Here is a 288,358-nt window from a genome sequence, read left to right on the forward strand (position 1 = left end):
AGCCCACACCAAGAAGAGGCCCGGCAGACCACCATGGAGCCCATCAAGCAGCAGCCTTGAAAGAGAAGTCTCAACGGGCGGACAACACATCCCATCTTACCAGCGACTGAAGTCTGCAGGAGGCCATGGGGCCACCAACCTATCCCATCGCACCAGACGTTGAAGTCTGCAGGAAGCTTCAAGGCCACCGGTGCACCCCATCTTGCCGGGGTCCAAAGTCTGCAGGAACCCATTGGGCTGTCTGTGCAAGCCATCCTGCCAGTGGCTGAAGCCTTCAGCAGGCCATGGGGCTGCCGGATCATCCCATCCCACCAGCAGCCTGAGTAAGGAGGAGGTCTCAGGACCTCTCTCCCCCGCAGACTCCAGGAAAAAGAGAGGGAGCAGCTCGGGTGAGAGACAGGGTCTGAGCATGTGAATGAGAGAGAGAGGGAGATTGTATGTGTGTGTTAATGAGAGAGAGAGAGAGGAAGCACCTGTATGAGAGAGAGGGAGCATGTGCATTTGAGAGCATATGTGTATGACAGAGAGGAAGCGTGTGTGTGTGTGTGTGAGAGAGAGAGAGGAAGCACGTGCATGAGAGAGAGGGAGCATGTGCATTTGAGAGCATATGTGTATGACAGAGAGGAAGCGTGTGTGTGTGTGTGTGTGAGAGAGAGAGAGAGCATGTGTTTCAGAGAGACTGAGCATGTTTATTTGAGTGTGTGTCTGTGAGAGGGAGAGGGTGTGTATATATGTGTTAGAGAACTTTTGTGCCTATATGCATTTCCAACTTTCTGCCAAGCTCCAGCCACCTCCGCTGGAGCAAGACACACCTTGTTTCAACCTGCCATGCTCCTACTACCACCACTAGGGCCTACATGCACTGACTCCAACTGCCTGCATTGTTCCAACCACCACCACTAGGGCTGGACACATCCTGCTTCCTCCCGCCATGCTCCAGCCACCACCACTGGGGCCAGACACATCCTGCCTCAGCCAGCCATGACTGAAAGACCACCACTGGGGCCAGATACATCCTGCCTCAGCCTACCATGCTTCCACCATCACCACTGGGGCCAGACACATCCTGCCTCAGCCAGCCATGACTGAAACACCACCACTGGGGCCTGTATGCAATGATTCTGACAATTGGCCATTGTGCTTGAACAGAATGACTGGCATCTCCCATGGCATTCTGCCTTACTATTCTACCCCCCCCCCCCCCCCAATGCTATACTTTCGGGGTCTTTATGACACTCGGCTTTGCTGCCATGCCCTGATTTTACACCTAAGGGTTCTTTCTGCCACTGTGCCTTTCTGGCATGCTCCAGCTCTTATATCTTGAGGTGTTCTTGCCAGTCTGGGGGGGGGGGGGGGGGGCGCTGCTATGCACCTTCCATGTGCTTTTGAAATATTGAAATCGCTCTTTTGTGAGTCTTGGTCTCTTTATGAGTGGTTGGGGATTTTTTTCTGCCACCTTTTCTGCTTCGTTCTCCCTTCAGGGTGCTGATGCCACTTTTGGTGCCACTTTGCCTCTCGTGATGCCATCATCATTTTTGCTCCTTGGGGTGACCACGGTTGCTTTGGAGAGCTCCTTCCGATGCTGGTACCCCTGTGCCCCTTTGCGGAGCTTTTGGCTTATTTATGCCACTTTTGCTGCCACTTTGCCACAGCCTAAGTCCCTTGGCGTTCTTCCCCCTTTTGATGATGATTTCGTCCCACGAGTTTCATGAGAATTGATAAGAAAACCACTGTTCTGGAGAGCAGAGTAGACTTCAGTGCTTCCGCCTTTGACTTTAATGGAAAAGGAATAAACTCGTAATTTTGTTTTGTTTTGAAAGTAGCGAAATGAATATGGGTCCCAACAAAATGAATGAATAAACCGAAACAAAGTTTCTCTTCTGCGCATCCCTCGTAATTATATATCAGTACGCATTTATATAATAGTCACGCGAGTTTAATAAACAAATGAGCCTGGGGGTGCAGATAATTATTTATTTGGTATTACATCAATAACTTTTCTATGTATGGTGCATAACTGCAGATAGAAAGAAAAGAAAAGCATGGGAGGGGTCCATGAAAACTTTGGAGTTTGAAAAGGGGTCCACGCTCCCGAAAAAGGATGGGAACCACTGATCCAGGGTACGAAAACTAATGGTGCAATAAAGCTTGACCCCCAGACTGGCAGGGCTCGTTTTATTATTTGTTTGTGTCACCCCTGTTTACTGTTTACATACTATTTGCCATTACCCTCTTTAAAAGAGGGGTGTAGTCCTGGTTTTGATCTGGGCGTGCTCCAAGACATTTTGGAGGGTTTCTGCGAGGGAGTTGGAGGCTGCGGGTCCAAGGGCATATAGCAGCCTGTGGCAGAGAGGGGGTGTGGGAGAGAAGCCATCATGGAGTAGGTCAGGAGTTCCCAACTTTTCAGTGTGTGGAGACCTTGTCAACCAACAAATTACGGGGATATCCAGTCCATTACCCTAATCTCTCTCTCTTTCTCTCTTTTCCTCCCCCAGTCTCTCTCTCATCACCCCCAGCCTGTTCCCACCAGTCTCTCTCCCCCTAAGCCCCTCCCATCAGTCTCTTTCTCCCCCTAAACTCCTCCCCTCAAGTTTCTCTCTTCCCCCAAGCCATCACACTTACTGGCCCTCACTTCCATTACTTTATTACTGCGGCCAGTACTATCTATGCTGAACCCCGGGCCACCGTACGGCTCCTGAGCTGCTGATGATCTCGCTGACTGTATGGGCCACTGCATCTATCAGTCTCCTGGCCAATGGGTCACCACTGGGCTTCTGGTTCACAGCTGCCCCTGCGGATCTTATCAATGAACGTCCAGCCTGTGTGGGCTGCCGGTGCCACTACCCCAGCTCGTCTCGTGGCCCACTGCTGATTCCTGCAGAACTGCAGTCTCAGACGTATTATTTGTCTCTCAGGGGGCCGTGTCTCCAAATGGGTCTGCTTTGCGCATATCTTGGCAGGAATGAACTTCATTTGTAAGCCAAGGTATATTGGGAACAATCCCAATCTCTCAAATTTACTGCTAATGCTCTTAATACTTACATTGTTGCCAAGGAGCGCCTCCTTCTGAAGTTCATAGGATGTGATTATATATATATATATATATATATATATATATATATATATTTATATATATATATATATATAGCACTAGATGTCACTCTATGACATCATCCAGGATTAAAGGCACTACTACCATTTTACAATGGGTATTCACCACTGAAACCAATGAAAACCATTGCTTTAGATAGGTAGAGGTAAAGTGAAAAGTAGGTAGTGGTTAAGTACAGTCCACAGGTTTGACACTAGGGCCATGCAGATGTTTACTGTTCATGTGTTAGTAAAAACAAACCAGACCCTGCTTTTCAGAGTACCCAGTTTGCGTGCTTCGCTCGCAGTATGTTTTTCCAAAAATCGTTCTTGCCATGCATACTAATGTCGTTAATTTGAGTTTAGAAATAAAGAGTGGTTTTCACCTGCGTTTCCTTGGCTGATCTTATTCCTGACAAATTAATTTCAGTCTGTTTAGAAAAAATAATCACTAACTGCTTGGAACGAAAGTAATTTCTATCACTGGAGAAATGCACTGTAATTTTAATTATAGCCTGAATTCTTATTACGGAATGTAAAATACCCATTGGCTTGAATTTTCTGGGTCATTCCTATGTGGCATTCGGTGTTAATCTTTTATTCAAAAAGAAGGGGAAGCCTGAGAATTTTTTTAAACAAGGTATTTTGGCCCTGCAGTCTCTTCTTCCTTATCCTATGAGCCTCTAGCTCAATCAAAACCAGCTTCCTCTGGGCCATGAGCCTTCATGTACCACTAACTGGGGTTTTCCCCGGGATTCATACCCCAATCTCCACTCAGCCCAGCTATCGTTGTGGCAATCTTCAGCCACGGGCTACAAACCACTGTTCCTTTAAGAACCCAGTACTCGAGCACCAGGAGTCTGCCCACTAGGTGTCACCATTGTGCGACGGCCAAGACTCCTCCCCCAAAAGCTGTGAACGCTGCTTCTGCAGCTCGCCTGACCCCTCTGAGAAGCCTAAGCTGAGTTCTGGACTGCAGATCAGATCTCCTGCATAGCATCGAGCGGCAAAGCCACCGAGCCAGCAGGCTGGTCACATATGATGCACGTGCAGCCAAATGTCACAGAATTCCACTGGGCATTGTATGGTATCCTGGTGATCTTTTTTTTAACTCATTAATGGCCAAGGCAAACATTCTGCAAATTTTCATTTGTCCCTTGAAACTTGTCAAGAACCTAAATCCACAGCATAGGGATGTGCGGCGAAAAGGGCTTTGTTTTGGTTCATTTTTATCATTGTTCATGTTATTTTAATATTTACTTTGATTTGGTTCATTTGCTGAACCAAAGTAAACATTAAGGAGTGATTTTTGAAAAGCTTATATGCACACAAGATGTGTACAGGACTTTTGAAAATTACCCTGGAGATTCTACACTTAAAACTACACATGCAAGCAATTCCACATATACTTTTATGTTTATTTGAAACCATTTACACGCATACTTTCTAAAATCAAAGGGTAACTTTCAAACGGGAGCGGAGACACACATATATGCTTGTGTGTCAGCGCGCACCCAGAGACGCGGCAATTTTATAACATGCCCGTGCATATGCCATGTGATTGAATGCACACAAATAAATTAAAAAAATATACATCTCCAGTGATATCTTTTTCTTGGACTAACCTAATACATTTCCTGACTAGCTTTGGAGAGATAAAACAGGTCAGAATTCAGATGAGTAAAAGATGACATTTTACCAGGAAACTTACAGGTCGTTTATCAAAATGTGTTATGGCGTTAATACCCACGATGACACCATAATGCATGTGATAGTTATTGTGACATGCAGCGCAAATGTAAATTTGACAAATTTATTCAAAGGGGTAGGATTGGGGAGGGGTTTGGGTGGGATTAATGAAAATGAGGGGCATTATCGCACTGTGCGACACCGTAATGCACACTATCACATGCTTTTATCGCTGAAAATAACTGCACCTTTTTTCCTAGCATCAAGGTGTGCAATATGCCTGAAACGCAATTGGTGATAAATATTGTAAATTCTGTTTTGGGCATTTTTGGGCAGAGGAGTGGAGTGAAGTGGAGTGGAGTAGAGAGAGAGAAAGAGAGAGAGAGAGAGAGAGAGAAAGCCTCTGGGGTGGCACACATAGTAGTCAACTATTTAAATTGCTATAGCAGAGCCAGCTAGGAAGTCGATGTGAGGTTTTGATGGTTGGTCTAGGATTTTGGTGCCAGTTTTACATGCAGATTGAGACGTACGAACAGCACAGTATCCTCGGTGAAGAACTGACATGGTTTGGAGTGAGGAAAGTCAGACTAGGATGAGATTTCCTCAGTGTTCTCTTGCCCTAGCTTGATATTACCCTGGTAGAGAGTCCATCAAGCTAAGGCTAGAGAACATTGTAGAAATCTCATCTTTGTGTGACTTTCCTCACTCCAAATCAGGTCAAATCTTCATTGAGGTCTACTGTACTGTTTGGAAAACTGGCCCCAAAACCCTAGACTACAACGAAAACCTCACCTCAAGTTATTAGCTGACCCTCCTGTAGTGATTATAAATACTTTCTCTTTCTCTTTCTCTCTCTCTCTCTCTCTCTCTCTCGTCGCAAAAACTTTAGCACACGTTGCAATAAACTACCTATCTGAAGCATATCATAGCCACGCCCATTTTCCTTATCGTGGGCGTTATCCATGCAATAATTATCGCATTTCAATGAATCTAAGGATTAAAGTAGTGTGGCTGCCATAAGTGAACCATAAATTTAAATTTGCAAATAGGATACGATATTTTCCAAAATGAATAACCTGAAAATGTCTCTTTACAAATCCCTGAAACAAAATTTTCCACCCTCCCCTCCAAGAAAAAGCCAAAAAGAAAAAAATCCAAACTGAACTGTTAAAATGTTGCCTGGACATATGAATGGCACATCCGAACCGGAAATTGCAGGAGGGGATCAGAGGTGCTGAATAGGCCAAGCTCCACAGCTTTCTTAGATGGTAGGAGTGGGGCTCGAGTGCCTTGGGAAGGCCCATTTTGGTTATTTGTTTTATTAATCTTTTTGGTTTGGGAACCAAACCACACCAAAATAATCATCATTAATAAAACCAAAAAATGAATTAAAAAACCCATTATGAATGAAATGAACTAAAAGGAAAATGTTGTCCTGCACATCCCCCTACCTGCTACCTACGTGTTGTCTGTCCTTGTAAATGATGACTGATGAGAGCGCTCCTCCAGTTTTTTCTTGCTAATCCAGATCCTGGGATCATTCTTCCCATCCTCTTACTTTTTCTTTGCCTTCATTCCTTTCCCTAGTTTCTTTTTCTCTCTCTCTCTTGCCCCGCTTTCTCTCTCTCCTACCTCCCTTTGCTACTGCTGCTGCAGGCAGAGTGCAAGAAGCTCCACATTAGAGAAGCATTGTCCCTCTAAAGTGCAGGAGTTTGCTCCTCATGTAAGCTACCCTTATTAATGCCGCCCTCCTGGGTGAGTTTTGTGATTTACATTTCCTAGAGTTATTGGCTATGTGGATAGACATGGCTTCATGGGGAAGAGCCAATGCAGATTTAGCAAAGGGAAGTCTTGCCTCGCCATTCTATTAGATTTCCTTTGGAAGATGTCAATAAACGTGCAAAAGGGCGAGCCAGTCAATACAATGCATCTGGGTTTACAGAAGACATTTGACAAAGTTCCTCATGAGAGCCTTCTCAAGAAAATAAGAATTCTTGGGATAGGAGGCAACGTCTTCTTGTGGAATGGTAACTGGTTAAAAGCCAGGAAACAGAGAGTAAGACTAAATGTTCAGTTCTTCCAATGAAGAAATTCAATAACGGAGTGCCCCAGGGATCTGGTCTGGGGCCAGTGCTGTTTAACAAATTCATAAACGATCCGCAAAAGGGAGCAATACAGGGGAAGATCAAATTTGCAACGGACACAACATTCTACAAAGATTGTGAAGACGTGCAGGATGACCTTCTGAGGCTGGGAAACTGGGCATCTAATTAGTATTATGAAATTTAATGTGGACAAATGCAGAGTGATGCACATAGGGTGAAAAAAAATCCAAGCCACAGGAGCACAGAGAGTGTGCTATTAGTCACCCCCCAGGGAAAAAAGGTCTTGGAGTCATTGTAGAGGAAATAGAATGTTAACGATTATTGAGAAAGGAATAGACTGAAACGGGGAATATCATAAGGTGTCTATTTCTCCATGGTACACATGCACATTGAGTATACTGTGCCGTTCTGTTGCTCCCATCTCAATGCCAATTTAAATCCAAGACAATATTGCTGTTAATTGCAGCATACATTAAAAAAAAAAACCCTTTTGGCATGGCCATGTCTCAGCGATACTTACCTGCCTCACAAGTTATTTTTTATTATTTAAATATTACTATTCCATTTTCAAGGGTTATTTTAAAAAAATTATTCAAAAATATTTTTTATTAAAAAAGCACAACTAACACTGTCATCTGGAAAATTTTTTTTACTAGCATCACTCAGTCATTGATGGGACTCAAAAAAAGAAATATTGAGATCATCTAATGTAGCACTGAGGAAAACAAACTTCTGCAATAACATAACACATTCCTTGCAGGCTATCAAGGTGGAGGTTGATCCTTACAAATGTCTTAGATTCGACTGCCTCCTCTCGCCAACCTATTAATTAACCCATCCCCACCCCCACCCCTCTCCCATATTTCCTATTCTATGTGCAAGAGTCAACTCTCACATCATTATTCGAAAGGAAGATCTTTTTTTGAATGGATATGTCCACCGCATATGTCAATTGCATACAACAATTCAATCGTTAAACAATTTCTCACATTCATTCAATTGCAAAACATCAATTACTAATATATTCTCAATTTCCAGGGGTGATCACACCATCGCCTGCTGATTTCATTCACCAAATGCTCCATAGGATCATCCTGCTGCAGCCCAGCATTGTTGTGCAGACAGGGCCCTTGAAACCTTGCTCCAATTCACAAGTGCTCTACAGGGAACATAAGACCATAAGATATGCCATAATGAGTCAGACCAAAGGTCCAGCAAGCCCAGCATCCTGTTTCCAATAGTGGCCAATCCAAGTCACAAGTACCTGGTAAGTACCCAGACATTAAATAGATCACCCCTGGAAACCCTTTTTAAATATTGGGGTTATATTGGCTACCTTCCAGTCTTCAGGTACAATGGATTGTTTTAATGATAGGTTACAAATGAATTGTAATAGGCCTGAAATTTCATTTTTTTAGTTCTTTCAGAACTCTGGGATGTATACCATCCGGTGCAGGTGATTTACTACTCTTCATTGTCAGTCTGCCCTACTACAACTTCCAGATTCACCATGATTTAGTTTACTTCATCTGAATCATCACCCTTGAAAATTGTATCTGGAACAGTTATCTCCCCAACATCCTCTTCAGTAAACACTGAAGCAAAGAATTCATTTTGTCTTTCCACAATGACCTTATCTTCCCTGAGTGCTCCTTTAACCCCTTGATCACCTAATGGTCTAATCAACTCCCTTACATGCTTTCTGCTTTGGATATATTTTAAAAAGGTTTTATTGTGGGAGTTTTTGCCTTTTTGGCCAACTTCTTTTCAAATTCTCTCTTAGCCTGTCTTATAAATGTCTGATATTTAACTTGCCAATCCTTATGCTTTATCCTATTTTATTCTGATGGATCCTTCTTCCAATTTTTGGATGATGATCTTTTATTTATTTATCTATCTATTTATTTATTTATTTCTATACTGATATTCGATTCGAAATATCATACCGGTTTACATACAACGAGTTGTCCGAAGGGAAGCCTTTGGAGACATGGTATTTATTTATTTATTTAAAAGTATTTATATACCGCTTTATAAAAAATAAATTTTTGTCAAAACGGTTTACATTAATTAAAATACAATTTTAAAAGAACAATCAAATTAAAATAAATTAAAATATACAAAAATTAGTCAATAGCTAGAAAATTCTGGCTTGAAAATAAATCAAATTAATTACTCAAAAATAAAATAAAGATTTGTTGCCATAGGGCTTGCTATTGCAGGAAAAGAGGGAAGGGGAAAAGGGGGGCATGAAAAAAATGGAAACGTAACTAATATAGAAGGAATGAGGAAGTGGTAAAGGGGATGGAGGGGGGTGGGGGGGGGAAAGAGTAAAGTGAGAATGATGAATGTACATTGTAACATGGTAAATTTTAACAGATTAAAACAGATACTTTAACAGATTACATTATAACATGGTATAACTTAACATATTTATCAGGACACGAAATATAAGGAGCAACTTGCATTACATAATCGCTCTTTTAGGATTAACTATATTCTGATCTGATTTACTATGTGCAGCAGGAGGGGGAGGGGACTGGTGTTGGACAGGGGGGAAGGGGGGGAGGGGGCTGGGGCTTAATTTTCTGGGGGAATGCTTTTTGGAAGAGCCAAGTTTTGAGATTTTTTCGGAAGGATGGTGTGGAGGGGTCCGTTCTGAGGGGAGCTGGGAGGCTGTTCCATATTTGGGGACCTGCTATTGATGCAGGCGTTCTCTTGTGGAGGCTCGATGGACTTCCTTGATAGAGGAAGTGGTAAGTAAAGCTGTATTAGAAGAACGTAGGTTCCTTGTGGGATTGCAGGGGTATAGTGGGCCTTGTAGCCATCTGGCCTTGTCATTGTGAATGGCTTTGTGGATGAGCATGAGGATCTTATATTGAGATCTGAAAGGGATGGGTAGCCAGTGGAGTTGTTTAAGTATGGGTGAGATGTGCTCCGTTTTTTTTCTGTTTGTTAGTGATCTTGCAGCTGCATTCTGAAGGATCTGGAGAGGCTTGAGGGTGGCAGCGGGCAGGCCTGTTAGGAGGGGGTTGCAGTAATCTAACTTGGCGAAAAGGAGGGATTGAGATACTGTCCGGTAATCTGGAGGATGTAGCAGGGGATGGAGTTTTCTAAGGATTTGTAGTTTGTAGAAACTTTCCTTTAGCAGCATGTTGATATGATATTTAAAGCTTAATTCCTTGTCCAGGGTGATTCCGAGGTCTCTAGCTGTTGAGAGTGTTTTGCATTCAGGCGGTGTTGTCTGGTTCGTGGGCAGTGTTGTCAGGTTCGTGAGGGGTGTTGTAGTTTTGCCGGAGAAGTGGAGAATTTCCGTTTTATTCTGGTTGAGCGTGAATGCCATTTGGGAGAGTATACCTTTTATGTCCGTAAGGTGGGATTCCCATTGGTGTAGTGTACTCTTGATGCTGTCTTTGATGGGAAGCAGAATCTGTACATCATCGGCGTACAGGAAATAAGAAAGGCCTGCTTTATCCATATAGTTACCTAATGGGAGCATATAGATATTGAAGAGGGTAGGGGACAGGGATGATCCTTGTGGGACTCCCTGTGAGAGGGGTATTAGTTCTGAGGTGATGTTTTCATGAGAAACTTTGTAGTATCTGTTCGAGAGAAATGATTGAAACCATCCTCTTTCACCTCAACTTTTAACCATGCTATCAGTTGCTTGACCTTCCTTCCACCTTTTTTTAATGCATGGAATACATCTGTACGTGCAATAGTTTAAAACTAAATAGAAAAACAAAAAATAGGGACCAATTTGTTTCTTTCATGGGGCCTTGAATCAAATTGAAGGGGCCCCATGAATTAAACAAATCCTCTTTGTTTCAGTTGTTTGAAATAGAATGGTTTCTATAAGCCATTATAGTCAGTGGACTCATAGAAATCATAGGGAGAACAGGTGTGTGTGTGTACAGTTAGAAACTGATACAGCATATAGCAGGGAGTCGGCAGAGAAGGGGAGGATGGGCATGCTGTCAAGGAGATGAGAGGAATGATGTATCACAGCGAAGCTTTTTGCTAGTCTGACCTATCTCTGTGGACCAGGTACAGTGACGCTGATTTTGAAGACTAAAGGTGTCAGAGATTTGCTCTGTAGTGCTTCTCAAGATGTCGTCTATGTGAAAGCTGAGTTCTGAGCTCTCGCTGAGTTCTTGGTAAAGCCTTTTTGCTGTGGCATATCACATAGTCTCACTGTGCCAGCCCATCAATAACTAGAGATGTGCTTCGTGTTTAGGAATCGGATCGGGCTTCGGTCGACCGATTCGTTTAAAAGTTTAGTTTTTCGCGTGTGATTTGGTTTTTTTTACGAACAGAGTTAGTGCGCACTAACGGGGTTAGTGCGCCCAAAGTTCCCATTAGTGCGCACTAACTAATGCTAGTGCGCACTACCAAAAATTGCAACTTTTAAGTAAAACGTATCAATTTTTAAGGAGTTCGTTAGCTAAATGTACGGTTCTGGGCTCCCACTGGTTCGCACCACCTGGAAAACAGCCAATGGGAATGTAGAATCAGTATTTTAACTCATCCGTAGTTAGTGCGCACTACCGCTGGATAGTGCGCACTACCGCTGGTTAGTGCGCACAAACGCGGATTAGTGCGTGCTCCCTTGAGCATGCTCTGTGAGGTCCCCAGAGGCCATTTTGCTGCACGCACTAATAATTATTTTCTTACTACGTGTTGTCTGAGTCAGGCAGAGCAGCAGCAGTGCCGTTTGTTCTGACTGAGAAGCAAGCTGAGCCTCAGCCTGATAGTGTTTCTTTGAGCTATCATCAACAACTTTACCACTGTAAGTGTATAATATAATAAATATATAAGATTTTGTTTTAGTTTATACAGTATTACTTTACTATTAGTTACTTAGTAGGTTAAGTTAAATAGTTAATGCACTTTTTTTTCGGTGAAATAGCATAAAATAATATAAAAATAATATTAAATGAAGTTACTTACATTAGGGGAAATTAAAAGTTTAACACACAAAAGTACTTCATTTAATTTTATGCTAATTTAGTGAAAAAAAAGTTTAACAGAGATTGTCAGTGTCACACAGACAGCTCCCTCCCTGCCTGCATTACGTAGTGAGAGGCTGGCTGGCTTCACAGACAGGGGGGGGGAGCTCAGCTGCCTGACCCTCACTCCTCCCCTCCCCCCATGTCCCTGCCACTGAACTGAATAGTGTACTGTCACTGTGAGGGTGAGGGCCGAGACAGCTCCCTCCCTGCCTGCATTACGTAGTGAGAGGCTGGCTGGCTTCACAGACAGGGGGGGGGGAGCTCAGCTGCCTGACCCTCACTCCTCCCCTCCCCCCATGTCCCTGCCACTGAACTGAATAGTGTACTGTCACTGTGAGGGTGAGGGCCGAGACAGCTCCCTCCCTGCCTGCATTACGTAGTGAGAGGCTGGCTGGCTTCACAGACAGGGGGGGGGGGAGCTCAGCTGCCTGACCCTCACTCCTCCCCTCCCCCCATGTCCCTGCCACTGAACTGAATAGTGTACTGTCACTGTGAGGGTGAGGGCCGAGACAGCTCCCTCCCTGCCTGCATTACGTAGTGAGAGGCTGGCTGGCTTCACAGACAGGGGGGGGGAGCTCAGCTGCCTGACCCTCACTCCTCCCCTCCCCCCATGTCCCTGCCACTGAACTGAATAGCGTACTGTCTGTCACTGTGAGGGTGAGGGCCGAGACAGCTCCCTCCCTGCCTGCATTACGTAGTGAGAGGCTGGCTGGCTTCACAGACAGGGGGGGGGGAGCTCAGCTGCCTGACCCTCACTCCTCCCCTCCCCCCATGTCCCTGCCACTGAACTGAATAGTGTACTGTCACTGTGAGGGTGAGGGCCGAGACAGCTCCCTCCCTGCCTGCATTACGTAGTGAGAGGCTGGCTGGCTTCACAGACAGGGGGGGGGGGAGCTCAGCTGCCTGACCCTCACTCCTCCCCTCCCCCCATGTCCCTGCCACTGAACTGAATAGCGTACTAGTGTCTGTCACTGTGAGGGTGAGGGCCGAGACAGCTCCCTCCCTGCCTGCATTACGTAGTGAGAGGCTGGCTGGCTTCACAGACAGGGGGGGGGGGAGCTCAGCTGCCTGACCCTCACTCCTCCCCTCCCCCCATGTCCCTGCCACTGAACTGAATAGCGTACTGTCTGTCACTGTGAGGGTGAGGGCCGAGACAGCTCCCTCCCTGCCTGCATTACGTAGTGAGAGGCTGGCTGGCTTCACAGACAGGGGGGGGGGAGCTCAGCTGCCTGACCCTCACTCCTCCCCTCCCCCCATGTCCCTGCCACTGAACTGAATAGTGTACTGTCACTGTGAGGGTGAGGGCTGAGGGCTGGCTTCACAGACAGGGGGGAGCTGCCTAGCCCCTCCCTGCATTAGTGTGTGAGCTTCTGAACAAACAGCTGTCCTATAGCACATACTTTTTTTCATCTTCTTTTTTATTTTCTCATGGTAGGATGGAACGTGAAAGGGAGTCCGGTGAGGACAGGGGGAGGGAGTCTGACTCCTCCCCACCGTCCTCCTCCAAGGTGGCAGCAAGGTCCAGGAAGCCCCGCTTTACCCAGGGCGACGTGGACCTCCTGGCCCGGCTCATGCTCCTGGATGAGAGGAACCTGTACACCCCCTCAGGCAGCAGGCCTAACCTGCAAAGGGAGACTGCTGCCTGGGCCTCTCTCCAGGAGGAGTTTTGCCGGCGGGCCTCCTACCCTCGTGAGGTGGAAGACCTCAAAAAGAAAGGTGAGAAATAATAATGTTGATCATATTATTCAATTATAAATTATGTATATTATTTTGTCATTGAAAATTAAATAGAGTATGATAGTAATACTAGCTACAGTAGCAGCTACTAGTAGCATACAGTGAGTTATATAATTATAATGTAATAATTAACTACTATAAGTAATAAAAGTTATAATGTTAAGTAAATATATTTTAAAAAAACAGAAATACTAGTAGCTAGCTACTAGCTAGCTAGCTACTAGTGTACCACCCTTACCCTATACCATACTAGTATTAATACTTAATAACTAGACTACAAAGGAAATAAAATTATCTGTGGTATATTATTGATATTTATATTTATCTTTTTGAAATGGTGGTATTTGGGATTTTTTTGAAAGCCACATTGAAATATAAATAAAATAGTATTTATGTATAACTAACTTTTGTATGTTGCATAAAAAATAATCTAGTAGGTCAAGGCAAAACATGGGCATGTTGTAAAAATTAATCAATGTTATTCTTTTTCCTGTATATTCCTCTAATTTTCAGGTCGCCATCTGCGATTACACGAGGGTAGGTGGCTCGAGGAGGTCCGCCAAACCTTGCCCCGTTCCGTGCCTGGTAAGTTGTTTTCAGAATACTACACAAGAACAACACACATTACACAACTATTCAATTAATTGTAATGGAATTTGTGTTAAAAATGTTTCTTTACTATAACAGTGAATGAATCATTGTGTCTGATCTCATTCTTGTTTTTAAAATTCTAACTGTTGTTCTCTGAATTTTGATTTGTCTTGTACAGAACAACACCCAGGTAGGGACGAGGCGGGGCTTCCTGGGCCTAGTGGGAGGCAGAGCTGTCACCAGAGGAGGACGGAGGCAGCAACAACAAGTGGTCTAGGTAGGAAATAATATATCTTGGCACAGCCAGTACAGTAGTATATATTATCTGAGGCTGAAAACAAAATCTTTTTTTTTTTATATCAGTCAGTTATAGTGGCTGGGGATTGGGAATGGGGGGATGTGTGTATTTATTTATTTGTATATATTAAATGACACTGAGTGGCTATGATAGTAAACTAAAGAATTGAAGGTGAAAAAAAAGAAGAGGTTTGTAGTGTATCTCCTACCATCATATTCTGTGTAACCTGAGATTGACTATTATTTCTCCTTCCAATCCTTCAAATTATGTATTCTCTCTAATCTATGTTGATAGATTGATATCCCTCCACTCTCCCCCTCACTCCTTCTCCCCTGCAATGGACTCCTCATTTTTCTATAATCCTCAAGGTCAATAAACTAAATAAGGGGTAGATTATTTTATAAACTTGCTCACACGCATCCAGTAGTATTTGCTTTTTTATTTGTCATATCTGACTATGTAATGTATGTATAATGTATAGTTCTGTGTCTCATGTTGAATTATTATTTATTTTAATTTCTTTATAGGACCACCAGAAAAAGCTGCCAGGAGCCAGCGGCCCACCACTGCCACCAGCACCACCACCAGCACCACCACCAGCACCACCACCAGCACCACCACCAGCGCCAGCGCCAGTGCCAGCACCAGCACCAGCACTGCCGTACTTCCTCCAGGATCTCCTCCAACATGTAAGTGCTGCTGTGCACAATATTCAAAGTTGGAGGAGATCCTGCAGGAAGTACGGCAGTTCAAGGCGAAATATGATGCCGACTTCATGATGTTGCAGCAGAGGGTCGGAGAGGTGCAGGCCAGTGTCAGCAATGTGGAGAGGAGGTTGTTAGCCCTGGAGGAGGCCCCTCAGGAGCAGAGGGAAATGGCTTCTCCTCCTCATGAGATGCCTCATGAGGAGGAGGTGCCAGTTCCCTCTGCTTCAGAGGAGGTTTCTCCAGTGGCGACACCCTCCTCTCCACATGAGCCTGACCCTGCTGCAACATGATGAAGTCAAGGCATCATATTTCGCCTTGACCTGGGCTGCTGGCCTGGGTTTTTTTTTTTGTTTTGTTTTTTTTTTTTAAATGTGTGCATGTACTGTGGTGGTGGTGGTGTGAAATATAAATGTTAATAAATTTGTTTATATTGGAAATGTTTGCTTGTTCTTTTTTATATATTATTTTATTAGTCATTTAACTAATAATTATTATTCCAAAATAATATAGTATGGTACTACTAAATTACAAAGAGCAGACATGTACGGATGTATGTCTATTATAATCCAACACATTTCATTGTTTTAGTAGTAGTAACTAAGTTAGTCATACACTTCCATACAACATTCAGTCTGGCTGAATTAGCACAAGTTGTATACTTGTGAGCAGTAGCGCCAACGTCAAGGCTTCAACCGTGGCTACTGACCATTCACACATCTTTCAACCTGGCCAATACAATATTGTGCACTGTGGGCAGTGTGTGCAGCACTCAAGCTACTGCAATGACTCACACGTCAATGCCAAAAATTGCTCCATGACCAAGACAGCCATTTGAAGCAAAAAATGTAATGCTTGTGATACTAAAGTAGGAGTAAGGACTAGGAGAAAGCAGACTCATGAACAAAAAATCCTTCAGAAATGTACAACTTCTGGGTGCTCAGTTTTCTCTTTTTATTACACTCAAGGGTGTCTGTATATATTTGGTTAATCAATATATTGTTACAGTAGTGGATATAACAGACAGTAACAGTTTATATCCAACTAGTAGCTAGTAGTAGTAGCAGCTACTAGTTGGATATAAACTGGATATCCAAGTAGTAGCTAGTACTTGGATATCCAGTAGCTACTAGCTAGTAGCTAGCTACTACTAGTACAGCCACTAGCTACTTAGTTAGAGTATCAACCTCTCTGTGCACTGTAAGTGCAATTTAATATTGTATTGGCCTGAAATTCTTTCATACTTCATTCACACAATCATGCTGTCGGAGATGGACGCTGAGGCAGAAGAACCCAGCGAGGACTTGCCTGCCTCAGAGGTGGACACTGGGGGAAAGGAGCCTGGGAGTGAGAAGCCTGTGTTGGAGACGCAGCAGGACAGAGTGTTCATGTCTTGTGACTCCCAGACTGGCTTCTCCTGTGGGCCACAAGAGGCAGCAGCGGCAGTGTTGTGGCCGCTGCTGCCTCTTGTGGCCGGGCACCCCAGCAAGCGATGCGGGGAGCACAGCTGCATAGAGCCAAGCCTCTCTTCCACCCCTTGACCTTGGATCTCGGCCCTCGACAAGAGGCTCACTCCTCCCAGTCACAGGGAAAGTTCGGATACCCAAGCTGTGGAAAGTTCGTTTTGATAAAAACCAATTGCTCGACTAAGTCTGGAGACAAACGTGCACGGTGTGGACTCACTATGTTCCCTGTCATTGAAAATACTCTTTCACTTTGCACACTTGTTGGCGGGCAGGAAAGAAAGTGCTGTGCTAGTATTGCAAGATCAGGCCACATTGAAGCTTTCTGTGCCCAATATCTCAAGGGATCTGAGTCCATGCTCTGAATTGGCTCAGACAGAAAACTCTTAACATGCAGTTCTGAAACATTCTCCTGCAGGTAGGACTCAGTAGTAGTAACTCTTCTGCCAACAGCTGATGCGATTGCTTGTGACATGGCAGGCAGTTCATTAAATGTGGAATGACTCATATTTTGATGTGTTATGGAAGGGGTAGGGGAGCAGCTGATCATACTAGTACTTGAGCAGGATGGAGTTGGAGACTGAGAGGATAATACTAATTCTTTTTCATCGTTACCAGTGGAACAGACCCTGTTAGACATTATGTTTTCAACCATTTTAATCAACTTTTTTTTCCAATGTGTAAGAGCATTGTTCTTGAGAGCAATACTGCCTTTCACACGTGGGTCACACATCGTGGCTAACATATAGCAATCCCTTTGCATGAGAGGTTTCAATCTTTTTTCAACTTGCTCTTTTAAGCATTTAACAAGCATTAACACTTCCTTAGAGAAATCTGGATGATGCAGAAATTCCTGTAATACCTCCTCCAGATAGTTTATTACAGGGATGACACCACCCAAAGTGGCATTAGCTGAACTCAATGCATCAGTATATACTTTGAAAGGCTTGAGGACATGCACCATGTGTGCAATGTTTGTCCAGTCCTGACATCCAAGAGGATTTTCCAATCCAATTTCAGTTGCCATTGCCAAATCATGAAGAGGTGTCTGCTGTTCAGACAACCTCTCCAACATAAGATAGGTGGAATTCCATCTGGTAGGCACATCCTGAAGAAGGTTGTGCAAAGGTGCGCCAACTGCTATTTGCCTCTTTCTGAGTTGCTTCCCACTTTTTACACTACGATTGAAATGCCCAGCTATTTTGCGACACTTTTCAATCAACCGCTTCAGGAGTTGACTACTACAACTAGTAGTAGTACCACCTTCCTTGCCACTAAGCCCCAAAGCATCCCTCACTATCAGATGCAGGGTATGTGCAAAGCATCGGATGCCGCTGAATCTGCCATCAGCCAGAGCCTTAATAATATTGGAACCATTGTCAGTAATGAAAAATCCATTTAAGCATTCCATATCACTGCTTCTAAGGAGCCCATTCCATTTTTCCATCATCCCCTGAATTGCGTGTAAGATATTTTCTGAAGTATGTCTCTTGTCTAGCACTTGAGCATGCAGTAAAGCCCAATGGTATCCTGGCGAAACCTTTTTGGAGCTGCTGCCACTGCCACTGCCAATGCTGCTAGTGCTTACAGGTATTAATGCCTCATCCAGCTGCCACCAATGTGCTGTTAGAGACAAATATGCATGCATTGCATTCATACTAGTCCAAACATCAGTGGTGAGATGGATGCTCCTCCCCTTTGCCCTTGCCATCATAATCTGCATTTCAGCACGACATTTTCTGTATAGGGAAGGAAGCACCTGACGGCTAAATGTACTTCTTGAAGGAAGTTTGTAGTAAGGGGCGAAATAATGGAGCATCCGCTTAAATCCCTCATTTTCTACAATCTGCAGTGGCTGATCATCCAAAGCAATCATTAGAGCAATATGTCGTGTACCCACTTTAGACATTGCCTGCTTCCTGCTCTGTGACATTGCAGAAGAACACCACCCCATCTGCTCCATGGTAGCTTGCCGCTGCTGCTGGGGATGAGGAAGAGGAGACTGCTGCTTCTGCAGATGCACACAATCTGTATCTTCTTTAGTACTACTACTTTCCTTCTGTGGCTGCTTCCCTGTTGCTTTACTTGAAGCCTGGGCAAGCACGGTGGGACCAGCTTCTTCTGCAAGCAACAGTGCTCTATGTTCTCTTTCAAGGTGATATTTCATGTTGCTGTTAGTAAGATGTCCAATAATTCTTCCACGGCTCACCATCTTTTTACAATGGATACATTGTCCAAATCTCTGGTCAGCCACAACATGATAATGATTCCAAATCTTTGATGTCCTTGTACTGTTCCTTACTCTAGGCTGGATACTTGTCATTTTCATACTAGTAGTAGAAATAGTAGTAGTAGTAGTAGTAGTCACACGTGGATGTTCAAATGGTGTAGGGGACAGGGTACCAGCAATACTGCTGGCACTGGCAGTAGTTGTTTGTTTTGCAATCTGACTAACATTGTCATTGCTTCTGTTCTCCTCCTCCTCCTTCTCCTCTGAATGTTTACTAGCCAAAAACTCCTGATCATCCTCCTCCTCCTCCTCCTCCTCCTCCTCCTCCTCAATATCTGATTCTTCATCATCATCAAATATTTTCTGTATCACCATTCTTTCATCTAATCTTTTCACCTTTCCCTCAAATTTTGCTCGTTCCTTCCCTTGCAACAAGTTTCCTTGCACTTCTACATCCTCTTTCTTCTCAAAAAATCGCAGTTTTTTCCTAGGGACTGGCAGACAGCTCTTTCCAGTAGCACTATCACTAGCAACACGTTTTTTTCCAGAGGGTACTGGTAGGGGCATTATGATCCTGTGGTCAAAGAAATATATAATAAATATAGTACATTAAACAAGTTAATAAATTAGTTTGGTATTCATATTTAAAACTTTATTGAGCTAATAGCATTAGCTAGCTAGCTAGCTATTGCTTGCTAAGGCTACCCCCAGACCACAGGACAAAGAAGGATATAGTGATTATTTTTTATTAGTCAGTGAGTGACACTGACAATTGATAATTTGATATAGTATACTTACTAATATATTATATTGCAATTTATACCATGCATTGGCCAGAGCATCAAACTGCAGCAGACTGAGACTGAAACTAGGCTGCAATACTTCAGTTCACTCATTACATTAGCCTCCTGGCAGGACTGGCTAGGCTTTTCTGTTAATACTACATGCAAGCCAAGCATTGAGGTTAGAGAAGTCCTATTCTTATTTTTTCATATCCTTTTCAGGCCTATTCTGTTCTTTGGACTAAAATAACTTCTCCCTCCCACTTCAAGTCTTACCCACAAATCTCACACACAGGAGCAGAAGCCTTAAGCCAAGCACAAGAAACATAATATAGGATATTGGACAGACTATTGGCCAATTATAGGTTTAGTAGTAGAATTGATTTGATAGTAGTGACTCACTGGCTTTAATAGCTAGCCATAGCCAGTGACACTAGGCTAATAGCCAAGCTAGCTATTAGCCTAGTGTCACTGGCTATGGCTAGCTAGCTATAACACTATTAGTGATAAATCTAGTAGATTACACATACATCTATATAATATTGATAAATATAATATTATATAATTTTATATATTTATAAATCTATTAAAACTCTACTGCTACAATGTTCAGAAAGCAGTCAAAGCACCTACCTTGTCCTTTATAAGCAAGCACTGCTGCTGGACTGGAGTGCTGGTGCCTGCCTATGCCTAGGCTAGGAATGCTGCGAACGAAGAGCTCACTCAAGAAACAGAAAAAAAGAGTAGAGCTCAGCTCAGCTCACTGGTTGTGGCTATTGGCTATTTTGGCTAGTGGTACTTGGCTGCTAGCAGTAGCTATATGCTACTGTGGCTAGTGGCAATGGCTACTGGCTGGCTGGCTGGCTGGCTAGTATCATAGGCTGATACTAGTATCAGCTAGCAGCTAAGCCAGCTAGCAGCTACCCCTTATTAATAACAATAAAGGCTGTATAATATTAGCTATCAATCAACAGCTGCAGCTAGCTATAATGACTGATTGACTGATGTTTTCTCCTCAAACCCACAAAACAAAAGCAACACATAAGCAGAGCACCCCTTATTATATAGCTATTATAGCTACCTATTGACTAAAAGTAGGAGGGAAAATAAACCTATTAATTTAAGTGGCCAATTCAAAAATGATGCAAATGAATATTATGCATAATATATCAAACAAATTCTAGTCACATGATTGATGACCTAATCACAATATCCACAGACACACTACTACAGTAGGATTAGAACTTCAAGCTAATAGCTCTATTCCCCATTCCCATTCCCCATCCCCCATATAAAACAATCTGTAAAAAACAGCACCTTGGCTGTTGGTAACCTTGGTAATGAATAAAAAACAAGAAGACACCCAATAGGAATACATATTCAACCTTCAATTTAAAAAAAAGTGTCAATTTAGTATCAATTTACGTTAGTGCGCACTAACATATATCACCGCGCACTGCCATGTACCGAGTGCGCACTAATAATCCGTTAGTGCGCAGTATGGTGAGGCGCCATGTACTGCGCACTACGTCCAGCGACTGCGCGCTAACGGATAGTCCATGCGCACTAACATCCGTTAGTGCGCAGTAATAAAAAACCGACTTTAACCCGAAAATTCGTGGAATTTTGATTCTTTTTCCCAACTTCCCCAACAATGACGATTTAGACAATGTCGTTGGCATTGACTAAATCGTGAAAAACGATTGCACATCTCTATCAATAACCCATCACACGAGAGAAAAGCAAAGCAGTGAGGCCGTGCTGCATCACAATATCTGTGTCCCATTGCAGATTTGTGTTGCTTCACTTGCAGTTGTTGTTCTGTTTTTCTTTTCTGGTGAGCGAAGCCTTGAGATTAGTCATTTATTCTCTGTTTGCTTGGAAATGGGCACAGTATGGGCAGTGGGAACTAGGCAGTACTGGGCACAAGTGAGCAGTGAGAAAAGGGCAGACAGTGCAGCATAACAGGCTGCATTGGGAAGCCTATCTGTGTCAGAGAAGTAGTGAAGGCAGAGCAGACAGTGTGACACTCACTGTTTGCCTGGCAGCGGGCACAGTGTGGTAAGTGGACACTAGGTAGTGGGCATTACAATACCACTACAAAATATGGAATCTTTGTTGTAATCTTCACATCCCCAGGGATATAAAAACAATCATGTCAGGGACAGGGAAAGGCAGAGCAGATGAAGTAAATTTAAATGTGTCCAAAATTGGGCAGGTTCACACTGGCACTGGCCATGCCAGGAAGAGCCCAAAAGGTAGTCCTGCACCCAAACTGAAGAGGGATTTCTTGGTTTGTTATTCTTTTATACGGTTGCCCAAAAAATCCCTCATTCTGAAGGAGAACAAATTGGCACAAGACAAAAGATGCTCAAGCATAAGTATTTCACTGTTCTGAGTATGATAACACTTAAAGTAGTGCCAGAAATTTCATGCAAAATCAGGAAATGGAACAGGCTGATGGCAGCCCTTTGATGTGGGAAATGGTCTCTAAATAAAGCAGCCCACAATTATTAGAGAAACCATTTTGATGTACTAATTTACATTTGGCAAACCCATCCTACAAGAAAATCTAAATTCCACCCTGCAACTTGGGGGTTTCTGTGCCACTCAGCTTTGCTTCCATGCCATGACCTTATACCTCGAAGTTTCCTTTGCCACTGTGCCATGCAGTCGTACCCCAGAGCTAAAAGCTTGCCAGTCTGGGGGAGCTGCTTTGCACCTTCCATGATGCTCTGCAACCTTGAAGCCAATATTTATGCTGCTTGACCCATTAATCAGTGACCGATTTGGAGGTTTTCCTGCCACCTTTGTTCCTCCTTCATGTTAACTTAGGATACTAATGCCACTTTTGGTGCCAGTTTGCCACTTGAAATGCCAACAAGTGCTCATGGCACTGTTGCTGGTAAAAAGTGTTAAACTCTTGTAGAGCTTTGGGGAGCTCCTCCCACACTTGATCTCTTCTTGGCTTTTTATGCTGTGGCGTCAGTAAGAGGTAGACACAGGTTTCACCACTGGGCATGGCAGCATCTGCTTGTTTGATTGGTCTTCCTTTCCTCCAACACTCTCGGCCTGGTTCTCCCACCCTGTTGTATGTTTGATTAAACTGGGGTAGTTTCTCCAACAAAGCCCTCATTCAGAGGAAGAACGGCTGGTGCAAGACAAAAGATGCTCAAGAGAAACATTTACTGAACTGAATATCATAAAAGGTCAAAGCAGTAGGAGGGAGCTCATGCAAAACCAACAAATGAGAAAGGGCCAACTCGACAGCATTCAAGTACAGAGATATGGGAAGAAACTTCTCATTCTGAGGGAGAAAAAACTGGCACCTGACAAAAGATGCTCAGGCATAATCCTTTCACTGTTCTGAATGTTTACCACTTGAGATGCCATCAAGGGTTCATGGCATTGTTTCTGGTGCCCTCTTTTGGAGCTTTGGGATGTGCTTCCCACTTTTTCTACTTCTTTGCTTCTCTTACAGAGATTTGGTGAAATCCTGCCAATCCTGGTACCACTTTGCCCCTTTACACTTCTACGAAAAGTAAAATGTCATGGGATAGGAGGCGATGTCCTTTCATGGATTACAAATTGGTTAAAAGACAGGAAACAGAGAGTAGGATTAAATGGTCAATTTTCTCAGTGGAAAAGGGTAAACAGTGGAGTGCCTCAGGGATCTGTACTTGGACCGGTGCTTTTCAATATATATATAAATGATCTGGAAAGGAATACGACGAGTGAGGTTATCAAATTTGCAGATGATACAAAATTATTCAGAGTAGTTAAATCACAAACGGACTGTGATACATTACAGGAGGACTTTGCAAGACTGGAAGATTGGGCATCCAAATGGCAGATGAAATTTAATGTGGACAAGTGCAAGGTGTTGCATATAGGGAAAAATAACCGTTGCTGTAGTTACACGATGTTAGGTTCCATATTAGGAGCTACCACCCAGGAAAAAGATCTGGGCATCATAGTGGATAACACATTGAAATCGTCGGTTTAGTGTGCTGCAGCAGTCAAAAAAGCAAATAGAATGTTAGGAATTATTAGGAAGGGAATGGTTAATAGAACGGAAAATGTCATAATGCATCTGTATCGCTCCATGGTGAGACCGCACCTTGAATACTGTGTACAGTTCTGGTCACCGCATCTCAAAAAAGATATAGTTGCGATGGAGAAGGTACAGAGAAGGACAACCAAAATGATAAAGGGGATGGAACAGCTCCCCTATGAGGAAAGACTAAAGAGGTTAGGGCTGTTCAGCTTGGAGAAGAGACGGCTGAGGGGGGATATGATAGAGGTGTTTAAAATCATGAGAGGTCTTGAACAAGTTAATGTAAATTGGTTATTTACTCTCTCAGATATAGAAGGACTAGGGGGCACTCCATGAAGATAGCAAGAAGCTCATTTACAACAAATCGAAGAAAATTATTTTTCACTCAACGCATAGTTAACCACTAGAATTCATTGTCAGAGGATGTGGTTACAGCAGTTAGTGTAACTGGGTTTAAAAAAGATTTGGATAAGTTCCTAGAGGAAAAATCCATAAACTGCTATTAATTATTAAGCAATAGTAGCTTGAGATCTATTTAATGTTTGGGTACTTGCCAGGTTCTTATGGCCTGGATTGGCCACTGTTGGAAACAGGATGCTGGGCTTGATGGACCCTTGGTCTGACCCAGTATGGCCTTTTCTTATGTTCTTATGCCTCTTGTGGTGCCACTCTCTGATCTCTTCAGTCTTTCTAGGCACTTTGGAATTCTTTCCCCCTTCTGTTGATTTATTTCAGCAAGTTTTAAAACAACTAATTAAACCCCACCTCTTCTGGAGCCCAATATTGGCTGAAAATTACCTGTAATGTTTCCCCCCATTGAATTTAATGTCAAATGAAAATGAATCAAACTAAAAAAAATGAATTTTTTATTTCATTTTGAAACGAAAGAAACAAATTAGGGTCTCCATGAAACTAATTTTAAAATGAAACATTTTTTCCAGCTGCACATGCCTAGTGCTCTATAGATCATGCTACAGCAATGCAGCACCGTTGGAGGACACAGGGCCGTGAAAGCCTCACCCCTCAGGTTATCCTGTAATTTGATCCTGATTAGCGAGGAAGTACTCAGAGATGCAACAAAGTCCTGCTCTGTAGAAGAGCAGGCGTCATGCTTTAAGCACACCAATTCAATCTGGATGGGGTGCAGGCCAATCTGGGCTGTCAAAGGCGAAGACTTGACAGGCATCTTATCTCTCTCGCCCTAGCTTGATGGGAGTACTATCAAGCTAGGGTGAGAGAACATTGTAGAAATCTCAACTTTGTGAGACTTTCCTCACTCCAAATGACGTCAGATCTTCAATGAGATGTACTGTGCTGTTTGTAGGTCTCACTCTGCATGTCAAACTGGCCCCAAAACCCTAAACCACCACCAAAACCTCACCTCGAGTTATTAGCTGGCCCTCCTATAGTGATATACACATAGTTGACTATTGTGATGCCTTTCCCCAGAGGTTCCCTCCCTCTCTCTCTCTCTCTCACTGTGATATTGCCCCTCATTTTCATTAAATCCACCTAAACCCCTCACAATCCCGCCCCTTCAAACATTTTGCATTCACACATGCGGTAACGTAACTATCGCATGCATGGTGTTAACACACGCATTAATGCTTTTTCGCACGCCATAACCCTTTTAATGGTTTTTTTTGTTCTTTATGGGGCAGGAGAGATTTATGGCTGCTCTTGCCCCACTGGAAGGACACATAGAAATGGTGCCAGCAGACTGAGGCGGGCACCGCTGGTAATCTATTCTGTACAATTAGGCTCTGGCCTGGGTCGGGGCCTGGCCATTGGCATTTTGTATGGAATACATTAACAGCGGTGCCAGCCTCAGTCTCCCAGTGCTAGTTCTATGTGTCCTTCCAGTGGGGCAGAAGCAGCAGAGGATTGCTCCTGGTTTGTAAAGAGTGAGAAAACATAACAGGGTTCGGAGGGAATAGGAGAATCAAATGGGAGGTCTGGGAGAGTTTGTTTTTTTAAATTGCAGCAGCAGCAAACTGGCAGGCTTTTTTTTTTTTTTTTTTAAAGGAAATGAACAAACATGGAAGAAATTGTGTTCATTTCTGTATTGTTTTCTTTCCAGGTGCAGAGCTCCAGAGTCTCAATGCGTGGCTGAGACGACGGTGCAGGAAAGAGGATTTTAGGTATCTGGGCATCATTTTGGGGAAGGGGGTGGGGGGCCTTTTCTGAAAGGATGGGGGGGTCCATCTTAACTAAAGTGGAGCCAGGCTGCTGGCGCTAACCTTTAAAAAGGAGATAGCGCAGGTTTTAAACGAATTATGGGGGAAAGCTGAGAGCTGCTCAGAAGTGCATGGTTCAGAATGCTGCATCTTTGAAAGATACTAAGAAAACAGGGAAAATCGGGCATCCCGGTAGAGAGGTTGTAATAAATGCTAAAGTGGGCCAGGTGCTTTTAAGTAAAGAGCAGATAGAGCAGAAAGATTCCAAATTAACCCGTTAACTGATAGGCAGGTTGTTAATACAAACAAGAAACATACTTTGAAATGTCTGGATACAAATGTTAGAAGTGTAAAAAATAAGATAGGAGAGAGTTAGAGTGTATAGCTCTGGATGAAGAGGAAGATATAACTGGCAACTCAGAGACCTCGTGGGAGGAGGATAACCAATGGGACATTGTGATACCAGAGTACAAATTATATTGAAATAATAGGATGGATCAAATTGGTGGAGGGGGTAGCACTAAATGTTAAAGAGAGTATTGAGTCAAAGAGGATAAAAGTTCTGAAGGAAACAAAATGCAATGTTGAATCTTTATAGATTGAAATTCCAGGTGAAAAGGGGAATAAAATAGTAGTGGGGGTATATTACCGTCCACCTGGCCTGAATGAACTAACAGACAATGAAATGCTAAAAGAAAATAGGGAAGCTAACAAAATCAGGAGCACAGTAATAATTGATGATTTCAATTACCCCAATATTGACTGGGTGAATGTCACATCAGGACATGCTAGGGAAGTAAAGTTCCTAGATGAAATAAATTGCTGCTTCATGGAGCAGCTGGTACAAGAACCAACAAGAGGGAAAACTAATTTAGACCTAAACCTTAGTGGAACACATGATTTGGTGCGAGAGGTAGCAGTGTTGGAGCCACTTGGCATTAGCGATCACAACATTATCAAATTTGACTTAATAAATGGAGGGAACGCAAAAAAGAAATCTACTATGACAGCATTTAACTTTCAAAAAGGTGACTGATAAAATGAGGAAAATAGTTAGAAAAAAATGAAAGGAACAACTGCAAAGATTAAGAGTTTATATCAGGCATGGATGTTGTTTAAAAATACCATCTTGGAAGCCCAGACCAGATGCATTCCACAAATTAGAAAAGGTGGAAGGAAGTCTAAATGACTATCGGTATGGATAAAAGGTGAGGTGAGAGAGGCTATAATAGCTAAAAGAACATCTTTCAAGAAATGAGAAAGAGATCCAAGTGAAGAAAATAGGAAACAGCATAAGCACTAGGGATGTGAATCGTGTCCTCGATCGTCTTAACGATCGATTTCGGCTGGGAGGGGGAGGGAATCGTATTGTTGCCGTTTGGGGGGGTAAAATATCGTGAAAAATCATGAAAAATCGTGATAAATCTAAAAATCTAAAAATCGCAAAACCGGCACATTAAAACCCCCTAAAACCCACCCCCGACCCTTTAAATTAAATCCCCCACCCTCCCGAACCCCCCCAAATGAGTTAAATAACCTGCGGGTCCAGCGGCGGTCCGGAACGGCAGCGGTCCGGAACGGGCTCCTGCTCTTGAATCTTGTTGTCTTCAGCCGGCGCCATTTTCCAAAATGGCGCCGAAAAATGGCGGCGGCCATAGACGAACACGATTGGACGGCAGGAGGTCCTTCCGGACCCCCGCTGGACTTTTGGCAAGTCTCGTGGGGGTCAGGAGGCCCCCCACAAGCTGGCCAAAAGTTCCTGGAGGTCCAGCGGGGGTCAGGGAGCGATTTCCCGCCGCGAATCGTTTTCGTACGGAAAATGGCGCCGGCAGGAGATCGACTGCAGGAGGTCGTTCAGCGAGGGTTCCGGCGCCTCGCTGAACAACCTCCTGCAGTTGATCTCCTGCCGGCGCCATTTTCCGTACGAAAACGATTCGCGGCGGGAAATCGCTCCCTGACCCCCGCTGGACCTCCAGGAACTTTTGGCCAGCTTGTGGGGGGCCTCCTGACCCCCACGAGACTTGCCAAAAGTCCAGCGGGGGTCCGGAAGGACCTCCTGCCGTCCAATCGTGTTCGTCTATGGCCGCCGCCATTTTTCGGCGCCATTTTGGAAAATGGCGCCGGCTGAAGACAACAAGATTCAGGAGCAGGAGCCCGTTCCGGACCGCTGCCGCTCCGGACCGCCGCTGGACCCGCAGGTTATTTAACTCATTTGGGGGGGGGGGGTTCGGGAGGGTGGGGGATTTAATTTAAAGGGTCGGGGGTGGGTTTTAGGGGGTTTTAGTGTGCCGGCTCACGATTCTAACGATTTATAACGATAAATCGTTAGAATCTCTATTGTATTGTGTTCCATAACGGTTTAAGACGATATTAAAATTATCGGACGATAATTTTAATCGTCCTAAAACGATTCACATCCCTAATAAGCACTGGCAAGTTAGAAAGCATTGATAAGGAAGGCAAAGAGAGAATTTGAAAATAAGCTTGCCATGGAAACAAAAACTCATAAAAACATTTTCAGGTACATTCGAGGTAAAAAGCCTGTGAGGGAGTCAGTTTTTCCGGCCACGTGCATAACTGCCGGAATTTGCGCACATGGCCAATTTAAAATTCAACTGAAAATGAGAGGTAAGGCAGGAAGAGATGTGGTATCAACACTCCAGGATACTGAGTGAAGGGTAAAGCAGGAAGAAGAGTAGTATCAAAACCCCAAGGCATGGACTACAGAATGAGGCAGCAAGTATAGTGGTAGCGATACCCCAAGCCATAGAGTGAAGACCAGAGTTTGACCCCTCTGCGAGTTCCGTGTTTGTTGCCTCTCTCTTCTCACCATGCCTTGGGAGTTTTGATGCAGCTCTTCTCCCTGCCTTGCCCTTAGCTCAGTGTCTGGAGGTGTTGTGCTTCCTGCCTTGCTCTGCTCTCTATGTCTTGCAATGTTAATGCTACTCTTCCTGCAGCCTTGTTCTGCACCAATAGTATGGAGATGTAACACCATTGCTTCTGCTGCTCTGTGTCTCTTTTGGTGTTATTTCCTCTGCTCCTGCTGTCTTCAAAGTTCTTTTCAACTTTCTTTAAAGAATTCATTGATTTTTGGTCTTGCTATGCTAATCAGATGCTTTCTGCAATTGCTTCAGCTCTTAACATGCCTTGGGATGTATTGTTTATGCCTCTATTGATACCAATTGACTCTCTTCTTGTGCCTTGGGATGTTGATGTTGGCGTGGTTGGTACCTATGCCCCCATTTTAATGCCTTTACCTCTTTTTCTTAGTACCTTGGAGCAGTGTTGATCAATCCTCTCCTACAGGCACCCCCAACCATTCTGGTTTTCAGGATATCCTTAATGAATATGCATGAGATGATTAGCATACATTGAACACTGTGCATGCAAATATATCTTATGCATAGTCATTGTGGTAAATCCAGCTGGATAGGTGTACGTCCAGGAGAGGGTTGGGAAATGCTGCCTTGGAGAATTCGTGTCACTGCTGTTGGTGCCCCCCTTGCAGTGCCTTGGTCTGTTCATTCCACGTTGCCACTGTCACAGTGATTAATGCCACTCTGAGTGCCATTTTGCTCCACTCTTGGTGTCTTGGAGTGCTGTTCCTTTGCTGCTGATGCCTGCCTGCAAGTTTCATTAAAACTGGATAGAAAATCCTAGTGGTAGAGCCCAAAATATGATGAATTGCTTCCCCCATTGACTTTAATGGAAAATAAATGAACCAAAAATGTTTTGTTTTCTTATATTTTTTTTTTCATTTGAACGGAACGAAATGAATCATGGAGACAAAAAAACAAAAATAATGAACAGCACTGAAAAACGTTTCTGTGCACATCCCTGCCAAACGGAAGGTGCCGAATCAGGGGTGTCCCAGTGGCTCACTGCCATGAGAGGGGACCTGGGTTGGATTGTCTGTTCAGGTTTTCCACTCTCAAGTCCGCCGAGCATGGGAATGGTGCCATGGCATCATTCGCAGTCTCTGGGGCTGAGAGAGAGAGAGAGAGTCATAGTCACTGTGCAAGGGTGACACCTAGTGGCCGGAACTGGGGTCCACGATCTTAGGGCTGCAGAAGGAGCCCCAGTGCATGCTCCCTAGCCGAGGACCATCCCTGCAACGACTGGACTAAACATAAGTTGGGAGGGGATATAAAATAGGGGGTGCCCCCCCCCCCCCACACACACACAGGCAGTTGCTAATGAAGACTCCTGATGCCAGATTCCAGCTCTGACTCTGAGTTGGAGGTTACAAAGGATCAGGAGGAAACTTCCAGATCAAAAAAAAAAAAAGAGAAAAAGCTCAAGATCCTGCTAAAGATCTCCTTCCTTCTCCCTCCCCCCCACCCAAGGAAGAATGGCCCTTCAGATTACCCCCTCCCCCACTCCACCCTGGCGGGTTCCTCTATCTCTTACCCCTTCCTAAGAGCGCTAAGGGGGTAAGAAAAGAGTTAAGTAATGATGGGGCAGATTTTCAAAGGGGTACGCGCGAATAGGCTCGGCGGTGCGCGCAAGCCCCAGGACGCACGTAAGTCCCGGGGCTTTCCTGGTGGGGCGTGTTGGGGGCGTGTTGCGGTGGTGCATCATTTGGGGCGGGGCTGCGGGCATGGTTCCGCCCCGGGGGCGTTTCGGGGGCATGGCCGAGGCCTCCGAAACAGCTCCCAGGCCGGGGAATCGTGCGAGTTACGCCTGCCTCTGGCAAATGTAACTTTTAAAAAAAAGGTAGGGGGGGGTTTAGATAGGGCCGGGGGGGTGGGTTAGGTAGGGGAAGGGAGGGGAAGGTGTGGGGGAGTGGAAGGAAAGTTCCCTCCGAGGCCGCTCCGATTTCGGAGCGGCCTCGGAGGGAACAGAGGCAGGCTGCGCGGCTCGGCACGCGCAGGCTGCCGATTTTGGGCGGCCTTGCGCGTTCCGACCCCGGATTTTAAAGGATACGCACGTATCTATTAAAATCCGGCGAACTTTTGTTTGCGCCTGGTGTGCGAACAAATGTACGCGTGGGCGTACTTTTATAAAATCTACCCCACCATCTGCTCAGCTTTCCATCCCTACCATTTCCTCAGAGATATTCTGTGTTTGTCCCATCCTTACTTGAATTCAGATACTGTCTTTGTCTCCACCACCTCCACAGGGAGGCTGTTCCATCATCAACCACCCTGTCTGTACAGAGATATTTCCTGAGTCTACCCTCTTTCACCTCATCCCATCAACTTTCTCTGTTCCATCCTCTCCCCCCTAATCCACACCACCACCACCACCACCACCACTTTTTCTCCCCTCCAAGGATGACCCCAACATTCTTTCCCTTCTTCCATCCTTGACCCCAGCACTTGCCTTGCTCCCTTCCCCTTATAAATCACAGCTCACAAACTTGTGCACCCTTCATCTACTCTCAGCTAAGTCCCAAGTCATGGAATGGCAGTTGCGGTTTCTCCCTATGTGCTGCCTGCAGTGTTTCTGCTCCAGGCTTACCTCTCCCCTACCTGTAGGCTTACTGAAGGGGAGTGGCTGGAGCAGTAAACAGAGAAGCCTGGAGTTTTTTAATGTTTCCCTCCAGACCTGGGAATTGATGGCAAATTTCCTGAGACTCTAAGAGGTGAGGGGGGGGGGGGGGAGGGAGAGGAAGGGCAAATCCAGGGAGTTCCCAGATATGGCCTTGCTCATCAACCCTCCTCCTGCAATCTCTTCCTTCCTCCTCCTTCCCTCACCTCAGAGCTCCAGCTGCGGCAGCTTCGGGTGCAAATGTCTCCTTCTCAGTGGTGGCCTCTTGATGCCTGGCTCTTCCCACTCGACTCTGATGCCAGGAGTTAGTACGACTCCTAGCGCTCAGGCCCTTGGGCTGTGGAATTCAGTGCGGCCGGCAGCATGGGGGCCACAATGCGAGAGCTGTGCCAAGTTAAAGGTTACACAAAAAATGAAGGTGGATCTGTTGATGTCGCCTACTACATGCACCTGTGATCCATCCTGCTGTAGCATAAGCAACATTTCGAAGGTGTCACTTTTTCAAGTTTTCAATAACAGGGTCTTTAATCCTGGTTTTTAAAAAATGCAACCTACAATTAAGGAAATTTAAAAAGAAAAAGAACCTTTGCCCACACGCGGCATTTACATCCTTGGCATAATGCCACGTCCTTCAAGAGAAGAAAGAAAGAAATGTTTTGAAATTCTCCATGGCATTTAGCTGAATGCCAGATTTTATTCTGACAGAAGGCTGATAAAATTAGACAACACACAGTTGTTTGTGTGGAGGTTAAACAATAAGGAACAATAAACAGCAACAAAAATACGCTGCAGCATATCACAGAGAATGGAAATGCTCCCGACCAATTACAGCAGTTGGATTATTGCCCTCGCAGGTGGGAATTTTCAGAAGGAGCCTGGTTTGAGTTCACAACCGTTTTCTGAAAATCAACCGGAGGGGGGGGGGGGGGGGGGGGGGGGGGGGGGGGGGGGGGGGGAGGGCAGGGAAAACAACTCATGGAACAAGGATCTTCGCCTACCTTTCCCCCCCGCACTTACAGTAGGCATTCAGGGGGGTGGAGTTCAGTTGGGGAAAGCTCTCATACGCATACTTTTGTAGAGATCCCCTTCTCGCCACTAGATGGCCCTAGATCCCTGCCTTTAGAAAGACCTCAGTGATGGAGATGCCGTCCCGTCAGCACCTCCCCTACAGGATGTCCGAGATGGTTGGATCCCTGCCTAGAAGGGAGGGTCAGGTCAGCAAGAAGTGTGGTCTTTTGGCTTGGCTTCCAGAAAAGGGAGAAGCTGCTCTGGGTTAGCCCTGTCTGAGTTAGGGGCCTGCCCGCCTAACCTGGGGCTTTGGTAAAGAGGAGATTCTTCACAGTGCCCTCCCTGTCTGGGAGGATCTGCCTCCTGTTTTTGCAAAGAGACTTTTGCTGGGATTTGGCTAATTTTGGATTCTGACTGGAGGTGAGACCTGGGTCCAGCCCTGGAGAGGGACATACCCAAGATCCAGAGGCCAGAGAGGTTGATCTGAGAACCCCTCTCCATTCCAGTGAAGGGACCGCAGTGACTGTTTTCACCATCAGAGGAAGAGCTGAGAGCATGAAAGTGTTTAGTACCACCCTCTCCTCGCATTTGGATCTGGGCTATTATAGCCAGGTTCCTGGTCAACAACATCAGACCCCTCCTCAAGAGAGGCCACGGTCAGAGGAGTCTGAGCAGAAGAAGCAGGACCACGTTGGAGACCCACAGGACACAGGCTGGGGAAAGACCAGGACTCTGCTGGAACTCGGGTATGATTTCTCAGGGTTTTGGGGCTCCTCACATCTAGGATTTTCATGCCAAGCTGTGACACCTGACCATTCAGAGCAGGAAGGGGGAAGCAGGCCTCCCGGAGACCAGAACCAGGTCATGTACGCAGAGGACAGTGGGAGAGTCCACCTTGTAACCCAGTTGGAACGCAGGTGTGAAGTGGAGAAGTTAACTACGTGATTGGACATTTATTGAATTCTGAAGCTTCTGTAGCGGCAACACCATCAGGGAGTACAGTAACACATCACCAGAGGAAAATCCCCCCTCCTCCTGGGCCTAGAAAGTTATCCTTCCCCCCAAACAGCAAAGAACCCACTCCTTGGACCCTAAGATTAGGGGAAGTGGCGGAAGAGTTAGCCCCAGAAACACATTTTTTTAATGGACCCTCAGGATACAGCAAAATCTTTTTTTTTAAAAAAAAAGCTTACACTTTCAATTATAAAAGGAAGCATGCAAATGAATGTCTGCACAGAAAGTAACCCTTGCTTGGGCAGACTGGCACAACCCAGGAATTTTCCAAGCAATGTGCGTTACATTCACTTTGAAAAATTCTGGCTAAAGTCTGTGGTTAATTTGTACATAGGCAAGGTCCCAAGAACCAAACCGGAAAACGGTCTATCAACGCCAGAAGGCAGAAGAAATATGAGATCGACCTGTCACCTTAGGCTGAAAATTCTTTATTCGCACAATCGTTAAAAGATCCCAACTCTGGCTGAGTTTCACACAAGCGGCTGCCTCAGGGGCTGAAATATATTAAGAATTAGGACAATTATAGTAAAACACTGTTATGGTTGAGCGGTGTTTGGGTGGATCCTTGGGTACTGTGGCAGATGGCCACGCCCATGGGGAGGAGCCACAGTACTAGGCTAGACTCAGAACGCACAAACACAGGGGGTCATTTATCAAAATGTGATAAGGCATTTTTGCATGTGTTAAGGGCTTATCGCATGCGATGCAAATTCAGAAAATAGGAGGAGTTAGGGCTGGGTTAGCCTGTCTCTGAAGAGCTATTGCACAGCCATTCAATACCTCTTTGAATTGTGTTAGGCTGTGTGATGTCTCCCATAAGGCCTATTTCAGGAATTGAAGGTGTGTGTGTGAGAGAGAGAGTGTGAGAGAGAGAGAGAGACTGGCCATAGTGTCAGCCCCATAGGTGGGTATTTCTATCCCTATGGTAGGCCCACCTAGTAACTCGAGGTGGGGTTTAGGTAAGATGGTAGGGGGGTTAGAGGCCACTTTAGTGACCCGTACGAACAGAACAGTGGTCTCTTGTGAAGAACTGATGGCCTTCGGAGTGAGGAAACTCACCCAAAGATGAGATTTGGGCAATGTTCTCTCCACCTAGCTTGATGCACTAACATCCAAATTCCAAAACTATAAATATAAAAACGGGACTGAAGTTTATAGAAAAACTGTGCAGTCGATGTCTTGATTAAAACCTTATGGACGTAAGGTATTGAATTTGAAAATGAACTCTTGTTCCAATCTTAATAAAACGCTATCAATATTGCCTCCTCTCCGGTGAAGTTGTGGTTTCCCTTTTTAATACTGTAATATGGATTTTATTTGTACATCAACCTGCTGACTCGATTTGTTTACCACCCAGACGTTGTCTATCCGTTTTCTACAGAACATTACACGACACACCCACCAATGACGTCTGTGAATCAGTAGAAGCATTTCATTTTAAAAGGTATTTTTTAATATCAATTGTTTTGCCTTCCCTTCTCTGCTTGCGACTGTGATATACTTATGTCACTTCCAGCACTGTATTTCTCATGTATTTGTACATGGTCATACATTTATTTATTTACTGTACATATACCAGTTAATTTAATTTGTTTACCATTTAGATGTTGTTCAGCAATTTTCTTCTAACTCAATTGGTTATGATATGATCTTTGTGCATTAATAGAAGCCTTTTGTCTCATAAAGTACCTTCTTATGTCTCATCCTTTGTTTAGATTTTAATTGTCTAATATTTGATGTTGCCTCTATATGTGCATATTCTATGTATTTATACTCTTTTTGTATCTATAATTTACTATATCTGTTTTTAATATGTGTGTATTATTAATATTCCTTTTATGCATCCTGTGTATTGTGAGGATTCTGTTTGTTTATTTATTATATTTTTTTTTATTTATATTCATTTATTTGTATTTACTATATGTGTTTTACTATAATTGTCTTAATTCTTAATATATTTCAGCCCCTGATGTAGCCACTTGTGTGAAACTCGGCCAGAGTTGGGCTCTTTTAACGTGCGAATAAATTATTTTCAACGTAAGGTAACAAGTCTATCTCGTATTTCTTCCACATAAAATACAATCTAAGGGCCTTATTTTCTAAGGATATCGCACGCGGTAAGGGGACGTTTCGCACGCGAAATGTCCCTTTTCGCGTGCAATACCAAAATGGGGGCGGAGTCGGCCCCGGAAGAGGAGGAGTCGGGGCGTCACCGGGGCCGACTCCGCGAAGCCGCCACGGACGACGAAAAGGTAAGGACCTTTTCGCTTCCGCTTTCGCTCCCAATAGCTACACCTCCTATGGTGGCTCTATTGGGTGCAAAACTGGCAGCCATCGCCCCGGGATGGTGCGATCGCTGCCGGCCAGCGCAGGCCCGCCCCCCCCCCCCCGATTCGGCCCCCTGCCCCTCATCTTCTAAAGTATCGCAGGCCTGCGATACTTTAGAAGATGAGGCCCTAAGTGACAGACATATCAAACAAATACATAAACTACGTTCCCTAGGACTAAAACCACATTTTAATGCTAGCGTTAAAAGAATCAGATTACCCTCCTCTATCCTGAAAAGCCGGCCAGCAGGTAGGATCAAACTTACTTAACACTAATTGACCTGGTCTGGTCATATGTTTAATAGGTGGGATATTAAAAACTGTTGTTTTGGAGGAGCAAGGTTATCTGCCAACATCCTGCCTAAATCAGAAGCTAAGTATCACTGGGAGCACATTCAGTAGCAACAAACAGATGGCTTCATTGTGAGAGAGAGAGTAAGAAGACTGCACCATCTTCCGTGTCGAGCTAAGTACGTTGTGTCCAATATCCACATTTTGCATTGTAAAGGGGTTGTCAGTAAGGCCCTGAATGATTTTAAAAACTCTATGATCTCCACCCCGAAGACAGGAAATGCAATACCTGGATATTTTCTTTTGTATTAATTTACTCATAGATTTGAAATAACTAAAGCAGGGTTGGCATTTAGCTTGGCGGGAAGTGTTTCCTGTGTGGTGCATTCGTACGTCCAGCAGTCTGTTCAGAGGGGGCCATGAACAGTCACGCGCTCTGCCGGCGGGACATCCTTTGCCTGTGTTGCTTCCGTACGTCGCAGTTGTGCTTTAGCTGCAGCACCAACGGAGGCGAGCCATGGGAGATTTAAAAAGAAAAAAAAAAGGAAACAATTTCGAACATTAGCAAGATGGAGAAAAGTGACTTCTTGAATTGCTGGATGAATACACCCTGCTTGGGCTGTGGGAGCCGTGTTGGCACTTCCAGCATTCTCCCGTACCAGAACAGAAATGGAGCAGGCTCTCTCTCACAAAGCAAAAGGAAAACGTCAGCATCTTGTCAGCATTTCAGTGACTGATAAGTACGTTTTCCAAAGGTTGAATGTGTATATCTGCCTTCCTCGTTTCAACCTTCAGCATTTTTCAGTTACAGTTTGCAGAAGCTGAGAAGGAAAGCTTTTTCACTTTTTGCTGAATGTGATTCTTGCCATTAAGCGATACATTCATACCTGAAGGGGATTTTTTGGGATTGCATTGGAATTTTTAATAGGGATCTGTATTCATCTGAATTGAAACAAAGTTTAACAAAATTTCACATTTCATTTCATAAGAACATGAGACTTGCCATACTGGGTCAGACCAAGGACCATCAAGCCCAGGATCCTGTTTCCAAGAATGGCCAAGCCACGTCACAATTACCTGTCAGGATCCCAGTGAGTAGACAGATTCCAAGCTGCTTATCCCAAGAATCAGCAGTGAATATCTGAAACTCTGCCTTATTAATGGTTAATGGACTTTCCCTCCAGCTACTTGTCCAAACCATTTTTAAATGCAGCTACACACTGACAGCTTTCACCACCTCCTCTGGCAATGAATTCCAGAGCTTATTTATTTGTTGAGTAAAAAAATATTTTCTCTTATTAGTTTTAAATGTATTACCTAGTAGGGGTGTGAATCGTGTGATCGATCGTCTTAACGATCGATTTTGGCTGGTGGGGGAGGGAAATCTGATCGTCGTGTTTTGTTTTGTTTTTTTTAAAATCATTAAAAATCGTAAATCGGGGGGAGGGCGGGAAAACCGGCACACCAAAAAAACCCTAAAACCCACCCCGAACCTTTAAAACAAATCCCCCACCCTCCCGAACCCCCCCCAAAATGTTTTAAATTACCTGGGATCCAGTGGGGGGCTCCCGGCGCGATCTCCCTCTCTCTGGCCACGGCTGCGTTGAGAAATGGCACCGGTGGCCCTTTGCCCTTATCATGTGACACGGCAAAGGTAGCGCCGGTGCCATTTTGAAGATTGGCAATACGGCCCGCGTGCAGAAGGTCGCTCCTGGACCCCCGCTGGACTTTTGGCAAGTCTTGTGGGGGTCAGGAGGCCCCCCGCAAGCTGGCCAAAAGTCCCTGGGGTCCAGCGGGGGTCCGGGGGCGATCTCCTGCATGCGTGATGTCGGGAGCCAGGAACCAAAATGGCGCCGGCGCTACCTTTGCCCTGTCACATGATAAGGGCAAAGGGCCACCTGCGCCATTTCTCAACGCAGCCGTGGCCAGAGAGAGGGAGATCGCGCCGGGAGCCCCCCACTGGACCCCAGGTAATTTAAAATATTTTGGGGGGGTTCGAGAGGGTGGGGGATTTGTTTTAAAGGTTCGGGGTAGGTTTTAGGGTTTTTTTGGTGTGCCGGTTTTCCCGCGCCCTATTTAACGATACAATACAAATGCCCCTGATGATAAATCGGGGGCATTTGTATTATATTGTGCACGCTAACGATTTTGGACGATTTTAAAATTATCTGACGATAATTTTAATCGTTCAAAAACTATTCACATCCCTATTACCTAGTAACTTCATTGGATGTCCCCTGGTCTTTGTACTTTTTGAAAGAGTAAACAACTGATTGTTCCATTCCACTCATCATGAAAAGGCCAAAGTGCACCATCTACAGTAGGTAGAACTCCTCAAGGCCTCTTGAGAGGGATGAAAGGCACCAAAAACAGTGGACATCCAAGATACTACAAGATGGGTAAAGACATCATCAACTGTCGCATGACTACCCGAGAAACAAAAGAGGGGCAAAGGGCACAATCAACAGTGACAATGTGAGAGGAATAAAGGTCACCAACAGCAGTGGTAATAGATCCATAAGTTGAATACGTTGTGTATCAATCATAAAAAAGTTAATGTTGATATTGATGTTTCAAGAGAAATTAAAGCATTCCACACAGTATCCAAAGTAAGAACCTGTGTTTAACCAATTTCAATTTTGAAACAGAGCTTACCGCACCTTCCCGACAGGATTCTGAAGCCCTAAAAAGGGAACCTGCCGGTTCTTTTCGCCCAACAGGAGTAGAAGCTGGGGCACACAGGCCTAGATGATTTGCTTCATCTGCTGTAATCTGCCACAGCAGCAGCTGGAACAGGGAACCTGTAACACCGCCAGACACAGAGCCCTTGACAAAGGCTCCGGGATCCTCCTCAGCGGCCGCTGCCTCTTCCAACAACATCTGTCGTGGCGGCAGGCCCAGGCCCAGAGCTAGGTATTGGAATGGAGGAGAAGGAGTCATGGAGCCCCGGGGTTCAACGATATTTACGTGTCCAGCAGAGCCGGGATGTGCTCCTCACCAGTGTCCGCAGCGGACCTCTCTCATGGGGATAAAGTATTCCTCGGGGTGAAAAAGCCCTCAATAGATGGCTGAGTAGAAGCGGGTAAGGGAGGAGCCAAGGAATCCACCCGAATCCGTCCTTTCCTTTTGGCATTTCAGAGTAAGCAAGTCAACAAAGAAAACAGAGCATCAAACATCCCATCCTCCCTTCAAGGCGCCATCTTGGATCTCCTTCTGTGACAAATTCTATACATGTGGTGGATACTCCAATCTCGACCATGTACACCAATAGGGTGATAAATTAGTTACATCGGACATGGAGCAGAGTGTTTTACTCCTGGAATATCTGAATCCATTTATCCTGGGTTACTGTACCATCGGCTAGTGTTTTAGAATGGAGATACCAGACATGGTCAAGTTAAAAGCATCTGGAGGATGGTAGCTAAATTAGATCAGACATTAAACCAAAATATATCTCAGATGACTTCCTTTACAGCTGAAACCAGAGTGAAGCTTGAGGAACATGAAAGTGCTTTGAATCTGTGGAAAGCTCTATTGCATATATTAATGGGGCACTAACATTGGTACAAAATGTGGGTGTATCTTCTATAAAAGATAACTTGTTTTTTCATAATAGTTTAGAGGTTTTGGAAAACTCGATGTGTAGTAAAAATGTAAGATTCTTGAGTTTACCCATTACAAGGTTATTATCTCCCATCGAGATGTTTGAAAAATGCCTAAAACATATTTTGGGTTTTACAGCGGATCAGATTCCAAGTTTATCTAATATTTATTATCTTCCCAAGCAGCAAGCAAATTCAGATGGGCTGTTGGAGACAACCAGGCATGAGAGCCCGGAAGCATCAGCCTTTTTGGAATCCCCTATTGATTTTAGTACCAACTTGGGCAACTTTAATTGCCTCTTTCAGCTTAGATAAAGATAGCGACATTGTGTTTTGAAAATATTGCTTGAATGAACATCGTTCCTGTTGTGGTCATAAAATACAAATTTTTCCAGATGTGTTATGCAAAATGTAAAAGAGAAGGAAGCATTTTCTTTCTTTAAAGGAGAACGTGTTGTAGTTAGTGTCCTTGTAAATGTCTGGTTTCGTTCCAGAATAGTAAGTTTGTGTTTTATGCCCCTTTGCATTTGGAAACATTTATCTCCGATAAGTCCTGAGATGTAATTTGGATTATTTTGAGTGGAGCAGGCTGCACAACTAAAGTTATAACCTAACCTCCTCTCTCTCTCTTGCTTTTTGTAGTTATTATTTTAGATAATGTTGCTTTATCCCTCCCTTCGCTGTAATGAGGACTTAATGATTGAGATTATTGTTGGTTGCATATCTCATTGTGAAGATTTTCCTTTGTTAACAGGATAATGTGTATTATCTTGTACCATCTCGTATTAGTTTGCTTTCCTTCTGGATATTGAATAAATTCAATACAAAAAAAAAAAAAAAGACACAGTCTTACATGAAAGTAGCAAGGGAGGCCGTACCAGCAACCGATGCAAAAGGCACCCAAAGTAAACGAGCCAGCACACAGGGAAAGAAAAATGTCAATACGCTGCTCTCTGTCATTTCATCCTCGTGCCAGTTTTTTAAGCATGCTGAGCTACAGCATAAATATTGCCTCCTTTATATCTTGGTGTGCCGGCTCATTCATTTCTGGTCTAAATTTCATAACACAGCCCGTTTTTCTTTCCAGCGTGAAAGTGACAAGTGCATTGCTCTTTGTGGCACTTATTTGGCACATGATGTGTGGATTGTGACTTGGGATAGACAAGCTTCGGTGCTATGCACCCTGACGATGCTCTGTCATTTAGTATTATTATTAGCAAGGGCAGCCTAGCTGGGGTGGGGGGGGGGGGGGGGGGTGGGGGGTGGGGGGATGAGGGGGAGAGCATCCCGAAGGGGACAGGGGAAGACAGCTCTACAGACAGCACTTCCTACGCTGCATTAAATATTAATGCGCCACAGTTAGATTTGATGTTTCATTGCCTCTTGCAAGAAGTTATCAGACTGAATAATGCAGGGCAGAAAAGCAGGGTGAAAATGCATCAGGCAGAGCCTTATTTCTGCCAAGAAATGTGTCGCAACTGAGGATCTGGATAGGGCTGGGGAACCCCCACAGGGGCAACCCTGAACCTCACGGCAGGGCAGAGAGGATCTTCCGCCTGCACCAGCCACCTCTCCCGCAGGTTGAGCCCTTGGGTTCCGGCGGCCATCAGGGCTCAGACTGAAGCTGGGACCGAGGTGCAGGCTGGGACTTGGAGACACAGGCAGTGCATTGGGGATAGTGCAGGGCTGGAAACAAGGACTGGATACTGGGGACTGGACTGAACTGGACCAAACAAGGCAGACCAGGGCAGGACGTAGAGAAGGAAAACAAGGGCAAAACAGAACACAGAAGCCTGAAGGCAGCAAGGCTGGAGGCCTGAAGACCATTAAACAAGGTACGGCCTGAGTAGGCCACAGAGCAAGGTCTAGGGCAGAGCTTTCGAAACTGTGTGTCCCGACACGTTAGTGTGTCACCTGCAGTGTGCAGGTCTGTCGCGCAAAGCCCGGTCAACTCCGACGCGAGTTTTGGGCTTTTTTTTTTCTAGCAATTCACTTTTTTGTGGGTTGCTTATTATTGGGCGATTTTTGCTGTCAATTGCTTTTTTGTTTGGGCTTGGTGGGTGGGACTTGAGCCCAGCTGCCCCTGTCATTGGCTGCTGCTGCCGATGAGGCCTGGCCATGAGGAGTACTGACTGCAAGCAACAGTGTTTGCTGATCCTGGAAGGTTTTATGCAGCACGGCAGGCTTGAACCCTGAAGGGAGTGAAGCACTCAACTGGCAACAATCAAAAAGAAGAGGTACATGAGTGTGAGGGCCAGACATGTGCTGGGGGGAGATATGAGTGTGTGGGGAACAGACATGTGCTTGGGGGGAGGGGGGAGAGATGAGTGTGAGGGGGACAGACTGAATTACTGTGTCGTGAAATTATGTTTGTCTAAAAGGTTTGTCACCAACATGAAAAGTTTGGAAAACTCTGCTCTAGGGTAATAGCTGGCCTGCAGGCCACAAGGCAAGATAAGGCATAGATAAGCCACAAGGCAAGAAGCAAAACACAAGAAGACTCAAAGGCCATGTGACTAGAGAAGGCCGAGCTGGAAGATCTGGAGGATACAGGACTAGACAAGGCAAAGCTGAGAGGCCCGGAGGCCACAACGCAGACTCGATGATAAAGCATTAGGCATTGCAAGAGGCAGGGCTAAACAGGCCAGGCCCTGCTGGCTCATGAGCCCATGGAGACTACGGCTGGAGCGAGGGCAGGTGTAGCTCCATGAGGACCTCTGGTGGCAGGGAGGCTGCATAGCAGACTGGATCATAACAAAATGTTGGAACATAAAAGAGACTATGAAGCCAATTTTCAAAGGGTTTAGGTGCCCAGCACCTAAATTATCCCTTTTGAAAACTGACTCGTGCTGAATCCTTAAATTTAAGCATTTAAAGGTCAATATCTAAAGAAAAGCTGAGCCCCAAGATCTAGGGTCCCTAAATTAGATCCTTAAGTTGGGCACCTATTTTTAACCAAATTTAGAACCCTAAGTTCTTAGCAGAAAATTTACATAAATATAGGGCCCTAAAACGTAGGCCTGGATTTATTATCTTATGTTAGGTGCCTGGTACTGACCCTGCCCTAACTCTGCCCCCATAGCCACCCACTTGTCGCGCTCCTAGATTTAGCCTCCTAATAAAACTAGAAGCCTAAATGTAAAGCATGCAGCTGTAGTAAACTTTCAAAAAGGCCAATTTAGGAGCCTGGCTCTCAGAGTCTGGCACCAAAACCCTTTGAAAACGTTATCTGCGCAAAATTTAGATAAATGTTTAGCTAAAATTGTAGGGCCTCATTTACTAAACATTTTTCCCATAGACACCTGATGGGAGAAAAGCTTTAGTAAATCAGGCCCTAAATCTGACTGAAGATAGGGATGGTACTTAGGCATCTAACCTAGGTGCCCAAATTCAGGTGCTCAGCTTTATTTTTTGTTTAATATAAGCCTTTATTTGTTGGCAATATCTCAGGATGCTACTTGGAGGAACACCAAGGGGTCTTATGCACTAAGAGGTGAATTTTCAAAATGGATGTGTGCGCATAAAATGGCAAACATGTGCATGTGCATGTAAATCAGGGACTGAGAGTAAAGCTGCACATGTGAAAAAGGGGGCAGGTCAGGGACGTTTTGCAGAGGGGTCAGCATTTACATGCAGAGATTGCTATTTTATAACCTGCCAAAATGTCGCGTGTCTGTCTGTTACTTGCATTTATTTATTCCTCAATATCTGTTGTAAGCCATCGTAAACATCTCAAAAGTGAAAAAGTGACTTGGTGGGAGAGTCTGGGGAAACTGGGGGACTTCAGGCTGAAGAGCCAGGAGGGTCTTCATGAGCTGCATATGGACTGGGTGAATTGGTAAAAACTGGTAATTTCATTTCCATGCCCATGTTATAAAATCCCCTGACCTATGCATGTAAAAGCCGATTTACAGGAGTAAATGTATCTAAATTAGATGAGTAAAATCTATTTGTATATCCCTTAAAAATGGAAAGTATGAGGATATAACATTTGTACACACTTATCTGACTAAGTAGCGTATTTACTGCTATTTGTACAAATTTGAACTTATCTGGATAAATAGTGCTTTTTTCCAGACTTATCTGGCTATATTACATATGTGAATAAGTCTGACAAAGCGCTTCTTAGATGGAGAAGTAGCGCTTTTCATACTTATCTGGATAAGTGCCGCTACTTAGCCGCATAAATCAGAACTTATCTGAACAGGTGCCACTACCTTTCCGGATAAGTCAGAAATTGCGTGGCTCGCGGTTTTTACATACGTGAGCACATATGCGCCCCCATGTACTCGTATTTTATAGCCCGCACATACCATTTTCACACAGGTTATAAAATACAGCAGAAATTGACTGTGCACCCATATACCCGCGTCTACGGGTGCACGCGAGCAGTTGCTTCTAAGCATTTTCCCCCCATAAAGAGAGAAAAATGGGGAAAAAACTACTTTTAGTGCATCAGTTCCTAAGACTCACGAAATGTTGTGCCCATGACGCGTCCGAGCTGAGCAAGCTCGCTGCTTCCCGCCCCGGGTTTGCAAAGGGCGTTACGGCACATAACTCAAATAAGGCAAAAACCATTCTTCCTCTTTTTTTTTTTATTCAGAATGTTTTATTTATTTATTGTACATTTTGTAGAAATTAAAAAAAAAAAAAAGAAAAGAAATTATCTTGATCACAGAGACTATTTCCTAAAACTCCAAGTAGGAAACATGACGATACAAGATCAAGTACGTTAGCCATATCACAATGTAGCTCTGAGCTTCGTTTTAAAAAATAATATACATAGGGAATTTTTTTGTTACATAGACCCTCTTTGTACAGCCATATAAAAATATGTGATTTAAATGGTTTCCAGCAGCCCAAACAGGCTATTGAAAGAAGAAATGCATTTTTTTAAAGTGTTTTTCCCCCTCCCCTCCTGCTATATTACCTTCTCTTGGACTAAGGTAAGAATAATCCGAAGGAGCCGAGCCTTTGAGACCACACCGGTCACTGGCACATCGGAAGAAGGCCATCTTTACGGTCTCAAAAGCCCGGCTATGATAATCATTTTGAATTATTGTTACATCAGTCCAATTAAAAAAAAAAAGCACCAACACCCAACAAAGAGCCCACGTTTGTTAGAAGAAACCTGCACCCGCTATCTACAGTGCAACATTTTTAAAAAATAAAAAATAACTACCCAGGAGGGGCAGGACGAGGGGAAGAGTAATGCTCTCTGACTTTCCATGGAAAACGATGACTGGTGCGTCCTTATTAAGGGGGTGCAGACCAAAATCTATTGCTTTGTTTCATTTCATTTTGCTGGGCGGCGGAGAGGGGGGGTGGGGGGGGGGGAGATGTCCTTATCGCAATTCCATTTCGTTAGAGGCTTTAGCGTTCTTTCTTTTTTTTTTTTTTCTGCACATAAAGGTGAATTTTAAAAGCTGGGCACACGTGCCGAAATCAGGAGGTGGGCGCCCATCTAGCACTGGCGGGCGTCCACCCGGTTTTGTAAGGCGGGCAGATAGCCGCACACGTGGCGATGCGCGAATACCTCGCATCGGAGAAAAAGGGAGCGTGGAACGGGCGTTCTGGGGCGGGGCCACGGGACGAGCGCGAGTCCCTACGCGCCTCGGGTGTGCATTCAGATCCAGGGCTGCGTAACTTTACTTCTGCTATGGAGGAGGTGCAAGTTTAGAAAAAAAAAAAAAAAATTTTTTCCAGGCATCTGTGAGGGGTTTGAGGGGTCTGGGGGTAACTGGAGAGAGTGCAGGCTGAAGAACCAGGGTGATTGGGAGGAGCCAGCAGAACACCGGTCAAACTGGTGGAAGGGCTGGTGAAACTGGTGCTCGGCTGGACACGCTGCTGTTAGAAAATGCATGCAGTTGTGCATCCGTAAGCCAACTTGCGCTGCTGGGCGTGCACAGGCTTAAAATTAGGTGCACAGAACCGTGCGCCTGGGCTATTGTATAACATGTGCGCATATGTGTACGCATATTATAAAATTGCTGCGACTCTGGACGTGCGCTGACTCACACGTGGGCGCGCCCATTTGAAAGTTACAGTTACAGCGTGCACTGAAATGAAGGAAAATGAAAAATGAAATTTTTTTTGCATTTTATTTTTTCATTTCTTGTAACCCTTAGGATTATTTGGAAATTTTCAGTGTCTTTCCTGCAGTTACCCTGTCCCTGAGCGGTGCCAGATATGGTCAGAAGAGTTTTTGGAATTTGTCTCTTGTGGGACGGGATCCGACTGGTTCATGCCATGCATGCGTGACCTCATGGATGACCATCAGCGTTCATTGCACCATTCAGCTTGCAAGTAATTTGCGGCTCTCTGGCTGATCGTGGCTGCTCACTGGGGGGAAGGGGGGGTTAGAGATGAATTGTAGAAAAGCTGCCATAAATTGATAAAGGATCAGTGCTAGCAACTTTCCTCCATTACTACCCGTCATGGGCTTTTGAAATGCTGCTTCAGTGCACAAGCAAGCACAGCTTACTTTTAAATAAAGTCCCACAGGACTCTGTGACTTCTCTTTCATACTGGCTTAGATTTTGAAGTTTAAGCCAGCCACAGTTCTCCGGATCCGTTTTCTCCACCCGTGATGTCCATTTGGTAATGGTCATTAGGGATGAGCATTTGTTTTACATGAATGTCTGAAAAACAATGAATGAGCTCGTTTTTGGTTCGTTTCATTTGGAACGAACCAAAAACTGACACCGTCTGTAAAATTTGAAAATCATTTGGATTTTTCAGTTTGGTGAATCTTGAGTGGCTAGCAAACAGTGCACACTATTTACCTGCAGATCTGCCTCCCCACAGCCCCCTGGCTCATACCCCCATCGGGGATTTCCAAGACAGAAAGGGGACAGGAGCGAGCCCGTCTCTCCTGCTTCATTGGCTGTGATTTAAAAATGGCGCCCGTCTCAGGCCATAAGTTGTAATACAACATGACCATGAAACAACTTGGCACCTGCCACCTCTGAGACGGGCGCCATTTTCAAATCGCAGCCAGCGGGGCAGGAATGACTGGAACTCGCTGCTGCCCTTTTCTTCCATTCAAACCCCCAATGGGGTAAGCAGTGGCTGGGGGGGGGGGGGGGGGGGGGGGGGCTGCAGGGGAGTGGGGATGCAGGCTTTTTTTTGTTTTGTTTTTGCTTATTTTGGTTTGGGAAACAAAATGAATTGAAATAAACATTAAATACAATGAATCCCAAAAACCACCCTGAAACAAACAAACAAACAAAAAAAAACAACACAACGAACAGAAACAACTTTTCCCTCTGTACTGTCTGGTGACATCAAGAGCAGAGGAAAAGAGTGGCGAAGCTTAAACCACCCCTCTAGTTAGAAAACTTTGTGAAAGTGAAAACATAAGGGTGCTTCGGTATCCCTGCCCTGTGATATCATGAGGAACACATACTTAGCTTGCCAGCAAATATCAATTCTTTGCTCAATGGGGAAAACAAAACATGAATACAGGATTCTCTATATAAATACAATGGAAATAATAATCAGGAGTTGGCTTTTCCAAGCTGATTTTATTACACGGGAGGTCATTTTCAAAGGCGTTAGACCGCGTAAATGTAACATACTGTTGTGGTAATTTTCAAAAGCCCAGTTACGTGCTTAAAGGTGAATTTTCAAAAGTTGTACGCATAAAGATCAGCACTTACGCATGTAAACAGAAATACTGGTGTATTTGCTATCTTATAAACCTCATACATACACACGTAAGTAGCAAAGCCGCTACTTAGCCGGATAAGTCTTAAAAGCGCTAATAATCCGGCTAAGTCAGATGGCAGAATAAGTAGTGCTTTTTGGACTATCCAGCTATCTGACTTAGCCAGATAAATCAGCACTTATCTGGGAAAATGCTGCTACACTTCCAGATGTCGGAACTTATCCGGATAAACGCAGTTTGTATTTGCGCATTTTTTTACATGTGCACGTATATCTTATACACGTAGGTTATAAAATAAAGATGTAGATTTTCATGCACCCTTATACACGAGTATAGGGAGGGAGCACAGCTGTTTGAAAGTTATTCTCCTAAAGTGCACTTACATGTGTGAATCCTATGGACACGTCAATGGCATAGATTGTAGCAATTTTCAAAAGCCCACTTACACGGGTAAAGTGCATTTACACGTTTAAAACCCAGATTTAAGCATATAAATGTTTTTGAAAATCCGCCCCTTATTGTAGAATTTCTTATGGTCAGAAAAAAAAAAACCCCAAACATCCCATGAATCATTATCCACTTTCACTGGAGAGTAAATAATTTTAAAGTCTGAGTATTGAGAAGCAAAACTGGCAATCACGGAGCAACTGTTTATTAGTACTGTAATGGCCTCATGTCTATCACCAAGCAGTGAGAGGCAAGGGTCTAAACTTGTATTTTGCTTGTAAGAGCAGGAGACGGACCTCAAAGAGTTGATACATGGAAGGTTGGATTCTTACAAGTGACATTTTACCAACCAACAAGGCCTTTGGATACGGAGAGCTTTCAGTGCCAACAAAGATAGCACATCTGCCTGCGGTACCTTGAAATCCACAGCTGCACCAAGAAAACCAAACTCTGCAAATTTATTGTAGCAGCCCGAAGGCTCCAAACAAACTGATTATTCTAGCTGAATGTGAGTGGGGGAGGGATGGGAGCGACAGAGATCTGGAATAGTAGCATTATTATTATTACGATTATTATTATTTTTTTTTTTGCAATATTCCAGGTACAACTTGTCTTCCTGCGGTTTATTGCAAGAAACTCTTACACCTTGTACCTCTCCCTGCGCCCTCGGTGTGCCTCACTGCATGCATTACGCGCTTACTGTTAACACCTTCACGAAATTAAACCAAAATGTAAGCTTTGTGAGCATTCTGCTAAAGTTTTATTTTCTTCTTGCCTTCTAGCTTGCTTGCGTTCAGTGAAGCAAGAGTTCAAGCGTACCCTTGGCCCGAGGCAATTTGCAATAATATAAGTTCACCTTGTACTAGATTTTCCCTTCGTTCTTCATATCAGTGTGTGTGTGTGTGTGTATAAATAATATTTCCAGCTCGTTCTCTGATGAAACGCACCTTCCTATAAAGTATTGATAGGCTCAAAACTGCCTGGAATACTGACTTGCAGAAAGCCAGGGGAGGAAAAGAAAAAAAAGGGAAAAACAAAGCTAAGCTGATTTTCTGTAAACTCCTTGCTTCAGCTTCTTGGGGGCCTAGGTCTGGGTGGTGGTGCGGTGGGCTTTGGAGAGACATCAAACAATTCACCTTTAATAGAATCCCCCCTCCCCCCCCTGCCCCCCGGTTTCCATCCTGGAAGCTTTGAAAACAGAACGACAGAAAGAAACGCTAGCCCGTGAAATTCTCTCCCAGGCTCCCGAGGTGCTCCGGGATGGTCGATAACCAGCCAGGTAATAATAATCCATCCCAGGTCTGCAAGATGTCCCGCGTTCTCAGACGGGGCGACTTGCAATGATAGAACTGGGGGGGATGTCTTTTCTTCAGCTAAACATTCCCATTACTCTGTTCTTCTGGTTATTCCCCTTCTGCCACACTCGCTACCCCCCTCCCTACAAGCAAAGGAGCACCTTGAATTGGCCACTTCAAACCATTTTTAACCTTCTCTGATTGTTCATCGGTTGTCGTGAAACTTCAAAAGCAATGGAAAATTCCTTGGCCCGTCCTCGCGCGGTTTCCTTATGCCAGCATTGGCAGTGCCACTTATCTATAAAAATTACATAAAACATTTTTATGCCATTCTGCCCGGTACAGATAAGACTTCCCCCTCCCTTTACCACCACAGTTTGTGACAAAAGAGGAATTTAGAACAATATCGGAGAAGGCCTTCTTTGTAGTCGCTTACACTGTGCTCTCGATGACCCACTCTGAGCTCCCATAACTCTCTTTGGTCCCACTCCCTTCCAGCTCTGCAGTGCCGTCGCACTGCAGCAACATCCCATTCACCGAGAGACTCCTCTTAGTCCAAATGTTTGTAATCTTCTTGGATACGTGCAGCACTGCGTAGTGGCAAAGTCTCCCATGTCAAAGGAATGGCTGCGTTTCGTTTTACCTTCTACAGGCAATGTCAGGAGACTACGAAATTTGGCCTCCTGCTGCCCCAGGAGGGGCCTCTTGTCCGAATGCCGGGCTGTGGCCGAACTGTGGGAGTCCAGTGTGTCCTCTTTCCTCTGGCACCTCAGTTCCAAAGAGGCGAAAGCTCCCATGAGCCGATCAATGTTGTGTTTAGACCTTGAGACCGGCCTCCATTTATTGGGACAAGGTGCTCCGGTTGCTGCGGAGGCTGCAGTTATCCCCCTCCTGGCTGTTCGTGGAGCTGGAAGAGGAGGAGACGCTGCTGTGCATGGAGCCACAGTTAAACTCCATCAGCTCGTTCCTCACCACCACTTTTGGATTGACTTGGGGCGGCACCCCATTCTGCACGGGATTCCCCCCGTTTGTCTGTGAGTAGACATTGCTGACGCTGGCCAATTTCCCTTGGGAATTGTTGCAGACCTTGTACCTTACCATCAGGATGACGATGAAAACCAACAAAGTGGTAACGATGATGCCACCAATGACTAAGATCATAGTTCCTCCCAGGAACTGGCTGTGCATGGACTGACACTGAGGGTAGTCGTCTTTGGTGAAGAACTGGGCACAGCCCACAATGTTGGTAGCAGTGAGAGTTGTTGCAGTGTCATCCCATATGGCCAAGACACAGAGGTCGTACGCTGTTCCAGATACAAGGTTGTTTACCACAAAGGCTTTATTTTGAAGCAGGAATCATCCTTCAAAAAAGAAAAAGACAAAGGTAGTTAAAAGTCAAGTGATACACATATTTAGCATCAACATATTACATAGTATATTCGTACACATTTTCTCTCTCTCTCTCTTTTCTCAACATTTACAGTATATAATATTTTTAGTAAACCACAAATTAGTGGTATAACGGGTGTGAGGGTAGGGGTTAGGGGGCAATAGCATTAGCAAGTCAATTAGAAAATGGCTGCTTAGCCAGGTTTTCCTCATTCAAACTTTAAAACTTTTAGCTCTAGAATGTAATTGAAATGGATAAAAATACTCCTTAAATGTATGTACTATAGGGAAACTACAGGGAAGTAGGACACCCTGAAGAGATGATATTGAGATTAGTTTTAAACTCAGGTAATTCACTCAGAGTTCACCAAACAGGTCATGCATTTTCAACAACTCTTATTGAAACATGTTCCATAGTAACAGAGACAACCAATAGATGGCAGAGCTACCAATGACATCATTCCAGTCTTGTAACACCCAGAGTAGAGCCGCCAGATAAAAGCAGAAACAGGCCCGTAAAGACAGTTTAGCACCATTGGCCTCCCCTCAGCCTGGGATTAATGTAGGCGCGACCAGGACATAGTCACGTAAATATATCCACATATCGGGAAGGCAGTTTTATAACAAGCCATTTCCATGGGTAAAACACCTAAGGAAATGCCTTGGAAAATTACCCTTAAAATGCAGGGCAATAAATAATGAAGTTTTGTGAGGAAGATAAAGGACCCAGAAAGATTGCATAAGATCCCGTAGGAATCTGCAGTAAAGAGATGAACTTTGAAAGGTGATCTGCTTGCAGAACTTTATAAGGAATCTCTAGTTCCTACCTAGTGAAAGCGTTTAACAAAGGTTGTGAAATGATATTATCCCCGACACTGGCTTCAAAGGAAAATAAAGATCCCCTATCATGTTCCAATTATAGACCAATATCCTAGCTTAACACAGATGTTAGGATTTTAATAAAAGGCTGTTTCAGAGGCTACAGGATTTGTTAAGGGGGTGGATCATCTGCGGGCCATGTCAGGAAGGTTTCTAATTTGAAACTGAAGGATCCACTCCAGCCCCGGGAAGTCCAGTCTGCCATTTCATCAACAGGCTCAGGGAAGGCCCCTTGCTTAAACTTGGAGAAGCTTTTTTTTAAAGTGGATAGAAATCATTTTTAAACTGCCGTCTGAAAATATTTGTCTTAATGTTTTATGTCTGAACCTTTTCTTTTACAAAGAGGGATATGACAAGGCCCGAACTCCCTCACCTTTCATTTTTTTGCCACCTTAGTGATTTACTTAGAAATTTGAGTTGTACTGAGGGGATTATGGCAGGTCGGCAAGATAATAGGCTGCTATTATATGCAGACAATCCGCTTTTGATCTTGAAAGATCCACAGGAGCCGGGAGACCAGGTATGCAGTCTTTCAAATTCATGTGGGGAAGCTTTGGGTTACTGAATTAATTGGATCAAATGTGAACATCTTGTCCTTTCTGGGATAATTGAAGACAATGCTTTATTAGATCTGGGGAATTCAGGGAGTTGTGGATAAATTGAAGTACCTAGAAATCATATTTACAATTAAACTGAAGGACATGGTCTTGATTAACGTGACCCCATTTGATTGAAAAATTAAGGAGTCTATGCAAAGCTGAAAAAAAAAATGCCATTATCATCGTTGAGAAGGATGAATGATACCAGAAACTTAACTGAATTACCTATTGACCTGAGCGAAGGTTTATCTGTGCACCTCCCCTCTAGACCACGGAGATCCTCACGTGGATCTTTGATGTCAGTTCCCAGACACCCCCAAGAGATTCTCCTTGGAAGCAACACTGGCCCTCTGTCTGCAATCCCCTCCCAGAAGTGGTCCGAGAAATTCACGACTGACCCCTTCCCAGGAAGCAAGTACAAGCCTGCTTCTTCTCTGTTGCATCAAGATGTGGACCCTTGGCCGAGGCGAGGTTGGTGCTGCCTATAGGGGTGCCCTATAGGCCCTCGACGTCGGTAGGCGGATGTAGGTGGTGGAGACCCCAACTGGACCTTCACCTTTACCAGCTCTCATTCCCCGCAGGTTGAGCCCTTGGGTGCCAGGGCCGGCAGGACTTAGGAACAGGTCTCCTGTGAGCTGGTCTGGAGGTGAGAGGCATAGGCATGTTAGACAGTCTGGTGGCCAGAGGTCAGCCGTCAGCAGAACAGTGAACAGGCAGACGGTCGGGACAGGCAGCAGGCAAAAGTGGAATCCAAGAATGAGCCGAGTCAAAACCAGAGAAGCAAACCGAGAGTCGGAGGAAGCAGGAATAACAAAGACGGAACTGGGAGACTCGGAGGCAGGCACTGAAGGCACGGAGGCAGGCACTGAAGACACAGAGGCTGGAACTGAAGACACGGAGGCAGGAAGGCACGGAGACAGGAACTGTAGAGTAACTAGTGACTCCGGAGAGCGAGACCTGTTGCTGAGGCATCGATAGGGCAGCAGGGACTGCCTTAAAAAGGACCAGCAGGGCCCTGTGCATCCGGTTTCCACAGAAGGTCTTCCAGCGTGGCTCCTTTTAAGGAGGGGGAGGAGCCGCTCGTGCGCCTAGTGTCAGACGCGGCTAGCCACATGGCGGCGGTGGGGCCGGCCCTTTTGCCGTGCCGAGGAGGAGAAGGCCTCAGGACAATGGAACAGCGGCAGAGACCCGGTCCTGCCTGGGGGGTGAGTGTGTTTGGCTGCGGGGTGCTGCGGCTGGCCGCCATAACAGTACCCCCTCCTCTAAGCCCTGTTCCTTGGGGCCTGGGTTTCCTCGGGTGTGCAAACTCCTTAAGGAGTCCTTTATCCAGGATATTGGAACTTGGTTCCCAAGAGTTTTCCTCCAGACCGTATCCCTCCCAGGCAAACAAGTATTCCCACTTCTTGTGGCAGCGACGGACATCTAGAATCTCCTTCACCTGATAAGTCTTGTCTCCTTCCGAGGAAATCTTCGGTTCGGGCAATTTCCGGGCTGCCCAGGCAGAACCACTGGCTTAAGCAGGGAGATGTGGAAGACGTTGTGGATTTTCAATGATGCTGGAAGACGGAGTTGGCACGTGACTGGAGTAATTTGTCGCAGGATGGAGAAGGGGGCCAATATAACAGGTGCTAGCCTCATGGAGGGTAACCGGAGCCGAATATTGCAGGTACTCAGCCATACCTTGTTCCAGGTTTGAGTGGGGGAGCTGGGCATCTGTGTCTGTTGGTGGTAACCTTTGTTCTCTCGGCGGCTTTGCGAATCAGGACCTCTGTTTGGGACCACAAGGACTGAAGTTCCTGTGCCGTCAACCGGGCGGCAGGAGATGGAACGGACAGGGGCACTGGGAGCGGAGGGAGCGGTTGCCTCCCATATACCACGAGGAAGGGTGAAGATCCCGTGGCATTATTCGGGTGAGAGTTGTGTGAGAACTCTGCCCATGGAAGGAGATCTGCCCCGTTGTCCTGTCGCAGTTTCACAAAGACAGCAAAAAGGTCTTCAAGGTGCGGTTAGTGCATTCTGCTTGGCTGTTGACCTGGGGTGGTAGGCTGTGGTAAAATCTAGCTTGATGTTGAATTTGCAGCACAAGGATCACCTGTATTTAGCGGTAAATTGGGCTCCGCTATCGGAGATTATGTGATGGGTTAATCCATGGAGATGGAAAATGTAGGAGGTGAACAGCTTCACCAGCTCTTGAGCGGATAGAAGCAACAGGAGGGTGACGAAATGAGCCATCTTAGAGAAACGGTCGGTGACAACCCAAATTATTCTGTTGCCACTTGAAGAGGGGAGATCTACCACAACGTTGTTAGATATGTGGGTCCATGGTTCCTTGGGGGCCAGCAGCGACTGTAACAGCCCCCAAGGTCGCCCCACCATGGGCTTTTGGCGAGCGCAGGTGGGACAAGAGTCCACGTAGGCCTTCACATCTTGATCAATCAATGGCCACCAATAGTACCGTTTAAGTAAGGCAAGAGTCTGTGCACAACTGGGATGACCTGCCACCTTTGAGTCATGGGCCCACTCTAAAACTTGTTGCCGGAGTTGGGTCGGGACTACCGTCTTCCCTTGGGGAACAGCTTGAGAAGTGGCTACCAGGATGCGTGCCGGGTCAGTGATGTAGCCTGGAGAGTCTGGATTATCTTCTTGCTCAAAGGACTGAGAGAGGGCGTCGGCCCTGATATTCTTGGCAGCCAGCCGGTACTTCACCATGAAGTCAAAGTGACTAAAAAACAGGGACCAATGAGCCTGCCGGGTGTTCAGGCACTGAGCGTGGCGGAGATGCTCCAGGTTTTTATGGTCAGTATAGACTGTGACAGTGTGACGGGCCCCCTTCAGCCACTGTCGTCACTCCTCGAAAGCCAATTTTATAGCCAAGAGTTCTTTATCCCTGATACCATAATTTTTCTCCATGGGAGAGAATTTTTGGGAAAAGTAGGAGCAAGGATGGAACGTTCCCTTGGCGGTGAGCTGGCCCAAAACTGCCCCAACGGCGATGGAGGAGGCATCGACCTCCAAAGTGAAGGGAAGTGTGAGGTCTGGGTGACGGAGACAGGGCTCATGGAGAAAGGCCTGTATCAAGGTTGCAAAGGCAGCTAGTGCTTCTGTTGGCCACTCTCGGGTATTGGCTCCTTTCCGAGTGAGTGCCGTGAGCCTGTAGAAATTGGCAAAGGCTAAAAATCGTTGCAGGGAGCGAAGGCCCAAAGGTTGGGGCCAGTCCCAGATACAGGCCACCTTTTCCGAGTCCATCCTGAAACCGGTGCTGGAGACAATATACCCCAGAAAGGGGACAGATTCTTCTTAAAAAATACACTTCCCCAGCTTTGCATAAAGTTTGTGGGTACGCAGGCGCTGGAGAACCTGTCGGACGTCATGGCGGTGGGATTGGAGGTCTTTCGAGAAGATAAGGACATCTCCGAGATAGACCACCACAGTGGTATAGAGTAGATCCTGAAAGATCTCATGCATCATTGCTTGGAATATTGCAGGGGCATTGCATACCCTGAACAGCATTACAACATATTCATAGTGGCTGTCATGGGTATTAAAAGCAGTCTTTCACTCATCCCCTGGTTTGATCCGAACCAGTTTGTATGCCTCGCGGAGATCCAACTTAGTGAAGACTCGAGCTCCCTGCAAGCGATCCAATAATTCAGGGATAAGAGGCAAAGGGTACCGATCCTTCCTGGTTATGGCGTTAAGCCCGCAGTAGTCGATACAAGGCCAAAGGGAGCCATCTTTCTTGATTATTTTTCTTCTCTCAATTTCTATTGGATTTCCCCCTTTTTTGTGGTCTGACAGAGTACTCTGAGATTTTATTTTCTTCATATTTGTATTTTCTTTAATGTAATTTTATCTCCAATGTACTATTTCTTGTCAAGTTGCCTTAACTTGTTAAAATTTAAAAATGTATAAATAAAGAGTTAAAAAACCCCCCACTAAAGTGATTACGGATCACTGCCTGGCATTACCTCAAATGCCAAAAGTGCTACTGCAAACAAACATTTTTGCTGCACTATTATTTGTTCTCTGAATAAATCACTAGTATACCTGTAGAGTGCAGTCAATTTCGTTTAACTAAATTTTAGTCATAAGATGCACCTTTATTGCCAAGTTACAATGTGATTTTGCTGCTAATTAATTTGTTATATACTGGCCACTTGTAAAGGTGCAGATGACTTTTTTGTTCATACGCTGCTATTCTAATGTAAACTAGTTTGGGTGAGTTTTGTATTATCCAAATAAATAAAATAAATGCATATTTGCTAGAATGATTGTATTCCCAGTTTTTCTGGGCTGGAAAGAAAACAAGAGTAAGAAAAGGAAGTTCTATAATTATTGTGAAAAGACAGGGAGCTCGGGCCTACCACACATTACATTTTATTATTGGGCCTCTCAGCTGACTTTATACGCACATGCAGGTTTGCTGTTGCGCGTCCCGTCCGCGCTCGGCCCGCGCCTGCTCACCTCACTGGATCCTCCACGGGTCCCGGCTCGTCCTCCCCTGTGGCAGCAGCGAGCACCATTAGGCCTCGGCGTCCTGCGGCGATGGTCGCCGGGCCTTCCACCTCCAGCTAGGCATCAAGGCGGGGCTCGGCGTCCTCCATGGTGTTGTCCCTGCCCCTAGGCACGTGCGCGCGGACTGCCCGGCCCCTGAAAGGGCCAGGGGCGGATTCCAGCTCCGTGGTGCGCCCTTATTGAGCGTAGTATAAAGGAAGCCCCTGCCATCACTTCCTTGCCTTGCCAATCTGGTAGATCATGCTGTGATATCTAGTTTGCCTCTGCGTTCCAGTCTTTGTTTCCAGTCTCGTTCCAACCTTGTTCCAGTTTCGTTCCAGTCTCGTTCCAGTCCTGTTCCAGAGTCCTTCTGTTCCAGCATCCTTCTGTTCCTTCATCTCCCCAGGTAGTACCTTTTGGACTATCTTCTCGGTACTGACCCCTGTCTGTTCTTGACTACGTTGATCGCCGCCTGGATTTGATCTTTGCCTGTTTCCTCGACCACGTCTGTACGCTGCCTGGAACCGACCTCTGCCTGAACTTTGACCACATCTGCATGCTGCCTGGAACTGACCTCTGCCTGACCACTGACCACGTCTGACTGCTGCCTGGAACCTGACCTCTGCTTGCCTGACTACTCACGGACTGATCTCTGGAACTTGACCTTTGCTTTGGCTGACTACCCACGGACTGACTACTGGTATTGACCCCTGCTTTGGCTGACCACGCTATCCTGACTTTGGCTCTGATTCTAGCCATTCATTCCGAGAGTCTCTTTTGGCCCTCTCTGGCACCCCGGACTCATAGCCTGAACATCGATCGCGCACCCTTGATTGTGGTGGGTACACACCTTAACTTTCTCTCAAGGAGATCCTGCGAGGCCCACCTAAGACCAGGCAGCCCGGGTAACCAAGGGCTCAACCCAAGGGAACCCCGGGTTACTATTGTTGAAGCTCCAGCCAGCCTCTGTCTCCTCCTGTGCTCCGCCTCCTGGTGGCAGGTGCTCTCAGGGTCCGACCAGAGGGCCGTACCAATCCTGCACCAGGCCAAGGGTCCACCTCCTGGTGCAACATTTGCCTTTGGGTAAGAGACCTAATTGGTTAGTAGTTGAAGAAGAAAACTTAGAGACCAATATTTGAAAAAAACAGAATGGAAAACTTATCCTGCTAAATTTAATTGGATAATTTAACCTAGATAAATGCTGTGCTGAATATCCCTGAATATTATCCAGTTACCTTTAACCAGATAACTTTAGACCTAACTGGGTATCTTTTGAATTTCACAGGTTAGGTCTAAAGTTATCCAGCCTCATGTGGCCAGAAAACGTTAGACTTAATGGGCTGAATTCAAAAAAGAATGTACCTGGTTACGTGGCCACATTGCAGAAAAGAGAAATATCCCCCTTCCCGTCACCAGTTCAACATAATTGTAATGTATAGTACTTAACCCCCCTTCTCTGTCTCCCTCCACCCTAGCCCGAACCCTCCCGGTACCTCCTGCCAGGATCGAACTGTGCTCACACCACCACGATCCTGTGCTAGTAAGACTGGGAGCATAAGTTACCAGCATTGCCCCTCAACAGCGACGCTCTGAAGGGCAGGCAGGGAGCGGGGAAAGGGCCGAGTGAGCCAAGCCTGCAGAGGAGAGAAGCTGGTTAAGGAGGGGGGGTGGGGGGGTGTGAGGGTGCGGCCTGCTGGGGAAGAGGAACCGGCCTACAGGAAACGGGGTGCAGAGCCAGCTAAGGTGGAGCAGGCGGAGGGATTTTATGACGTTATTGGGGGGGGGGGGGGAGGGTGGAAGAAATTTTGAGAATGTGAGAGAAAAGATGCTTTCAGAGAGAGAGCGTGATGCATATAAAACAATAAAACATGATGCGCGTTTCCAGATTTAATGAGGTTTCATCGTGTCAGGTAGAGGGCCTATACCGTCTACATCCTGTCTACACGTTGCTTCGGTCTCACCCACCGGTCCATAGATTAAGGTAAATAGCATTAAGTTGTATATCTTCCGTTTCTGAGTGTCAAATACTTACTTTTCCTGGTCTTCATCTAAAAGACCTTAATTAAGTTGAAATATTTGAGGCAGCGGTGCCGTACGGCTTGTCTGTTGGCTCAAAGAATACTTCTGAGACATTGGGAAACAGCTGAGGCAGTGCAATTTAATTTCATCTTTTGAAGATGCATTAGCTAAAATGTTTGGTGCCGCAATAAGACCTGAAAGAAGCTGAGCTAATTTTAAAAAGCTCACTAGAGGGTAAGCTATTGGGAGGAGTCTGTCTTTGTTTTTGTTAAGGGTCAAAACGTGGTCCTGAGTAATGGCTGTGGGAGGGAGGGGTTGGGCTCTTAGGGTATCTTTAAGAAGGCGATTAACATGGAAATTGTTATATTTCTGGAAGGCTGTTTGAACAGGCTGAGGAATAAGCATGCCTTCGGACACGGGGAGGGTCCTTGTCCAAAGCAATTTCCCTGAGTCCAATGTCTGAGCCACAGAAATGGGCTTCCTAAGAATTGCCTGCCTGCCACATGCCACGTGCACGTGTCCTGTACATGCGTACGTTTATCAGGATGGAGTCCTGGCCACGGAACCGGGGCGGGGTTGGCACTTCCCTGCACGCTCTTCGATTTTTCAAAGTTACGTGGACAGATTCCCCTGAAAGCTTTCTCCATACACTTCAGCGGGTGTAACTGCACGTTGGGAAGCTCTGATGGGAGAATATTCAGAGGGGAACTTACGCACGCAAGAGTCTGCTTTGGAAACTGCTGTCACCCACGAAGTTTCCGGCTAACTAACGGGCGATGTTCCAAAAGGAATCCCACGATCGGAGCCTGCGGCAGGTTAACTCTTACGCCGTGTCTGGAATGATGACTTTAAAATGCCCAACGCGCACGTTAATTAGGGGGAGGCGCAAACATGTCGGGCTTACGCGCGCCGAGGGGATTTTAAAAGGCGCTCGGAAACGCACATCCCGGACGTTTTCAAAAAGGGGCGGAGCATGGTCTGAGTGGGGCATGGACATTTCGGGGGCACGGACCCGAGATGTGCGCGTTAATACTTACACAATCCGGTGCGCGCCAAGGCCCCCAGCTGCGTAACTTTACTTCTCCAATGGATGACGTGTAAGTAATAAAATAAAGAAAAATAGGTATATCTGCAGAGTTTTAAGATTGAGGGTTAATTGGGGAGGCCGTGGAGGCTATTGAACTAGAGGGGTTTGTAGGTTCTCTCTCTTAACTGGGTGAATTGGGTAGAAGCGAGATTTGTACTTTACATTTGGCACATGTCTGCCAGGCTATTTTATGACATGCACGCGTGTTATAATAAGGCCATGTCTCTGGATGCTGGCTGACGTACGCGCACAAACATGCAGACGCGCACCTGTTTGAAAGTCACCATCCATATGTACATCTCTGTCCTATGTCTCATTAAAAATAAAATAAAAACCAGAAAACAAATGATGCAGCAGTGTCTCTTGCAGGAGCCTGGAAATACATCTCAACGTTTTACAAAAATCCCATTCTACGCACAAAACCTTTCCACCACAGCCTAACAGTTGAACTCCGCTGTGCAACAAACAGCAAAATCTTAGCAGCTGAATCCAACTGATTTCAGCATTTTTTGGATGCCGCATTTCTTGTGTATAAAAAAAAAAAATAATAAGCACGGCCAGATGTGTTTCTTTTTATGAAAAGGAAAGAGAGAGAGAGAGGGAGGAGAGACAGAGAGAGAACAAATCTTTTCTGTGGCCTCAGCAGTCAGAAACTCTCATTTCTGCAACATGGATTCCTGTGCTGAGCTTTCCAGAACGGCTTTTTTTTTTTTTTTATGCAACCAGAGACGTTTGTCACACCCAACACACTGCAGCACACACACACACACACACACACACACATTGTTCACAGCTCAATCTCCTCCTTGAGGGTCTATTTCTAGTGCACAGCCAACCCTCACAATTGCTCAGTGAGAAGAGAGCAGTTATTTGTTCATGTCCAATGTGTGGAAAAATGGACCTTTATCCCAGCTGCGCCAACTATTTCCAGATATCCTATCTTTCATCTGATCATGCCTACCTTTTATTGCATCTCTCGCTGGAGAGTCATTCGGGTGAGTTTCCAAAAGGTTGCATGCATGCAGAAACGGCATGCACTCACGTACCTGCTGTTTCCTAAACATCAAACACACGTGTGTAGATAAGGGTTTGCGTGTTAAAGGAGTGGTTTCGGGGCCTTCTAGGGCGGGGCTATTTTAGGAGAGCCCTGGGTAGATTTGGAAACTTACACATGTAATTATGTGGCGTAAATGATATCAAACATGTTTCTACTACATTACTGGGTGGGTGAGAGGTCAGAGTGAACTGGGGCAGTTCAGGCTCAACAACCAGGAGGGTCTGAATGACCTGGAGAAGGAGTGGGCTCAACGGCGCACTCATTGGTAAAACAGGTCATTTCCTTGATGCACACTTTAGAAAATTTGCCAGCTTACATGCATAAGAGCAAGTCGTGCTGGATTAAGCACGAGGAGAGTAACAGAGGGAAAGTGCGCGAACGGAAGCGGGCTGGGGGAAGGGAATAGCGATAAGGGCGGGAAACAGGCAGAGAGAGGAGGGGATGGGGGAGCGAAGAGCAGAGAGAATTCAAATAGGGAGAAGTGATTGGCTTGAGGGTGTGACGTCAGCGGGGGTGTTCGGCAGTTGTGAGAGAGAGCCAGGAGGCAGGCAGGTGAAAAGTGTGTGCGTTCCAGCCCTAAATCTGATATCAAAGTTTAGGAGCTGTTTTGGGAGCAAATATATCGGTTATGCGTCAAGTGAGCGAGCGTAAAACCTTACCTTTGAGCCAGGGGAGAGCGGGGTCCGGAAAAAGGGGTCGTGCCGGTCTGGTGTCAGGCTTTGGTAGCGCCTTCCCCCCGGGCTCTGCTCCCAGCCCCCCCTGTCCCTGCGGAAGTCATGCCAGATTATCTCCAGCTCCGGGGAGAGCGGGCCTGAGGCTGAGCCGGAGCCGTTGGCGCGGTTTGAGAGGGCGGTTGAAGGCGGGCCGCGACCCGCCTCGTTGCAGTCCGGACGTATGAGCCCAAGAGGAGAACAAGCGGTCCCGGCGATGGCGGGCAGCGAGGCTTCGCGAGCGCGTGCAGGCACCTCAGGTGATGCGGAGGAGGCTCTCGGAGCGGCGGGTGCCAGTGAGGTTAGGCCCAGGGGCAGCGCTGTGACTTCGGGCAGCAAGGCGGGAGGCGTCGGACGGCCACGGGGGAGGTTGGCGAAACGGCAAGCCGGAGAACAGAGAGGAGTCGGCAGCAGTAGATCGACGGAGAGGAGAGTGAGAGATGACGAGGTCAGACGCGGCGGGGCGAGAGCAGGCAGAAGCCGGACGCGAACCACTGGGATGGATGGCGGGAGGCGACAGGAAGAACACGAGCTCGGAATGGGCGTGTCTCAGCATGCGTGCGGTGAGTGCGGACGGTCTCGGGTCACCGGGGTTGGCAGGGAACGTGATGGGAGGTTCTCAGGACGCAGATTAGAGGATGCAGTTAGGGAAGGAGAGAGTCAGCCCGCCTTTGGGGGTTGGCAGGAATGGGACACCAGTTCCCCGGGTCAGGGCGGTAACGGGATGGGAGGTGACGGGGATTACCTCAGTAGAGAAAGTAATAGGAGGCAGGTAATTTGGCAAGAGGAAAGAGACATTTTCAGTGGAGCAGTTTCTCCCAGGGACAGGGATGTTGGCAGAACTGATACTGGGGTCAGTGTTTTTCCTATTGCAGGTGCAGTTGGCGATCACAGAAGATACCTTATTCAGAGGAGAGGTGGGTAAAGGACCCACTTTACCCTAGCGTGGACTGACCTGTAGCGGGACGAGCCGACAGAGCAAGGGGCGAGGCGGCGAAGTCCCAAATATGGGGAGAGCAGGAAGGTAATGGAGCCCAAAAGGGATCTGAGCCGGAGGTAACAGTCAAGACAAAGAAGCGCAAGCATATTAGTAGTTCTAGTGGTACAGAGAATAGTTCGTACGACTCCTCGTCATCCGCATGTAGTGTAAGGAGTAGGTACAGTAGGGGTGGTATGGGGCCAGCGCAAGATATGGGGCATCCAGCGTTGGCGTCTTTAACTGAATTGTGGGAAGGGGTGCCAGGTAAGTTACGGAAACGAATAAAAAAGCGTAAGTATGTTAATATATTCAGCTTAGTGGAAGGTAGGCGAGGAGGTAGGAGGAGGCGGGGAAAAGGTAGTAAGAAGAAGAATTCGGATTCGGGAGTAAGTGTCCCCAAGAACCTTTTAAATTGGATGAGGGGATTCCTACGTTTAGCTAGCGTAGTGGGGCATTACCAACCTGAGCAGTACGGAGCCCTGTTGACGTACTGCGATAGCATTCTAGGGGCCTTCCATGATTATGAAGGATGGGCATGGCTCAATTATGATGAGCGATTTCGAGAGAAGATGGCAGGTAACCGGTTCATGTCCTGGGGGACGCAAGACATTAATTTGTGGCTCACTCAGATGACCAATAAAGGCGCCAAGGTGGCGAAAGCCGGTTTTAGCAGTTCGGGAGCGGGGGGGATGCTCAGATTAGCGGAGTCGGCACGGGAGGCGGTGATGCGGTTTCCAGAGGTGGGGGGTCAGCAGGAAAGGACGGTAAAGGAGCGTTGCCGAAGGGAGACATTTGCTGGCGGTTTAACCGGGCCACGTGTTTATTCCCGGACTGTAAGTTCCAGCATGCGTACGCTACGTGCAATGGGAGTCACCCCAGCGTTAAGTGCGCACAAACGGGGGGGGGGGGGGGCAAGGCAGGGGCGAAAACCGGTAAATAAGGGCATGGGGAAATAGGGGAGAGGATGTAGGTGTTAAAAAATAAATAAATAAAATGAAGAAGAAATATATGAAGAAGAAATTCATAAATAATACAAAAAAAAAAAGTTAGTCCGGTAACTTCAAGGTAACCCTAGTCACAAGGTTAGGATGGGGTAGTTAGTATGACAGTTTATTATATTTCCAGGCTTAGTGAGTACGTGTTGCAGTGGCGGATGGTTCTATGATTTTCTTTGTCAGATGTCCAGGTCCTAGGACGAGGCGAGACGTCGATTACAAGGTCAGAAGCGGCGTTGGAAGAAGAATGGGCGCTCATCCGTGCATCAGTGACTCCGAGCACTTGGTCTTCTTATTCGAGGGGATATGCTGTTGTGGCTAATTTCTTGGGGAACAGGGGTTGGATGGGGGGGCCAGTGAGGGAGCAGTGGTTGGTGGATTTTGTGTTGGGAGCCAAGGCAAAGGGGGGTACTTTTGCTTCCACCAAGTCGCAGTTAATTGGGTTCGCTTTTTTCCTAAAGTTACGAGGCGGGGGCAATCCAATGAGCAGTTTTTGTTTACGTAAAGTTTCAGGAGGTTGGCAAAGAAGCTTGGGTAAGAAAAGGGACAAAAGGTTGCCTATTAGATACTCGGATCTGGTGAGATTAGGGGAGTTTTTGCTATTTGTTTGTTGGTTGCTGTTCGAAGTGGTTTTATTTAGAGTGGCCTTTTCTTGGGCGTTCTTCGGTGCCTTGCTCGTTAGTGAGTTGGTGGTTAGGTCGAGTAGAGAGAGCGGTTTCTCAGGACTTAATTCGGAGTGCGTGGTTATCAAAGAAGGGGAGGTAGTTCTCTTCCTTCCGTGATCAAAGACGGATCAGAGGGGTAAAGGCACTACAATTCAGTTATTGCCTGCGGAGAATGCGGTGGTTTGTCCGGTAAGGCTGGCCCTACAGTACGTTGGTTTAAGACCAGATGTTAGAGGGGCATTTTTAGTGCATGAAACAGGTTGGCGTTGACGCAATATCAATTTCCTCAGGTGCTCAAAAAGGCGATTGCAGCGGATGGGAGGGACCTGTTTGGATTTAGTACCCACTCATTTCGTATAGGAGCAGCAACATCTGCGGCAGAGGCGGGATTTTCGGAGGTTAGGATTAAAAGTATAGGACGGTAGAAATCTAAGGCGTTTAAGGGGTACATATGATTGGATATGTAAAGCAACTATAATAAGAGTGATAGCAAGATTCAACGCGCAAGGACTTGTAGGGGGAGAGTAGGTTGCAAAGGACGGGGGGGGGGGAGGTGAGGGAGGGGGGGAGTAGGAAGGGGTGGGAGGCATTGGACTGGTGGAGTGTATTAATGCTTTATTTCTCTTGCAGCAGCCGGGGGCAGGAGAAGCGGTACGAAATGTGCCTGGATTGTGGGCCATTCCCATGTGCATCGGGGCACAGCGACAAGCCAGGAAAAGATCGTATGGGGAACATCTGGAGTTGGAGCATCTTGGGTGGAGGATAGCGTGGTTCAGTCAGTGCGGCATGGAATGGGATGAGTTCCTGCCTTTCGTTTGCGAAAGACTGGACATGTGGGGGGTTCCGGATGTTTTATTGGTGCACTTAGGCGGCAACGATATAGGGAAGAAAACCTGCAGACAGTTGTTGACGTGCATAAAAAAAGATTTGTCGCAGATATGGGCCAGATGGCCTTCTGTGAGTTTGGGTTGGTCAGACATTATTATTCGATTGAAGAATGAAGAAGAGATGGTGTGGAAGAGCGGGGTTAAAAAGTTAAACAAACAAATGGGTAGATGGATGGGATGGGAAGGGGGATTTTGGATAAGGCATTCGTGGGCGTGGAGTGGGGAGGCCGGGTTGTTTTGCGGGGATGGAGTGCACCTATCTGAGATAGGTATGGATCTTTTCAACCACACCATTCAGGAAGGGTTAGAGAAGGAGATCAGCAGCAAGGGATAGAAGGCCGCAGTTGGGGGGAAAAAATCATGTCATAAAGGACATGTTTTTTCGGTGGCGGATAACCCGAGCCCAGAGTTATTATTGTTGTTAAAGGGGAGTTGGGGGGGGGGGGGGGGTCGGAGGAGGGGCTAAGGCCCTGCGTAGCCAGGGGGAGCTGCTACGCGGGAAGACCGGTGAACCGTGGGGCAAAGGTTCCCGGTGCAAGCTTGCTCACGCTGGCACGAGGCGGGGCAGGTGGGGAGGAGTTGGGAGTTGAGGGGGTTTATGTTAAGATTGTAAGGGCTCAGGTTCAGTGGAATAAATGCGGCCAATTTATAAACGCCAATAGAGAGTTATGTCTTTTGTGGGAAGGGGGTGGGAGGGGAGGTGGTTGCTGTAGGGAGCGCAATGTCTTTCCTCCTTCTGCTAATAATTTCTGTATTCATTTTTGCAAGAAAATTATCGGTCCATATAAAATAGATGTGACAAATTCATGCATTTTTTGCATCATGTAAATGCATTTAGCAGTTCAGCGGCGCTTATCCAGATAATTATCCGGCTAAGTTAATTCTATATTCATGCGTATGAACAGATACGCGCAAATGTTGCAGGGTAGATTTACATGTATTTCACAGCCCGTGAGAAGATGAAACTCGTGGGTTATTAAATACTAGGGTAAATCTGCCTGCAGCCATATATGCATGTATATGGGCTCCCGTTCCGGTCTTTAAAATTCTCCTCATTATGCGAACCCTTCAGCCTTTGCTCTTCTCTGGCCTGACGTCCTGCATAGGCTGGACTCCGCTATTACACGAAGGCAGTGGAGGGGGGTGGGAGGTCCAGCCCCTCCCGTTCTGCAGGTGGGCGCAAGTCAGAGCACCCTTGTCCCCACCAGAGGATTGAAGGAGGGCCATGGAAGGGTATTATTATTATTTTTGTCATTTGTATAGCACTACCAGACATTTTCAGAGCTTTACAGTCCCTGCTCCTTGGAGCTTACGGTCTGGTCAAGACAGAGAGAGAAGAGACACAGACAAAAAAAAATTAACAACAAATCAGTTTCTCTGAGTTAAAGCCCTGAGGCCATGAGTGGGAAGAAGTAATCCAGTTTGGTTATAGCTGGGATTAATTGGGGAAGGGGCAAGGGCAGCAGGGGGGAGGGGGGGGGCAGGAAGAAGGGGAAAGTGTGGGGGGACACATAGGGAGATAAAAGGGTGAAGGTAGATAGGCTGAAGAGAACAGTTACAGGGCAAGGGCAGCAGAGTTTTAAAAAAGTTGGGAAGAAGATGTGGAGAAAAAATGTAAGCAAACGTTTTTCTATGCGGGGCAGGAACTTGGAGGTGGAGAGCGGGGGGGGGGGGGGGGGGGGGGTAGAATGGGGGCAGATTGAGAGTGGAAGGCACTTGTCCTGAAGCAGTGGCAGCCATCTTTCTATCACAACAGAACAGCCATGATTAATGGTTTTAATATAGTCCGCAACTTAAAAGATAAATGCAGAGGCGTTTTTCCTAAGAGAGTTAGAAATGTTGAATTGTTAAACAAGTGTTCGGGGGGGGGGGGGGGGGATTAAGGGTGGGGAGGGCCTCTGGGCAAACTGGCATGCATGAGGCACAGCAGGTCACATCCCGTCCAGTGGCTCCGGGCACCAGCACGGCCAGGGCGCATTCCTCTGGAGCTTGCTGGTTGGTTTAAGCAGTTGACAATTGATGGACCTGTGGCTCAACGGGTTGATGTGGAAGTTAGCAATGTCAGGGGAGGGGCGGCGCAGAGGCACATGGTGTACAATTCCCTGAAATGTATTTCATATTCATAAAGGCACGGTCTAGCTTTCACACTAGAACAAATGTGCCTTGTTGGAGGTGTTATGGCTGGGAGATCAGGAGGCAGAGCTCTTTTGAACTGGGTCCACCCCCTCCTCTTTAAAGGATCATTAGAGGTCGTCACAAGAGCAGCACGGGGGGCCTTTCCATTCCCTCCGGGACCACAAGAGCAAGGCCCAAGATAACTCAGCTTACCAGAGTCACTGCAATGTTTAAGGTCAGGAAAGAATATTTTTTCAGCACTGCATTATTACAGGTACGTGGTCTATATTTTCTCACCTTCTCCTGGACTGCACGCAGAGAAAGTGGTTAGGCAATCAGAGAAAGGTCAGATTTAATGGACCTAATCAGCTAGGTTGCATGAAAAATCACGAGAGGTAGATTTAAGGTACAAAATGCAATGCCTTCATCCTTAATGGCACGTATGGAGGTGAAGGATAGCGTTACCATAGGTCCCAATTAAACTGAGGCTGTCCCAAATTGAGAAAGATACAGTACCTGGCGTCCTAGCAGGAAAGCTAAGTTTGGCCGCAGAGCTCCAGGCTGCCCATTAGTTAGAATTAGGACATAAAGTAGTCCATGCTGAGTAATCCGGTGAGTGTGAAAGATCATAGCAGGATAACTTTACCCTTATATTCAGCAGGGCACACCCACCTATCTCCTTTATAATGTGTTTACTGCCCTTCTCTGTACCTTTTCTAGCTCCGCTATATCTGTTTCGAGATGGAGTGACCAGAACCGCACAATAGTTAAGGGGGTAGTTGCCATCATGGATCAAATCAGGAGCATTATGATATTTTCTATTTTATTCTCTATTCCTTAATCCTTTCCAAATCTTTCCTGATGCCTTGTTTGCTCTTTTGATGTCTGCCACACACTGAGCTGAGGATTTCAGCATATCATCCGCATAATGACTCCTAAATCATCCAGCATTGATTGCTGGGGGGGCAAGGGTAAGATCTGAATCAATTTGGCCAATTTGTAACTCTCGGCTCACAAGCTCCTCTGCACTATCGTTTATTTTCATCATAGGGAAAGGAAACACAGACCCCCCCCCCCTTGAATTCTTCATTACGTGCCCCTTCAACTGGCTTTCTTAATCAGCATTTGTAGCGTTTGAGCCAGGCTGGCGCCTTGGGTCTTGCGCTAGCAATGGCAGAAATGTTGGTGTTAATGTCAGCATTTGATGCACAGGCATCTCTGAGCTCCAGAGAGAGAACCCCCTCCTCTTCCTCTGCATACACCACAAGGACCGGTGGCTGAGGTGATGCGACCATGGCAGCGAGAGCTGCTTTGGAGACAAAGAAGGTGGTCGGCACTACATAGGAACATAAGAACATAAGAAAATGCCATACTGGGTCAGACCAAGGGTCCATCAAGCCCAGCATCCTGTTTCCAACAGTGGCCAATCCAGGCAATAACTGGTCCCAGCCTCCTTGAAGGGTGTGAGAGGTGTTTTTTGGGGACAAAGAAGGTGGTCGGCACTACACTGGTCCCTGCCTCATTGAATGGCTCCCTGCAGACCCCACAGACAATGATGGGAAGCCCTTGGTGAGCAGAGGCTCATTAAGGTAGGCCCTAATGGCTTAGAGGGAGCTTCCAAGACCTATTTGCTGTAGCTAGATTGAATACCCCTCCAATACCAAATCCCTTGTTTTTCTCTTTCGCCTGTCCATCGCCCCTTGTGTCCTTGGGGCAGGAGTGGATGATGGTAGCTAGAATGGAGATTTAATTGACGGGCTGAGTTCATCCAATTGTAGGATTTCACAGTGGGAGTTACAAAGAGACTTTCCTCACAAGCTTTGGAGATCAAGAAACAGGATTTATTTATTTATTTATTTATTTAGCTATTTTCTATACCGGCTTTCACGACCAGGGGTCACATCAAACCGGTTTACATTGAACAGTTTGTGCATTAAAACATAGAACTGGAACAACTAACTGGTGCAGAAAATACAGTTACAATGAACAAGGAATTATACAACTGGGAGAGTGGGAAGAAGAAGAAGAAGAGAGTATAACAATTAATAGAAATGCATTTACAATGGATCTTTACAAAATATGTAACTTAAAGACCCAGACTGAGAGCAGTCCTGGTCTGGAGTAGGTGGTGGATGATTAAGACTTTATAGTGGAGTTATGAGATGATGCGAACTCTGACAAAGTAATTAAGGGATAATATTAAGATGGGTTAATCTAAGATCGGAAAGGCTTCTCTGAAAAGCCAGGTTTTTAGTCTTTTTCTAAAAGTTAGTAAGCATGTTTCCTGGCGCAGCTCTACTGGGATAGAGTTCCATAGGCGTGGTCCTGCTGTTGATGGTGCTCTGTCTTCAAGTGATTTGTGTTTGAAGGCTTTGGCGTGTGGAACCTGTAATGTTTCTTTATAGCAATTCCTGGATGGTCTGACTGTGGAGTGTTTTTCCAGGGGGATTTGTAGATTTAATGGTGCGATATGATGGATGACTTTGAAGATGGAAGTTATGGACTTATACATTATTCTGTATTGAATAGGTAGCCAGTGAAGGGCTATCAGGATCGGGGTTATGTGGTCGATTCTCCTAGAGTTGGTCAGAATTCTGGCAGCTGTGTTCTGCACCATTTGTAGCGGTTTTGTATGAGAAGCTGGAAGGCCTAGTAGAATGGAATTACAATAGTCCAGCTTGGAAAATATAATTGATTGTAAAATTGTTCTGAAGTCGCGGGAATGGAAGAGCGGTCTGATTTTTTTGAGGGTGTATAATTTGTAAAAACAGTCCTTGGTCGTTTGGTTAATGAATGGTTTTAGGGTTAGGCGGTTGTCGAGGATAACTCCTAGATCTCTTACGTTTGTGGTTTGCAGGTTGGCTGGTGGATTTGTGGTGATCTTGTTGTTGTCGTGGGCTATGATGAGGAATTCTGTTTTTGAAGCGTTGAGAATCAGGTTCAGACTGTTGAGGAGGTGTTTGATCTCCGTTAGGCAGCTCTCCCAGAATTCTAATGTGTTTGTAATGGATTTATTTATGGGGATAACGATCTGCACGTCGTCTGCGAATAGGAAGTGTTTTAATTTTAGTTTAGTAAGAAGGTGGCAGAGTGGGAGAAGGTAAATATTAAAAAGGGTTGGAGAAAGGGAGGAACCCTGTGGCACCCCTTGTGAAGACAGATGGTATTGAGATTCTTTATTGTGGATTTTAACCTTGTATCCTCTGTTCTCCAAGAAGGTTTTGAACCAGGTCCGTGCAGTGCCTGAAACTCCAATGTTTGCCAGTTGGTTTAGTAGGATGTGATGGTTAACCGTATCGAATGCCGCCGAGAAGTCTAGGAGAATTAGAAGGTATGCGTGACCTTTATCGATGCCGGCTAGGAGGAAGTCTGTAAGAGAGAGCAATAGTGTTTCCGTGCTTGCTGCTTTGCGGAATCCAAATTGATTGGGCGATAGTATTTGGTGATCCTCCAGGTAGTTGGATAACTGTGTGTTAACTAGTTTTTCCATAATTTTTGATATGAATGGGAGGTTAGAGATGGGGCGGAAGTTGCCGGGATCATTGGTGTTCAGGTTTGGTTTTTTGAGTAGGGGCTTGATTGAAGCTGTTTTAAGGTCATCTGGGTAGATACCCTGGGCTAGGGAGCAATTTATAATGTCGGCTAGAGATTTAGAAATGGTATCTGGGATAAGTAAGAGTATTTTGGTAGGGATTTGGTCGAAGGGGTGTGATGATGGTTTCATTTTTTTCAAGATCGTTCGGATGTCATCGGTAGTGATGGGTTCGAAAGTGTTGAGAGTGATGTCTTTGTTTGGATGAACATATGAAGTATTGGAAGGTCCACTTGCATTTGGAGTCAACTTATTCAGGAGGTCGGATATTTTTCTATTGAAGTAGAGAGCCAATTCGTCTGCTTTAGTTTTTGCTAGGTCCTCTGGGATTGCTGGGGTGATGGCTTTTGTGAGGCTGGACACGTAATTGAATAAAGCTTTCGAGTCAAAAATGAGGTGGTGAATCTTGCGGGCATAATAGTCTCTTTTTGTTTTTAATGTGCTGTTTTTGTAGAAGTGGAGGGTGCGTTTATATTCCTGAAGCGAAGTAGGTGAAGGGGTTTTTCTCCATTTTTTTTCCTTCTGTCGTAAAGTTAATTTGAGTTTTCGCAGATCCTCGTTGAACCATGGTTGACTCTTTGGTGCATTATGTTTGAGATTTTTTGGAGTTAGGGGACATAGTGTATTGGCTGCTGATTCTGTTATTTTCGACCAGGATTGGACTGCTGAGTTGGGAGTGGAAACGTCTAAGAGTGAAAGATCTGGGGCTAGATGCTTGGCGAGGAGATCCGAGGGGCATGTTTTCCTGTATAGAAATGGTTGAAGTGGGGGATTATTGTAGCTTGGTTTTAATAGAGAGAATGCGGTGGAGATTAATGTATGATCTGACCATGGGACCTTTTTGCACTCGGGATGTTCTGGGAGAGAGATGCCGGAATTGGTAAAGAGAAGGTCCAGCGTGTGACCCGCTTTGTGTGTGGGTTTGTTAATTTGTTGTTTGAAACCTAAGGCTATCATGGCTGTGAGAAATGTTTCGCAGTTAGAAGAGAGAGGGGACTTGTCCACGTGGAGATTGAAGTCTCCCATGATAATGGTTGGAGAGTCCAAGTTTAGCTGCGTAGTAATGATTTCCAGAATAGAAGAGGAGTCTGATTCTAGGAGGCTTGGAGGGGCGTAGACTAAGAGAATTTGAAGATATTCAGATTTAAAGAGGCCTATTTCGAGTTTGGTTGGTGATTTGATTGGATGATGGGTAAATCTCAGAGATTTTTTTACTGCCAGGAGGATACCCCCGCCTCTTTTTTTTTGCCTCGGGATGGAGAAGAGGTCGTAGTTTTGGGTAGGGAGTTGGTTTAAGAGGGCGATATCCGATGTTTTGAGCCATGTTTCCGTTATGGCGCAGAAGTCTGGCTTGTCATCTTGAAGAAGGTCGTTGAGTATCAGCGTTTTGTTAGTAAGCGATTGCGCATTGAAAAGGATGATGGTGAATAATGTGAGTCCTAAAAACTGAGTTGTGGGGGAGATCATGATCGGAATGAGAGATTTGTACGTGGTTGGCCGGTTTGGTTTGAATGTTTGGTTTGAATGTTTGGTCGTCTGTGAGAAAGAAGTTTCACCTTTACAAGCTCTAAATGTTGCTCTCCTTAGAGTTAATGTGTGGTGCTTTGAAGCAAAATGGAGAATATGGAGAATTCCACATGGAAAAAGAATTTACACTGCGCTGATTTTCCTAAATCATCTATTATATTGTCAATAGATATGTTGAAGAAATACTATTTTGAAATATCCTTTGGAAGCTTTCTACCAATTTCAAGCCTCCGTTATGCACTTTCTTATAAGAGGAAGATTGCTAGTACTGATGGGGATCCTCTGGTGGACCTCCTAAGAAATGTTTTCTTTTATGCTTTTGTCATTTAATGTTTTATTTGAATTGTTTGTATCGATTGTTTGTAAAACAAACAAACAAACAAACAAAAACAGGGGTGGGTAAGAGCATGTAAAATTAACGGAGAGTTCATAGGCTATAGGTATTACCAATTATTAGGCTTATTCAATATTTGTTGATAGTTAATGTGGCTTTCAATGCATACTTCACTTTCAATGCATATCCAGCATAGCTCTCTGCTTCAACGGCAGGGGAGAAGAAAAACTGATACTTCACGCATATCCAGCATAGCTCTCTGCTTCAACGGCAGGGGAGCAAGACCGATACTTCATGCATATCCAGCATAGCTCTCTGCTTCAATGGCAGGGGAGAAGAAAAACTGATACTTCACGCATATCCAGCATAGCTCTCTGCTTCAACGGCAAGGGAGAAGAAAAACTGATACTTCACGCATATCCAGCATAGCTCTCTGCTTCAACGGCAGGGGAGAAGAAAAACTAATACTTCACACATATCCAGCATTGCTCTCTGCTTCAAAGGCAGGGGAGAAGAAAAACTGATACTTCACGCATATCCAGCATAGCTCTCTGCTTCAACGGCAGGGGAGAAGAAAAACTAATACTTCACGCATATCCAGCATTGCTCTCTGCTTCAACGGCAGGGGAGAAGAAAAACTAATACGTCACGCATATCCAGCATTGCTCTCTGCTTCAACGGCGGGGGAGAAGAAAAACTAATACTTCACGCATATCCAGCATAGCTCTCTGCTTCAACGGCAGGGGAGAAGAAAAACTAATACTTCACGCATATCCAGCATAGCTCTCTGCTTCAACGGCAGGGAGAAGAAAAACAACCAATAAGGGCTGAATAACATAGTCTGGGTAAACAAATAAGTATGGGTGTAGCTTGCTTATTGCGGCGGTTACTACCCCTAATCAAGCTTGATATTTCACTTGGATGCAGCTCCATCACTGCTCTCTGCATTAATGGTGGGGGTGAAAGGGAAATAGAATCAAGGGTTGCTAAGAGCCAAGAGAAACAGATAAGTATGAAAAGAAAGAAGTGTGAAGCTTGCTGGGCAGACTGGATGGGCCGATTGGTCTTCTTCTGCCGTCATTTCTATGTTTCTATGTTTCTATATGATTCTTACGGATACTTTATTGTAGCTCGCTCCGATCTTTGTAGAATGCGAATCACAAATCCTATTTTTTATTCATTTAAAACTCTTAGATGCCGCCCATTCACTATGGCGGTACTCAGCTTACAAACGGAAACAAACATAAGCATCTATGACATAAAATGACAGACTGCAAATCTAAATACAACAGCATAAAAGCAAAGCAGCACAAAAGAAATGGTATAAGAATGGCAACAGCAAGAAGCTCTCTCTGTTCAGGTATCAGAAAATGCCAAATTATAAAGATAAGTGTTCGGCAATTTCTTCTATGTCTTAGCACAGTGGTCAATTGCAAGGGTTCAGATAGTGTATTCCACAGCTCAGGTGCTGCAATGGAAGGCCTCCTTGTGAAGTTTGGAGAGGCCTGGATGGATTATGTATGTGTAACACTGAGTTCATCCATGGCAGTGCCACTGAACTGGTCAGTTCCTGGATGAGACAGGCTATTTTGTATTGAATTCTATAAGGAGCAGGTAGTCAACGTAGCTCTTTCAGGATAGGAAAGATATGATCTCTTTTGTTTATGCCAGCTGTCAGATGGGCTGTTAAATTCTGAAGCAGATGTAAGGCACGTAGAGCATAAACTGATAATCCAATATATAAAGCATTGCAATAATCGATGCTCAGTAGGATCATGGCTTACACAACAGTCCGGAAGTCTTCTATAGATAAGACATATCTAAAGAGGCTTCAAGAGCTGGAGTTTGTAGTAACCAGCTTTAAAACGGTAGAAATTTGCGCTGAAAGACAACTCTTTGTCCAAAATAAATCCTAGGCTTTTTGCCAAAAAAATGGCATGAATATTTATATCATTAAAGCAAAGAAGTGATGGGACATCAGAGCACATGCTATAGGACTTTGCTCTCCTAGATTTTTGTAGCACCGCTTTTCAGCCACCAGAAATTATCGAATGCCAGTCAGAATTTTTGGATCCTATAGCGTCACAGTAAGATCTATTGAATAAGTAAGAGTGGAAGCAGTTGAACACGATGCCTGCATGCAATACCGCATTCATGCAACCTGTATAACGAGATGTTGTGATTGTCAGTGTCAAAGGCCATGGAATTATTAACACCAACACATATCCTTGTCCACTTTTGAATCCTCTACTAAAAACATTGCTGCAAAATAATAACACAACCTCAGTATTTAGATCCTTACGAAAGCTAATTTGGAAATAATCAAGGCCCTGATGGTCCTTCAGAAAGGTATCAAGCTGTTTTAAAACTGCTGCTTCAATAATCTCAGAAAGAAAAAGACAGAGAAAAAAATGGGACAAAAAATAGGTCAGATGTATCCAAGACCGGTTTCATCAGTAAAGGTCTAAAGCAAACTTTCTTTCAGGAAGAAGATAAATCACCTTCATCTAGAGGAAGATTTTGAAAAACCCAGCGCGTGCATCAACGAGGGGATATGCGCACAAGTTGAGCTTGCACATGTCGACTGAATTTTAAAAGCTGTCCAGATGCGCAGATATTTCCTGGTGCACACATCTCACTTGATTTAAAAAAGGGGCGTGGAGTGGGCGGGGCATGGGCATTTCAGGGCACGGCCATGAGATGTGCAGGTAAATACTTATGCACCTCAGCTTGTGCCCAGTCCCACTGCCACATAAGTTCACGTCTGCTATGGAGGAGGTGTAAGTTAAAAGGAAACAACCATTTCAGAGGGGTTTAAAGGGTCTGGGGTAACTGGGGGGAGTTCAGGCTATTAAACCAGGGAGGTTTAGAGGACCTAACTGAAAACTGGGGAACTGGTGAATGAACTGGTGAAACTGATCATGGCTTGGCCACTGTTGGAAGCAGGATATTGGGCTTGATGGAGAGAGCTACTGAAAATGAGCCAGCAGGAAACTATTAAACAGATAGACAGATGATGAAACGATACAATTAAGATTTTTCAGGCAGAACCAAGAGAAGGCTTCTTTCAAATAAACAAATGATTTCCAGAGCTATTTTCCTTGTTGTACTTGTCTTCGAGCCAGATAGGGAATTGGGCGCTGGGGTCCTTTTTTTTTGTACCAAGGACTGTATGCTTATGATGGTAAGGTCAGGGTACCCCCTAATTTGAATAAAGAGACCTAAGCAAAGCGCAATTCTGTTTTGAATTTTAGGCAGTGCCTACTATCTTTTGGAGCGGATTTTTTATAGAAAAGAAGTTTGCTGCAAAATGTGTTGTTCAATATGCAGGCAATTGGTTCTCCTTTTATGATCCTGACAGGTTGAGGACTTTTGTGGAGCAGAGGGAATCCCTTTCTACTACTTCATCTTGACTGATGGTTACATTTCGTGTCCACAGCTGATGTTTGATGGAATTAATTGAAATCTTATAAATTGAAACCCCTGGGATGGTTGAGCTCGGATAGTGGTTTCAAAAGGCCATATCTCAAATACAGTCACTAGGGATGTGCAGCAGGGACGGATTCGTCCCATTCGGGATTCGGATTCATAGGGGCCCAAATCCATTTCAGCCATTCTCGGGGGCCCCCGATCCGTTCATATGCCAAAAATACATTCGTTCCCCCCAAAAAACCCCATCCCAACCCTTTAAAGTTATTTATCTACAACACCCCACCCTCCTGACCCCCCCCCCCAAGACTTGCCAAAAGTGCCTGGTGGTCCAGCAGGGTTCCTGGAGTGATCTCCTGCACTCGGGCTGTCGGCTGCCAGTATTCAAAATGCCGCTGATAGCCTTTGCCCTTACTATGTCACAGAGGCTATCGGTGCCATTTGAATACTGGCAGACGACAGCCCGAGTGTAGGAGATCGCGCCAGGAACCCTGCTGGACCACCAGGCACTTTTGGCAAGTCTTGGGAGGGTCAGGAGGGTGAGGAGCCTATTCGTTGGTGATCCATTGTATTCGTGGGGGTTCTCCATACGTTTTGGAGCCCCCAAGAATACAACAAATATGGCATATACGTTGCGGATTCACAATACGTCGAAAACAAATGCACACCCCTAGTGTCAGTCACTGACAGTAAACGTCCCTTGATAGTGAATTACTTGAATTTTCCGGATTCCTTGAGCGGGAAGAAAGAAAGCTGGAAGCTGACTTTGGCCTTGAACATTACTTTTACTGAGATGTAAAATGATGAAGATAGTCCTTACAGCAGTTGATTCACTTATCGATGTTACAAGTGACTTCTTAGAATTTAGTTAAACTTCAAGATGGTAAGCCGATTTTATCAGTCTTTAATCTGAATTTTTTCCCATTCCATTGGTATAGGGCAAGTTTAGTGTTTCTTGCTGAATATAGGTGAAATATTAATGATTAAACCCATTTGAATTCAGTCATTTATCTCCTACTTCTCCATGCTGTCTTCTCACACTCTTTAGTCTCCTCGCAGTACCTGAATAACACCATTTATTCTCCTCTTCTCCCTTTTAGTATCAGAGCAATAATCCTGTTATTCCTTCTTTTTCCCAAAAATCTCCAGTAGACATTCATGGGCCCTGCTGGGGGTCCATCCCAATTCCTTTCTTCCTTCTTCTTCTCCTAGGGATACAGATGATTCTCAGGTTCCTTCTCAGTGAAGGCCCTTGCTCTTTTGTTTGGTGTTAAAACAGGAAAAACAGAAAGTCACTGAGTCCCTAGTTAGTTAATGGGTACTCAGAACTCAACGGAATCAGCATAAAAATATAAAAGGGATAGGGAGATTGAAAAGAAACTCCCATAGCCAAAATAAGAGGCTCCATGGAGGCATTAAAATTAAACAACAGAAAAGCCAGGGGACAGCCATGAAAATGCTGCCCCTGAAGAGGAAACGGAAAATCCACATCGTAAAATGGTGGTCAGAATGTTTTTTTTAATCAAAGGAGCTCACCATGTGCACTCTCCCACAAGGGGGAGCTTCCACCCCACATAAATGGTATATCCTATATGGTTTCTGGTGGGAATCCAATAGAAACTGTACAGTAATAAAAATAGATTGTTGATTGTGGGTCTCCTAACATTTTTCAGGCAAATCATTTGTATTTTACTATTGGGGTAATTTTCAAAAGGATTTACACATGCAAATGTAGCTACTATCATAGCAATTTTCAAAAGCCCACTTACATGGGTAAAGTGCATTTACACATGAAAAACCCTTTTTAAGCATGTAAATGCTTTTGAAAATCAGGCCCTAAGGCTGACCCTGCATCCCCCACACACACTTACACATACACCACCAGCGCTCTTCTATAGAGAACAATGACCCTTGCTTTCTACTCTTGCTCATGGCCATGCCTACATTGAAAGTTTTAGGCCAGGTAATATAAATGCAGAGGTTTGGCCAAATACCAGTGGCTGATCCTCATAAGGAGAGAATGTTTGCACGCAGGGCTCCCCATTTGCCTCCTCTCCACTCCACCACACACTCAGATAGGGCTTTTACCTACTGTGCCGGGAACAGTACTTACTCTATATTTAAGAAAAAGGTGACTGACAATCAGGGAGTGGCGCAGACAGCAAGAGCAAATTGCATGTTTGGCCAGACAATAGGCTTATGCACTGGGTCAGTGGTTGCATTTCACACTCATGTGATGGGGTTAGGGAAGGTAGAAATACGTAAGGGAGCTGCAGAGGCAGGTGATCCTGGGCAACTTGTTAAAATGGTAAATTAAAATGAAGGACAATGAATGAAACACCCCAGCCCTTAAAACGACTGAAGTGCTTCCTGAGATATTAAAAATTTAACAAACTCTCTTATTGCTCACAAAAAGAACAGGTTCATAAAATACAGCTTTATTATCTTTATTATTAAAAGAAGAGCGAAGTATTAAATATAGATTGAATTTAGATTTAAACTACAAACCGTTGAAGTCTGCTGGCGTGCTGCTAGAATTCTGTAGGTAATTAATGTTATTTTAGCCTTAATTACTGAGGGGCATGTAATATTGAACCTTCAGTTTTCATTTACATTAATAATGCAAAGAGAAGAGGCTTTTTGATAATATTCATGCTGTCTGGAGGCAAACGGAAAGTCTCAAATGGATGGAGAGGCAGGCCCAGAACTAACGGATTGGGTGGGTAATTTTATAACTCCCATGCAGCAGTACACAAAATGTACATGCAGCAGACTTTACCGAAGATTTTAAAAGCAAATTTAGGCCCATATGTTTCTTTTGAAAATCCTTCTCTAATTGGCCAGGTAGAGTATGACTCGTGCATGGTAACATACATGCAAGCTTGGGAAAATACAAAAGCATGTGTGTAAGTCGTATCCCCCGTTCCCCAACTCTGCCCTCTGGAAGGTGTGCTCTCAGTCTGTGTAAAAATACGCAGGAAGCTGGGTTTCGTGCACATTGTTTCATGCAATGGCCTTCAGTTGAGCTTCTAGGCACCACTTGTGCTCATAGAACAGGGTATGCAGTCAAGGAGACCAATATTCAGAAAACCACCTAATAGATAATTAAAGTCAGATGGATAAGTTATCTGGCTATCTTTAGAGAGATCACTTTAAAACTAACCAGCTATATCCGCTGTTAGGTTTAAAGTTATCTGGATGCATGAACTTGGATGTTGCAAAAGTGGACCTTTCGGCCGAGGTGGAGTTGGCACAACCTGGATGGAGGAGCTCTGCAGGTCTCCACCATCAGCAGGCGGAGCTGGCAGGAGCAGAGGCCCAACTAGAGCTTCACCAATAGCAGCCCTAGTTCCCCTTAGGTTAAGCCTTCGAGTGCTGGGGCTGGCTGGACTTAGGCATGGACTTCTGTGGAGGTGAAGATCCGAAGCTTGGTAGACGAATCGCATAGTGGGAATTGTAGTTGGGTCAGACCACAATCTGGACAGGCAACAGGCAACAGAGTCTGGAGGAGGCAGGGGTCAGAGGCAGGCAGAGTTCAATTGAACATGAGGTTCAGGCTGTTGTCAGTGGCAGGAGGAAGTCAAACAGCGTTGGGGTCCAGTCCAAAGTCAAAGCCAGAAGATCAGTCCAAGGAAGATGATGAAGTAGAGGAAGACGAGGGATCACAAGAATATGAGGAGATGCTTAAGACAAGATGAGAGGAAGACTGACCACAGACGAGAAGATCCAGAGACAAACCAGACTGTCAGGGAACCAAGGACAGAAGACATGAACACCATGAACACCAGGAACACCACAGCAGAGACAGGAATCAGGAATGCAGGCAAAGCATTCTCCAAGAGGAGTCGACCTTTTGCCGAGATATTGGAGGGGGTGTCTGGAGCAGCTTTATATAAGAGCCATTCCCGCCACTGGCCCTTTAAATGTGGGGGAGTTGGGCATGCACACCTAAGAGGAGCTAGAGAGAAGGCGTCAGGGAAGGCATGCTAGGCCCTGAGGTTTCAGCGGCGCCCTGCCAAAAGGAGAGTGGCCAGCTTGAGTGGCGCGACATGGCTTTCTGCCACGTTCCGAGGAGGACGCCCTTCAGCGCCTAGCGGGAGTATGGAGGCTGGCACGGTGGACAACCACATCTGGCTGGGGTGGCATGGCATCAGAAGGCCACGAAAATGTGTCCAGGCTAAAGGTAAGGGCAGGGGGGCCACGGGATGGGCCTGCGGTTCACTGAACGCAACATCGGATAACATTTGGATCAGGCAATATTAAAGAAAATCTCCCCGTCTTCGCTAAAGTCACAACATTAAGTCTGCAAAGGTATGAATCATAAGCTGCCCCCAACCCTTCCCTGACCCTATCCCTCCTGCCGCAACTAGATCTTCAATATGCTCACCGCTCGGAACTAGCATCTGGCTCATCAAGCATCCAGCGTTGCTCTAGAAGTTACACTGGACATTGTAAGATATCAGTATTGCTATTAAGGCAATGCTGACATCAATGCTGGCTGCTTACATGGAGTGGACGATGGGGGAATCAAACTGCAAGTCCCAACTCGTTAGCTTTTTTTGTTAAATTCACATTACCACATAACTGGTTATATTCGTTTGAATAAAGTCAGTTAAGCCTAGAATTATCTAAATTTATTTATTTATTTAGATAAATTTAGACCTTTTCCTGGTGCCAGCTAGAGTTAGCCAAAAATGTGATTCAGCTAACTCCTAATATCGGAGTTAGCCGAATAACTTTGTGTGTGTGTGTGTGTGTGTGTGTGTATGTGTGCAAGGAGGATGTCTCTTCCAGCCCCAAGTACATGCCCACTGCACTCTCTCCCTCGCCAACTAGTGAAGCCTCCCGCCAGCAGTGCCTCCCCCGTCAGTAAGTCCCATCATCCTCCCACAATCACTCTGCCAGTGACTTCTCCCAACCAGCCTGTCTCCTCTCCCCACCCCCCACAGCAGCTAGCTTGTCCCTTCCAACCAGTCAGCCACCCAGTCTTCCCATCCCCCCCAACCAGCCTTCCTCCACCACTTAGTCTCTTGCTGACACTTCGAAGAAAGCTGATGTTTCTGACAGTTGAAATTGTTAGCTGGAAGCATTTAGAGATATTTTTTTTATAGCCTTGCTCTGCTATGTAAGAGTGAATTATCTTCATTTGCAAATCCTCAGACAGCTGCTGCTGCTTAGAGGAGTCTATTGTTGTTGAAAGTAGACCACACACCAATCACAACCTGAGACAGAAGAGTTTTTGTTCAACTGTGGAATTATCTTCACCTGATTAATTGAAGACATAAAGAGTCAATTAACTTTTTAGGCCTTATTAACAACTTTTTTCAAATGTAGAAATGACAACTGAAAGGGAATCCAAAATTTTGAACATGCTATTTTCACTGTTTTATTTTCAATCTGTTAAAATCATCAAATAAATAATAATTTTCTATTAGAAACTGCAGAAAGCTGTCATGCTTAGCTTTGTCTCATGTAGAGGTTGTGCCAGTTTCCGTTCACTTCCAGATTTCATTGAAATGTAGAGTTTGACCAGGGGTGCCTAAACTGTTGCATATACTTGTATGATTGTCCGGTTTTGTGTGTGTGTGTGTGTGTGCAAGGAGGTTGTTTTGGGGTGTCTATATATGAGGAGGTGAGCAGATTATGTGCTTGTGGATGTGTATATATGTGTTTGAGCAGACTGTTTTTTTTGGGGTGAACGTGTGTGAGAGGAGGACTTTTTTTTGGGGGGAGTGCCTGTGAGTGTGAGAAGTACAATGTGTGTGGGTATGGATGCTGAGGGGTAGCCGTGTTAGTCTGGTGTAGCAAAAATGACACAAGGCAGGTGGCACCTTATAGACTCATGTGTGGTTATGTATGTGTATATATATATATATATATATATATATATATATATATATATATATATATATATATATATTTATTTATTTATTTATTTAGCATTTTTATATACCGACTTTCCAATAACAGAATTACTGATCAATTCGGTTTACATTCTAAACAATAACATTGACAAGTAAATGTCTTACAATGAACAGGTCGATATAACTTGGATTAGTACATATGGGGTTAATAACATAAGTAAAAGATACGGTGCCTAATGTAGGCTAAATAAACAGTTGATAGTTATAAGACTGGGTTTTGATATTAGACTGCCAAAGTTCAAGTGAGTTCTAGAGATGATCTAAAGAGTTCTCTAGTGGATTACCACCGAAGGGATCATTGGCAGGGATATTCCGCAGGTTGATGTTATGGGAAAGCTTGGTTGAATAAACAAGTCTTGAGTCTTTTTTTAAATGTAGTGGAGCATTGCACTGATCTGAGTTCTGGCGGGAGAGAGGTCAATTGCCACAGCAATGGCCGCTGTGTAGGAGGCCTCTGGCCACATCCCCACCCCGCCCCCCGGATCGCCCCACTCCCCCCTGGCCCCAGACCGCCCCTTTAGTAAAGCCCCGGGACTTACACACATCCCGGGGCTTTGTGCGTGTCGCCGGGCCTTTTTAAAATAGGCCCGGTGCGCATAACCCCCCCCTACCCTCGTACATCTGTTACACTCGCTGCCCGCAGCAGCCCTGTGGTGCGGCCCTCTCACCTCTCTACACAAGCTTCAAGCTCCAGGTCCTCGTCCATGGTGGTGGTGGGCCGCCAGTCTCGACCTCGGACTTCCACCAGTACCTCCAGCCCTGCTCCACTTCCCGGGACCCCCAGCCAGGATGCCTCCATCCGTTGGGCCTCTCCACTGGCAGCACCACACCTCTCCCTAGGCACGTGCACGCACACCAATGAAACCTTTGAAGGGCCCGCGGTGGGAACCTGGCCACGGACCCAGATGTTGACATCAGTTCCCTCAACATATAAAAGCTCAGGCAGCGCTCCTCAGCGTTGCCTTTGCAACAGATCGTCTTGGTCTCCTGTTTCGGTTTCTGAGTTCTAGTTGCCTTGTGCTTCTCTTGTTCCTGTGATTCCTGGTTCCTGTTCCTTATGTTCGTCTCGTCTGTCTACTGGATTGGCTACCTGGTTCTGACCTCTGCTACGCCTGACTTCGCCTGCCTTCTCCAAGCCTGACCTCTGCTACGCCTGATCTCGCCTGCCTTCTCCAAGCCTGACCTCTGCTTCGCCTGACTTCGCCTGCCTTCTCCAAGACTTACCATTGCTACTCTTGACCACACCTGCCTTCTATGTGCCTTGACCATTGCTATGGCTGACCACGCCTGCCTTCTCCGTGCCTTGATCATTGCTATGAACGACTTCACCTCAGACTTTCTTGAGTCCAGAGTTCCACGTTGCTTGCTACACCTTCCAAGTGCTGCCAGATTCCATTCAAGCTTGACAGTGACGCCTCTGTCCCTATCCTCTGGACACGGACTATTAAGGCTTCGGCCTTCCTTTGCTCAGTCACCTTCAATTCCTTCTTGTCCCTTGGTGCTTGAGTTCCTGTTCCATATCCCATCTGGGATAGGACTACGCCACCTGCTGGCTGCTGTCTCTGGGCTGAACCATCTCCTACCTGCACTTAACCTTGAGGCCCGCCTAAGTTCTGCCGGCCCCGGTACCCAAAGGCTCAACCCAAGGGGAAAGTGGGCTGGTATAGGTGAAGCTCCAGTGGCCTCCAGCTTCAGCCCACTCCGCCTGCTGACGGTGGGGACCCGTAGGCCCACGCCTACGGGTTGCGTCAACCCCCATCTCAGCCCAAGGATCCACCTCCTACGCAACAGCATCCTCTGGATTTACGCACGTAGGGCTTTTAAAATCCGGCCCATATTTTTAAATATATTTCATACTTATAAATACACACGAATAAGGCTATGTATTTGTGGGTGTGGATGTATGTGAAAAGGATGCTGTGTGTAATAAAGAGGCTGTGTGTTTCGGGATATATAATTGTATAAAAGAGAGGCTGTGTATGTGTGAATGTGTATGAGTTTGAAGAGGCTGTGAGTTTATGAGTGTGTGTACATGTGTGAAAAGGATGCTGTGTGTTTGTGTCTGTGTAAATGTGAGATAGAGGTAGTATGTTTTTGGCTGTGTATGTGTTTTGAAGGGAGACTCTGCTTTTATGGGGGTGTGGGAGAAGGAGGTTGTGTGTATGAAAGAAACATTAATTTCAGGCTGAACATGGACCTTTTTTTCATGGTGCTCTCCCCAAGAATGAAGTCGTGGAGATGCCAAAGTCTATCTGGCTAATATTTATTTATTAACCAGCCCTCCAGAAACTTGTCAAACCCTTTTTTTTGTTATACAACCAGCCTTAATCACACTTTCTTGCAGCAAGTTTCACAGCTTAATTGTCCTTTGACTGAAAAAAATGCTTTCAAAAATGTGTTTTAAATCTGCTACCTGTTTATTTTGGGGAGGGTCCTCTAGCCTTAGTATTGGAAGGGGTTAATGACTCTTCCCTATTAACTTGTTCCATACCACACATAATTTTATGGTGATACTTATCATACTATATTCTGTGATAGAGAGGCTGTGATTGGTTTGTGAGTGGGGGCAGTTGAAATAATTTATAAAATGTCATAAAATAACATGTCTGGGGGAGGGGGTGCTTAGATGACCATGGATTGGTTGGAAGTGGTGATGTCCAGTAATGGTTTGTGGAAAAGGTGACACCTGGAACTCTCATCCAGAAGTGGGGTCTCTCATCCAGAAGTGGGGTGTATGTGTGTGGTGGGGAGGAGGGGTTGGAGGGTGGAGGGCAGGTCAGTAAGGAACAGGTGGTAGAGTATAAGCTGCCCTAGGGAGAATGCCACATGCAAGTGGACCATCGAATGTGTAGCAAATGTGGGGATCCTTTGATCATACAGCATAAGGCCAGAGGTGTCTGCCCCCCCTCGTCACCCTCTAAGGGCTGCCCTGTCTGGTCGTATGTCTGTCTGCCCAGTTTGCGGCATTCTTGCAAAGTGAAAATGGATTGTCAGCAGAGGTGAGTTACTTCCTCCAGGTTCTTTCTCGGTTTTTTCACCACTACTTTATTTCTTGTAAAGTGCGTGTGTATTCCCTTTAAATACTGTATCAGCAGTTAGAATTTGCCTGGATTTTACGTCACCCAGCAACTTGTACCAAATCCGTGGGCCAAATTCAGCTCTGTAATTTACGGAAGTGCAATTGGAGATATCCCTTCCAAAAGAAACAGGGTAATTGGTGCCTCACCAGATACCACCGGGACCGCTGTGCCACCAGACACCACCAAGCACGTACTCCTTCAGCTGCACAGTGGTAATTCTGGTGATGCCAGGGTAGCAGCACCGATAGCCTGAATTTTCCACCTACACACAGAGTATGGGTACAGGAAGTGCCAGCTCCTTCCATACCACCTTGCCAATGTGCCTCCGCCCTGCTATGGGGAGATTACAGACGGGTGTGAGAATGTAATCGTATTTCCATGTCCCTTCAGTCCCCGCTCAGATTATGATTACCTAGCGACGCCATGTATTCAGGACAGCTTGATGCAATCCTAGTTTTACCGGCCCCGTGCATGAATGGATAGGGCTACAAGCCTGAAGCATGCATAAAACCAGCACCGGATCCACTTTCCCTGAAATAAATGGAGCTAGTTGCCCACCCTAGTTGAGATCGCCAACGGAGGTGCCGTTTACTAGTGCCCAGTGCAATGGTGGCGTTTGAGTCTGTGGACATCGCGACCCACTAGGAACCAGAATCCTGGTAAAGAAAATCTCTGAACACCTGAGCCGCTCTCACACCATCTCATTAGCACGTTGGCTAGTTCTTCTCAATTGCTTTTCACCTTGCCATCTCCACTTAGTGCCGCCCCGCCACTGTACACAAACAGTGATGTTTGATGAGCCACCGATGGCACAGATTTGCACACAAAATAATTTCAGGTTAGCTTTTTTTATTACAAAGACAGAAGTGAAAATTAAAACATATTACACTGCCAGGTTTTAGACATCAACTTCTGCATTGAAATGACCTAAATTAGACTATTCATAAGCACTAGATAAAGCATAAACTTCAAGTCAACACTCCCCTTTCTTTCCTTGGCATATGAGTTCCTTCCTGGTTTTCTGTTGTTGCAGGAATATGGCTGAAGATGTACTGCCTCGCTACATCAAAATATTGGTGCCCTACATCAGCCCCTTGCAAGGACAGGCCGCCTCCCACAGATAAAAGAGCAAAGTTTGATTTATTGGGCTTGGTTCTGTCTATAGGATAAGCCCAGGAAACAATAGTTCTGGAATGGTGTGAACCAAACAGAGGAACATTTGAATGAAAATGTTTTGTGTATAGTACATACACATATTTATATATATCAGGGATGTGCAGAAAGGACATTTTTGTTTTGGTTTATTTTTTTCATTTCGGGGGTGTTTGGCATTTTATTTAATTTTTATTTCCGTTCGGTTCATTTACTGAACTGAAATAGGTGTCATAAAATCAAAACAAAAGGAAACGCTGCCTCCCTCCTGCTCCCTCACAGTCTCTCAGGCTCCCCCCCAGCCCTTATTTATCCCATCAGGGGTTTCAAAGATTGAAAGGGGCAAGAGAGAGGCCCAGTCGCTCCTACCTCACTGACTGCAATTTAAAAATGGTGCCGGTGTCAGGGCTGGCCAGAGCCAAGCTGTTTTATGGGGTGGGGGATGGTAATAAGAACCTAGGGGGGGGGGCTGCAGGGAAGTCATGGGTGGCTATTTGCTAGCATGCATTATTTACTGAATTGAAAAATCTGAATAATTTTCACATTTTTCAGCCTGAGCCCATTTTTGGTTTGCTCTGTTCAGCAGGAAGTTAGGGCATCCTGATAGAAAAGTTACAATAAATGATAAAGTAGCCCAGGTACCTTTAAGTAAAGAGCAGACAGAGCAGAAAAATATGTCTAGCACTGAACGAAGAGGTAGATATAACTGGCGTCTCAGAGACCTGGTGGAAGGAGGATAACCAATGGGACACTGTGATTACAGAGTACAAATTATTTGCAATGGTAGGATGGATCAAGTTGAAGGAGGGGTGGTGCTGTATGTGAAAGAGAGCATTAAGTCAAACAAGATAAAAGCACTGCAGGAAACAAAAGGCACTGAACAATCTTTATGGATAGAAATTCCAAGTGAAAAGGGAAATAGAATAGCAGTGGGGGTATACTACCATCCACCTGGCCAGAATGAAAAGAAATTAGGGAAGCTAATAAAATTAGCAACACAGTAATAATGGGTAATTTCAATTACCCCAGTATTAACTGGATAAATGTCACATCAGGACATGCTAGAGAGGTAAGGTTCCTAGATGAAATAAATGACTGCTTCATGGAGCAGCTGGTACAAGAGGGGAAACTATTTTAGAGCTAGTCCTTACTGGAACACAGGATTTGGTGCGCAAGGTAATGGGTGTTGGGGCCACTTAGCAACAGTGATCATGACATGATCAAATTTGACTTGATAACTGGAAGGAGGACAGCAAGGAAATCTACTGCAAAAGCATTTGAACTTTCAAAAGGGAGGCTATGATAAAATGGTTAGGAAAATGATTACAAAAAAGCTGAAAGAAGCTGGTGCTAGGTTTTTTGCTGCCCTGTGCAAACAATTACTGTGGTCCCCCCTCCCGATTCATTCACTCTCTGTCCCGGCCCATCACATAAAGCCCAGCTCTCTCCTGCAATCTGTATTTTAAAAAACTGACAGGGCCTCACCCCCTCACCTTGGTCACATATGCAGAACAGAGACAGACCCTCACCAAATACAGAAAGAAGAGAAAACCGAAACCTGCTGAGAAGAACTGAACTGGAACCCACAGCAAGCAGCCTCTCCTTGCAGAGCAACAATGGAAAAACAGAAACACAAGCTCCTTCTCCCTCACAGACACTTTATGTGTGTGTGTGTGTGTGTGCGCGTGCGTTTGAGAGCCTATATGTGACACATAGGCTCTCACAGGTGCACAAACATTCACAAATACACACACACATACAGGCTCTCACATACACATATGTGCTCATACACAAACACACATATAGGTTCTCTCTCACACACACACACACACACACATATGTGCTCACACCGACACATAGGCTGTCACACACACACACATGCTCTCACCGACACACACAAACACACACATAGGCTGTCACATAGACACAAACCCATAGGCTCTCATACAAACACACACAGATGCTCTCACACACACATACAAGTTCATACATATACATATAGGGGCACCTATTGTTATCAAGCTGTGGTAGGCTGCGCTCCACCATGGCTCAATGACCTTCCTGCTTGGGGGGAGGATCAGAAGTTGTGTGCGGGTGCACAAATAAAAACACAGGCCTCTCCTTCAGCCGCCGGCGGCCGCTCTCCTTCCTCAGCACTGCAATGGCATAGCCAGAACTGATTTCTTGGGTGAGCACAAGGTTAACATGGGTGGGCTGTAGGCATGCAGGTCTGAGACCTCCTAGTTGTATTCTTATTGATAAATAATGCCATATGCTGCACCCTACAATGGCTTTCTAAGTAGTTTGCAACAGCCATTATGCATCATGCGTGAAACTTTAAAATATTTTACCTCAATTATTTCAAGCACTTACCAGAATTAAAAATTCCTTATTAATCTGTATTTTATATTTATTGCAGTTTATAAATGCACAAGTATATCATGTAAAAAGCAAAGAAAGCAAACAAACAGATCTAATCAATCATGAAATAAAAGACAAATTAATGTATTCTTTCATGAATCCTCTTTGCAGAAAGCCAGAAATCATCATAACTACAATCAAATAGCATTAATCATCAGAACAGGTGCAGAGCAGAGCTAGGACAATTCACATTACAACCAACAAGAAAAAATATATTCAAATTCTGGTGTCACCTCAGCAAAAAATATCCCTCCACTGCTAAACATTTTGTGACATAACATAAACTCCTGCAAAGAGAGACATCTAGAACCTTGCCATAGCCTACAGTCACAGCACTGCCTCTCAGGATTCAGATAATAGCAAACTTATGAAAAAGCAGCAATGCAAATACTAGGGAAGTGCATTCGTTTGCAACGAAATAGGAAATAAAGACGATATTTCCTATTTTGTTGCGTTTCGGGGGGGGGGGGGGCTGACGAAATGATAGGAAAACCCAAGAAAGGGCACATTAAAACAAAAACAAACCCAAACCCACCCCAACCCTTCAAATTTAATTAATTACAAACCCCCACCCTCCTGACCCCCCAAGACTTACCCGACCCCCCCTCAAGACTTGCCAAAAGTCCCTGGTGTCCAGCAGGGTCCCGGGAGTGATCTCCCCCTCTCGAGCCGTCGGCTGCCACTAATCAAAATGGCGCCGATGGCCCTTTGCCTTTACCATGTGACAGGGGCTACCGGTGCCATTGGTCGGCCCCTGACACATAGTAAGGGCAAAAGGCCATCGGCGCCATTTTGATTACTGGCAGCCGACGGCCCGAGAGTGGGAGATCGCTCCCGGGACCCTGCTGGACACCAGGGAATTTCGGCAAGTCTTGAGGGGGGGGGTCATCAGGTAAGTCTTGGGGGGTCAGGAGGGTGGGGGTTTGCAATTAATTAAATTTGAAGGGTTGGGGTGGTTTGGGTTTGTTTTTTTTTTAATGTGCCCTTTCGTGGGTTTTCCTATCATTTCGTTAGCCTCCCCGAAACGCAACGAAATAGGAAATATCGTCTTTATTTCCTATTTCGTTGCAAACGAATGCACATCCCTAGTATTTGCATTGCTGCTTTTTCATAAGTTTGCTATTATCTGAATCCTGAGAGGCAGTGCTGTGACTGTATGCTATGGCTACCGGTGCCATTGGTCAGCCCCTGTCACATGGTAAGGGCAAAGGGCCATTGGCGCCATTTTGATTATTGGCAGCCAACGGCCCATGAGTGGGAGATCGCTCCCGGGACCCTCGCTGGACCACCAGGAACTTTCGGCAAGCTTTGGGGGAGTCGGGAGTTTGTAATTAATTAAATTTGAAGGGTTGGGGTGGATTTCGGTTTTTCGTTTTGGGGCAGCCAAAATAAAATCGGCCCGAACCGCGGGAAAACGAAATTTCCCGCGGTGGGCCAATAACGAAGGTCGAACCAAAATGTTCAGCCGAATCACATCTCTAGCAAATACTACATCAGGCCCTAGAACATTAATACATCCCCTACTGGAATAACAGAACAAACTGGACAACTACAGAGAAACTACACCCTAGCAGAAATATTGCACCTCAGTCACACACACAGGCAAAACAGAGACTGAACCTTACCTAATATAGAAATAAGCAACTAAAAATTAGAAACAGAAACATTCAGATAAAACCAAAATAGAAAGCCTGAGAAACTAGACTCTGAATAGTGAAATACTGAAGAGCAAGATACAAAAATATAAGAAATGCACATTCCCAAAGATGGCATATTCCAATTGCTAAAATCTCAAAATATTTTTTTCCCTTTGTTGTCTGATATTTGCATTTTTCTAATCAGTTGGTCCTGGTCTCTTTTCCCATTTTGCCCCTCTTGCTCATTTCCTAATTCCACACTCTCCCTCACACACACAAGCTCTCACTCTCATATGCTCTTCCCACCCCACACACAAGCTCTCACTCTCTCACCCCTCCCCCCCCCCCAGGCTCCCATTCTTATACACTCACAGACACATACCCAGGCTCCCATTTTCACCCACATGCACACATTCAAGCTTCCATTTTCACCCACATACACACAATCAAGCTTCCATTCTCACCCCACACATTCAAGCTTCCATTTTCACCCACATACACACAATCAAGCTTCCATTCTCACCCACACACATTCACGCTCCCATTCTCACCCATACACATGCAGGGCCTTTTCATTAGGCATAGACAAAGTCCTACTTCTGCTGTCGCTATGATGGGATCCCGCGATGACCGTGCAGCTCTGGCCCTCCTCTTCACCGTCATGGTGATGGAACCCCTGCGATGGCCTTGCTTTTTCTGAGGCCCCCTCCTCTTCACGGTCACGGCGATGGGACCCTGCAACAGCATTGTTCCAACTGGCCCCTACCAGTTGGGTGGGCCTGAGCCAAAAGTGGGTGGGCCACTGCCCACCCAGGCCCACCTGGGGCTACGCCCCTGCAGCACCGGTGGGTTAAGCTCTGCTGGCGGTCTCCTTCTTCAGCCGCCGGTGGGTTGAGCTCCATCGGCAACCTGCGGATTCTGCTGCCACTGGCCCTCTGCTCCCCCTGGGTGTGCTACCCCATGCAAATGCACGGAATGCACACCCAGTAGCACAGGGCCTGAAGAGTTTACATCAGGCATAAATGTTGTTTAAACATACCATTTTGGAAATCCAGACTAGATGTATTCCATACATTAAAAAAGGTGGAAGAAAGGCCAAAAGTCTACCTGAATGGTTAAAATGTGAGGCGAGAAGGGCTATTCTAGTCAAAAGAACATCTTTCAAAAAATGGAAAAGCGAACTGAATGAAGAAAACAGGAAACAGCATAAGTACTGGCAAGTTAGATGCAAAGCATTGCTAAGGAAGCAAAGGCAGAATTTGAAAAGAGGCTTGTTGTAGAAGTAAAAGATCATAAAAAAATCTTTTTCAGGTACATTTGAAACAAAAAGACTGTGAGGGAGTCAGATGGACTATTCGATGATTGACGGGTAGAAAGGACACAGAGAAGGAAACTTTCAAATGAGTGCCCGGACACATGTATATATGGATGTGTGGCCAAATACGTGGCAATTCTATATCCTGCACACACATACACGAGGATGTTATAAAATACACCTAGCACGCAAATGTGTGCATCTAAATTTAAGCTTGTGCACACACACACACAGCTGAACAAGTTGGCTTTGGGATGTGCAAGTGAAGGAATTTTATAACAGACGTGTGCCCAGGTCATGACCAGTCTCACCAGTTCATTCACCAGTTTGCTCAGTTTAGTCCTCCAAAACCCCCTGCTTCTTTAAAATGCACTTCCCTCATTTAACCCGGACCCCTCAAACACTTCATAGTTGCCTAGAAATAGTTTCATAAGACTAACATCTCCTTCATAGCAGAAATAAATTTGTGCTCAAATATGGGCAGCACATAGCTACTTGCATGTGTATCTCTTGGCCCCACCCTGGAACATCTAAGCCATGCCCATAATCCACCCCATTTTTTTCCCGATGCAAGATATTTGCGCATAGTTACTTTTGGGCGCATGTGGGTGGCTTATAAAATTGGCTGGGCATGCGCATGAGCTAAATGTATGCATATCTCCCAATTTTCATGCATGCCCAGCTTTTAAAATTTACCTTTAAGGGAGGACAAGGCAATAGCAGAGAGATTAAATGATTCCTTTGCTTTGGTCTTAACTGAGGAAGATGTAAGTCAGATACCCATGCTAGAAGTGATATTTAAAGATGATGATTCCAAGGAACTGAAACAAATATCAGTGAACCTGGAAGATGTAATAGGGCATATTGACAAACTAAAGAGGAACAAATCATCTGGACCAGATGGTATACATCCCAGAGTGCTGAAATAACTGAAAAATGAAATTGCAGACCTGCTATTAGTAATCTGTAAGCTATTGTTAAAATCAGCTATGGATCCGAAGATTGGAGGGTAACCAGTTTTAAAAAATGGTTCTGGAGTGATCCAGTAAACTACTAACTGGTGAGCCTGATATCATTTGAAACTATTATAAAGACCAAAATTACTGAACATAAAAAATGACATACTTGGTCAGACCAAGGGTCCATCAAGCCCAATATCCTGCTTCCATCAGTAGCCAATCCAAGTCATAAGAACCTAGCAAGTACCCAAACATTAAATAGATCCCATGCTATTAATGCCAGCAACAAGCAATGGCTATGCCCTATTGATTAATAGTTTATGGACTTCTCCTCCAATAATTTATCCAACCCTTTTTTAAACCCAGATACACTAGCTGCCTTAACTACATCTTCTGGCACCGAATTCTAGAGCTTAATTGTACGTTGATTGAAAAAGAATGTTCTCTGATTTGTTTTAATTGTGCTACTTGCTAACTTCATAGAGTGCCCCCTAGTTCTTGTATTATCCGAAAGAGTAAATAACCATTTCACATTTACCCATTTATAATTTAATTGGACAAAGGAAACATGAATTTATCAAAGGGAAATATTGCCTCACCAATATGCTATTTATTTTTTGAAAGAGTGAATAAACATGTCGGTAAAGGTGAGGCAGCTGGATTTTCAGAAATCGTTTGACAAAATACCTCATGAGAGACTCCTGAGCAAATTAAATGTTATGCTCAGGCTGTGAACCCTTGGGCCGACGGGAGGATGGTATATCTTAGGAGGAAGATCTGTAGGTTCTCCCGTCGGGTGGCGAGGCAGGAACAGAAGACGTGACCAGCTGACCCTCGGCACTGGAGACTGAGATGACTGTGGAGGCAGACGAAGAGTTGTGATGTCGAGGAAAGGAACTGTGTCTTTGCCACTGGAAGCCCGCGGTCCCCCCAGGAGGAGCCTGTAGGGACCCGGACCACTGGGACTTAGGTGGACCTTTGAGAAGTCAAGGAGTCGAGTGTTCGGTGCAAGGGCTGACTGGAGCTTCACCCCTGGAAGCCCGCGGTCCCCCCAGGAGGAGCCCGTAGGGACCCGGGCCTCTGGGACTTAGGTGGGCCCTTGGAGATGATGGTCAAGAGGAAGTCCAAGGTCAAGTGCCAGGGGGTCGTCGCTTACCAGTCCGAGGTCACACACCGAGGGATCACCACTTGCCAATCCAAAGTCACACACCAGAGAATCACCGCTTGTCAATCCGGAGTCAGGAACCAGGAATACCAAGACGAGACGAGATAGGAACAAGGATCCAAAGCACAAGAACTCATGGAAGCAAGCAGACCTGACCATCCACGGAAGTTGCCAAGTCAAGGAATGAGCAGAGGAAGCCTCCTTTTATACTTCCTCTGCTCTGGCTCATAGGAAGCAGCTGAGTCTAGTTAAAGGGATCAGGTCCCTTTAAATCTGACAAGGAGGCACGGCCTCGCGCCTAAAGATGGCGGCAGCCATCTTGGATTTTCTCCACGGAGGAAACGCTGCTGGACGCCGCGAGGGAGGAGCAGGGACGGCTCCCCACCCGGTGACCAGCTCCGGGGTCCGTGCGGGGCGACGGGCATCGGATCAGGGGCTTCCCCTGGAGCTCCCGCGGCTGGTCGCCGTTGCAGGCACGGTAGGGGACCGCAGTCATGGCCTTCCACGGCCGCGGAACACATTAAAAAAGTCATGGGATAGGAGGCAATGTTCTATTGCTGATTGATAATCAGTTAAAAGATAGAAAATAGAGGGTAAGGCTAAATAGTCAACTTTCTCACTGAAAAAAGGTAGATAGTGGAATGCCCCAGTGTTTTGTTCTGGGACCACTGCTTTTTAACATATTTGTAAATGATTACAGATGGTAATGAGGGAGGTGATCAAATTTGCTGATAATACAAAATTATTCAAAGTTGTTAAATCACAAGAGTATTTTGAAAAATTGCTAGAGGGCCTTACGAGAGTGGGAGACTGGGACAGATGACATTTAATGTGGACAGGTGCAAAGAGAGGCATATAGGGAAGAGTTAGCCAAATTACAGCTACACAATGCAAGGTTCCTCATTGTAAATCATCATCCAGGAAAAGAACTTAGGTATTAGGGATGTGAATCGTTTTAGGACGATTAAAATTATCGTCCGATAATTTTAATATCGTCTTAAACCGTTATGGAACACAATACAATACAGATTCTAACGATTTATCGTTATAAATCATTAGAATCGTGAGCCGGCACACTAAAACCCCCTAAAACCCACCCCCGACCCTTTAAATTAAATCCCCCACCCTCCCGAACCCCCCCCCAAATAACTTAAATAACCTGCGGGTCCAGCGGCGGTCCGGAACGGCAGCGGTCCGGAACGGGCTCCTGCTCTGAATCTTGTCGTCTTCAGCCGGCGCCATTTTCCAAAATGGCGCCGAAAAATGGCGGCGGCCATAGACGAAAAAGATTGGACGGCAGGAGGTCCTTCCGGACCCCCGCTGGACTTTTGGCAAGTCTCGTGGGGGTCAGGAGGCCCCCCACAAGCTGGCCAAAAGTTCCTGGAGGTCCAGCGGGGGTCAGGGAGCGATTTCCCGCCGCGAATCGTTTTCGTACGGAAAATGGCGCCGGCAGGAGATCGACTGCAGGAGGTCGTTCAGCGAGGGTTCCGGCGCCTCGCTGAACGACCTCCTGCAGTCGATCTCCTGCCGGCGCCATTTTCCGTACGAAAACGATTCGCGGCGGGAAATCGCTCCCTGACCCCCGCTGGACCTCCAGGAACTTTTGGCCAGCTTGTGGGGGGCCTCCTGACCCCCACGAGACTTGCCAAAAGTCCAGCGGGGGTCCGGAAGGACCTCCTGCCGTCCAATCTTTTTCGTCTATGGCCGCCGCCATTTTTCGGCGCCATTTTGGAAAATGGCGCCGGCTGAAGACGACAAGATTCAGAGCAGGAGCCCGTTCCGGACCGCTGCCGTTCCGGACCGCCGCTGGACCCGCAGGTTATTTAAGTTATTTGGGGGGGGGTTCGGGAGGGTGGGGGATTTAATTTAAAGGGTCGGGGGTGGGTTTTTAGGGGGTTTTAATGTGCCGGTTTTCGATTTTTCGATTTTTCGATTTTTCACGATTTTTAACGATTTTTTCACGATATTTTACCCCCCCAAATGGCAACAATACGATTCCCTCCCCCTCCCAGCCGAAATCGATCGTTAAGACGATCGAGGACACGATTCACATCCCTATTAGGTATCACCTTGGATAATACGTTGAAATCTTTCACTCAATGTGTTGCGGTGGCCAAGAAAGCAAATTGAATGCTAGGGATTATTAGGAAAGGAATGGAGAATAAAACAGAGAATTTCAAAATGCCTCTGTATCGCTCCATGGTGCGACCTCATCATGAGTATTATGTGCAGTTCTGGTCACCACATCTCAAGAAAGATACAGCAGGATTAGAAAAGGTACCGAGAAAGGCAACAAAAATGATAAAGGGGATGGAACGATTCCCCTATGAGGAAAGGCTAAAGAGGTTAGGACTGTTCAGCGTGGAAAAGAGATGGCTGAGGGGAGATATGATAGAGGTCTATAAAATAATGAGTGGAATGGAAAGAGTAAACATTTGTTTACTCTTTCAAAAAACACAAAGACTAGGGAACATGCAATAAACTCACTAGGTAATACATATAAGATAAATAGGAGAAAATGTTTTTTTTTACTCAATGCATATTTAAACTATAGAATTTGTTGACAGAGGATGTGGTAAAAGATAGCTGGATTTTTAAAAAGGTTTGGATACATTCCTGGAAGAAAAATCCATAAACTATTATTAAGGTGGATTTGGGGAAATCCACCGCTTATCCCTGGGATAAGCAGAATGGATTCTGTCAACCTTTTGGGATCCTGCCAGGTACTTAAAACCTAGATTAGCTACTGTTGGAAACAGGATGCTGGACTTGATGGACCTTTGGTCTGACCCAGTATGGCAAATCTTATATTCTTATGAATGATCAAAAAAATGGACTCATTTGTCATGTTTTACCCATAAAAATACCTGACAATTTTTGCGTATTTTGGAATTTGTTGCATTTTAAAAAATAACCAGGCCTCAGGTGCCCTGTGCTGAGGTCTAGTCATGGGCCAAACCTAGTACTGAGGTCTAACCTCGGGCCAGGCCTGAGCCAAGTTCTAGCCCAGTTGCCAAGACCTAACCCTGGGCTGGGCCAGGCACTGATGCCTAGCCCTGAGCTCGGTGCTGAGGCCTAGATCTGGGCCAGGCTTTGGAGCTGAAGCCTAGCCTCAGACTGGGCCCAGTGCCGAGTCCTTGCCATGAGAAGGTCTGGCACCAAAGCTAGCCTGACCTGGTCCCAGTGCTGAGGCCTACCCTGGAACCATGGACAGCCCTGATATCAAGACCTAGGCCCGGTCTGGGCTCAGCACTAATGTTTTGCCTCAGATTGAGCCCAGCACTAGAGTCTAGACATGGGGACCTGTCTGGAGCAGGGCAAGGTGAGGTCCTTGTCAAATTCTGGGCCTTGGGATCTCCCACTCTAGCCCCCCCTCTTACCTTCTTCCTGGAATCAGCAGTGAAATGGGCAGAAGCGATACCCATTTGCTCCTGCCCAGGTCCTGGTGTATTAAAAATGGCACCGTCCACCTGGGGACACTGGAGAAATGATGTCACTCTGGTGCCTTCCTCCAGTGTGGCCGGTGCGGTTTTTTTTATATAGCTATACATTTCTATTACTGTACAGCAATAGTGTGACAGCTGCACTACAGGAAGGCACCGAAGTGACATCACCGCTGCACTGTTCCCAGGCAGACAGCACCATTTTTAAAGCAGCAGGAACCGGATGAAAGTGACCTGGCTTTTTTCCTGCCCATTTAGCCACTGGATCTAGGAAGGGGATAAAAGGGAGCCAGAGTGGGAGCTCCCTAGCCCTGGCACTTGACAAAGACATGGCCAAGCTCGCTTTAGGTAGGGCCTGGGGCTAGGCCCCAGTGCTTGGTCCATCTGGGGCTTGGGCCTTGGCAACAAGACCTAACCTCAGTGCTGGGCCAGGCCCAGGACTAGGGCCTTAGAGCTATGGCTAGGATTTTACACTGGGGCCAACCTGGGGCTAGGCCTTGATGCTTTGCCTAGCTCAGGGTTGGCCTTGATTCTGAAGCAAAATCTCGGCATCAGGTCTGTCCCTGTGTTGGTGATAGGCCTCAGCACTGAGCTTATCCCAGGGTTAGGCCTTGGCACCAGGTCTGGCCTGGGTCTAGGCTGCGGTTCTGATGCTAGAGCTTGGCAGCTGGCCCAAGTCTTGATGCTCAGCTGGGCCAGGACAGGGGCTAGGACCTAGGACCCAGCTCAGTGCAGTTTTTTGCCTATGAAGGCCAGTCAAGGCTGTTGGAGGCCCATTTTTTTTAAAAAATTTTATTTTTTGTAGTTTGGGGTTTTTTTGTTATTTTTGCATTTTTCTGTTTACTGTTTGTTTGTTTGTTTTTTTGTTTAAACATATGACCAGAACTGAATAATACATGAAATGAAACTAATAAAAACAAATAATGAAAAAAATCCCTAAAATGAAAAAAAACCAAAACAAATTTAAAATTTGGGGGTTTCACGTCCCTACTGGCCAACGACTTATGGTGCTCTCTCTCAGGTCAGCTGTCCTAGGAACAGAAGACATCGGAGAAGGATTTATTGTTAACTATAAAAACAAAGTCCTAAATAATAAAACACAGCAAAAGAAAGATCCCGACCTCTCCAGTTGTTATTAAAATGGCTTTAGAAAGCAGCAAAGAAAAGCGGGAAAAACCCAGTTGAAAATAAAAACGAGAAACATGAGGAAAAACATCTTCCATACTACGGTGGCCAAGTCAACCCAAATAGCCTGTGATAGGCCGGGGTGTTCTCCCCATGGCGGGTAGGAGAATGCTGTGCTACTTTTCCTGGGGAAAAACATGTTTGGGTTGACCTGGGTGAAGTGAGTGGAAACTGCGCAATACAGAAGAAAACCTACAATTAGGTTTCCATGGGAACGGTTGATGCTGGTTTAGCATACCCCAGTCCTGGTGTCAACCCCATTGCATGCATGGACTTGTAGTTCTGCTGCACTTAAGGGAAATCAGAAGCAGAAGGTCCATGAGTGCAGCGGGGCAGAACCGGGACTGGGTTGGTCTGTCCCTGATGGCGTCTAGCAATCTGGTAACCTTATCCATGAGCAAGATAAAGTCCAGATAACGCTTTGTATGCTGTCTTTTTCCCCATGGTGACTCATAACCTATAGAGAGAGAATGATCTGCTAAATGGCGGGTTTCCTGCTAATTCAAATAGATGGTTGCTAGCAATTACGGGCAAATTTTCAAAGATCCGCGTGCGTAAAAACAGGGGCTTACGTGCCTGGCCAGGCCTCACGCGCGCCGCACACATTTTCAAACGGGCCCGGCCACGCGTGTAAACTGCAGTACGGGTAGAAATGCCAGGCCTCTTCAAAGGGTTGGGCTGGCGGGGACGGGGCCTGGGCATGGAGAGGCGGGCTGAGACAGCGCCGTTGTATGCTGAACGGCGATGTCCCAGCCCGCTTCTGCTCCCGAGAAGTAAAAAAAAATAAAACAATTCTGGGTAGCTAGGCAGGCATTAGGGGTCGGGGTGGAGAGGGGAACAGGAAAGGAGGTTAGGTAGGGGGTGAGGGAACTGGGGGAGGCCCGATTGCGTTGTGTGTATTCATGTAAAATTCACCCCACCTGCACATGCATGCCCCGATTTTAAAATCCGGTGCGCCTGTGCGCGCGGCCTTCAGATTTTATAACGTGCGTGCGCCGGCTCCAATGGACGACCACACGCTGCTTTGAAAATCTACCCTTAGTGTTAAGGTTTTTCCTTGTGCATCCCAAACCCCCCTCACCCCAGCACGCACACCCCCTTCCCCAACTCAATAGCGCATGTCCCTCCCTCACCCTCTGGGTAATCTTTCCCATTAACCACTGAAATGCTACGGATTCCACTGGGCAGTCCTTTGGAGCTGTTGAAGTCTGCCATGCTAAAACAGCAGCACCCACATCACGAGCTGCCCCTGGGGGGGGGGGGGGGGTCCTACGACTACAAGTTTCTTTGCCTCAGTTGCTTAGTTTAGCTCAAGAGGACAAGCACAGCCTTCAGGATGTTACAGTCGTTCCAATACCTGCACTAGTCAAAACCTGTTGCATGTTCCGAATCCTTGGGTGTTTGGGTAATTGCCAGGTTCTTGTGGCCTGGTTTTGGCCTCTGTTGGAAACAGGATGCTGGGCTTGATGGGCCCTTGGTCTGACCCAGCATGGCAATTTCTTATCACCTTATGTTCTTGGTAGGAAAAATAAAGCATGCTAAATTTTGCAGGGATGCAATTCCTTTGCTTTCACTGCGTGCAATGCTTTGCTGAGGTGGAATACAATCAGATCCCCATTCCCTTCGGCGACTCCACAGGTTTCCTCTGACAGTACTCACCCACCTCTTCTTGGTCCTCCTAAGAATAAACGGTATAAAGTTAACACATCCTTTAGTCATGCCCAGAGATTCTGAGCCCACTATAATAATCGTATCAGAAAGCATGAGAACATAACCTGAGCCTTTTGATTTTGAATGAATGTGCCTCTCTGCTAATTACTGCGCAGTGTGGCATGGTGTGATTAGCAAATGCTGGAAAGGCATTTTAGAAAGACAACTACGTGAAGGAGCGAGCCGAAGCAGCTGCCTGCGCTGTGGCTAATCATACCGCCAACGAGAGCACGCGGGTGGTGATAATTGATCGGCATTGATTTTAGAAAGCAGGGACCCCGAGTGCTCCTTCAAGGCACAGCCTATTTGTGAAGAGTGAAAAGTTTATGATGAGGGAGCCAGCTAAGCCTTAAAACATTTGGACAGTTTGTAGAGCGGCCCTGTTGGTTTATGGAGGCATGACTTACCCCCCTCCCATCCGTCGGGTAGCAGAAGTCCTACTGCCGTTAACGGGCCTCCCTTTCTTCTATGGTTTCCCAGACAGTTCACCGTTGCCCTCCACGAGCCGCCCATAAGGCTCTCTGTGAAAGAGACGCTTCGCTGCCATCGCTGTGCGGGCTCCTTGGCAGGATCTGCCGTGCCGCAGGCGGCTTGTCGCCCAGGCGTTCTGTTAACTCGTATGGGAGCGCGCTGGGTTTCATGAGCTCTCGATAAGAATGGCATAGCAGAACGGAAACTGGCTGGAGGGGGGAAGAGTTGATGCCAGATTTTCATTCCCTCCAGGGCACTTTTTGTACATTAGGTGGCGTATGTTATCTGTGGTATCTTCTGCTGTTCCCCCTGTTTTAAAGGGAGGCAGCCGTTTATAGTTGGGGGGAGTTCTTCCTCATTTGGTGACCTCAGTAGGGCCGGGAAGTACTCGCAGGGAACTGGCTTTTGGAGTAGAGAACACGCCCTGGTTACTGAAGTCAGCCTTGCCTGGTTTAAGCGTGGTGATGCGTTTGCTGCAGGGGGTGGGGTGGGAGCTCGTGTATCTGAGTATAGTCGAGCCATTTTTATTTTATTATATTTATTTATTTATTTATTTAAAATATTTATAGGCCACACAATCCAATGTTCTGGGCGGCTTACCGCAAAACACACATAATTAACATAAAACAAGTCAGTAATAAGTTAATGGAAAGGGTCCTCTTTCATTATGACAGGGCGCCACAATGCTCGTGATATTATTTAGTCCAAATCTTCGCAGCCATTGGAGTTAAAACCTGAAAGCTCCTTTAAAAGACGTGTCTCCTAGGGGTATGCAGTGTGGGGGGGGGTTTCATATTGTTTTTGTTTTGTCATTATTTGCTTGATTTTATTTTTAAAACGGTTTGTTGGGTTTTGTTTTTTTTTTTCAATTTTCCCTATAAAAAAAACAAAACAACAACAATCTTTTTAAATCTCTTTTGAATATAGCCAGTTAAGTCTTAAGTTATCCAGGTACACAAAGCCGGATAACATAACCGGTTGGATTTTTAAATTACCCAGTTACATGTAGCCGGATAACGTTACGCGAGTATATTCAGTGGGAAGTTTATCCTGCTGAATATATGGGACAAGTTATCTGGCTAACTTTAGCCAGATAACTTCTCTACTCACCTGCTTACTGAATATGTATCCCCCCAGAATCCATCAATGGGATTATATGTTTCCAGGATTGTACAGGGATCACAGGTTTATACTGACATACAGCGCTGCACTGTTACATTAACAAGCAAGACTCACACTGCACACCAATAGCACTAGGGACGCCAACTACATACAGTAACTTCTAGATCAGGAAACCCCAAACTTTGTAAGGGAAGAGCCACATATGACATGTCAAATCACCTACAGGCCCCGGTGAGGAGGGGGTTTGCTGAGCTGGGGCATGGAGGAGAGGGGGAAGGAGGGAGTTAGCCCCTTGGAGTTGTTTGCTGAGAAGGGTTTGAGGAGAGACTGTGTCTAGCCCTTTGAAATGCTGAGAAAGGAGGGAATCAGGGGGCAGGATTCTTAGGGATGTGGCAGGCAGAGTATCTGTAATAATACTTCTGGATTTCTCTAAAGTTGGCAACCTTGCCACTCCCTCAGCAACCCTGGCCCCTGCCTTTCCTCCTGGTAAGTAGGGGTGGGGAGAGTGGATGGTGGATGGTCTGCGGGATAGTGTATTTGCATGTGTGTGTGTGGTGTACTCTCTCTCACTTATACTCCCATTCCCCCACCCCTTCTTCCTTTTCCACTGCTCTATTTCCCCTCTCTTGCAACATGGCGGATTCATTGTATGAGCCGAACAACCCCCTCTGGAGACTCTAATCTAGGGAAAGATATTCATAAGAACATAAGAAATTGCCATGCTGGGTCAGACCAAGGGTCCATCAAGCCCAGCATCCTGTTTCCAACAGAGGCCAAAACCAGGCCACAAGAACCTGGCAATTACCCAAACACTAAGAAGATCCCATGCTACTGATGCAATTAATAGCAGTGGCTGTTCCCTAAGTAAAATTGATTAATAGCCATTAATGGACTTCTCCTCCAAGAACTTATCCAAACCTTTTTTGAACCCAGCTACACTAACTGCACTAAACACATCCTCTGGCAACAAATTCCAGAGCTTTATTGTGCGTTGAGTGAAAAAGAATTTTCTCCGATTAGTCTTAAATGTGCTACTTGCTAACTTCATGGAATGCCCCCTAGTCCTTCTATTATTCGAAAGTGAAATAACCGAGTCACATCTACTCGTTCAAGACCTCTCATGATCTTAAAGACCTCTATCATATCCCCCCCTCAGCCATCTCTTCTCCAAGCTGAACAGCCCTAATCTCTTCAGCCTTTCCTCATAGGGAAGCTGTTCCATCCCCTTTATCATTTTGGTTGCCCTTCTCTGTACCTTCTCCATCGCAACTTGGTATCTGAGTTATAATGAAGATTTCTGCACTCTGCATCCTTAGGGGGCCATACCCATGTGCCCTCCCCCACAGCTCCGAAGAGAAGGCGGCATTGGATGGGAGCTCCAGGAACCACCATCCTCACCTGGCTTTCCCCGGCAGCCCTGCAGAATCCACAATTTATTAACCGTCAGCGCATTCCTCTCCATGGCCTGCACTGCCCTTCATATAGGCCGAAAACTCCTAATGGCTGTGCTGCAGGCTCCCTACCTGTCTTCATCCTAAGTGGCTTCAACTGCTTAAGCAGCACTACTGCAAGCAGTTCATCATAACACGGCCAATCTGGATGGTCTTCTTGCCACCAGCCTGCCTACCCATGCTGCTATGACGTGCCGTCACTTGCACTTCTGACTTCAAGTATCTGAGCTGGTGATAACAGTGGAATACGCTCCACCTCTGCCACAGCAGGCCAGATCAAGCTCCTTCTTGGTATTTGGGTAATTGCCAGGTTCTTGTGGCCTGGTTTGGCCTCTGTTGGAAACAGGATGCTGGGCTTGATGGACTCTCGGTCTGACCCAGCATATGTTCTTCAGTCTTCACTGCTGCATGCTAGATCAAGCTGCTGGGGGTCGGATGAAATTCAGTCAAGGGTCGCATCCAGCCCTCAGGCCATAGTTTGGGGACACGTGTTCTAGATTCTCAGGGGCCACTGTTGGAGACAGGATGCTGGGCTAGATGGACCATTGGTTGGACCCATTGCTGTACCAGGATAAAACTGGCATCATGATGCCTAATGGATTACAGAGAATGAAAAAATTGTGATCAAAAGGGACATTACCATTCCCACTGATAAATGATTGATGTTTAAAACCAGACATTGTGGTAAAGGAGAAAAACACAAGAACTGCATTGTGTCTGTATCAGGCGACTATTCTACACTATGTAAGGAGAAACAGAAGATTCTCAAATACCAAAAAATGCAAACAGAGACCAAGAAAATGTGGCAGAAAGATACAATTGTCCCACTTGTATTGGACATCATCAGCTTGATTAAAAACAACTTCCAAGTGCCCCTTGATAACTCGCCGGGACATATTAACATCCTATGGATTCCAGAAGGAAGTTGTCCTTGGCACAATGAATGCAAGTGTTAAGAAGCGCACTATTCTTGATTTTATTTTTTTTCAACATTTATATTCTGCTTATCTAAACATTATTCTTAGTGTATTCTTAGTGTATTCTTAGTGTATCACCATATGAACTAGTGATTCTCACATGGAATGACGATACATAAAACATTTAAATAAATAAAATAAACATACATAATCATAAGAACAAACAAAAAACACTACATTCCTACCTCAAATAAAATAGACAGGAGTAGATACTGAAAAGTTAGATGAGTATCTAAGTTAGCCAGATAGACATAGCCGGCTAACTTAGACAGGATATTCAGCAGCATTGTATACAGGATATTCAGCAGCATTGTATACATAGTAACATAGTAATGATGGCAGAAAAGGACCAGATGGCCCAGCCAGTCTGCCCAGCAAGCTTCTTATGGTAGTATCTGCCATTCTGTGCAAGATACCCTCATATTTCTCTGAAGGGTAGCAACTGCCTCTCTGTGCAGTGACTCCCCCAAGCCTAATTATAAGGGTAGTAAGATTTATAATCAAAACCAAGCAAAGATCAAACCCATAAATTACTGTTAGCAACATTTTTACTGGGTGAGGCGCCTTCTTGATAATTCAGACAATGCTGTTTGACGTTCTTTGCTTTGGGACTTGATCAAGAAGCTGTCCTGGGTTTGTTCCCTTATGTTTTCTTGAAAATGCTGCTTGACTCCAAAGGTCAGGGTCCCATATTGGTTGTTACCTACATCCAGTTCCCCTCCTCCTTCACCGTCAAAATGGGGAGTGATGTTTCAGTTACATCAAAAGCAATCACCATACCTTCCTTTAAGGGTAGTAATTGCCACTCCATGTAGATTACCTCCATGTACCTTCTTCTTCATTTTCATTCTGTAGCTTTTAGGGATCCATAATGTATATGTTGACTGTTTTCTTCTTCACCACCTCCTCCGGAAAGGCATTCCAAGCATCCACTACCCTCTCCATAAATAAATATTTCCTAACGTTGGTTCTGAGTCGACCTCCCTGGAGTTTCATTTTGTGACCCCCTAATTCTACTGTTTCCTTTCCAATGGAAAAGGTTCAAAGTTCATGCATCATTAAAACCTTTCAGGTATTTGAAGGTCTGTATCATATCTCCCCTGCACCTCCTCTCTTCCAGAGTATACATATTAAGATCCTTCAGCCTCTCCTCATAAATCTTCTGGTATAGACTCAACACCATTTTGGTCACCCTTCTCTTGACCGCCTCCATCCTGTCAATGTCCCTTTTGAGATACAGTCTCCAGATCTGAACACAGTGCTTCAGGTGCCGCCTCCCCAAGGACCTATCCAAGGGCTTTATCACCTCCTTTTTCATGCTGGTTATTCCTCTCTCTGTGCAGCCCAGCATTCTTCTGGCTTGTCACATTGCTTCACCATCTACAGATCTCCAGATACTATTACCCCAAGATCCTTCTCTTGGTCTGTGCACATCCGTTTTTCATCCCCTATCACATGCAGCTCTTTTGGATTACCTCATTCCAGATGCATGACTCTGTACTTCTTGGCATTGAATCCCAGCTGCCAAATCTTTGTCCACTCTTCAAGCTTTCTTAAATCACTTTTCATTCTCTCTACTCCTTTAGGTGTGTCCACTCTGTTGTAGATCATCCGCAAATAGAAAAACTTTATCTATCTTCTATCCCTTCCACAATGTCACTCACAAAGATATCGAACAGAACTGGTCCCAAAAAATCAATAAGATTGGTCTGACAGGAGCATGTCTAACTTAGGCGGATAAGTTATCCATCTAAGGCTGAAGTTTGCTACTTAGATGGATACATTTATCCGGCTAAGTATCCCTGATCTGCTCATTGCCCACCCACTTTTTCTCCAGCTAAAAGATAGCCAGATAAGTGATTTATCAGACAATCTAGTGGCTGCTAAATATTAGGGATGTGCAGCAGGGACGGATTCGTCCCATTCGGTATTTGTATTCATCGGGACCCAAATCCGTTGCATTCGCTCTCGAAGGACCACGATCCATTCATTAGTTACATATGAAGTCGTTTCCCAAAAAAAAACCACATCCCAGCCCTTTAAATTTAATTAACTACAACCCCCCACCCTCCTGGCCCCCCCAAGACTTGCCAAAAGTCCCTGGTGGTCCAGCGGGGGTCCTGGAGCGATCTCCTGCACTTGGGTCATCGGTTGCCAGTATTCAAAATGGCGCCGATAGCCTTTGCCCTTACTATGTCACAGGGGCTACCGGTGCCATTGGTCGGCCCCTGTCACATGGTAGGAGCAATGGATGGCTGGCGCCATCTTGTGCTCCTACCATGTGACAGGGGCCGACCAATGGTACCGGTAGCCCCTGTGACATAGTAAGGGCAAAGGCTATCGGCGCCATTTTGAATACCGGCAGCCGACGGCCCGAGTGCAGGAGATCGCTCCAGGACCCCCGCTGGACCACCATGGACTTTTGGCAATCTTGGGTGGGTCAGGAGGGTGGGGGTTTATTCGTTAGTGATACGTTGTATTCGTGGGGGTTCGCGATACGTTTCGTGACCCCTACGAATACAATGAATATGGCATATACGTTGCGGATTGCCAATACATTACAAACGAATGCACACCCCTACTAAATATAATTGGATATCCTATTTATCCGGCTATCGAGCGCAGAACATGCTTTGAATATAGGACTGAATGATTCAGGAACATCAGACATCACCACCAAAGACCTTAGAAAATAACACTCTTAATTTTTTTTTCTGAAATCTTTTTATTGGCATGAAGACATAAGATCAAAAATATCATAGAAAGAAAAGCCATCCAGATAACAAATATAGTCAAGGGTTCATATTTGTTACTTCATATACCCTCATATAAACTGTGAGGTCCATATTCAGATACAGTCCAGATAGAAAAGTTACCCAGATCAACTTATCTGGCTGACTTTGGAGGCATGGTCAATACTGCAGCCGCACTACTGCATATAGCCAGCTAGCTTAAAGTGAGCTGGGCTAACTTTAAGACAGCTCTTTGGCCCAACAAGACTTAGCCAGCTAAATCATCCGACTAACTCTGAATATTGTAGTTAGCCAGCCCTGGATTAACCATTAAGCAAAATAAGTTCGTGTATAGGGTAATAAGGGGGGGGGGTGGAGCACCACAGAGTGATGAACATTTTTCTATTGCCCCCTAGTTATAAGTACATAATTTGCATATATTGCCTACTGCTATTTTGTGTTAAATAATTTTCCAAAAAAGTTTACATTTAATATAGCTGTGGGTTCTGGCTTAGAAGAAAACTGAATTTTCAATCTCTTATTTCATCTTCAGCACTTATTGAATTTTAATGTTGTCAGTTAAGCAATGGAAAGGCTGAGGACACATCATTGTTGGGCTGTGCTTAGGGCATCAGTTCGCCTTAATCCGACCCTGGAGTTAGCCAGTTAACTTAGCTGGCGAACTGAACTCCTCCCAGTTACGCCCCTGCAACACCCCGAACTTAACCGGCTAAGTTCTAGCCCCCTAACTTATTAACCGGCTAGAATTTAGCTGGATAAGTGCCCAAATATTCATTTAGGTGGCTAACTTCTCAGTTAGCCGACTAAATGCTTTTGATATGGACCTCAATATGTTTTGCCAATCAAGTTTTATATTTTGTAAATACCACTGTCAAACTACAATCACTGTGAAGCCATCCACAACGCTAAGCTTACTGTGCATACACACACAAAACAGAAACACACAGTGACACTTGCTCATGAGATCCCATTTTCCCCTCCCGTTGATCTCCTTTAACAAATGAAGCACATTTCTTTTTAAAAATTCTGCAGATTCCAATCAATAAATCTGCCAAACACCTCTATAACATATTTAACATGCTGGGATCCAGTGACCCAGATGCCTACGACATCAATTTCCATCATCCACAACATCAGAGAAATCCAAAGGGTCAAATCAGGTTCATTCTTATCAATCCAATGAATCCTGTAATCCTTCCTTCCTGACAATAAACTCAACATAAGAAATCTCCTTTCTGCTTTTGTCTCCTTGTACTCTTCACCTTTCCTCCCAAGTACAAACCTATTTTTATCAAATTGAATTGCGCAGTTCCCCATCATATCTGTGGCCCAAAATAAACCTTTCTTCCCAATCTAAAAGACTCCGTACAGCAGTGCCAGGATTTTTACCACATTTGAGTCACAACAGTGATGCCAGCCATCCCATCTAGACTCTGTGCAGTATATTAAATTGCATTTCTTGCATCACACTGTCAACACTGAGAGTAAACATCTCATATGTATCCTACGTATCCTCCTCTGTCAATTCAATCCATCTGCTCATGAAATCGAAAGGAAGGGAGTTCTACAATACGGGTCCCACTATTGAACGAGCCCTATTACGTGTCTCTCGCAGACGTATTTCCTAAAAGGAAGGAACTGCAGTGCTAATAGAGCCTTCTGGATATAAAGGATGACTGGTAACGCAGGGCATCAGAATCTCGTCAAGGTAGTGAGGGCCTTCACCATGAATGATCTTATGAATTAACGTATGGACCTTGGACTGTATTCCATGAAAATATGGGCAACCAATGAAGATCTTTTCATGTAGGGGTAACGCTATCCTAGACCTTAGCACAAGTAACAAGCCTGGCCGCCACATTTTGTACAAGCTGAAATACTCATAGCAATATTTTAAGGAGACCCAAATATACATAGTTACAATAACTGATAGAACTCAGTACCAGTAATATGAATATGAAAATCCCAAGGATGCTGGAGATACTGTAACTTCTTTACTGATCTAAGTTTACAAAAAACAGACTGCGATGGCTTTAATCTGGATCCTAAGGGATAACCTTGCATCCAAATGCACCCCAGGATCACAAGTTTCCATTAAAAGGGGCAAATTAAGTGTCCAACTGCCAACTTGGTAAGATTTTCAGGGGGAGTTGAGTGGTTGATGCAAAGCTTTCTGAAGGTTCAATACCAATTTATGATTTGCCATCCAGGAGTTTCCAGCCTCTGTACATTGACTAAGTAGGGCTAAAATGTAAACCCCATTTTGACCACTTGGTAAGAATAGATGGATGTTTTCTGTATAAATCCTATATTAGATCCCCAAGTGAGGATAACACTTACCAAGGGGCTGCAAATAGATGTTAAACAGAACAGGAGAAAGGGATGAACCTTGAAGGACTTCGGACTTAAGCGACTTCCAGGAAGAGCATCTGTCTTCAATCCTTATTTGCTGCATTCTGCCAGTGAGAGAGGATATAAACCATTTGATCACTGTACCATCGAGCGCAATTGAACGAAGTCGCTCAATCAAAATCTCATGGCTTATTCTGTCAAAAGCAACAGAAACATCTAAAAATACCAGAAGCACAGAACACTCTATTTACAATCCAGCAAGGATATCAACAGTGCTTCATTGCCCTGACTCCTTCAAAATGCATACTGGAAAGGACCTAAGACATCATGCTCTTCCAGGAAGTTGCTGTGGCACCCGTCTCTCAATCAAACTTGCCTAAAGAAGGCAAATTAGAGATTGGGCGATAGCAGGACAGCTCTAAATGTGGTGTGGCAGTACTTTTCAACAGTGGACATATAGTAGCTCTCTTTAGAACATTAGATAAAACATCTTTTGCTAAGGAGGTATTAATTATCCTTCCCAAACATCAAAGGACGTGACCTTGAAAGAGCAAATCATCTAGAATGGACAAGGGTCCAGTACACATGCACTTGACTTCAGCTAAGACATACACCAGTTTAGGAATGTCAGCCAGTAAATCTGGGAGATTAAGATCATATACGACATGCCCTGACTTGAATGTGAGATCAATTCCTGTCATGGTATGTGCAAATTCTGCAAAACTAGCCAATTTGGAAAAACTACTCGGAGGAAAAGAAAATTCAGATAGCAAAGGAAGACGATTAAGTTATGCCATACAGGGAAACAAAATTTTGATTGTACAGGAACAGGTATTCCGGTATAGAAACTTGGAAAATAACAGCAGTTGAGGATTGTAGGGCCCATCTATTTTTTCCAAATGACTTCCTTTTGCAAGCTGTAGACCCGGCCGTCTCAGGCTTTCTTCACTTCTTAGTAGTTAGGGACCTTTCCTAAATTCTGCTATTATAGACTCCGTTACTTCTTCTGGAAGGCCATTCCATAGCAGTATATTGAAAACGGCTGCAATAGTGCTTGAGCACCACGATCCTAGATGAGGGGGCTGCATTTCTCGAGGTACTGGGAAGGTGGAAGGAAGGGCAAGGAGGCTATTTTCAGTGGAACCGGGGAGGTGGCTTGGGGAGGAGGGGAGCCAGATAAGTGCCCCACTATTCAAAATGTTGACAAATAGCTGGATATCTTGTGAGTTATCCAGCTAAATGGCTTTGAATATTGACCCTAATATGTTTTAGGTTGGGAATGTATCACTGGTTGCAATGGGACCTGGTGTTCCAGAAGGTTCTGTTTGTTCAGTGGCCTGCATTTTGTTGTAATTATATTTGTGAAATAGTCTTATTTTAAATTTGCATTTGGGTGTAGTTATTCTTAACCTTAGCCTATTATTGGTAGAACCCCTGCCACCTCATTGACGATGCCCCTGGTGCCGGACTGTGGTAGGACATCATATCCTGTGAATCAGAACCAGCCGGAGCCATCTGGATCCAGCTAGAACTCAAGAAGCTCTAAGGGAATCTAGCAGCAGCCAAGTGAATTCCAGTTGCAGCTTGGAGACTGGCTGAGATTCATCTGCCCCCAAGAGAAAGAATGCAATGCAGCACAACCCAACTGAATACCTTCCTGCCAGGAGCAGCCTTCGTGTTTAACATGAGAACTGGGAGTAACCATTTTGGGCTATGGATCTTGGAATCAGGGAGTGGTTTTCCATAAACCTAAATTATGGCCTGGAATGATTCTAAGCTCTTAATGGAGACAGGAATTCAGCCCAGTGATTATATCTGAGGGTCCTGGGTTTAATTAGAATCCCAGCTGTGTTTCTGAAATGGTGGATTTCAACTGCTGCTCCAATGTCTCCTATTAAGGAACCCCTGGGAGGACCTGAAAAAATCTTTTTTTTCTGTCTGGCCTTTAAATAAATCAGAAGGGCTTTGGAACCACAGTTTCAGCATCAGCGTGAATTTTGCAAACGGCCTCGGCAGTGCTAGGGGCAGCCACAGATTCTGGAGAGGTTTTCATTAGCGTACAGCGAAGAAAAACCGTATTCCAGCCCTAGAGGGGTCTGGTCAACCTTTCCACAGAGGAATTTCACCTCCCCCCCCTCCCCCCCCCCAAATCCACTACCCCGTCAGATCGATCATTGACCACTAAGAACAAGATATAGCCCCCGACTGTCCGGTTCTATCAGGAAAAGCATCATTTGGTTGGCAGAGGAAGAACAGGCCCCTGATAACACTGGGTACTGAATCAAGGCTTCGGCTGTGTGCTCTCTGTGGGGCGCGCTACGATTCGGATATTAAACCTAGTTTCTGATTATAGATAAAACACTAGCTTGCAGGTGACTTCCATCTGCTACCACAGGGAAGGTTGTGCAGCAATTGAGACCAGCAAAGATTTGCTTTCCCGAGTAAAGTGAGCACGCATAATATGCAAGGCGCCCAGAGAATAGATTATGCAGCGCCACGGCCTTATCATTACAGTGGCTTAGTTTACCAGATGACTAACTTTAAGAGGGAACAAAAAACCCATTCCCTTGGCTGCTGATGGCTTTTGGCAGTTAAGTTGCTTTAAGTAGCCGGGGAGATGGATGCTCCCTTGTTTTGGAGCTGTGCAGATTCACTCTGACAGCCTTGCTGCTGCTGTGGGGACCTGCTGTTAGCAGGTTTCCTTCAGGTTCAGACTGCCAAAAGAACTTGAGCTTAATTGTAACCGTGCGGGAAGATTGCTGGGAATCACAGAGTTTTGGAAGGGTGCATTTCTGGAAGGTATACAGGGCTCTCTCGAGAGACTAAAAGGAGAGAAGCAGGGGCAGCTCTAACATCAGGCAGGGTGAGGCGACTGCCTCAGGCCGCAAAATTTTGGGGCGGCAGCAAGTGTCCCCCTCCCCCCTACAGAAAACAAACAAACCAACCCTGGGGTGTCTGCCTCACCTTGTATTCAGATGTGGGCGGCGTGAGATAAGGACGTGCCCGTGGGGGTCCCCATAACCTGCGGGCAGAAAGAAGGCTCCAGCGGGCGGCAGCAGCGGTGCCACTAAATGATGAAATTCCTGTGAGCAGGAAGGCGTCGCCAGCAGAGGTGGCACCGCTATTAAATAATGACGCGCCCATACGGTTCCCAGGCTCTGCGCAGGAAGACGTCTCCAGCCGCGGTGGCGCTGCTAAAGGACAACGTACCCGCGTAGGTTCCCAGGTCCCGCAGGCAGGAAGAAAACCCCTGCGGCAGCGTGGGGTAATGAAATGCCCCCATGGTTCACAACCAGCAGTAAAGAAGAAAACCCCAGCAAAGAAGAAAACGCCAGTGGGAGTCCTGGGGTTGTGACTTCTCTGAGGGAAGTGAAGAGGAAGAAAGGGATGGGGTACACGAGTGAGTTAGAGGGAAGAGAAGAGAAAGGGGCAGTGAGTGAGAGGGGATGGAAGGGAAAGGGGGAGACTGATAAGGAGGGAAGGTAGTGAGACAGAGGGAAGAGAAGGGGTAGCGAGAGGGCATGGAAGGGAATGGGGTGAGTGAAAGGAGAGGGAAGGAAAGAAGAGAAGGGATGAGTGAGAAGGAATGAGGGAGTGAGAGAGAAGGGAGAAACTAGTGAGAAGGGATGGGAGGAGGTGAGTGGGAAGGGAGGAGGTAAGTGACTGAGAGGGGATGGAAAAGGAGGGGCAAATGAGAAGAGAGGGGAGGAAAGGTATTGGGGGTTGAGTGAGAGGGAATGGAAGGGAAAGGAAAGGGAAGGGAAGATGGTAGGAATGAGGTGGAAGAGAGGAGTGAGAGGAAAAGTGGGGAAAAGGGTGGGGAGTAGGAGCAATACTGTAGGGGGGTTGCGAGTGAGAGAGAGTACAGGGCCAATGGAGGCACAAGGTGGACCTGGCAGCCGCCTCGAGCTTCACAGTTTTAGGGGTGGCACGGCAGTGGCAGGACTACAACGATTAGGAATCCTTGTTCTTCCCTCCTGTTTAGGCCCAGAAGAGGTCTGCATGGCTGGGAATGAAGGCAGTGCAATCACTGTAGCCAGGAGGAGCAGAAGCAGCAGCCCATGTGGCCAGAAGAAAGGAGCAGGAGCACTGTTGGCCTGTACTCAGGGCAGAAAGAGGAGGAGTCCCATTGGCTCTGGGGGCTGAAGATGGAAGCTGCTGCCAATTATGCATTTCAGAGGGGGAAAAGAGTCAGCATGTGTGAATGAATGAGAAAGCGTGTGTGAGACAGCATGTGAGTGAGTGTGTGTGTGTATAAGTGAGCTTGTGAGAGAGTGTAAGCGAGAGTATGTGTGTGTGGGGGTGTGAATGAGAATGAACATATGCATGTTGGCGAGTGTATGTATATGACAGAGAGTGGACAAAGTTTGTGTGCAGTGCCCTCTCCTTCTAATCCAGGACAGCCCCAAGGCAACTGGAAATCAAAAGTTACCAATTATGGAAAGTAGGGAATTTTAAAATATTTGTTAGTTTTAATTATTGCTATTATTGGATGTTATTTGATGTGTTTTCTATATACATTCCAGAAATTATATGAGTTTAATTATTGAATCTTATTTTTTTCATCCGCTATATTGAAATATTTATTCTTTTTGTTAGTATAGTTTTACTATTGTGGTTGATTTCCAAATTTATTGCTGTTTTATGAGACATGGTGATATTTCTGTTTTTCCATCGAGGTTTACACTTTAATGACTTTATGGTCACTTTATTCTGTATTTGGTGAGGGTCTGCAGACATGACTAATTTGAAGTATTCTGCTACCTTGTAGTTTCTGGGTCGGTATATGCCTTCTTCTGTTTTCTTAACAGGAGATGTTTTAGGGCCTGATGTAATATTTGCAGTGTTGCTTTTTCATGGGTAGGGTTCTTAGTGTTTAAGAGTTGTTTTGGTATGTGAGGTTTATTATGTTATAATTGAACATAAGAACATAAAAACATGCCATACTGGGTCAGACCAAGGTCCATCAAGCCCAGCATCCTGTTTCCAACAGTGGCCAATCCAGGCCATAAGAACCTGGCAAGTACCCAAAAACTAAGTCTATCCCATGTTACTGTTGCTAGTATTAGCAGTGGCTATTCTCTAAGTGAACTTCATTAATAGCAGGTAATGGACTTCTCCAAGAACTTATCCAATCTTTTTTTAAACACAGCTACACTAACTGCACTAACCACATCCTCTGGCAACAAATTCCAGAGTTTAATTGTGCGTTGAGTAAAAAAGAACTTTCTCCGATTAGTTTTAATGTGCCCCATGCTAACTTCATGGAGTGCTCCCTAGTCTTTCTATTATCTGAAAGAGTAAATAACTGATTCACATCTACCCGTTCTAGACCTCTCATGATTTTAAACACCTCTATCATATCCCCCCTCAGCCGTCTCTTCTCCAAGCTGAACAGTCCTAACCTCTTCAGCCTTTCCTCATAGGGGAGCTGTTCCATCCCCTTTATCATTTTGGTCGCCCTCCCAAGGTCGGGGCAGGCGGCTAGCAAGGATGGTCAGGTCCAGGCAGCAGGCAATCTTAGTCAGGTCCAAGGAAGAGGTCAAAATCCTGGGAGTCAAGCCAAGGGTGGAAGAAGACACACTGAAGACACTGGACAAGGTGGACAGGACATGGGAGGCTGGAGAAGACAAGGCTGGATTCAGGAATGCAGGAGAACAGGAACCAGGAACACGCAAGCAACACGTTCTGCAAGGCAGGAGACCCGATGCTGAGGCAAAGTAATGTAGCAGGGCCATGATGACAAGATCAGGAGGCGCCGCTTACTATTTCCCGCTGCAGGGCCTATATTATGCACAGCCGTGCGCACCTAAGGGAAGGCAGCAGCGGCAGGCAGTGGCAGGCAGCGGCGGGGGTGAGCGCGGCGGATTGCAGGGCATTCCCGTGAGCCACCAAACGTAACAGCTTCCGCTGTGCTGACTGGCACTCAAAAGCAGTAATTCCAAACCAGCCCTGGTGACCCTACAACCAGTCTGGTTTTTCAGGATATCCTTAATGAACATGTGTAGGCCCAGCTAGGGTACATAAAATAAAACAGGTGCTAAGGGGTTCCAACCCCTGCTCTGGTAAGTGAGATAACGATAATAGTGTCGTGAACTGGGCTCAGAGGGATTTCTTTACCGGACAGAGAGGCTGCTATCAGGGCTGGTGCGTCCTATTAGGCAAACTAGGCGGTCACCTCGGGCGCCGACCATGAGGGATGGCCAAAGAGCAGCCATGTGTGGCCTTGAGCGGAGCCTATCCCGCTCGCGGCAAAGAAGAGTAGATATTCAGCGGGCCGCAAGCAAGCACTGCCCAGAGAAGCACACACTCGGCGGGCGCAAATGGGATAGGAGTCAGGGCCGAGACTGGAGGGGGTGGCACGACGGGAGGGTGGCCCTGGTTTCTGTCCCCATAAGGATCAAGTGTAATATTTTCCTTCATGGGGAAAAAAAAAAAACATGTTTCCACTACCAGTTCCTTCCCTAAGAAGCAAAAAACACACAGGCAATCAAACGAGAGTTGGAAAAAGGCAGAACAAAAAGAGAGGAGGAAGAGGCATGCACTCACTGCAAGCCTCAGCTTTTAAACCACTAGATGTCACCCTATGACTTCACCCAGGCTTAAAGGTATAACTACCATCTTACCATCTGCCACTGACATCAACACAGCCTATTACCTTCTACGGGTAGAGGTTAAGTATAGATTAGGTAGCGGTTAAGAGATGAAAATATTAGTGGCATTTGATCTGGATTTGGGACCTGAGCCACATATGTAGGAAATAAACGTGCATATGCTGAGCCTCCAATAGAAGCGGATCCAGCTCATTCATAGTCATTGGGAATATCCTGAAAACCTGACTTGCAGTGGGATCATAAGGACAGGTTTGGGAACCCTTCCCTAGCAGGTGGAGCTGTATTTCTCTTTCGACCAAAATAGCACTCAGCTGGATGGGGCGCTCTCCCCGGTACCACGTCACAGTGAGTGTGAACCTCAAGAGTAATAACGAGAATTACAGGCTCTTACCACGATTCATTTGTTTAATTGAAACCAGGCTAATCTTATGCAATAAAAAGGGTAAAATTTAAACAATTCTGTGTTTCTAGAAAAACAATAATGTACAAAGGAGGAACAACAAGATTAATTCAGAATCGGTGCTGATATTCAGAGCCAATTAGCCAAATAAGTTTGGACTTATCTGGCAGAGAGGTGGCCATTTCAATATTTGGCCATGTTCAGCGGCTGCCACTTATCCGGAGAAGTGAGGGGTGAGATGGGGGTGTCCTGGAGCAGAGCTCCTTATCTAGCTAACTTAGGGCTAGATTCATTAAGGCTTTTCTCCCATTTTGTATCTATGGGAAAAAACCCAAAGGGCCTGATTTTAAAATGCAGTTGCACAAGTAAATGCACTTTACTCAAGTAAGTGGCTTTTGAAAATTGCTACGATAGTATGTTACATTTATGTGTGCAATTCCTTTGAAAATTATCTCCTTAGTGAGTCAGGTACTTAGCCAATATTCAGCCTTATCCGACCAAATTAGCCAGATAAGTTCGGCCTGCTATTTAGCTGGTTTATTGATAACCGGATACATTTATCCAGCCATTAGATAGCTGAGTATATCTAATGGCATAACTGGCCAGGTTAGCCAGATACATTTATCTGCTTAACTTGTTCAGCCAGATAGTGGATAAATATGGGCTCCTTTGTGTGTGAAATAATAACCGAACCGCTAATTTCCTTAGCCCAGTTAATTGGCTAATTAGAATCATTTGCTTAACTAATTGGATAACAAGTAAACCACCCTGCAGGGTAAATCTGCATCACTGAGTTTCGGCATCCTGTCCTACATAAAAGGTCCAAAGGGTTTTGAGATTGGTCTTCACTGCAAAAGTTAGAGGAAATTCATCATTCCAAAAAAAATCTCAGAGGTCATATGAAAAAGAAGAGTTGATGCTTATCTGTCTGGACAGGGTTACATTTCTAAACATTTGGAGCACACAAAAATAACAAAGAGGCTAAAACATCTTATAATCAATTGTCACAAAAAAGAAATTCAATGAATATGTAATAAAAATCTATCTTTAATGCAAAATGTCACATATGAGCCATAGCACCAGACATAAGGTGCTTACAGTACAATAACCCGTCTCCTGCCTCGCAACGGGCTGCAGACGGAGTCAGAACGGCACCTACAGCTCAGTCATCTGCTAATGGACTAACGCAATCAGAAAAAATATTCTACTTATCTGAACACAAAGAACTTCTCAATGTAAAGCACTCGTTTGTGCAACTTTGCAACTATCACGGTCCAACTGAACTCAAATTGTCCGCGCTAAAGGCTTCCTTAGATTTCATACAAACAAACAAAACCTGACACAGGCCAGTGCTTCAGCAACCACCATTGCCTGCTTCAGGGACTATTAGCTCTCTGAAAGAAATCTCAAAAGAAACTATTATAATGTGTAGCGACATAATATTAAAAACTCATAAGCAAAAACATGGCTCTCGCAGAGCGATCCGTGCGTCTTACCCAGCTAATTCACTCACCCAGCTCCCTCCAGAAGCTGATATTTAAAGGTCCACCTATGACGTTACATCCACTCATCTGGAATGTATCCATAATCAGCTGATCAAACCTCTGACAAAACCTAACATGATCCCCAATCTATTTACTTATTTAAACCAAAAGGTTCAACAGTGTTCAGAAAGTATAATCAGCAGGCTGCGCGACGCATTTTAGAATCTGCGCGCGCATGTGCGTACGGCGCGCGCAAGAGGGAGTGGAATAATGGAATTTTCGCACGGCAACACATCCCGAGCTTCCCCAGTTCCCTCCCACCGCTCCAATTAAGGAGCGAACCGGGAGAGAACTTCCCTACCCCCTACCCTAACCTCCCTTCCCCTCTCCTCCTCTGCCCCTAATCCTACCCTACCTTTCTTTTCTTTGTTTGTTTTTCAAGTTGCTGCTCCTCCGGAGCAGTAGTAACTTGCTGGCGTGCGCTTCCCAGGCACAGCGGCAAATGGCCGCTGTACTGGTGTCTCCAGCTCCGCCCCCTCCCCGCCCCTTTTCTTCTGCCCGGCACTTCTGCGCACAAGGCCCATCCACACGTGTAACCCCCGGATTTTACGTGTGTGACAGATTAAGAATTTGTCCGCTTATGTCTCATGCTATGGCTCATATGTGACATTTTGCATTAAAGATAGATTTTTATTACATATTCATTGAATTTCTTTTTTGTGACAATTGATTATAAGATTGTTTTAGCTTCTTTGTTGTTTTTGTGTGGTTTATATAAAAGATGGCTCTGCTTTTTTCTAGATCAGTTTTCCTGTGTTTGATAAACATTTGGAGCTCCATCCATCCACTGTCAGACTGCCAATCTACAAATGGAAAAAGCTGAAGACTACAGTGACTCTACCCATGAATGAACAACCTGCCAAGATAACCCCAAAAGCAAATTGGAAAATCATCCACAAAATCACAAAGAAACTAAAGATCTGCAGGTTCTCTGGCTGTACCTGATATGAAGGTTCATGCGTCAACCATCAGGAAACCATGAATGTTCATTAGAGAATAGCTAGAAAGAAATCACCAACAAAGAACATTTTGCCTGTCTGAGGTTCACCAAAGGACATCTGGATGACACATAAGACTTCTGGAATAATGTTCTCTGGGAGATGAGTCCAAAAATTGAACTTTTCAGTTATTATAACAAATGTTATTTTTGTCAAAAACCAAACACTGCCTTCCAAAGTAAGGAACTCATCCCAACTGTCAAGCATGGTGGTGGTGGAGGTTATCATGGTGTGGAGCTGCTTTAGTGCTTCAGGACCTGGATGGATTGCCATCATTGAAGGAGCCATGAATTCTGCTTTCTATCAGAAGATTCTAGAGGAGAGCGTCAGGCCATCGGCCCATGAGGTGAAGCTGGGCCGAAAGTGGGTCATGCAGCAGGACAACAACCCTAAATATTCAAGTAAATCTACTACAGAATGGCTGAAGAAGAAGAGATTTTGTATTTTGCATTGCCAAGTCAGAATTCTGACCTAAACCCTAATGAAATGTTGTGGCAAGCCCTCCAATGTCACAGAGCTGCAAGTAGTTCTGTACGGAAGAATGGGCCAAAATTCCTCAAGGGCGACATGAGAGATCGATCAACGGTTACAGATAATGATTAGTTGAAGTTATTGCTGCTCATGGAGGAGCCATCGGTTATTGAATGAAGGGATCCCATGCCTTCTCACACAAGGAGACTTATTGTTGAATCTTTTTGTTTTTTTATAAATAATCAAAATGTATCCATGTAGATTTATTTATTCAATGGAGTAATCTTTGCTCTTCTCAGGGTTTAGATTAGGATCTAATCATGTTTGGAGTATAAATTGCGCTGAAATACACACCATTCTAGGGGGTTCATAAACTTTTTCTCAGCCCTACATACTAAACAATTTACATTTCACCCATGTACGCTCTGAGGCCTAGACTTAATAAAGGCTACAGTTTATCAAGTGCTATAAACCCTTGTTTTGTGGCCTAGAGAGCCTGCATGCCAGCTACACACTAAAGCCTTGCTGGTGCTATTAAACAGCCTCATAAAAGCTTGGACTGGTGGAGACGCTGCATTTTCAAGTGGAAATCTCCCAGCTTTATTTTATTGTTTAAAAAAAATGTGCCCTCCCTCCACCCCTGAATAATAGAAATAAAAAGAACATTTTGGATAAAACCTTGATGAAAGCAGAGAGTGAGATCTGTAGCCCAGGGAGGGTGGAGGGGGGGGGGGGGGGGGTCATCTGAAATACGTACTACTTAGCAATAATAAAATATCTGCAAAAAAAGGCCAAACAGGGAAGGGATGGTTTGAGAGCTCAATGCTTTCTGCAAACCTGGAGAACTGGATTCTGGACTTGGCCCGGATTTATTTTCCTCCTTGGGGATTCCACCTTTGGTCAGAGTGGTCCACCCATCCCTACTCCATAGCCGAAGCACAGAAAATATTGCCCAAAATATACCAAAGAAAGATCAGATGACTAGTGCGGAAAAGGAAAACACGCTTCTATTCTCGGAAACCCATTTAAATCACAGACATCTATCAGAGTACAATGGTTTAATGAAGTCTATTGATTTTTTTTTTCCCCACCCCCTTGGTTTCCAGAGAGACAAATGTAAGTAAAGCTATATTCTGTCCTTCCTTTGGTGTGCATTTTTCGTGTATGTGTTGTCCATTATGAAAGCTTGAATGGACAAGGCAGGTCCTTTGATTCCCTCAAGAAGCCTGGGAGGTTTTCCTGGTGTACTGCACAGATACTTTTAATCGACAGGGGCTGTCTCCAGATCTGTGAAAGGGAAACAGGATTAAGTCTGCTTCTCCAGGCCATTTGCTTGCAGTTTGCCAGCAGCAGAAAAAGCGGGATCTCTTCTTAAGCTGAATCTGCCTCCTGTGATCAGCTAGCCTGCAAGATCGTAAAGCGTCATCAGGAAAGACGGGTTTAATTAGGAATCTGCTCTGTGTTTTGTTTTTAAAGATCATACACAGTACGTTTCTTACCGGCGGATTAACAATGCATTGTGAGGAAGCAAGGCTAACGAGCATGGGGGGAGTATTTTGGACAGCCAAAATGCTGACCTAAACGGTTTTTTTTTTGTAAGATCTTTCTAGAACAATATTTTGATAGCATTTTGTTACTTGAGCTGTATTGAACGTTTTTAATCTTAGGAACGTGACCGCATTCCTTGGTAAAAACTGAAATTGTTGATGATCAGTTGCAGGGGGCATTTAATGGTCGGTGGCAGGGATAAGGCAGGAGCTGTGGTTCAAACAGAATGTGGAAACTGCTTAAGCATCTCATGATGTGGTCAGATGAGTTGCTTTCTTCTGCAGACTGTTATGGGTATTTTCTTCTGTTCTATACGATTGTCAGTATTGTTGTACATGTTAGGTGTGTGATCACCTATGGTTATATACTGTAATATCTTTGGCGGTTAATTGAATTGTATCTCACTCTGGGATTGTGGGAAAGCTTGAAATCAAGGCTAAATAAATAAATAAGTAGTGTGTCTCAAGCAGAAGATTGCATATCAAGAGATTGCCTGGGACTCTGGAATTCAGCCTGGCTCCCCCAGTGACCCTCAGTAACCGTAGACAAGTCATCCCTTTATATACTAACAGAGTAAATGATGGCAGATAAAAAAACCCAACAACAATTTGCCTATCCAGTCTGCCCACTTGAGACTCCTCATTCCTGGTTCTCTGTCACTCTGGGTTGACAAGCACACAAATTCCTATAACAAAATGAACACCAGCTTCCCTTGTATCTCCCAGCTGACCCTCCCAAGTCTTCTCCCACCTTTGCTCCCTCCTCCATCCATTCTAAATATGTCCAAATCCTGCCGCTGCACCAGCCTCCATCACCTCCGCCAGCAGGCCAGCCTCTGCCTCATCTTCCGGTTTGAGGAGTTCCACAAGACCAACGCCCAATCCAATACTCAGGCCCCACATCCTTCATGCTCCCCCCCCCCCCCCCCCCCGCCCCCACTATCAAACTCTGCCACAATCTACATGGTCCTTGCTTGCACAGCTGTAATTACAGGGTTGCCACCTCATCCCTGCACTTATGGGTTTAATCCAATGGCTGTTAAGTTGCAACTTTCAAACCTGTTTTTTTGCCAGTTTGCTCCTTTCATGCTTTCAGCTGTCTATGTCTAATAGCATAGAGGTCAATATTCAGTGGCCCCAGTATAGCTAAAGATACCTGAGCATGCTAACAGTGGAATTTTCATCTGCTGGTGGCAAGCTGACCTTGCTAGGAAAGAGTGCTTAAATCTTGAGAAACATTTTTTGGTAGGGTTATATGATTACTGGCTGTTTATATTGGGTGCTATATGATTACTGGCTGTTTATATTGGGTGCTAATTTTAAGGTTAGTATTTGATTGCCAGTGCTAGAATTGTGGGTGTTTTGGGAAATACAGACTTTGCATTAATTCTGTGAGCTAATCAGTATTTGTTTGCCAGTGTTAGAGTTATGTGCATCCTGGGAAAATAGACTTTGATTAATTCTGTGAGCTAGAGTAAGTTTAGCATTTGTTAATCAGTGTTAAGACTTGTGAGACTGAAATCTCTATTGCCTGATCTGAGAAGGTTTCTTGTTCCTGTTCCTTGTTCACTGGTGGAATTTCCTATCCTTCCACCCACCCCAATCACATTTTTTGATGTATAGATTCTTATCCCCATTAGAAGGAAAATCTTCAAAATAAGAGTCAATTAGTGAGTTTAGTGATGGTCTAATTTTAGTTCTGTTGCAAGTCAGTCGCTAACTAACATTCATTACCTAATAATCAAACGTAAAACCCAAAGATTTAAAAAAGACACAAAATAAATCACTTAAAAAACCCCAATGAAATTTAACAACCTTAAATTGAGACACACCCATTCTTTTAAGCAGCTTTTAAGAATTTAGCAACTCAACAAATGAAGAAGTAGACAGATGGGGGCTCTTCAGTGAGATGGGTGCTATCCAGTCTTTTGCATTGAGTGCTGCATGAATGATTATCTACCTGCTGGTGAGGGATTGATGTGTCCACTCAGTGCAAAGAACTCCTGACTCTCAGAAAGCTTGGCAGACCTGGAGTAGATGAAGAAGACAGATAGAGGGAATGTTCCGGGATATTATAGACCAGTCCCAACTCCAATCTAGCAGCCCTTGTGTTGCTCTGGAGGGGCAAGTTCCCTTGGCAGGAGACCATCGCATTGGTGTGGCCAGGATCTGTCTTCCAGGTAGTGTTTTATCCTCTCACACTGAGGATGAGTCTCTAGGGGTCCGTGCCCAGAATGGATTAGGATAACCATTGTAGTGGGTGATTCGATCATTAGGAAAGTAGATGGCTGGGTGGCTGTTGGGCATGAGCATCACTTGGGCAACTTGCCTGTCTGGTGCAAAGGTAGCGGACCTCATGCGTCAACTAGATAAGATTTAAGAGTTCTGGTCGAGAAAGCCTCTGTCATGGTACATGTGGGTACCAATGACATAAGGAAGTGCAGGAGGGAAGTTTGGAAGACTACATTTAGGCTCTTGGGTAGGAAACTGAAATCCAGAACCTCCAGGTTGCATGCTCGGAGATACGCTCTGTTCCATGCGCAGGACCCCAGAGGCAGGCTGAGCTCCAGAGTGTCAATGCATGGGATGAGGCGATGGTTCAGGGAAGAGGGTTTTAGATTTGTCAGGAACTGGGGAACACGCTGAGGAAGGGGGAGCTTTAACGAGAGTGGAATTGGTGCTAACTTTTAAAAAAGCAAGAGCAGCTTTTAAACTAGAACATGAGAAAAAGTCAACAGCCACTCAGCAGCATATAGTTCAGAGGGAAATATCTTCAAAAGATACCGGCAAACCAAGTAAGTTAGAATGTCCCTATGGAGAGATGGTTGTAAAAGTTGAAAAAACCCAGATGTATTTAAATGCAGAGCAGGCAGATAAAAACGACTGCAAATTGCCTGTATCATCTGATAATAAGCAGGCTGTGGGTACATATAAAAATAGAGATACAAATAAATCTACTTTAAAATGTCTATATGCAAATGCCAGAAGTCTGAAAAATAAGACTGGGAAGTTAGAATGTACGGCACTAAAGGATGATACAGACATCAGAGGCATCTCGGAGATCAGGAGGAAGGAAGACAACGAATGGGACTCTCTGATACCAGAGCACAAATTGTATCGGCATGAGAGGGCAAAAATGGCAACACATTAATGATGGGAGACTTCAGTTATCCGAATATTGATTGAGTAAATGTTACATCAGGACACATAAGCGAGGAAAAGTTCCTAGATGCCATCAATGACTGCTTCATGCAGCAGTTGGTCATGAAATCAACAGAGGGGAACTACGGTATATCAGATTTAGTTCAGAGTGGAACGCAGGACTTGGTGCAAGAGATAAAGGCATCAATGATCATAATGTAATTCAATTTGATTTAATCCCTGGAGAGTGAATACTAAGGAACACTACTGCAGTAGCATTTAATTATTAAAAAAAAAAAGGGAGACTATGATAAAATGAGGAAATTTGTTAGAAAAAAAATTAAAGGAGCAATTCACAAGATTAAAATCTTGCAGGAGGCATGGATACTGATTAAAATTGCCAACCTTGAGGCCCAGACAAAATGTATTCCATACATTAAAAAAATTTCAAAGGAAAACCAAACAACCCCTAGCTTGGTTTACTAGTGAGGTAAAAGAAGCAATTAAAGCCAAAAGGGCATTCATTCAAAAAATGGAAAGAAAATCCAAATGAGGAAAATAGGGAAGAGCATAGGCACTGGCAAGTTAGATGTGTAAAAGTAATTAAGCAGCATAAGAGAGAATGTGAAACATAGAAACATAGAAACATAGAAATGACGGCAGAAGAAGACCAAATGGCCCATCTAGTCTGCCCAGCAAGCTTCACACATATTTTCTCTCATACTTATCTGTTTCTCTTAGCTCTTGGTTCTATTTCCCTTCCATCCCCACCTTTAATGTAGAGAGCAGTGATGGAGCTGCATCCAAGTGAAATATCTAGCTTGATTAGTTTGGGGTAGTGAAAAGAAGCTTGTCATAAAAGTAAAAACAAATAATGACTCACAACTCGGCTGGACACAGCTGCAGCTTCGGCCGCTCCAGTGCGTCCTGAAGTACCGAGTCGCCCTATTCCACAGCTGCTGGCTCCTCTCTGGTATGCCAGAGATCCCAAGCAATGTCAGGGGTTATTAAACCAGAGTTACATGCACTTTGCGCTCCGAGTGGCACTCTTCCCATATGATGTAGTGAAGACCACGTTCATACTATCCCTCCTGGATGGCAAGGACCTGGTTTGGGCCTCTCCCCTCTGGGAGCACTCGGTCCCTCTCCTAAAAGACGTGCAGAAGTTCACTACTGCATTTAAGAGGGTCTTCAAAGAGCCCAGCCAGCTGGCCACCATGGACTCGGAATTTCTGTACCTATGCCAGGGGACTTGGTCCCTAGTGGAATATGCCATTGAATTCCGGACCCTGGCAATCAATCTCAACTGGAGGAATCAATCTCAACTGGAGGAATGATTGCCTCCACAGTATTTTCCTAGAATAAAAGATGAACTGGTGGCTCGAGATCTTCCGCTGACTCTGGAGGGACTCATTGATCTGATGGGTAAAATAGACCATCACCTCCAGCAATGAGCTAGGAAGGCTCGACCCCCTTGCAGGATCATCATGCTGGCTCCTTGCTTCCAGTGACCACTATCACTGCCGACTCCAGTTCCAATCTCCTCTGGTCTCCCTGACAAACTCATGACTTCGGTCCATGGTGCCTTATACCCGAAGAGAGACTCTGTTGCCGGCAACTCGGCCTATGCTTGCACTGTGTGGGCAAGGGCCACCTACCAATACCCGCTGAGACTGAGAACTCCCGAGCCTAGGATCTGGTAGGGAGATGATCCTAGGCTTCGTGCCACCTGCTCCCCAACTGATACTTCCAGTCACAATCACCCTGGGCCATTTGAACTTCCCTGCTCAAGCACTGGTGGACGCCGGTTCTGGGGGAAGTTTTGTGATGAAAGAGCTCGTAGATTAACTACAAATTCTCACCATCCAAAGGAGGTCGCCATTATTTATTTCCTCATCTAAAGGATCATTTGCCTGGCCAGATCACCTTGATGACAGCACCCCTGACCCTAAGTATCAAGCTGCTCCACAAAGAATAAATAACCTTCTATGTCATCACTAGAACCATTCACCCAATTGTGTTCAGACTATCCTGACTCCAAAAACACAAATCAACTGGGCTTCTCTGCAGTTCGCCCACTGGAGTCAGCAATGCTGTGATTCATGCCTGGAAAGCATAGACATCCTCTTCAGTAACTGACTTCAAGGATATCCAAGAGGAAGGCCAAGATGCTTCCACTCCATCAGTTGTTTGACTGTGGGATTGAACGCTTCTCGGACACCACATCTCCATGGGGCAGAGTCTACCCCTTGTGTCTCCCTGAAACCTGAGCAATGTTGGACTACATCCGGGAGAATCAGGAGCAGGGATTCATCTGACCATCCTCATCCCCAGCAGGAGCCACTTTCTTCTTTGTGGCCAAAAAAAGATGGCTCACTTAGGCCATGTATTGATTCCCATGGATTAAATGATATTACTAAAAAGGACCGATACCCTCTACCACTAATTGCTGAACTTTTTGACCGGCACCAAGGTGCAAAAATCTTTACCAAATTAGATTTCTGAGGAGCCTACAACCTGATCTGGATTAAACCTGGTGTTGAATGGAAGACAGCTTTCAATACATGATGGTCATTACGCACCTGCCATCTTCCAAAAAATGATGAACAAAATCTTCCAGGATTTTTTCTGTGTGCGCATAATCGTATACCTTGACGAAATCCTAATATTCTCTCAGGTTCTCAACATTCATCGCCGGGATGTATGTATAGTCATACAATGGCTGCAAGAAATCAATTAATTCGCTAAGCTGGAAAAATGCCTGTTCAAACAAGAATCTACCCTTCCTAGGGTATATCGTATACAGAAAAGACTTCCATATGGACCCCATGAAAGTAAAAAGCATCCAGGACTGGCCACGTCCAGTGGACATTGAGCCCTGCAGAGGTTTCTGAGGTTTGCCAACTAGTATTGCCAATTAATTCTGAATTATTCTGCAATTGCGGTGCCTCTTACCATTCTCACCCATAAGGGAGGTCACATGAAGGACTGGCCCTCTGAAGCTATAGAATCACTCTTACATTCTTCCTGGGACACAGGGGCGGCTCAAGGCAATCTGCCACCTGAGGCGAGGGATGAGTTGGCACCCCTCCTCCCCGGCCCCTCTCAACCCACTCCCACTTGCTCCACCCCCCACTCTCTTCCCCCCCAATCCCTCCTCCCTCCAGAGGCTGTGGCATTGGCCCTCCTCCATGCCGCCAGCCTGGCCTCTGGCGTTGGTGTCGGCCCTCCTCCATGCCACCGGTCTGGCCTCCAGCATCGTCAGCATCATCCCTCCTCCCTGCCGCCAGCCTGGCCTCTGGTAGTGGCGGCGGCAGCCCGTGGCAGCAACCCTCCTTTTTTCTGCCGCTACTGGCCTGGGTCGGTAGCCATGGCAGGGGCAGGCAGGGAGAGGTGGATGCCACAGTGGTGTTCTGAGAAGGGCATTTTTTGCTGCCTCAAAATTCTGCCGTCTGAAGCGGCCACCTCACTATAGAACCTCCCCTGCTGGGATCCTTCCACCCTGGTAGTAGGGGGGCCATGCTACACTAGCGCTCACCTAAGGGAGTTCTTCACCCCTGCTCATTCTTTTCAAAGAAATGTTCTTCTGCAGAGCACAACTACGGCATTGGTGACAGAGAATTCCTAGCCGTCAAACTAGCTCTAGAAGAGTGGCATCATTTGCTTGAAGGTGCCCAACATCGTATCACAAAAATCTCGAAAACCTTCACCATGCTCAACAACTAAATACAAGACAAGCTCATTGGTCCTTGTTTTTTGCTTGTTTTAATTTCGAGCTGAGGTACCACCCAGCTTTCAAAAACCTACAGGCAGATGTCCTCTCCTACTTTTTCCAGACGGAGGATGTTCCGGAGTCTTCTAGGCACATTATCGACAGAGTCAAGATCCTACTAGCTGACTCCATGACAGTCCCTCCAGGGAAGATGGTCATCTCTTCTCGATTCTGAGAAAAGGTTTTGAAATGGTCCCATGACTCCCGCGTCACAGGTCACCTTGGACGGGCCCAAACTCTTACACTGCTTCAACAATACTATTGGTGGCTTCAAATGAAGTGAGCTGTCAAGGTTTATGTGGATTCATGCCCCACCTATGCACAGCAGAAAACTCTGATGGGCTGACCTTGGGGGCTGTTACAGTTTTTGCCAGCCCCCAGGGAACCCTGGACCCACTTGTCCACCAATTTTATTGTGGATCTCCCTCTCTCTCAGACAGCACCACCATAATTTGGGTGGTCATCGATCTTTCTCAAATATGGCTCACTTCATCCCACTCCCAGGCCTCCCTTCCACTCTGGAGTTAACACAAATCTTTATCCTCCATGTGTTCCATCTACATGGCCTACCCATGCATATCTTATTTTATCAGGGAATGCAGTTCACGGCAATATAGTAAATACTGGCCTCACTTTGTAAAAAGTTCAACATCACTCTGGATTTCATAATGGCATACCACCCACAAGGGAATTGACAATATGAACAAACAAATCACATGCTCAAAATCTTTCTCCAGGACTATGTTAATGAGTGCCAGGATAATTGGGCTCTCCTCACATCTGTGCCGCTACAGGATCTTCACCATTCCAACTGGTTTACAGGAAGCAACCCTTACCACCTCTGCCTCTCCTCATTGTGGCATCCTCACCTGTTGCCCAGATCTGTCCAAGAGCTCCAGAACCACACCAACACCCTTATCCAAAAGGCCGCTGAGAGAGCCAAGAAAACCACGAATGCACACAGGAGGTCCACTTCCCAATGTAACACCAACGAGAAGGTTAGCTGAGTACCCACCATATACACTTCAGAGTGCCCTCTATGCAACTTGCCCCATGATTTATTGGTCCCTTCCTTATAATTTGCCAGATAGGACCTGTGACCTATCAGCTAAAGCTGCCACCCACATTGGGCATTAACAATGTCTGTCACATATCCTTATTAAAGCCACTAATACTTACCTGGTCCTCTAGGGCTCCTCCAAAACCTCAAGAAGTGACCAGCGAGGACAGCATGGTCTATGAAGTGGAGGAAATATTGGACTCATGGCAATGACGTAAGAAATGGGAGTAACTCCTCTCGTGGAAGGGATATGGTCCCCAGGAGAACTCTTGGGAATGTGCTTCCAACATCCTGGACCCCAACCTACTAAATACATTTCATGTGCTTCATCTCAAGAGACCAACACCCTCAAGGAAGGGGCTTAAGAGGAGGGATACTATTGTGCTTGGCATTCCAAGGTTCCTCCAGCCCCAGACCTAGAGGAACAAAATCCAATGAATCAACGTGTGGCAGGCCTCCATGCTCAGCCCACTTTCGATGCCTCTCCCTGGGTCTTCCTAAGACATGTGCGTGCCTGATGTTGATTCATTTAAAGAGCCCATGGTGGGAAAAGGCCAGTGGTGCCCGTTAATGACTTTACTAACTAAGGCCTATAAAAAGCCACTGCAGCAGCTTCTCCTTGCCATGGCAATAGATTCATTACTGTCAAGAAGAGTGAGTTGTCTTAGTGTTCCTGACTGCATTCCTGGTCTTTAGTTCTCCATGTGGTCTTCATCTTTTGCTCAGTCTTCAGTGTCTTCTGTAGCCTTGTCTACCTGCCTATGCTGTTTCTCACCTCCCTGCCTTCCAATCCATCCTCCTTCCCTTGGACGGATCTCCGGTTCTGACTTCGGCCTGCCTTGGACTTTGCTTGAATTCTGCCTGCCACTGACAACTGCCTGCTGTCCGACTACATCTGAACTCCACCTTCCCCAGTCCCTGGCATGCAACCTGACCCTCTCTACAGATCTCCAGTTCATCAGCAGATGCCCCCACCTAAGATCTACTGGCCCCAGCCCCAGCCCCCGAGGGCACAACCTAAGGGGAACAAGGGCTGGTATAGGTGAAGCTCCAGTTGGGCCTCTGCCTCATCCAGTTCCACCAGCTGACGGTGAAGACCTGCAGGTCTCAACCCTGCAGGTTGCACCAACTCAACCTCAGTCCAAGGGTCCACACCTGCCACAGGGCACAACTCTATAGCTTCAACTATGGGCTTGAGAATGACACCTACAATAACTAACTGGATCCATTTTGGCTCATCAGACTACTCCCGCCACATTGCTTGCACAGATTTGTAGTTCGGCTTTTTTTTTTTTTTTTTTTTAAGGAAGCCGGAACTACATTATCATGCATGGAATGGGGTAAAATCAGCAGTGCATCAGCCCGACCAACGCCGGTGGATGAGTGAATCAGAATCTGAACTGCCAGCATCTTGGTGCCTCTCAGCTACAGGACCAACCCCGATAAAACTAAATGAGCAGGCAGGGTGTCAGGGCCAATCCCTGTTAAGATGCCCGGTTTAGGCTTTCCGGGTTTAATGGGCAGAGGCCATTATGGGCCTCATTCAAGGAGTGGGGGGAAACCTTGCCGATGCTGTTTGCTCATCTTGTGCTGGCGGTGAGAAGGGTAGGAAAGCTGGCACCGTACCTCAGCCAAGCCCGGGTGAGGAAGCAGTGAGAAGGGGCTCTCTTGCGAGTGTCCTGCATCAAGAAAGAGGTGGGTGCCCTGGGAAGCCCCCGATCTCTGGCCTGAAGCAAGCTCTGGGCAGCTGAGCATACAAGCTAGGGTTTGCAATAAAAGGTGGCTTGAATTAATTCGTATTCCAAGGCATGAGATATTTACGCTCATTTGAAAAACCTCCAAAAATTCAGAGCAGATGTGTGTGAGTGTTAGAAAGCAATATTTTAACTTTCTAAAGACTGCCCTGAATCTAAAACCAGCTTACAAATGATCTGCTGCGGTTCCATTAGTTTCCACTCATCGTGTAGAATACTGCAAGTAGTTTTATTACCATTATTAATCTGTTTGCATCCAGGATAAGACCTCTCTGGGTCAATTAGCTCTCTCATTTTCAAGTAGGTAGAGATTTTTAATTTATTAGCTGTTCACAGGTTACTTTTCCTCATCAGTAACAGAGAACCGTGATCCGTCACTTTCGAAACGCAACCATTTACCGATAAATCGACCGCCTGCCATGCGCAGCAGTGCACTGACAAAGCACGGATTAAAGCCGGGCTGGAGTCAGCGGTGACATCGGCTGCGTGGCTACTTTTGTGACTCCCTGCTTGGGCTCACCGATCGGCGAGATGGCATCCGGAGTCCTCTGCCCGACCCCCCTCAGGCCCCAGGCCTCACACGGGATACAGAGGGAGCAGAGCCAAAGCAGAGGAGAGCCTCCCCAAAGCGTCCATCCCTGGCCCTCTGCAGTGAGCCTAAAGGAAGATAAATAGGTGGGTGCTAGAGGGGGAGGTCACAGGGGGTAAAAACCCAGGGGCAATATTAGGAAATATCTCTGCACAGAATGCATGGAACAGCCTCCCAGGGGAAGAACAGTACCGAATATCAAGAAATCATAGGATACGTTTTCAGAAGAGCTTTAATTGTGAAGAAGTCAAGATATGGAAATAAAAGTTTAACAAAGGGGAAAAAAAAAATAGGAAGCCAGCGATGATCTGGGGGTCCAAGGCATTGTAACAGAAGTCACTTGGGCAGACTGGCTGGCTCTTACAGTGCTCTGTGTCTTCCTGTTGCTGTGGCATGTGCTGATAGACAGAAGTCACTCTTCTCACAGAGAGAGCAATGCCTCTTGGAAGCATTAAGCTGGGCGCTAGCAGAGGAACCTGACCTCGGAATAGCGGGACAGATTTCTCTTGGTTTTTGCAATGCAAGCCCTGCTCCAGGACATCGCCGCCATTGATCGGGTCTGGGTGCGCCGGGGACCTGTTCAGGGAACACGGGTGGCCTGGCCTCCTGCTGCCGTGTGCACGCGTGGGTCTGCAGGGGATGGGGGAATAGCACTGGGGAAAATGCCACTGCTTTACATGCAGCTCCCCACAGGCTGGGGGCACAGAAATCTTATTCTTTGGCTTTTTTTTTCTTTTTTATTATCTGCTCTCCGGTCTGTAATACTGGAGTTGGTTCCAGAGTGCCGTGCACCCATATTTTATTCGGTGCTAGTAACTCCCCGAGCAATTAAGCTAGAACTAGTTTCATACACACACACACACACACACAAACCCCCCCAAAAACCCACTTCCGGGCCTGGATTACTTACTCCAGTGTTCAGGTCTAGGGTTTGTTATGAAAGTTTCAGTCTCTGTCCTTATAGCAGGCAATTCGTTTCCTATTGAGCTCCAGTTTAGTACTGTACTGGGTCTGACCCCTATACTTCATTCATGTGCCATGTGACTGAGTCTTAGCTACTCCTAACGCATATAATTAAGCTTGCCGCCAGCTCCAGGAGTGGGATTAATGCCTCCAGGGTCATTCCCTAATCTCCTTCCGTTTTAAACACAGTCAACACGGAATCGATAGCAAATGCGCACTGACTGCCAAGTTAAGAGTTGCTTGCCTCCTTTTGTCGCTTTCTCCTACACACGAAGTGATGGAAAGGCTACAAGCGTAAAGCCAGTGCGCATTCACTTCCACATTAAATGGGCAGGCGTGACCCAAAGAAAGCTGGTCCAGTGCCAGGCGGCAAGCTCTGAGCTTTTACATGATACCGGACTCCGGCGCGCAAATTCTTCACGCCCCAGTCAAGCAGTTATTAAGCCGTACGTGCCTTCTTTTAACCCTCAAGCACTGACCTTTGATCAGAATTTGATAGAACAATTATCACGTTGGAAAAATTAAAATCCCCTGCCCTCATTTGAAAGCTTCTGACTTTCACAGCAGGATCCGTCCCTGCCAGTCTGATTAATCCTGACTCTTCTTATATCTTAATGTGCTTAGGTTTTTCTTCTGCTCCTTGGAAAGAAGTGAGAGAGAGAGAGAGAGAAAGAGAGATGGTGGAAAATGCATGCCTTGGGCATGCAAATCATTTGTCAGGGAACAAGAAGCCTTCATGCAAAATCAAATGCCGACAGCTGCAGTGGGGAAGGGGGGTGGGAAGTGAAACCTTTTTTTGACGGAAGCACTTTAATCACAGCACAATCCCTACCCGATGACACAGGGGCTATATTAGTAACCCCAGGCATTCTTCTTCTATTAGTTTATTCTGTGTAGGCCCACACTAACAGACACACAACAGGCCGATGCACTCATGATTGAGCACCCGCTCTCTTAAAACGTGCCGATCTACCTCTCCCGGGTGCTTCCCCAGTGCCTCCTCAGTACCAGGCGCCCAGGAGAGGTGGCTGTCAGCGGGTTAGGAAATCGGACGCTCACTAATTGAGAGTACACACATTTGTTTGCAGCGAGGGGGAAATAGCGAATAGCCACATCAACATGAATGTACATGTGAGGAGCGCCCTTACCTTTGCGCATGTTTGGACGCGTGTTTTGGACGGGCTAATCCCCTTATTGCACGAGGGGTTTTGGCCGCCCGTCCAAAATGCCCGTCCGAGCAGCGGTGATGTCGTGCGCTCAGGCGAGCGCACTGTATTGCCTCGGCCTGACAAAGCCTGGAGGATCCTTATCTCCAGGGTCTCACTTCTGTTTTTCTCAAGTCTTTGCTTTGATGGCTCACGTCTCTCAGGGTGGGTCTGGTTTCGAAGCCAGCGGAGAGCCTTAGGCAAAGGCAAGAGTGACACCTCATGGCACAAGACCAGAAACCGTTTTTGTTCCCGTGCTCACAAACTCTTCTCATGCTTAACTGCTGGCATCAGTGGTTCCAGTAAAGCACTCACTTCTTAATGGAAGCGCCGGCCCTGCTGCCGGCTATTAAGCCATGGCCAGGGTACACCGCAGCAGAACTGTGCTGGTATCTCGGAACAATGTTTTAATTCCCGTGTTTCACCCTGGTAAGTAATGGGTGGGCTATCTGGCAGCGGCTGGTTGCAGAATGCTTCTCACCGCTGTCCTTCCATTAGGAAAAAAACAGAGCACCTGGAAGCCAGCAAGTAGCTTGGAAACCATGCAGTGCTATGTTTAAAGAGGGCTTGCAGACTCCCTGCGCCTGACCACGCACACTCCTGAGCTGGATAAAGTCCAAGTCCCAGCAGAAAGCCCTGAGGTCAGATGCATCCAGCTGAACCCCTTCAAGCCTCAGAACGACACAGGGCCATGCCAGGGCAGACCAAAGACCACCATGTGACCCGTTCTCTACGAGCAAGCAGCTCAGGATAAAACAGAGACTCTGGCATATCAGGAAAATAAAGTTAAAATGCCTTATGGAAAAACGTGCAAGAGAGCCGGCCCATAGAGTGCAGGAGGGCAAACACCCTGCCAGCATCACCACTGAAGAATTGAAGGCTTTTTTTCTTAAAATCTTCGGAGGTTAAAATCTGAAGTTTGTCAGCAGGGTTACCAGATGGCTTCAGCTCAGAATGGATAGCCTGAGCCAATCCTGGATTTAAATACTCATCGTATTTTGCATGTACGGAATTGCACCTCCGCTTTTCAGAGGAAAACGAAAAGTCTGCACGCTTGTGGTAACAGATTTAAAGGGAGTATTGTTGAAAAGGATTTACACCTGTAAAATGACTTTTTTTTTTAAAGATTATCCCAGGGGTTGTGCCTAGAAAAGTATATACAGAAGCCGCTTTGTGCAGAGCCGGGGCGGTGAAATCGCTTACGCACGCACGTTCCATTTTCAAGAAGCGCGCGTGAACCTTTGCCCGGACCTTGATGCCTGCTCTCCAGCGGGTGCAAATGCGGGCCAGTTAACATGTGTAAATCCACTCTGAAACTTAGGACTTCAGCTCCCCCCACCCCCCCATCGTGAGCTGTTAGAAAATTGGGCTGAAAAGGAGGGGTGGGATTAGCACAAATCTGAAGGCTGGGAGCAGTAGCGCCAACAATCAGCGCTTCGACCCTGGCTGCTGTCCCTTCGTGCATCATTCATACATACATTCATTTATAATTCACTGATCTTTTAAAAAAAAAAAAAAAGTCTCTCCGACATGAGAGTAGATCTCATATTCAGTCACCTCATGCTTGGGTCAGATAGGGTCAGGCATTCTGGCAGCAGCTCTTCAGGAGTCTCCTTAGCAGGTTTAAATGTCAATGGGGAAACCCGTAGGTTGCCCTAGGTGTGGCCAGAGAGCTCAGCCTACTCCCATCCAAGCCTTAACCACTGAAATAGACTGTAAAGGTTAAGTAAATGTGAGATATACTCTCCACTTTAGGCAGAGTTTTTAAAGAGGAAGTAGGAGCAGGCATGAAAGAGGCGCAAATGGAGAGTCTTCAGGGTTGAAGCTTTGACAGCTCGCCCTGCTGCTCACAAGGTTCAGATTGGTACTAATGCAACCCCTTTGTATGTGTGATAGGGAAAAGGGATTGGCAGCTGCCTCCCTAATGCTTGACAACAGGCAGGTCGATACAGTACAGTGTGCTCCAGCGGAACGCACTCTTAACCCGTTGTTGGACACGCGTTTTTGATGCGCTAGCTTTATCCCTTATTCAGTAAGGGGTAATAGCGCGTCGAAAATGCGCGTCCAACCCGCCCGAAAATAATAGCGCCCGCAACATGCAAATGCATGTTGATGGCCCTATTAGTTATTCCTGCGCGATTCAGAAAGTAAAATGTGCAGCCAAGCCGCACATTTTACTTTCAGAAATTAGCGCCTACCCAAAGGCTGGTGTTAATTTCTGCTGGCACCGGGAAAGTGCACAGAAAAGCAGTAAAAACTGCTTTTCTGTGCACCCTCCGACTTAATATCATGGCGATATTAAGTCGGAGGTCCCAAAAGTAAAAAATAATTAAAAATAAAACAATAAAAAAATGTAAAATGAGCTCGCGGGTTGAAAACCGGCCGCTCAATTTTGCCGGCGTCCGGTTTTTGAACCCGTAGCTGTCAGTGGGTCCGAGAAACGATGCCAGCAAAATTGAGCATCGGCTGTCAAACCCACTGACAGCCGCCACTCCTGTCAAAAAGGAGGCGCTAGGGACACGCTAGTGTCCCTAGCGCCTCCTTTTACCGTGGGCCCTAATTAGCATAATTTTATTTACTGTATCGCGCGCACAGGACTCTGGCCTGTGCGCGCGGCGCTCTCCCGCGTTTCTTTCTGTATCGGCCTGAGGGTGAGAAGAGACGTGAAATCTCATCCCAGTCTTCAGAAGGCCGGGGTGGCAGGGGCCGCATCCTTACCTGCTTTAAAATGACACATTTGTTCTGCTTAGAAAAGCTGAATTATTTAGAGAAAGTAAAAGACGTCCTCAGTCACAGAGCTGGAGGGATAACATCGGGTCGTGGGCAAGGCATAAGTCGGGCAGAGCGTTGGCTGCAGCTGCTGCTGCCTCACTTTAACTGAGCGCCCAGGCTCTGCCGATCTGATCTGTGGTGAACCTTAGGGCGCCTGCGAGTGACTCCCTACACCGGCTGCAAGACTTCAGGTCCTTCCAGGTTCTGCTCTTTTCTCTCGCTTCCTCTTTGAAAGGGTGGAAAGGGGGCAAATTTAGCAAAATTTCCCTCTGATGCAAAAACCGGGCCATCCTTCTTTCCCTTTCCCCCCCAGTTGAGAATACCAAGAAATGTTCTGGGGCATTTTATTTCATAAACCCGGAGCAACTTTTTTCAGTGGGAATTCAACTTGAGAAAAACTTTGACCCATCTGCCCCTCCGAGGGGGACTCGGGGACTTGATGCAGACATCTTGATTTTGGCCACAGAGTCTGGGAGTATGTGGGCTGGAAAGGAACCACTGGGACCAAGCGTGCACGTTCGGCATGCCCCCGCCTCGCCAGATTCCTGGTATGGTCCAAGGAGGGAACCAGGAACAGCAGCTGAGATACCTTCAGCCAGCTGATGGGATGGACTGAGCTGGACCTCTGCCACTCATCCTGCCCCAATGCCTCCCCCACAAATTTGGAATCCATGCCCTGTCTGCACGGACAAGGAGGACAGCACATCCTCTAACCACATGATGCCAATATCCAAACATTAGACAGATCAAAACCTATTATTGCTTATTAATTACCGTCATAGCAGTTTATGGATTTATCCTTTAGGAACTTATCCATACCTTTTTTAAACTCAGTTATACTAACTGCTGTAACCACATCCTCTGGCAATGAATTCCAGAGCTTCACTATGCGCTGAGTGAAAAATAATTTTCTTTGATTTGTTTTAAATGTGCTGCTTGCTAACTTCATGGAGTGCTCCCTGGTCTTCTATTATCTGAGAGAGTAAATAAATGATTTACATTAACTTGTTCAAATCCTTCCATGATTTTGTAGACTTCTATCATATCCCCCCACCCCCTTCCTCAGTCGTCTCTTCTCCAAACTGAACAGTCCAAACTTCTTTAGTTGTTCCTCATAGGGCAGCTGTTCCATGTCCTTTATCATTTTGGTTACCCTTCTCTGCACTTTCTCCAGTGCAGCTATATCCTTTTTGAGATGTGATGACCAGAACTGCACACAGAATTCAAGGTGCAGTCTCACCATGAAGCGATACAGAGGCATTATGACATCTTCCGTTTTATTTTCCATTCCTTTCGTAATAATTCTTAATATTCCATTTGCTTTTTTGACTGCTGCTGCACACTGGGCTGACAATTTCAATGTATTATCCACTATGATGCCCAGATCTCTTTCCTGAGTGGTAACTCCTAAGACAGAGCCTAACATTGTTTAACTACAGTAGTGGTCACCAACCCTGATGCAAATTTTCTGTAATGCATATTCATTGTGGATATCCTGAAAACCCAAATGGCTGGGGGGGGGGGGGGGGGGTATCCCCAGGACAGGGTTGGGAACCACTGAACTACAGCAAGGGTTATTTTTCCCTATATGATTATGCATCACTTTGCACTTGTCCATGTTAATTTCATCTGCTTGGATGCCCAATCTTTCAGTCTCGCAAGGTCCTCCTGCAATTCATCAAAATCAGCTTGAGATTTAACTACCCTGCATAATTTTGTGTCAACCACAAATTTGACCACCTCAGACATTGACCCCTTTCCAGATCACTTATATATATATTGAAAAGCACCGGTCCAAGTACAGATCCCTGAGGCACTCCACTGTTTACCTTTTCCACTGAGAAAATTGACCATTTAATCCTACTCTCTGTTTCCTGTCTTTTAACCAGTTTGTAATTCACGAAAGGACATCGCCTCCTATCCCATGACTTTTTAGTTTTCTTAGAAGCCTCTCATGCAGGACTTTGTCAAGCACCTTCTGAAAATCCAAATACACTGCATCTACCGGCTCATCTTTATCCACATGTTTATTAACCCCTTCAAAAAAAATGTAGATTTGTGAGGCAAGACTTGCCCTGGGTAAAGCCATGCTGACTTTGTTCCATTAAACCATGTCTTTCTATATGTTCTGTGATTTTGACGTTTAGAACACTTTCCACTATTTTTCCTGGCACTGAAGTCAGGCTAACCGGTCTGTAATTTCCCGGATCTCCCCTGGAGCCCTTTTTAAATATTGGGGTTACATTTGCTATCCTCCAGTCTTCAGGTACAATGGATGATTTTAATGATAGGTTACAAATTTTTACTAATAGGTCCGAAATTTCATTTTTTAGTTCTTCAGAGTCCTGGGGTGTATACCATCCGGTCCAGGTGATTTACTACTCTTCAGTTTCTCAATTAGGCCTACCACATCTTCCAGGTTCACCGTGATTTGATTCAGTTGATCTGAATCATTACCAATGAAAACTTTCTCCAGAACAGGTATCTCTCCAATATCTTCTTCAGTAAACACCGAAGCAAAGAAATCATTTAATCTTTCTGTGATGGCCTTATCTTCTCTAAGTGCCCTTTAACCCCTCGATCATCTAACGGTCCAACTGACTCCCTCACAGGCTTTCTGCTTCTGATATATTTAAAAAAGTTTTTACTGTGAGTTTTTGCCTCTACAGCCAACTTCTTTTCAAATTCTCTCTTAGCCTGTCTTATCAATGTCTTACATTTAACTTGCCAACATTTATGTATTATCCTATTTTCTTCTGTTGGATCCTTCTTCCAATTTTTGAATGAAGATCTTTTGGTTAAAATAGCCTCTTTCACCTCCCCTTTTAACCATGCCGGTAATCATTTTGCCTTCCTTCCACCTTCTTAATGAGTGGAATACATCTGGACTGTGCTTCTAGGATGGTATTTTTTTTAACAATCTCCCCGCCTCTTGCATACTTTTTACTTTTGTAAGTGCACCATTCACTACGATGGGAATTATAATATTCAGACAAAAGACATTTCACACACCCCCATAAACAGCTAATCCAGATGTGACACCTTAAGAATGAGCATCTATGTTTTCTCCAGAGGTCGAGTAACATCTGGATCATTCTTATGGGTTTGTTTGTTTTTTTCAGTGAAAGGAATTGCAGCCTGCAGAGAATCAAGCATTGACCAGAACCAATGTGGTTACAAGGGCTGTGCGCCACGATCCCTCCAGAAATAATTCAAATATGCGGCCACTTCCAAGGTGGAATCAGTGTCGTCATTCTCGGGCAGCTATGGAAGGCAGAAATCAGTACGCGTGAGCTTCTTTTATTTCAACTAATGCAAAATACCGATAATCTTCCTGCTGGAGGATTCCTCTGCTTTCTCAAAGCAAGCTTTGGAGGAGGAGGAGAGAAAAAATGATATGGAGAGAGAGGAAAAGAAAGAGGCATAGAGCCGAGGAAAGGGAGAAACCGAGTTTATAGGCAGGTGAGAACTGTTTTATTGATTGCCATGGATCTGACTTGCTAGATTTTTCTGTCTGATCTTTGATGCAAAATCGGTATCAGAAAGCTCAGACAACCAACCAGTGGATGGCTGCAGGCTGACTTGGGCCCTATGCAAACCCCTCTGATGTATGCAGCCTCCAACTAGGATGTCGGTAGGTAAGCTTTCCGTGCCCTGATGTGCGGTATGCTCTGACAGTCATTTCATCACTGCCATGTGAGTGAACTGCCACCACCTCCCTTTGATTTGTGACAGCTCCTAGGTCTGGAGTCTGAAAAACGGCATTTTTCTGTAGGGAACCAGGGGAATTTAGAGAACAGAACAAGGGAACATCATGGCAATCTGTCTACCAGAGTTTATTTAATGAGACTTGATCTGTCAAAAGCAACAAGCCGAAACCTGCCTCCTCCTTTTCAGCTGGAAAATAGGACAGGGCTTGGAATAGAAAGAGGTGACATTTCAGCTGAGTTTGTCTGAGGGATGAGCTCTCTGGTCTGTCACACAGTCATTCAGAACAGAGCCTTGCAAAGGGGGTAGGGGAATCAGAGCACTGGTAGCCACAGCACAGGGCAAATGAATGGCTTTGGGGATTATGTGTGCGCAACCCCTGGGATGGTAATCCCGGATAAGGATTCCAGAGGCCCATATCTCAAACACAGTCTCTAATACTACATTTCCCTTGATGTTCAATTACAGTACTATCCAGGATTCCCTGAGTCGGGGGAAGCCAGTTCTTTTAAGCTCTGTGCATTGCATGTGGTATTGTACCAAAGCAAAGTTCTTGCATACAGCAGTGATAAGCGCTAAAGTAATTATGCATCGTTAGCGCTGGGCAGATGGGGACCCATGCCCTGACCGCAACCAGCCGAGCCCCAAGCCTCAACTGCACATTTGATGATCGGCAGCTACAGCAACTGAACAAGGACGGTGCAGGCAAAGGCAGCGGTGGGCCTGCGGCAACATAGCGAACGTGGTGCAGAGAGAAGCAGCAGCAAACAACTTTAAGCCGCTCCTGCCTCCCACCGTGCACATGGATCTGGTGCATTTTCCTCCCTCCTGGTTCCGCACAGCCAATCAGAAGGCAAAAGCTGCAGCAGGGGTGGGCCATGGACAGGGGTAGACCATTGAGAGCCAGGCAATCAGGAGACTTTGGTCAGAAGAGGAGGGAGACAAGGTGAGGAAGGGAGTGCTGTTGACCAGCACAGGCTGGAAGTAGAGGAAGGAGGCAGCAGCAGCAGCAGACGCTTTCTGTGAAGACGAGAGAGGGTCAGCCACCTACATGGAAGCTCAGCTGTGCAGGTTAGAAGAAGGCCACTGTTATTTTCTTTTTCTGGGCAGGTCACGACAGAGAGAGGAGGGTGTCACACCTCAATGGGAATGGAATATTTGTGCTCTCTCTCTCTCTTCCATAAGAACATGCCATACTGGGTCAGACCAAGGGTCCATCAAGCCCAACATCCTGTTTCCAACAGAGGCCAAACCAGGCCATAAGAACCTGGCAAGTACCCAAAGAACCTGTCCTCACTGAGGCTTAACGTCTCCCTCAAGAGGGTCAAAGAGATGAGCTGGGGTGGTGAATCTGAGATGGGAAGATGTGAGGGGTAAGAGAGTGAATTTCATGACGTCAGCCTGGATGGGGGTTGCCTCTAGCAAGGCAGCCAGCGGAGAGAGAAGCATAAGAGGCTAGAGCATGTGTGAGTGAGAGAAAGGGACTGTGTATGTGTGTGTAGGGGAAGCTTATGTGCATGCATGAGAGTAGGACGTGCATGAGAGAGGGAAACGTGCATGTGCGCATGTACGTGCATGAGAGTATGCATGTGTGCGAGAGGGAAGCGTGAATGTGTGTGTGTGCATGAAAAAGGGAAGCATATGCGTGTATGCATGTGGGCCCGAGAGACGTATTTATTTTAATTTATTTATAGACTGCGCCCTCCAAAGTTTGGACCAGTTGACAAGAGTGCATTCATAAATAATTGAAGAAAAAAGCAAGATTAAGAAACATAAAAATAAGAATGAGAAAGTTTCTGCACCGCTTCTACCCTATAAATCCACAAAAATCTCAGGATGACAGGAAATCAAAGTTTCTCGGGGATGAAGAGTGGGGATTTTTATTTATCCTTAGTTTTAATTATGGGGTGTTATTTGATATGTTTGCTGTTTTGAAATTATTTATTGGTGTTTGGGAAAATTTTAAACATTTTAATTAATTTTTAATTATTGGTTGCTCTGCCAGTTATTTTCAAAATATTCTTATTATTAATTTTATTCATGATTAATTTTATTAATGATTTATATTAATAATATTTTTATTATGATGATTGATTTTTTATATTTCTTGATTTTGTTTTTTGATGCTTTATGAGGAATGGTAATGGTCGTTTTTCCATTGTTGACCTGCATACAAAGTCTGGTTTCCAGTTCAGTTTTTGTCTGTATGTTTGTATTTAAACTTCATGGTCTCTTTATTCTGTATTTGATGAGCATCTATCTGTGTTCTGCATGTGTGACTGAGGTGAGGTATTCTGCTAGCGTGTAGTTTCTATGTAGGGATCTATGGCAGTCTGGCTTGTCCGATTGGAGATGTATTGGTGTTTGTTATAGGGCCCGCTGGAATATTGCAGTGTTGCCTTTTCATAGGTAGCATTGTTACTGTTTGAGTTCTGGCAGTTAGTGCTGCTTTGGAGGGGATGGGTGGCAAGGTAGAAGGACCCAGATCTTTTAAGTACCTACCAATGCCCCTGAGTAAGAAGCACACTGCAAGTGGAAATAGTTTCCAACAATATCTTTATGAAACATAACATTATGAAAAGATGGAAATGATCTTCACAGGTCTTTTGTTTTCTTGATATTGATGTTACAAATGAGATTCTTAATAAATGTTGACCTCTTTGCTTTCTTTTATCTTGTACAGTTATAAAAGCCAATTGTCCAAATTGTTAATTTTGTTTTTTTCTCTCTCTCTCTCTCGTTCTCAGTGATATGAGGCAAGGTTTAATCTTCCCTCCCTGAAGTGGGAATTTAATTGTCCAATCGAAGTATCCCATATAAACAGTCATGCATATCCCCTTCCTCTCCAGTACATCTTCTTCCATGTACTCGTTCTCCTCATTGTGCCAAGTTGATACTTGTTGTACTTCTCTGAGCCTTGACTCCTCTCTCCCCTGCTCTCCTTCTTGTCCATCTTGGACAAGCGTGGGTTACCCCTCCTTAAAAATACTGCTGACCCCAGGATCCTTTTCAGTGAAGACAACTGCAAACCACGCACCCGAGACCAAGAAACTCCCAGCTCAGCAAAAAGAAAAAGTGTCCTTAAAAGCAGTTCTTTAAAGTAAAGGAAAGGCTCCCTGATTCCACATCTATGTCAGGTTTCACTTCTGAGAACCCCCAGAGACCTTACAAAACAGGGCACAACCATGAAATGCTGCTCCAGTAAGGGTAATGAAAAAATCCGCAAAGTAAAATGGTGGTCAGAATTTATATATCATGTATCGTCGCCCACATAGGTAGAACTATTCTCTCACACCATTATACTGTGTCCTCCCAAAATATGAATGGTTTAAGCTGAACTGGTACAGAACCAGGAGGCCTCTACACGTGTAGATCCCCACACGGAGTAGAAAGCCAACCCAACTTAGCATATCTGGTTTTCTGTCGGCCCTGGTACAATTACATACTTTTCACCTGTTCTAATGACCTGAATAGCTAAAAATGGTTTATCTATCTGTCTTCCTATAGGATATTAGATGGTACATTTAGACGTTCAGAATAAAGTTGCAGAACCAGCAGCCAGGTCTAATATGAGGCAAGATGCTGGGAGCACTGGGGATAGGCTCCATTTAGTCCAATGGAGGGAGGCAGAAGAGGGTAAGAGGTTATTGAATCCCATTTTATCACTTGTAGGTATTTCACACACATACACACACAGCCTTATAGAATTTCACTTTACACTGTATATGAAATGTTATGAAGTAATTATGTGTGTGTAGCACTTTAAATGCTTAAGAACATAATAAGTTGCCATACTGGGTCCATCAAGTCCAGCATCCAACAGTGGCCAATCAGGTTACAAGTACATGGCAAGTACTCAAACAATAAATAGATCTCATGCTACTAATCTCAGTAATAGCAGTGGCTATTCCCTAAGTCAACTTGATTAATAGCAGTTTATAGACTTCTCCAGGAACTTAGTCAAACCTTGTTTAAACCCAGCTGCACTAATTTCCTCCAACAATGAATTCCAGAACTTAATTGTGCATTGCGTGAAAAAGAATATTTTCCGATTTGTTTTAAATGTGCTACTTGTGTTACCGTAACACTTGCTAACTTCATGAAGTGACCTCCAGTCCTTCTATTATCTGAAAGAGCAAATAACCAATTCACATCTACCTGTTCTAGACCTCTCATGATTTTAAACACCTCTATCATATCCCCTCTCAGAAGTCTCTTCACCAAGCTGAACAACCCTAACCTCTTTAGCCTTTCCTCATAGGGGAGCTGTACCTTCTCCAATGCAACTATATCTTTTTTGAGATGCGGCAATCAGAATTGCTCACAGTACTCAAGATGCAGTGTCACCATGGAGCTATACAGAGTCATTATGACATTCCCTTCCTAATAATTCTAATATTCTGTTTGCGTTTTTGACTGCTGCAGCACACTGAGCCGACGATTTTAAAGTATTATCATGATGCCTAGATCTTTTTCCTGGGTGGTAACTCCTAATATGGAACCTAACATCGTGTAACTACAGCAAGGGTTATTTTTCCCTAAATGCAATACTTTGCACTTGTCCACATTAAATTCCATCTGCCATTTGGATGCCCAATCTTCCAGTCTTGCAAGGTCCTCCTGCAATTTATCACACTCCGCTTGTGATTTAACTACTCTGAATTATTTTGTATCATCTGCACATTTGATAACCTCATTCGTCGTATTCCTTTCCAGATCATTTATATATATATATATATATATATTGAAAAGCACCGGTCCAAGTACAGATCCCCGAGGCACTCCACTGTTTACCCTTTTCCACTGAGAGAATTGACCATTTAATCCTACTGTTTCCTGTCTTTTATCCAGTTTGCAATCCATGAAAGGGCATCGCCTCCTATCCCATGACTTTTTACTTTTCCTAGAAGCCTCTTATGCATTTCATATGTGAGACTTAAGAGGTCTGATGTTTAGTGCCACTTAGCCAGATAAATAGGTAGCTGGATGTCTTGGGGCTGAGCAATGCGTTTTATGGGGCAGGGCTTCTTATCCTGTTACCTTAACTGGATAAGTGCTGACATTCGGACTTATCTGTTTAAGTTAACTTAATAAGTTAGCCTTGCTCAAGTTAGCCAGATATAACTTTATCCTGCTGTGACTTACCCGGATATATTCAGCAGCATGGTTGTGCTGCCGAATATCCCTTCTATGTTAGCCAAGGTGTTTTCTACATGTCAGTCACCTCTCTACCGCTTCTCTCTTTTCCTTTCTCTTGCCTTTTTCCCCTGATGGTCTTGTAAGATTCTTCACCACCTATCCCTACATTCAGGCACGTCTCCATCTATCTGCTAATCTTAAGCAATACGGTGCCTTATGGCTTCAGTACCCACAACAACCTAACGCAAAGAGCTGTTTGTTGGAAGAAATAACTAGCTAATTTTAGCTGCTTAGTTAAGAACATCAGAAATTGCCATGCTGGGTCAGACCAAGGGTCCATCAAGCCCAGCATCCTGTTTCCAACAGAGGCCAAACCAGGCCACAAGAACCTGACAAGTACCCTGGGAATGTCCCTTCCAAATTCGTGTAAACGTTTGCATGAAATTGCTTCTGTGCGTACCTTTACACGTATAACTCCTGGGGCAATTTTCTAAAGGCCTATATACACGTGCGAAAGGGCAATTTCTTCCTTATTAGACCTTTCACTTTGTTCCTGTTTATATGGATAATGTACGTACCATATCCCCTCCCCCCACTCCCCCCACTCCACAGCTTTCCAAGCGCTGTACATGAGGCAGGGAGTACCACGTCATCCGGCTTCAAAGTGCGAAAAAAAACCCCAAGGTTTGCCCCTGGGAGCACAGGCTCTCAGGCTGCCTTTGCTTCTGCTATCACGGACTGACATGGCATTCAATGATTTCTGTTTAACAAGCAAAAAAAAATTGTCATCTTTGAGTGAACCTGTCTATAATTATATATAACTGCATAATTTCTTTCAGGGGAATTACTGTCAGTTCATGCCTTGTAACTAGCGTGTATAACACGATAAAAACGAAGCCACTTCACTGCACTTACAGCCCAATTAATGTGCCAGAGCTCCAAACGGCTCCCACACAGAACACACACAGTCATTTGCCCATGGTCTCCCACTGGTTTGTTTATTGTGCATTATCACCCCCCCAAAAAAAACAAAAGTGGGGGTTTTCCATGGGGAATTCTGCACCTGCCTAGGGGAAACACCAGTGCCTGAAACAGCACCACCAACAGATTACACACAGCCCCTTCGGATAATCCACAGATTTCAAAATCTGCAACTTTTCTTGCTAAATTTATGTTGCTGGTGGAAGCGATTGCATAATCACTATTTGATATTCAAAAAGTTTTTTTTTTTTCTTTTTTAGGGGAATTTGGCCTGCGATTGATCTCTTGCTCCTTTGAGCTTCCAGCTGGCACTTGGTTATGGCACCCTGAGCCCCTGTTGTTAGGAAACTGGGATTTCCTCTCATTGTAGTTCTGCCTTTCCTAGCTAAGCTGGAGCTAGAGGTCCACAGATCAGGCCTTCCCAAACCTGTCCTGGGGATCCCTGCAGCCAGTCGGGTTTTCAGAATATCCACAATGAATATGCATGAGAAACATTTGCACATGCTGGGTCCTTTGTTGTGAATGCCCGTTTATCTCATGTACATTCACTGTTGAATATCCTGAAAACTCCACCCTCCAGGACAAGTTTGGGGAGCCTTGCCGTAGATGCACTGGGGTAAAACCTGAACTGGATTAACAGATCAGGATTGCCCTGGGTCAGATTATGGACAACTGTTAGAGGAACACTGTGACTCAGTGGCCAATCCAGGTTCTTATGGCCTGGATTGGCCACTGTTGGAAACAGGATGCTGGGCTTGATGGACCCTTGGTCTGACCCAGTATGGCATGTTCTTATGTTCTTAATAAATGTGCTGCAGGGTCAGCTTACACACAAAAACCAATTATCATTCCAGCTGTCCAACTTACACTATATTCAGCCTGATGAGTCATCATAATCTGGAACACAAGTACTGGTGCATGAATGCATAAGCGTTTCTTAATAAATCTGCTTCCTTGGATTTTAGATTGCATGACTGCTGCTTACACTTAATTTTCCTGCCTATGGCCATGAGCATTGTCTTCAACTGCACAAATAATTTTTCATCAGCTAGACAAGGACGTGCACATACATGAACAAAATTTTTTTTTAAAAAAGACCCTTGTCAGGATCCCCTTACTTACCCATCCCCCACCTGACGTCTTGAAAATCTGATGTGGTGAGGACACTAACCCATAGATTCATGGGGGTTAAGAAAAAGGGGTGTGTTATTGGAAAATTTTGTGAGCGAGAGCAAGAGAGAAACTATCTACAAAGCCCTCATAAAAGTTAAGTCTTTATATCTCTATAGGAGGGCCATCTAATAAGTCAAGGTGAGGTGTTGGTTTAGGGGCCAGTTTCGCATGTAGAGTGAGACGTACAAACAGCACAGTACAGCTTGGTGAAGATTTGACGTCATTTGGAGTGAGGGAAGTCTCAGAAAGATGAAATTTCTACTATGTTCTCTCACCCTAGCTTGATGGACTCTATATCAGGTTACCACCAAGCTAGGCTGAGATAACACATAGTACAGAATTTTATCTTTGTGAGACTTTCCTCACTCCAAATGACGTCAAATCTTCACCAAGGTGAACCCATGCTGTTTGTACGTCGCACTCTGCATGTCAAACTGACCGCTAACCCTAAACCACCCCCAACACCTCACCTCGACTTATTAGATGACCCTCCTATAGAGATATAAATAGGTGCACATGTGAGGCCCTCACCAGAGGCTCTCTCTACTCTACTCCACTCCCCTTTTCTCCTCTCAAGCCCAAAATGACCCAAATGTAATTCCAAAAATTTGTCACAAATTGTATAAGAGCCATTTTGGGCATATTGCACAGCCTATACCAGGAAAAAAGGTGTAGTTATTTCCAGGGTTAAAACCATGTGATAGCGTGCTATCACACAGTGCAATACTGTCCCTCATTTAACTGAATCCCGCCCAAACTCCTCCCCAAGCCCGCCCTCCCAAAAATCTGCATTCACTCCTTGCGTTACAATTCATTTCTCATGCATTAACGCTGTATTGCATGCGTTAATGCCATAACGCATTTTGATGAAAGTTACCCGTGGTCTGGCAAACGATGCTGGTAGTTTTAGGGTTTGATTATTTGCTTCTGCCTCCATCAAAAGTGACAGCACAAATGTGCACCTGCTTTTTCTGCAGCCACTTTTTCTCTATGCGAGGAAACGTGGTTTTGATTATTCTCCCGACCTTCTGCCCCAGGAACGCCTGCAGAAATACACAGGGGAAAAAGTATGCGCTGTTGGCACATGTGCGCACACCTGCACAGAGGGCGGGCAATAATCAGTTGGCCCATCCCTACCAGTAAAGGAGCATTTTACCCCGACAATGCCTTCCACTGCTGCCCAGCCCATGCCAAAGTTATCAGTGAGGGACACACGGACGCGAACGCGCACACATTGTGATCTCCTAAGCCTTCTTCCCTTCAAAAAGCGTGCAAAAAGTGGGATTTCAACCCAGAAACTGGACAGCTGCGGTCTAGAAGCCAAGTGGCCACAAATAGGCAACCCGCAAGCCTCACGGTTACCCGGCGACCTTTTATACAATGAAGCAATTCGTGTTTTCTTTCTGCCTGCAAATCCCGACCTGGCGTTCGTCGGCGACCGGAATGCTCAGCGGACGCGCTCTCCTCGCGCCGTAAATCCCTCACGGCCTTCAAAGTCTGCTATTCCGAAGCGGGTGGTGCAGGGGAAAAAAAAAAAAACCAGGGTGACCTTTGTGTGGCAATTTATGTGAGATGCAGGGACTCACCCTGGGCTGTGATCTTTCGAATTCCCCCCACAGAGTGCGGCTGTCCTGGAAGCCTTCAGTGATTAACGGCCGTAGTTTACCAGCCCGAGAGCCGTAACTCACCGAAACGATCAGTATTCAGCAATAGCACAGCCTTCACCACACCAGCCTATAAATTGACACTGGCCGTAAAATCTGAACTTGTCATGTAATGCTCAGGGCTGGATTATTGTTTATTTTGCCAGCCCTGTCGGAGGAGCCGGGGCCTGTGCAAAGTTAAATGGCAAAGTTTTGTCACGGCGCGGTAAATTCCCAGTCCATTCTTTGCTTATTAACGCCTCAATGCCGCTGCTCTACACCCCCCCCCCACCCCCCGCGTTCCTCGGACTACAAGGGATTCCCGAGACGAAAGGGAACCAGAGAAACACAGAAGACGTCCCCAAACGCGGAACGGCCCAGGGGGAGAAACGTCGCAAGCCAGCTCCCGTTTGAGCTACGGCGGCTGCGATGCTGCCGTTAAGGCGCTGGGAGGCTCCACGGAGCTAACGGCGAGCACCACAGCCTGCTCGCTCTCTCTCTCTCTCGGGCAGGATTCCTTTTGCGTTTAATTTGCCTTGGCTGACGTCGGCTTGATATAAACTTTGGGCGCTCCACGTGCCTTGAATTTGGTGATCTGCAGCGAGTTCAGAATTTGGTTTCTTTTGTGGATCCCTCCCTCCGACTGTCATTGAAATTGCAGTTTGTGCGCCTAAAGTGGGTGGGGGGAGCACAGGCTGGTCGGGTTTTAAAGAGTTAATACCCCCCCCCCCCTTTAACGAGCAAAAGGTAATAAAACTGCTGAAGTGATTTAGAGCTTGCCCGAAGGCCCATCCTTCCATAGCTGATTCAGACGGACCCAGCTTCACCTAAAACAGCGATCAGTCTTCTCACTGCTTCCACGCTGACTGACTGTGGCTCTCTCTCCTATTTACGACCATGCGCAGTGCCCAGCAGCAGCTCGTTATGGGTCAGGATACACTAAACTTTCTTTCCCCAAAATGCAAAAAACCCTTATGCCCCCCAATAATTGCTGCAATGTCAGTCACCTCTCCGGCCTGGGAAAGGGTCACCCCCCTATTGCAGGAGCACTTACTCCAGGTGGCATCCAGGCCTCGGCCCAGCAGCAGGGCGGAGATAGGGCAAGCACAGCTCTTCCTGCCTCTGGGTGAGGGCACATGGGCTAGGAAGAAGGTGGGCTCGGGAGTGGGAGGTCTCAGGGTCAGGGGGACGCTTTTATCCAAAACACTGGGACTTGGGGAGCAGGGGCGGGAGGTAGATCACGGCTCTTAAACAAACCTTAGGGCTCAGGGAGGGAGGGGATGGGCTAGGGGTCCTGGGGCGGAGTTAAGAACATAAGAAAATGCCATACTGGGTCAGACCAAGGGTCCATCAAGCCCAGCATCCTGTTTCCAACAGAGGCCAAACCAGGCCACAAGAACCTGGCAATCACCCAAACACTAAGAAGATCCCATGCTACTGATGCAATTAATAGCAGTGGCTATTCCCTAAGTAAACTTGATTAATAGCCGTTAATGGACTTCTCCTCCAAGAACCTATCCAAACCTTTTTTGAACCCAGCTACACTAACTGCACTAACCACATCCTCTGGCAAAAAATTCCAGAGTTTTATTGTGCGTTGAGTGAAAAAGAATTTTCTCCGATTAATCTTAAATGTGCTACTTGCTAACTTCATGGCTAGCATTCTCTTTCAGCACTAGCCGGTTAAGTTCTGGATCTCTAGCACGATGAGGCATATGCATAAGACAGCTAAGGTACACTTGGGCGAGGTTCAGGTCGCTTCTCTGCGAGAAATCTGGCTGGCCGGGCCCGACTGAAAATCACGCTATGCCGGCTAAAATCTGGCCGGCTGAGGGAGGTGGCTCAGCCGTTTTCTGAAAACACAACCTCTTTACATCTCTTCCCGAAGTACGGCCTCCCCCGGCTGGAAGCAGCACTCCAGATGAGGTCTCGGCGGCGACGTGTGAGTTTTTGATTATGTGTGCCTCAGCAGCCCGAGCTCAGCGTGCGGCTGCATATGATCACGCGGACTTATGGATGCTTTTGTTCATTTGCTTTTTTTTTCCCCCCCGTTTGTTTTCTGCGGTCGCCAGAGCTGGATTTTCTCCACAGATCTCTTTGTGTCTTTCTGGTCTGCTACAGCCCATTTAAAAGGTGGTCCTGAGTAAATGTTTAAATGACATAACGCCTGTTTCTCGTTCTCACTCTGCCGTTTAAGGGTCAGATTTTTACTCGTCCACTTGCTCGTTCTTCTTTTTAATTTTTTCGTTTTCACGATAGATTCTTCTGCAAAGAAGATAAATGAAAGTGTTAATTACGGATGCTGCTTCATCCCTGAATGTTCTTTCAAAAGTTTTTTTGTTTTTTTTTAATCACCTTGCTCTCTCTCTTGGTCCCCAGGGAAACATCCCAGAAAGCATCTGGTGACAGCTGTTCCAGAATACTCTTTCAGACAAGTGTTTGTGCAGATCATTCAGGCTTATAATAACATTTTAAGCTTGTTATTTAACTTTCTTCCCTGTACATTCACTGAGGATAATCACCTGATTTGTTTTTAATGTTCTTTTTTTCCCCATAGGTTCTTCTGTCCACGTTAGCGCTCAGTGACAGACGGGTAGGGAACACTGATCCATGCTTTCCTCTCTCTCTGCCTCCGATACGTTGCCAACGACATATTTTGATTCCAACCTAATTTCAGGTTTTGTGATGGGGGGGGGGAGCCGACGCGCTTCGGTGGCAGAACGAGGAACTCTCTCTGCCACGCAGTGTGATAAAGCTTGCAGGCTTTAAATCACTTCGTGTGATGCCCATGTGTGGGCTCAGTGAAGGACAGGTGCGCTGCTGTAGGCTGGGCACATCAACGCGGCCCCATACGCAGCAGCGTGGCTACGCTCTGTGCTAGGCGATAGCAAAGATTCTCCAGAGGGGAAAAAAAAAAAAACCCACCCCAACTTACTCCTCAAGGTTTTCATTCAAACGGGCAATGTCTCTGGAGTCTTCAGAGAAACTCAGATCCAGTTCTCTCTGGCTCTATGCCGCTGCTCGTTGCTTCTTCAGGGATTCTCTACATTTTAAGAAGTAAACTGGGTTGGTTCGGCTTCTTTCTTTGCAGAAGCTCGGTTATGGTCCTGCTAGCTCAAGCCTTTAAACCCCTCTGAGATGAGCGGCCAGGTTTCATACCACACAAATTGTTTGTGCCGCGGCCGAACACGGCTTGAATTACACTGAAACCTGCTTGACCCGATCTAGAAAAACCTGAGCCGGCAACGTTAAAACGAGCGCAGGCACGCCCACCTGCATGCGTACGCAGGCGTGAGCACAAACACACTGGAATATTAAATCGTGTGCGCGTATAATATAAAATACGCCTTCCACGGGTATGCGTGCTCCTAATTGTAAGGGGTTAGGCGAGGAAACGTTATTCGCGTGTCTTTCCTTGGGACTTGTCGACCGTTACACGCGCCAGCGAGCACATTTTCAAGCATGCAGGCGTGAAGGAAATAACCAGGTTGATCACTCAGTCCACCATTTTGCCCAGACCCCTCACCCAATCAATTTTTGGCTATAACACGTTTTATTCAGAATTACACCTGAAAAAGAGCAGAAGCGAATACGTGCAGGTGACAGCTCGACGCGCGCTGCGTTGGCCGGTTTTAAAATCGAGATTTAGGTGAGTAAATGTTGGCCCCACCCCAGGATGATTTATCTGGCTAACTTTTAGCTGCATAAGCAAGGGGAATATTAAAAGAACGGGCCATTTAGATGGCTAACTTGTGAACTGAGGCTTTGAATATTGACATCTGAAGTTTTAAATAGTACCTGGTCCTCAGCTGACACAGCACAATACCAGGAGAACTAATCTGAGTAAGAGGGAGAGACTGGCTGAGATGAGGAGGGTAACTTCACTGCTGTAACAGGCGGACTGGTGCTCTGTGGCAGGAGATTATTTTACAGGAAACTCAATGGCTAGACCCAGGGAGAGCCACTGACTGGTCTCTCAATAAGAACCTCCTTCACTGCACCAGGAAACCCACAGATTGAGAGCCAGCGGGCCAGCGAGGGAGGAAGTTACCCGGATAACAGAAGAAAACACACGCGGATAAGTGCGCCGCCGGGTGCGCCCAGATAAAGTTATCCAGATAACTTTCCGGCAGCGAATCCCTCAGCGCCGCTTCTTTGCACCCAGCTAAATTTCGTGCACATAGCGAGTCACCCGGACCAAATACAGGCAGGAGGCAGGAGAGGCATTTTCCAGGCTGGGTTTTCCTCCGGGCACCTCGCAGGGGTGACGATACCAGGCCGGAGGCTTGTGCGCAGGAACACAAAGGAGGCCTCGCTTCAGGAAGGTGCGCGGGGACCCCCTGACTTAGGAGACAGGAGCGCGGCCTAGCAGGCCCGGCCCGAGCTCCGCTCCCGTAACACCGAGCTGGCATGAAAAAACGGCGTTCGGCCGCCGTTCAGCCCATCAGCAGGGCCCCCTCCTGTCCCGGGGCTCAAATCAGTAGGCGCCTCCCTGGGAGGCAGGAGGAGCGAGGCGCCCGGAGGGCGTGCGATAAATCCTAGCGCCTGCCGCCCAGGACGTGACCTCAGGCCACTGGGCTCCTCCTCAGCCTTCCCGCTGTCCTGGTTTGGAAGGACGCCGCTTCACCTCCCTAACGAAATGCCAGCGTTTCTGCGTTTTTTTGTAACTTCCTTCCGCAGCCTGCCAGGGAGACGTGAATCATTTTGCCATCTATAGTCGCCTGCAGACACGGAGGTCACGCGGGCTTGGCCTCTGTACACTGCTGCGTCACTTCCTGCCCAGCAGCCGCTGCTCTGATTTGCATATCTCTGCCGCTGTGCCGAATTTGGGGGGGAAGAATGTGACAGCCCCTGTGCTGCGGCCCTGACACTTCCACGTTTCCATGAAGGTTTAGAAGTTGAGAAAGTGAGAAAAATGAGTTCCAGGCATAGCTAACCAGCCACAGATAACGCTGGGACGAGAACATTTGTTTTGTTGTGGAAGTTCAATACTTTCGCCAAAACAGAAAGCATTTTATAATTCAGTGCAAAAATTCAGAGCACTAAAAGTTTTCAAATTCCCATTTAAATGTGCCTTTAGCTATTAACGTGGGTCAGCTAATTAACATTTGTCATTTTCAAATTATTTGAAGGGATGAAATGTTGCCCTGCAGTTATTGTCAGTGCTTTTGTGCCCCGATGGCTTATCTACTTACTGCTCATCACTGCCGGCTGCCCCCTCGAGTGCCTTGAGATTTTGAACTCACCTCCCGGGGTTTCGTTTGCTCCTTGTTCCCCCTCCCCAGCCTGGCCATTGCTCCCTCCCTCCAGCATCCCTCAGCCCCAGAAGCAGGCTCCGGAAATGCTTCCTCCCTCCTCACTTTCACCAGCTCTCTCCCATTCATGTTACCCCCAGCTCACCATCTCCTAGGACTCAGGAGGGCGGTGAAAACCTCTTGGCAGATCTTGGACAGCAGTCATTTCAGCTCCACTTCCCCCCCCCCCCCCCCCCCCCAGCGGGAGGGATCCTCCGCATTTCTCTGCCATCTTACTCCCCCACTCGGGGGAGTAACCGATTGCTGTCTAATCACTTCCTCTCTGTCCCTGCTCTCCCCCATCCAGTCCCACTCAATATCTAAGTCTCCCGTCCAGTCTCCGAGTCCATGCTTTTCTGCTTCCCCACCCAGTCCCTGAGTCCTCGCCTAACCCCCGAATCCCTGCCATTCCCCATCTCCAATCTCCCAAATCCCTAAGTCCCTGATCTCCCATCCCCACCATCTGGAGTCCCTTTTTCTAATCCCTCTCCCCAACCACCTTCCCTGGAGCTTCTAGTTCGTTTCTTCTGCTCTCCCCCAGGGCCTCTGTCTCTCTCCCTCACCTCTCTTCTTCATAGCAGATCGGCTGGCTGGAGAGAGGCACCAGCAGCCTGGTGTGCCTAACTTGGCTCCTCTTGCCGATACCCAGGCCTGGGTTTGTCAGTCGGCACTCTGGGCCTGTGCCTAGGGTGGCAAAACTTGGGGGTGCAGCAGGCTGGCTGAAGATTTGCTTTTTCAGCAGTGCTCTCACTCAGCAGAGAACAGCTCCCCTCCTGCTGATTCAGCTCCTCCCACGCCACTTGCAGAGAACAGGAGAGGAAGGGGTGAGCCTGGAGCAGACAGAGCAAAGTGGACCATATTGAGGAAGTTAGGGGGGACTGAGTGGGGATCACGGGAGGATGATGGGGCATCAGTTAGAGAGTGTGTGTCTATGTGTGTGTGACAGAGGGGAAACGGGGAAGGAAGGCAATGGTTTTGTGTGTGAGAGAGAAGGGATTGGTGTTGGTTGTGTGAGTGCCTCTGCCAGATTGGGTGAGAAGTGAGAGAGGGGATGCAAGGGAAGAGCAGGAGCAGACCACTCCTCATTCCTCCCTCCACTGCCCACCCCACCGCAATTCCCACCCTCTCTCTTTTGATCTTAGATTCTGTCTCCCAGATCCAGGAGCCTCCCCTCTCCCCAGGTTCTCCATACTTCCTACTCCTCCTTCAATCCCAAAACTTCCCTCCCTCTTTTACCTCTTCTCCCATCACAGATTCCTGATTCCCCCCTCTCCCAATCTTTCCTATATCCAGTCTTCTCCTCTCCCCATTCCTGGTCCTCTCACCCTCCTCCTCTCCCCAACCCAAGCTCTCCCTATACTGATATTTAAGATCCCTTTCCCTCAATAAAAGAAAAATAAATTATACAGCTTTATAATGTTATATAAACCATCGAAACGTGCCTTCATGTGGTGACCTTGTTGCGTAATATCTGGATTTAACCGCAACAAGTTGAACAGTACTATTAAAGTAGGACTGGAAAGGAAAAGAAGAACTCGTACTGATTGCATGATGCTCACCCTTAGTTTCAGCACTAGGGGGCTAATGATGGTTTTCCCAATAGGCAAACTAGGTGGTCGCCTAGGGCGCCAGCCATTAGAGGGTGGCAAAGAGCAGCCATATGGAGCTGTGAGCGGAACCCATCCCACTCACGGCCGAGAGGAGTAGAGACTCGGGCCGTGCGTGGAGCAGAGACTCGGCGGGCCACGAGCATGGGTATGTGAGTGAGAGGAACTGTGTGTGTACGAGAGACTGATGGTGTTAGTGAGAGAGAGGGAAGGAGCCTGTGTAAGAGTGTGTGTGTGTGTGAATGAGACAAGGAACCTAAGTGTGTGTAAGGAAGGGGCCTGTCTGAGTGAATGAGGTCAGGGCCAGAGCCGGAAGGTTCAACTAGATCATAATATCCGCAAGCCAGAAGGTCCACCTAGTTCACTTAGAGAATAGCCACTGCCATTAGCAATGGTTACATGGAATAGACTTAGTTTTTGGGTACTTGCCAGGTTCTTATGGCCTGGATTGGCCACTGTTGGAGACAGGATGCTGGGCTTGATGGACCCTTGGTCTGACCCAGTATGGCATTTTCTTATGTTCTTATGTTCTTAGGGTGCCTAATATCCTTGCAACAGACCTGGTAGCAAAACTGCAGATTCTTCAGATAAAGACGGCAATCCTGGTAGAGTTATGGGCCATGAGGTTCTTGCTCATGGATCTAATACAGCAAGTGACCATAGAACACAGAATTTAATGAAAAAATTAAAGAGGAACAGATACAGTTATGTGGACTCCAGGAGGCAAAAGGAGATAAAAGACGGCTGCTTTTATGCCACAAAGCCTATATCTAAATCAAGAGGGCTTACAAAAAGAGCATGCCAAAACTGGAAAAAGAGGAATAGTATCCCAGGAAAGCTGCAAAAAGTAACTGATCCATATTTAAGATCTTTAATAACAAATATTAAGGAAAAGAAGTGTGTAAGTGATATTTTTACAGCAATTAAGAGCTGAGGCAGAAAGAGAGATGCAGGCTGAAAGAAGAGACCTGGAGCAAAGTGCCAGATGAGATGTACAGGAGCATCCAAGAAGCAGTAAGAGAAGGAAGCAGAAACAGCCAGAGCAATCAATTCGGAGGAGGCAACAAGCGAGATACCAGTGAACGAGGATGGTGCGACACAAGATGCTGACCCCCCCCCCCCCATCCCAGGTTAGGGGGGGGAAGGCCACTGTGGAGGTGCTCCGCCTCCGGGGAGGGGAAGGGAGGCTGGGACGAGGGTCGGTGAGCTCAACGTAAGCCGGGACCGCTCTTCCCAGCAGCCTCATCTTTCAGCGGCTTTCCCACCCAGCCTACCCATCTTGGGACAGAATTGTGGTCTCGATGCGGTGTGCAGGGATGCCGAACAGTCGCAGCACGGGGATTGGTGGGGTTGACCGTGCCCTAAGGGTGCATAGCAAGCGCTATTTTAAAGTGCTATTTTAAGGTGGTTCAGAGAATAGCATTAACTCTGTTATCTGGGTAGGCTGAGCGGTGCAGTCACACCACTGAATATCCCCAGCTAAGTTTATGTTTATCCAGCTGACTCTTAGCCGGATAATTTCTGAATATGGACCTCTAAATATTTAGACAGAACCCAAAGCAATCCAAAAGGGAACAGGTAAAGGTCATTGCTGCAGTTAAAACACCACAGGCCAAAGTGGAAACAGAAGAGTTTAGGAGAACTTTATATGAGGATCTTGTATAGTATAACCGAGAATCCGAATGGTTACCCAGCATACAGGAAAATATAGAAACGTCAAGCAACACCAAGAGAGCTGGAAGCCAGGGCAAAAAGAAACCTCGGATGGGAAGAGCCCTGGCCCTGATGGCGTGTCCAGTTCCTGCTCAGGCAGTTAATATCTCCAAACCAAGATCTGGGAAACTGCAAAAATCATTTGATTAGAGAACCAGAATTAACACCACAATGGTCGATAACAGGAAAAACACTTCTTCCCAAGGGAGTCCCAAGTAACATCCCCCAAAATTATCAGCAGTCTGCAAGCTGATCACTGCAATAGACAAGATAGAATATATGACCATATAGATTTTAATAAAACCATGGTAGGAGAAGAAAAGGGAAAGAAAAGGAGGGCCTATGGAACCAAGGATCAGTTGATGCTGAATAAAGCCATTGTGACCCGTTGTCTGACAGATCAAGCTCTCAGTATAGCAATGGATGACTATAAAAAAGTAATGGTATCTCACACTCTTGGATAATAAATTGCCTTGAAGTGTTCATCAGTTTGTATCCTGGATTGATTGAGTGCACTAAGTTTACCATGAAAATGTGGCAGACCTCACTCCATCTGAATTATAAAGATGGACGATATGCTAACACTAGAACAGCCACCTCTTTTACTCTCTAGAACAGCCATGGCATGTTTTTATGCCGCTATATTTTAGGTTCTGTCAGCGAAAGAAAACAAATGACTGCTCTGTTAGGCACAAGTGTCAGAGTGCAGATAGAAGACAAAGCACCTCAAAAGATGAATCGGGATGAGCGGGAAGAGAGAGAATTCACCAGCAGGGAAACATGCCGCCGGCTGTACGACGTGGAGGAAAAACTGAAGGGGTGAGGCTGGGGATACAATTTTCAGGGCTCAAAGGTCATCATAAACGATGAAAAGTCAGAAAACTGCAATCCGCTGCGATCATGTCAACAGAGGGGGAGATTTTAAAAGAAGTGCGCGGGCGTACATGTGTGCGTGCTACCCAGCGCACACACATGGACGCCTGATTTTATAACGTGTGCGCAGGTGCACGCATGTTATCAAATCGGTCGGCACGCACAAGGGGCTGCACAATTGTGCACCCTGTGCGCGCCGACGCCCGCGGCCTTCACCTGTTCCCTCCGAGGCCACTCCGATTTCGGAGCGGCCTCAGAGGGAACTTCCTAACCCCCTTATCTAACCTTCCCACCCCTTCTCCTAACCAATCATAAACTCCCCCTGACTTTTGTTTTACCTTCTGTGCCTGCCTCCGCGCAGGTTGCACCTGCCGGCACGCAATCCCCCAGCACAGCGGCCAATGGCCGCTATGCTGGGAGCCTCTGGCCCCACCCCCGGACCACCCTGCCCTGCCCATTTTTTGAAGCCCCGGGACTTGGTTGTGTCCCGGGGCTTTATCAAATAGGCCCGGCGTGCGTAACCCCCCCCTACGTGCGTAAATCCGATGGATTTATACACGTAGGGCTTTGAAAATCCGGCCCAGATTGTGCAAGCCTTTAAAATCCTCATAAGAACATAAGAAATTGCCATGCTGGGTCAGACCAAGGGTCCATCAAGCCCAGCATCCTGTTTCCAACAGAGGCCAAAACCAGGCCACAAGAACCTGGCAATTACCCAAACACTAAGAAGATCCCATGCCACTGATGCAATTAATAGCAGTGGCTATTCCCTAAGTAAACTTGATTAATAGCCATTAATGGACTTCTCTTCCAAGAACTTATCCAAACCTTTTTTGAACCCAGCTACACTAACTGCACTAACCACCTCCTCTGTGCTGGCGGTTATTCTAGTGCTATCCCCTAATATCAAGATCCAGAGACAGTATTTCAGGGATATTCCCTTTCACCACTCTTGTTTTGATTGGCACTGGACCCACTGAGCTCCCATCTTAACTCTCTGGGCTATGGATTTCAACATAATTTCAGAGACACTAACAATGTGCAGATATCACATCTGTTGTCTTTAGATCACTTGAAGATTCATAGCTCCTGTGATCATCATTTAGCGGAACAACTCAGAGTAGTGAAGAGTTTCTCAGATGATATGAGGATGATGTTTGGCCTGGATAAATGTGCTAAGGCGACTTTCTGTAAAGGAAAATTAAGTAAAACTGAAAACATCTCCCTGACCGAGGACAGTAGCATATAAGAACTTGAGCAGGAAGGTTTATACAAATAACTGGAGGCGGATGAAGGCGCAAAAATTCAACATAAGTAACCGAGGTAAAAGACCAGTACAGAATAATAGAGGAGATTGAAATTGATTTTGAAAAGTGCTTTAACATGAATTAAGATAGAAGCTATCAATCAACTTGCAATTCCTGCATGCTCCTGAAATAGTATACTGGCTGGATAACGATCTTAAACAGTTGGATGTAAAAACAAGGAAACTTCTCCATGCCCATGAAGTAATCTATAAGAATCAGTACAAGCCGAGATTGTCCATTCCAAGAGCTAATGGCAGTAAGGGCCTTATAGAAATAGATTACACTTCTAGAGCTGCTATTGTAGGCCTTCAAGCATACCTAAGAGCATCAACAAATCCTAATTCTCAAAAAATGCTGACCTAATGCAAGTGAACAGCCAAAATCAATCTCCATCCTTAAGCTTTGACAATCATTTCTGCAAGTGGAAGGAATGAGTTGAGAATTTACCAGCGCATAAAGGGAAAGAGGTAAAAGAATTTGCAGAACAAGAGAAAAAATGTTTGAAAGACTCTGGCCAGCAGATAAGGAAAAGTCACTTGGCAAAAGCACAAATATAGAGAGTTGCTTGAGAAATCCTTTGCGGATCAAGGTTGGACTCGAGAATGGTTAAGGAAAGGTGAACTAAGACCTAAAGATGGAAGACTGAAAATTGCAACGTGGGATGGTTTACAGTTTGCATAGAAAAACCCAGTAAAATAAATAAATGCAGATTCTGTAAAAGAAAAGCAGAAACTGTTACACAGCTCCCTGCTGGATGTAGTTATGATGTCAGAAGGCCTGAATACAGAAAGGCACAGTAAGATGGTTCGGGTCTCCCTCTGGAAATTGTGTAAACAATAACATTATAGCATCACTGTATCAGCAAAGCACTGAGAGAACTGAGGAGAATAAAGACGTTGTGATCGCCTGGGACATTCCCATTCCAACATAATCAAATCTCTATACAAAAAAACTGGATATTGTGGGAAAGAAGAAAAGCAGAAGACCAGCATGGCAGATAGGCGTGTCAGTGCCAAGCGACTATTCTGTGGATCATTTGGAGAGAGAGAGAGAGAGAAGATTCTCAAATATCAAATGATACATGATTATCATTTGATAATCATGTATCAAAGACCAAGAAAATGTGGCAGAAAGATACAGAAATCGTCCCAATTGTATCAGGTGCCAGTGGTCTGATTAAATAGAACCTTCATGCGCATCTAGGCTTGTTGCCTGTGCATATAACACCTTATGAACGCCAGAAGGAAGCTCTCTTTGGCACAATGCAAGTATTAAGAGGGGCATTAGCAGTGAATTTGAGAGCCTGAGATCGTACTCTGCATACTCTGGTTTACAAGTAAAGTTCACGCCTGTCAAGGTACGTGCAAAATTAACTTAAGAGGAGACACTACCCCTGAAGGTTTGAACTATATGAGAGAGAGAAGCGCCGATGGCAGCTGATGCCACTCTCTTACTGTCCTCTCTTTGCCAGCAGAAGGGAGGTTGAGACACACTAAAACTGGGATGATAAAGAGGACGGAGAAAGCCATATCTTGGGCAGGGCACTTTCTATGCCTTGCTCGTGTATATCAACACCACTGCCTCTACCCACACCCCAAATGCAAAATCATCCTATAGAAATTTAAGCTCCCAGGCCTTGCAGGAGTTGTCCCTCTAAAATGATCACCATTTTTGCATAGCAATGCTTCCACTACTGGCCTCCATGTGGGAGATGGATGTGGGGGCCTGATGAAGATGACTAGGTGGGTGATTAGGAGTGGTAATGCAAGATTGCAGGCTTGACGATAGGCCTTTCTGCTCAACAAGTTTCAATTCTGTTGTGAATGCAGAACAGACGCTTGGGAGCATGAGCCCCTGTGCACAATGCAACCTGCACAACCCGGGGGGCTGGCCACGGTCCATGCCACTGGCAGGTGAATGCATCCATGCATGGGCTGACTGGAACGGGAATACGCTTGAACTTGGAACGTGGCTTGAAGGCCTTGCTGAACCTGCACGCACTGGAAGTGAGATTCAGCAACGAAATGCTGGTCTCTGGGGTAGCCCTTTGGCCACTCGAAAGCTCTTTTGGACTTGCCACTTGGGAACAGCTGTCAGCTGGTACATTGAGACAAAGGCTTGGACAAGATGAAGGCATTGAAGACTTGAAACAAGATGAAACTTTGGGAGCACTTTGCACCGCCTCGCACCCTACACAACCCATGGTCTGGTCAATGACCATGACAATAGCGGTACAGGCACTGGACTCAGGAGCAAGATGAAAGCTGGAACAAGAACTTCAAAGACTGGGACAAGAACTCAGACTCAGGAACTCGGAACCAGGGACGGGACCCCGGAATTCAGGAACTCGGAACAAGACTTTAAAACAAAGAGAATTCCGGAGACTTGGACCAGGAAATGAAAACTTTGGAGACTCTGGATAGGAAGAAGATTTGGAACTACGCACAAGATGTGGAACGCAGGAATGAAGACTTGGACTCAGGAGCAAGACACTGAAGACAGGAACCAGGAACTGATGAGAGACCAAGAGCATGGAACAGGCAACATGGAAGACCTTGAACGCGCTAGCACACCTTTGCGAAGACAACGAGGAACTGCCTGAAGAGCCCTTTTATAGGGCTGACTGGAGATTACGTCATCAGGTGGCGTTGCAGCATTTCCCGCCATGGGCCCTTTAAATCTTCAACAGAGGTGCATGTGCATGCCTAAGGAATGTCAAGATCTTGAGTCGGCGGTGTTCAGGCTGTGAAGATCAGGTAGCAGCAGTGGCGGCCCAGCCACAAGAAGCATAAAGATGGCAGCATCCAGCCGTGCCGAAGCAGGCCGACAGAGGGGTGACTCAGCGCCGCAAGGGAATGGCAGCATGGCTCGGCGGCAACAGCCACATCTGGGGAGGTGGGTGAGCCACTCGCGGGCCTGTCCTGCGAGTGGAATCACAATAAATTCAATCATTTGTCTTTTTGTACCATGAAAGTGCTGTGCAAACCATGATTGCATCAGACCTTCTTTGTCCCTCAAACTCTTTAAGAGCAGGACAGGTTTTAGGTTGGTGAACGTTCAGCAGGGACATTTTCTCAGCTCCGATTTCAGTTCTTTCCTCCAAATTCCAACTTGCCTGTTTTCTCATGACCCAGCAGCTGGACAGGGAAATACCTAAAGTACCTGAATGTAATCAGCTTTAAAGAACCTGAAAATCGGAATATAAATCAATCAATCAGTCAATAAATAAGATCTTGGCTCTGGGATTTGGTCAGCCCCACAGCTGGGATTTGGTGCTAGGAGCCTTCACTGGAAACTCCCCAGGGGGGGTTTCACCTACTTTATGTCCCTCTTCCCAACTCACGTTTGCACAGCCATTGCTGTGATAGTCCTTGGCTGTCCTTCTGGAATTCAGTAATCACGGTCTTTAGAAGACGGCCACTGGATGTCGCCACTGTGCGATGACCAGGCTTCCCCTTCCCCAGGAGCTGCAAACACTGTCTCTGCAGCATCCCCAGCCCCAGCTGACACCAGGGAGGGGAAAACCCCACCTGCGAATCGAAACTAGGTCCACTGATTTCCGCTTCTTAGCCCTGCACCCTTCCCATCTGATCATGGTCCTAGAATTCTCTCCTTCCTCTGTTATCCGGAAGATTAAATGCCGGCAGGCAAGTCGCAAGCAATAATGTAGTGCATTCGTAGCGGGCCTTTGAACAGTTATAGTCTCTTCGGCAGATAAAGAGGCAGAACTGACCCAATGAAGTGACCGTGACTCTCAAAAGCGGGTCACAAAAGTATTTAATCCACTAAAAAAGAAGCTTCACCTGCAGCCTTTTTTTTAAATTATTATTTATTGACCTTTATTTCAACACATCCCAGTAGAATATCAGGGCAATCACCTCACTACCTTCGAGCGGGTGCTAGCCGCACCACTCCCACCTTTGAGCAACTCTGCTTCCTGAGTCAGGAATGCAGTGCAAAATTATTGCTGTCTCGCTGTGCGCAAAGCCAGGACATCAGCGGTGACGAGCGAGGGCGCACTGCATTAACCCTGCCAGGAGCTGCGGGGCCTCCATTGCATTTTTACTGATTTCATTTACATTTATGTAGCAGTTTTGACTCAGAGCGCTTAGGTTTGGCATAAGAATGAAACAAATAATTCATGGGCATGGTGAAATCAGAGGCCATGTGAACAAGAGAGATGACGCTGGCTTCAATAAGACGAGCAGCAGCTGCTGACGGACCGGTGCCCATGACTGCCGGTCATTCCCATAAGTTATGACTGTCATTGCAGCAATAAGATGCAGGAAGGAAAGTGGGCAACAATAATGGCTTTTCTTTGCTCCATCTATGAACTGAATTTCCTTTTCATGGTTGAGATACTGCCGTGATTTTTGCTGCCATGGGGCTATGGTGATGCCATGTGGTGCCACACGCCTTTTTGTAGTGCAAAACCTTGAAATGGTGTGAAAACGTTATCAGCATTATTTGCGATGTGCCGTATTGCAAATTTTATCCTTCCCTGGCCCCCCTTTCTGATCCCCTGCAGGGTGTATTGTACAGCAGTGCTTCTCAGCCCAGCGCTCAGGACACACCTAGGCAGTCGGGTTTTCAGGATATCCACGGTGAGTATGCAGGAGACAGAAGTGCGTACATTGGAAGCAGTGCATGCAAAGCCGTCTCATTGTGGATATTCTGAAAACCTGACTGCTTGGGTGTGCCCTGAGGACTGGGCTGAGAAGCACCGTGGTAGAGCTTTCCCCCCCCCCCCTGATCTGCTCCCTGGCACAGTGTGGTGAGAAGTGATAGCAGAGAGGCAGCCTGCCTTAGGTGGTACAGACAACAGATGGCAAAGAAAAGGGCAGCTCTGATGCTTGGGCAAGGTAGCGGTGACTTAGATGAGCTGAGGATGGGAACACTGCAGAAGCAGCACTCATGACCCCCGCCTTAGGGGAAAGAAACTTTTAGATTTTTTTTTTTCCTCCCATGCCGATAGACTCCGGTGTTGCGCTGCAGGAGCTGAGCCTGAAGCTCAGCTTTGGATAAAGATGTGCAGCCTTCCCTTTTGGACCTTTACTGTTAACGGTAGAAGATGTACGAGGCGGCTTATGGCATTTTCTCGCTGGGTTGAGAAATGAAGAAGCCGAATAGCAATCAGGAAAAAATGAAAGGACAAAACATTCCCCTTTCGATTAATGCTGGAAGCTCCAAAGGATGAGGTTGTTTTTTTTTCACCTCCCCACCCCCAACCATCCTATTATCCTTGGCTGCGCCCTCTGCTGAGCAAAGAACGGACCACTCGTAGGCCATTCTCTGTAGCCGACTGTGAGTAATGGGGAAATTTGGATCTGCTGCTGTCCCAGGAGCAAATATTTCATAGGCAGTGCAGTAAATGGATGATCGTGGCCAATGTTCTCTCATGACATCTTTCCTAATAATGTTCAGGCTACAAACCTTTAGCTGTTTTCTGTTTCAAGGGCACACACATTTATTTTTTCTAAACATCTCGTAAAGTGAAAGATGCCAAACCTTCAGAGTGCTGGGACTTTGTATATACACAGAGATCTATATTAGGGTGAAGTAAAGCTGTCCGCAGGGTACTGTACATCAGCGAGGCGCGTGAACGCATGTGCTTTTTAAGGCTCACTAGGCATTTTACCGTAGGCGATAGCGCGGAAGCGTCCAGTTCTGGGAGCGTCCATGGGAGTGCGTATTTTTTTCAGTGATCCATCCCCACACAGGGTGGCTCTCGCGTGTCCAAAATGCAGAAGTGCTCAGCGAGCACTGGATAGAATTCTGAGTCAAAAGGAAAGAGAGCAAGGGAGAGGCAGCGAGTTGCTGGTGCTCGCCTTGTTTCTGGAGAGGAATGGAAAGCTTGCCTTCTTTCACCTTTGGAGAATCATCAGTAGTTCTCCCGGTGGTGTTTAATTGGAAGTTTTGGTGCCCTGTTCCAGGAAGGATCTTGTTGCAGTTACACCACAGAGTAGCTATTTGAAATCCAGGGGATAGGGAGATTCATCTAGGAAGTTGCAGCACTAACCAGGTGCCTTGTGAAAAACCAGTGCGTGGGAAAAGAAAACTTCACTATTCCCTCTAAGCCTCTGTACAGAAAGGAGACCCTGAGGAACTAAGGAAGCCCCAATTTTCCTGCAATTTTACTCAAGTCACAGGAGGAATTGTGTTTTGAGATTGCTGTCTGTGAAACTCGGTTTTCTATTTTTGTGTCTTTGTGACAGTATCTAAATAGTAGGGTTGTGCAAAGGCAAAACTTTCATTTTGGTTCGCTAATTTGTTTTGAAGGTCACCTCCATTTGTTTCATTCATTTTAAATGCATAAAATATTTGTGATTGTATATGTTTCATATGTTTTTTTTTATTTCCTATTAAACTTAATGGGGGAATTTTGAGCTTCAAAATTGGGGTTTGCTAATCAATTTTAATGAAACTTGTATATCAGAAGAGGGAGGAAAACTCCAAGGCACCAAGACTGCAGCAAAGTGGCCTCAAAAGTGGCATGAATAGCTTAAGGCACGAGCAGTGGCAGCTCCAAGGCACCTCAAGAGAGGGCACCAATAACAGTGGCATGAACCCTCAAAAGGCAGCACAAAAGGGGCAAAATAGCACTAAGAATGGCATGAACATCCTAAGGCACCATGAAGGAGGAACAAAGCAGCAAAGGTCGTAGAAAAAAAAATACAGGCACTGATAGAGGGACAAAGCAACACGACGACGGGCATAGAGATTCCAAGACACCATGAGGAGTAAAAAACCAGGATCCCACAGTGGCAAGAACATCCCAAGGTGTAGAGTCTGGGGTACAACAGCAAGGCTGAGTGGCAGAAAGACCTCCAAGTTATAGAGTGTGAGGTATGGGAGGAAGACAGATTGTCAGCAAGACTCCCAAGGTGTAAAGTCTGTAGTATGGTAGCAAGGCAGAGTGGCAGCAAGAACCCCAAGCTTGTGAATCAGGGACATGGCAGCAAAACCCCCAAGGCAGTACATGAAGGATATGGAAACAAAGCAGAGTGGCAGCAAAACTAAGATGTTAGTTTCTAGAGCTCCAAAATTTTCTTCAACTGCTAGCTCTTCAACATCTTTTGATTCAAAGAATTCCAGACAACATTCTTCTTCAGAATCAGTTGTTGAAAATACTGCCTCCATTACCTCAGCAGCAGTCATCATGGAGAAATGCACAGTTGGCTTTGGGTATTGCACGTCTTCTGCTCATGCCAGCCTTGGATGGCTCTCCTACCTTTTGACCTTGCTCCAAAACAAGAGGGACAGAAACAGGTGGTGGTGGCACATGCTCTTCTAATTTCAATATCTTCTGGCTTGAGCTGGCTTCTACTCCTGGCCTTCTGCAGCTAAAAATGTCTTTTAAATTTTGGGTCAGAGTTGTTTTTTTCTTGCTGCTACTAATATGATTGTACTTCTCACAAGCTGGGCAAACTCAGCAAAACATCATTTGCCCCTGCCATTCCCTCCTCTGCCCTTTCCTCACAGTAGTATAAGGGAATTTGAAGTGCCTACTGGGAGCTTTGATATCACAATAGAATGCATTCAACGAAACTGCACCAGCATTCACAGTATTAGTCTAGTACTTAATGAGTGTGTCTGTCACATACACTCAATCTAGTTCACAAACTGAATTCACATCAATACTTAGCAAGCACAGAGCCAACATTCCAAGCAGAGTTCCAAGTTGCTTGCTACTGGCATAAACTCAGGCTGTCTTTCTAGGGCTGTCCATCACAGTGGGGTAGATTTTAAAAGGTGCGCGCGGGAGTAGATTTCTTCGTGCAACCTGGCGCAAACAAATCTACTCCCGATTTTATAACATGCGTGTGCTGCCGCACGCATGTTATAAAATACAGGGTCGGCGTGCGCAAGGCTGCATGAAATCGGCAGCCTGCGTGTGTCGAGCCGCGCAGCCATCCTCCGTTCCCTCTGAGGCCGCTTCGAAATCAGAGCGGCCTCGGAGGGAACTTTCCTTCCAGCCCCCCCCACCTTCCCCTGCCTTCCCATATCTAACCCACTCCCCAGCCCTAACTAATTCCCCCCTACCTTTATTTTACAAGTTATACCTGCCCGAGGCAGGCGTAACTTGCGTCTGCTGGCCAACTGCCGGCGTGCCATGTTCTGGTCTAGGGGTTGGTCCAGAGGCTGCGGACACACCCCCACGCCCAAGGCCCTGCTCCCGGAACAGCCCTGATGATGTGCCGGCCTTGACATGCCCCCTATACGCCCCCCAGGAAAGCCCCAGGACTTACGCGCATCCTGGGGCTTGCGCGCGCCGCCGAGCCTATGCAAGATAGGCTTGGCACACGCAGGGGGTGGAAGAGGCAGTTTTTCGGGGGTTACGTGCGTACCCTTTGAAAATCTGCCCCAGTGTTTGCAAATATGTCTCTGTTACACAAACCCACACAGACACATATACAGTTTATTTGTGTACTGACTTCTTTTGTCCACATACAAAAATTGTTAGAAACAGAACTAACTTGGTTGGCAAGACTGTGCTTCTCTTCACATCAATCTATCTGCAGATAACTGCATTGTACAGCACAGCACTACACTGTGCTGTGTGAGACAAAGACTCAAAAAACACTGGCACTGCTTCAATCTCTTCTCCACTCCTACCGTGCCACCAGTGAACACAGAAAGCAGTGCCACTGTCTTTGTCTTTCCATCACAGTGAATGAGATCACTGACTGCAGCAGAGAATATCATAAAAAGTCCTTTGCCAATACCAATGCCTACTTCCTTTAATTCTCAGAAAGCTTCTGAAAAGAAAATCTTCTCTGCAAAATCCAATAGAGCAAATGGAATTTCTTTGCACATGCGCAGACCTTTCAATGGGAAGAGGTCAGTATCACTTATTTATTTATTTAAAAATTTCTAGCCAAGATGGCGGCTTAGCAAGACAGACATATACGTCGCTCCTGCCTTGGTTGTTTACCTTCTGAATTCCATGCCACATTCAGAGCCAGGGAGTGCTTAGCCTCAGAAGCACTCCCGTGTCATCTTTGATGGGACCTATGGATGCCCATGTCCGGCGTGGAACCACAGCCGGTGAGGGAAGCTCGCAGACCGTCGAACGGGGGGGGAAGAAGAGCCTGAAGACTGTGTTGAGCTGTCGACATCCTTTTCCCCGGCAGAGAGGACGCCGCCTGCTAACCCCGCCAAGATGAGGAACCTCCCTACACGAGACCAGGGGAGACCTGAATGGTTAACCCCCGGGGTGTCTCTGCCGGAGCCCGTGTGGTCGGAGCAGGAAGACTGGGCCCGACGTGAGATCATTGGGGCTGGCAGGGGAAGGCCTGTTGGAGCTGCTGAACCAGAGGCCAGAGAGGTAACGACTGAGGACTTGGTGTTTTAGGCAGCCAACTTGGTAAGGCCTCAACTTTATTCTTTAGAAACTCTTTGGGAAGCAATAAATACAGTCAACAAGAATATGATACTACAACCACACACTGTTACAGACAGTGTTAAAAGCTTGAACAACAGATGAATGATGTGGAAAATGAAGTTCTGAAATCTAAGGAGAAGGTAGATTCTGTTAAAGTGAATTTGGAAAGTAATGCAAATATCCAACAAATGCTCATTAAAGAAAATCAACAACTGCAGATGAAGCTGGAAAACATGGAAAATCAGTTGAGAGGGAGAAATTTGAGGTGTATAAACTTTCCTACAGTGGCATATATTTCACCCAAAGATATTTAACGGAGATTATGAAAATCCCTGAAGGTGCTTTACCCATTATTTATTTATTTATTTATTTTAAGTTTTTTTATACCGATTTTCCTGCATAAAATGCATATCAAACCGGTTTACAATGAAACAGAATGAGCAGGAAGTAAAATTCCTTAGTCTAATACATTTAAACATCAATAATGAAATAATTTTAAACAAAGCAAAAAGCTAAATAACATTAATAAAAGTTAAATTATTAACATAAACATAATTATATTAGAAGGAGCACAAAGGTTAGCATGAAGGGGAGCACACCCGGCACGCGACGCCTGGTGTAATTGTGCCGTTAATCGGGTCGCCGCTGGCTGGTCGTCATGACGTGGGGGGGGGGGGGGCAAGTCTTCACATCGCTGATTTTCTCTTTTAACATCTCAGTTCATTTTTACTATTTTTTTGTGTCTTTTTCTCACAAGATGTAGTTTTCTTTAAGTGCCCGATGGTAGTGGGCTGCCCCTCTGTAACAGCGCCTGGTGGAATCGTGCCGTTAATCGGGTCGCCGCTGGCTGGTCGTCATGACGTCAGGGGGGGGGGGCGAGTCTTCACATCGCTGATTTTCTCTTTTAACATCTCAGTTCATTTTTACTATTTTTTTGTGTCTTTTTCTCACAAGATGTAGTTTTCTTTAAGTGCCCGATGGTAGTGGGCTGCCCCTCTGTAACAGCGCCTGGTGGAATCGTGAAATTATGAAATTATGGTGAAAGTATACTATATGCCCCCATTAAGGAGGAGAGAATCGGATGAGGATAATATACAAGTTTTAACTCCAAAGGACCCTCCCAATTTGGAGATCTGAATTTAAAAATTCAAATATTTCCAGATATATCTAGACAGACACAAAAGAGGAGACAACAATTTTTAGTGTTGAAGCCTAGAGTTCATGAATTAGGTTTATTATTTGCCTTAAAATTTCCATGCAAATGTTTAATTAAACATCAAGGGATATCATATCTGTTTTATCAACCATCACAGTTGACTGCTTTCCTGGCTAATAAAATAGGTCCTCAGTTTAGCTCACTGGCCTCTGGCTAAGAGCTTAGACCAGGTTTTTGACCTCTAAAAAAGTATAAGGAATCCACAGCTTGCTTATTTCCTCATGTTTCTTCTTGTCTTTAATGTAATATTGCATTAATGTTTCTAGAAATAATGTATTTCTATTGTAATATAAACTTTCTTTGGATTGTGTAAATCTTGGGCTATATAGTGGGCTTCATAGACATGAAATATAATTTTCCAATATCTAATGTGTGTACTATTTCTTTATTAATGTGTATTTACCGCATGTGTTTCCTTTTCAAGTGATTTACTTGACAAATAGAAAATAAAAAAAAAATTTCTAGACCACCAATCACTATTTCTTGGCAGTTTACAGTACAGCATACATAATCCTGAGAACTCAAACAAACATAAAATTCAGGACAATATAAAAACCAAAAATAAAACAATCAGTCTTCCTAATAGACAACTGAGGGTGGATATAATAGAGGTGTACAAAATCATGAAAGGACTTGAACAGATTAATGTAAATAGGTTATTTACTCTCTCAGATAATAGAAGGACTAGGGGGCACTCCATGAAGTTAGCAAGTACATCATTTAAAACAAATCAAAGAAAATTCTTTTTCAATCAGCGCTAGCTAAGCTCTGGAATTCATTGCCAGAGGATGTGGTTAGTGCAGTTAGTGTAACTGGATTTAAAAAAAGGTTTGGATAAGTTCCTGGAGGAAAAATCCATAAACTACTATTAATCAATAAGGAATAGTAGCTTGAGATCTATTTAATGCCAGGTACTTGTAACTTGGATTAGCCACTGTTGGAAACAGGATACTGGGCTTGATGGACCCTCAGTCTGAACCAATATGGCATATTTTACATACTTATGTTCTTCTGTAATAGTAATCTACAAAACTTATTGAACCCAAAATTAAATCATTTAAAAATATGGATAAAAATGCTATCACATTCCCATGATGCCAAAGCCTCTCAAGCTGATCCCGATGGCAGTTATAGGCCATTTATAAAAAAATGTTTCACTGTGATTTGTCCTCCATCCAGCCTCCTTGCCAACTTCTCCGTCCTAGGCACTGATGAGACTGCTATGTTACAAAGGCAAGAGTTGGTTGCTATATTTACCAGTTATACCTGCCTGCACCTGCTGCTTGCTCAGCACAGCTATAGATATGAATGGGGCACAGACTTGAATGGGAAACATGAATGAAACAAAAATTTTCTTTTAAATTTTTGGGTACCCTTCATTCATTTTGGAGGTCAATAAATGAAGCAAAAATGGTCTCATTTGTTGCATTTTACCCATTTGTTTCAAACAAATGCATATCCTTTGTAAATTGATTTTTTGTTTTAGAACAATTCTTCATGTGAGGTCCATTCAGTGTCATTTGTCCAGCTAAATTCTGACTTAGCCAAACAAAATGGTACTGTTTGAATATGCAGGCATGCTCAGTGGTTGGCAGTTATGCAGCTGTATTTTTATCTGGCTAAATATTCGATGAGTTGGGAATTCTGAGGTGGAGCCCTCTATCCAGCTAACTTAGGGCTGGATTTTCTAATATCGCAGAGCTCTTTGAATCCCACGGTAACAGGGGGTGGGCCTGCGAAAGCCAGCAGCAATCGCACCACCACAGTGTTATCGCTGCCGGCTTTCGCACCCAATAGCACCACCGTGAAAGGTGGTGCTATTGGGTGCGTTACTGGCGGCGATAAGGGGTCTTACCTTTTTGCCGCCAGTGAAGTTTCCATCGCATCTGCCCTGACTCCTCCTCTTCCAGTGCCGACTCCACCCAGACTCCGCCCCTATCTAGCTATCGCATGCGATAGGGATAAAAATGACCCCCTTAACAGACAAAGACTGAAATTCAGCGCTATATGGCTAAGGGGGTTATTTTCTAAAGCTATCGCACGCGTGCGATAGCTAGAAAGCTTAGTGCACGCGTGCGAAAGCAACATCAGTGTGGAGTCAGCCCCGGAAGAGGAGGAGTCGGGGTGCACCAGGGCCGACTCTGCGAATACAGTGCGGACAGCGAAATGCTACGCTTCCGTATCGCTGCCTATTTCGTGCCGAATAACGAATAGCGATCGCTGCCGGCTAGCGCAGGACCGCCCCCCCCCCCCCCCCCCCGGTTTCCCCCCCCCCCTCTGTTACTGCCGGGATTCACTATGCCTTGCGGCATTAGTGAATCCAGGCCTAGGTTTCCTGGATAGCTTTAGGATGGCAAGTTTGAAATAGCTGTGGACATTTAGTGGTGTGGCCACCTTGCTGAGTATCTAAGCAAAGAAAAACATATCAATCCAGCCAGTGGCTGGTTAAGAACTTCTTGAGAGTACTTAGGATAAGTTAGGGCTCATTGTTTGCTTGAAGAATATTATAGACTTTGCTGCTGACTTATGTATATATGTATAACATCTATAGATAGGAAAACACTTAATCTTAGCCAGAATATGGCCAGCATCATACAAATATTGACCAAAATGCATGTGGGTATAATAGGTGGGGTAGGCCGATATTTATTAAAAAAAAAAAAAAAAGGAAAGGAAAAAACTAAAAATCAAACCAAAAAATAATCACCATACACCTCTAACAATTATATCCTGAATTCATCCCAAAATTCAGTGTCCTCAATGTTCTAATCTGTGGTTTAATCGAGGGTTCAGTGCATTCTCTGCATCTGTTCCTAATTCATATTTCTCATAAGACCCTTGCCTGGTTCCATATTGCATGGTTCATAAGTAGCAAGTCTTATTTCTAACTTGTTTACTGTACCGCTACATGGCAAAATTTAAGTTAAATGTAAACCGGTATGATTTGTATCTCTACAAGAATGTCAGTATAGAAAAATAAAAATAAATAAATAAAATAAAATGTATTATTTATTCAAAACTTTTCTATACCGACATTCGTGTAGCATATCACATTGGTTAACATGGAACAGGGGTATTATAACTTAGAAAGGAAAGCTAAGTTACAAAGAACAGGGGGCTATGAGCAATTTGGTTAATGGAAAGAGAAGGATAACAGGTGAGGGGGTAGTAGGTGCGAGGTAACATATATTGAAGTAAAATATCGATAGATAACATATAGGTATCATATTTTTGGGTAGCATATGGGTAGCATGTAGGTACATATAGGTGACATATTGTATTGAGGTAAAAATATCAGTAGTTAGCATAGAATAATGACGTATTTTTGGGTAGCATATAGGTATCATGTAGGTAACATATAGGTAACATTATAAAGATTTTTATAAATTAATTATTATAAATTATAATAAATTATTATATATTATTATAATTCTATTATAATAATTATATGTATTAATAATATAATTTATATAAAATAATGTATATAATAAATAAAGCAAATAATAATATTAAATATAGAATATTAAATATTATATAATAAATATGATATATATTATTATTATAAATTATTATAATTTATTATTATTGTAAAGAGAGGTATTTTATGGCAGAAATAGGTAGAGGCTCACAGACAGCCCTGGGCATATCACTAACCTTCTCTGCAAAGAGTAACTGAACAAAACCAAACTCTACTAAAACTATATTTCCTAAAATGTCAGGGGAGAAAAGATTATTTTAGGGTATTTGACACAATTTTTCTTCAGACAGGTTTTACTACCCATAACCAATTTGTGTAGGCGAATTTTGATGATTGTGTATGTGTGGGATGCAAGCTTGCTGTGCTTCAAGGAGGATTATAGGTTTTAACAAGGCTTTACAATAAAAAAAAGATGTTTCATTGCTCCCTGGAATTGCTATTTTATATAGTTCTAGGAATACAACTTGTGATTTTGTTTGTTAATATGCAGCCACTGTCTTCAAAGCAAAACTAACTTGCAAGGGCCAAACTGTTGTAGAGTGTGCTGGGACAGGCTGCTGCTTATTTAACCTCTGATAATGGCAGAGGCCATTAAAGTACGGGCATGTTTTTGCTAACTGGACTGAATGATATTTTTAGAAAAGGGTAATGCAGCCTGTCAGCACAAAGCTGGTTACCCACCACCAGATCAGATCCGCAGTAGTCTGCTGCACTCCAGGGATAATGCTCCAGTTTCAGAGAGATTGTTATGGGTTGCAGAACACTGCGCTGTAAAGCGATCTCCTGCATCCACCCATATGTTACATCCTTGTGTTGTCTGCATCCAAGAAACAGAGCATGTGGCTGTTAAGATGTTGCTTTTAAGAGGCAGAACGGAAGGTAGAACCCCAAGCCTGACTTCATAATTCTCTAATACCTGAGGTCCATCCTTTCGTAGTTTCGTTTCTTCCAACACTCCTTCAGCTAGAACAAATGGGCTCCAACTTATAAAAAAAAAACCTTAGAAGGTAATTTTCGTAGGAGTTGCACATGTAAATGTAATATACTCATGTAGCAATTTTCAAAAGCCCATTTACATGCGTAAAGTGCATTTATATGTGTAAAACCCAGTTTTAAGTGTGTAAATCCTTTTCAAAATTACCCCCATAGGGTTGGAAGTATGCTGTCAACAAATAATCTGATCCTTCCCTATGAAAACAAATTGCTCCTATACAGCCTGTGAATGTAGGGACGTTGAATCTGCACCTGCGATTCTTGTGCTATGAGAACATCTCTTGGTAGGATCATTATTTCATGTTGGGGCACTTTTATATATTTTTATAAGTTTATTTTTATAAGTTTCTAAAAGCAACATCAAGTCAGTGCTTGAAAAGAGAAACAATACTAAGGACACATATACAACCATAAAAGGAAAAAAAAAGAAAGAAAGAAATCTTGGTATACACTTTAATCCACCACTACTGGGGGATCCAACCACAGAGGGATAGGTACATGAGGCAAGAGGTCCATTAACAAAATGAACATTGCCATTCTAGCAACAATTTACTCAAGGAGTAGAGAATACCTGCATATGAGATTCTTGTTCTATAAAAACGTCTCTTGGTATAATTATTATTTCATATCCGGGCACTTTTAAATGGAATAGAAAAATATAACCGGCACAAAAATACAGGGAATGCAGACCAATGATTATACCAAGAGTTGCTTTCAAAGCACAAGAATCACAGGTGCAGATTCAGCATCCCATATAGGATGGTATTGTAAATTCACAGGCTGTATAAGACCAATTTCCTTCTATAGAGAAGGGTCAGATTATTTGTTTACTAATGTAATGCATGCCATGAGAATCCACCGAGTCAAAATCTTTGTAAGGCCAAAACTTCTCCTTCATCCCCAAAACCCATTATTGCGTCCCATTTTCGAACAGGGTTTAACATGCTTTTTTGCAGTAACCTTGCTCTCAGCGATGCTATGGCTCCACCGGTTGGGCTGAGGAAAGGGGTCCCTACTACTGTAAACCAGACTTGATGGCAGAATCCCTGCCAAGCTCCTCATCCAGGAGGAAGCGGGGGTGGGGGGAGGGGGTAATAATATCTGGGTTTCACAATACTTCTCAGTTCAGCTGCTCCCTTTCCAAGGAGAAGCCTCACAAACATTTTCAAACCTGCTATGTGAATCTCGTGAAGATTAGCGTAGCTGGGCCTGGCAATTAAAAAAAAAACCCAAAACCGTGCTTGAAAAATAGTGTGGTCACGTGAGGTGGACCCACTCGCATGTGCAAGACTTTTGGTCAAATGTTTTTGGCCAAATTTTCCGGTTGATGGGATTTGAGTTTTCTATCCCTTCTGAACTGGCTTTGCTGGGATTCTATCCCACTGGCTGGCAAGATGAAGCGGCTCATGAAGCAAATGCTATTGCCGTCCAGATTTACAATGGCTCAATACTGGACACATCTACTTTGCATACGTGGTGATCGCGGCCGTTTGATATTGCCCGAACTGAAAGACTGGAACACTCTCTTAAAGGTACATACAAGACCTGTGAGTCCATTTCGGGTAAAGTTTGGTCCCATAATTTGGTAGCAATAAGGGGTCATAGATCCGAAACTTACTTTCTGATATAGTGGCAATGTTAGGCCGTTACATCCGTGCTGGTTTATCTGCTTCCATTACGTACGCCTACCGGTAAACCAGAACTGGGAGTCCATGCATGTGTAAGGAACCCTTGGTTTCCTTACCCGAAGGAGTGACCTAATCATTCTGGGGAGGAAGAGAAATTTTAGTGAGCAGCGGCTGGGGCTGGGCTCTCCCCCATGCGGGAGAAGGAGATGGTGGGCGCCTGCACCTTTATAACCCCCCCTGCCACCATCTTAGGGTGTGGATTCTCAGTTCATGTTTTCCTGAGCTGCCCTGCTGGGACCTGCCCTGTCTATGTAGTCCCCTCTTTTGATTCTTTTCCCAGGGAAAAATGAGGACTCTGAGGGTCTTCCTCCCAGTGGCCTGGAACAGAGTGCCTTCGTCTTACTTTGCTCTAGAGTTCGGAGACATTTTTTTGTCACTGGAGAAGGAAGTTTCTCCACCCTTCCTTTCTCTGTTTTGGTTCCCCTTTTTCATTAAGGGATTATTTTTTTTGTCTGCGTCTTTACTGATTGAGAACCCTAGGGTTTAGGGCTCAGAATTTTTGTTATCTAGGGGAAGAGACACCTAGAAGGACCTGAGGAGAAGCAGTGCCATCGCAGAGGAATGGAGAGAAGGAGTTAAAAAGGTATCACTCAAGCGTATTTTTTAACTGACTCAAGTGTGCTACACTTGGGAGGAGAGCGTCAACTTGGTGCTGCAGTGCCAGGAAGACATCTGAGAAGTAAGTTAAGTAATCGGGATTATTCTTCTAACCATTACACAATGGGAAGAATCTATTAGACATTGGAGAAGTTGGGAGAAGGTTTCTACTTTCTTTACTCTGATTAATCAGAAAGGTGAAGGAGATAAATTGGCTTTCTCAATTTAAGATTTTCACCAGAAGAGTAAGGTGATGAATTTATTAAATTTTCAATAGTGTTCCTCAATTGGATTTAACATCAAAGACCTGTTAAGAACTTTTCATTCATCTTTGACAACTTCTCTGTAAAATTAAGTTGGAAACCACTCAGCTTCCATAGTGATTTGTTGGACTGCTATAGGCTTTGGAGATTATCAGTGCTGTTTACAGAGAGATGAAGGGTTGCAGGCAGTATGATAATTAACAATGCAGAAGGGCCTAGAAGTGAAGTTCTCCCCTCCCACATACGGATTCCTGAACACTCAGATTTATTTGAGCACCCTGGAGAACCTTGCAACTAGGTTCTTCACTTAGACGGTAACTCTCAAAGGGTTGCACGGCCGCACATTCACCCATGTTTGTCAGGGCACACCCAGGGACGCAGTGATTTCATAACTTGTGTGCAGGTTCTACATTAGCCTGGCTGTGCGCGCGTGTGCCAAAATGTAAGTGGGTGCACGCAAATGCCGCTTCTACCGCGTAAATCAGGGGATTTTAAAAGAGGCGCTCGCCAACACCATTCCAGTTTTACCAGTTCATCCCCAGTTCGCCCAGTCAAGTGACAGGTCCTCCAAAGCCCCTTCACTCCCCACAGTTATCCCCAACCCTTAAAACCCCACAGATCCACCTATGTATCTTTATTTTATAACCCACACGGCCTCCATAGCAGAAGTAAAGTTACACGGCAGGGGGCCCTGGGCACACGCCAGAGAGAACAGCTCAGGTTCACGCCCTGAAATGCCCGTGCCCCTCCAAGGCCAAGTCCACGCCCTGCCCCTTTGTGAAAACTTCTGAGATGTGCGCGCTGCGCCATTTACACGCATATCCGGGCGGCTTTTAAAATCCGCTCGGTGCAAGCGAGCCAGACATATTCGCACATCCCCTAATTAATGCTCGCATCGGGCTTTTGATATTCAGCTTTCAAAGGGGGCGCACGTTGACCTGTGTGCATTGGTGCACGCCCAGGGGAGCGGCGGTTTTCTAACGTTATAAAATAGCCTGGGCGCACACACACGTGCCCCCAGTTTTAAGTCTGTGCACGCCCAGCCTCGCATATTCGGCTTCTGTCTCGTAAGTCGGGGAATGTTTATAATGGGCACGCGCCCACACCATGACCAGTTTCACCAGTTCCTCCACCATTTCCCCCAGTGTAGAGCTATCTCCTCCAAACCAGCCCTTCCCTCCTGGTTTAATAGCGTGCACTCCCCGCAGTTACCCCAGATCCTTTAAACCCCTCAGGGAGAGCTGTTTTTTTTAAACTTGCACATCTTCCATAACAGAAGTAAAGTTTCGTGGCACTGGGAGTTGGGCACATGCCCAGGCCCATAAGTTTTTCCATGCACATCTCTTGGCCACACCCCAGATGCCCCACACCCTGCCCGGGCCACGCTCAGACCACGCCCCTTTCTGAATCCGAGTGAGAGGTGCGCAACTGGGAGATTTGAAAATTAGCTCAGCGCGCTTAAGCCTGACCTGTGCCCGCATCCCCTAACTGATCCATGCATCCACTGAGTGATGCGTGCACCAGGCTTTTCAAAATTCATCTTTTAGATTGTAAGCCTTTGGGTCCGTTGTCCGGCTTTTCCCACCAAAGGATTGCACCTGCAGTACAGTGAAGCCAGGACTGGCTTTGCCTGTTCCTTCCTTCTGACAGGGAGCCAGGTGGCAACCCTTGTTATATAGGGTCTTCTTTTCCCACTGAACTGTAGTGCTACCCAGCCAACTTAAAATGCTTTACCAAGTTTTTTCCCCTTCTTATTCCTATTAATATGGCACACAGTTCCCTTTTCTTAAATGGATAAAGATATTCATCAACACAGTATCCTGCAGCAATGGCCCTCAGAGTGAGGGGAGGGAGGCAGATATATGGAGTTTACATATATATATATAGAGAGAGAGAGAGAGAGAGAAGAAGAAAAATAGGCATACGTATCCCACAATGCGGTGTGATCAGGGTGCAACTCATGTCGGGGGTCAGCCATTTAAGGACGACCTGGGCAGATAGTGAAACTGCACTTGGGAGTGAGGTTCATGCACCACGGGGAAGATTCCACCTTATTCTCTGCACAGTCCCTTAGGGAAACCATTTTTTTTTTTTTTTTACAACATTGCGTGTTGTTTTCCGATGTTCAAATTGCACTAAAACTCCGCCTTCATTCCTTCTTTTGGCGGGCTAACCGGGAATATGCCTCAGCCTTTCTGCCAGATGACGGGCTGCCGCTAGCTGCCAGTCGGCCGGATGGGTCTCCATGTGGCGCCGCCTGCGCGGTCCTTTGGGATAAGGCTTAACCGTGCCACAGCAAGGCCGGGCATCGCTTCCCGAGAAGAAACCGAGACAATTTTCGCCCTTTAAACGCAAACGCTGCCGGGAGTACCCGGGCTCGCCGCATCAAAACCGCAAAGGCGATAAACGGCCGACGTTCACGCTGCCCGATTCCCTTAAACCCCCTCCGCCTGGGAAGTGCGTTGTTTTTTTTTTTTTTACTTCTAGCTAGGGCTGACCTCGGAACAACGTGGCAGCGGCCAGCCCGGCACAGCGCGCGCTTTCAACGGCGCACTCCACCGGGCTCTTGCGCTGGTGAATCCTTGCCGCGCTGGCCCCTGGCGCTGCCGGACCCGAGGAGCAAAAAAGCAGTCTCGGAGTTTCAGCCGGCAAGGTGTTCTCCGCTCGTCGGGACTGGAGAAGATTTTACCACAAAGGACGTCTGGCATTATTAACAGGGGGTGGCTCATTCTCAGGAGGTCGGTGCCACTGGGTGCGCTGATCAGTCCTGGGACCCGCCTGCAGCGGTTCAGACGTGCAGACGAACAGCAGCGTGGGGTTTAATATACGATTACCGCTGGCAGGTTTCCCTGCCACAAATTTGATTCTCTGGAACTTGAAGTTGAGCTAATAACTACGTGTGTATGTGGGGGTGTTGGTATGATCTTTAGAAAGCTTAATTGTGAAGAGTGATTTGCCAAGACCCATGCTTCATGCTGTTCAAGGAACTCTGTTATCACATTAAGCTCTGAGAATATGCCAAGTTTTTTCAGGCAGCAATTAAACTTTGCATTGTCTTCTGACACAAAGGCCATTATCTGAATTGTGTCTATGATTTAAGCTGTCTCTTGATCAATGTCTGTGAGGTAACACTGCTAATGAAAAAAAAAAAAGTTCACTGTTATTAGTAGTGTTTGCACCTTTCGGCTTGGGCTGAAATATTAATTCAGCATTTTGAATGTCAGGTCTGGGTCACGCTAGATCACATCCCAGGGAATCGGACGTGCCTTATGCTAGAGTTTCTCAACTGCAGTCCATGAGGACCACAAACAGGGCTGGTTTTCAAGGTAACCTTGCTCTGCACAGTAGCCTTGCTTTTATCTGATGATCTTAAGGTGGCCAAACAGGTGAACAGGGCGATGGCAGAAGCCAGAGAGATGCTTGGTTACACAGGGAGAGGAATGGTCAGCAGAAAAAGGGAGGTGATATTGCCCCTGTATAGGTCCTTGGTGAGACCTCACTTGCAATACTGTGTACAATGCTGGAGACCTCACCTTCTAAAGGATATAAACAGGATGGAGTCAGTCCAGAGAGAGGCTACTAACATGGTCAGTGGTCTTCATTCTAAAGTATATGGGGACAGACTTAAACATGTAGACCTTAAAGGAATGATGAGATAGGGGAGATATGATAGAGACATTTAAATAGCTCCAAGGTTCGCACGCAGAGAAGGCAAGAGTCTTTGCAAGGAATGGAGGCATTTTTAGAACAAGGGGTCATGGGATGAGGATGAAAGGGGGCATATGAGCTGATTGCAGAGTAAAAAAATCAATATGACTGTGCGAGCAATGACCCCTTATTCTGGCTGTTTGTTGCGTTTAAAGCTATAACATCTGGCTTATGTGTGTTTTATATTTTTTAATTCATTTTTATTTTAATTTATTGGTTTTATTTTATTTCTTAAGTTTAAATCTATAATTTTACCATGTTAGTTATAATTTTTGTGTAATTTAATTTTATTATGTAGCAAATAACATGTTTTATATTGATTAATTTTCAAAATTTGTTTTATTGTAATATTATATAGGTTTTTATATAATTGTGTACACTGTTAAGATTGTTTCAGATTGATGGTATTTAAAATGAATAAATAAATAAATAGACTCAGGAGTAATGCTGGGAAATATTTCTTTACAGAGAGGGTGGTGGATGCATGGAGCAGCCTCCCCGTGAACGTAGCGGAGACAAGGACAGTATCTGAATTCAAGAAAGCATGGGACAAACACAGAAGAACTCTGAGCAAGTTGAAGGCATTATAAAGCTGAATAGTTGATGTTGATGGCCAGACTAAATAGGCCATAATGGTAATTTTCTACCATCTTGTTTCTCTGTTTCTAGACAGACCATATATATATATATATATATATATGATGGATATTCATTGTAGATACCCTGTTAATGGCCCTTGCTGAGAACCCCTGCATTATGTGCTACAGCTTTGCTTCCCAACCCCAGTACTGCAAGCACCCCCTAACAATCTTGCTTTTCAAAATATTCATAATGAATACGCATGAGAAAGATTGCAGGCCTGATTGCGCAAATCTATTTCAAGCTCATTAATTGCATCTACCCAGAAAACCGGGATGGTTAGGTTGTGCCTCCAGCTGTGGTGCACTAAGGGGGGGTGCGGGAGTGAGGGGGGGGGGTGACTGCCGGGAAGTCGGCGGCTGTGAGGAGAACTCATCCCGCTCATGGCAGAAGAGGGAGGCCTCCAGGCCATGGGAGGTGTAAGCACTGGGCGGCCACCTAGAGCGCTACAGGTCTGGAGCCGGCAACTGCTTGACCTTTTCTTCTTCCCACCTCTGCGGCCCGGAACAGGAAGTGGTGGGTTGGCACGGGCGGGAAAAAGGAAAGGTCATGCGGTCGGCCCCCGAAGCAGATCAGAGCATGTCCTGGGTCGCAGCAACAGCGCTGCCCCCTCCTCCCCGCTGCAAGTGCAGGAAGCAGAGCCACACCAGCCACCTTCGTGGCCTCAAGACAAAGGAAGTGTCCCCGTCTGTCCCGGGGGCTGAAGGAGGAAGCTGCTGCTGTACTTCTGATGGGGAGTGGGGTAAGAAATGAGAGAGAGAGTGTGTTTGTGCCTGTGTGTGTGTGTCTGTCTGGGAGAGTGTGGGTAGGTCTGTGCCTGTGTGTATGGGAGTGAGGGAGGGTGCAGGTTTGTGTGTGAGATAGGGAGCATGTGTGAAGGAGAGGGGAACTGGAGATCATGGGGGGTTGGGGAGGAGGGATGGAGAAGAGACCCGGGGGGGTGGGGAGGGAGACGGAGAAGTGCTGGGGGTCTGTGTGTGAAAAGAAAGTATCCATCCTGGGTGGCAAATACTTTAGGTAGGCCACTGGTCTCCAGCACAGGGGTGGGAAACACTGCCCGACAGGACAGCAGGATCCAGGGATGGGCAAGAAGGGTTAACTGCCCCCTCATCAGCGTGCCGGAGGCTAGGGATGCTGCGCCGCCCTTTTGAGCCGGTCTGCGTGGGCGCGAGCACGTGAGCCCGAGAGGGAAGGAGCCCTTGCTCGGGGGGGGGGGGCCGCCCCAGGGGGGGGTCCCACACCATCCGTTCTGCCAGTGCCCAGTGAATGCCGTGCCGCTCTTTAGCTGTGGTGAGGGATATCTCGTGTCCAGCAGCGCGTGCTCGGACCAGGGCATTAATAAAAGGAGGGCGCAAGTCATCCCGTTGCATGCTGCGTGACCTTGATCCCTAGAATAACTCCGTTGAGTAGAGCGGTGACCGTGAGTGCACCCTGTACCTCACTCCAGCACTTCGTGGCTTTCTCTGACCTAAACCTGCAGAAAAGCTTCTCCCTCCCTTTCTTCTGCATTAAATATTTAAGTACAAGTAGAGCCGAAAGGCTTCACTGGCTCTTTAAGTGAGCATTCAGTTAAAGGGCCTTCCTGGACCATGTTTTGCCGTCCTTAATCATCATCCTCAGTGGATATTTAGGGGGGGGGCAATATTGAAAAGATTTTGCAGGAGTAAACACACGCGTATCCACACAAAAATGGGCTTTCAGTATTGCCTATTGCCCCAGCCCTGTCTTTCACAGCCTGCCTGCTTTTTACGCTCCTGAAGACAGCGATGGGGACAGATGCACGACGGGTGGGTGGGGGTTCATTTTGAAATCTCAGCCGGTCTAAGTGGGCTTGTACTTGCTTCAGCCCACTTCCCCTTGAAAAATCAGCTTGTACCTGCAGGCCCGCAAGCTCCCCAAATGCTTTCCTTATGGCTTCTTATTTTCTATCAAATATGGAACAGCTGCTTTCAAGACACAGTTAACGAGATGCCATATCAGTCTCTGAGAAAAGTGCATCCTTCCAGAGGGGCCAAGGGGGGGAACAGCACCCATCATCTTCCCCTCCTTCCCCCCTTCCCCTCTCCTCTTACCTCAAGTATGTGCTTTCTTCCTAAAATGTAAGATATTACTTCAGCCATAATCACAAACACAGCAACCACAGCCTCTCTCTCTCTCTCTCTCTGTCACACAAACACAGTATGAGGCTTATCCAACCAGAGTCTCTCTCATACACAGACTCACTCAAACACACATTCCCTCTCTCACACACATATGAACGTTCCACATGCTTCTCTCCGTTTCACACATACAGACCGGTCCTGTTCAATATCTTTGTTAGCGACATTGCGGATGGGATAGAAGGTAAGGCTTGTCTATTTGTGGATGACACTAAGATCTGCAACAGAGTGGACACGCCGGAAGAAGTGGGGAGAATGAGACGGGATTTAAGGAAACTGGAAGAGTGGTCGAAGATATGGCAGCTGAGACTCAACGCCAATAAGTGCAGAGTCATGCATATGGGGTGTGGAAATCCGGAAGAACTGTATTCGATGGGGGGAGAAGGGCTGATGTGCACGGAGCAGGAGAGAGACCTGGGGGTGATAGTGTCTAATGATCTGAAGTTGGCAAAACAATGTGACAAGACGATAGCTAAAGCCAGAAGAATGCTGGACTGCATAGAGAGAGGAATATCGAGTAAGAAAAGGCATGTGATTATCCCCTTGTACAGGTCCTTGGTGAGGCCTCACCTGGAGTACTGTGTTTAGTTCTGGAGACCATATCTCCAAAGGGACAAAGACAGGATGGAGGTGGTCCAGAGAAGGGCGACCAAAAAGGTGGATGGTCTTCATCGAATGACTTATCAGGAGAGATTGAAGAATCTAAATATGTACACCCTGGAGGAAAGGAGGAGCAGAGGTGATATGATACAGACTTTCAGATACTTGAAAGTTTTTAATGATCCAAAGACAACGACAAACCTTTTCCGTAGCAAAAAAAATCAGCAGAACCAGGGGTCACGATTTAAAACTCCAGGGAGAAAGACTCAGAAACAATGTCAGAAAGTATTTCTTCACGGAGAGGGTGGTGGATGCCTGGAAAGCCCTTCCAGAGGAAGTGGTGAAGACCAAAACTGTGAAGGATTTCAAAGAGGCGTGGGATAAACACTGTGGATCCATAAAGAGGATTGAATGAAGTGAAGAGGCATGGGGGTGGCTTGCAGGAATGACGGCTACTACCTGGAGATTAATATCCTAATTCAATAAACATACACACAGTTAATGCGACTCCAACATTGCTCTATGCTTCAACGGCAAGAGGAAATGTGAAAAGAAAAAAGGATTTGCATCCACAAAAAAGCAGGGGAGTAGCTTGCTTGATACGGCGGTTACTACCCCAAACCAAATAAGCCTGATACTTCACTTTCAATGATATCCAGCATAGCTCTCTGCTTCAACGGCAGGGGAATGATGAAAAGATCTCTGCTTCAACGGCAGGGGGAATGTTGAAAAGAGGATTTATATTCGGACAACAACCAACAAGGACTGAGTTGCACAGGCTGGATAAACATGCGTGTGAGTAGCTTGCTATGACGGCGGTTACTACCCCTAAACAATTAGCTAGATACTTCACTTAGATGCAACTCCAGCACTGCTAACTACATTGATGGTGGGGGTGGAAGGGAAATAGATCGATGGCAGGGGTGGAAGGGAAATAGAACAAAAAAAGTTACTTACAAGGGACAAGAGTAACAGATAAGTATGGGGGGGGAAAAAAAGTGAAAGCTTGCTGGGCCGACTGGATGGACCGTTTGGTCTTCTTCTGCCATCATTTCTATGTTTCTATGTTTCTATATGTTTCTCTCCCCCCCTTCATTGACATCCTCCACCTTCCAAAACTGCCCTCCAAGCTCGGATTATGGCGAGGGAAGGGAGGAGTGGGGTAGAGCAAACATTACAATGCATACACCCCCCCACCTCCCCCAATCCAAAATATCAGGCCATTGAACATAAAAAGGGCAATACAGTGCCAATGTCAGGCATCAAAAATTACAGCCAGAACTTAAAAAAAATACATCTGGAGAGAGCAATTTGGAAATTTGCTGCGGGGTTTGCAGTCCAAGCTTATTGAGTCTCATTGACACACTCAACGCATGCACAAAGTACCCATGGGGTATTCTTTTTACACCAGCATTGAAACAAGTGCAAAAGTGCAGACTGTAAAATACCCACAGAGATGGAAAATGCAATTTCCATGCATACTAACTTTACCTCCCTTGACCTAACTCTGCCCTGCATATATCACTTTGATTATTGTCCTTAAAATGAGTAACAGCTTTCCAAAGTCACTTAATCAGATCTTTAAAAGGAAAACAACATCTATTTTTACTTTTATTTTTCATTCCTTATCGTTCTTGTTTTCTTTCCTCTCATCTGCTAGCTCATCCTCTTTTCTCTATCATTTTTTTTCAGTTTTACATTTCTCTTCTGATTCTACTCCTTTCTCCAGCTCTCTCTCCAGCTGATACTGTTTCCCTTCCTTGTCAATTTTCCCCGTCTGTCTTTGCCTTTCTTCCACCCATCATCACTTCACAACTCTAATCCTGTTGCTTTTCGTACATTGTTTTATTCACATCTGTCTATTTCCTATCTCACATAAGAACATAGGGCTTGCCATACTGGTCAGACCAAAGGTCCATCAAGCCCAGCATCCTGTTTCCAACAGTGGCCAATCCAGGCTACAAGTACCTGGCAGAATCCCAAAAGGTCAATAGATTCCAAGTTGCTCATCGCAGGGATAAAAAGTGGATTTCTACAAGCCACTTTAATAATGGTTTATAGACTTTTCTTCCAGGAACCTGTCCAAACCTTTTATAAATCCAGCTAAACTATCAGCTTTTACCACATTCTCTGGCAATGAATTCCAGACTTTAATTAAGCATTGAATAAAAAAATATTTTCTCTTATTTTACTTAAATGTATTATCTAATAACTTCATTGGGGCAGATTTTAAATGCCCTGCGAGCATAAATCCGGCCAGATTTAAGTGTGCAGGGCCCTCGCGCACCGGCGCGCCTATTTTGCATAGGCCGCCGGCGCGTGCAGAGCCCCGGGACGCGAGTAGGTCCCGGTGCTTCGTAAAAGGGGCGGGGAGGGGGCGTGTTGGGGGCATTCCCGAAATGATGCGACGTTTCGGGGGCGTGACGCGGCATTTCGGGGGCGGGCCCAGGGGCGTGGTCGAGGCCTCCGGACCAGTCCCCGGGTTGGGTGATGGCGCGCCAGCAGCCCGCTGGCGCGCGCAGATTTACGTCTGCTTTTAGCAGGCCTAAATCTGCCAACAAAGGTGTTTAGATAGGGCCAGGGGGGTGGGTTAGGTAGGGGAAGGGAGGGAAAGGTGTGGGGAGGGCGAAGGAAAGTTCCCTCCAAGGCCGCTTCGAAATCGGAGTGGCCTCGGAGGGAACAGGCAGCGCACGCTGGGCTCGGCGTGCGCAGGTTGCACAAATGTGCACCCCCTTGCGCGCACCGACCCCGGATTTTATAAGATACGCACGGCTATGCGTGTATCTTATAAAATCCAGCGTACTTTTGTTTGCGCCTGGTGCACGAACAAAAGTATGCGATCGTGCAAATTTTTAAAATCTACCCCATTGTGTGTCCCCTGGTCTTTGTACTTTTTGAAACAGTAAACAATTGATTCACATTTACCCGTTCCACTCCGCTCAGTATTTTATAGACCTCTATCATATCTCCCCTTTCAAGCTCTTTTCCAAGCTTCTTTAGCCTTTCCTTATAGGGAACTCGTACCATCCCGTTTATCATTTTGGTTTTCATTCCCTGTCGCTTTTCTAATTCTGCTATAACTTTTTTGAGATGTGGTAACCAGAACTTCATACAATACTCAAGGTGAGGTTGCACCATGGAGCAAAACAGAGCCACTATGATATTCTCCTTTTTATTCTCTATTTCTTTCCTAATAATTCCTAATCTATTTGCTTTCATGGGCTCCACCACACACTAAGCAGAGAATTTCAATGTATTATCCACAATGATGATAATACTTTTCGTGGGTTGCATTGGCTTGCATTCTGTAGCTACAATTTGGGTTGCTCTTCCCTAGATGTATCACTTTGCACTTATCCACATGAAATGGTAGATATTGATAATATTTGGATGCTCCATCTCACATTCTTGCTAGGTCCACTTGCAATGTCTCACAATCCTTTTGCGATTTAAGAACATAAGAACATAAGAAATTGCCATGCTGGGTCAGACCAAGGGTCCATCAACACCAGCATCCTGTTTCCAACAGTGGCCAATCCAAGTCACAAGTACCTGGCAATTACCCAAACACTAAGAAGATCCCATGCTACTGATGCAATTAATAGCAGTGGCTATTTCCTAAGGGGTAGATTTTTAAAAACTGTGCTGGATTTTATAAGATACGCGCGTAGCCGCGCGTATCTTATAAAATCCAGCGTACTTTTATTTGCGCCTGCTGCGCAAACAAAAGTACGCGATTGCACAGTTTTTAAAAATCTACCCCTTAGGAAATAGCCACTGCTATTAATTGCATCAGTAGCATGGGATCTTCTTAGTGTTTGGGTAATTGCCAGGTACTTGTGACTTGGATTGGCCACTGTTGGAAACAGGATGCTGGTGTTGATGGTGTTGATGGACGCGTAGCCGTGCGTATCTTATAAAATCCTGGATCGGCGCGCGCAAGGCTGCCAATTTTGGGCAGCCGGTGCGCGCCGAGCCGCGCAGCCTGCCTCCGTTCCCTCCGAGGCCGCTCCGAAATCGGAGCGGCCTCGGAGGGAACTCTCTTTTGCCCTCCCCTCACCTTCCCCTCCCTTCCTCTACCTAACCCACCCCCCCGGCCCTATCTAAACCCCCCCTACCTTTATCCATGGATTTACGCCCCCCGGAGGGAGACGTAAATCCACGCGCGCCAGCAGGCTGCTGGCGTACCGAGACCCGACACGGGGGTGGTTCCGGAGGGCACGGCCACGCCCCAGGAACACCTCCGGGCCGGCGCCACGCCCCGGACCCACCCCCAAACTCCGGGCCACGCCCCCGAACGCGGCGTCACTCGGCGATGCCCCCGACACGCTCCCGACATGCCCCCGACATGCCCCTTTTCAGAAACCCTGGGACTTACGCAAGTCCTGGGGTTCTGCGCGCGCCGGCGGCCTATGGAAAATAGGCGCGCCGGCGCGCAAGGCCCTGCTTGCGTAAATCCAGGCGGATTTACGCGAGCAGGGCTTTTAAAATCCGCCCGTAAGTAAACTTGATTAATAGCAGGTAATGGACTTCTCCTCCAAGAACTTATCCAAACCTTTTTTGAACCCAGCCTCACTAACTACACTAACCACATCGTCTGGCAACAAATTCCAGAGCTTTATTGAGCATTGAGTGAAAAATAATTTTCTCAGATTAGTCTTAAATGTGCTACTTGCTAACTTCATGGAATGCCCCCTAGTCCTTCTATTATTCGAAAGTGTAAGTAACCGATTCACATCTACTCGTTCAAGACCTTGCATGATCTTAAAGACCTCTATCATATCCCCCCTCAGCCATCTCTTCTCCAAGCTGAACAGCCCTAACCTCTTCAGCCTTTCCTCATAGGGGAGCTGTTCCATCCTCCTTATCATTTTGGTTGCCCTTCTCTGTACCTTTTCCATCGCAACTATATCTTGTTTGAGATGCGGCGACCAGAATTGTACACAGTATTCAAGGTGTGGTCTCACCATGGAGCGATATAGAGGCATTATGACATTTTCCGTTCTATTAACCATTCCCTTCCTAATAATTCCTACATTCTATTTGCTTTTTTGACTGCTGCAGCACACTGAGCTGACGATTTTAAAGTATTATCCACTATGATGCCTAGATCTTTTTCCTGGATGGTAGCTCCTAATATGGAACCTAACATCGTGTAACTACAGGAAGGGTTATTTTTCCTTATATGCAACACCTTGCACTTGTCCACATTAAATTTCATCTGCCATTTGGATGCCCAATCTTCCAGTCTTGCAAGGTCCTCCTGTAATGTATCACAATCTGCTTGTGATTTAACTACTCTGAATGATTTTGTATCATCTGCAAATTTGATAACCTCACTTGTCATATCCCTTTCCAGATCATTTATAAATATATTGAAAAGTACTGGCCCAAGTACAGATCCCTGAGGCACTCCACTGTTTACCCTTTTCCACTGAGAAAACTGACCATTTAATCCTACTCTCTGTTTCCTGTCTTTTAACCAGTTTGTAATCCACGAAAGGACATCGCCTCCTATCCCATGACTTTTTAGTTTTCTTAGAAGCCTCTCATGAGGGACTTTGTCAAATGCGTTCTGAAAATCCAAATACACTACATCTATCGGTTCACCTTTATCCGCATGTTTATTAACCCCTTCAAAAAAATGAAGCAGATTTGTTAGGCAAGACTTCCCTTGGGTAAATCCATGCTGACTGTGTTCCATTAAATCATGTCTTTCTATATGCTCTAAGATTTTGATCTTGAGAATAGTTTCCACTATTTTTCCCGGCACTGAAGTCAGGCTCACTGGTCTATAGTTACCTGGATTGCCCTTGGAGCCTTTTTTAAATGTTGGGGTTACATTGGCTATCTTTGAGAAATTTTTTATCTTTAGCAAATTTGACCACCTGACTTGTTGTTCCAATTTTCAGGTCATTCATAAATATGTTAAAAAGCAGTGGTCCCAGATCAGATCCCTGGGGCACTCCACTATTCACCTCTCTCCATTGAGAAAATTGGCCATTTAACCCTGTTATGTCTTTTTTATCTTTTAACCAGTTCTCAATCCACAATGGAACATTTTTAAATTTATTTACATTTATTTATTTTTATATTCCAATTTTTGCACTTTTTCAGCACTTCAAAGTGGATTACATTCAGGTACTGAAGATATTTGCTTACTATCCCATGACTTTTAATTTCCTCAAGAGCCTCCTATGAGGTACTTTGTCAAATATTTTCTGAATATCCAGATATACTATGTCAGCTGGCTCACCTTTATCTATATATTAATTTATGCCTTCAACAATGTAGCAGATTGGTGAGGCAAGACTTTCTTTGGCTAAATCCATGTAGGCATGTCCCATTAAACTTATATGTTCAGTAATTTTGTCCTTTAGAATCGTATCCCGGTACTAATGTTAGGCTCACTGGTCTGTAGTTTCCTGGATCACCCCAGGAACCCATTTTAAAAACCAGCCTTACATTGGCCACCTTCAATCTTCAGGTATCGTATCTGATTTTAATGCTAGTCTACAGATTACTAACAGTTGGTCTGCAATTTAATTTTTCACTTTTTCATCACTCTGGTGTGTATATCATCTGATCCAGTCTTCAGTTTGCCAATTTGCCCTATTCCAGGTTCACTGAGTTGTGTTTCAGTTCCTCTGAATCATCATCTTTAAATATTACTTCTGACTTGGGTATCTGCCTTACATCTTCCTCAGTAGAGACCGAAACAAAGAATTAATTTCATCTCTCTGCCATGAGTGCTCTGGCAGTAGCCAATCTGGGTCACAGGGACCTAGCAGGATCCCAAAGAACAGATCCATTCTTTATTTTATTCTTCTGTCATTGCGTCCCAGCCTTCCTTCTCCAGTTCCTCATTCCTATCCAGCCTTCTTTCCCTTTCCCTTTTCCCAAAGCTGGGTCTCTCCCCCTTTCTCTTTAGCCTCCCAACCTTCCATCCCTGTCTCCCTTGTGCCCCATCTTCCCCTCACTATGCCCCCTCTTTTTCTCTCTTATCCTTTCCTTCCCCATGCTTTCCTCCTTCCCCCTTTCCTGTACCCTCATATCTCCCTCTCTCTCCCCTCCCCTATGCATTTCTCTTCTCCTTCCTTTGTACCTGTTACATAGCAACATAATAATGGCAGAAAAAGACCAAACTGGTCCATCCAGTCTGCCCTGCAAGCTTCCCAAGGTGCAGGTTACCCCCAAGCTTTTTTATTTATTCCCATCCTCTAGCCTTAGGGATCCACAGTGTTTATCCCATGCCCCCTTTGAAATCCTTCACAGTTTCCTTCCCTTCCCTTTGTCCCTCTCTGTGTCTTTGTTTTCACACCTCCCATGCCCTTCCATGTGTCTGTTTATTCCCTCCTTCCTCATATCATATCTGTGTGTCTCTCATCCCTCCTTCTCCATTCCTTCCTTTCTGCTTGCCTCTCTCACCTGTGGCTCACCTCAGTGGCTCTACCAGTACCGCACACAGTGAGGGGTCAGGACTGGGCCCTCTCACACTGGAGACCTGCGTAGGAGCAGGAGCTGTTGCAGAAGGCTGCGCTGGCCCCATCTCTTCTCCCCCATGGCTTCCAATCACAGCAAAGAGAAAGGATACAGGGGAAGGACCATAGGAGAGACAGCACAGCCGAGAATCCGTGTGTGAGGTGCCAGTCTTGCTCTGCCTCCCTCCCTATACTCCTTAAACCAGGAAACCTGCTGGGAAGCGGAGGAGGCATGGGATACAGTGAGCCTGCTGCATTAACCAGACTTTTTATGACTGGGCTCATTGTGAACTGGGTGGGAGTTTGGGATGTTTGGCGGAAGTGCAGGATAGGGCCCACAAAAGCAGGAGTCTCCCTCAAACCGTGGGAGACTTCAAAACTCCAATGTCATAAATATTTTAGAGTTTGCTCATTGATATCTTCCAAGTGAAGGCTCAAGATTCAACTGTCCATTCCTGAACCCTTCCAAGAACAAGGACCAGGCCCTGATGATATTGCTAAGACAAGTCAGAAAACAACATTAAGATTCCTCTGAGGGACCCTGCATATTACACTCTTAATCAAAGCAGGTTGCTGTACTATTTGGCATAGATTTGGCAGGAGTACTGAGAGATAATACAACCATATACCGAAGGCCTTGATGCCTACCTGAAAAGAACTGAATGTGAAGGCATAAGGAACAAAGCTTTACAGTGGATGATGATAAAGAATTAACAGATTTAAAAAAGACAACAGAGAAATTAAATCACCATAATTCATTTGCAGAGGAAATTTAAAGGATATTCCCCCTCCTCCTTAGCATCTAATCTCACACTATTATTACTGAAATTAGTGAGTAATCTACATTCGCATTTACCTGTAAATCAGAACTTCATCAGCAGAGCAGTTATACTGTAGTTGATACATTTTAACCTTTGGAGCTGCTTTGCTCACGGACCATTTGACCAATGCTGAGGTAGTGGTCACCTCTGACACCACAACAGCCCTCTCTGGTGGACCCTTTGCCTCTCCTCTGTTCATCTTGCTTGAGCTGGTGATGTCAGAAAGCCTTGATTTGGGTGGAGCCACTCGGCCTGTGCCATTGCTGAGATGGGGAAGCTGGATGATGGATAATTCGACTGTTGCTGTTGACTCTCCAGCAGCGTTGGCTGCAATGCATGTAAACGTGCCATAATCCTTCGAAGCTGTGATGAGAATATCCAAGGTACCATTATCGTAGACCGCTGTCCTTGAGGAATTTCCAATTAGTCGATCATCCGGAGCCACCCAGTGTATGACAGGGGTGGGGTCCCCAATGGCTTTACACTTCAAGGATGCAGTTTGTCCTTCTAGCACCAGCAACTTGTGGGTGTGTTGTGTTATCAGAGGTGGTTCACAGATAAATTCCTCCTCTCGGACATACCAGAAATACCTTCCTTTTAAACTAGGAGGTGATGCACATGTTTCCATGTCATCTTCTCTCTCAAGCCTTCTCAACCACAAAAGCTCGCAATTACAGTGCAGTGGGTTACCTCCAATGCTTAGAGACAGAGGTGGGGAAAATGGAGTTGATGCTGTAGGTACTGATATCTGGGATCTTGCAAATATGGGATCTGGAGGGAGTTTTTGAAGCCTATTAGAGGTTAAATCCAATCGGGCCAGTTTATGAAGTTCTGTAAATGTTCCCTCTGTGATATAATAAATTAAATTGTGGTCCAAACTAAGCTGGTGCAAGTTTACCATCTTTCTTACAGCATCCCATGGGATGCTCCTGAGATTATTATAAGAGAGGTCCAAGTCTTCCAAGGTCTGTAGAAAATCCTCAAAAGCTTCATCAGAGATGCTACTCAGTTGGTTGTTATTGATGATCAAATGCTGAAGGGAAATCAAGCCCCTCAAAATATCATCTCCAAGACTAGATAGCCTGTTACTGTCTAAGTGCAAAGACCGCAGACTCTCAAGGTCAATAAATGAAAAGGGCTGGATGTAACTAATGGTGTTCCTAGACAAAGTAAGGTCAACTAGGCCAGTCATGTTGGCAAAATCCTGCCTGCTGATGGTAATGATAAAATTCCCCCCAAGTCGAAGTTCCACTGTCCTTCGATCTATGTCAGCAGGTACAAAAAGGAGGCCCTTGGAAGGACACAAAGTGCCAAGTGACTCAGATAAGTTTTGGCAGACACAGTATTTTGGACATGCGTTGACCATTACTGCCATTCCAAACACCAGGACTCCGCAGAGCAATTTTTCCATTGTAAATCAAGCAACGGTACCTGTAAGAAAACAAAAGACCCGTGTTACAAACGATGACTTGTTTTACGGTTTCATTCTATTTCTTTTTATTGTTGTTGTTTTTTAACTTTTTTTTTTCAATTTCTTTAAATTACTTGAAATGAGCCTCCAGGAACACAGTGACACATTTGTGAAAGAGGAACGAGCAAAGAAGCAAAGTAAGAGAGTGCCTTCAGGAGAGGCGGCAAGGGAAGAAAATGACAATTTTATGCATTTCAGAGCTAGTACATTTCCAGCAGAATGACAGGGCTGTTGTGGAGCAGAGCTGTGAATAGAAAAATGCAATAGCATAAGAATACTTATTAGTATGGAGAAAAGAATATTATCTGGCTGCACTTGGGATATGAAGTGCAGTTCTGGGTGCCCAGTCTCAAAAAAGATATCCAAATGTTAAAAAGGCTACAGAAATGTCACTTAAACCACATTTTGTACCTATATCAAAAGACTAAGGAAGTCATTTTCAAAGGAGTTATGTACGTAAATCTTTTTGAAAATTATCTCCTTAATTTAGTATTGCCGGAAAGGCCTGACGGAGGGCAATGAAGAGAGAGAGAGAAAAATGGAAAGCAGCTTGGATTGATGACATCAACAGAAGGTAAAAATCTGGAGACATGGGGGGAAAATAAAGAGCAAAGCTGAGCTCAGACAGAACCAGCGTTCCATAGTTGGCGACCTTCTTTTTGAAAATGGCAATCAATAATGATAATGAGGATGAAATTTGTATCAGTGAAATCCAGAGGTATATTGTGGGTGATCTGTGTTACCCCCAGGAGCATCAAATAAAGCAAAAGGACATCCTTTACCATAAAAGCTAAATAACATTTCATCACCCCTTCACTGGATAATCTTGTTAACTCAAAGACCAGCACACTTATGAAGCACTCTGCCAGTGGAGGTTATCATGGCTAACAATGAACGACAAAATCCAAAAAAAGGGAGACTATGAGGAAAATTCAACAGCCCCAATGTAAATCCAAACCCACCGCTTGTTTATTTAAAAAATATAAGGTGCATCAACTCATACAGCAAATTGATAAGTCCATCAGTGTGTAGAGATACGCTCAACAGTATAATGATTAGATGATGGGTAAGTTCAACATAATTGAGTCTGCCTCCGGTCTGGCAGAATGCAAGTTAGGTTAGGTAGCGAATGAGTCCAACATAGTGAAGTCCCCGACAAGGCCATGTTTCGCCGGGTGGCTTCTTCAGGAGAGACGCACAGCTGTAGAGGAAACAAAATAGGCTGCATGACTTGATGCACGTTATAATTTTGAAATAAACAAACAGTGGTTTGGCCTGTTGGATTCTCCTCACGCTCTCCCTTTTTCACCTTACAGTGTGAGATTTGCTTACTATCCACCCTTTGGGTTTTTGCTAACACCAAATGATGCCAACAAATTACTGGACATGTTTTTTTTGAGGAGTAAGCGGTTACTATTGGTATGGACATGGAATTACATTTTGAGGGATTGATACTGGGTGGGGGCAGAGCGGGTGTAATTAACCAGTTAACTTTGTTCGGATATTCGGCTGTACATAGCCAGTTAAGAGGGCTTCTGGAGAGACATTTAGATTCAGGACAGCCATTTGTGTGAGTGAAGTTTTCCACCCAAATTTAACTGGTTAACTCTGAATATTGAACTAACTGGGTAAATCTGAAAAGCCCACCTGGGCACACCCCTTACCCAGCACCTTTCTTAACTCACTAAGGGGCCTATTTATTAACGATTGTTGAAACTGTGCATTAACATGCCTTAATGATCTCCCCCACCCCTCCATAAATGCAGGGCTTACTAAAAGGTTTCAAATCCATAGTGAATCCTGCATTCATGTTGATAACATGAGTTGCCGTGGCAGAGTACACATTTGCATGTGATGCAGCTCATTAATATTTTCCTTGCATTGCCCAGAGTTTATTCAGCGATATTGATAATGCTCACTAATGCAGTTTTAATTCAGTTTGTCACTCAACATGCTTTGCTGTATTTTCATGGGTTAGTAAATAGGCCCCTGAATTTGTGCACACACCTGTCGACGGTTAGCGAGTGGATAGTTTTAACTGTTTAGATTTAAGTGTTTAAAAGCAAATTATAGCTGTGTAAACCTTTTAAACGTCGGCCTCTGAGGAAATATTCAGATTCCAGAATATAAACTGAGTGTTGATTTTGGGATCAGGAAGGAAGATTTTCATGGTGTGTCAGAATTGGCTGCCATTGCTCACAGTGCTTTGTTTCTTTTTTGCCTTCATCTGGGTGGCCCCATGGAGATAACAGTCAAGCCATCTAATGAAGGTTGAACTCACTGGGCCTATCTTCTTTCAACTGTTAACGTATAACAAGTTCATTTCAGCGTGTTTGCTTTCAGATAGCTAGCAAGAGAACCTTCAAAATAGGAACGAAGGTCCTTGTGATGTAGATTAACCATAGAGCTCCAAGTTCAGCACTAACCCTGGCAGGGAGGTGCATTACAAGTATATGTCATTGCCATTTGAGCTGATGGTTAGAGATGTCTGAACTTACAAAAAAAGTTTGCAAACTCGATAAATCCATAAGAAATTATCGAGCTTGTCAGATTAATCTAGGGAACCTTTTTTGGAACAGAATCCTATGCAAGTCCCTCAAATTGGTGAATCTACATCAGAGTTTGAGCAAGTGTGCTCGGATTGAGGGGGGTCCACGGCAGGCAGATTCGGTGCAGACTGCTGCAAATCTTGCAGCGAATCTGCTGAAAGTTTGCTTGGATTTGCTAGGGAAATTTTGATGAACCTGGAGAATATATACTGAACGTTCTGTTGGACTTGAAGCAGACCCACATTTCCCTGGTTTGGGGTGGACCTTACATTTTCTACATGCCTCTGCTTAATGGTCATGCTGCAGACCTTCGTAAAGCTGGGAGAGAGAAATCAAACGTGAGGGAATCGTGCAAACTGCCACTTGAAAGCCTGCAAGATCGAGGAGATCTGGGGGGGAGAAGAGTGAGATGTCATCATGTCTCATGGCGATGAACTCTAGAGTTAATAGGGCCTTAATGAGGGAGGAAACAGGAAAACTGTTCACGGGTTTGCAAACTACAGTAGGGGCAGGGCCTTTATCTTCCAAAAAGGCTCCGATTCTAAACAAAACCTGCTGTGTGGTTTTGAGTCTTTCATAGGAGTTAAAAAAAGACGCTCACGTATCTCCTCTTTGCAAATATCTTTGAGCTTACCCACAGAGTTTAATACCAGGAAATAAACAATTCTGTGCCAGATGTTTTAAATATCGGGTTAAAATAATGCACACAGCCTGATTTTGAGCCCCCATTTTAAAAAGTGCACTAATTAGTTAATCCTAATTAATGTAACGGTTGAACATATGTGGTAGCATTAGTATTTGTAATTCCACACAGCCTGCCCGGTTGCCCGCATTTCAGTCTGCAGCTTTCTTCCTCCCCCTGGCCTTACCAGCTTCCTCTGTGTCCACCCTAAGCAGCAGGTCTGAATTCTCTTGTTTTGGTTGCTCCTACCTCTGCCAGTGGATGGTCCCAGGCATCTGCCACCCTCTCAATAAAGAAGCATTTCCTCTGAGCCTTCCTACTTCACAATGTAATCCCTTATTCCTTAAGCTTCTGTTTTCTCTGGAAAACACAATAATGTAGATTTTGAAATGGGCACGTGCGCCCGTACCTCGCCGTGCACAAAAATAACTTACGCATGTAGGTTATGAAATGCTCTCCATGCATGTCTGGAGCTGTACACACATACATATGTGCACCACTTTGCTACTGCTCCTTGTTAGGGGCAGGAGTCCATCGCAGGAGAGAGAGCACCTTTATAAGGCTCAGTCTGATACTCCATATATGGACCATTGAAAGGAGGCGCTTTGATATGGGGTGAGTTTTCGGGAGGTGGGTTGGGGTTTGGGGGGTGCTGTTACAGACACATTCAAAGGTTGATTTGTACAATGCAGCTAGCAGAGACTGCAGGGTACAAATCATCTCCTTTTCAGCACTTATAAGGTCAAATATTCTTTATATGAGGTCAGTTTTACAATGGATATCTCTGAATGTGTCTGTAATACCACTCCCCTAACCCCAACCCACCTCCCGAAAACTCACCCTGAATCAAAGTGCCCCCTTACAATGGTCCATATATTGAGTGTCAGGCTGAGCCTTATAAAGGTTCTCTCTCTCTCTCAAATATATATATTTGAATATTTCTATCATATTCCCCTTGTCCTTCAGTGATATTTTATTTATTTATTTATACGCTTTTATATACCGAAGTTTAGCTAGAGGCCTTCACTCCGGTTTACAGGTAGAACAACGAATTACAATTGAGAAAACGGCTGGTAAAACAACATAACTGGAATAACAAAGGGAAGAGAAGGTTAAAACAGTGGATGCAACATGGCTATATCTAACAGCTTATATAGCTGTTAGATATAACCACGTTGCCAATCGGCTCCATATTTGTTGGGCAGGTTGATCGAGTTCTGGGTTTTACCCCCAATCTCCAGCCTCATGTAGCCATCTCTGGTGCATCTCACCCGGCCTCCCATAGCCCTCTCTGACTAAACGCAGTCCACAGTGGGCACAGCAGGGATATGGAAAGAGAACATGCACACGAGTGACCGTAGTGCTCCTGCCATGGCCTCTGCTTGGCAGCACACGCGTTGGCTTTCAGGAGCTACCACTGCAGATGCACGGCAGCAACACACAGTCGCGTCCCTTTAACGTCGTGGCTGGTGTCTGCTGTCACTGCCTGCCAGGCAAGCCCATTTTTGGAGCCCTGCCTGGGGCAACGATAGTGAGAATACTTAGACGCATTAGATATTCTAATTTCATTCACAACATTAAAGGGGAGGTGGGGAAGAGAACATCCCAGGGAATGGAAATTATTAAGGCGTTAGAGGAGTTCGAGAAAACATTCCTTAGGCAAAGGATAACATAGATTTAGTAGTCACAGATAAATTCTTTGTAGCACACAGAATACCGAGCTTGGGGGATAAATCAGAGCCCTTGAACCTTCCTATCATTGTTGAGGAAATCATGAAGACCATCAGAAATTTGTACCTGTTGGATGCACTGGGCTGGATTGGTCTTGGTGCTGAATATGATAAGACACTAATTAGCCATGTTAAATAAGCTGAATTAATCTCTCAAACGAAGAAGAGCTCCCAAGTCTTCTAACGTAGCTATGATAACAGTGAACCCCTAAAACGGCAGAGATCTCTTGTCCCTGGAGAAGAGATCTCTGCCTCTGTTAAACCAGGGATTGAAAATTCTAGCTAAACGTTTGGCAGCTATATTACAGACAGTTGCCCCTTTCCTGATTCACAAAGAACGAACTGGATTTCTCCTACATAAGCATTCTGTGGTGAATGCTCGTTAATGGATGATGCCAATCCACGAGACGAGGCAGGGGGATGGTGGGCCAATGCTGGTGTGTTTGGATGCAGAAAAGACAGGGATTTGATAAGGTTTTCTGGTAATACGTTTTGAGACCTGGAGAAATTTGATGTTAACAGGTGGTTTCTTGAGGTGAATAAAGCTATTCTATCATAATCCTAGGGCCATGGTTCTCGCTAACAATTTGAGATTGAGATCTTTTGACCTGGGGGAAGGGAACCAGACAGGGTGGCCTATCCCCATTGTCCCCTCTCCTCTCTATGCTCACACTGGAGCCGCTTTTCAGAAAATTGAGAGGTGTGCTCAAATATCAAGGCATCCATAGTGGTAAGGAAGACATAGGGAAGGTACCTTTTAAAGCGACGTGCGGGCACACGCGTGCATGCGTTCATCGGCCTGCGACAAGGGACGGAGCTATTTTATTACATAGCCGAGTCTACGTGTGCATATTATAACGTAGCCTGGCCAGAAGCACAAGTGCACCTGATTTTAAGTGGATGTGCACCTGTGTGCGCAAAAGCCGCTTCTACCGCGTAAATGGGAAATTTTTAAAGGGACGCGCCCTGACGCCATTGTTTGTTTTATCAGTTCCTTCCCAGTTCACCCAGTTAACAGTTAGGTCCTCCAAATCTCCCTGATTTGATAGTTTGAGAGTTGGAGTCCCAGACCCTTTCCACCCCTCGGATAAGGCGCATTAGATGTTTTTTTTTAAACAAAACGTTCACGCCATCCATAGCAGAAGTAAATCTTGGCAGCAGGGGACCTCGGTGCGCATCAGATCACATTCGCATTTACGCTCATTTTTCTAGTTTAAGTATCGATACGCCCATGTACCGCCCATGCCTCACGCAGACCATATCCACGTCCCACCCCTTCTCGAGAAGTTCCAAGACAAGTGCGCACAGCAGCATTTATGCGCGTCTCCGGTCGGCTTTTTAAATCTGCTCGGCTCACACGAGCCCGACATATTCGTGCATCCCCTAATTAATCCGTGCAACACTGCTCTTGTGAGTATCACTACATTGATTGCGGGGTTGGGTAAATAGGGTTCATTTTAATTAATCAAAGGCACCGTCCCTACAGATAAAGATCATAGCAAAATGAAAAGTGCCCGGCCCGATGGAGCGGGCCACAAAAGACATTAGGTGCCTAGGCTTTCCTATCCCAGTGGGATCCCCACCGCTTGCATGATCTGAATATGGATAAAGTCATTAAAAACATAGGGGGTTGTTACCACTTTCTCTATCTGGAAGGTCACACTTATCCAGGCGATGCTTCCGGAAGGATCCTTGAAATGTTTTGATGACACAGGTTGACTTGAGTGTAGGCTGTAGTGTTATGTGGCATGGTATTTTGAGAACAATTTTCAAAGCCATTTAACCAGGTAAACAGCAGTTTATCCTGGTAAAGTGAGCTGTCTGAAACTTGCCTTTCTCAGTCCGGCTAAAAGTCCGCCTGGCTTTTCACAGCACACCAGGGGCATAGACAAATCATTTCATTTTGTTTATCCTTCCCTTTTCCGGTTTCTTTACATTTATTTAAAATAAAAGAAACAAAGAAACAAACAACAAACAAAATTTAAGAATGAAAAAAAAAAAAAGTAAAGCAAAATAAAACAAAAATATCAGGCCCCATCCAAGAAGAAAAGCACCTTCTCAGGCCCCCCCCCTCACTGATCACCCCAAACCCTCCCCATGTTTTTATTTCTAAGTTCTCCCGCCTCCTAGAGGTCTGCTTAGAAATGATGCCGGAAGACCAAGACTGGCGTCAATATTCATTTCTTCTATACAAGGTGGGTCTGGCTGGCGCCATTTTGTATGTAAGAAATTAACAATGGCATCAGCCTTGGTCTGCTGGCTCTGTTTGTAAATGTACAACTGGCAGGGCAGGGGCAACCGGGGATGGCTTCTGCTCCGTAAAGAAAGCAAAATGTGGTGGCAAAAAGATTCACGGGGGAGGGAAGAATTAAAGGGATTTCAGGAATGGGGGAGGGGGGGGGGAGGGAAGCAGCAGTGACGTTTTCTTCTTTTAATGAAACGAAGGAAAATGAAAATAGTTTTGTTCATTTTTCTTTCCTTTTGTTTTAAAAATGAATTGAAACGAAATGGGACATTTTGCTAAAACTGCCCATCTTGTTTCGAATGAATGTACATCCCTCCAATGAGCATCCTTTTAATTGGATGCTCATCGGAGGGATGTACAAGGCCTGCTAGAAAAAAAGTATCCCCAGACTTTGCAGCTAGCTGGGCTATTTCCCATTTATTTTGCATCTCAATTTGATCTTTTATGTCTTGTGTGTCCATGAGACGATTATTCAGATTGTTCAGCCTATTTTTCATGATAAAATGGGCATCTTGGTTATGGATTACAGAGGACAGGGCAGGCGCAGGCCTACAGAATTGTGCACCTCCCTCTGTTATAGTTTGTTACGCATGGTTGCAATGCTTTATTATCATGATAATAAAAGAGAATTAAAGATAAAAATCCCACAGTTTATCCAACACCCTCCCATGCCTACCCCAAGCTTTACAGTAACCTAAACAATTACCAAAACGAATGTAGCGAGGCTGAGGCTTGACCATCCTAGGTCTCTGTGGCCTTGCTGGATGATGTGCAACTCACCTGCCCACGCTGAGCTGGTAGGGTTCTGGGGAGGTGTAGCCTGTTGGTTCCAATCCAGATAGTATTTTTTTTGTTTCAGTAAATTTTCAAATATATTAACACTGGAGAACAGTTTCTTCACATATTACAATAAACATGATAACTAAGAATCAGCAAACTCTTCTCTATAGAGCAGTCCAATATATAGAGCATAAATATCACTAAGTCATTCTGTATTAGACCTTCAGGTGAGGGAGATGTTTTCTCCCGTACATCTTCCTTAAACAGGATGCATCTGTTCTGTAACTTGTATTTCTCCATAGACTTCTGAAACAATAATTCCTCTGCTTGCCATGCAACGTGATGTCTGGATACAACCATACACAGGTTAATCGTGCGACACACATTTTTTTTTTTCCCCATGGGCAATTTTCATTGTGCTGTGAAATGAGTAACAGCCCATCAACATTCAAACCAGCAATCAAATCGCCCGAACGCATAACCTTAAAGAACAATAGGCCTGAGCACAACTAACATTTCTTACATTTAATGAATGGTCTGTTCTTTTTCTCATTTTCTTTCTGCAATATAATCATCTGAACAAGGCAGGATCTTGGCAGGCTACAGGAAAAGGGGGGAAATCTACTAGAGAACGTTAGTGAAATGATTACCTGCAAGACAGTGGACCCTATTGGTATCAATGATCTGCTTTTCATGAAGAAAGTCAGAAACAATTTAAAAAAAAAATGCAGCATGAAATGCTCTTTGTCAAATATTTCCCCTTTGAACTCTTCATGAAACAGTGGAAAAATAGAAGGATGTTCTTTGCAGAAGAATAAGGGCTGGTATGGATTTTGATATCAGTTCAATAAGGGAATAATACATGAAGCCGAAAGGCCATGTGTATCTCAGGAAAACCATATGGACCTCTTATATTCAAATTTTTAGACCAATCACTTTTCTGGCTCATGCAACACGCTATCAGGTTCATTACAATATGCATAAACCTCGTTAGCCCTTTCCCAATATGTAGAGTTTTTCTCCAGATGTCTCTGACATCTGGAATTGGGCAGAGGAACTGCACAGAGCAGGCTCTGGCCATGAGGCGAGCTGAGGCTCAGGGCAAGAATCCAGAAATATGTGTCCACACTCCGGTTACCACAAAGTACCTCATTTAAATGTTTTTAAAAACTCCATAGGAATACATTGCAGAAAGAAATAGAAATTTTGGGAGTAATTTTCAAAAGGAGTTGCACGCGTAAATGTAACTGTTGTAGCAATTTTCAAAAGTCATTTACTCACGCAAAGTGCACATCTGCGAGTAAATCCCTTGGACAATTCAATGGCATACATTGTAGCAATTTTCAAAAGCCCACTTACTTGAGTAAATGCTTTTTAAAATCAAGCCCTTTATTCCAGGCAGCCACCACTCTCTCCATGAAGAAATATTTTCTGACGTTGGTTCTGAGTCGTCCTCCCCGGAGTTTCATTTCGTGACCTCTAGTTCTACTGATTTCTTTCCAACGGAAAAAGTTCAAAGTTCATTCATCATTAAAATCTTTCAGGTATCTGAAGGTCTGTATCTTATCTCCCCTGAATGTCCTTTCTTCCAGGGTATAGATATTTAAATCCTTCTGCCTCTCTTCATAAGTCTTCCAATACAGACCCCACACCATTTTCATCGTCCTTCTCTGGACCGCCTCCATCCTGTCTTTGTCCCTTTTGAGCAAGGGCTCAAGTCCAGGTGGCAAGAACAGAATGCAGTACTCCAGGTGAGGCCTCACCAAGGACCTGTACAAGAGGATTATCACCTCCTTTTTCTTACTGGTTATTCCTCTCTCAGTGCAGCCCAGCATTCTTCTGGCTTTAGCTATTGCCTTGTCATATTGCTTCATCATCTTCAGTTCACTAGACAGTAGACACTATCACCCCAAGATCTCTCTCTTGCTCTGTGCACATCAGTCTTTCACTCCCCATCACACACAGCTCTTTTGGATTACCATATCTCAGATGCATGACTCTGACATTGAATCCCAGCTGCCAAATCTTCAACCACTCATCAAGATTTTTAAATCACTTTTCATTCTCTCTACTCCTTCAGGTATGTCCACTCTGTTGTAGATCTTAGTATAATTCGCAAATAGAAAAACTTTATCTTCTATCCTCACAACTAATCCTTTTGGCACTCCACTTGTCACTCTTCTTTCTCTTCAGAGTAGGTTCCATTTACCAATACACATTGTCTCGTCAGTCAACCAGTTTGTAATCCTCTCCACCACCTTGGTGCCCACTCCTAAGCTTCTCATTTTATTCACAAGCCTCCTATGCACAACCATATCAAAAGCTTTGCTGAAATCTAAGTAAATCACACTGAGCACTCTTCCTCGATCCAATTCTCTAGTTGCCCAATCCATGCTTCCTTGGGTCCAGCAACCTTCTGGATTGTAGATAGTTCAGGTGGCCTCCCATCCATACCTGAACTGACTAAACTCTTTGTCCAATACATCTGTCTATACGGACTACCTCTTCACATCCTCTCAGACCAGGGAGTTCAGTTCACAGCCTGCAAATGTAAAAGCTTGTGCAGAAAGTTTGGAATTACATTGGATTTCACTTCAGTTTACCACCCCTAGAGCAATGGACAAACCGAGTGGTAAATTAGAGTCTCAAGGCTTTTTTTGGAGCCTAAGAACATAAGAACATGCCATACCTGGTCAGACCAAGGGTCCATCAAGCCCAGCATCCTGTTTCCAACAGTGGCCAATCCAGGCCATAAGAACCTGGCAAGTACTCAAAAACTAAGTCTATTCCATGTTACAGCTGCTAATGGCAGTGGCTATTCTCTAGCTGAACTTAATAGCAGGTAATGGACTTCTCCTCCAAGAACTTATCCAATCCTTTTTTAAACACAGCTATACTAACTGCACTAACCACATCCTCTGGCAACAAATTCCAGAGTTTAATTGTGCGTTGAGTAAAAAATAACTTTCTCCGATTAGTTTTAAATGTGCCCCATGCTAACTTCATGGAGTGCCCCCTAGTCTTTCTATTATTGGAAAGAGTCAATAACCGATTCACATCTACCCATTCTAGACCGCTCATGATTTTAAACATCTCTATCATATCCCCCTTCAGCCGTCTCTTCTCCAAGCTGAAAAGTCCTAACCTCTTTAGTCTTTCCTCATAGGGGAGCTGTTCCATTCCCCTTATCATTTTGGTAGCCCTTCTCTGTATCTTCTCTATCGCAATTATATCTTTTTTGAGATGCGGCGACCAGAATTGTACACAGTATTCAAGGTGCAGTCTCACCATGGAGCGATACAGAGGCATTATGACATTTTCCGTTTTATTCACCATTCCCTTTCTAATAATTCCCAACATTCTGTTTGCTTTTTTGACTGCTGCAGCACACTGAGCCGACGATTTCAATGTGTTATCCACTATGACGCCTAGATCTCTTTCTTGGGTTGTAGCACCGAATATGGAACCCAACATTGTGTAATTATAGCATGGGTTATTTTTCCCTATATGCAACACCTTGCACTTGTCCACATTAAATTTCATCTGCCATTTGGATGCCCAATTTTCCAGTCTCACAAGGTCTTCCTGCAATTTATCACAATCTGCTTGTGATTTAACTACTCTGAACAATTTTGTGTCATCTGCAAATTTGATTATCTCACTCGTCGTATTTCTTTCCAGATCATTTATAAATATATTAAAAAGTAAGGGTCCCAATACAGATCCCTGAGGCACTCCACTGCCCACTCCCTTCCACTGAGAAAATTGTCCATTTAATCCTACTCTCTGTTTCCTGTCATTTAGCCAGTTTGCAATCCACGTGAACCAATGGCAATCCACGTGAACCAATGGCAGGATAACTGGGACTCCCTTCTCCCATGGGCCAAATTCTCCCATAATCACCATCACCTTTCTACATTACGTTTGGGTGCTATTCCCGTACACCCAGACCTGTTCCAGTCTCTGACCCTTGGCCCAGCCGCTAACTTGCTGGGACAAGAACTTCAGGAACTATGGCAGAAGACACACTGTCTCCTAGAGCAAGCGGCGGAGTGTTTTAAAAAAACATGCAAACAAGAAACACCACCCAGCACCTCAACTTCACCTGGAAAGCCTAGTTTGACTCATCGTTAAAAATCAATGATTAAAGATGCCATCTCTGAAGTTCGCACCATGATTTGTGGGTCCATTTCCCATTAAATGATAACTGGGCCCTGTGGCATACAAGCTCAAAATACCTGCATCTTTACGTATTCACAAAATTTTCCATGTCTCACTTTGAAACCTACTATTTTTTCTTGGCCGGGCCGCCCTCCAGACTACCAAAGTTTCTACACAAGAAGACTCTCAATTCGAGGACCAGGAGATTTTAGATTCTCAAAGCATCAGAAACCAGCTGCAGTATCTTATCTCTTGGAAGAACTATGAACCCAAGGAGAATTCTTGGGCGGATAGCCTCCAAACTCCACATCTGAATTCCACAGGTGATACCCCAGGAAACCCAAGTCCATAAGTTGGGGGAGGGGCTTTGGAGGCGGAGTACTATTATGTTTGATGGCTCACAGGACTGCCCCGTGAGCTGCTGCACTTACCCCCACCACTGACTGACACTGCCTGAGGCTTCCACTTGTGGCAGAGCGCTACTATTACTGCTACTGCTGCCGACTCTGCCTTCCCTTAGGCGTGCATGTGCACATATAATATAGGCTCTGCAATGGGAAACACTGAGCGGTGCCTCCTGATGACATCAGCCCAACTAGGCTATTTAAGCAAGGGTTCTGCAGCATTATCTCGCCTCAGCAATGGGTCTCCTGCCTTGCAGTATGTGTTGCTTGTGTATTCCTGATTCCTATTCTCCTGTGTTCCTGAATCCAGCCTTGGCTTTTCCAGCCTTGCCTCGCCCAGCCTTGTCTTTTCCATCCTCCATTATCCAGCCTTGCCTTGTCCAGAGTTTTCAGTGTGTGTCTTCATCCACCCTTGGCTTGACTCTCTAGATCTTGACTCCTTGCTTGGACCTGACCATTTGTCTTAGCCACCTGTCCCAACCTTGCCCTGTCTCTGACTCTGTTAGTCTGATTCTGTTATTCTGCTGCCTGCCCTGACCCCAGAGTGCCTTTCGACTCTAATTCTCCTAACCACTCTAGAGACCCACCTACGTCTTGTCAACCACCAGACCCCAAGGACTCAATCTGCAGGGGAGGCAGCTGGTGTAGGTGAAGCTCCAGACTGTCCCGCTCAGGACGTGTTCACCAGCTGCTGGCTTAAGCCTTATGGGTTTGCCCTCAAGGCTGTGCCAGCTACACTGCAGCACAGAGGGCTCACAATACCCTCTACCCTTCAAACTATCCCCAAAATATCCGGATATCTACTTAACTGGATAAATACTTATCTAACTATTGGGCTGATACAGTACAGTGCGCTCCGATGGAGCGCATTGTTAGCCGGCATTTGGACGCGCGTTTTGGATGCGCTAGCTTTACCCCTTATTCAGTAAGGGGTAAAGCCGGCATCGGTTCTCGAGCCCACTGACAGCCATGGGTTCGGAAACCAGACGCCAGCAAAACTGAGCGTCCAGTTTTCGACCCACGAGCCGCAGGCCCATTTTAAATTTTTATTTTTTTTTTACTTTTTTTCAACTTTCGGGACCCCCGACTTAATATCACCATGATATTAAGTCGGAGGGTGCACAGAAAAGCAGTTTTTACTGCTTTTCTGTGCACTTCCCCGGCGCCAGCAGAAATTAACGCCTACCTTTGGGTAGGTGCTAATTTCTTAAAGTAAAATGTTCGGCTTGGCTGCACATTTTACTTACTGAATCGTGCGGGAATGACTAATAGGGCCCTGAACATGCATTTTCATGTTGCGGGTGCTATTAGGTTCGGGGGGGGGGGGGGGTGGTGGACACGCTAGCTTTACCCGCTCTCCCGCGTTATTACTGTATCGGCACATAAGTGGTGGTTGCTGAATATAGCCGGTTATTCAGTGGGGGCAACCTTAGTTGGATAAGTCTGATTTATTCAGAAAAGTAGCATTTGAATATCTACCCCAGATTTATTAAGACAGAACTTATTATCTTTGTCTCCAAATTCACCTTCCCCTTTCCTCAACTTCTGTGGATAACAGTATCATTCTCCAAGTCCCCTCGCCTGTAACCTTTGTGCCATCTTTGACTCTTTTGTTTCTTTTGTACACACATCCAAAACCCTGCCAAAATGGGTTATTTTTCTCTCTCTATAAGATTACAACATTCTGTCTCTTCCTATTTCTGAACACACTACCAAAAACCCATATTCACTCCCTCTTCACCTCCTGCTTAGACTACAGCTTCATGGTCTTCACAGGACTCTCTCTCTCTCTCTCTCTCTCTCTGGACCATCTTTCTCCACTACAATCTGTTAAAAAATATAGCTGCACAACTTATCTTCCATCAGTGTTGCTGCACCCATAATAACCCCTCCGCTCAGGTCACCTCATTAACTCCCTATCTGTCCCAGCATGCAGTTCAATCTTCTCCTGCTCATCTGCAAGCACATCCATTCTGGAGCACCTCATTACCTTCTCTTCTCTTATGTCTCCCTACATCACTCCTTAGGCAAGCCATTCTTAGCTATGCCCTTTAGGGATGTACATTTATTTTCCTATGAAATGAAAAAATGCAACAAATAACCTCAATTTGTTTTGTTTTGTTAGAAGATAAAAGGGGGGGAAAAAACCCCCCATTGAAATTCAGGTTTGTTTTTTTTTATTTTGGTAATAAAAACAGTGCCTACCAACATTTAATAAATGAGCGTCCCTCAGCGCTGGCTCTTCCCCTATGCCCGCTGGATGCCTCGTAACTCCTCTATAGGGTTTCAAAGTCACCCCCTGCTCCGCTAGGTCCCATTTTTAAAAAACGGTGCTTGCCGCAGGGCCAGTTGATTCCATTTTGAAAATAGGAACCAAAAAGGCAGGAGCAACTGAAGATCACTCTTGCCCCATTTTTTGACTTCAGAAACCCCCAAGTAACAGATACAAGATGTCAAGGGAGAGGGGGGGGGGGGGGGGAGGAGATAGAGGAATGCCCTGGGGGTTAATTTCTAAATGTCAATGACACTGGGATATTTCGACCTTCTCTTTCTTCCGTTTTTCTTTGCTTCTCTGTTTATTTAGTTTCTAGTAAATGTTTCAAACTGAAATAAACATGAAATGAACTGAAACATGTATAAAAAATTAAACAAAGAAATGAAACCAAACACTTTTTTTATGTGCACATTCCTAATGCCCGTTTCATCTATTGCCAGCTCCTGACACCTTTTACACATGGATTTACCCAAGGGAAGTCTCGCCTCACCAATCTGATACATTTTTTTGAAGGTGTGAATAAACGTGTGGATAATGGTGAGCCAGTGGATAGAGCGTATCTGGATTTTCAGAAGGCGTTTGACAAAGTCCCTCATGCAAGACTCCTGAGAAAATTAAAAAGTCACGGGATAGGGGGTGATGTCCTATTGTGGATTGCAAACTGGTTAAAAGATAGAGAGGCCAATATTTAGTGCTACAAATAAGGACTTATCTGGCTTAGTGACAGCCACTGAATATCTGGCTATGTTCAGTGACCACCACTTAGCCAAATAAGTATTTATCTGGCTAAGTAGATAGCCAGATATCTTGGGGGCAGGCAATGGGCAGATCAAGGACCGGCAACTTATCAGGTTATCTTAACCGGATAAATGCCTATATTCAGCCTTATCTGGTTAAGTTTACTGAATATGTTATTCGACTAACTAGAACTTATCATGTTATATTCAGTAGCATAGCCATGCCATTGAATATCCCTTCTAAGCTGGAAAAGTTATATCCGGATATCTTAGATAACCAAATATCTTTGAATATTAAGCCCAGGAAGCAGAGAGTAGGATTAAATGGTCAATTTTCTCAGTGGAGAAGGGTAAACAGTGGAGTGCCTCAGGGATCTGTACTGGGACCAGTGCTTTTCAATATATATATATAAATGATCTGGAAATGGGAATAACGAGTGAAGTGATCACTTTTGCAGATGATACAAAATAATTCTGAATTGTTAAGTCACAAACAGTTTATGAAAAATTGCAGGAGGATCTTGCAAGACTAGAAGACTGGGCATTTAAATGGCAAATTAATGTGGATAAGTGCAATGTGAAGTACCTGGAGAAAAGTAACCCACAATACTAGGTTCCATATTAGGAGTTACTACCCAGGAAAAGGAGCTGGGCGTCATAGTGGACAATACATTGAAATCCTCGGTGGCGATTATAGAAGCAAACAGAATGCCATTAAAATCATTCATTGTACCTGGGTAAAAGACATGATATATATTTACAGTTTTCATAACCAAGGCTGACGTGTATTGATAGTTCAGCTGCTTCCTGAAAGCGCTACAGAACCCAAGCAAGCTTCTCCTCTGTCCCCCCCTGTAATCCCTCTCCATGCTCTCGTCACTGTCCATGCATGTCACGCCTTCCGTTTCCGACCTTCTGTCTCTTTCCTCGTTCCTGAAGCCTTGGCTTCAAACGTCTCCCTGTTTGGGTTTTGCAGCTTTCCCTATATTACCAGCTGCACCCTCTGTCCCACTTGGGCTGCTCTTACAGGAATGAGTTCCACACTCTTCCATTTACGTTCCCCGTCTCTCGTCTCATTTCTGGCCCCTGCCTGAATGAATTCCTCCGCTCTCCCATCCCAACACATACCCACCATTTATCCATTAGTCCCCCCTCACTAGAAATTTGGAAAATGGGACTGAAACCTCATTTCTATTCCTTAGCTAATTAATTGCGTCTCATTTTGTTCTGGGCCTTGACCTTCAAGATTGTCTTCAGCTTTGAAATTATGCAAATGCCTTGGATGAAAGCCTCCCAATCACCTGATATTAATACTAATGTTTGCAAGAGGCAGGAAGGCTACACCTTGCCTTTCCTCTCCTCGCTTGTCACTGCAGTATCCGGAGTACCAAACCTTTCCTTTTCCATGAGCGAACCCAGCCGTTATGACAATGCACAAAAGTCAACAGAGAACCAAGGCTCTCCTTCAATAGAAATTGTGTTGGGAAGTTTAAAGAAATTCCAATAATCCACACTAAAAAGAAAACCTTTTTTTTTTTCAGAGTTAAAATATCCGAGCTCCATTTTATAAGGACAGTTTTGAAATTTTGGAGGTTAGTAGTTTTTAATCCTCTTATCTTTGGACGAGTTTGGCAGTGAAACGCTGCCAGAACTGAGTTTAAGTGAAGCCCTGTAAGTCGAAAACTGCCTTTTATTTTTCCTTTATCTCCCAGGATTGGCTGATTTTTAAAGAGTAAGCTGTTTTCCCTGGTAGCAGATGCAGGCTTCATTGTTAATAGCCATTTTCCCGGCTTCTGTGGAAATTACTAATGATCTGCTGAACTGAAGCACATGTTCCCCATTACCTATGGCACAGTGACACAACTCCTACTCCTGGCAGCTGTGCGAAACGGCAGCTTCGAGGATGAGGCGAAACGTTTGACGCTGCCTTGGCAGGGCCTCAGAGCAGTGAAATCCTTACAAAGACTTCCCAAGCCCGTTGAGGCTCCCCGCTCTCACACACTCACAAGCACCCGCGGGCGTGGGAGACGGAAGTGGTGCCCTGTTTGTGGCAATGATCTGCCGTGATGGGTTTGGGGGGGGGGCTGCCGTCAGGAGCGTTTTCATGGCTGATTGAAGGGCCTGTCGGCGCGGAATGCACCCAGGCTGCCTGCAGCGCCCGGCGTCTCATCCATTTACGCTGGCACATGACGTGGCATGACAGAACATGGGTGGCGCACGGCAGCGCCGGAATGTGAAGGTGCACGCTGCTGCAGGCAGTAAGTGTGAGTGTGTGTGTGTGTGTGTGGGGGTGTGTGGGTGTGTGTGGGTGTGTGTGTGGGTGTGTGGGTGTGTGTGGGTGTGTGTGGGTGTGTGTGGGTGTGTGTGTGTGGGTGTGGGTGTGGGTGTGTGGGTGTGTGGTCTAATTATCCTAGCACAGAACAAGACGTGGGGGGAAAACTGACTCTCTGTGTGTGATCATGGAGGAGCCCTGCCCTAGATATGTCAAATGTGCTGGGAAGGCACGAGGACCCCGAGATACGGTGAGCTTTGCAGCACTTACTGCAGGCTGAAAAAAAACCCAACATGGACTCCTAAGGAGCAAATACCTGAAAAAGCAGAATGGAAATAAGGAAAATCTATCACGGTGTTTAGCCTCCCATTTACTGTGTTCCAAGTAACCCTTTGTTTTATCTCACCCAATGGGGCTATTACATGTATACTGTGTATATGTATATATATATATACACAAATAAGATTATATATATATATATACATACATAATCTTCCCCTTCCTTCCCAACATCACAAAAGGAAGCTGTGTTTGTCCTAAAACAATTCTTGCATTCACTGCAGCTGTGTTGGTTTGTATCTATGAGCCAGGAAGTTTCGTTGGGCCGACCCTCGTCCTCTCTCCTCTGTTAGCTTGCGTTGTTCCCCCTTCTTCTCCCTCCCCCCTCCACCAATATCACCATCTTCCCCCTTTAGGGATTTGCATTCGGACCTAGGCACCCCGCCACCCCTCCCCCGAGCCTGCATGTTAGTAATACTCATTCAGGCTTGCCAAGTTTCACAGCACACGGTTTTCTGGTTGGAATCTGGCAAATTGAAGAGGGCGAGAACAAATAAGGGGTAAATATTTTATGCACTGTATCTAGAGTTACGGGCTCTCTTTGGAGTTACTCTTGTATATGCTTGCCTGCAGAAAAAAAAAAAAACGGATACCTGCAAAGCTTCGTGTCTCGGCCTTAGTGTACTAGTGAGAAAGATTAGGCTGTTTTCCAAAAAGGCTTTTTTTTTTTTTACCTTTCGATTCCATAAGAACTGTAGCTGTCGCTGGCTATTAGCTGTGTTTGTTGCTAGAAAAATCATTCAGATCTTGAAATTTCAATCTTGGGTTGAATAAGAAGATAAAAACGACCAAGCTGGGTCCACCTAGCCCAGAGATGGCGAACTCCAGTCCTCGAGAGCCACAAACAGGCCTGGTTTTCAGGATTTCCACGATGAATACGCACGAGATAGATTTGCATACAATGGAGGCAGTGCATGTGGGGATTCGTATTATGTTGACTTTCTTTTAGACGATGATGGGTGTATTTGGCTATTAGGGTTAGAGAGTTAGAGGTCATATTCAGATGACTTGTCCAGTTAAGTTTGGGACTTAGCCGGACAAACAGCAGGTTTTCAAGTTTCTGTCATGTTCACCAGTTCACTTATCCAGCTAAGTCATTATTGGCATGAAAACTTATGCAGACTGCCTGCTCCTGAATACAGAACTCTTCATATTTATTTTTCTGCTTTTATGTCTTGTTCTAGTGCTATAATTGGTAGAATTAGTTTGTTATTACTAAGTAGGTTTATGTTTCATTGTGCCAGTGAAGGAACACCTGGCCACGTTTCTTTCATGGTATGAGCGTTGGCCACCCAGGGGATTTTGGCTTCACCCCCACATTCCCCTGCCCTCTTGACACCCTAAGCTCTCTGCCTTGGGTGAGGTGCCCCAGTACTGAGGTGTGATATGTGGGATCTGTTTTGTCTGCAATGCTGCATAATGCAACAAATGTTTTTTTTCCCAAGGATCCTTCTCCCATTTTAGAGCCTGATTCACTAGGGCCCATTCTGTCTGTGAGAAAAATGCTTAGTAATTCAGGCCCTTAGTTTGTTAGAATAAAGACAGATAAATTGCAGGGAAAAAGTAAAAAAATAAAAAACTGAAAACGAAGGTCCCTAGATATATTGTTATTTGTTATTTATTGCAGCTCGCTCTGAGTTAGCGCTGGAAGAGTGAGAAAAAATAAAAATAAAGAAATAAATAAGCTGAACTTAAGTGCCTAAGTTTAGGCCTGCAAATCATTCACCTATATTTAGCTACCTGACAGGGTCATTTATCAAAATGTGCTATGGCATTAGATATTTAAATCTCTAAAGGGGGGCCATAGGTGAGGTGTTGGTTTAGGGTTTAGGGGCCAGTTTGACATGCAGAGTGAGACGTACAAACAGCACGGTTCACCTTGGTGAAGATTTGATGTCATTTGGAGCGAGGAAAGTCTCAGAAAGATGAAATTTCTACTATGTTCTCTCACCCTAGCATGATGGACTCTATAATCAGGTTACCATCAAGCTAGGGTGAGAGAACATAGTACAGAATTTCATCTTTCTGAGACTTTCCTCACTCCAAATGATGTCAAATCTTCACCTAGGTGTTCTGGGCTGTTCGTTCATCTCATTCTACATGGAAAAACTCTCTCTCACGCTCTCTCTCTTTTCTCTAGCACTAATCAGTTTTCAAAGGGGTGATGTAGGTGCCTAAGTCTCTATGAAGTCTATTTACTAAACCAGCACCATATTAACATGAATTAGTTTCCGCACAATTTACTGAACTATGGTTCCTGTGTTTAGTAAATCTCAAAGTGGTGCAGAGAATACAAGTTGCCACCTCTGAGGAAGTATGTGCAAAGCCCTGAGTAACACGTGCTCACAAGAACCCCCCCCCCCATAGTAAATTGCCCTTCCCCCGTTTCTTCCTGGGCATAGGCTCCAAAAAGGAGTGTCAAGAGTTAAGTCCTGTCACCCTCACTGAGACCCTTATCCCCGTCCCAATTATGGACACTCCTCCCTCTGCAGATCCCCCCCCCACACACACACCCTCATTACCTTAATTTGCAATGTGGATCCCTCCAGGGGTTAAATTGATCAGCAGTTGCTCCTGCCCCACTGGTGCTATCATTCAAAATGGCGCCAGCTGACCAGAGGCTCCTCTTTACCCCTCCCGGGTAATTGCTCCTTTTGAGGTGTAGTTAACATTCCACGGATCAACGTGGCTCGCTAAACTTTATCAAGATCCGTGTTACTCCAATTTAATGTAAACAAGCTGCTTTGCATGTGATGCAGCTCGTGAATAATTTGCTTGCATTGGGTCTGCTTCTTGTTGCACTCATGATATTGCAGCGTAGTAAAAAGTGACCAGCGTTAGGCGTCTAACCCCTTTGCAATCTGACCTCAGTTCTAAAAGGCACTGTGGCCAGTTAGTGTCGGCGTTCTTCCTCATGTGTAGTTATACAGTCACTAACCTTTGTAGCATGTACGCTAGCTATTCCTGATCTTATTTACATTCAGCAGTGACTGTATCTACAGATCAGGCATCAGGGAATGATATATGCTAAGGACAGAGGTGTGAGCTCTCAGAGAGCTTTCTAAGAGACAGCATCATTTCTCTTAATATCGCGCATATGACACAAAAGTCATTAATGCAGTCCCGCCGAGCAATATAAACACCAGAAAATTGGGCTCCAGTCATTTCCTTCGCATGCTTCACGGTTCTTTTAAATCTTGTTTACTTTCCAGTTGCACTCAGGCACTGTACTGTTTGACACCCCTTGCAACATTGATGAAACTAGGACTAGGCCTAATGGAATAACGAGTGAGAGGGAGGCAAGAGGCTGCATGAATGATTCTGGATGCAAAGAAACAACAACATAGCAGTAACATGGAGGCTAACTGGAGAGATTTCAGGCCATTGCCAAAGGTTCCACAACCGCAGATTAGACGATTCAGTAGTGCAGTTATCTAGAGACCATTCGGGCTGGCTGTCACACTGAAAGACCTCACTACCTTGCTTCTGTTTGAGGACTAGGATTGTTTGCAGGATCCTGCTGGAACCTGTTCCTACGTTTATGGAATGAGGAAAGAAACAGAAATCCTACGTAGGCTTTCTTTCTGTTCTGGACTATTGGAGAATGGGAGGGGGAGGAGAGGATGCAGGAATATAGTGCAGTTCTCTGTTTATGGAGGGATTTTGGTGAAGGGAGGGGAGGGTCCCGAAATATAGTGCAGTATTCTGTATATTGGTGATGGTGGTGGGGAGGGATTCCAGGAATATAGTGCAGCATTCTGTTTATTGGGGGATCTTGGTGGTGTGTGTGTGGGAGAGATACCAGGAATATAATGCAGCATTCTGTTTATTGGGGGATCTTGGTGGTGTGTGTGGGGCAGAGATTCCAGGAATATAGTGCAGCATTCTGTTTATTGGGGGATCTTGGTGGTGTGTGGGGGAGGGATTCCAGGAATATAGTGCAGCATTCTGTTTATTGGGGGATCCTGGTGGTGTGTGTGTGAGAGAAATTCCAGGAATATAGTGCAGCATTCTGTTTATTAAGGGATCCTGGTGGTGTGTGTGGGGGAGAGATTCCAGGAATATAGTGCAGCATTCTGTTTATTGGGGGATCTTGGTGGTGTGTGTGTGGGGGAGAGATTCCAGGAATATAGTGCAGCATTCTGTTTATTGGGGGATCTTGGTGGTGTGCGTGGGGGAGAGATTCCAGGAATATAGTGCAGCATTCTGTTTATTGGGGGATCTTGGTGGTGTGCGTGGGGGAGAGATTCCAGGAATATAGTGCAGCATTCTGTTTATTGGGGGATCTTGGTGGTGTGCGTGGGGGAGAGATTCCAGGAATATAGTGCAGCAGTCTGTTTATTAAGGGATCCTGGTGGTGTGTGTGGGGGAGAGATTCCAGGAATATAGTGCAGCATTCTGTTTATTGGGGGATCTTGGTGGTGTGTGTGGGGCAGAGATTCCAGGAATATAGTGCAGCATTCTGTTTATTGGGGGATCTTGGTGGTGTGCGTGGGGGAGAGATTCCAGGAATATAGTGCAGCATTCTGTTTATTGGGGGATCTTGGTGGTGTGCGTGGGGGAGAGATTCCAGGAATATAGTGCAGCATTCTGTTTATTGGGGGATCTTGGTGGTGTGCGTGGGGGGGAGATTCCAGGAATATAGTGCAGCATTCTGTTTATTGGGGGATCTTGGTGGTGTGTGGGGGAGAGATTCCAGGAATATAGTGCAGCATTCTGTTTATTGGGGGATCTTGGTGGTGTGTGTGGGGGAGAGATTCCAGGAATATAGTGCAGCATTCTGTTTATTGGGGGATCTTGGTGGTGTGCGTGGGGGAGAGATTCCAGGAATATAGTGCAGCATTCTGTTTATTGGGGGATCTTGGTGGTGTGCGTGGGGGGGAGATTCCAGGAATATAGTGCAGCATTCTGTTTATTGGGGGATCTTGGTGGTGTGTGGGGGAGAGATTCCAGGAATATAGTGCAGCATTCTGTTTATTGGGGGATCTTGGTGGTGTGCGTGGGGGAGAGATTCCAGGAATATAGTGCAGCATTCTGTTTATTGGGGGATCTTGGTGGTGTGCGTGGGGCAGAGATTCCAGGAATATAGTGCAGCATTCTGTTTATTGGGGGATCTTGGTGGTGTGCGTGGGGCAGAGATTCCAGGAATATAGTGCAGCATTCTGTTTATTAAGGGATCCTCGTGGTGTGTGTGGGGGAGAGATCCAGGAATATAGTGCAGCAGTCTGTTTATTAAGGGATCCTCGTGGTGTGTGTGGGGGAGAGATCCAGGAATAAAGTGCAGCATTCTGTTTATTGGGGGATCTTGGTGGTGTGCGTGGGGCAGAGATTCCAGGAATATAGTGCAGCATTCTGTTTATTGGGGGATCTTGGTGGTGTGTGGGGGAGAGATTCCAGGAATATAGTGCAGCATTCTGTTTATTGGGGGATCTTGGTGGTGTGCGTGGGGGAGAGATTCCAGGAATATAGTGCAGCATTCTGTTTATTGGGGGATCTTGGTGGTGTGCGTGGGGCAGAGATTCCAGGAATATAGTGCAGCATTCTGTTTATTGGGGGATCTTGGTGGTGTGCATGGGGCAGAGATTCCAGGAATATAGTGCAGCATTCTGTTTATTAAGGGATCCTCGTGGTGTGTGTGGGGGCGAGATCCAGGAATATAGTGCAGCAGTCTGTTTATTAAGGGATCCTCGTGGTGTGTGTGGGGGAGAGATCCAGGAATATAGTGCAGCATTCTGTTTATTGGGGGATCTTGGTGGTGTGCGTGGGGCAGAGATTCCAGGAATATAGTGCAGCATTCTGTTTATTGGGGGATCTTGGTGGTGTGCGTGGGGGAGAGATTCCAGGAATATAGTGCAGCATTCTGTTTATTGGGGGATCTTGGTGGTGTGTGTGGGGGAGAGATTCCAGGAATATTGTGCAGCATTCTGTTTATTGGGGGATGGTGGTGTGTGTGGGGCAGAGATTCCAGGAATATAGTGCAGCATTCTGTTTATTGGGGGATCTTGGTGGTGTGCGTGGGGGAGAGATTCCAGGAATATAGTGCAGCATTCTGTTTATTGGGGATCTTAGTGGTGTGTGTGGGGGAGAGATTCCAGGAATATAGTGCAGTATTCTGTTTATTGGGGGATCTTGGTGGTGTGCATGGGGGAGAGATTCCAGGAATATAGTGCAGCATTCTGTTTATTGGGGGATCTTGGTGGTGTGCGTGGGGGAGAGATTCCAGGAATATAATGCAGCAATCTGTTTATTGGGGGATCTTGGTGGTGTGTGTAGGGGCGAGATTCCAGGAATATAGTGCAGCATTCTGTTTATTGGGGGATCTTGGTGGTGTGTGTGGGGGAGAGATTCCAGGAATATAGTGCAGCATTCTGTTTATTGGGGGATCTTGGTGGTGTGTGTAGGGGAGAGATTCCAGGAATATACTGCAGCATTCTGTTTATTGGGGGATCTTGGTGGTGTGTGTGTGGGAGAGATTCCAGGAATATAGTGCAGCATTCTGTTTATTGGGGGATCTTGGTGGTGTGCATGGGGGAGATATTCCAGGAATATAGTTCAGCATTCTGTTTATTGGGGGATCCTGGTGGTGTGTATGTAGGAGAGATTCCAGGAATATAGTGCAGCATTCTGTTTATTGGGGGATCCTGGTGGTGTGTGTGGGGGAGAGATTCCAGGAATATAGTGCAGCATTCTGTTTATTGGGGGGATCCTTGGTGGTGTGTGTGGGGGAGAGATTCCAGGAATATAGTGCAGCATTCTGTTTATTGGTGGATCTTGGTGGTGTGTGTGGGGAGAGATTCCAGGAATATAGTGCAGCATTCTGTTTATTGGGGGATCCTGGTGGTGTGTGTGGGGGAGAGATTCCAGGAATATAGTGCAGCAGTCTGTTTATTGGGGGATCCTGGTGGTGTGTGTGGGGGAGAGATTCCAGGAATATAGTGCAGCAGTCTGTTTATTGGTGGATCCTGGTGGTGTGTGTGGGGGAGAGATTCCAGGAATATAGTGCAGCAGTCTGTTTATTGGGGTATCTTGGTGGTGTATGTAGGGGAGAGATTCCAGGAATATAGTGCAGCAATCTGTTTATTGGGGGATCTTGGTGGTGTGTCTGGGGGAGAGATTCCAGGAATATAGTGCAGCAGTCTGTTTATTGGGGGATCTTGGTGGTGTATGTGGGGGAGAGATTCCAGGAATATAGTGCAGCAGTCTGTTTATTGGGGGATCCTGGTGGTGTGTGTGTGGGGGAGATTCCAGGAATATAGTGCAGCATTCTGTTTATTGGGGGATCCTTTGTGGTGTGTGTGGGGGAGAGATTCCAGGAATATAGTGCAGCAATCTGTTTATTGGGGGATCTTGGTGGTGTGTGTGGGGGAGAGATTCCAGGAATATAGTGCAGCAGTCTGTTTATTGAGGGATCTTGATGGTGTGTGTGGGGGAGAGATTCCAGGAATATAGTGCAGCAGTCTGTTTATTGGGGGATCCTGGTGGTGTGTGTAGGAGAGAGATTCCAGGAATATAGTGCAGCAGTCTGTTTATTGGGGGATCCTGGTGGTGTGTGTAGGGGAGAGATTCCAGGAATATAGTGCAGCAGTCTGTTTATTGGGGGATCCTGGTGGTGTGTGTGGGGGAGAGATTCCAGGAATATAGTGCAGCAGTCTGTTTATTGGGGGATCTTGGTGGTGTTTGTGGGGGGAGAGATTCCAGGAATATAGTGCAGCATTCTGTTTATTGTTGGATCCTGGTGGTGTGTGTGTGGGGGAGAGATTCCAGGAATATAGTGCAGCATTCTGTTTATTGTGGGATCTGGGTGGGGGGAATAGGATGGTCCAGGAATATAGTGCAGCATTCTGTTTATTGGGGGATCTGGGTGGGGGGAATAGGATGGTCCAGGAATATAGTGCAGCATTCTGTTTATTGGGGGATCTGGGTGGGGGGAATAGGATAGTCCATGAATATAGTGCAGCGTTCTGTTTATTGGGGTATCTGGGGGGAGGGGGGGGATAGGATGGTCCAGGAATATAGTACAGCGTTCTGTTTATTGGGCGCTCTGGCTAGGGGGGCGGGGAAGGGAGGGTCTGGTAATATAATGTAGAATGCTCTTTGTTTAGTATTGCATCCTTCCCTATACTCTAGTTATAACTTGTAAAGCTTCATTTATACTTTTAAGCACACAGTATAATCCCTAATTTACATTTTCATCTCTTCTGTATATTTCAGGTGGCTTTCTGGGTCCCATCCTTAGAAAGTGGGCAGATTGACATCGCTATCAGGGGGCAAGACAGAACGTGATGCTATTAGAGATGGCCCAGCTTCAGCACTTCCAATGCTTGGGCACCGGCACTGTGACATCATTCATTGTCAGTCCAGTTTTGCCTAAGGCACTGGGCAAATTCTCTTGCCAGCTGATTGCATGTACTAAAGCATGTGCAGATAGCACTGTGGGACTTATGCCCAGCCTTTAAGTTTGACCTCTGTGCCTGCTTTTCTGTATGACATCATCCCTCTCTGCGCAGAGTGGAATGACCACCTCTGTCCTGGAAGTTTGAACATTTGGAATATTAAGACGATCACCCTCCTGTCCCCACGCCAGGGCTAGCTAGCTAGCTAGTTAGTTAGTTATTCATTTATTCATTGATTTATAGCAAGCAGGGCATTGAAAATTACCTGAGGGTCCTAGAAGAGAAGATATGAAATTGTACTTTTTTTGCTTTATTGTGCCTGAGCTTTAAATTTCGGTAGGTGGTGAATGCATCTTTCCCTGGCTTCAGCAGCACTTCCAGCCCACTGACCTGTAGCTGCGGCTAGGGCTCCAGTAATAACAGTGTTTGGTAATGAAAATGAGTTAAAAAAAAAAAAAGCCCTTTTGAGGATATACTCGGTTCAGCTAGAATCCTTAATAGCTGCCTGGTGGACTTGATAAGATTTGCATATTTCACAACAACAGTATTTTATTGAAATGCTAACTATTCACTCACCTAGCATGACATAACTAGGGAATACAACAAAGGAGGCAAACCCTGTTTTTCTTCTGGAACAACGGGAGTCACAAGGATGGATGCGGCTGAGGAATATGGGCTCACAGTAACAGGCGCTGCTCATGGGGTCGGTGAGGAAATGAACGTTTCCCTCTTCCATGGGCAGGCACCACAAGTTGAGTGCTGATCTTACGTTGAGCCGAAGTGCTAAAGAGTAGGACACCTTGCCTTGGAGATGGATGACATGATGCTGGACTTCACGGCTCCTTTTCCCCAAATGGTTTTACAGGCCACTCAATGTTTATTTCTGCACGAGAAGTGTTGGGATTGACCACATGGCCGCACTTCACATCGGCACTGGGATGGGCCATCCGTTGAACTCGTTTGGCTGTTCTGTATCGCAGGGCCCTCGGCTCTGGGATGATTTGCCAGACTTGATAAAAGCAGCTGCAACTATTGTGCAGATCAGGGGACTTTTGAAGACTCATTTGTTTCCCCAGGCTTTTGAGGAATTACAGCCATAGCCTATCTTTGCATTTCATGATTTTGCATTGTAGTCTTTCTCTAGCTTTTTTTGAGGATGTACAGTGATTGCAGATCTCTGCTTTCTGCTCTGTTTATGATTATGGATGGCTCCTATGTCACAGGGGCAGTGATATATTGGGTTATGTGCCATCTTTAGGGCTACTGACACATGCTAATCAGTTGTTTGTTTTTAAGGTAATCTATTTTATGGTCAAATTGACTGTAATTTGATTGTTATATTGTTTTTTCAGCTACTATTTGCATATTGTTGTTACTGTTTGTTTTGATCTCCATTGTGATTTCTGTCTTTATGTTATTTGTTATATGTCTATTGATTGTTTTTATGGAACCCAACTAGAGCGTGCAATAGAGCAGGCTAGAAATTTATTAAACAAATATTTATGACTGGGGCTTCTGATTATAGGTTAAAATGAAGAAATGACAATACACCCACCCTTACATGAAAACTGGACTTACCGATTTTAATCGACAAACACCGTAATCTCACCTCCTCTGCTACCTTTCTGCTCTCTTTGGCTGTCAGCTGCGGTGTTTCACAGATGCATGGGTCTCTTTGCAGCTGGCTCTGCAGCTCTTCATCTGTGCCTGCCGCAGCTGATATTTCTAAACACCACAGCAGGACCATCGCTTGGGGGGGGGGGGGGGGGCAAGTTTGGGCAACTGTCCCAGGCACCTCAATAGCTCCCACCCCCAAGGTTAAAGCCATTAGCCCCACCCCCTCCTTCAATATGGGCTGGTTCAGACAAATAAACACAGCTACCACAACAGCTCCCTCCTCTCTGAGGCACCCATGCAAGGCCGAAGAACCATCGATCGCCATTGTGTTCCCCATGGTCCAATAGAGCCATGGAGGTGAAAGGCAGGGACTGGCCCCTGTCCGTGGCTTGAGCCAGCAGACCTGGTGCTTTATCTCCTCTACGTCCTACATTATCAAATAGTTGATTTGACCCTGTGGATGAGAAGCCCATGAAAGAAGGAGCAAGTTAGTGTTGGAAACATGGACCCTTGAGCTGGCCCAAGGATGGAAGAACCACTGGAAGAAGGCCTTGCAGCGTTACTCGAAGCCGGGAGGCGGAACAGGACCAGGAGACCTGACGGAGCTTTCACCCATACCAACCCTCGTTCCCCGCAGGTTGAGCCTTTGGGTGCCGGGGCCGGCAGGACTTAGGCGAAGGTCTCCTGGCGGAGGAAGTCCGAAGAGCAGTCTGGGTCATGGGAGGCTGAAGACTAGAAGAGACGGAGTCGATCCAGGAGTCGAGACAGGCAGCTGAGGTTCAAGACGAGGGGGAAGGCCAGAGGTCGGGGCAGGCAGCAGACTAGTGGAGCCAAGGAACACGCCAAGGGTCAGGACGGGCAACAGACAGAAGAATCCAGGAACCAGGCCGAAGTAAAAACCGAGGAATCAAGCAGAAGCTGGAGCAGAAACAGGAGCGGGACCACGGGAACAGGAATGGAGCAGGAACAGGCAGGAACTCAGGAGCGGAATCAGGAACGAGCAGGAATACCGGAGCAGGGTCAGGAACACACAGGAACGGCAACTAGTTACTCACAGGAGTCGACCTGTTGCCAAGGCAAGGCAAGGAAGCAGGAAGTGGGCTTAAATAGCCCTGGGCTGTGATGTCATCGCTGGGGGGCCGGGCCAAAGTTTCCCGCCCCGGCCCCTTTAAAAGTGGAGCTAGGCCACGCGCTCGTGCCTAGGAATAAGGAGCCCAAGTGGCAGTCGGCGGCATCTCCCTCGTGGGGAGGACGCCGCGGTAGAGGCTCGGTGCGGCCTGCCCGCTGGGACTGCGGGGAGCATCGGAGGCCGGCGTCTGCTGGGTGATTTGGGGGGGACCCGGTTGTGGCGGTCCGCGGCCGGGGTTCACAACAGTTAGAAGTGCTGGACCATTTACTCCAATCTCCTGCTGACTGAGTCATGGGAGAGGGAGGGAGAGAGAAAGAGAGAGAGAGAGAGGAGAGGCCCCCAGGAGACTGAAGGAGCAGCCTTCAAGATGGGGACTGAAAAATGGGTTTGGGGGTGGAGAGAGAGAGAGAGAGAGACAGAGAGAGAGTGAGGACTGAGGGATGAGGTTAGGAGGGAAAGAGGGATTTAGTGGGGATGGCAGAGTGAGACTCAGGAATGGAGGACAGTGGGGGGAGAACAGAAAGGTACAAGTGTCACACATACAAACATTTAAGGGGGCCCCATACTCGCTGGTTCACTCTGGACCCTGCAGCCCTGCTAGGGTCAGCCCTGCCCCACAGAGAAAACCATGGGAACATGGGAAGCACGTGGGCTCAGATTCAGCGGCATCAGCAGCCGCCTAACCTGCGTCACAAAGAAGCCCCAGAACAGGAGTAACAGATGGGAGACCGACCAACCAGAGAGTAAGAGGAAGGGGAGTGAGGGACCGGCAGAGAAGAAGGGGGAGTGTCCAGGCGGCTGACCGCAGGGACCTGTAGGAAGTGACTGCAGTGCTGGGGCTGCAGCAGGGGGGGTTGTGAGTCCTGTGCTGGTGCTGCTGAATGCTGTGTCCGTGTTGTTAGGGTTAGTGTTGTGCTAGGCTGGAGTGTGGGGCTGTGGCTGGGAAGTTTAAGCACTGTGGCTTGGGGGATTGTGAGTCTGACACTGGAGCATTAAGAGGACTGTAGTTTTAAGTTGTTAATGCTGTGCTGGAGGGCTTGTGCGCACTGTGGTTGAGGAGCTTGGGCTGGGGGCACTGTAGGTATGGGGCTGGGGCTGAGGGGGCTATAGGTGGGGGATTTCAAGGCTGGGGTAGAAATACTGTGCTTAGTGATTTCCTGGGTGAATTGAATGTAGGGCTGGGGCTAGCACTGGGTGGTTGTGAGCAACATTTTAACATACTGCCAGTGCTATGCTGGGAGTTGGGAGTGTGGGGTGGGAGGGATTGTAATTACTGTTGCAATTACTGTATAATTATAACTTATTTTCAGATTGCATTTTATGAGAAATATCACATGTACAATGCATAGTACTTTGAATTTATCCAAGAAAAGTTGATGTAATGCAAGAACCCCAATTAAGCACTGATTTTTAGCACCCTCAAAGATCCCTTAGTTAGCTAGAGCACAACACCTACATTTACATTTTCAGAACACTTAAGATCAGATGTCCTATTTATGATCCATTTTTACTCTGCAAACTCTTGTCTTGATGCATTCTGATCTTTACTGTCCCAAAAGGGGAATAATACCATCTGTCAGTGGCAGGAAATGATATGCAGCTGCAAGCTATTCTACGGAAATCAACAGAACGCTCATAGTTACTTACTACTGAGCAATAGATGATAATATATGTAAAAAAAAAACCCCTGTTATTGTGTGTTTCAAAGTGAGAAAAGTTGTCTCAGTAGTGAGACAAGCACAATAAAGACATGTCATAATATTTTTGACAAGACTTCCAAAATACAACAGACATTAGCAGGAACAGATTAATCAAAGGCAAACTTTATTTTGCAAAAACATTTCAGAGGTGGAGCAGAGGTGTTTTTGTCCATGGTGTATGGGGACATGCAGAAAATTCAAGGGTGAATTTAAACCATGCAAATATCTGCCTGGTTCAAATTTGAAGAAATGTTCTGACTTAATCCAGATCTGCTGGGAAAATTCATCAACATGTCTCCAGATAATGTGGAGGAAAATCTGCCCTGGGTTCTACGCCAACTGGCTGCCCATTCACAGAGTCATGGGGATCCACATCAAATCTCTCGGTGGACCCCTCAAGTTGGGTGAGCCTACTCAAAATCAATGCAGGTTTGCACAGTCAAGGAATCCATATCAGATTTTAAAAAAATATATATACACCAAACAAATTTGATGGACCCACAAACTTATTGCAGGTTTGTTCAACTAATTAGTGAACTTAAAAAAAACAAAACGGATTGCCAGTGGTGTTAGTGCTAATAAGGAAGGTGGAACAGTGTGTGCCTCTCTCCATGGTGCTGAAACAGGTCTGTCACAGGAGAGGATATGAGAACACCTCTCTCCATGGTACTGAACTACCATCCTGGAACTGCACAGGGGGCTGTCGATTCAGATTCCAGAAACTTTGCTGGCCTGACAATTTGTGGGGGCCGATGTAACATGAGTAAAAACATGTTTTTACTCATGCTTTAGCTTGCATTTTCTGCTCTAAGTTAACTCTGGTATTTAGCAGGAGTTTTAACTCCTAAAAAAATGCCCACTAAACCAGGAGTAAAATCCAGCATTGTAATTTGGGCAGGTGCATGCAAATCCCATGTAAAAGAGGGCATTAGCTCAGGGGCGGTCAACTCTGGTTCTCAAAAGCCACAAACATGTCTGGCTTTCAGGATATCCATAATGATTATGCATAAGATAGATTTGCATGAACTGCCTTCATTGTATGCAAATCTATCTCATGCATATTCATTGTGGATATCCTGAGAATCAAACATGTTTGTGGCACTTGAGGATTGGGGTTGGCCACCCCTGCATTAGCTGTTCCTCAGCAATGCAAGGAGGTGCGTTTAAAGAGCAAACAGCTTGAAGCACATTGTCTTAATACTGGAAACTTAACAACTGGGTCAGAGCAGAGGTAAAGCTTAATTCATATTTCTGGTGACCATGGTGTTGCACTCCCCGGCCACTTCCGCAGCACAGCCGGCCCTGCTCACCTCGCTACTCTGTCCACTAGCACCGGGCTCACCTCTTCTGCGGCCTCAGCCTGCTCGCAGCGTCCCCGGCCTCCCCGCTCATCTTCACCCGACCAGGCCCCACAGCGGAGCTCCCGCCAGGGCTCCACGTCTTCCTGCTCCTCGGCCCCGTCCCTAGCCAGCATCACTCCTTTCGAAGACCATAGCACGGGAAACCCGGGTCCAATGCTCCCCGATGGTGTCATCGTCAAGTCGTATATAAGGCAAGGCTCATTCCCCTGATCCCTGCCTTGGCGATCAGGTCGACACCATGAGTGTTTCTAGTTTGCCTCTGCATTCAGTCTGTGTTCCAGTCTCATTCCAGCCTTTGTTTCAGCATCCTTCTGTTCCAGCGTCCTTCTGTTCCAGCGTCCTTCTGTTCCAGCATCCTTCTGTTCCAGCGTCCTTCTGTTCCAGCGTCCTTCTGTTCCAGCGTCCTTCTGTTTCAGCATCCTTCTGTTCCAGCGTCCTTCTGTTCCAGCGTCCTTCTGTTCCAGCGTCCTTCTGTTCCAGCATCCTTCTGTTCCAGCGTCCTTCTGTTCCAGCATCCTTCTGTTCCAGCGTCCTTCTGTTCCAGCATCCTTCTGTTCCAGCGTCCTTCTGTTCCAGCGTCCTTCTGTTCCAGCGTCCTTCTATTCCAGCATCCTTCTGTTCCAGCGTCCTTCTGTTCCAGCGTCCTTCTGTTTCAGCATCCTTCTGTTCCAGCGTCCTTCTGTTCCAGCGTCCTTCTGTTTCAGCATCCTTCTGTTCCAGCGTCCTTCTGTTCCAGCGTCCCTTGTCTCCTCGTCTCCCCAGGTAGTACCATTGGACTGTTTTCTCAGTACTGATCTCGGCTTTCCTTGACCACATTGACCGCTGCCTGCCTCTGACCTTCTGCCTGTCTCCACGATCCTGTCTGCACGCTGCCTGGAACTGACCACTGCCTGAACTTGACCACGCCTGACTGCCTTCTGGAACTTGACCCCTGCTTTGGCTGACTATTTATTTATTTATTTATTTATTTATTTATTTAAAAACTTTTATATACCGGTATTAGTATGCATACATCATACCGGTTTACAATGTAACTTTAAAGGTAGAAATTACAATGAACAGGGAGGGCGAACAAGGAGGAGTATACAAAGAGCAGGAGGTGGAGGAATTAAAGCAATAAATAAAACTGCAACGGACTATTTACAGGAATATACAAGGCGTAGGCAAGATACTTGCAGAAGTCGGTGTACTTAATCAGGGTAGGCTTGTCGGAAGAGCCATGTTTTAAGTTTTTTTCTGAACTTGGCGTAACATGGCTCTAGCCTGAGAGTGGTAGGGAGGGCGTTCCATTGTTTAGGGCCTGCATGGACTGACTACTGGTAACTGACCTCTGCTTTGCCTGACTATCCACGGACTGATTATTGGCTCTGACCTTGATTTGGCTGACTACGCTCCCTTGAACCTGGCCGTCATCCTAGCTATACATTCAGAGACACTCTTCTGGCCTTCCCAGGCACCCAGGACTTCCGGCCTACGGGTCGACCGCGCACCTTTGCTTGTGGTGGGCACACCTCTGAACTTCCTGTCAAGGAGATCCTGCAAGGCCCACCTAAGACCAGGCGGCCCGGGTATTCAAGGGCTCAACCCGGGGGTACCTAGGTTTGCTAGTGGCAAAGCTCCAGCTAGCCTCTGTCTCCTCTTGTGCTCCGCATCCTGTGGCAGGTGCTCTCTGTGTCCGACCAGGGAGCCTACCAATCCTGCACTAGGCCAAGGGTCCACCTTCCGCAACACATGGTATAATATTGCTGTGCCCAGTGTGGTAGTCTATAGCTGCTTTAACCAGACTGGGCACAACAGTAGAATAACTTTGGTTACCAGAAATGTGAGTTTATTCCACTTCAGACCCAGGAGTTTAATTTTCAGTGTAAGCTCTCAGGGCAAGCACCAACAGCTGAACAGTACACTGGTAACTGTGCATCCTGACTTTGTCATACTGTTTAATTAATGATGCCCACTCCAGGGAGCTTACACTTTGTTCAGTTATCTGTAAGTGTCCATTCCAGAGAGCGATCTCTAGCATCCGAGTCATTTTGGCAAGGAATGGCAAGTAGATCAAAGCAATATCTTTCGGATAACCTTTCGGGTGGTGGGGAAGGCAATTGCAGCTAAGCAGAATGCCAGAGGTGGATGCGCAGTGCCAATGTGCATACTGTTCACCTGAAGGTACCTGCACAAGAAAACTTATGCTTTGATTTCTCTTGCCATAACTCGCCAAAATGGCATTGTATGTGAGATTGGTGCTGGGCATCCCAACTTGAGGGCACATTCTCTCATTCAAGGCCATTTTGACAAGGAATGGTAAGTAGAATAAAAGAATAAGCTCTCTGAGGAAGGCACCTACAGCTATAATCAACAAAGCATAGGCTGTCTGGGTGGGCATCAACAGCTGAACAGGACACACTTTAGCACTGTGTGCGAACTGTCCAGCTGTTCAAGAAAACAAAGAAAACCTGCAACTGGTGCCTTCCTCGGAGAGCTTACGTTGGAAATTTAAGTCCTGAGCTTGAGATGGAGTGTAAACATTTCTGGTGGCCAATGCTGTCTATTGTTGTGCCCAGTGTGGTACTCTACCACACACCCGGGAAGGACTTACATTTCCAACATAAGCTCTCTGGGGCTGGAACCTACAGCCGAACAATGCATAAGCTCTCTGGAGATGGCACCTACATCTGAACAGTATGCAGCAGTCAGGATTCACAAGACCAAAGTGCATACTATTCAACTAAAGGTGCCTTCCCAAGAGAGCTTATGTTTTGTTCAGCTGTAGGTGCCAGTCCCAGAGAGCTTATATTGGAAATATAACTGCTTCTTTGAGCTAATGTGGAGTAAACTCACATTTCTGGGGGCCAAAGTTATTCTGTGCCCAGTATGGCAAAAACAGCTAGACACTCCCACATGGGCATAGTAATGGAATATCATGGCCACCAGAAATGTGAGTTAACCTTTACTTCACCTCAGGCCAAGAAGTTAACAAAACTCAGGAATAAGGAAATAGGTGCTGGAAATTGGAAGGATTGTGACCAAAATGGCCTTGTGGGCAAGACTGGCGATAGGCATCCCAACTTGGGCTTAATCCTGGATGCAGGGCCTTTTGGGCAAGGTAGTGCAAGTGAAATCAATCGGTAAGCTCTCTTGAGCAGGTAACTACAGCCATTAGGCATGCATAGCCCCAAAGTACTTCATGTTTGCCTGCAAGTTCATTCCCTAGAGAGCTTACCCTTTGATTTCATACTTGGCTTGCCTTGCCCAAATGTCCCTGCATTTGACTTTGTGCCCAAGTCAGGATGCCCAGTGCCAATCTTGTATGCAAGGTCATTTTGGTCACACTCCTTCCAAATTCAAGCACTTACTTTTTGACTCCTGCAGTAGTGTGGATTTTTCAGGTAAACTCACATTTTGGTGCATTTTTTTTTTCACTTACCATGCTTTTTTCACTCCTGCTCAATTCATATCCCATCAGCTTCCTGCATCCTGCGAGGACCCTGGTTTTTAATGCATGCATTAATTAAAACCGGCACTAACATTTAGCTCTGATTTGAACGCGTGTTTTATTACATCGGCCCCGTACGGATTGCCAGAGTAATACATAATAAGGTAAAAGGAAAGAACTACAAAGTAGAAAAGAGAAAGACAACTGCAAGGTTGCTGTGCTGCTCAGTATGGTGTCTGTTCAGATTATTTCTGGTCTGGTGGCAGGGTACATGGTGCTGAGTGAGTCTACTAATTGAGGTGAGTCAGCAGATACGTCTGTCTAAGCAACTACATGTACAGTTCATCACTTGCTCAGTTACATCTGCAACTGAAAATGTTTACCTTAGAGTCTCCAACACTTACATTAACAATCTTTAAACTGCCTTACCAAAAATGGTGATGTAAATGGGGGCAAAGCTATAACTGCATGTCAAATTTTACATTTTTGCATGAAGCGTCATCAACATTATGCATTGTGGCTGCAGTGCCAAGAGAAAACTGCATCAGCAAGATCCTCCTGGAGAAAATGTGTGAGCATGCGTTCCTGCTTTATTTCCTTTGGAGACTGCACCTTAAAGGAACTATCTAAGGGGGGTCATTTATCAAAGGCTTATCGCATGCGAAAAGGGCCTTTTCGCATGCGATAGAATGCAAATTAGGGGGAGGGGAGGAGTCGGGGAGGGGCGGAGCTGGCAGTGTCTTTGCTGCCGGCGATAATGTTACTAACATTATCGGCGGCGGTGGTGATATTCGGTGCGAAAGACGGCAGCTGGCGCGCTGCTGTGGTGCGAAGGCTGCGGGCTTTTGCAGCCCACCCCCCCCCCGGCCCCCCCTGTTTTCGCAGGATTCATCATTCTGTGAGGAATGATGAATCCAGACCTATGTGTCAGCAGGACCCGGTATATCGTAGAATAAGGACCTGCCATCATCTCTGGCAGCTTGATTTTTGTACCTGTTACCTACTTTTGCTCTGGTGCATGGCTCCATGCACTGCTAATATTACTACTAAGCATAGTCTGTGGCAACTGAGGCACCAAGGGACCAGTTTGCTAAAGTGCTTGGGGCATGTTTTCCATGGAAACGCAGGCTATAAATCTTGTGCATACGTTATTGGTGGTTGTAACGGATCTACATTTCTGCCACTAATAATGCATTTGCATTACTGATTGTGGGAATGCCTGGTACCCCCTCCAGTGTGTATAAAGGGACATTGGCAGCCAAATCTACCCCCTCCCAATGAATAATGGGCCTGTTTTGGCTCAAGTGAGTCCCCTTTCCAAGAGCTTCCAAAGAATTGGATTTTCCCCGTGTCCTCATTTCCCCCTCTCCCCCCCCCCGAAGTTGATGTAAGGGGGCTCCATACCCCAAGGAATCCTGTCCTCCCTCCTATCCTCCAGCATGACATAAGGGGCTTTATGTCCTAATGTTCTTCTCTCCCCACATGACAAAAGGAACCCCCTCCCACCCTCCTCCCATGTGCCGGCACAGAAAGGGTCTTTAGTGCAGGAAATATCCCAACTGGCTTCTCCCCTCCTAACTGGCTATGAAAGGTCATCCAGTGACCTGACGCTCTCCTTTACTCCATGGAGTATCAGGTCAGCAGAGCAGAGCCAAGAGGGGATTGCTCCTGCCCAAAAGGCCATTTCTGTGCTGGCACATGGGATGGGCAGTGGAGGGGGACCATGGGAGCGCGTCATCAGGACATGAAACCTCTCGCATCATCTTACTTTCACCTTTCTGGGTCAAAGTTCTCCAGTGCTTTTATGATTGAAAATTAATCACTTTCGATTCACAAAGTCTGCAATATTCTTCCTGAGGCAGCCCATTTTGGGGCAAAACATGGCCCACATCATAAGAAACATAAGAAAATGCCATACTGGGTCAGACCAAGGTCCATCAAGCCCAGCATCCTGCTTCCAACAGTGGCCAATCCAGGTCACAAGAACCTGGCAAGTACCCAAAAACTAAGTCTATTCCATGTTACCATGGCTAATGGCAGTGGCTATTCTCTAAGTGAACTTAATAGCAGGTAATGGACTTCTCCTCCAAGAACTTATCCAATCTTTTTTAAACACAGCTACACTAACTTCACTAACCTCATCCTCTGGCAACAAATTCCAGAGCTTTATTGTGCATTGAGTGAAAAATAATTTTCTCTGATTAGTTTTAAATGTGCCCCATGCTAACTTCATGGAGTGCCCCTAGTCCTTCTATTATCCAAAAGAGTAAATAACTGATTCACATCTACCCATTCTAGACCTCTCATGATCTTAAAGACCTCTATCATATCCCCCCTCAGCCGTCTCTTCTCCAAGCTGAACAGCCCTAACCTCTTTAGAGTTTTTCCTATTCAACCTGACCAGTTCCCTTTGGTTTGCCAGGAACGTTGAAGAGTTTTTGAAATGCAGCAGTTCTTTCTGGGATCATATATTTTGATGATTCTGATATAAAATAAAAAGATAATTTCTTATATTTCAGCCTTGTGTGGGTTTTCCACTCATAATATACTTTACAGCAGTAGTGGGCAAATCCAGCCCTAGAAGTCACAAATCAGGCTTTCAGGATATTCACAAGGAATATGCATGAGACATATTTGTATATTCCTGATGGCTGTCCTGAAAATTAGGCAGCTACATGGCCTTTGAGGACTGGGATATGCCCCTACTGGTCTACATACTGAATGTGAAAAAAATATGTTGGACATAGAGGTAAACTTCCCGTTGCACACCTAACTGGCAATGTACGACAGTGTGTGCAAACCCAGCTGATTTTCAAACACAAGCTACCTGGGTACATTGGGTCTGAATATTGGCTTTTCATGCAGCTCTATGTACCTGTTTGCAATTATGAGACGTGGGAAGTATGTGCATTTGCGGCAGTCCTACAGCGCGTGCTCATTTTGTAAATTCAAATGTATGGGTTTAGATATTAAACCACCCCTCTGAAGCGCAGCTCAGATATGTTTCTTTTCCTGTGTGGCCAAAAGTGATATTATACACTTACTTTCTGGTGGATAAATAGCCACTTAGCAGGATATGACTGATGCAGTTGTAGAAGACACTTAAGCCTTGCAAAATGTTCCCCACTTTGCTTCAAATGCTGGCATACCATATATCACAAGAAAGAATTTTACTCACAAGCTGTACGTTCCAATAAATATGTAATCAATATTTATATGGCCATCAAATATTGCATCAAGGACACGAAAATAAGTTTCATTTTTGCTATAGATCTAAGTGGGTTATCTGGTTTTGCACACAAATAAACTGAAGGGAAGTTACCCCGTGTTATTACCATCTCTGAGGCAGAGAGAGGATGCTCTTGAAATGCAGTAGTGTCAGACACCGACTCAATGCGGACTTCAATTCACAGTCTACTGTCTCCAGTGAAAGTTCTCCTCTGAGTGATTGGTCATCTACATCACCCGGATTATTTGCAGATAATTGCCAAAGAGTCTGCTTTCCACTACATTTATTTAAAATGTTTTTGTTTGCATATGAAAAACATTTTTTTCAGACTGGGAAGCATGGCCTTTTTCAATATGACCGATGATCATACCTAAGCATGTCTTGTTGGACTTTAGTCACTGAAAAATGAATGCGGTCCTTGACGCACATATGATGGTAATATAAATATTGTGGTATTGTTCTTTATTTGTATTTCTGCTATGCTGAAGCCTCATTGCCCTGCACGAGATTTTTAGATCCTCTCAAACGTTCTTATTGGAGTTTCCATCGCTGCATCAAGTGCGACTTTATTGCGTTGCGCAAACGTGGCCTTCTCAGTTGCAGCCCGAGAGTACTGGAATCAACTACCAGAAGAGCTACGCTTAATCCAACGTCCCAAATTGTTCAGAAAGCAGTTAAAAACCTTTGTTTAGCCAGGCTTTTCCATAAATACCAGAAGCCTTTTATCATATTAACTTTTTTGAAGCTGCTTAATTTTTTTTAATGATCTAACGATCTAATTATTAAGCTTTGAAGGTTTTCTTTTAACATGCACTGTTTTGGTTGTATTTGTTTTTTTCTTTTCCTTTTTATTATTTGTTAACTGCTTAATTTTAAGTGTCTGCATTCATTTATGGATTTTTTTTTTCTGTGAATCGCTTAAGAGTCTTTTGAAATAACATTTTACTGGAGGGTCTCCATAGTCACAGCATTGGCATACCATGTACTGCATGTTCAACCTTCGATGCATGCCTTCCGTACAGAACTAAATTCTTTCAGCAGTGCCTGGTCTCTGCGCACGTTCATGTAATCGTGTTATCAAATGGTCGGTCGCCAGATAAGAGAGGGAAGTGTTAGGCCTTGCCCAATATTTGTTGACCTTTCCGGCACAGAAGAAACAAACTCTTTACATTGCTGCTGAATGTTAAACAGGCCTTGGCGAGAATGCTTCCCGTTATTAATCTGGCCTGAGGGTAACTGTAAGGTTGTCTTATGGCATGTCCTCCAGCAGGAGGTAGAGTTTGAACAGTGCAAGGCAGACGCAACTCTCCCGTGCCTTTGGAGGCTCTAGCTAAAAGGTTATTCTTTTATTCCTTTATGTTTTAGGAAAAAGAGAGAGAGAGAGAGAGTAGGAGAGAGAAATCAGGGCTATTATGAAACAGATTGATAGTATGGTATTTCACATAAGAACCTCTTCAAAAGGAGGGTTAAAAAAAAATCATTACTCACACTATAGACTTTTCTGTGAAAAGCTCCGGAGGGGATTCATAGCAAGAGCATTCACTGGGCCATCAGGAGGTGCTCATGAATAGGACTCTGTGCCTGTGAATCTGGCGTTAGGTAGGGATGCCTGCTGAACCGTGGGGTTTAATCAATGGGCAAACTAAAAGCGAGTATCGTATTCCACAATGAATGCGGCCCAGGTTTGATTCCTGGCTTCGGTTCCCCATCCCCCCCCCCCCCCCCTACACACACCTTCCTCGTTGTCCTCCATCGTTTGTCTTTCTGCCTGGCTCATCATCACCTCCTGTTAGCACAGCTTAGAGACACGGCCTGGATTTTTGTTAGGGCCGCCGCAGGCAGTAATAGGAACATATTATTTCCATGCAACCGCTAGTGCAGAAAAACACTGCACACAGCCTGCGGTTCACCTGATCCTTTGTCCTCCCAAAATCTGTGCCTGAGCACGGGAGGTTAGATGACTTGTTCAAGATTATTATATGTTATGAATGTAGATTGTTATCTGCGTTGGAGACTTGCATGGAAATGACATAACATAAGAAAGAATAAATAAATAAATACGTACATAAAAATAATACATATATGATGGGGTTGGGGGTAGCTGCTAGAGAGAGTGCTATGAGAGATCTGCTTTCTGAAGTGCAAGCCAAACGTCCGTAAATCCTGTTGTCAGGTTAGTTCCCTCTAATTCCTTACAGGCCTGGGCATAAGTGCGGAGCAGAGCTGATCTGACCAGATCGGGCACCAGCTGACTGCCACACATACCAATGGATAGCTGGTAATGAGGAATGGATGGCAGGAACTTGCTGCACAATGGCAGATGAGGCTTGGCACAGAACTTGCAGATAAACAGGTAAGCAGGAGGCCAAAAGCAGCACCTTGCAACAAGAAGTCTGTGAAGCTTGATGGTAAGGTCTCGTCAGCAGGACATTAGAATATAAGAGCATAGGATTTGCTTAGAGATGTGAATCGTTTTCCACTAACTCGAGTTAGTGCGCACTAACTCGAGTTAGTGCGCACTAACTCCCTGTTAGTGCGCACTAACTCGAGTTAGTGCGCACTAACTCAAAATGATACAAATAGACACTTTCCAGGTCACTGAAGGTCAGTTAGGAATGAATATGTGTTCCTATTGGCTGGCAGCCCTCTTATCTATTGATGTTACCAAGGTTACCACTGAGGTGATGGTTGGGGGGATGGGAAATGGAACTGGAAACTCATGAACACCAACAGAAAATGAAACAAAGTGTTCACACTTCCCAGGTCAGTAAAGGTCACTTAGGAATGAATATGTATTCCTATTGGCTGGCTGTGCTCTTATCTATTGATGTTACCAAGGTTACCACTGAGGTAATGGTTGGGGGGATGTGAAATGGAAACAGTTGGAAGCTTGACATGTGATGATCAGCACTCACGTGACTAGAACTTCTTTGTTTATTATTTTTGTTAGCAGACACGTGCATGTTGAATTTGCCAATCACTGTGCATTTTAGAAAGGTGGTCCTGGCTGGAACTGTACACAGTTCAAATATATGTAATTGATTGTTGGTAAGTGTATTTTTTAAGTAGCCACACTGGCACAAGTATGTTTACTTTTCCTCCTACTTAACTCACTAGCTCAGCTTTGTAAGAAGGGCTTCTCTGCTTGAGTGAGGGTCAGGCAGCTCCCCCCTGTCTGTGAAGCCAGCCTCTCACTAGTAATGCAGGGAGGGAGCTGTCTCAGACTTCACCATCCTCCCATCCCCCCTCACCCACACACCATTCACTAGCTGGGACATGGGGGAAGTCAGGAGTGAGGGTCAGGCAGCTCCCCCCTGTCTGTGAAGCCAGCCTCTCACTAGTAATGCAGGGAGGGAGCTGTCTCAGACTTCACCATCCTCCCCCCCCCCCTCACCCACACACCATTCACTAGCTGGGACATGGGGGAAGTCAGGAGTGAGGGTCAGGCAGCTCCCCCCTGTCTGTGAAGCCAGCCTCTCACTAGTAATGCAGGGAGGGAGCTGTCTCAGACTTCACCATCCTCCTCCCCCCCCCCTCACCCACACACCATTCACTAGCTGGGACATGGGGGAAGTCAGGAGTGAGGGACAGGCAGCTCCCCCCTGTCTGTGAAGCCAGCCTCTCACTAGTAATGCAGGGAGGGAGCTGTCTCAGACTTCACCATCCTCCCCCCCCCTCACCCACACACCATTCACTAGCTGGGACATGGGGGAAGTCAGGAGTGAGGGTCAGGCAGCTCCCCCCTGTCTGTGAAGCCAGCCTCTCACTAGTAATGTAGGGAGGGAGCTGTCTCAGACTTCACCATCCTCCTCCCCCCCCCCCCTCACCCACACACCATTCACTAGCTGGGACATGGGGGAAGTCAGGAGTGAGGGTCAGGCAGCTCCCCCCTGTCTGTGAAGCCAGCCTCTCACTAGTAATGCAGGGAGGGAGCTGTCTCAGACTGGTATCAGGGTTAGGGCACTGTGTGCAGGAAGATCACAACACTCCTGGTATTAATAGGGATAGGGCACTGTAAGAGATGACTGTAGTAGATTGAATAAAGATCTGATGTTTCTGCTCTCCTCACACCAAACAAAAACAACACACAAGCAGAGAAGCCCTTCTTACAAAGCTGAGCTAGTGAGTTAAGTAGGAGGAAAAGTAAACATACTTGTGCCAGTGTGGCTACTTAAAAAATACACTTACCAACAATCAATTACATATATTTGAACTGTGTACAGTTCCAGCCAGGACCACCTTTCTAAAATGCACAGTGATTGGCAAATTCAACATGCACTAGCATTTCAGGTGCCTGCTAACAAAAATAATAAACAAACAAGTTCTAGTCACGTGAGTGCTGATCATTACATTACTTTTTTTGTCAAGCTTCCAACTGTTTCCATTTCACATCCCCCCAACCATTACCTCAGTGTTAGCCTTGGTAACATCAATAGATAAGAGCCAGCCAATAGGAATACATACATACATATTCATTCCTAAGTGACCTTTACTGACCTGGGAAGTGTGAACACTTTGTTTCATTTTCTGTTGGTGTTCGTTAGTTTCCAGTTCCATTTCCCATCCCCCCAACCATCACCTCAGTGGTAACCTTGGTAACATCAATAGATAAGAGGGCAGCCAGCCAATAGGAACACATATTCATTCCTAACTGACCTTCAGTGACCTGGAAAGTGTTTATTTGTATCATTTTCAGTTAGTGCGCACTAAATCGAGTTAGTGCGCACTAACGGGGAGTTAGTGCGCACTAACTCGATTTAGTGCGCACTAACACGATTTAACGATTTTTAACGATAAATCGTTAGAATTTCTATTGTATCGTGTTCTATAACGATTTAAGACGATATTAACATTATCGGACGATAATTTTAATCGTTGAAAAACGATTCACATCCCTATTTGCCATACTGGGTCAGATGAAAGGTCCATCGAGCCAGTGGCCAACCCAGGTCACAAGTGCCTGGCAGGATCCCAAGGGGTAGACAGAGTCCAAGCCGCTTATCCTAAGAATCAGCAGTGGATTTCTGCAACTCTACCTTAATAATGGTTGGTTAATGGACTTCTCCAGGAACTTGTCCAAACCTTTATTGACAGCTTTCACCACATCTCTGGTAATGAATTCCAGAGCTTAGTTATGCATTGAGTAAAAAATAAAAAATCTCTTATTAGTGTAGTCCTTTTTTAGAGGAATTTATGTTTTCCTGAGGGCACACAAAATAATTCTTTTCTGGGGCTGTCTCAATTTTCAATTCTCCCCTCTCTGCTTGTCCCAAGGGATGGGTCCTTTCTATAGTGGGAAGGCCAATCTTTTTGGCCCAGGTGGTGGTGTAATCTCCCATCCTGTGTATGTGAGGAGTTAACTTTCTTTGGTGATGCAGCACTGCAAAGATCAGACAGGAAAACAGTTCTGAGTGTTCGAAACACATTTACTGTGATTCTTCAAAATAAATAAATGTCCAATCAAATAGTGTACCTCTGGGTTTACACTGGTTACTCAGGTTCCTGGGATCACTCCTGGATGGAGTGACCAGACTGTCCCAGTGTTAGTGAGGGGATCCACAGTTTCTAGAAAACTCCTACCTGAAATCCAAAAGTCCAGTCCTCTTCCCCAATCTCTGTCCTGCGTCCCAAGGATGGAGATCTACTTGTGAGTCTCAAAGGCTCTTGCTTCTCTTCTCTGCTCTCTTGATGTTGTGACTTCGCTGGAGGAAAGGTCTGATGTTAATCAGGAATCCGGTTATCACTACCAAGCTCCCAGTGAGGAGGGGTGATGCTAAATCCCCGAAAAATGAAGGAAAAAACAGCACTTCCAGGGTCCCCAAACTCCCCTCTGGGGTGACACCATCACTATAGCTCCTTCACTTCCTTGGACAGAGGCTTAATTGATATTCAGTTCCCTTGCATTCTGATCCAGGGTGTGACTTTCACCAGGAATGGACCAATGTTTCACACCAAAGACCAAAAACAGCCAAATTGTAACAAAAGTCTATTCTCAAAACAGGAGGCAGATCCTCACAGGCAGGGACTACAATAAAAAAGAATCTCGTCTTTGCCAAACTGGTCCAATTAGGTTGTAGGCCCTAACCCGGACAAGGAAACCAAAAGAAGATCCTCACTCTTCAAAGTCTAACTCAAAATGACCACACTCTCTAAGGGCCTGATCCCCCTTCTGGACCAGGATCAAACCATCACAGACATCCTTAGGGGGAGGTGCTGTATGGAATGGTCTGTCCCATCTAGGGCCAGTGGTGGAGACCTTGGGATCTTTACATTAATTTTATTTATAAGAACATAAGAAGATAAGAAATTGCCATGCTGGGTCAGACCAAGAGTCCATCAAGCCCAGCATCCTGTTTCCAACAGAGGCCAAACCAGGCCACAAGAACCTGGCAATTACCCAAACACCTAGAAGATCCCATGCTACTGATGCAATTAATAGCAGTGGCTATTCCCTAAGTAAACTTGATTAATAGCAGTTAATGGACTTCTCTTCCAAGAACTTATCCAAACCTTTTTTGAACCCAGCTACACTAACTGCACTAACCACATCCTCTGGCAACAAATTCCAGAGCTTTATTGTGCGTTGAGTGAAAAAGAATTTTCTCCGATTAGTCTTAAATGTGCTACTTGCTAACTTCATGGAATGCCCCCTAGTCCTTCTATTATTCGAAAGTGTAAATAACCGAGTCACATCTACTCGTTCAAGACCTCTCATGATCTTAAAGACCTCTATCATATCCCCCCTCAGCCGTCTCTTCTCCAAGCTGAAAAGCCCTAACCTCTTCAGCCTTTCCTCATAGGGGAGCTGTTCCATCCCCTTTATCATTTTGGTTGCCCTTCTCTGTACCTTCTCCATTGCAACTATATCTTTTTTGAGATACGGCGACCAGAATTGTACACAGTATTCAAGGTGTGGTCTCACCATGGAGCGATACAGAGGCATTATAACATTTTCCATTTTATTAACCATTCCCTTCCTAATAATTCCTAACATTCTATTTGCTTTTTTTGACTGCTGCAGCACACTGAGCCGACGATTTCAATGTATTATCTACTATGACGCCTAGATCTCTTTCTTGGGTGGTAGCTCCTAATATGGAACCTAACATCGTGTAACTATAGCAAGGGTTATTTTTCCCTATATGCAACACCTTGCACTTGTCCACATTAAATTTCATCTGCAATTTGGATGCCCAATCTTCCCGTCTTGCAAGGTCCTCCTGTAATGTAGCACAGTCTGCTTGTGATTTAACTACTCTGAATAATTTTGTATCATCCACAAATTTGATAATGTCACTCGTCGTATTCCTTTCCAGATCATATATATATATATATTGAAAAGCACCGGTCCAAGTACAGATTCCTGAGGCACTCCACTGTTTACCCTTTTCCACTGAGAAAATTGACCATTTAGTCCTACTCTCTGTTTCCTGTCTTTTAACCAGTTTGTAATCCACGAAAGGACATCACCTCCTATCCCATGACTTTTTAGTTTTCTTAGAAGCCTCTCATGAGGGACTTTATCAAACGCCTTCTGAAAATCCAAATACACTACATCTACCGGTTCACCTTTATCCACATGTTTATTAACCCCTTCAAAAAAATGAAGCAGGTTTGTTAGGCAAGACTTCCCTTGGGTAAATCCGTGTTGACTGTGTTCCATTAAATCATGTCTTTCTATATGCTCTACAATTTTGATCTTGAGGATAGTTTCCACTATTTTTCCCGGCACTGAAGTCAGGCTCACTGGTCTATAATTACCATGGATCGCCCCTGGAGCCTTTTTTAAATATTGGGATTACATTGGCCACCCTCCAGTCTTCAGGTACAATGGATGATTTTAATGATAGGTTACAAATTTTAACTAATAGATCAGAAATTTCATTTTTTAGTTCCTTTAGTACCCTAGGATGCATACCATCTGGTCCAGGTGACTTGCTACTCTTTAGTTTGTCAATCTGACCTACTACATCTTCCAGGTTGACAGTGATTTCGTTCAGTTCATCTGACTCATCACCCCTGAAAACCATCTCCGGAACTGGTATCTCCCCAACATCCTCATTAGTAAACACGGAAGCAAAGAATTCATTTAGTCTTTCTGCAATGGCAGTATCTTCCCTAAGAGCCCCTTTAACCCCTCGGTCATCTAATGGTCCAACCGACTCCCTCACAGGTTTCTTGCTTTGGATATATTTTAAAAAGTTTTTGTTATGAGTTTTTGCCTCTATGGCCAACTTCATTTCAAATTCTCTCTTCGCCTGTTTTATCAATGTTTTACACTTAACTTGACAATGCTTATGTTTTATCCTATTTTCTTCAGATGGATCCTTCTTCCAATTTTTGAAAGATGATTTTTTGGTTAAAATAGCCTCTTTCACCTCACCTTTTAACCATGATAGTAATCATTTTGCCTTCCTTCCACCTTTATATAACTTAGTAGCTACATTATATATCCCCTATTCTTTGTACTTTTCAAAAGAGTAAACAACTAATTCATGTTTACTCGTACCATTCCGCTCATTATTTTATAGACCTCGATCATATCTCCCCTCAGCCATTTTTTCTCTAAGCTGAAGAGTCCTAAGCTCATTAATCTTTCCTCATAGGGGAATTGATCCATCCCCTTTATCATTCTGGTCGACCTTCTCTGTACCTTTTCTAATTCCGCCATATCTTTTTTGAGATGTTGTGACCAGAACTGCACACAATACTCAAGATGAGGTTGCACCATAGAATGGATACAGAGGCATTATGTCATTCTCTGTTTTATTCTCCATTCCTTTCCTAATAATTCCATTTCCTTTTTTTGGCTGCTGCTGCTGCACACTGAACAGAAGATTTCAATGTGTTATCAACAATGATGCCTAGATCCTTTTCCTGGCTGTCATCATTGATAAAACATTGAAACATTCTGCTCAGTGTGCAGCAGTAGCAAGTGAGTTAGGTAGTCATCTGGTTGCTGGGAAACTGCTTCCTGGTTCCCAGCATTCTCTTTGAGCTGAGCCCCAACCAATCCTGATGCCAATGGGTGTGGCCATAAGGGCTATTCAATGCGGTGTTTTCCTTTTCTGCTCTGACTTGCTTATTGTCGCTAGCTGGTCCAATGTTCAGAGCTCCTATTCTTCGTTCCTAGTTGACCCCTGGCTGGCCTGCAAGTAAACGTACTGTCTCTTCAAAATACTCTTCACCTGTCATGGCCAGTGGGAAACTGGACAACATAAAAGGAGCTTTCATGGTGCCACACAGTATCAAAATGTCCAAACAGGACCCTTCATGGGCAGAGGAAATGGCCACTGGCAAGGAAACCAAAACTGAAACCTCCCTTAGCAAAATTATAAAGAAGCTGCAGTCCCCGGAGGACTATTTATTTACTTATTTGTTTAAAAACATTTCTAGCCCATCGCCTAAAATGGTGTACCGAATAAAAACTCTTCCAACACCAGCAATACAAATAATAAACAGAAAACGGAATCATACATTTACAGACAACCTAGGAAGCCAGCAATGCATCAGTCATTACACATATAGCACTGAAATGAAGGTTACCAAATAAAAACTAAAAAATATATTCCAGGTGATACCTTTTTTTATTGGACTAATTTAATACATTTCTTAACTAGCTTTAGAGAGCTAAATCTCTCTTCAGGTCAGAATTTAAATGAGCAAAAGATGACATTACCAGGAACTATAAAGCAGTGTGGCTGCCATAAGGGAACTATAAAAGGCATCCCAGTGACAGGGTAAAGGATGAGCTTGGCTGACAGGTGATCAGAAGGTGGTAGGCTATATCATTTTATGACTCATAATGTGGTGGGAAACCTAGGTGTCTGCTGAGTCGTTTTTTGTCAGTTCAAAAGTGTTCTATCATTTTAACTTCAAAAATCTTGAGTTCTTGGGTTGTTTTAGAATTTTCTTTGATTATCCTATCATAAAATCGTAGATGCATCCACTGTAGGAGCAACCATGTTTTCACTTTTTTTTTTTTTTTGGAGCCTCAGGTAACTCATCTCTGTCTTAATATCCTGCAATATTCTATTCCAAAGCAGCAGAGCTACCACTGAAAACATCCTTGCCAAAGTCTAGCTTTTTTTTTTTATCAATTTACAGGTATTCTCAACCAGTAATCTCTTCTGTGCTGCTGAGCGCAATGCTCTGGGTAGAAGATACAAGTGCAATTGATCTTTTAAATACTGAGGACCTTTCCCACCCAGCAGTCTAAATGTCAATGATAAAACTTTGAATTGAGTTCTACACCTTATCAGAAGCCAATGCAGAGCCTGCAATAATGGGGCAGACGAGGTCCCTCTGTTTTACAAACCACATACAAGCCACATAGCTACATTCTGGATGACTTGCACCCTGCCAGTCTCAAATAGAGACAGATGAGCAGGCCATTCCAGTTGCCAGGTGTGACAAGACCAGTCTGCACGACCAATCAAAAAGGTCCCTTGTCTACATGCTGATTGTATCTGTGAGACCTACCCCTCTAACAAGTGACAGGAACCAGTTTTACCCCAAAAGACATGACCTCTAATGACATGGAAATCTTTGCTAGCCCAGTATCGATCATGCTTAGCTGAAACTGAGGAGGACTATCTCCAAGCCAAAGGACCTCTGTCTTATTCCTATTCAGTGCTAGCTATCAATTAAATAATAGAAATAAGATTTGTGAATAACCCCTGCCAAATCCAACAGTTAAATTAACAGCACACCATCCACATAGAAGTTACTCAGAAGACCCAGATCATGAATCAGTTTCCCTAACGGCTGCATAAAGATATTAAACCCTAGTCACACAGACAGACATACTCTGACCCACCAAAACTGAGGCAAGCCAAAGCAGAGCAACAGGATCCACCAAATAAAAAGTGGAATACATTCAGCAGAGTCAGGACAGCAGACCACCCCTTATCCGTCATCCGCAACAGATCGTCCTGCACCAAGACATAGCAGTCTCAGTGCTATATCCCATCTGGGAACCCCCTTGACAAGCATACAAGTGATTTGTCTTTTCCAAATGACCGAGAATCAACGTGCAACTAATGAAGATAAACTACAGGTGGCTTCCTTTACAGTGCAAATCCCTTTGTTTTCAAAAGACAGTGAATGAACCAGAGGTAAGGACCTCCTTGTTGGAAATGATGTGACCCTGCTATAGGCCAAAGGTCAGAATCGCTGCTGAACTGAAAAGGGAATCTGCAAATGCAAATAACGGGTAGGCAAAAGTCTAAGAGTTTGGGAGGCTCCAGAGGGAATGGAAGGCGACGATCCTGTAAAATATAGGGAGATATGTCTGCCAAAAATTCTGCTTATGAAGGATTTTGAGACAGAAACAGCACATAGTATGGCTTCCCAAAACACCAGCAACAAAAAATACCCAAGAACCGTGGTGATTCATCTGCATCTTACGATAGATACTCTCAACTACTGGAAATCTTGATGAAAGCCAATGTTCGGGCACCTGTACCATGGGAGGAAAATAAAAGGAAATCGGATCCTCACCAAGCTAAATAAAGTCTCAGTGCAGAAAAGAGAGAAATTTCTTGAGGTTTCACCCAAGATCCGTTGGAGAAACGTATGATTTCCTAGCACAGGGTTGGGGGAATGGAGGGGAAGTCAAGCTTCCCACCAAATCCCAAATCCCCTGAAATCTGTTGTGTTTGAGTTGAGCCTTGAAAAGCTTAAATATCCCTGTGGACGATCAGCCATGGCGGAAGAAGTAAGTAGGGCTATGCCCCTATGAATTCATCCCGAGCACCCTACAGAGGTCCATATTTAGTAGGCCGGATAGTGGACAACTTATCCGGCTAAAATTAACCGGATAACTTGTCCCATATATTCAGTGGGAGAAACGTCCCGCTGAATATATCAGCCTAAAGTTATCCGGATGCATATAGCCAGGTAACCGAGAAACCTAACCAGCTATGTCTGAATATAGCTGGCTAGGATTTTTAGTTATCCAGCCTTGTGTGGCGGGACAACGCGCTACCCGATATCTTGAAACGTTATCCGCCTAAGTAGCGCTGTCATCTACTAAAATAAAGGACAAAATAAGCTGCCCATTTACCTCCCTCCCTCTCCCCCAAAAGCGTAATACAATTGAAGCTTTCGCTCGGGTTTACGCTTCCAGTGCTGCCTCTTGTCAGAGGGTCCCTCGCTCCTGGCAGAGAAGAAAAAGATATCGGCAAGGATGGGGATGGGGATGGGGATGGGGTGCGGGAGGGACACGTTTTCCTGGTAGGTGTGGGGGGAGGCAGGCTGAGCTCCTTTTGAAGGTAAAATCAGAATGAGGGCCCGGTTTCCACTAACAGGCAAATCGTGACTATTTAAAAAAAGGTTTAGGGGGCGGGGGAGCTTTAGGATACTCTGTATCTCTTGTATTAAGCTTTGGGGAGGAGGGACAAGATGGGGCAGCTTATTTACCCCTTTTCTTTAGTAAATGACAGCACTACTTATCCAGTTAAGTAGCGAGTTGTCTGACCACACAAGGCCACATAACTTTAGAGCTGCTCCAAAGCAGGTCTAACGTTTCCCAGCTAATCTAGCCGGATACACCCGATATTCAGCGAGGTTAGCCGGATATCTCAGCCCTTCCTCAGAATGCCTCTGAAACGCCCCCTTTTTTATACGGTTAAATTATAGCCAGGTAAGCAGCTGAATATGCCACGTTAGCCACTTAGTTGGATACCTTGTGAGTTATCCGTTGAAATGGCTTTTGAATTTTGACCTGTACAGCGTTTTGCCGGGGCAGATGTCTGTTCATCCCCAGTATGCTCAGCAGAATAGTCAGCTAGCTATAGCCAGCCATCCGAATCCATGATAAATAGGAGTCAACTGAATAAATGTCTCCGACCGCTAAACAAGTCATTGAGAGAATTCGATTTGAGTTCCAAAAGCCAGCCTCGTGAAGGAAAAAAGCCAAGGAACCCTGAACGTAGGCAAGGTTTTGTGATGACATCCTAGCTGGATAATAGTAAGACCAGAGAGCATGGATGTTGCTGACTGCTAATGCCTCTTACCAGCATCTCTACCTCAGCCAAACAGAAGACTCCATAAAGTCTGTCCGGAAAGTGGAATTGGCTTAAAGATTTAACTCTCCTGCTGTTCATCTGTTGATAATAATCCTCCTTAGGGGTCGCTTTATTAGCAGCTCTGGTTGCCTAATGGCTGCTTTAGATTGTAATGTTTGATGTGGCTCTTTTTTTTTTTAACGTTTACAAGACTTGAAATACAGTGTAAATCATCTGAATTGATGTTCACGGATAACAATAATGATAATAAAAGGGGTCAATATTCAAAGGCATTTAGCTGTTTAACTCACAAGTTATCCAGCTAAATGGCAATTTGTTTTTGAAGATCAAGTCATTTACATGGCTACAATTTAGATGGATAAAAAAAAAGGGGGTGTTCGGGGGAGGAGCAATCCTGATAACTTGTCCTCCGGCTTCCTGAACATTGCCCTCATAGTTGCTAGCTGGTCACCGTCGTAGACTGACACCAGTTACAAGACTCTCAAACAGTCAAGTTACTATTTTCCATTATAAAAGTGCTGCGGCTGACGTGTTACTCCACTTGGACATGTCGAATTAAGGGTCCAGAAAACAAGTTGCGGGTGACCCCTTTTCAGTGGCCTAACTCAATGCGTCCCTTGAACGGGGACAGAGGAGAGGCGGTTACACCGGGTTGGCACAGAACAGAAGGTAGTTAGGCACGAGGTTGGTGCTTGTGCCATTAGCGCTCAATAAAGAGATGGAAGAAGGAGCGGAGTTAACAGCGGCAGTGAAGGTTTACAGTTCCAAGGCCTGTGTCTGATGATGGCTGAGAAAGCCACTGTTCTTATTAAGCCTTTTTTGCATTTGTTTCAAAGTGTTTGATCGTCTTAATTTCAAATGTTTTGCATTTTTGTTGTGCATTTGTAAAGTTTCATTTAAGTACTGTGAGCACGAGGCTGTAAAGGGAACAAACTTCCATTCCCAGTTTATGGTCATGGGACTGTTTGCAAGCTGCCATGCCTTTCAACGAACCAATCTGAGCCTCTGCTGCACTCGAGCTCTCAAAATCACATCCAAAGAGACCCATATGGTCTGAAAAGTTGGTGTATATAGCAACATACTGACACGTTAAAGATGGTTCGGGCGGACGTATGCACAGTACACAAGTGGTGCCCTCCGTTCCTATCCTAGCTGGGTCATTTTAAACCTACGTGAAACTGCTTAATAGCTAAAAACAGTGCACTCCACTAAAAGAGTAAATTATCAATATGCATAAAATTGCAAACACTTTGTAATCAAGAAGCTACCTATGCGCCCAAGGGCACAGTCACAAATATTACTAGAATTTAACATTTCAGTAGCGCTACAAGGCAGGTGCAGCAGTGTTCAGGGATCTTCATTCGTTTGAAAAGGAAGGGAATTTTTTTCAGTTTGCTTGTTAAAATTAAAAGAAAGAAACGCACACACGCACACAATTTTTGTTTTTGTTCGATGCAGCGTCTCTTTCTTTACCGCCGCCACTGCTCCCCTCCCCCCCCCCCCCAAAAAAAAAGTTCAAACACTCCGGGCTCCCCTTCCGGCGCCGCCAAGCTCTTTGAGCGGATTTAGTATCTTCTCGGGGCCGCAGCGAGCCCTGCTGCTGGTGCGCTTCAGGCACGGCGCCATTGTTTCTTTACTACCTAGGGTGCGGGCCCGGCCCCAGCCTGCCGGCAGGGCATGACGGCCACCTACGAAGAAGGAAAATCACGAGAAGAGCTGGGACGGAGGCGGGGGCTTGGGAGAGGAGCCTTTTCTTCTCTGCCGGGGACCAACGTCTCCTTTTAACTTTTGCGGGTTTTTTTTTTAATTTATTTTCAAATGTCCTTGTTTGGTTTTGTTTGTTGTCAAGAAATGAAACAAACAAATAAAAGAAACCAACAAAAAACCCCAAACGGCTGTGCAGGCCTCCGGCAGAGAGATATCAGGGCCCCTTTTTCTAGATCTTTCCTTCCTCCAGAGCCTGCCGGCCTCTCCGGCCCCATTTATGCCTGTGAGGTATTTCAGAATCTCCTTCATATCCACCCGGGTGCTTAGGTCTCACCTGGATTGTCTGTAAGCTGCCTCTGTTCTTCTGGAGCTGCAGCCTCCAGAACTGAGGCCCGGGTTGGGGGGGGGGGGGCCTCCCCAGGGATTTGCCTCGAGACATTACCACTTCTGGCTTTGCTGGCCTCGTCCGTCCCTTAAGCACCCTGAAGGAACCCTACCTAGTTACTTTTACTTCTGACAAAGGAACCGCGGCATTCGCTTAGGGCCTCATCTACACCTCTCACCGCCCCTCCTGTTCCATCAGATCTGTTCCCCTTAGCGTAGGGGCAGTGGTCTCGGCACAATCTGCCCCCCTGCGAGCGAGGTTAACGTAGGAAGGGGTGTTTAAGGAGGTGCGACTCTCCCCAGCGGGAAGTGTCGTGGGTCTGATAAAACTCCCATGCACGCACGAGTCGGGGATTCACCGGTGAGCTCCTCTCCTCGTAGGCGCTACTCGGAAAGGTGCCTGAAGGAGAAGACTTCTTCCACTCCAGGGAAGGAAGGTGGCTGGGGGGCTAGAGTCAGGCTTCCCAGATCTTCTAGGAAGGAAGGCGTCTTGGGCTTCAGGGCAGCGAATTCCAGGGAATCTCTGGAGTTTAAAAGAAGTCTGAAGGACGAGGGAGCTCAGACAGTATTCCTCACACAGAGGGTTCCTGAAGAAGTGCGCACAAAGAGAGGATTTCTCCTGGGTGGGCGTTTGAAAGAGGAAAAACCGCTCAACCGAAGAAGGGTCCCAAGGCGTTTCTGACTCAGTGGAATTGGAGAAATTGCTGAGAGAAACTGCCTTCAGAGTAGGTACCCGGGAGACCCTGTGGAAGAGACTTCCTGCCCCAAGGGCTTCCCTGCCTGGACGGGTAGCACATTGCAGCTGAAAGTGACGGATTTTATTTTGAGCTTTGATTTAGTGTCTCGTGCACTGGCTCGTGGTGCATCACTTCTTCTGGACTTTGTTCTCCCTGTCATCGGAACCAGCAAAGAACTTTTATTTTTGTAGTATTCTGGTGACAGTGACTAGGCTGACGACCAGAAGAGCCCCCAGAGAAGAAAACCCCCAAGGGCCCTTGCAAGAGAGCTTCTCCCCTCCCCCGTCATGGGGCCCTGCTGGAGACCCTGAGCTTCCCAGTGAGCCCCTGTGCCCAACAGCAGACTGGGACAGCAACATAATGCAGTGCTGCACAGTACGCACAACTGCGCCTTGAGAGCTGTCAATAAGTTTGGTTTTCAGGATATTCACGACGAATATTTGCACAAATCGGTCTGATTTGCTTGGTTACCATGAAAACCAGACCGAGTGGACGGTCTCTAGCATTGAATTACTATTTAACCAGTCCAGTACATCAGTATCTATTGGTTTTCCTCGCTCAGTGCTTTGCAAGATACAGGTGCTATTTCAACACAAAACAAAATAATAATTTTACCTGCAAGGTGGGTTATTTGTTTGCTTAAGATCCCAACAGACCCAAACAGGGATTATGTGATTCAGTTTAATAATAAAAAAAACAAAAAAACAAAAACCCCAAACCGGACAAATGACCCGGTTAGCAGAAAAGGCAGGTTTTTAATCAGTGACCATTGTTCCGCTGTGTCTTGGGCACCTGTTCATGGCGCTGGAAGCAAGATGGTCCTCCCTGGGGATGAAAGGCAGCCACTGCAGCACTGCCAGAGTACAATTACAATGATCCACAGCAACTAAAAATCCTGTTCCTGCCAGTTTCAATACATCAGGCCTCTTGTGCCAACCAGGTGCGATAGATAGATAGATAGATAGATAGATAGTAAAACAGATAGACAGACAGATAGATAGATAGACAGACAGACAGAGATAGACAGACAGATAGATAGATGATAGACAGACAGACAGATAGATAGACAGGCAGATAGACAGATAGATAGAAACATAGAAATGATGGCAGAAGAAGACCAACGGTCTTCTTCTGCCCAGCAAGCTTTTGCACTCTTTTTTTTTTTCTCATACTTATCTGTTACTCTTGGCCCTTAGTAATCTTTTTGGTTCTGTTTCCCTTCCCCCCTCCATTAATGCAGAGAGCAGTGTTGGAACTGCATCTAAGTGAAATATCTAGCTTAATTAGTTAGGGATAGCAACCACTGCAATAAGCAAGCTACACCCATACTTATTTACCCTGACTATGTAATTTAGTCCTTGTTGGTTGTTGTCTGTATATAGATCCACTTTTCTTCATTCCCCCTGCCATTGAAGAGAGAGCTATGATAGATAGATAGATAGATAGATATATAGATAGATAGATAGATAGACAGATAGACAGACAGATAGATAGATATGAATCCAGAAAAGGGGAAGAGAGTGAGAGTGCATGTGTGCATATGTGTGTGTGTTTGTGTGCGGGTGCATGGGTGCATGTGTGTGCGGGTGCATGTGTGTGCGTATGTGTGTGTGTGTGTGGGGGGGGGGGAGTGTATAGGGGGATGGATGGGGTTGCATTGCTTTTGTAATAGTCTTCTCCTTCCCTTCCCTTGCCGGGTGCCCCAAGTCCTATTTGCTCTTTCAGGCTGCACAGAATCGCTGGGCGCCGTTAGGTATTCCCCCGTCTGTAAAACAGGAAGGCTCTGTAATTTACAAACAGCCGGGGCAGAGGTCCCTATAATATAACCAAGCAGAACAGGCTCCAAAGAAAACTAATTTTCCTGGATGGCAGAAGAAGGCAGGGGGGCGATGGAGGAGGGCACTTTGAAATGTCACTCAAAGTACATTTTTTGACAAAAGACCCGGCATTCTTTACCAATATGCAGTAAATCAACTTAAGGGAGATTAGCTGAGCGCGGAGGGAGCCTTCCTGTTACCGCGGGCGGTCATTTATAATGGGGAGGCCGGGAAGCAGGGGAAAGCTCCGCAGAGCAGAGAAGCCCACAGCAGTCCGGGAGGGGCTGGCCGGACGCCCTCTCCGCAGTCCGGGCAGGGAACCTCGATTTATTCTTTTGCCTTCTTTTCTTATCTTCCTTCTCTTTTTTTTTTTTTTTCCTGACAAGTCAGCCGGGGAACTTACACTCTCCCCCCTTTTCCCTGCAGAATTGTTTTCATTTCGCTGCTATGCGAGGTCTCTGCCACGGGTGAAAGGGCCTGGGAAACCGGGAGGGGCGGCGCCCACGGGGAGCCCGGTGCTCTCCCCTGTGGTGGGGGTGGGTGTGTGTATACGGCACGGACGGCTGCAGAGCGAGCACCGCAGGGGAGGAGCCGGGGGTCGTTAGACGGTAATAAAAGGGGAGCAGGAAAGCAAGCACCGAAGAGGGACCTTACAGACAGAGTCACAGGTGCCGGCAGGTTAGTGCTGCTCGGTATTTATAAGTATGGGATGCGGGGCTTCAAAACTCTGGGAGGCGCTGGGTCCTGACAGATGCGGCACCTAACCCAACCTCAGGTATGCACAGAGATCCCCTGGAGTCAGCCCGTGCAGTAAACCTGTGATTAATGTCCCACTTATTACTCCTATTATAATTCGGGATTGTCCATGGCTATCCGGAGCGCCTCGTTTGCATGAACACAGAATACCCGGCTCCCAAAGGTCTCCTCCTTTTTGAACACAGAGCTCTTGATTTAAATAAAGCAAACGCAGTCCTTTTACTTCCGATCTCAGCCGCTTCAATCGCCGTTTTGTCTTTTGAAACATTCATGCAGAATTTTAAATACCAAATGGCTCTGAATTCCTGCCTCCCATGTCATTATTAATCCCCCCGCCCCCCCTTGGCCCAGCGAGGGAAACATCAAGTTGATCCCCGGGTCTGGCTTCCCCTACCTGGGCCAAGAAGGGGTTGGGGGATTGTGTGGCGTCCCAGCCGTTGAGCAACACTGACACCTACAGGTTGACTTAAGGGCTCTGTTCCATTGGCTCCTCAGCCAGACAGCCGGCAGTGCAAGCCAGGGAGGATGATTAACAATGGATCTTGGCTTCTTATGCCTCCAGTGGTGTGCGTGAAGCCTGTTGTGTTTGTGCTGGCAGTAAACCATTGGAGAAATGCATTTATGTACAGTTGTGTGTGTTAGGGGCTTCAGTCCTCGGCGGCAATCTTCTGTCACCACTGGCTAATATACCACTAGGTGGCGCTAGCTCTAGAACTTAAGGAGCACTTACAGTTCTATCTCCCTCCAGGTTCCTAAAATGTTGGCAGGCCAGGAGTGAATCGGGTTGTGGGAAGCAGGGCAGGCACCCAGCGCTGATTTTAAGCATTGGCTTCCCGACTTAGGTGCCTAAATGTAGGTGAAGAAATATCAGTGCCTCAATGTAGGGGCTTCAGTTTTAGACCTGCAGACTGAGGTTTGGCTGAAATTTTACCTATAACTGGTGGTGGCTAAGTCAAGCCCTCGGATTTCTTTGAAACTTGACCCCTAAGTGTTTTACTGATGGAATGTGGAGCTCTGGGCCTGATTTTCTCCTCCTGCTACTCCCGAGCCCCCTGCCAGAGGCACAGAGGAGGCCAAGTTGTGAAGGAGCGAACTAAAAGTCAGAGATCAACTGGGGGTCACAGGGAGCCAGGACAGGAAGGGACAAAGAAGAAGCAAAAAAAGCCAGAGCAGTCAAGGGCAAGCATTCCATAAAGCAGCCTATCTTAGCAGGAAAATGCATGCAATGACAAGGACCTCCTCGTTTTTTCAACCAGAAAGTGAAACGAACTTTGAGCAGTCACCCATTTTAACTCCCCTCTCTGCGGGCTGTGAGACAGGGAGGCTTCTGTTTCTGAAGCTTTCAGAGTCGAAGAAAAATTTCTATAAGAGTCAGCAAAATGAAAAAGGACTAGGACAGTGGTCCCCAACCCTGTCCTGGGGGCCCACCAGCCAGTTGGGTTTTCAGGATATCCACAATGAATATGCATGAGAGAAAATTTGCATGTGCTGCCTCCATAACATGCAAATTTTCTCTCATGCATATTCATTGTGGATATCCTGAAAACCCAACTGGCTGGTGGGCCCCCAGGACAGGGTTGGGGACCACTGGACTAGGAGAATTGAAAAATGAGCTGGGCTCTGCTTTCTGTTTCCTCTTCTCACACACTCTTTCTCTGTGTTACAAATCTGTCTGTTGTGTTGTAGCGATACAGGGTTGCACTGTGTGCTTTGTATCACTGAACAAGCAGAAGGAATAGTCAGATATATCTCTGTGCTGTTTAGGGTACAGTGTTGTTTAATGCACTATAGACACAAAAGAAATTTATTTTAACTGCATGGCAATGTCAGTCTGAACACCTGTGTGCACTGACTAGATAAAGCACAGCAACCAGAGCCAGGCTTCAATTGTTGGTTCTCTTTGATTGGTTTTATTGGATTGGAAAACAGCATTACATTTGCACACTGTAAATAAACTGTGTGTATGGCATACTCTTTCCCCATAAATTGTCATCATTTGTGGAAAAAATAATACCAGGCACTTACTACGGTAGGTGCTGGCAGCAGTACAGCTTTTGAACTACACTGTATGTGCACTGTTCACTAGTCTCTGCCTGTGTGTAGATGATACCTTGTTTTCAATCTCCAGTCTCCACATTGGTGTGGGTGTGCAAGTACTGAATAAGAAGAGTACACATATTAACACTATGCAGCACAGCAATTAGCAATCTTATGGACAGTGTGTGTGTGTGCGCCTGTATGCATTGCAGTCGCTGCCTACTGAGTACATTTTCAAAGGGGTTCACAGAGAAAATTAGCGTATATGCAAGCACATAGCCTGCATTCACAGATGTGCTATTTTATAAACATCGAAAAGTCCTGCGTATGTTCAGTTTCATGAGCACATTTACCGGCACAAAAAAGGGGCAGACTCCATTCCAAGGTAGGGTCAAAAGGTACTCATGGAAGTTGCTATTTTATAGGAGATATTCGTGTATAAATTATCTAACTTATTTGCACAGTGTTATACCTGCTAATTAATTAGTGCAATTGATATTGGACTTTTCTATTGTCTGCAATTTTTGGGTGGGAGGTCTGAGTGAGCTGATGGAGTTCAGAAGAAGTGCGAGAGGGTCTAGGTGAATTGGGACAGACTGGGTGAATGGACAGAGGTGTCGGCAAACTGGTTATTTCAAATATGCATACAGGAAAGTATTTAAATGCATGTACATTATAAAATTCCTGGTTTTATGTGTATATGTTCTATTTTTTATGCACCTAAAATATACTTGTGCATGTTTATAAAATACCGTATGTAAGAAAAGTAAGTGCTTTCATTGCAATAGAAATGTACATGAATTCTGAAACATGTGTGCATACTTTCAGAAGATAAGTGCCCAGTATTTTATAACTGTGCAGCTCCTGCTATGTAGTTATAAAACCTTTCTATATTGTATAAAGGCTTGTGTCAGCCACACTGTAGTGTCTATCTGTGGCCATCATGTGCACCCTGTACAGTAAAAAAAAACCATTGTGCAAAGACAATATGCTCAGTCTGTGAAGCCCTGTCAACAGGCTCCCACTCACACATATACTGGCTTCTACACACACACACACTCTCTCTCTCTCTCTCTCTGGCACTCAAACGCAGACTGGCTCCCACTCACAAACAGACACACACCACGCATACATTCTAACTGCTGCACCATGCAGGTTACACCCTCATCTTGTTCAGGGTTGTAACTACTGCTTTGAGCAAGTTATATCCTTATCTTCTTGCTCAGGGTTGTAACTACTGCTTTGAGCAAGTTATATCCTTATCTTCTTGCTCAGGGTTGTAACTGCTGCTTCATGCAGATTACCCCCTTACCTTCTTGTTAAGGATTATAACTGTGTCTTGGGGTGCCAGGCTAGAGATGGGACGTACCCCCACAGGTGAGATGCAGGACTATGAGGTTGGGCAAAGGACAGTTTGCCTAGCCCGCTTCCTCCCCCGCAGGTTGAGCCCTTGAGTTCTGGGGGCCAGTGTGACTTGGCTGCGGTGGCAGTACACTACATCATAGCTGGAAGGTGGACTGGGGCTGGGCTTAGAAGGAACTGCATAAGCTGAACAAGGCTGGACGGGCTGAACAAACCGGACAGTCTGGACAAGTCAGACGAGGCTGGACACCATGAAACCTAAGGCCTAGATACTGGAGCAGGAGATCAGTGAAATACTGAGCAAGGACTGGGGCAGGATACAGACACAGACTGGGCAGGATACTGAATAGGGACTGGGACTAGATACAGACTGGGGCAAGATAAGGCAAAGCAGGGAAAATGGATATCGGGCACTGGACTGGGCAGGGCTCGACAAGATCAGACAAGAACAGTACCGGGCAAGGACAACACAGAACAGAACAGGACACTGAAAGCAGCAGTACAGGAGGCCCATAGCCTGCTAAGCATAAGACCTGGAGGCCACAAGGCAAGGAGAGGCCTAGATAGACTGCAAGACAAGGTATAAGGTAAGAGAAGCCTGGGAGACCTCAAGGCATGGAGCAAGGTAAGAGCGGCCAGGAAAAGGCACTGAGGACAAGACAGGGTTAAATGGGTCTGGAGCTTGGGTGGGTGGTGAGCAGACAGGAAGAGCTTGGGACGTCTGGAGGCGAGGCTCGCTGAGGACCCCTGGTGGAGGGAAAGCTGAACAACACACAGGATGAAGCCGGGCACAGAGAGCCCGTGGAAGAGGCGGAACTGAGAGAAGCTGCTGCTCCAGGAAGGTGACCCCCATTTAGGAGTCAAAACACTTTATCCCGGCCCTTCATTTCCGCTCTCTTGCCTCTGTTTATCCGATACCGTTTGGAATTGTGTCACTTTGTTTTTGTATTCGCGCCTCCTGCTGGGAGGACATTCCAGGCATCCAGCGCCCTCTGCACGAAAAAGTATCTCCTGGTGTTATTCATGCAAATCCAGGCTGGTAAAGTCAGGAACGGGGATTGGTTCTCTCCCTGCCCGTGAGTTCTCAGCAGGGCTGGGTCTCACTGACAGGGAAGGAGCCGTCCCCTGTCTAATACTGAGCTCTGAGTGTGGATTGGCTCAGTGAACAGATGAGTACAACACGCCAGGAGCTTGCAGGTCTCCTGGCGCTTAACATTCATCCCCTCCTCCTCCCTCTAAACTCGGTGGACATTTGGGGGGATTCAGGAGTGGGGGTGGGAGGTAGGAATTATGGTCCACCACATTTTTTTTTCTTAAAGTAGGAGGTAAGGGGGGGATGGGAGCGCCCTTGACCCACTACTTGTTTTTTCCTCGGAGGACGGGTGGGAGAGGGGTTCAGGCACATTTTGTCTCATGAGTGGGGAGTGGGGGGGAGGGATTTTGTTTCTGGCGGCCCACTCGCTTATTTTTTGCTAAGTAAGTAGAACATTTACCCCAGTAACTTTATCTAAGTATATTCAGTCAGTGGCACTTTTACCTGCGTAAGAGACGCTGAGGAGAAGTCCATTACCTGCTATTAATTAAGTTCACTTAGAGAATAGCCACTGCCATTAGCAATGGTTACATGGAATAGACTTAGTTTTTGGGTACTTGCCAGGTTCTTATGGCCTGGATTGGCCACTGTTGGAAACAGGACGCTGGGCTTGATGGACCCTTGGTCTGACCCAGTATGGCATGTTCTTATGTTCTTATAGTTGCGTTGTCTTTCCTGACTGCCATTCATTGCTCGAATCATCTTTTTCGGAAAAAATATTCATGCTGCGCCACGTTTCACTCACCCTGGCGAGGAGGTGCGCAATCAATAAAATAAATAAATAAATCCATCCAATAAAAAGGAGAGGGAAGCAAGGCAGGACAAGAGACAGAAGGAAAGGAAGGAAGCGTTTGTTCAAGAAACGGGAAGAACACAGAAGAAACAGAACTGAAAGGGAAAATAAAGACAAGGGAAAAGAAGCACCAAAGAGAGAGACAAAAGAAAACCCAAACTGGGAGAAGGAAGGAGGAGAGGAGAAAAACGAGAGAGAAGCAGAGCAAGAAATGCAATCAGCGATCCCAAGGATTAGAGGAGTTTTCTGAGAGAGAACATTTATTCGCTAATCGACAGAACATTTTGGGACATAATTGAAAGGATTATGTCCCACGTGGAATGGATTCATGCGCTGGTGAAAAGCTGGATTTGATTGGCCCATTTGGCTTTTTTTTTCTCGGTGTTTGACTCCCATGGCAGGGCACATCCCAGATGAGCTCAACTGGATTACTAATATCTTTCTGGTTAAAAATAAAAAGCCTTTGAGGAATGTTTCTTGGGTATCAGGCCACCCCAAGTCTCCTGTTCACGCAGTAGGGATGTGCATTCAGTTCACCCGAATGGGTAAAATGCGACGAATGAGCCCGAACGAAAAGAACCGAAAAGTGCCTCATTCTGAAAAATCCAAATGTTATTTGGATTCTTCGTTTTGGTAGGTAGTACACAACTAGCAAACAGCACGCACTATTTACTGGCACATTTCCCCCTCGCCCGCCACTCCCGCAGCCTCTACTATCCCCATCGGGGAGTTTCAGAAGGAGAAAGGGGCTGGGGCGAGCCCCCAGTGCTGGTGTCCCACCGACTGTGATTAGAAATGGTGCTGCTCGCAGGCCCGGGCCGGGGCCTAGCTGTTTTATGGCCACCAGCGCATGTTTAATCCACAGCCAGTGGGGGTAGGAGCCCCTGGGGCTCTCTCCTGCCTCTTTCTTCCTTTGAAACCGCCGATGAGGTAAGAAGGGGCCTGGGAGAGAGCCGGGAGGACTGTGGGAGAACCAGGGTGGGGAGGGGAGATGTTCATGTTTTTAGTTTTATGCTTAAGTTGGTTTGATAAATCAACCCTACCAAAATAAATATCAAACAGCACAAATCTAAAAAAAAGTAAAAAAAATACCCTCCCCCCCCAAATAAAAAAATGAAGACTTTCAGCCTGGACGTCCCTATCAGTCAGTGCACACACCAGGCAGACCACGGGAACCAGGGTCTTGGATGTGCCCACCGACAATCTGGCATCCTTATTTAAGAGCCGCGAAGCAGCCTGGTTCTCAAGCCACAATAACCAGCCAAGCAAGAGGTCTGCTTCCACTGGAATCTAAGGGCCTTAGCTTGTGCTGAGGAAGCCACTGACACATGTGCACACGTCCTTTATGTCACGCACCTTCATTCCTCCCTGGGAAGACTTTTACCCCCGAGCCTCTCTCGCATGGGCTGCGCGCTGGGCCTTCTGGCTCTGGCGGTGAGCGACTGCTCTGCGGATTCACACGCGTGATGAGATCAGGGCCTGGCTGCGTAGCCTGGAGAGGAGGGCAGAGCACTGGGGAAACAGGGACCCGACTTCGTGTACCCTATCTCCCCCCCACACACCCACCGTGTGACCTTCAGGAAGTTGCATTTCTTCGTTTCTCTCAGACTAAGGCCAGAGTTAAGGATGGGGCTAAGAACCTCCTCAGGTCCAGATGGCTTTTTAGAATGAAGACCCCTGTGCTCCTCTTACAACATTATTTTTATATTTTAGTGATCTAGTTATGATGCTGAGTTTATGCTTGAATGTTTTTTTATGACGATTTATTTTTATTGTATTGTTTTTTTCTGGTACTTGTGCTAGCTAGGGGGAGGGTGATCTTTCACAGGTAAAATAGTATTTCAGCCCCGAGAAGGGGCTCTTAGATAATTGCCCGCCTGGTGGAAGGGTAAAAGCATGAGCAGAGTTGGTGGAGGCGCACGCACAGGTCGGGTTAGAAAGCAGCCTGTGTGCAGTTTTGCATTTTCAAAAGTATGACTGTTGTTTTGGTTGGAAAAAGCATCCACCTGAGCAGCAGGAGATAAATCTCTGTGCATGCTTTTTCTCCTTAGGCAGTTTTCAATCACTTTGCAGAGACAAATGTCCCATGGGGGGGGGGACGGCCACAGATGCTGCTTGCATGATTCTTTTTCTGTGGAATTTCTTTCCCTTATGAAAGCAGCAGAAAAGTAAATCCTTGGGCTAACCAGGCCTTATTTCAGATTCTGTGCAAGAAAAATGACTGGAAGGCATTTTTCTTTTTTTTTCCCCTGGCTGCCTAGATCTTGCCCTTAGATCCTAAGGCCTATGGAGCGGGGGCAGATTAACCTCCCGAATGACCCCACCCAGAGCCCTGTTTTCCAAGGCTGCGGTGTGACACACAGAATCAATGCTAACGGCTGGATTAGCATCTCTTTGTTTAAGGAATGTTTCAATAATGCTTTCTACCCCTGACCTTGCACAAAGGATTCATCAGCCAGGCAGGCTAATTAAGGGCTTTCTCTAGTAGAACTGGCCAGGGTTGACTTCACTTTCACCTCACGCAGTTCCTTATGGTTAAAGTATAAACAACACGGTGATTGCGTTCACGATGGAGGTTAAGGCAATTTGTGCTGCTTGCAACAAGTCCCTTTAAATTCCTCCACCAGATGCAAGCCGGAAATATGAGCCTGAGTGGTGGCAAAAGAAACTCTGCTGGTGTTGGTGGCACCGGCTCCCGTTCTCCTGACCTTAGCTGGAAATGCAAAAACGGGCCCTAGCCCTGCTGTCTCTTTGGTTTGGCATTTGATCCTGGTGAGCTGATTACAGCCTCCCTCCCCAGGAGCCTTTAGGAATTACAGATGTTCTTTGAGCGTCTCCAGTGGTTTCTGCTATTTTTGTTGTGAGTTAATTTTAAACGGAGGTCTGGCATGAATGCGGGGGGTGAGTGGGGAGGTATCTGTCCATTTTCTCTGCCACCGCCGTAATCATTCACTAAGGGGCAGAATTTATAAAACTACGTGTGTGCATACTTTTGTTCGCGCATCAGGCGCAAACAAAAGTATGCCGGATTTCAATAGATATGCGCGTAGCTGCGCGTGTCTGTTAAAATCCGGGGTTGGCGCGCGCAAGGCTGCCCAAAATCGTCAGCCTGCGCGCGCCGAGCCGCGCAGCCTGCCTCCGTTCCCTCCGAGGCCGCTCCGAAATCGGAGCGGCCTCGGAGGGAACTTTCCTTCCACCCTCCTGCACCTTCCCCTCCCTTCCCCTACCTAACCCCCCCCCCCCAGCCCTATCTAACCCCCCTACCGAACGCCCCCGATGATGCGCCGGCTTCAACGTGCCCCTGATGACGCGCCGGCCGCGACACGCCCCTGACACGCCCCGTCCCGGGGCTTTGCGCGCGCCAGCAGCCTACGCAAGATAGGCTCAGCGCGTGCAGGGGGGGTTTGGGGTAGGTTTTCGGGGGTTACGCGCGTAACCTACATTCGTAACCCTTTGAAAATCTACCCCAAGTATTGGGGGAAGATGGAATCCAGTCCACTGACACCGGAGTCCTAGTCCCGGGGAAAAGCCGAGATCGGCCAACTGCAAAGATGCTGTTTTTCTCGCAATTCGTTTGATCAGGCGGGAGGTAATTTATAAAGTGATTTACATGCATAAAACCCGGTTTCTGCAGGCACCTGGCGGTTCTAACATTGACGGGGAAAAAAAACGAGCGGTTCCATGCGGGGAGAGGCGCCCTGGGGCGGAGTCGGCACCTGCTTGCATACTTTTTTTTTTAATTTCAAAATGAACGGGGTCAATTTCAAAAGCGGGTGCACACGTGTAAATGGGAGTTTTGAAAGTTAGCCCGGGGGGGGGGGGGGGGGGGTCACCCAGGTAAAATTTAGATTTGGAAGGGATTTCAGGAGTAGTTTTGCAAACACTGCAGAGGCATTCCCGGGGGCGGAGTGGGAAATCATTTCCGCGGTCACTTTGATTTTTGAAAGCGTGGGCGGAAAGTCTGCGCGGACATTGCCAGGTGCAAATGTGTGCGCCAGTGCCACGCTAAGGCACGTACCCTCCCGCTAATTTTCAAAGCAGGCTTATGCTCTGAAAATTAGGGCTGATGTCCACTTCTGTACTGCGGGGGGAGGGGAGGGGGCGTAATAAAATTGGGCTCCCTGGGTGGAAGTGTGCACACATGTTATGCTCTCCGCAGAAGACGTGGAACCGTAGGTAAGCGAATGTGTGTGTGCATGCGCCGCCAATTACAAGACTATCCTCAAAGCAAACTGATGCGTGCAGCTTGGCTTTGAAAATACTCAGTAATTTCTGCGTGCACAATATACACACAGGATTTATCAGTGGCTAGGGTGCTTGAAAAATCCCCTCCCTAGGTGCGCTCTGTTGGTAAATTTGAATTTATCAGTGCAGCAGTGCGTTCTTTTGATAAATCAGCATCTGTCAGTGTTATCAGTGCAGTGTGCGCTCCTTTGGTAAATCAGCATCTGTCACTGTTATCAGTGCAGTGTGCGCTCCTTTGGTAAATCAGCATCGTCAGTGTTATCAGTGCAGAGTGCGCTCCTTTGGTAAATCAGCATCTGTCACTGTTATCAGTGCAGTGTGCGCTCCTTTGCTAAATCAGCATCATCAGTGTTATCAGTGCAGAGTGCGCTCCTTTGGTAAATCAGCATCTGTCACTGTTATCAGTGCAGTGTGCGCTCCTTTGGTAAATCAGCATCTGTCACTGTTATCAGTGCAGTGTGCGCTCCTTTGATAAATCAGCATCTGTCAGTGTTATCAGTGCAGTGTGCACTCCTTTGGTAAATCAGCATCTGTCAGTGTTATCAGTGCAATGTGCGCTCCTTTGGTAAATCAGCATCTGTCAGTGTTATCAGTGCAGTGTGCGCTCCTTTGGTAAATCAGCGTCTGTCAGTGTTATCAGTGCAGTGTGCGCTCCTTTGGTAAATCAGCGTCTGTCAGTGTTATCAGTGCAGTGTGCGCTCCTTTGTTAAATCAGCGTCTGTCAGTGTTATCAGTGCAGTGTGCGTCCTTTATTAAATCAGCATCTGTCAGTGTTATCAGTGCAGTGTGTGCTCCTTTGATAAATCAGGATCTGTCAGTGTTATCAGTGCAGCGTGCGCTCCTTTGTTAAATCAGCATCTGTCACTGTTTTCAGTGCAGTGTGCGCTCCTTTGATAAATCAGGATCTGTCAGTGTTATCAGTGCAGCGTGCGCTCCTTTGTTAAATCAGCATCTGTCACTGTTATCAGTGCAGTGTGCGCTCCTTTGATAAATCAGGATCTGTCAGTGTTATCAGTGCAGTGTGCGCTCCTTTGATAAATCATGATCTGTCAGTGTTATCAGTGCAGTGTGCGCTCCTTTGATAAATCAGCATCTGTCACTGTTATCAGTGCATTGTGCACTCCTTTGGTAAAACAGTGCCTTTACGGAAGCCTTCATTTTTTTTTCTTTTTATTTCAATTTTCTCATTAGGGCAAGCATAGCACTTGAAAAAAACCCCATAAGGACAGGGAAAATCTTGTCATAAACAAGACGGTACCATGTAACAATAATACAACTCATGGCCCGGCCCACTAATTGAAGAGCTCCTGGTGGAAAAGGTGCTGGAATCAGATCCTAATCGTGCAATACCGAGCAAAGAAAATTAGAAAAAAGTGAACACAGCAGCTCCATATTGATGCAGTCACTGCATCGAGTTGCCCTAACCGTGGCTTCCACTTCTTTTGTTATCAAGGAAATGCCTTAACTGAGAGAGCTCAGAAAACGCGCAAGCACAGCAGCATTTCCCATTCGGAGCAAACATTTACAAGCAAGGCATAACAGAAACGTCGCTCCCAGGGAGAGAACATCCTTTCACATAGCAATGCAGTTTTTTCTCCATTCCTAAGTGGTTTTGTACAGGCCTGGAAAAATCCATATTTTCTGCCCGTAAAACAAATCACGCCTCAGAAGAGGCACGTGACGGCGTACTGTCCTAGCTTTGAGGGAATGGAAAAAAATAGCCAACAGAGTAGGCTCTGTTGGCTTCATTCACCGAGAACTGCCCTAAAAATCCAGACAAATTCAGGCTTCCCGCAGTCAAGGCCCCAGCAATCTGATCCCCGGATCTTTTCTCGGAAGGTATAAAATAGACGTCACTGACAGGAGCCATAGCATCCCCTGGGATTTTATTTTAGAAAGTTCTAGAGGAGATATCAGGGAGGTCTTGGGAAAGCTGAGCTCTCCCAGATTCAGCAGTCTTGCAAAATGTTCATTCTTATGATGATTCTGCCCTGCCTCAAAGCCAACTGCGTTCAAGATGACTGAACCAATTTCTGTTCCAACTCTCCAGTTTCGTTGGTGGAGTCCACCTGGGACAAAACCATGAGCCTGAACCTATGCAAAGTTACTGTAGCAACTGAAGCCCTGGGGGGAAATCAATTTCTCAAGAAAAACCAGGGGAGATCCTCGTAAAGCCCTGTTGAGAAGAGGTGCTTGGACCTGTCCCAAAGAACCAGCCGAAGCTGGGTCGGTTGCCGTACCCCTCACTTCAGTTGTAGAGTTACTTGGTAATATCTCCCGTAGATCTTCCCTTCCAAGCAGCACGGAGCTCCTTTCAATGGCAACCATAGCCGACTTTTCTCCCGCCACCGACAGCCACTTCTGGGTCTGGTGACACGACTAACAAGGCTGTGAGGCCAAGGTCAGGGAACAGAGGAATGGCTCGCTCACTCGGGTTGAGCAGAACATCAGGATCCAGCAGGCAGGCTGCTTCTAAGCCAGGCCCAGCACTGAGGAAGCAACTTGGTGCCACGGATAAACTGCTCAACAATGGTGGCTTGTCGAAGTTGCAGTGACTGAGAGGGGCACTTTCCGCTGACGAGGCATCAGGAAGACAGAAACTTCAGGCAATATAACTCTGGCTTACATCCCACAGTGCAGCTCCTCACTCAAACCCCATCTTGGCTTTCTTGAGTATTCCAAATGTTTAGAGGGTAAAGGTAAAGCTAATGCTTTATTAGTGCTTTACATCACACGGTGGCAAAGTGGTGATTTCATCCATCTGTCCATGCAGGGGCCTGATATCTCTCCTCCGACTGGACCAATGACTGTGACATGTGGGAAGAAGGCCACCATGAACCTACTGAAAATGGTTCTGAACCTGCTAAGATTATTTACAAGCAGAGTGTCTTGGAACAGCGCTGGAACGTTCTTGCAAATGCATGAGTCTCACGTCTTTCCTTTAGACATTTTATATATTGTCGTTCCATTATCACAATGGTTTACAAAGTGACCATTCATAATTATAACTTAACAAACACTGTTACGGGGGTGGTATTCATAGGCAGGCATTAATATCTATCAAGTTACCAGAAGTCAGAACTGCTGTTTACCCAGGTCAGCTAAGAGAGGGGTGGAAGGAGAGTAGAGATGTAGGCATGAAGATGTAGTTCTGATTTTTTTGTCTCGCAGGAATCAGATCTACACTCCCCATGGCTGCAATAAGACCAAACCAGGGCTGGATTTACCTCCCTGGGTTGGACTTGAATGAAATGGCAACCCTTCTCTAAAATGACGGGGAGCTGGAGGAAATTACGAGTCATTTCTTTGGCACATGCTAGGTGTGTGCAGCAATTTACAGAGACACACAGTCCCTACTCCCTGGAGTTTACAAGCTAGTCAGGACACACAAACGAGACACACAGACAAAAAACAAGGAGGTCCACATTCAGACATGGTCCGGATAGCAAAGTTAGCTGAATAAACATATCAAGCTATCTTTGGGGGCATTATCAATAGTGCAGCTGGTTAACTTGGCTGGCTAACTCAATTCCTCCAAGTTATGCCCACAGAATGTCCTTAACTTACCAGGCTAAATTCTAGGCGCTTAACATTAGCCAGCTACAATTTGGCCAGATATAGAAACATATAGAAACATAGAAATGACGGCAGAAGAAGACTAAATGGCCCATCCAGTCTGCCCAGCAAATTTCACACTTTTTTTTTCTCATACTTATCCGTTACTCTTGGCTCTTAGTAACCTTTTGGTTCTATTTCCCTTCCACCCCCACCATTAATGTAGAGAGCAGTGTTGGAACTGCATCTAAGTGAAATATCTAGCTTAATTAGGGGTAGTAACTCCCGCAATAAGCAAGCTACACCCATGCTTATTTGTTTACCCAGACTATGTAATTCAGTCCTTGTTGGTTGTTGTCTGTACATTGATCCACTTTTCTTCATTCCCCCTGCTGTTGAAGCAGAGAGTTATGCTGGATATGCATTGAAAATGAAGTATCAGACTTTCTCCCCTGCCGCTGAAGCAGAGAGCTATGCTAGATATGCGTGAAGTATCAGACTTTCTCCCCTGCCGTTGAAGCAGAGAGCTGTGCTGGATATGCATTGAAAGTGAAGTATCAGACTCAGATAGGTGTCCAAATATTCATTTAGCAGCTGACTTCAGAGTTATATTTTTACATAACTCTTGAATATTTTCACTGAAAATTAATATCAATTAAAATCAATATTCAAGAATTCTCATGTAAAAATCTGATACTGATATTTTTTTCCTCACATGGTTACAGTATGTTTTGGTGTAAATTGCTGCTAGCAATTAGATTAAGAAATATAAAAACAAAGTGAGGAAGACTGTGAGAAATTATGATACCACACGTGCAGAGCGGGCAATGAGGCAGACCTTGGCATTCGGCTGCCAAATAGCCCAAACTGAGATTTATTTATTTCTATATTTAAAGGTTTTTGTATACCACTTATATGATATGATATTATGTACCAGGTCAAGGTAACGCTTAGGCAGAGGGGATATATCCAAGGGAGAGAGAGAGAGCTGGGTTGAAGGGTTATGTGAAAGAGGTGCTGATGATGGGCGATGCTACAGATATACTGGATGGATTGTATTAAAGGAGTGATGGGGTTGTGTGAAAGAAATCTGGGGGGGTAATCAGGGTACTGACCAGCTTGTGGCGCTCCAGGACTGGCGTTGTCTATCCCTGATTTAATTCTTGGCACACCACTTCAAAAAGGTTGCCTGCCTTTTCTATTTCCTTAATAAACAAGTTTTCGGTGGTACCTTTCCACCTGACTAATTTAATACATGTGCGACTAGCTTCCCTCTAAGGTTGTGCATATTACTCAATGCAGAAAATTTGAAGACACATTCTACATTGGTGAGTCAAGTCAGAAATTATTGGCAAAAGTCAGTTCAGAAAGATACAAGATTAATCACGATAGGGATGACCAGGTCGACACCTCCAAAGGGGTGCACTTTTCAGAACCGGATCTCTGCATCAGTGACCTTATGGTCAAGATAATCAAAGGAACATTTTAAAGAATGCAAAAACACACAACTTCTGAAGTCAAAATGATTAGACACTTTGGAACTGGCAAACAAGGACCTACCAGAAGCTTAGGTTTCCCATCGCATTATGAAACATAGGCTGTATAATATTATCACATTCTGATCTCTCGTCAACCCCCTACCCCACCCTTTCCCTGCACCCTATCACTGGAATATCTTTTATGATTCACTTATGGCAGCCACACTACTTTATATTTCCTGGTGAATGTCATCTTTTGTTTATTTGAATCCTGATAAGCATTTAACTTTCTATGATAAAATGACTATGATAAAATGAGCAACATGGTTAGAAAAAAACTGAAAGGAACGACTGCAAAGGTTAAGAGTTTAGCTCAGGCACGGATGTTGTTTATAAATACCATCTTGGAAGCTCAGATCAGATGTATTCCATGCATTAGAAAAGGTGGAAAGAAGGCTAAACAACTATCAGCATGGTTGAAAGATGAGGTGAGAGAGGCCATAATATCTAAAATAACATCTTTCAAGAAATGAAAAAGGGATCCGAATGAAGAAAGCTTGAAACAGCATAAGTGCTGGTAAGTCAGATGCAAAGCATTGATAAGAAAGGCAAAGAGAAAATTTGAAAAGAATCTTGCCATGGAAGCAAAAACTCATAATAACAACTTTTTCAGGTACATTCAAGGCAAAAAGCCTGCGAGGGAGTCAGTTGGACCATTAGATTATCATGGGGTAAAAGGAGCACGTAGGGATGACAAAACCATAGCAGAGAGACTAAATTAATTCTTCGCTTCAGTATTCACTAAGGAAGATGTAAGAGATATACCCATGCCAGAAATGATATTGAAAGATGATGATTCAGAGGTACTGAAACAAACCTCAGTGAACCTGGAACATGTATGAGGGTAAATTAACAAACTAAAGAGTAACAAATCACTTGGACCAGATAGTATACATCCATGAGTGCTGAAAGAACTGAGAAATTAAATTGTGGACCTGCTATTGGAAATTTGTAAACTCTCAATAACATCATCTATGGTACCTGAAGACTGGAAGGTTGCCGATGTAATGCCAGTTTTTAAAAAGGGATCAAGGGATGATCCAGGAAATTACAGACCAGTGAGTCTGACAACTATGCCAGGCAAAATGGTAGAAATTATCATAAAGAATAAAATTGCTGAACATACAGATAGGCAAAGTTTGAAGGGACAAAGCCAACATGGATTTAGCCAAGGGAAGTCTTGCCTCACCAATCTGCTACATTTTTTTGAGAGCCTAAATAAACTTGTGGATAAAGGTGAGCCAGTTGTTATAGTGTATCTGGATTTCCAGAAAGCATTTGACAAAGCCCTCACAAGAGACTTCTTAGGAAATTAAAATGCCATGGGATTGGTTGCAGTGTCCTACTATGGATTGCCAACTGGTTAAAAGATAGAAAACAGAGTTGGGCTAAATGGTAAATTTTTCTCAAAGGTAAAAGATGAATAGTGGAGTGCCCCAGGGATCTGTTCTGGGACCAATGCTTTTTAATATATTCATAAATGACCTGGAAATCGGAACAATAAGTGGGGTGATCAAATTTGCCGATGACGCAAAATTATTCAAAATTGTCAAATTTCAAGAAGATTGTGAGAAATTGCAAGAGGACCTTGCAAAACTGAGACGGCATGCAAATGGCAAATGAAATTTAATGTGGACAAGTGAAAATTGATGCGCTTAGGGAAGAGTAACCCAAATTATAGCTGCACGGTGTTGCGTGCCCCGTCCACGCTCGACCCACGCATCGACCTGCTCACCAACTCCTTTGCAGGCCCCGGGTCGGCCTCTCCAGCAGCAGCCGCAAGCTCCTCCAGGCCTCGGCGTCCTGCGGCGATGGTCGCTGGGCCTTCCTCTGCACACCAGGCCTCACGGCGGGGCTTGGCGTCCTCCGTGGCATCAGCCCCGCCCCAATGCACATGTGTGCGGACCGCCCGGTCCCTTATAGGCCAGGGGCGGGTCCTAGCTCCGCAGCGCACCCTGATTGAACACAGTACAAGAGGAGGTGCCTGCCTGCACTTCCTTGCCTTGGCAATCAGGTTGACACCATGTGTGTACTAGTCTGCCTTCTTGTCTTATCGCTTGTTCCAGTCTTGTTCCAGTCTAGTTCCAGCGTCCTCCTGTTCCAGCATCCGTCTGTTCCTGTGTTCCCCCACGTAGCAGCTCTTGGACTGACTTTCTGGTACTGACCTCTGCCTGCTCCTTGACCATGCTGACCACTGCCCGGATTCTGACCTTTACCTGCCTCCTTGACCATGCTGATCGCTGCCCGGATTATGACCTTTGCCTGCCTCCTTGACCACGTCTGACCTCTGGAACCTGACCCCCTACTTTGGCTGACTACTCTCGGACTGATCTTTGGAACTTGACCTCTGCTACTACTGACCACGCCTCCTGGATTCTGGCCCTGCTCCTAGCCTTGTCATCGCATACACTGTACTGGCCTTCCTTGATCCCTCAGGCCTCTAGTCAAGACATCGACCATGCACCCTTGACCTGGTGGGCACACCTCTATACTTCCTATCTGGGAGACCCTGCGAGGCCCACCTAAGTCCAAGCAGCCCAGGTCCCCAAGAGCTCCACCCGGGAGGACCGCGGGCTTCCAGTGGTGAAGCTCCAGCTAGCCTCTGTCTCCTCCTGTGCTCCGCCACCTGGTGGCAGGTACTTCTTGGGTCTGACCAGGGAGCTGCCCTACACTGCTCCTGAACAAGAGTCCACCTCCAAGTGCAACACACGATGCAAGGTTCCATATTGGGATTCACCACTCAGGAAAAGGATCCAGGTGTCATCGCTGAAAATACGTTGAAATCTTCTGTGTGCAGCAGCAGCCAAGAAAGCAAACAGAATGCTATATATTATGAGGAAAGGAATGGCAAAAAAAAAAAAGAATATGCTAATGCCTCTGTATCACTCCATGGTGCAACCTCATCTTGAGTATTGTGTGCAGTTCTGGTCACGGCATCTCAAAAAAGATATAGCAGAATTAGAAGAGGTACAGAGAAGGGCGACCAAGATGATAAAGGGGATGATGGAATGATTCCCCTATGAGGAAAGGCTAAAGAGGTTAGGACTCTTCAGCTTGGAGAAGAGATGGCTGAGGGGAGATACGATAGAGGTCTGTAAGATAATGAGTGGAGTGAAACAAATAAATGTTATTCAGTTGTTTACTCTTTCGAAATGTACAAAGATCAGGGGACACACAATGAAATTACTAGGTAATACATTTAAAACTAATAAGAGAAAATATTTTTTTACTCAACGCATCTGGTATTTGTTGCTGGAGGATGTGGTGAAAGCTAAGAGTGTAGCTGCATTTCTGAGTTTCTGGTAGGGATTTCTACATTTTATTTTATTTAGTTATTTATTAAAGGCTTTTATATACCGACTTTCTTGATACAAATCAAATCAACTCGGTTTACATCGAACTAAGCAGTAACTATAACCGTATGAAAGCCGTCAGGCTCCAGAGCCCATCATCGTGTTCAAGATAAAATGACAGAGCCTTAAGAAAATAAAAATTGTGCCGTTCACAAGAGAAACATAGAAGTAATAAAAAAAAAAGCAACAATCTATCCTTGTGATTTCTCCTTTCCACTCCACCCCCCACCCCTGAAATGCTCTGCTGCCTTGTGTATGTGATGCAAGCTGTCTTTTTAATTATCACACCAAGGAAAAGAATGTGTGAATGATACTAGAAATGTTTCATGGCTTGACAGGTAAATTGTGCATCTTCTGTAGCAGTACATTTTTAATGAGCAACGTGTACTGCCTTCCTTACCCAGTGCCGGTGCAAGGGTGATAGTGCCCTAGGCGAACCATACAGCTCGGTGCCCGCCCCCCCCATCGGTTGCACCCTCCACTCACAAACAATTTTTAAAAATGTGCATTTATAATAACAGATTTAACATGAAAAACAACAAAGTATAGTTTTGAGATAACAATATTACAACAATCTATATATTATATTTACATGCACTGCTGTGATGCCAACCAGAAAACCCTGTAAAGAAGCAACTGGAACCCATATGATATTAGGTCTATAGTAATGCATGTTGGGTATGGGCTTGACTCAGAAAGCCAAGAGTAAATGGAATTACAATTCCAATGTAGTAAATCTTCTAAATGCCAGCACTCAAACAGTAACAATCCTACCTATGAAAAGGAAACACTGCAAACACCAGTACACCTCCTATGAGGAAAACAGAACAAGGCAGGCTTCTATAGACCCCTGCACAAAAACAACACGCTAGCTGAATACCTCACCTCGGTCACATGCAGAGTGCAGAACACAGACAGAATCTCACCCAATGCAAAATAAAGAGACCATAAAATAGAAATGTGCAAAAAAAAAAGTGAACTGGAAACCACAAGAAGCCAGACTGTGTATGCAGTGCAACAATTGAAAATAGAAACATTACCATTCCTCATAAAATATCAAACAATAAAATCAAGAAATATAAATCATTAATCATAACAGGCTACTACAGTTTTACTGCACACAAACTTTTTCCTCTCTCTCTGTCTCACCCACAGACATAAACTCTTTCACATACATATTCTCAATCACACTCACACATGCTGTCCCCACACATGCTGTCAATCATACACACAATCACTCCCCCATACCCTCAATGACTCTAACACAAACATGCTCTGTCCACATATCCTGTGAATCACAAACACATCTCAATCACACTCATAAATGATCTCTCCACACACACTTTCAACCACAAACTCACTCTCCCCTTCCCTTCCCCCACAAGCACATATACAGCAGCAGCCTCTTCCTCCTTCAGTTCCCATCCGTTGCTCTCTGGCTCCCCGGATAAATCGCCACTTAGCAGGATAACTCACAGCTAGCTAGGTTCAGACCCGCTATTACTGCAGGCGGATAAGTTCAAATATTGGCACTTAACTAGATTTGATAGATGAATAAGTAGCTCTTCCCTGATCCTCCCATTGCCCATCCACAAGATATCCAGCTGTTTACTTATGTGACTAAGTGGTGACGGCTGAACATAGCCAATTATTTAGCAGCCGCCACTTAGCTGAATAAGTTGCTACTTATCCAACGCACGGGCCGATTCAGTAAAGTCCGCGGGAGAGTGGACGAATGCCCGTTCTCCCGCGCACGCACAGGCCACTCGCCTGTGCACGCGATTCTGTATTTCAATTAGGTGGTGCAGTAGAAACGGGCAAAAGGAGGCGCTAGGGACACTGGCGCGTCCCTAGCGCCTCCTTTTGACCCGGAGCAGCGGCTGTCAGTGGGTTTGACAGCCGATGCTCAATTTTGCTGGCGTCGGTTCTCGAGCCCGCTGACAGCCACGGGTTTGGAAACCGGACATGGGCAAAATTGAGCATCCGGTTTTCGGCCCGACAGCCGCCGGCCCATTTTAAATTTTTTTTCTTTTTTTTTTTACTTTTTTTACCCTTCGGGACCTCCGACTTAATATTGCCATGATATTAAGTCGGAGGGTGCACAGAAAAGCAGTTTTTACTACTTTTCTGTGCACTTTCCCGGTGCCGGCAGAAACTAGCACCTACCTTTGGGTAGGCACTAATTTCTGAAAGCAAAATATGCGGCTTGGCTGCACATTTTACTTTCTGTATCACGCGGGCATACCTAATAGGGCCATCGGGCGCTATTAGGTGCCGCGTGTTGGACGCGCGTTTTCCGCCCCTTACTGAATAAGGAGTAAGGGAAAACGTGCGTCCGAGGGCAGGTTAACAGTGCACTCCGTCAGAGCACACTGTACTGTATCGGCCTTTAAGTAATGCTAAATATCGTCCTCCTCATGTTTATTTTTGTTCAGCAACCAAAGCAAACCAAATTAAATACTGAATGAAGTGAAATCTGAATAAATCCACCTCCTCAAAACAAACAACAAAAAAAAATCAGAACAAAATAAACATTTTCCCCCCTGCACATCCCTAAAAACCATTTCATTTCTTCTATGTTAATAGGCCCCGTTTTATAAATATATAATCTAAACAACAACACACAACCATATAAAAACAATCCAACATGACGAATGTGGGAAAATTTGCCTGGAAACTGGGCAAGTGATTTTATACCAGGCCATTTCTACAGGTAAAGCCTCATTTTATCAGAGATCATGCCTTTGGAAATTACCTTCCCTGTGGAAGAATTTAGCTGCTGTAAATCTGGGCATTCCCAGGCAGTCGGAGGCAGGAGAAGAGAGAGGACTTAGCACTGATGTTCAGCACCAAGCAGCTACGTTTGGCTTCCTAACTTGGGCTGCAACTTTGTGTGACTGAAAATGTGCTTAAGATCAATGGCTAAGTTTAAACTGGTGCTCCCAGCCCAATGGAAAATCCGCCTGTTATTATGTAAATATATTATTGCGTTACCATGTTACTATGGTACGAGTGATGAAAGGGAATGCTTTGTATGAATGATAAGCATTAATCCTTGTGAGGAAACTCATTCACTTTTGCAGCCAGAATTTGTAATCCGTTCTGCTTGTCTAGGGTAATCCAAGTATGCAAATTAGTCCTGTGCCTAGACACCATCTGTATGCAAATACATCTGATGAATATTCAGTTGCAGATAATGCGCAAACCAGACCAGTTTGTTGCCCCATGGAGATCCTCATTCTAGATCATCCACCCCCAGAACAAGCTGTGGTGTGGAGGTCTGCTACTCCAGGGAAAAACCTGGAGCCTTTGTGGATACTTTTTACTGGATTAAGGTAAGAATTATACAGAGATGATACTGAACATAAGGTAATAAACACGGCACTTGGGAGGTCTGGCACACTCATGAACAACCTCATTACCGGTCCGATAAAAGGTATTGCAGCCTGCAAAGAACCCAGTTTCTGAAAGATTAAATTAGAAGACTTAATTTGAACCCTGTTGGGATGAAATCCAAACTATAAACATAAGGTATGTGTAGAAGCAAAATTTTCATTTTGATTTGTTTATTCATTTCGTAGGTCACCTCCATTCATTTGGTTCATTTCGTTTATTTGTCCCATTTGTTTTCCATTAAAGTCAATGGGGAGAAGCAATGCAGCCAATTTTGAGCTCCAGAACTAGGGTTTTTTTAATTAATTCTAATGAAAATTGTAGGTAGACATAATCAGAAAGGGGAAGAGAAATACAAGCTACCAAGATGGTGGCAAAGTGGCGCCAAAAGTAGCATGAATAGCCTAAAGCACCATAAAGGGGCAAAAGGGTACCAGCAGTGGCAGGAGCTCTCCAAAGCACTGCAAGTAGAGCACGGCAGCAGCAAGAGAGGGCAAGAACACCCCGAGACTTCAAATGAGGTGACACCAGAGGGGAAAGTGGCACCATGAGTGACATGAACATCCTAAGGCACCATGAAGGGGGAATGAAGCAACAAAAGTGACAGCCCCCCCCCCCCCACAAGGCACAGATAGAGGGACAAAGCAGCACAAAGAGAGGTATGAACGTCTCAAGTCACCATGAGAGGTGCACAGCAGCCATCCACAGCGGGAAGAACATCCTAAGGTGGGGAATGACAGCAATGCAGAGTGGCAGAAAAACCTCCAAGGTCTAGGATAAGGGGTGAAGCAGCAAGGCAGAGTGGCAGAAATCCCCCTCCCAAAGTAGTGCATCATGGGCATGACAGCAATGCAGAGTTGCAGCAAGACAGAGTGGCACCAAGACCCCAAAGGAGTAGCAAAAATGGGTAAAGCAGCAACAAACTCCCAAGGTGTAGAGTCTGAAGTGTGGCAGCAAGACCTCCAAGGTATAGCATAAGGGATATAGCAGCAAAGAAGAGTGGCAGCAAGATCCCTAAGGTGTAGAGCATGAGGTACGGCAGCAAGACACTCAAGGCAGTATATCATGAGTGTGGCAACAAGGAAGAATGGTAGCACTATCTACAAGGTATAACATAAGGGGTATAGCAGCAAGGAAGTATGGCAGCAATACCTCAAGGTGTAGTCTGGGGTATGGCAGCAAGGCCACCCAAATAGCATGCCATGGGTATGGCAGCAAGACAGAATTGCAACAAGACCGTGAATGTATAAAGTCTGGGGTGTGAAAACAGCAGCCCTCACGTGGTACATCATGGGTATGGCAGTAAGGCAGAGTGGCAAGTCCCGCAATGTGTAAAGTCTAGGGTATAACAGCAAGGCAGAATAGCACCTAGACCTCCAAGGTGCTTGCAGTCATCTTGCCAGTTACATGGAAATTCTAGGAAACCCGGTAAAGGCAGAATGATTTTTAAAAAGACCAACATTTCCATCATCTCTGCCTACTCTTCTTGATGGATGATCTTAACAACCTCAGTATCATCTATCGCCCGCACCTCCTCAATGGAAGCTGATAACCTACTGAATAAAGCTTCCAAATTCTCTTTGGCCACCAGCTCTTTGTATCTTCTGATTCAGGAAATCAGTTTTTGAAAGTATTGCCTCCAGTTCCTCAGAAGTAGTCATCATTAAGGCGCACACCACTCCTTTTGGGTGTTGTAGTGCTGCTGCCCTGCCCTTGCCCCTGCCCTGATACCACCAGCTTCAGATGACTCACTCACCTTTTTCTCCACTGCAAAGCGAGAAGGAGAGGAACAGGAGGAGGTGGCACATGATCTCCCGATTTTATTTTCTTATGGCTGAAGCTGGCTTCCACTCCTGGCTTTATGCAGCTAAAAAAGTCTCTTTAAGTTGAGGGGCAGTACACCTTTTTTTTCTCACTGCTACTATTCCTTGTGCTTCTGACAGCATGCTCATGCTCAGACCTTGCAGTGTGAAGATGTCAGGGTCACTTGTTCCAGATGCCAGCTATAGTCTATTTTTAAAAAAATGCTTCACCTTGATAGATCGTCCATTCTGTCTTCTTGCCTACTTCTCTCACTTTGGCTCTGGCCTGGCTGCTACCTCACACAGGAATTTGTTGGTTTCTACAGTTACCAGTCTCACTGCAGCATAAACTTGGACCATAGACTTGAATGGGAATCAAACAAATTAAACAAAAACTTTTGTCTAAATTCATGGGCACCCTACATTCATTTTGGAGGTCACAAATGAAACAAAAATGAACTCATAGAAATGAAATGATGGCAGAAAAGGACCAAACGATCCACCCAGTCTGCCCAGCAAGCTTATGCCAGTATCTGATGCACTATGCAGGTTACCCCCCATGCTTATCGGTTTCCCAGACCATAAAAGTCAGGGCCCTCGGATGCTGTTTGAATCCAATTTCCCTTAACCCTTGCTGTGGAAGCAGAGAGCAATGTTGGAGCTGCATCAAAATTATCAGACTTAGTGATTGAGGGTAGTAACAGCTGCATCAGCAAGTTACCCCCATGTTTATTTGTTCCCCAAACCGTTAGAGTCGAGGCCCTCATTGGTTGCTGTCTGAATCCAATTCCCCTTTTCCCACTGCCGTTGAAGCAGAGAGCAGTGATGGAGCTGCATCAACAGCATCAAGGATTATTTGGTAAGGGCAACAACTGCCGCACCAGCAAGTTACCCCATGCACTCTTTCTTCATTTCCATCCTCTAGACTTTAGGTATCTACAGGGTTTATCCCACGCCCCTTTGAAATCTTTCTCAGTTATTGTCTTCACCACCTCCTCTGGAAGAGCTTTCCAGGCATCCACCAGCCTCTCCGTGAAGAAGTATTTCCTGACATTGGTTCTGAGTCGTCCTCCCTGGAGTTTCATTTCATGACCTCTAGTTCTATTGATTTCTTTCCAATGGAAAAGGTTTGACGACTGTGCATCACTGAAACCTTTCAGGTATCTGAAGGTCTGTACCATATCTCCCCTGCACCTCCTCTCTTCTAGGGTATACATATTCAGATCCTTCATCTTTCTTCATAAGTCTTCCGATGCTGACCCCATACCATTTGGGTCACTTTTTTCTGGACTGCCTCCATCCTGTCTCTGTCCCTTTTGAGATCTGGGCTCCAGAACTGAACGCAGTACTCCAGGTGAGGCCTCACCAAGGCCCTGTACAAGGGGATTATCACCTCCTTTTTCTTACTGACTCCCAGTCTAGGCAGCCCTCATTAGATTGTACATTAGAAAATTCTCTGAAACACTAATATAAGGGCATATAAAAAATGATGAGGAAAGAAGGTATTTACACACTTGCAGTCAGCTCGTGAACTTCCCTCGCCCTTGGAAACAGTCCTCAGCCATGAAAAGTGCTTTACACGGTTTGCACAGAGGCCAGGCAGTGTTCAAAAGCCCATTTTGCATGCATCAGTACGTGTTTACCTGTGTGAAACATACAGAAACTTATCTTCACGTGTTCCATCAGAAAATCATTTTAAGTGTACTTCATGTTCAATTAAAGTTGTAAAGCGTAAAGTTTTGGTGAGTTATAGAGAGTAGATCCTAACAAAACAAAATCAGTCATTATTGGATCTGAAGAAAAATGTGTGCACTAATATGGTTTCCAGAGCAGGAGACACAGAGTGACCATCCCACAAATGCAGCAAATTATAGAAAGAGAGATGAACAGAGCAGATACTAAGCCCATCAGATTTCATTTAAAATACTAAAGAAAGCCATTCTGAATGTGATAGCTGAACAAGCCTCAACATGGTCCTTCTGAGGGAAGTCATCTCCGCCATGCAGAAAGAACATCTCCTAAAACCCTAGCATGTCTCGTCTTGCGAAAATACCTTCTATAATGAATGTGTTCCCCTTGTCAGATCATTTCAAAGTTTCAATCTGTTTCTTGTTCTCCATGCACTATATTTCTTGTGACAAGAACAATCTCTTTATAACTCTTATATACTTGCTAGTACAGCAGTATATGATTAGTGTACTGTGATCACGGTGTTGTATATAATGCTTATGCACTTTAACTGTAATGTTTTTAACGTCTTGACGTTTTAATATTGTTATCCGCACTGAACTGTGGCAAATTTGAGGGCTATAAGATGTTAAAAGTAATTAAATAAATGAAAGAGTATCTTTACATTTGACAACTGTGCACCTTGCGCGCGCTGACCCTGCATTTTATAACATGCACGCGGCAGCGCGCGCATGTTATAAAATCGGGTGTACATTTGTGCGCGCCGGGTAGCGCGCACAAATGTACCCCATGCGCATAGGAATTAAAATCGGCCCCGATACTAACGGAGGCACAAAGAGCACTATGATATTTCTACCCAATCAGGCCCTAAGGATTGGGCATAACCATGACGTCACCATAGACAACAAGCCACTTACCATTATGGCACCTAAAGGCCACCTCAGGAGGCCATTGTCAAACTGCCCGCTTTGGTGCAAAGTCCACAAGTACCTTCTACTCTGATTTTGCAGCAGATTACAAAAGGAAATGATGGGCCTGCTTTCCTTTTGAAAATCGCCAGGGGTTCAAAGTACCTGAAGACTATCGCAGCTGATTTTTGTTCAGGTAGAATTTTTACAGAGGATAATGCTCAGAGTGGCTTTGGTCATCGAACAAATAATAAAGTAATAATAATAATAACAATGCATGTAGATCTGAAACTTCAATCTACAAGCACTATTTTCTGATGCGTGGCCCGGGAGTGGGAATTGCAGCCCAAAGTGCACATGTTGAGGAACGCTACACCTACTTTTTGTCCGAATTAAGGGAAGGAGATTTTCAGAAAGCCTATTATTTATCTGGTTATGTTGCTATTTACTCATGGAAATTGCCATCAAAGAATTGCTGTCAGCCCTGCAGCATGGCTTCTCCACCTTTAAATTGGCTGTTAAAGACACCACAAGAGAAAGTCCCAATGACTCCTTTGCAATAAAGAATCCCCCTGACCAGTTTCATTCACCCAGCCAAACTATTATTAAAATTATTCAGTAGCATTATTAGAGCAATCCTATATGGGTGTGAAGCAGGGCCCCCCCCCCCCCCCATTCTCCTGGGATTCTGCCAACTCATTAAGGGCCACAAAATCCGGCCTTTGCAGTAGAATTGGCCGGCCCTGTCCAAAGGGCTGTGGGAGAAGGGACAGTGAGCGTTGCACCACTTCTCTTCAGGCTTCCCTCCCCCACTGGTGGCAGTGGGACAGTAAATTGCTTCCATTCTGGTTCCGCCACCCCCGTCCCTCAGTCGCCCTGCATGTCAGGAAACAGGAAAAGGACATTGGACTTGCAGTGCCTCGGGCCACGTCCTCCTCCTTTTCTGCGAGGGCCCGAATGTCATTCAATCCCTTCCCCCTTCTGATCCCCCTTACTTTCCCTGGTTCACTTCCCTTCCCCCAAAAGGTGTAAGAAATAAGTGACAAAAAGGAGTTAGTTCCACTAGAAAAATCCCCAGAATGCCTCCTGCTAATGTTTTCGTTATCATCTGCTCTTCAGTGATCATCCCCATTGGCAGGCCTAGTAGAAGAGAGAGAGGCCTGGATGAGGCCATTGGTGGAGCCCATCCTAATGGCAGCTAAAGAAAGAAAGAAATGAGAGTGGCCCTGGTGTGAGACAGTGTGTGCATGGTGTGTGTGTTTGAGTGAAAGAGAGCATGTGTGTTTATTTGAGTCAGAGACAGAGAGTGTGTGTATTCATGTTTAGTGAGAGAAAGAATGTGTGTGTGTGTGTGTTTGAGTGACAGAAAGCATACATGTTTTTTAGAGTCAGAGAGTGTGTGTGTTTGTGTGTGTGTGTGTGTGTGTTTGTATGTGTGTGTATAGAGAAAGCATTTGTGTGTATTTGAGAGAGAGAGAGAGAGAGAGAGTGTGTATATGTGTGTTTTAGTGAGAGAAAGAATGCGTGTTTGGGTGACAGAAAAAATGCGTGTGTGTTTGAGAGAGAGAGAGAGAGAGAGAGAGTGTGTGTGTGTGTGTGTGTATAGAGAAAGCATGTATGTGTATTTGAGATAGAGCGAGAGTGTGTGTATGTATGTTTGAGTGAGAGACAGAGTGTGTGTTTGGGTGACAGAAAACGTGTGTGTGTGTGTATAGAGAAAGCATGTGTGTGTATTTACGATAGAGAGAGAGTGTGTGTGTATGTGTGTTTGAGTGAGAGAGTGAATGGGTGTTTGGGTGACAGAAAACATGCGTGTGTGTTTGAGAGAGAGAGTGTGTGTGTATGTGTGTTTGAGTGAGAGAGTGAATGGGTGTTTGGGTGACAGAAAACATGCGTGTGTGTTTGAGAGAGTGAGAGTGTGTGTGTATAGAGAAAGCATGTGTGTGTATTTGAGATAGAGCGAGAGTGTGTGTATGTATGTTTGAGTGAGAGAGAGAGTGTGTGTTTGGGTGACAGAAAACATGCGTGTGTGTTTGAGAGAGAGAGAGAGAGTGTGTGTGTGTGTGTGTGTGTGTATGTGTGTGTTTGTATGAGAGAGAGCGAGGAAAAAATTTGTGTGCTTCTTTCAGGGAGACTGGAAACCAAAAGTTCCCAGATATGGAGAGAGGGGGTTTTTTTTGTTTTTAATCCTTATTAGTTTTAATTATTAGGAAAGTAGAGCAACAACAGAATGCCACAGCTAATCAGATGGCTTACCAGCTTCTGCTCAATGGGAAAACTCTGAAAGAGCAGCCTGAAATATTAATCAGACAGCAAAGTGATCTGGAAGAAAATCCTTTAACAATAGATGATCTCAAAGCTGGAACAAGTTGCTTGAAGATCAGCACAGCAGCCAGATGTGCTGACAGATGTATTGAGCAGGTCAGGCATTTTGGTCTTCCCACCAAGTTATGGGGATTTTGGGTTGTTTTTTTTTAACAATTGCCTATCACCCCTTAGGAAAAAACTAAATTATGGTGTTAAGCTAATGTCTCTTTTATGGCAAATTCTGTGTCTGTTCTAAAGGCACTTCTAGTAACTTTTTGAACATAATGAACAACATCTAATCCCAGAACAAATCAGATTTAGACCAGGAAATTACTATAGCAGCCAAATATTATTACCCAACATATAACAGATGGATTTGAGAGGGGGATGAGAACAGGCACTGTGTTCAGAGACTTATCAGTGGCATACAACAATCAACCACCAAAATCTGCATAGCAAAGTCTACGATATGATGCATGATCATTACTACGCAGTGTAAATCATCCAAACTCTTTTGGAGAACAGACACTTTTATATAGAGCTCTGCATGAAACAGAGCTACTGAGGATGACAATAAAATAGCCTCTCAGAGAATCCGTGCACAACAAGGTGAGATTTGTATACAGTATGCAGATGATCTATGCATTGCATAGCAGGCGAAGGACATTCACCTTGTTGAAACCAGCCTGAGATGTACTGAGCAACCACTCAATTTATTATAAGAACCAGCTTCAAGACAACTCAGTCAGATCACAGGTGATGGCCTGTCTGGGTTTTTTTTTAAAGTGAAACCTGGCTCCATGATATTGATGTCTCTGTGTTCAACCAATGCTACCCCCCCCCCCCCCCCCCACCTCCAGCTATACCTTTATTTCTCAACCCTGGGGCTACCGGAGAGGTGAGCTGCTGTGATTTTTTTTCAAAAAAGATCTGAAAGTTTTCTAAGCTTGAGACCTCGATGGCTTCTCCTTATTAGTTCTTATTCCTAGTATCACCATTTCTAAATATCTGCTTGACCTGTTGTTACATCACAGTTTCTCCCTGTTGATTGAAGTCCTAGCCTTTGTAGATACAGACTTGTCTAGAACAGTTAGTGTGGGTGATTTCAACTTACGTGTCGACCAGGCCCCCTTTCCAATACGTATGTAAGACCTTCCTGGACCTAATTGTTCTCCTGTGGGTGGAGACAAATAGTATAGGGTCCAACCCACAGAGCCAGTCACACACTGGACTTAATTTTTGTGAATTCTATTATTTTTCCTTTAATCAAATGAGCTGTGTTACTAAAAAGGTGCCATGTTCTGACTACTCCTTACTGACATAAAACATAAAAAAAAAATGAAATCAGTAACATACAGTAACAAACCAATTTGAATAAGAGACTTAAATACACTAAAAACAGAACTGACAATAAAAATTAAAATAAACCATGTTAAAATGAAAATGCAAGGAGGGTAAAAACATTAACTATAGGCCAGTGAAATAAAAACATTTTAATCTGTTTTCTAAACATCTTAAGTGAGTCACATTGCCTAATATTTATTGGAAAAGAATTCCATAAAGCTGGTGCAGTGATGGAAAAGGCACATACGTGAGTAATGTGAAGCCTAGCTTGCTTGGGAGATGGAATTACTAAAAGGCCTCGCTGAGGAACGCAGTAGTCTGGTGGGTCGATAGAATTTAAGAATTGCATTTGCCCAAAGACAAGTTTGATCATTGAGAAGTTTGTAAATGAGCATACCAAGTTTATATTTAATGCGTTCATTAATAGAGAGCCAACGCAATTCAATTAGAATTGGAGTAATGTGTTCGAATCGTTTTACATCTGCAAGGAGCCGCGCGGCAGAGTTCAACAGCAACCGCAGAGAGCGAAGATAAGTTTGGGGAATCCCTGAGCATAAACTCCATTTCCCCCAGGGACCTCAGGACGCAGGTCCTGATGGTGGCCGGCCATTGCCTCTCATTGGGCAGCCATGGCTGTGGTGGTTGGCTCAGGGAGGAGCTGTTGGGTCCAAGTCCAAGAGGCGCAGATTCTTGGGGCTGTGGTGGCAGCACCGTGGATGATGGGGGAAAATGTCTGCAATATGTGCGGGGACCTCAGGAGGCGGGCAGATGTGGTGGAGCAGCTCGTGCAGACTCAAGAGAGCTACATGGTTGCTCTTGAGCTGACGGACAAGAGGTGGCCACCATAGCCCCCATCCTAGGCCTAACAGGCCCGGTTCTCCTGAGGCTCCTGGGGGGGTCTTTTCTTTATGTATATCATTTATCTCCCTAGTTTTTACCACCCCTGCCCCCTTATTTATTTTATTTTAAAGTTTGTAAAAATGTTAAATAGTTTTTATTTTTATAAAAAAAGTTCCTGAATTGTTTTGGGTTTTTTTTGTGCGTGGCTTCTTCTTTTGCATGCTATATACCATTTCATCCCTGCGTCCCTTTCAGCACAGCCTGCTGCACGCACTCTCACACCCACACACTGGCCTGCATGTAGCAGCTAGGCATGCTGCCTTTTCCTCTAATCTCTTCCCTCGACTCATCTACCCTTACAGCTGCCTCCGTTTAACTCCTGTTTAATTGGGTCACCATCCTAAACCAATCTCCCCTGAATGGACACAACACAGCGGAGCTGTAAGTCCTCACTTAGGTCTAACCTCCTTCAAGCACCGCAGATGTGAATGTGGCCCAACCACAAACAACGTTAAAGCCTACAAGGGGGAAACATCTTGTCTGCTTCACCATGACTAACATCACACAATGGGGCGACAAGGAGCTGAAATTTAGTGGCCCCTTCTCCAACAGGAAACCCTTCAACAGAAGCTGTCTGCAACAAGTTTTAATCATTCACTGCTCTCTCTCTCAAAAGCTGGTGATGTCAATGAAAATAATAAATAGTAGCTGTTTTATAGAATGTGATACCTCATATAATATTGGAGCCTCTCTATATTTATCAGAGGGTACTCACTTCAAAGGTGTCCAATATATAATGTTAACCATAATTCTGAAAACTGGTTTAACGCAAAAAGACCTTTTTTATAATCACTGGTATCGACATTCGAGTTTTACGTGCTTTGCAATTTTTTTGAAAATTTTATATTGAAATATATATGAAGACAGATCACTTATCATTCATTATGCGCTTGGCGTAGAGAGGTGACAGCTTTTTCCAACACCGGCATGAACCCGACATGTCTGTGTTTCGTGGACTTCTTCAGGGGTAAAATCTTGCAACGGTGTATTTTTTGAAGTCTGTCCCGTCGCTTAATGCTTTCAGCATGATCACAGCTTTAGCTTTAGCTGTGATCAAGCTGAAAGCGTTAAGCGACGGGACAGACTTCAAAAAATACACCGTTGCAAGATTTTACCAATGAAGAAGTCCACGAAACATGGACGTGTCGGGTTCATGCCGGTGTTGGAAAAAGCTGTCACCTCTCTACGCCAAGCGCATAATGAGTGATAAGTGATCTGTCTTCATATATGTTTCAATATAAAATTTTCAAAAAAATTGCAAAGCACGTAAAACTCGAATGTCGATACCAGTGATTATAAAAAAGGTCTTTTTGCGTTAAACCAGTTTTCAGAATTATGGTTAACGTTATATATTGGACACCTTTGAAGTGAGTACCCTCTGATAAATATAGAGAGGCTCCAATATTATATGAGGTATCACATTCTATAAAACAGCTACTATTTATGATGTTCGTTTTGAATTGAGTATTGTCTTATACATCATAACTGCACAGTTCTTTGTTTGTTACTCGAATGAAAATAATAAGGCACAAATCAGTCTTACCCGTGTTGATGAAGGCCAAGCTGGGCTTCAACAGGTGTCAGATGCAACTACAGCTCCAGTCCTTTCTCTCTGCTTACACTGGCTCTCCTCCCAGGTAGGGGCCAGCTGACCACCAAAAGGCTCTCAGTTTCCAGCTGGAAATCCCTTCATCACACACTTATAGCTCTGGAAGCCTCAAATGCCAATGGAGATCAGCCCATCAGTACAGGGGCTCCACCCTGGGCACCCATTTTCTACTAAACATGTAGGCAAAAGGAGTATTTGAAGACTTTCTCAGTAAAGCTCGCAGCAGGGACTCCTAGATGTTACCATTACCTCTTCCTCTCACCCACCTGCAACTCTTATAACGGAGAAGGACCCACACTAAGCAAGCATTCAGAGTTTGAAGGTCATCACCTGAAGCAATGTGAGGATGGCCAGTTCTTTCAGCTGATCGCCATCCAGACATAAATGAGACTAAATGGAGAATGTAGGGGAGATACGGCAAAGGAGACCCCTCTAGAAACTAACACCCCGATGTCTGAGAATACACAGGGGCCATACAGTAACAATGAAGGGCCTTACCCTCTCTGAGTAAATACCTGCTATACAGGTGAAGTGAAGGCCAATGAAAGATAGGAAAAGGCTTCAGGTAATTACTGAATCATTTGCACATATCTGGAGTTCCTTACACCGAATATTTAGCTTATTTGTCAACTGTACACACACACACACGCACGCACGCACATATATAAGAAAATAAGACATGTAACCACTTCTAAAAGGCACCATATGTGCATATAGAAGATAAATGTTTGCATGTCATGTTCCATGCTAAAAATGCTATCCATTTTATAAAAGTACAGGCATGAGATTTATGTGTGTATAACCTGCTCCTTTATACACGTAATTACCTTGTCCTTACACATGAATATCAGTACATAAGGGCAGGCTTTGTAGCCTAACTGTGCCATGTCTTGAGGGTAGGGATCCCTGCTTAGGAATTCTAACTTCAAGCCATGGGAGGTGGGACCTTCTTATCAGAGAGGCCATTAAGGTCCAGAACATCTTGTATGAGAAAGAGTCCAGGAAAATAGGATCCTACAGAAAGAAGCAGACCTGGGAGAAAATCTGGCATACATCCGTCTTTCACAATAACAGAAGTGTGCCCTCTGTCACAAGTGGTAAGACCTCACATGCAAGGTCATCAGGCCATAATGAGAGCAGAGGGGCCTGTCAGCTAGATAGCCCTCACCCAAACAGAACGGATGGTCCTCAACATAATATCAAAGGCTGTAGTGAGAGGGGATGGTGAGCTGGAGACCTCACGCTAACAGGGGTGTCAAGGTGAGCAGTTATTGTAAGAAAGACATATAAGATTCTTGCATGTAGTGTCTATTATAAGGTTTATAACTATACATACATATATACATATTCAGCTCTTTACAAATAGTCTATGGTCCAAAAGACAGATAGGGCTTGCAGTCATGAGCAACATCTTGTTGCTAGCCATCTTTCTGTTCAAGCTCATAGGTTAAAAACAATGCATAAGAAAAACATAAGAACATAAGATATACCATACTGGGTCAGACCAAGGGTCCATCAAGCCTAGAATCCTGTTTCCAACAGTGGCCAATCCAAACCTGGCAAGTACCCAAACATTAAATAGATCCAAACCTTTTTTAAACCCAGATACACTAACTGCCTTAATCACTCAAGGAATTGCTAGACTAGAAGGTTGTTCAGTAGCTGGCGGCCATAGAGTGGGGTTATTTAGCTGTTCTCAATGCCTGTAAGGAGACTCCAGTTGCTGAGAATGCCAGATAGAAAGAGTTGGTATTAACAGTTTGTGCACATTACCTTCTTGCAAGTAGTGGCACACAACATGACTCTGACAGGCCAGGACCCAGTGGCACTGGAAGGCCAAGGTGGCTTTCATGAGTGCTACCTGCCAGTCCAGAGGAACAGAGTGAAAGAGGAGGGGTCTGCGGAGTCTGCTTTTGATAGAGTAGAGCAGACCTGGAATGTGGCAAGAGATGAGGAGCACATCCAGACTTTGTTGCAGGATGAGCCCTTGCCAACCTAGAGAGAGCCACTTACTCCAGAAGTCTTGGGAGAAGATCTCGATGAGGGTGAAGGCAGAGGAAGAGGTCAGCTTTTCTCCAAGAGCTGATGATGAGGTGCCTTGCACTCCAGTCAAGAGCTGGATGCTTCTTCAAAATGAGAGTGGCAGACCTGCTTGTAGGCATAAGGTAAGACATTAGGAACCTCAAGAAATAGTGCAGGAAAAGCTTCAGGATGGAAGACAAGCGATGCAGGCTATTGGCTGGGAGGAACTGCAGTCCATGACTTCTGTGTGGAGGGAGATACTTCTGCGGATGCCTCCATGCCAGCCACAGCCAGCATGGAATGCTTCCTGGCAACCATACGGTCCCTGGATGTAGCCTTCCCCTGCATTTGCACCACCACCACCATGGTATATTCCTCCACCTGCTGTAGTTCCACCAGCCCGGTGGGAGGTTCACCCTGTGTGACCAACACCACTAATGATGCCGCCTCCTCCTACTTCTATGGCTCCACCATCTCCAAGGTTGCCTTTACCAATGCATCCACCACCTCAAAGGAAGCCTCCCCCTTCAGATGACACAGATGGGGACATCCCCCCTCTACTGACATGGGAATGGCCTCATGTACACTCAGAGGATAGACCTACCAGTGCTGCCAGATCTTTGTTCCTCTAGCCCCCCTAAACATCAGCTCTGAAGAGCCCCTCTCCCCTCCAGAGCCTCCTTGCAGCTACCATTCCTTACCATTGTCTTCAGTGACCTCCAAAGACACTGTGAATAAGGACTGAACACTACTGTACAGAAGCAGCAGACTTTTCCTGTACCATTTCCTTTTTTGCTAGGCACATACCATTTTTCTTTTGTAAATGTAAATGTATCAGTGTTCCTTTCCTTTACAATCTGCTGGTAAATCTGGCAATATATATCCTGCAGTTCCTCCTCATTCCAGTCATATGCCTCATCTGCTTCCTCCTCTTTTTCATCATTAGGCACTGTAAGATGATCATCTTGTCCCTCTGGAGGAGGAAGGCCTTGGATTTTGGCCAGGTTATGAGGTATGCACAGGCTAGAAAGTTCTCACAGACAATTGTTGGGTTGTAAAGAAGATACCCTCCTGATCAGCCAAAGCAGGGGAAATGTATTTTGGGTAGGCCAACTCTTCTCTCGATTGCTCTGGCCTGCCCTGTTGTAGTGGTCACCTGCTGCAGTCTGTGAGATCATGAGCCAGATTTTGAGTGGATATCCTCTATCACCAGCAGGAGAGAAGGCAGGAAAGAGCCGAGTGAGATATCCCAAGCTGGAAGGCAAGGAGGCTGTTCCCTGTTAGAGGCTCAAGTGGCCCTCCTGGGCCAAAGCGGTAAGACCACCTACAGACAGACAGAAAAGGGCAGAGGTCAGTTGCTATGTCTTGTAGGGAGAGCAGCATACCTACATGGAGGCCAACAAGCAGTGATGAAACCTTCCTGGAAAGGGTCATAAATTCCTGACTGTGAGAGGACGTAGGCGTCATGACGGGATCCTAGAAACCTAGGCACTACGTCCATGATGATTTCCTTTGGCATCGCCGATCACTTTCCTGTAAAGAGAGTGGAAGCCCCTGGAGTTGCACAAAGGTGGCCTCACCTGCAGGTGCCCTCATAGGGATGTGAGTGCAATCGACAGCCCCCAGAACAGAAGGAAAACAAACATGCAGTTTGGTAGAAATCAGTCATAACGTGTTGTTGCTGCTGCTGTCTTTGCTGAAGGAAAGATATATAGTGACATGTTTTCCTGAGAAATCCAGCCAGAAACTGATAAATACATATGGAGGTGGCTGACAGACTTATTCCAGCCGTGATCCCTAGAGATGTCTGCTAGATGTCAATGGCCAAAAAAGACTAGGGTCAGAGTGACCTTAGGTGTACTGGCTAGATGTGGCCTCTCCGAGTGGAAGGGCACAGGTCCTGCTCTAACTGCTGACAAAGGTATAGTATGTATAAGTGCTGACAAAGGTATAGTATGGCTTCCTTGTCAAAGCTGAACCTGTGCAATACAGGCTCCTCAGACAGATCCAAGAACGGTGCTCTGGTGCTGAGTGCATACTCTCTCTAAGGGGTTAGCCCTTCCTTCTCCATCTTCTCTGTTCTCTCTCCCTTCTCCTACATTGCACCCTGAATATCCAGAAGGTGAAAATACTTGCAGTCGATGTCACTTCACCTCCACTCACACACATCTCCTATCAGCCCCAGTGACAATGCACCCAGCCCCAGGAAGTCCCAGCCAGGCCCCACTCACTAGACACGCATAGGGATGTGAATCGTTTTAGGACGATTAAAATTATCGTCCGATAATTTTAATATCGTCTTAAACCGTTATGGAACACAATACAATACAGATTCTAACGATTTATCGTTATAAATCGTTAGAATCGTGAGCCGGCACACTAAAACCCCCTAAAACCCACCCCCGACCCTTTAAATTAAATCCCCCACCCCCAAATAACTTAAATAACCTGCGGGTCCAGCGGCGGTCCGGAACGGCAGCGGTCCGGAACGGGCTCCTGCTCTGAATCTTGTCGTCTTCAGCCGGCGCCATTTTCCAAAATGGCGCCGAAAAATGGCGGCGGCCATAGACGAAAAAGATTGGACGGCAGGAGGTCCTTCCGGACCCCTGCTGGACTTTTGGCAAGTCTCGTGGGGGTCAGGAGGCCCCCCACAAGCTGGCCAAAAGTTCCTGGAGGTCCAGCGGGGGTCAGGGAGTGATTTCCCGCCGCGAATCGTTTTCGTACGGAAAATGGCGCCGGCAGGAGATCGACTGCAGGAGGTCGTTCAGCGAGGGTTCCGGCGCCCCCTTAATCATTCTTATGTGCACCTGCCCCTGTCCTACTGTAAATAAGTTTCATATACCAAATATCTCAAATGCACATGCCAACTAACCTTGTATATTGGTTCTTTTTGTAACGCTGCCTGTTTGATTCTCCTCTCCTCTTCTTTGTATATCACCCAGTTAACCCCTCCCCTGTTCATTGTAATTTCCTTTCCTCTCTCAGTTATTTGTAAACCGACATGATGTGTCCTACGAATGCCGGTATAAAAAAGTTTTTAAATAAATAAAAATAAAGTATTATTATCTCTAATCAACCCTACCCTACAAGGAGCACATTTATTGCTACACAGAGGACCACGTTTTTTATGTTTCTCATGAGCCCTTGACTGTGAGTAAACTTTATTCCACCTCCAGAGCTGGAGTTAATTTTCTGGCATAAAATAATGTGCATTGGGTGCT

General features: G+C 45.5%; 1 protein-coding gene across 1 annotated transcript; it reads right to left on the reverse strand.

Moving 5' to 3' along the window:
• Window positions 1-49,513: 49,513 nt before the first annotated feature.
• On the reverse strand, window positions 49,514-193,662 carry LRFN2 (leucine rich repeat and fibronectin type III domain containing 2). Its single transcript, XM_029592934.1, is given in 5 exon segments — window positions 49,514-49,656; window positions 49,659-49,926; window positions 49,928-50,425; window positions 50,427-50,442; window positions 192,287-193,662. Coding segments are annotated over 5 exon segments (2,301 nt in total).
• Between the last annotated feature and the right edge of the window lie 94,696 nt (window positions 193,663-288,358).

Source organism: Rhinatrema bivittatum, chromosome 3, assembly GCF_901001135.1.
Source record: "Rhinatrema bivittatum chromosome 3, aRhiBiv1.1, whole genome shotgun sequence".
Classification (NCBI taxonomy): Eukaryota; Metazoa; Chordata; class Amphibia; order Gymnophiona; family Rhinatrematidae; genus Rhinatrema; species Rhinatrema bivittatum.